This window comes from Cervus elaphus, chromosome 19, assembly GCF_910594005.1.
Source record: "Cervus elaphus chromosome 19, mCerEla1.1, whole genome shotgun sequence".
NCBI classification, from domain to species: Eukaryota; Metazoa; Chordata; class Mammalia; order Artiodactyla; family Cervidae; genus Cervus; species Cervus elaphus.
The window spans coordinates 47877381-48154504 of record NC_057833.1 but is presented as its reverse complement, the minus strand read 5'-3'; the positions used below and the strand labels follow the sequence as shown (position 1 = coordinate 48154504).

The 277124-nt window shown below is 45.6% G+C and overlaps 3 protein-coding genes, 1 non-coding gene and 1 pseudogene across 25 annotated transcripts; 2 read left to right on the top strand and 3 right to left on the bottom strand.

The window, feature by feature from the left end:
- The first annotated feature begins 21716 nt into the window (after positions 1-21716).
- LOC122676108 lies at positions 21717-22222 on the top strand (annotated as a pseudogene).
- A 55760-nt stretch (positions 22223-77982) lies between these two features.
- On the bottom strand, positions 77983-119355 carry TNK2 (tyrosine kinase non receptor 2). Of its 19 annotated transcripts, XM_043874256.1 has the most exons (17): positions 118001-119355; positions 105256-105393; positions 96764-96944; positions 95640-95710; positions 93451-93672; positions 92376-92528; positions 91650-91927; positions 90057-90183; positions 89512-89658; positions 89336-89430; positions 84283-84477; positions 82942-83033; positions 82268-82387; positions 80278-81623; positions 80081-80176; positions 79787-79914; positions 77983-78778 (listed from the first exon to the last, which is right to left on the bottom strand). In XM_043874256.1, the coding sequence occupies exons 3-17, from the start codon at positions 96924-96926 to the stop codon at positions 78772-78774; spliced, it is 3240 nt and encodes a 1079-aa protein (XP_043730191.1). In that variant the 5' UTR covers positions 96927-96944; positions 105256-105393; positions 118001-119355; the 3' UTR covers positions 77983-78771. The 19 variants fall into 19 exon arrangements, with proteins under 19 accessions (XP_043730191.1, XP_043730190.1, XP_043730193.1 ...); XM_043874255.1 differs by lacking the exon at positions 105256-105393; XM_043874258.1 differs by lacking the exons at positions 105256-105393; positions 118001-119355 and adding an exon at positions 103616-103745.
- LOC122676296 lies at positions 114193-114333 on the top strand. Its single transcript, XR_006335556.1, has one exon. It is a non-coding gene; the product is annotated as a U4 spliceosomal RNA (small nuclear RNA).
- Positions 119356-129222: 9867 nt separating the features above from the next.
- On the bottom strand, positions 129223-266274 carry TFRC (transferrin receptor). 4 transcript variants are annotated; one of them, XM_043873906.1, is made up of 20 exons: positions 157386-157471; positions 156814-156961; positions 150553-150611; positions 149792-150002; positions 149077-149287; positions 147407-147556; positions 146919-147027; positions 144585-144698; positions 142870-142968; positions 142355-142494; positions 140311-140468; positions 139497-139616; positions 137905-137990; positions 137619-137682; positions 136578-136645; positions 135825-135883; positions 135522-135603; positions 133765-133986; positions 132813-132953; positions 129223-132255 (listed from the first exon to the last, which is right to left on the bottom strand). In XM_043873906.1, exons 3-20 carry the CDS (start codon positions 150586-150588, stop codon positions 132013-132015), a joined length of 2313 nt encoding a protein of 770 aa, XP_043729841.1. In that variant the 5' UTR covers positions 150589-150611; positions 156814-156961; positions 157386-157471; the 3' UTR covers positions 129223-132012. The 4 variants fall into 4 exon arrangements, with proteins under 4 accessions (XP_043729841.1, XP_043729840.1, XP_043729839.1 ...); XM_043873905.1 differs by lacking the exons at positions 156814-156961; positions 157386-157471 and adding an exon at positions 266176-266274; XM_043873904.1 differs by lacking the exon at positions 156814-156961 and having other exon boundaries at positions 157386-157501.
- On the bottom strand, positions 242623-268946 carry ZDHHC19 (zinc finger DHHC-type palmitoyltransferase 19). Its single transcript, XM_043873908.1, has 9 exons — positions 268727-268946; positions 268302-268423; positions 267611-267750; positions 266630-266802; positions 266176-266281; positions 258439-258524; positions 257892-258096; positions 256569-257323; positions 242623-242864 (listed from the first exon to the last, which is right to left on the bottom strand). The coding sequence occupies exons 1-8, from the start codon at positions 268870-268872 to the stop codon at positions 257204-257206; spliced, it is 1098 nt and encodes a 365-aa protein (XP_043729843.1). The 5' UTR covers positions 268873-268946; the 3' UTR covers positions 242623-242864; positions 256569-257203.
- Positions 268947-277124: the final 8178 nt, after the last annotated feature.

Here is a 277124-nt window from a genome sequence, read left to right as displayed (position 1 = left end):
GAGGTTTTTGTTCCTGATATTTTTGATGTTACTGCAGGTGTATACCTCACACAGGGTGGGAATGAAGTGGTTGTTGTACCTGAAGGAGATGTCCTCTGGGAAGTGCCTTCTGTAGATTTGTGTGCATGTGTCGATGATGAGAGAGTTGATGTTCTCACAGCTGTGATGGTGGTTTGTGTTCCTCTGGTGGTTTTCATGCTTGGATTCTGGTGGTTCTGAGAAGATGCTGATGTCATTGGAGATGTATTGTTTACATTTGACGGGGAGAACATTCTGTCTGTTGAAGTTGGTGCTGTCAACATTTTTGATTTTGTTACAAGCATGTGACTCACACTGGATGCGACTGAAGAGATTGTTTTGCCTGAAAGGAATGTCTCATAGGTAGTTTTCAATTGTGTTGCATGTCCACTTGAAGAGGATGAAGGTAATGACTGCCTCACTGCTGTGATGGTGGTGGTTTGGGATTCTTCCTTGGTCTTTCTGAGCTGAGCCTGGTGGTTTTGAGAAGATGCTGATGTGTCTCGAGTCGTGGAACTGGAAGAAAATGCCCTTGATTGTTTTTTTCCTCCAGCTGCTATTGAGACTGCTGAGGTGACTGGATCAAACTTGCTAGTAACAGAGGGTGATATTTCTTTTGCTTGACCTACAGTGATGTTGGCTGAGGTTGTTCCTGTCATCAGTTCTGATGATGTGGGAGGTGTGTGGCTGATGCTGGAAGGGGACAGATCCTCAGTAACACTGCTTGTCAGACAGTGTCCGCTTGTCAAAGATGCCCACTGGGTTTGGGCAGTGCCTGTAAATATAAGATACAAGGACTCATGAGACAAGAGAGTTTCCTTCTGTGAATCTGGAGAGTTTATAACACAATTATTTTTCACATGTAGACTCTATATCACAGTGTTTCATAATGAATGGCTGCAGAATTAATTATTTTTTTTTTTTTTTTTTTTTTTTTTTATTTATTTATTTTATTTATTTATTTGGCTGTTCCCAGCCTTAGCTGCAGCATGTGGGATCAAGTTCCCTGACCAGGGATTGAACCCTGGCCCCCTGCATTGGGAGCACAGAGTCTTAGCCTCTAGACCACCAGGGAAGTCCCCAGAATTAATTATTAAACCATGTCTAAGATTTCTTTTCTTGGGCTCCAAAATCACAGATTTTATTTTCTTGGGCTCCAAAATCATTGGCGGCAGTGACTGCAGCCAAGAAATTAAAAGACTCTTGTTTCTTAGAAGGAAAGCTATGACAAACCTAGACAACATATTAAAAAGCAGAGACATCACTTTGCAGACAAAGGTCCATATAGTCAAAGCTATGGTTCTTCCAGTAGTCATGTATGGATGTGAGAATTGGTCCATAAAGAATGCTGAGTGACAACTGATGCTCTCGAATTGTGGTGCTGGAGAAGACTCTTAAGACTCCCTTGGACTGCAAGGAGATCAAATCAGTGAGTCCCAAAGGAAATCAATCCTGAATACTCATTAGAAGTACCATTGCTGAAGCTGCTGCTGCTGCTGCTAAGTCACTTCAGTCGTGTCCGACTGTGTGTGACGCCATAGACAGCAGCCCACCAGGCTCCGCTGTCCCTGGTATTCTCCAGGCAAGAACACTGGAGTGGGTTGCCATTTCCCTGAGGCTCCAATATTTTGGTCACCTGATGAAAAGAGGTGACTCATTAGAAAAGACTTGGATATGGGGAAGTTTGAGGGCAGGGGGAGAAGGGTGCAACAGAGGATGAGATGGTTGGATGGCATCACCGACTCAATGAATATGAGTCTGAGCAAACTTCAGGAGATAAAGAAGGACAGGGAGGCCTGGTGGACTGCAGTCCACAAGGTCATAAAGAGTGCGACACGATTTAGCAACTGAACAACAAACAACAAGATTTCTACCAATACTGTGCCACCTAGTCATAAATAATACTGCAATGAATGTCTTTGTGCTAACATTTTCTCCATTACCATAAATTTTGTGGGTTTGGTCATTGTAACTGGCTCAATACATGCCTACTTTCCCCATATAAGGCTTATATGGAAGCCAAGCTACATGAGCTTCCATCTTAGAACATTGTTTTAATTAAAATACACACACTGTTTATTCAATCACAAAATTTCAAATTTTTGCATATCTTATACAAATATTGTTCAAACATGATAAAGGAGATGACTAGCCTTCTGTATTTTTCATAGCCTCTTTTTCTTTTCCTTAACCTAGTGTTCATCTCTCAGTTCTCCTTCCCACCTGTCTCCTAATCCCATCTCTAAAAAGTTTTCACTCCCCGCCTCCAACCCCACCCCCAGCGACAATTTTGTGTTTTTTTTCTTTCTCTGTCGTTGTTGCTGTTTAGTTGCTAAGTCACGTCCAGCTTTTTGGGATCCCTTCGACTGTAGCCTGCCAGGCTCCTCCATCCATGGGATTTCCCAGGCAAGAATACTGGAGTGGGTTGTCATTTCCTTCTCCTGGGTATCTTCCCAACTTGGGAATCGAACCCATGTCTCCTGCACTGGCAGGAGGATTCTTTGCCATTGAGCCACCAGGGAAGCCCTTCTTTCTTGTATCTTGCCTCAAACACCTAAGAATTTCCCTGACCCATCAGTACTTTCTTCAAAAAGCAAGAAAAAGGAAATATTATGAACTTGTGTATTTGAATACCTAACATGACTAGATATATCTACTGCTGACAGTACACGTCAATTACTTGTACTGTCTCACATGACTTTGTTTATCAGTATAAAGCATTTGGGAAGCCACCAGGGAAGCACAAGAATACTGGAATGGGTAGCCTATCCCTTCTCCAGTGGATCATCCTGACCCAGGAATCAAATCAGGGTCTCCTGCATTGCAGGCGAATTCTTTACCAACTGAGCTACCAGGAAAGCCCAAACCATTTGGGAGTGCACTTAATAATACAAGATAATTTATGAGGACTCAAGTGTATAAGTGACTACCTCTTCTCTGGAATAATATTTTTTTCGGGGGGAGGACTCTCTTATATTCAGATATATATTTTTAATTTCATTTTACAGTCATCTTTTTGGGTGGTCCCTCTACCTACAATCCAGAACTTTCCCTACTTTTCTTTTTGACTGGGAGTAATATGAGTTCTGGTTGGTTGTAAAATCATGTGGGAGGTCCTGAAAACAGACCAACCTCAGCAAGCTGTTTTAACAAACCTTAGCAAGCTGTTTCTCAAGGCACCATTGCCTTACAATTGCCAGCAGGCCAGCAAGTAGGTGAGGTACAGAGCTCACTGGACCTGGGGCCTAAGCTACTTTTGGATACCTTCCTGTTACTTTCTTTTTCAATCAGAAAGGGGAAAAATCAAGGTAATAATAATGAATATGTAATAATGAATCCACCTTTGATTGCATTAGTCCAACACAGTCATAAAATATAGCTTTTTTTTTTTTTTTTTTAATCAGAGGAAGAAGCCCAGGAAGACAAAAGTGCCTATGGCCCATAAAAGTCATTGGATGGCCCTTTTTATAGATGCTCTCAACAAAAGTCTATACCCAGTGTTAAAGAGAGAGGTATAATAGTAGCAGTTTATTGATGACAATCTAATTTCATTTTCATTAGTTCAGGTACATTATCTGATTTTTTCCCCAAAACTACCTTTAACTTAAAAAAAACAGAGCTAACATCTTTTTGATTCAACCCTTAGGTCGACACTGAATTTTTTCCAATACCATTTGTTGTATACAACAATGAATCCAGTTTTAGTAAATTTGCAGTATTTAGTTCTTTACAGAAATACCTTTCCCATTTATCAGGAGATGTTCTCTTAAGTAATATGAACATTAAGGCTAAGACACTACTCTTTCTTTGAAAAGAGTTCTCTTCTCCAAGGGGAAAATAGCCAGTTTTTGTTTTTTTTAATTAATTAATATTTTTATTGAAGGATAATTTCTTTACAGAATTTTGTAGTTTTCTGTCAAACATCAACACGAATCAGCCATAGATATCTATACATATCCTCTCCCTTTTGGATAGCTGGTTTTTTAAAATACTTAAGCGAAGGGGGCGGATTTTTCATGATTAGTCAGATTCAAAACACTCCTCTAGGTGCTGAGTGCTCTGACATTTATTCAAAGCCTCAAAAGTAATTTTGTAAATGTGAATGTGTGTTTGTGCTCCGTCACTCAGTTGTGTTTGACTCTTGCAACACCGTGGTGGTAGCCCAAAAGGCTCCTCTGTCCATGGGATTCTCCAGACAAGAATACTAGAGTGGGTTGCCACTCCCTTCTCCAGGAGATCTTCCCCATTCAGGGATCAAACCCACGTCTCCAGGGTCTCCTGCATTGGGAGGTGGATTCTTTACCACTGATCCACCTGGGAATTTGTCAACTACCTGCACTAATTTTAAAAAAAAATCCTATAAAGAGAATGTGCTTTTGAAATGAAAAAGCATCATCAGTTTTTCCCAAAGAATTTGAAGAAAATCAAATTTTAATATTTTTTATTTGAAATGGCCAGTCTTCCTGCTGAAGTTACCAAGTACTCTTTCCCTTAAGAGTGCACTGAGAGACAAAAAGATGAAGGCAAGTTCCTTCACCATGGAGAGTAAATAGTATCCTTGCAGGAGGAAAGCACTCAGTCTCAAGGTTCGGTGTGCATTCCTAGGTTGCCAGGCATCACTGAGGCTAAATGAACCCAGGTTAGGTATGGTCAATAAAACTTGTACCAGGTCAGAGGTTTAGACATGCCTGGAGGGAGGCTTAGAAAAATGCTACACTAAAGACTAAGGGATGGAGAAGCAGGATTCCTGCAGAGTAAGGTGACCTGATCAGGGCTGCTTCAAACAGTTAAGAAAAAAAAAAAATCTCAAGAATATAACAACCTATAGCTGTCTGCCTTATGAGGAAGGAGGCAGGATTAGACTAGAGAAGTGACCCGACTATTTTAAACTCCATGGTGTAAAGAAGTGTTAACTCTTTCAACCTGAATTTTTTAAAGAAGCAAATTAAATTTCTACCTTTTTTAATTTTTATTTTTACATGTCTCCCAATTTAGCAGAAACCTCATGAGTAAGTACACATACTCTAGCCCTGTTATTAACATAACATGATGTTAATCTAATTGATCATGGCTAGTTTTTTTTTTCAGTTTATTTACCAGGCAGAATGTTTTATTTCAACCTGTTTTATTTTAAATATTTGGCTGCACTCACACTAGCTGCAGACAAAGCCTCAGCCAGCCAGGAGAGTGTACCATCCTCCTGAATTTTATCTTTAAGGTCCACAAGTCTTCAAAACCAAAAAGAAACCATGAAACCTTGAGTCTTTTTTTTCCTCTCTAAGGAACACATTTTTTTTTTTTTGCTTTTTATTAGCTCCCTTGCTGTTCTCAAAAAAAAAAAAAAAATAACCTCTGTGCTCACAACTAGTTGAGGGATGTAGTTCACAGTGAGACAAACTTCTAAAGAATATAGGTCTGAGTGCCATTCCTGGAGTTGACCACAACTTCAACACTTTCTCTTCTTAAGAAAGCAATTTGATGGATACAAGTTCCTACTGTATAATAAATGGAAGTATATTCAGTATCCTGTGATAACCATAATGGCAAAGGATATATATGTATAGCTGAGGCACTTTGCTATACAGCGGAAATTAATACGACATCGTTAAGTCCACTACGTGAAAGTGGAGTCGCTCCGTCGTGTCTGACTCTTTGTGACCCCGTGGGCTGTAGCCTACCAGGCTTCTCTGTCCATGGGATTCTCAAGGCAAGAATACTGGAGTGGGTTGCCATTTCCTTCTCCAGGGGATCTTCCCGACCCAGGGATCGAACCCGGGTCTCCCGCATTGTGGGCAGATGCTTTAACCTCTGAGCCACCAGGGAAGCCCACTATACTTCAATTTTAAGTGAGTGAGAGTGACTATGAATCAGCTGTAATTAATTAAAAAGTGACTCACCTGTAGCTCTAATTGTTGAAAGTGACTCACCTACTATTTATTAATAGTAACTAATTACAGGTGACATGCTTCTAAGCTGATATGGATAAATGCACGGATTGAGCTGCAGACCTGTGTTAGAAAGTCCTTGGGTTTCTACTTCACCCAAAATGACTCTGCTTCAATTTTATTTTTTTTTTCAGTTCCACAAGTATTTATTAAGCACTTATCTGAGCAATCTGCTTCAACTTTAAAAGGGGACTTCCTTTATTCAGAATAATGAGTAGACTTGTTTATAGGACTCCATATTCTATACTTGCTCTCTCCTTAGTAAATTTGTGAAACTCAGTTTCTCTAGTTTGGATTGGAAAACATATGCTCTGCAATTATCATCAGACATTATATTTCCCTAAGAACATAAATAAAAGCAATGCTCTGTCATCTGGCTTTGAGTCACCAGACAGACGCTATTCACATACCAAACTTACTAAACTTATTATAGATTCTCAGCAATTAAACCTTTTCAGAACCTGCATCACCTCTCTTAAAATCAATATCAGTAGCAAAAGCTTATAATTGCACAACCCAAACTCTTAAGTAAAGGTTTTTGTTTGTTCATTGATAAAAGTAATGCAGCTCCATTTCCAGCAAAATGGCAGAAGAGACAAGCCTTTACAAAACCTGCAAATACCAGATAATGTATAAGAAATGTTTTCTATAAATTGAGTATCTTCTGCATAACCTGGAACCCTCAGTGAAAAGATGGCCTAGAAAAACCAGAAAGAAAAAAAAGAAAAAGAAAGCTGAATGAACAATATAATTAAGAACAGAGTTTAATGATAGAAAAACAGTTGAAAACAGAATTAATAAGGTCAAAACTTGGTTTTTTGGAAGACAAAATAAGCACACTCCTAGCAGAAGCAAAGAAATAATAAAGATCAGAGCAAACATGAATGAGATAGAGAATAGAAAAACAATAGAGAGAATTAATTAAACTAAAAGTTGGTTCTTTGGAAAGATCCAATACTGATAAACTTTTACCTAGATGGACTAAAGGAGAAAAAAGAAAGAAGACTCAAATTACTAAAACTAGAAATAAGAATGGGGGCATTATTACCAGTTCTACAGAAATTTGAAGGATTTTAAGAGATTACTACAAACAATTATACACCAACAAACTGGATAACCTAGATAAAATGATCAATGTGTCTCCTAGAAACGCAAAATCTATCAAGACTAAATTATGGACAAATAGAAAATCTAAATAGACCTATAACTTGTAAGGAGATTGAACCAACAAAGAAAAGCACTGGACCTGATGGCTTCACTAGTGAATTCCACCAAACACTTGCAGAAGAACTAACACCAATCCTTCTCAAACTTTTCCAATAAATTGAAGAGGAAGGAGCACATTCTAACTTATTCTTTTAAGCCAGCATTACCTTGATACTAAACCCAGGCAAAGACACTATAGGAAAAGAAAATGATATCCCTTATGACAATATTCCTTATGAACATTGATGCAAAAATCCTCAACAATACAATAGCAAGCTGAATTCAGCAGTATATTAAAAGGATTATACACCATGACCAAATGAGATTTATTTCTGAAATGTAATATTGATTCAACATAAGAAATTTGATCAATGTGATATATCATATTACAAAATGAAGGGGGGAAATGACATGGTCACCTAAACTGATGCAGAAAAAGCATTTGATAAAATTTGACACTCTTTCATGATAAAAAGCCTCAACAAACTAGAAGTAGAGGGAAACTACATCAGTATAATGAAAGTCATATATGAAAATGCCATAGCAAATATCATACTCAACTGTGAAACACTGCAAATTTTCTCTCTAAGATCAAGAACAAGGCAAGGGTGCCATTTTCACCACTTCTATTCAACACAGTACTGGATATTAGTATTAGCCACTCAGTCGTGTCTGACTCTTTTCAACCCCATGAACTGTAGCCCTCCAGACTCCTCTGTTCATGGGATTGTTCAGGCAAGAATACTGGAGCAGGTTGCCATTCCTTTCTCCAGGGGATCTTCCTGACCCAGAGATCGAATCTGGGTCTCCTGTATTGCAGATGGATTCTTTACCATTTGAACCACCAAGAAAGCTGTATAATACAAAAAATTATAGCCCAAAAGTCAAGCAATACAAAATTTAATCAATATTGAGAAGAATCCAACAGTTAATAGAATAAAATTCTAGCCAGCATCTACTTTTGTGTAAGTAAAAGATTATCATATAGAAAATTTGTTCTATTAAAAGTATCTTCTAGAAAGGGAAGAAATTATAAAGAAACAGGCTATGTTAGAGATCTAGTTAAGTGCCCTTCTTTTGCAAATTAGAGACAGAGACTCAATCTTAATAAGTAACTTGTCCAAGGTAAGTACTGGGAGTTCTAGCCAAATCAATTACACAAGAAAAAAAAAAATAAATAAAAGTCATACAAATTGGAATGTGAAAGAAGTAAAATTATCCCTGTTTGCAGATAAAGATGTAGGACGATTGGAATCCTTGTTCTCTGTTGGTAGGAACATAAAATGGTATAGTCAGTATGGCAGGAACAGTATGGCAGTTCCTTAAAAAAAATAAAAATAGAATTACCATATGGTTCAGTAAGTAAGTTCTATACATCAGCAAAAAAAAAGAGTTTTTTGCTGGTAGTGTTTTTGTTAGTGACAAATATAAAGTACCTAAGAATAAATCTAACAAGTGATGTGGCTAATCTTTATGGACAAAGTTAAATGATATTGAAATATATTAAAGAAGACATACTCATTATATAAAAACTGTAAAATATAAATCTTTGAAAGACCAAACCCCATAATCTTACTACCCAGACTATCACATTGTTATGTGTCCTTCTATAATTTTTCTTATGCTTTAAAAAATACATAGTTACCTAGTATATACAACTTTGCATTCTTTTAAAAAATTTTATCTGATATAATAAGCATTTCTTCGTGCTTTTATTCTTTGTGCAGATACCCTGAAGAAAGACAGACCTTTTTTTATCTTGGATGGCAGTTCTTTGTCTTCCTCCGTTTGTAGGCCTGGAAGAGCTGACTCACGAGGATTGGGCCAGCTAAGGTCAACAGCAAGATCTTGGATGTTGTAGGTAAACACCACTGACTAGGCTCTGGAAACTTCCCTGTACTAACAAAGCCACTCCCTCAACCTAAATATTTGCATTATTACCATTCCCATCTCCCTACAAACAGCAGCAGCACTGGGGCAGGTCTCTTTCCTAGAGCACTTCCTCCATTGTGTCCGGCCATAACCACCTCTCTATGAAATAACGGGAGCTCAAGGATCATGTACCCTTTGCTTGTAACTTTTTCCTTAATAAACCTTACTTTATGTTCTTTCCATGTGTTGCTAGTGTGTTGAGAGTGGAGGAGGAGGGAAGAGAGAGAGTATGTGTCCTTTGTGGAACACTGGACATCATTTTTACATCAAATAATATTCCCATATTAACTTATTGTTGGACACTTAGCCTGTTTCCAGTGTATTGCTATTATAAACAAAGTTTTGATGACTATCTTTCTGAATGATATTTTGTTTTGTTTTCTTTATTCAGCTCATTTCCTCAACATAAATTTCTGTAAGTAGAATGACTGGTTAATGCTTATAAAAGTCTTCATGTCATTAATGAAAGCTGAAAGAGTTAGTCACTCAGTTGTGTCAGCCGCATGGACTGTAGCCTGCCAGGCTCCTCTGTCTGTGGAATTCTCCAGGCATGAATACTGGAGTGGGTAATCGTTTCCTTCTCCAGGGGATCTTCCAGACCCAGGAATTGAACCCGGGGTCTCCTGCATTGCAGGCAGATTCTTTACCGTCTGAGCCACCATGGAAGCCCCATGTCATTAATACATACTGCCAAATTTCTTTGCAGAAAAGTCATGCCAAAGTACAGTCCCATTGGCAGTGGATGAGCGAGAACAGCCCAATATCTTCTTCCTTTGAGAAAAATCTTGTCAAACAGGGCTGTGTCCTTTTGAATCTTTAGAGAACTTGCTAAGTTTGAGGTGAGTTGAGTAGAGTCTCCTGTTCCAGCATATCACCCACAAAATTTCAGTTTTCTGCTCTTATTTCCTGATTTGTGGGGATCTTCGCCAGCTGTGCCTAGGGCAGTAGAGAGCCAAGGAAATCACCCAATGGCAAAATTCATCTTGAAGAGAAAATTGACTCACCGATGGGCAGCAGTGCCCTGAAAGGTGTGTGTGTAGAAGTTGGAGGAAAGAGACAGAACCATTCGCCTCGCCGTCCTGTGCAGGGAGCCCAGGCCATTTGTGCGTGTCAGTCTCAGGATGGGCACAGCCCCCATGCTCGTGCGGATGCAGCCAGAGTCCCTCTCACAGAGGAGAAACGAGGACGTATGACCTGTTGCTCACTGAGAGCTGGGTCTACACTTCCCAGGTCAAGGATGAGGATGTCATCCTCTCAGACACTCTTGGTGACTAAAGGCTGAAATTTCTGAGAGATTTCTTTGTTGTGGGTGATTTCAGGCTTCTGCCCCTCTGTGGTCAGGATTTGATAGCTGAAGACTTTCCAAAGCTGTCCCTCAGAGACGATGGGTTGGTGTTAGATGAAGGATGTGAAAGCCACTGGAGTCCCTGCTCTAGGAACTGTGACAATGGAACTGGTGGCTGTGGTTTGTGTTCCTGCTGTGATCTTAGATGAAATAGAAACTGTGACCACTGTTGTGACTGCTAGGATTTTTCCTCCATTGTTCCTAGAATTCAAGATGAGGAAAGATGCTAATTCCAAATGCCCTTAGGATAACTGATTTCATGATAGAGCCAGTGCCTACAAAGATGGCTAGCATACAGGAATTACTTCACAGACATCTGCTGAATGGATGAACTCAAGGTATCCTCATCCCCTGGCTGGTTCCTTCAGCTGAGGTTGGGGAGAGGATGAAACTGCACCTATTTCTCCTGTGACTGTCACAGGGGTCCAGGAGCCAGGAGGAGAACAGCACAATGGCCGAAATCTGGGAAGTGTGAATACGGCTGTGGCAAAAGGCAGCCAGACTCCTGAGGCTTCCCTAGGTTAGGAAGCTGTGCCTGCCTCAGTGGGGGTCAGGGAGAGATGAACTCCAAGACCAAGATGGTGGAAGCTGGAGATGGGGGCATTAGGGAAAAGGAAAGTTGGAGTGGTGCTGGTAAGCTGATGGTCAAAGCTGGATTGTGACACTTTTTGACTTGGTTCCAGAGCTTCTGGGATTATCATCTGGGTAACCTTGGTATTGCCACACCAGATTCTGGGAGATATTAGATTAAACAACTTGTGGTGATATCCAAGGTGAGGAAATGGTGGTCGATAGACATTGTTTGGGATATGACTTCAGTGAGTATAGTTGGAAAGGAGAGACAAAGTTCTTGCTTTGAAGCCAGCTATAAAGATGAATTCTAAATAATTTTATTTGATGTTATTGACCTGATTTTTTTTCAGTCAGCTCTAAGAAGATGGCTCCATTTACTGATGAGGAAAAGGAAGAAAGGCATAAGAAATCTGTAACAACATCAGTGATTTTTCCATTGTCCTGGTTCCCTCAGAACACAGGTCAGCTGGTCTTTAACTTGAAGGAGTAGAGAATGAAGTGGGAAAATGATATGGCAGTAGCTATTATGATTCAATGTTTGGTTGTTTTAGTTGTGATTCCAGACAAACAGGGTACCTCTGATGCCTCCTAACGAGGTCCTTTCTGAGGCTGACTGTGACAAGTCAATGGAGACAAGGCCACAGAGTAATTAAGAGTGTGGGTTCCACAGATTCACAGACATAGAAAACAAACTTAAGGCCTCCAAAGGGGAAGAGGGGAGGGATAAATTAGGAATCCAGGATTAACAGATACACACTGGTGGTGGTTTAGTGGCTAAGTTGTGTCCGACTCTTGCGACCCCATGGACTGTAGCCCGTCAGGCTCTTCTGTCCATGAGATTTTTCAGGCAAAAAATTTTTCAGGCAAAAAAAATGGGTTGCCATTTCCTTCTCCAGGGGATCTTCTGGACCTGGGAATTGAACCTGGTTCTCCTGCATTGCAGGCAAATTCCTACATTGCAGGCAGATTCTTTACCAACTGAGCGAAGACTGAGAGAAGCCTAACAGATACACCCTCAGTTCAGTTCAGTTGCTCAGTCATGTCCAACTCTTTGCGACCTCATGGACTCCATCATGCCAGGCCTCCATCCATTACCAACTCCTGGAGTTTACTCAAACTGATGTCCATTGAGTCAGTGATGCCATCCAAACATCTCATCCTCTGTCGGCCCCTTCTCCTCCCACCTTCAATCTTTTCCAGTGTCAGGGTCTTTTCCAATGAGTAAGTTCTTCGCATCAGGTGGCCAAAGTATTGGAGTTTCAGCTTCAGCATCAGTCCTTCCAATGAATATTCAGGACTGATTTCCTTCAGGGTGGACTAGTTGGATCTCCTTGCAGTCCAAGGGATTCTCAAGAGTCTTCTCCAACACCATAGTTCAAAAGCATCAATTCTTCGGCGCTCAGTTTTCTTCACAGTCCAACTTTCACATCCATACATGACTACTGGAGAAACCATAGCTTTGACTAGATGGACAGATACACACAACTACATACAAAATAGATAAACAACTAGATCCTACTGAATAGCACAGGAAATTATGGCCAGTGATATTGCAATTAAACATAATGGAAAAGAGCATGAATATAAATATAAATATATATGTGTACATATATTCTTTATATAACTGAATCACTTTGCTGTATACCAGAAACTAACACAACCTTGTAGATCACCTATACTTCAATTTTTTTTTTAAAGTGTCAGTTTCAGAGCCAAACTGACCAACATTCACAATGTGACTTGGGCAAGTTACTTGACCTCTCTGAGTCTTGAGGGCCTTATCTATAAAAGTGGGATGAGGGTAGAAGCTAGTAATACCAAGGGGTACTGTATGTAAAATAGTTAGCCCAGTACCTAAACTCAACAAAAGGCATTCTGCACTGCCTGCTGTCTTGGTCTCTACAAAGTCCTGTGTGTGTGCTTCAGTCATGTCTGACTCTTTTAAATCCCGTGGACTGTAGCCCACCAGGCTCCTCTGTTCATGGTATTTTCCAGGCAAAAATGCTGGAATGGGTGGCCATGCCCTCCTCCAGGGGATCTTTCTGACCCAGGGATCGAACCCACATCTCTTGTGTCTCCTGCATTGGCAGGAGGGTTCTTTACCACTGGTGCCACCTGGGAAGCCCTAAGAGCCTGGCAAAGGCAGCAGTCCTTATGACCGTGTCCTTATTAGGGCAAAAGGTCAGCTTGCTGGTGATTTTACAACTACCCACTCCCTTCCCAGATCGTTGCTGCTACATCAGGCCATGCCATAGCACTTTCTGCTGGGACTCCTACAGCCAGTTCCTAACTGGTTTCCAATTCACCCTTGCCCACTTCCAGTTCATTTCCCTCCAGGAATCCAGAGCAGCCATTCCGAAGTTCAAACCTGGTCATATCACTGCTTCACCTATAACCCTGTACTGTCTGCCCATTTTGTGCTAAGTGCTAAGTCACCTCAGTCATGCCCAACTCTTTGCGACCCTATGGACTGTAGCCTGCCTGGCTCCACGTCCGTGGGATTCTCCAGGTAAGAATACTGGGGTGGGTTGCCATGCCCTCCCCCAGGGTATCTTCCCGACACAGAGATCGAACCCGAATTTCTTATGTCTCTTGCATTGGCAGGCAGGATCTTTACCACTAGCGCCACCTGGGAATCTTATGTCTGCCCACCTTAGTTCCTTAAAATCCACAATCCATTTCACCGTTTACAAAGTCTTACCTCATCTGGATCTGCCTACCTCTTTCAAGTACTCCTAAGGGCCAAGGTCTCTCCTTACTCTGCACGTCTTCCCCTGCCTGGCTCATGCTCCCTCTCCCTCCTCCACCTCCCCCACCCCCAATTTCCACCTCATTTTATTACTTAAACTTGGGTCTCAGCTCATACGCACAGCACTTCAACAGAGAGGCCTTCATGGACTTATTAATCTAAATGAAGTTTCCCTACTTTGCTCTCATCATAATACTTGTTCAACATAACACCACATTTGAGGGATTTTTCTGTAATTATTTTGTAACTCTCTGCACACTAGATCTTAGCTCCAGGAGGCTGGGCCTTGGCTGTTTCATTCTTCTCTGTGTTCACACAGCGCTGCCCTAGTACAATGTCAGTCACAACTCCTTAAATAGTTGTTTAACTAACAAATGTATGAATGAATGAATGAATGAATATCTCAGCATGAGGTGTGGGTGCTTCTGTTCATCCTCCATTGATGAGCAGAGCTGATTTACAGAGTTTGTGTGTCACCATGCTAATGCAGTGGCCCACCTTCTAGGCCCAGCTCCCCAATTTATGGGCTGCATGACCTCACACAAGCTTTGGAGGCAGAAACTCTGACTTCATTATTCTTGTGTCTGGAACATTTGGCACGAGTCAAAATTCAGCAAGTGAATGAGAAACTCCTCACTCTTTTCTGTTCTGAATTCCCCCAAACCCACTATCAAATTCAAGCTGCAATTTTAGTTGGGGGCTTCTATACAGATCAGAGATGTCTATGCAGACCTTAAAAGTGCACACGTGGAGAATCCGGCTTCCTGTTGCACAAGCTAGTGCCCGCCATAGGAGCATGGCCATGACTCTGGAGGCTGCGTGTGCAAACACAGACACCTAGTTTCCGGGCCCTCTTTGGAATCTCAAGGAAAATGTTGAGTATTTAAAGCTCTAAGAAATGCCAAAAATGGAGTTCATTTCAACTCGACTCTTTAGTGCTGTGCTGGGAATGAGGACACAACGGTGAGCAGGTGTCTGCTTTCCATAGTAGAATCAGCCTAGTAGAATGTGAAAGGTGGGAACTAGAAGGAGAGATGGCCTGGAAAGTCTTCAGTCCTGTCCTTGGGAGAGATGGCTTGGCGGGTTCCATCAGTGCCTCTCTGAAGCATTCAGAGGTGCCATAAAACCAGAGAACAGACACGGTAGCAAACCACTTGTTTAAGCACATAAAAGGCCAACCATTTCTTGGCCTCTCCTGGCAAGGGAGACATAAATTACTGGTATGTCAAACTCTGCAAGGACAGCCTCTGCATCTGGAACAGAGCCCAGTAACCAAGGGTGTGGAGGAGCTTGCTGTACAAGGAACTGTGCAGCCACCATGTCCGGGAGCGGGGCGCCTGCCCCATGGCGGAGCTGCATTCAGCGTCAGTTCATGCAAGAAGCCACATTCTCTCTTTTTTTTTTAGTGTACTGTGTCATTTGGTTTTTGTTTGTTCATTTGTTTTTTTAACTTTTTATTTTGTATTGGGGTATATAGCCAATGAGAACTGACTCATTGGAAAAGACCCTGATGCTGGGAAAGATTGAAGGCAGAAGGAAAAGGGGACGACAGAGGATGAGATGGTTGGATGGCATCACTGATTCAATGGACATGAGTTTGAGTAGGCTCCATGAGTTGGTGATGGACAGGGTAGCCTGGTGGGCTTCATTCCATGGGGTTGTAAAGAATCAGACACGACTGAGTGACTGGACTGATACAGCCAATTAACAGTGTTGTGATAGTTTCAGGAGAAACGCGAAGGGATCCAGCCATACCTATACATGTATTCATTTTCCCCCATATTCTGTTCCCATCCAAGCTGGCACATAACGTTGAGCAGAGTTGCATGTGCTATACGATAGTTCCTTGTTGGTTAACCATGTAAAATATAGAAGTGTTTTTAAGCAGTGTTCCCTAACTATCCCTTCCCCTCTGGCCATTGTAAATTCGTTTTCTGTGAGTCTCCTTCTGTTTTGTAAGTTCATTTGTATCATTTCTTTTTAGATTCTATATCTGAGGGATATCATATGTTATCTCTCATTCACTGTCTGACTTATTTCACTCAATATGACACTTTCTAAGTCCATCCATGTTACTGCAAATGGCCTTATTTCATTCTTTCAATGGCCAAGTAATATTCCATTGTATATAAGTATCACGTCTTCTTTATCCATTCCTCTGTTGATGGACATTTAGGTTGCTTCCATGTCTTGGTTATTGTAAACAGTGCTGCAATGAACATTGGGGTGCATGTATCTTTTTGGACCATATTTTTTTTCTGAATATATGCCCAGGAGTAGGATTGTAGGGTCGTATGTTAGCTCTATTTTTAGTTTTTTAAGGAGCTTCCACACTGTTCTCCATAGTGGCTGTACCAATTTACATTCTCACCAATAGGGTAGGAGGGTTCTCTTCTCTCCACACCCTCTCCAGAATTAATTGTTTGCGGATTTTTTGATGATAGCCAATCTGGCTGGTGTGAGGTAATATCTCATTGTAGTTTTGATTTGCATTTCTCTGATAATTAGCAATGTTGAGCATGTTTTCATGTGTCTATTGGCCATCGGTATGTCTTCTTTGGAGAAATATTTATTTAGGGCTTCTGGCCATTTTTCGAGTGGGTTGTTTCTTATTATTATGTTAAGTGTCATGAACTGTTTGTAAATTTTGGAGACTAATCCCTTATCAGTCACATCATTTGCAAATATTTTCTCCTAATCTGTGGGTTGTCTTTGTGCTTTGTTTATTGTTTCCTTTGCTGTGCCAAAGCTTTTGAGTTTAAATAGATCCCATTTGTTTATTTTTTGTTTTTATTTCTATTATTCGAGGAGGTGGATCGAAAAAGATGTTGCTGTGATTTATATCAGAGAATGTTCTGCCTATATTTTTTTTTTTTTCCTCTAGGAGTTTTATAATGCCCAGTCTCACATTTAGGTCTTTAATCTATTTTGAGCTTATTTTTGTGTATGGAGTTAAAGAATGATCTATTTTCATTTTTTTACATGTAAGAAGCCACATTCTGAATAAACCAAGTGGACACCTGCAAACCTACAGGAAAATGGGAGGTGTTTTTTTAAAGAGATCAAAGATGTTTTGGATGAATGGGAATGTCTCCAAGCCAACAGAAATGTCTTTTCCATTCTGCCTCTATCACCGTCCTGCCCTAGTCTCCCAGCTCTAAAATGCAGTGGTCCTTAAATAATGCCATTTGCAGCAACATGAATGGACCTAGAGATTATCATATTAATGAAATAAATCAGACAGAGACAAATATCACATGATATCACTTACATGTGGAATCTAAAAAATAATACAAACGAACCTGTATACAAGACAGAAATAGCCGCACAGACATAGAAAACAAACTTACAGTTACCAAGGGGGAAAGGAGGGGGAGCGATAAATTAGGGGTATGGGATTAATAAATATGCACCACTATATACAAAATAGATAAACAAGGACCTACTGTAAAGCACAGAGAACTATATTCAATATCTTATAATAACCTATAATGGAAAAGAATCTGAAGCTGTACACTTGAAACTAACACAATATTGTAAATCAACTATAGTTTAATACATTTTAAAATAAAAATACAGTGGCTCTTCTCTCTCTTCTGCTTTGTACTGTGTCTGTGTGTAGCCCGCCAGGATCCTGCGTCCATGGGATTCTACAGGGAAGAATACTGGAGTGGGTTGCCATGCCCTCCTTCAGGGGATCTTCCAGACCCAGGGATCGAACCTGTGTCTTATGTCTCCTGCACTGGCAGGTGGGTTCTTTACCACTAGCACCACCTGGGAAGCCCCTGCTTTGTACTAAATACTACCTTATTTTATCTTTACCACTACCCTGAGTAATAGCACATTTTCATTTCACTAATTTTGCCAATGAAGTCTGTGAGCTAAATGTTCTATTCTCCTATCCCCTGGGTTGGTAAGTGGCAAACTTGACATGGGGTCTTTTGGTTTGAACTTCCTGCTTTTTGCTCTACATTTTGCTGAGCCATTGACCTAAATTTGATGGATTTTCCCATCAGGACCTCTTGTTCAGGGACTTTCTCCTTTTGAACGTGCCCCAGCACAGGGCGGGTTTCCCAAGGTGGGGCAGACCCCAGTGGAGGGCCTCTCCTAGACAGATTAGTGGTTCCTGGAGAGAAGGGGGCCGGAGAGCCCTCCCCTGGGGCCCTCGGTGACTGCAGATCTCCCTTGTCGTGCACTTGCTACAGTCTTATCACCTCCCAGTGGCTGTGGAGGGCGGTGACCCTTCAGTTACTAGGCCACTGAGAGTATGGGAGACTGAGGCTTATTTTGACTTAGTTTTCTTGCCAGAGGGTGTGGAATTAGGATTGCCAGGCTTCTTTCTGAGCCATTCTTACCAGAAGCCACCAGTAGACACCAAGTCTCTGCTGGCTCCCTGTCCAGCCTGCCTCTGTCCACCTTTCTCTTCTCCTTTCCCCTTCAAGAACCAGGGCTCTTTCCTACGGAAGCCCTTACACTGTAACACTTTCAATGGAAACCCCAGTGTTTCTCCTTCCAACATGGGGTGGGGGCTTGGATGCCTGCTCCAGAGAGGACTCTGGCCTGGACGAGGGTGCTGGCACTGTATGGAAACATACCCTAGGCTCAGACATAAGCAGGTCACCTGTAGGCACCCCCTCAGGGAGCCAAGAGAATGGGACTGACCAGTTCCCACTTCTCCAGAAGCCCCCACCCCGGCAAATGTGGGGGGCTCACTGCCTGACCCATGGAGACTACTTTCCCCTCCAAGGTCCTCTGGATACTCTACCAAATGCCTGGGAGGCCAACTCCCAGCCCACTCCCCCTCTTTTCCTGGCCCTGTTCCATCCTGTGCCCTTTCCCAATGCACGGGACTCTGACCCAGGGCACCTGTGTGTAGCTTCAGGGCAACCTTCCTCCTTCAAGGTCCGCCCCTCACTCACTTCCCATCACTCCCCACCCGTCTTCTCTCGCCCACTCCCACCCCACTTCTTGCCCTTTCAGGCTCCTCTCCACACACATTTCCCGGCTCCTCTTGATCTTGATGACCCTAACGCAAGACCAAGTGCAGAGCTGCTACTAAACAACTTTGTGTGTTGATTTTAAATCACAGAATGCTAAAACTTAAGGACTTAGCAATCCAGAGGTCATGCCATCCACCACCCTGCTTTTTGCATGGGGAAGTGAGGCCTGGAAAGATATACAATGGGAACTGGTCACAGGACCAGATCACTCATTGGCAAAGCCAAGACCACACCCAAGGTCCCTAAATCCAATCCATCTTCTGCCCATTGCCCACGGCCATGACTTCTACAGACACCCCTCAGTCTACCCCCAGGAACACACCCTGAATGGCTGGTAGCTGCAGGCTCTGAAGGCTCCTACTGGCCTCTGTTTCCTCACTGTGATGAGTAGAGAGGATGAGGGGGTGGGTGTGAGGGTGGTAGAGACTGTGGGGGTTCCATTTGCTCTTAGCCAAGCCCTTAAATGTGGCAAGGAAGATGGAATCTTCCACATCCCTGGCATTATGCCTCTCATCATCTCTAAGACAGTGTGTTCCTCTGACCCACCTTATGAGGAATGAGTCCTCGGGTGAGGTGAAGTCTTTTTCAGGCCTCCTGAGGAGGCAAGGGAGCTGTGATTACATCTTTGCTGTGGGCTATTGACCCCTTCCCCTGTGGCTCAACTGATAAAGAATCTGCCTGCAATGTGGGAGACCTGGGTTGGATCCCTGAGTTGGGAAGATCCCCTGGAGAAGGGAAAGGCTACCCACTCCAGTATTCTGGCTTGGAGAATGCCATGGACTGTATAGTCCATGGGGTCCCAAATAGTCGGACATGACTGAGTGACTTTCACTTTCTTTCTCTTTCACTGACCCCTTGTCCTCCCATGGCCCTAGAGACTTTCAGAAGACTCAGACACCCAGAAATATAGATTAAAACTTGGCCCTCGGACCGGGGGTTCAGCTTGGAAAGTGGTGAGGAGGGAACAGAGGGTCCAGGGGGAGCTTCTCCAACGGGTCTTAGTTCTAGTTCTACGAACAGCTCTGGACAGAGGGGAGATGCAGGGTGTGAAGGAGGCCAAGGCCAACACCAGGGACTGCAAGCCCTGCCCTAGGGGGACTTAGCCCAGGAGGACGCTTGTAAACCCAAGATCTGGGACAGGAAGACCACTGCCCCGTCTCAGTCTCCCTCCAGTCTTGACTTGTTTCTCCAAGTCAAGCGCCTGCCTTGTTTCTCCAAGTGCTCCAACAGAGTTTCTTCCCTGGTCCCTTCCTTTGGTAAAGAATCTGCCTGCAGTGCAGGAGACCCAGGATCGATCCCTGGATTGGGAAGATACCCTGGAGAAGGAAATGGCAACCCACTCCAGTATCCTTGCCTGGAAAATCTCATGGATAGAGGAGCCTGGTGGGCTGCAGTCCATGGGGTCGCAAAGAGTCAGTCACGACTGAGCAACTAACACTTACTTACTTACTTACTTGTCTCCTCTGAGATCCTCCTCCTCCCTCTGTATGTACCTTGTTTTGATTCATCTGTTTCTCCCTTGTCTTTCCCTCTGACCCTACATCTTGCTATAAGTTTTTCTTCCAGCTCGGTCATGGAGCTTTCCTGTTTTTCTGTGTGATTCCCTCTCCTCAACTTTCTCTCTCTTTCCACAGTTCTGCTTACCTGGTTCTCCTGTGGGTTTTCCCCAAGCCAGGCTGTTCCTCCCAACGCCTCCCTGCTTTTCTCTGACTCTCTTTCCTCCTCCCTCTCTCTGCCTAGTATTCTCTTTCTCTCTCCCTCATCTTGTGCCATCTCTGCCCACTCACCTCTCTCTGCCTCTCTCTTTGCCCCCCACGAAAGACCACAGCTCCTTGGAGGCTCTGTGAAGTCAGCCACCCCCAGCCCCAAATGCTGTCCCAAGTACATCACTTACCTGGGACCACTGGCCCAAGGATGTAGGAACACAAACAGCTCAGGAACACGCAAGGGAGCCTCCTCCAGTGGGTACCCATCATGGCTCCGGAAAGAGTCCCTCACGCTCCCCCAGGAAGGTCCTTGGCAGAGAAGTGATGGTGTGAGGAGCAGAGGTGAATCTGTCCCCACTGGATACTGGCCTTAAATAGGTGTATTGCCCCGAGGGGCCAGAGTACCAGGGAAAGAGGACAAAAGGAGGTGTGGCCCCCACGCCAATCATCCTTGCCTCGTCTTTTCTTTCCTCAGTCTCCACCCCCTTCCCCCACCAGGAAAGAATAAAGACACCGATACACCCGTTTCTGCCTTCCTAGGTAGCCTGAGCCAGGTAGGGGGAGAGGTGAGAGGGGCATGTAGGGGAATAGAAACCAGGACACCCTGAAAATGAGGGGCCCACAAATGAGCCCACCCTCCTGCCTGGTGTTTTTCCTGGGCTGCCCGTGTCCTGCCAGCGCTTTGGACTGCCACAGCAGGAGCAGCTAATTCATTTCAGAAGACAGAGCAGGTCAGAACAGGGAAGAGAGGGGCCAAGAGGCAGTGAGTTTGGGGCTGTACGCCTAGGAAAAGAAATGAAATTTGAGAAGATCCTAAGAAACATAGAAAGTGGGAGGAAAAATGTGGGGTGAGAGGCAGGAATCAGAGATGGCCCATATGCAGCTTGTGGGGTGGAGCGTTGGGCTCAGAATATCTGCTCAGTCGGGCGATCCCTGGCAATCCTGTGGTTGAGACTTCATGTTCCAATGCAGAAGATGTGGGAGCTAAGGTCCCACATGCCTCGTGGCCAAAAAACCAAAGCATAAAACAGAGGAAATATTGCAGCAAATTCAATAAAGACTTTAAAGTGGTCCACATTAAAAAAAAAAAAAAATCTTAAAATAATATCTGCTTCATGCCAGGAAAAGGGTCCACCCTCACCTCATGGTGGATTTCCTCTTTCCACTAGAGGGTGTAACAGAGTTAGGGTCTTTAAAGCCTGAGGCAGAAGGGGAAAGAGTCTGTACGCCAAGCAAGTCGAAGATGAATGCCAGAGGACTTGGATCTCAGCTAAAGGACAGTATTCCAGTTACTGAGCTGTCAGCAAGTGGACCTTTTGAAAGTCATGATCTTCTTCGAAAAGGTTTCTCTTGTGTGAAAAATGAACTGCCCAGTCATCCTCTTGAATTATCAGAAAAAAATTACCAGCTCAACCAAGATAAGATGAACTTCTCCACACTGAGAAACATCCAGGGTCTTTCTGCACAACTAAAACTGCAGATGGAATTCAAGGCAGTCAGTGCAGCAGGTTCAGCATCTTCCATTTGTTCCAAGCTCAAACCTTTCACTGGATATTTTGAGGGGTAACGATGAGACTATTGGATTTGAGATATTCTTAATGACCCATCACAAAGTGAACTAATGGGAGAACCGCATTTGATGCTTGAATATAAACTTGGCTTACTGTAATGCCGTGTGCTGTTCATGGAAGTAGAGGGACTGCATCTTGTTTATAGTTGTCTTTTTCCTATAATTTGATGTGTACAACATTAAAAGTCCTAACACATGAGAATTGTTGCCTAAAATAAATAAATAAAGCCTGAGGCAGCCTGGGGAAGCAAGCTTGAGGAATCTGAGGTGGGTAGTGGGATTGACAGTAGAACCTAGGGAGAAGGAATTTTGACCCCACGAGGAAGTATGGGATGCTTCTGGAGACTTTGGCACTTGGGTCACCTATTTTGACTTCTTGGGACTCACAGGCATAACCAAGAAGGAACAGAAAGCCTCAGCTGGGTGTGCCAGGCAGAGTCTGAAGGTGAGAGAAGGTAGCTAGTTAGTTCTGCAAAGAACAGCAGTGGTGATCTTCCCCTGCTCTTTGCTACATCTAGAAACTTTGTTTCTGGTTCCTCCAGGCTTGATTCCCTGAGCATGGAATCTGTGGAGTGATTGGTCCCTGAGCAAGAAGCTCAGGCTTCCACTGCACAGCCCAGGATGAGGAATCGGCATGCCCACATTCCCAGGCAGAACTTGGAGTCATCCAGAGAGGAGTGGAGGGTTACACTGTGGTGCCATCTCAGAGGACCAGGAAGGCTCCACCACCCTGCTGGCTACTTGCTTTCTGAAGCTGAAATTCCAGTTACAGCTAAAGTCCAAAGCCTGGACCATCCAGGTATAATGCAAAGAGAAATAGCATTGTCCTCCCAACAGTCCCCGCACCTCCGTATGGACCAGTTGATCCCTTCTTTCCCAGGAGAAGGAAATTCACAAAGGTGAATTTTGAAAGGAATTTTAAGCAAAGAACAGTGGGACAGGATATGAGGAAGATATCACAAAAACAAATTTACACAGACACCAAGGTCAACTTGGCCTTCTTGATCATTTTGCTGTGTCAGTTCTTGCTCATGTGTTCTTTCTATTTATTCGTAACATGTTTTGTTTGGTGACATTTTTCTGGACTACAGTTTCCAATTGACAGAGGAGAAAAAAGCATTCAGGTTAGACCAAAGTAAGAGCTGGATATCTTATCAACCTAACACAGCAAACCTCCCACTTCCCAGTGCAGGGAGCACTGGAGGTACAGAGAGTTCTCCAGAAGACACTGTGGTGGTCAAGACTTCTACTGGGCTCAGGACACCTGAACCTGAATCCCAGCTCTGCCACCCAAGGCAAATCATGTCCTCTTTGAGGCTTATTTTTCTCATCTGTGAAATAGGGATATTATTTCAAAGGAAAAAGTAGAACTGAACAATATTTAAAGCATAAAAAAGTAGATTTTATTCAGAACTCTTGCAATATGAGAAAAGGGATTTCAGTGTAGACCTGGGCTTAACTCCAAATGATCATGGGCAAGTGGAAAGCTATAGCCAAGAAGCAGGGAGGTGGGTCAGTGGATAGAAAATTACCAAGAAAAAACAGGGGGTGAGTGGATTCTGGCTAAACCAACTTAACAGAATTTTTGGCGGAAGACAGACCAGGGTGATTAAGTATCACTTTGGGGGGATGGTGGAGGATAAGGAAGCTGATCAGACATTGAGAGTACCAGATATTGAAGATGGGCCTTTTTTTGCTAAACTGACTGGGCAGGGCTCTTGCTAAATCTAAATTTTATAGAAAAGTGTACAGATGGGTCTAGAAGGAGGTTTAGGAGGCTGAATAAAGTTCAGTCAAGCAAAAGTCTTTGTCAAATAACACCTATGCAAAAGGTTGTGGGGGCTTACCAGGTGGCACTAGTGGTAAAGAATCCACCTGCCAAACTGCCAGTGCTGGAGACATAAGAGACGTGAATTCAATCCTTGGGTCAGGAAGATCCTCTGAAGGATGGCATAGCAACTTAACTCCAGTATTCTTGTCTGGAGAATCCCATGGACAGAGGAGTCTGGTAGGCTATAGTCCATAGGGTTGCAAAGAGTCGGACATGACTGAAGCGACTTAGCACGCAAAAAGTTGTTAGAATAAAATAAGCCCAAACATGGAAATGTGCATTATAAATGTGAAGACACCCAGAGAGGGCACTTGCCCCCTCACTTCATCCTGATGTCATCCCTGAAGGTAGAAACAAGTGAGAGAAGCAGGGCATGAGGAGGAGACTGGAAAAGAATTTCCAGGCTCATCTACCTACTGAGGTCTTTCCAGCGTTCCCTTTGGGTTTTAGGATGTAGGCATGTATGAATCTAATTCATCTTCTCCCTGCCTGCCGCCAGTTCCTGTCTCATCTCCCTCTGAGCCCAGCTACCTGTCAGCTGGGCCTTCCAGGTGGCACCAGTGGTAAAGAACCAGCCTGCCAATGAGGAGACACACAAGAGACGTGGGTTCAGTCCCTGGGTTGGGAAGATCCCCTGAAGGCGGGCATAACAACCCACTCCAGTATTCTTGCCTGGAGAATCCCACTGGCAGAGGAACCTGGAGGGCTACAAGTCCCATGGGGTTGCAAAGAGTCAGACATGACTAAAGCGACTTAGCATGGCACGGCACCTATCAGCTCGCCCCTTTTCCAGAGTTGGGATACTTCTAGATCTCCATAACAAATGCCTTTCTTTATCTTCTTGTCCTTCCTTCTCCCCTCCCAAGGTATCTGATGGGGACAAAGAGGGGTGGGTGAAAATGGAGGAGGCGAGTAGATGCCCTGAGATCTGTCTGGTGGAGACCTCCTGGACCCAGAGACTGCTGGATGTTCCTGGGGGCAGGAATCTGAAACCAAGATTAGGTTGATAGCCTATGGATTTGGGGTGTAAGTGAGTTGGAGCAAGGTTAAGATTATGATGTTTTCACAAAGAAGGAAGACACAGATGTGGCTTGAACAGACTTAGCCTGGGTTATGTGCAGCCCTGTCAAGAACTTTAAAGGCGATTTTTCTCCTAAGCTACCCCAAATGGGAGACTCTTATCTGGGGGTGGGGTTAAAATTGCTTCCCTCCATATCATTGATTCCCCGATAGACTCTCATGCTATTAAAAATGTTGTGCTTAGTCGCTCAGTCATGTCTGAGTCTCTGCAGTCCCATGGACTGTAGCCCATCAGGCTCCTCTGTCCATAGAGTTTTCCAGGCAAGAGTACTGGAGGGGGTTTCCATTTCCCACTGCTAATAAAGTTACTCTTACTAATAAAGCTGCTGTGGGTCAGCCTTAAGGCACCCAGGCTGAGATGGGGTAGGAAGTGAGATATTTAGTAAACCTGATCTATTAAGTCTTAAGACTTGAACTAGAGGGCCAGGCCCTGTGTATGTCCCTATAACCCTGCAAGGTACATGTCATCATCCCCATCTCACATCTGAGAACACTGAGGTTCAGGGAGATGAATATGCACCCTTGTCATTACTGAGTCTCGATTCAGGGTGGATGGTCAAGTGGAACTGCAGAATGCCAACTGCCCTGAACCATACCTACCCAGGTCACACATGAAGTCCCAAAGCTGAAATTCAAGCCTAGGTCTATCTGGCTCCAAAGTTAAAAAAACATGAGCTGAGAGTTTATCCTCTGCCTGGTGGGCACCTGTATACTGAACTGTTATTCCTCAAAGGCACAGAGATGAGCCTTTAAGAATGGATTCACTGTTGGCTGCAAGGAGAGTGTTTAGTTGGTAACACCAGCTGTTAGCTCTTTCAGATGCACCTCAGCATTCATGCCAGGACCACATACTTCTCATGGCAACCCCCAGGTCAGTGACTGAGCAAGGCAGTGGTGCAAGGAATTGGCTAGTTCCAGTCCCACAAGACTCCTTTATTTTATTTTATGGTTATGAAGCTTAATAAAAATTCTTACACATACTTCCAATTTATCATTAAATATTGAGAACATAGTTCCCACTGAAAAAACTCTTTTTTAAAATTAATTTTTATTGGAGTTGCCTTACAATGTTGTGTTATCTTCTCAGTCAGTTCAGTCACTCAGTCGTGTCCGACTCTTTGAGACCCCATGAAGCGCAGCATGCCAGGCCTCCCTGTCCATCATCAACTCCTGGAGTTTACTCAAACTCATGTCCATCGAGTCGGTGATGCCATCCAACCATCTCATCCTCTGTTGTCCCCTTCTCCTCCTGTCGCCAATCCCTCCCAGCATCAAGGTCTTTTCCAATAAGTCAACTCTTCACATCAGGTGGCCAAAGTGTTGGAGTTTCAGCTTCAGTATCAGTCCTTCCAATGAACACCCAGGACTGATCTCCTTTAGGATGGACTGCTTGGATCTCCTTGCAGTCCAAGGGACTCTCAAGAGTCTTCTCCCACACCAAGTTCAAAAGCATCAATTTTTTGGCGCTCAGCTTTCTTCACAGTCCAACTCTCACATCCATACATGACCACTGGAAAAATCATAGCCTTGACTAGTCGGACCTTTGTTGGCAAAGTAATGTCTCTGCTTTTTAATATGCTATCTAGGTTGGTCATAACTTTCCTTCCAAGGAGTAAGCGTCTTTTAATTTCATGGCTGCAATCACCATCTGCAGTGATTTTGGAGCCCCCAAAAATAAAGTCAGCCACTGTTTCCATTGTTTCCCCATCTATTTGCCATGAAGTGATGGGACCAGATGCCATGATCTTAGCATCTACTGCACAGCAAAAATGAATCAGCCCTGCATGAACATAGATCCCCTCCCCTCTGGACTTGCTTCCCATTCAGGTCCCCACAGTGCGTTAAACAGAGTTCCCTGTACTACATAGTGGGCTTCCCTAGTAGCTCAGCTGGTAAAGAATCCGGCTGCAAAGCAGGAGACCTGGATTTGAACCCTGAATTGGGAAGACCCCTGGAGAAGGCATAGGCTACCCACTCCAGTATTCTGGCCTACATAGTATGTCCTCATTAGTCATCTATTTTATACCTAGTATCAGTAGTGTATATGTGCCAATCCGAATCTCCCAGTTCCTCACATTCCCTTTCCCCTTTGGTATCTATATATCTGTTCTCTTTGTCTGTGTCTCTATTTCTGTTTTGCAAATAGGATCATCTATACCATTTTTCTAGATTCCACACACATATGTGTTAATATATTATATTTGTTTTTCTCTTTCTGACTTACTTCAGTCTGTATGACAGTCTCGAGGTCCATCCACATCTCTACAAATGACCCAATTTCATTCCTTTTTATGGCTGAATAATATTCCATTGTATACATGTACTACATCTTTATGCATTCCTCTGCTGATGGACATTTAGGTTGCTTCCTTTAATAGGCAGTCTGTGCCCCAGAGCATCCCACATAACCCATAGGGACTGTGTGACTTTGTCAGCTGTGCTGACTCCCTCACCCAATTCTGCCTCCTCCCTTTTCCTTTCACAGGTGTTATTCCCCAGTAAACTTTTTCATTTCACTCCATCTCAGCATTTGCTTCCAGAAGGACCCAACCTGAGACACTCACTTGAAAGAGGCTGGCCAGTTTACAGGTATAGACACTGACCATCTCAGCTGGGTTTCACACCCAGACCTGCACAACTCAAAGTCCTCAGTCCTCGGCTCTGTGGTCAACAGTCCAGTGAGGGGGAGGTGGGCTTAGTGGGTCTGGCTCCAGCTCTGCAGAGGAGGGCAAAATCTGTTTGTAAGGAAAAGATTCTTACACTGCAAAAGATACAGACCAAGGGGACTGATGCCATTGTGGGGTGGGGTGGGGAGTTCTCTTCTGTGCCTGAACCCTCAAAGGGAGTATGTTACGTGTCGGTGTCAGCCCACCACAGAGGAGTGACCCAAAGTAATGAAAGGGGAGCTCTGCTCAGGAGGTCGTGGCTCCCAGGCCATGATGAAAGCAGGAGCCCTGGTGTTTGGGCCACACAAAGGCCCCTCTCATTCTCCCAGGCTTGGGTTTCAAGCCCACTTTTCTCAAAGTGTCCTGCGTTTTCACACTAATTAGCTCCTTTCCCATTTTCCCTCTGAGGCAGAGGGGTACCAATGCCTTCCCAAGTAATGTCTTCCAGACCTGGGATTCCCAAGAAGGAGGGGCCATGCTGAGTGCACAGGCAGGGGTGAAGGGGCAGGAGTGACGTGAGGCTCAAGAATCTAAATTTATCCATTCACTCACCTTTAAGGAGAAGAAAACTCAGCCTGGAAACTAGCAACAGTGCTCAAAAAGCCAGCACCCAAGGGTCCAGATTTGCTATCTGAGACCTATGTGTAGGCTCCCCCTTTCAATTTCTGAAAGAAAAAGAGAATCTCAGCATAATTTTAGAACTGGAAGAACCTTGGCAAACATGGAGTCCACACTCCTCCTACCATGGAAGGAATGCTGTCCCAGGGAGAAGGGGGTGTCCCAGGTCACGCAGTTGATCAGTGGTGGATGCGGGCCTTGTCCCCATGGCTCCATTGCTCCTTCTGCTCTGCGCTTTGCCCTCCATGGTTATTAGATTGTCTTGTGCAATTCTAGCACCCCGGTCAGAACCACTACCTCTCGCCTAAACCTCTGTCCACAGGCAACGCTAAGTGCTGTCATTATGGGGATTGAATGATGGAGGCCTGCCCTCTCACCTTTCCGGGGAGTCAGCTCTTCGCATCAGGTGGCCAAAGTATTGGGGCTTCAGCTTCAACATCGGTCCTTCCAGTGAGTATTCAGGATTGATCTCCTGTGAGATTGACTGGTTTCATTTCATACTTAAGCTCATTTCCTTAAGCTAGAATCAGGACTGGTATATTTGGCTACTCTGCTCTGACCTTCCTTTTCCTACAGCGGGAAGTCAATTAGTGTGAATTAGTTACGTCTACAGGGTGTGAGAGTATTCTTGGACACCTAGGGCCCATTAAATTTCTAATGCTGACGGTCTAATGGTAGAGGCAAAACCAACCATAAAATAAGATCATTACTCAGGTGAGCTAAAATCGTGGGTGGATTAACGATTCTGCAGGTGGATTGGGAAACAGGTCAAGTCCCTCAGGCTTCCCCAGTTGCTCAGTGATAAAGAATCCGCCTGCTATACAGGAGTTGCAGGAGAGGCAGGTTCAATCCCTGAATCAGGAAGATCCCCTAGAGGAGGGCATGGCAACCCACTCCAGTATTCTTGCCTGAAGAATTCCAGGGACAGAGGAGCCTGGTGGGCTACAGTCCATGGGGCCGCAAGGAATCAGACACAACTGAAGCGACTTAGCACTCACACACACCAAGTCCCTCAAGGATGCCTTCCTCAGGTGAGCTCCCAGCCCTGATCCAGGGCCAGCTGCCAGGCCACTCATGAATATCTGAGCATTGATACAGAGGTGATATTCTAGAGAAAGTAATCCAAAAGAAATTTGAAAGAGCAGGGGATGGGGTGGGGGAAATTAACCCGAGGGTCAGAGCAGAAGAAAATGGAAGTAGTCCTGCAGCAAAACCTAGCTGGGAAGTGTGGTCCTCTCCTCCTTGGCTCCCTGGGAAGGGGAGCTAACTGAAACTCAAGGGATAGGTCAAAGGGAGGGAAAGGGGACAGAGCCTGGGAACCCCAGCAAGCCCTGCTCCCCGGGGTACAGTGGAGACAACAAAACTCAGGGTCAGCCCGGCACTCCAACAGCCCTGCTACCCTGTGAACCTATGTGGTGGGCACCGCTCCTGCCACAGGCGATGCTGAGAACAAGATACAGCCCCGTCTCACAGGGTCACAATCCAGAGGGTTTAGACACGGGGAGGGTTTACTGACAGGCCTTCTGAGTTCGCGGCCCTGAGATCTGGGAGTCTGTTGGGCGATGGAGCAAGCTCCCTGAGGGCGATCCAAGAGGATCTCTTTCTTGCAGTAGTTTCCTAGGGCTGCCGTGACAAAGGACCATATACTTGGTGGATTGAAACAACAGAAATGTATTCTCTCCTGCCTCTGGAGTCCAGAAAGCCTGAATCAAGGTGTTGACCAGAGCACACACCCTCCAAAGTCTCCGGGGAAGAATTCTTCCTTGACAGCTGGTGGTTGAGGGTGTCCTTGGCATTTCTTGGTTTGCAGCTGCATCACCCCAATCTCTGCCTCCACAATTACACGGCCATCTCCGTCCGTGTGTCTCTTGTTTCCATTCTCATAAGAACAAAAGTCACTGGAGTGCTGTCCATGCTAATCCAGTATGACCACAGTGTAACTTAGCTGATTACATCTGCGAAGGCTGTTTCCCATCCAAGTACTAACAAGGCTTGACCCTGCTTAGCCTCTGAGATCAGATGAGATCCGGCGCTGTAAGGGTGGTATGGTCGTAGACGAAGACTATTTCCAAGTACAGTCACATTGTGAGGTGACCTGAGTTTGGGAGGGGACACTTATCCAGTCCAGTAACAACCTATTTGAAGAAAGTTTGTCCAGGGTAAGTGTGAAAGTGAAAGTGTTAGTTGCTCAGTCATGTCTGACTCTTTGCAATCCCATGGATTCAAAGAATCCAGATCCATAGCCTGCCAGGCTCCTCTGTCCACGGGATTTCCAGGCAAGAATACTGGAGTGGGTAGCCATTCCCTTCCCAAGGGATTTTCCTTGCCCAGGAATCGAACCTGGGTCTCCTGCATTGCAGGCAGATTCTTTACTGTCTGAGCCACCAGGGAAGCCCTTAGGGTAAGTGTGGGACATTTTAACAGATCATGGCCTCTGCAGGGAAGCCCGGTAGGTGAGCCCACTTCCCCTGGGCTGGCTCAGGAAATCCTCAAATGCCTGTTCTTGTTGCCACTGAGCCATGGCTGAGTGACCCAGGGAAATGGGCAGGGCAGGACTAATTGCCAGATCAAATTTCCCAGGGGAGGGGGCGGGCAGGCAGTAGCCGCAGGAGCTCCCAGTCTGGCCACTTCCTGCTATGCTCAGACCACCCTCTGCTGCCCAGGAAAGTGGTGAGAGCAGCAGAGCAGGGCCCCCTGGAACTGACCACACCCTCCTCCATACCTCAATTTCAGCCTTGTGCTCACTCTCAAAAGTGAGTGAAGGTGTCACACTTCCTGAACATGAAGAAGAAAATAAGGGTGGGCAAGAACAGAATAATATATATTAAAAAAAACAACCCCACCCTGTCCTTGGGCATTCCACAACTGGGCTGGTCAGCCAACTCCCTACCCCCCAGGGTAACCCCCACACACACCTCAACACAGACACACTGCTCACCAATGGTGGGGAAGAGCTAGACTCAGAACACTTTCTCTTTCATCTACACAAACCTAGACTCTCCCTTGATAGGGAACAATAACTTCCCACTTTGCCTGGCTCCCTTGAAATTACTTCTTTAGGTGTGATTAGAATGTTCTCATTCCCCAGCCCTCAGTTACCACACATACTCCCAGGAGCCCTGAAACCCTGGGACAAAGGAGGAAGAGAGAGGCAAGAGGATTGCAATTGATAAGTCTGCTCCCCTCGTGGCTGCAGGGCCTGCAAGAGACCCAAGGTCCAAGAGACAAGCCTGAGGGAAGAGTTACTCACCAGTTTGCTCTCCTTTCAGGAAGGAGGGTGTGAGCCCCTCAAGGCAGAGTGAGTGCTCTAGGGGAAAGGGCAAGGACTTTGGAGTTGCCAAGCTGTTTCCTAGCTGAACCTCAGTCTCCCCATCTGCACAATGGGAATAATAATAATCATTCCTATGAGCTCAGCACATAGAAGATTCTCAGCAAATGTTACTGTCTCCCACAGGGCAGGTGGATGTAGAAACAGAGTCAAAAAGTTGTTTCTAGCGAGAGTCTGGGGTTGTTCTGGGTGGAGAGGCCAGCTCATGGAAGTGAAAGGACTATAGTATGATTCTTTCTATATGAATCGCTCTGGTAGGGAGATGGGGCATGGAGGTGGGCAAGCCCAGCCACAGGGCTTATATGGTTACTATCCCCACCAGGGTCCTGGTAAACTGAGAGATGGTCAGCTGGGCCAGATCAAGTGAGTTGGTATTAATCATAAGCAGATAAGGTCATTTTATGCAGTGATTATGCTTAAGTCAGTAAGTTCTTTAAGGCTGAGATTTATGATTTAGAGGCTGAGAGAGGGGCCTGTTTGAGAGAATGAGGTTCTGAGAATCAGAAGCAGTCATATTGAATCCAGCTACTAAGAAGCATAATATGCAAGGGCAGGGAAGAGATGAGTCCTGGAAGAATATTTTTGAGGGTTACTTTCTTATTCTGACACTAGACTATCTCACATACATTGCAGGTCCTGGATGCAACTTGTGTGTCAGGACTTCAAATGTAGGCTCCAATGTCTTCTGATAAATAATACATATTGTTAATCATTAAATTATTATGATATGTGATGTAATGGTGTCTCTTATTTATACTTATTTTATTAGCCTAATGTAAGTGTGAGATTGGCTTTCTAAAAATGCTGTAAAAGGTTTCATGACTGTTATTGCCTGGAGAGCCCTTGACTGTCTGACTGCTTTTAACATGTCTGGGCAGCCAAACCCTAATCACTGGTCCCTTTGGACAGTTAGGCCACTGACCTTGGTTACTTTGCCCCTCTACCAAGATCAGGCACACAAGGATTTGTCTCTCAGAGGACCCACCCCACCCCTCACCCTGTGTCATCAAAGTAAAGATCACTATAGTTTGCCTAAAGGATTAAATACATGAAACTCATGGTTCACTGGACTCATCACCCTAACCCTCTGGCTGCTCCTTTTGGCACTCCTCATCTAAGGGCAATGAGAGGCCATCGCAGGGATTTAAGCAAGGATGACTTGATCAGATTTTTGACTCAAACAGGATGGAAACCAAGTTTCGAAGCAGCGAGACTGGATGAGAGAGGAGGCTTCATGGTAGAGCCCAGGCAAGAGATGATGGTGTGTGGAGAAAGACAGTGGCAGGGAGGCGGGAAGTGCTTCACTGGAGAAAGGTTCAGGGATAGAATCCACAAGGCTTGCTGGGACAGGGTCATTCTTGTCCTCCACTTTGAGCCACAGGAAGGAGGGTGGTGCCAGTAACCGAGAACTGGAACATCAGTGGAGTAGTAAGTTGGAGGCATGGAAGAAGGTTGTAAGAGGGGAGAACATGAGTTCCTTTTTTGTAGGGTGACCATATTATAATTGTTCAGACCAGTACACATTTGAAAATACAAGGAGGCACCATTGGAGCAACTGGATTGTTGTTCAGTTGCTCAGTCATTCCAATTCTTCGAAACTCCATGGACTACAGCATGCCAGTCTCCTCTATCCTCCACTGTCTCCCAGAATTTGGTCAAATTCAAGTCCATTGAGTTGGTGATGCTATCTAACCATCTTATTCTCTGCTGCCCCCTTCTCTTACCTTCAATCTTCCCAGCATCAGGATCTTTTCCAATGAGTCAGTTCTTTGCAGCATGTGACCAAAAAATTACTGGAGCTTCAATTTCAGGATCAGTCCTTCCAATGAGTATTCAGGGTTGATTTCCTTTAAGATTGACTGGTTTAATCTCCTTGCAGTCCAAGGGACTCTTAAGAGTCCTCTCCAGTAGTTGGGACAACAACATAAATTGAGCCTGCACCTGGCAAATCAGCCCTTCAGTCATTCTAGTTTGGGCCTGTATTGAGGTGGGAGGTACCTATACTCAAGTGAAGAGATCAAGCAGACAACAAACATATATGTCTGAGTTTAGGTGAGATTTTTATCAAAGCACTTTCTACCAGTAAAACAAGCGAGTTGTTTCTTTCCAATTGCTTTATTGTATTTAATTAAAACACATAACTGTTGTCACTATAGATGCCAAAATAAACAGGAAGCAAAGAAAAAAAAATAAAGGAACATGAAACCCAAATCCTTATTCTTTGTTTAGAGCTTCTCCTTCCTTCGCCACCAGCCCCGGGCAGGAATGAGAGGCAAAATTAAAATTCACTTGTGTTTTATCCATATTTGTGAGTGTGTGTTTCCGTATAAATGACCAATGCCTTAAAAACAAACTCAGGACCTAAAGGACAGCCTTTCATCAGACGAGTACAGCAGTGGGGAAAGTAAGGAGACAATGGAGAGGACGAAGCAGGAGTACTTCTTAAGGGCTTCCCTGATAGCTCAGTTGGTAAAGAATCCGCCTGCAATGTAGGAGACCCCAGTTCTGTTGCAGGAAGGGTGACCCCTTCCAGGGCCCGAAACTGGGCTCTTGTCTATCACTCGGAAATGAATTGTCTGAGGAGACACATGTGCTGACAAAGCAAGAGATTTTATTGGGAAACGGCACCGGGTGGAGAGCAGTAGGGTAAGGGAACCCAGGAGAACAGCTCTGCCAAATGGCTCGGGTTTTATGGTGATAGGATTAGTTTCCGGGTTGTCTTTAGCCAATCATTCCGACTCGGAGTCCTTCCTGGTGGTGCACACTTTGTTCAGCCAAGATGGATGCCAGAGAGGAGGATTCTGGGAGGTGGTTGGACATGTGGTGTCTCCTTTTGACCTTTCCTGAACTCTTCCGGTTAGTGGTGGCTTATTAGTTCCGTGTTCCTTACCAGGACCTCCTGTTGCAAAATAACTCATGCAAATGGTTACTATGGTGCCTGACCAGGGTGGGTGGTTTCAGTCAGTGTGCTTCCCCTAACAGTTCGATTCCTGGGTCGGCAAGATCCACTGGAGAAGGGATAGGATACCCACTCCAGTATTCTTGGGCTTCCCTTGTGGCTCAGCTGGTAAAGAATCTGCCTGCAATGCAGGAGGCCTGGGTTCAATTCCTGAGTTGGGAAGATCCCCTGGAGAAGGGAAAGGCTACCTACTCCAGCAGGCCTGGAGATTCCAGTGACTGTATAGTCCATGGGGTCACAAAGAGTCAGACATGACTGAGTGACTTTCACTTCACTCAGAGCAGGAGAGCTGAGCAAATGGCCAGGTTTGATGCATCAGGCATCCAGGCCAGAACTTGAAGTACTGAACCACGGGGAAGGGCCACTGTGGGGAGAGACTCCAGCACACAGGAAGATGGTCCTCTGACAGAGGCAGATCAGGAGTCCAGCCCCTCTGGATGCAGCCCAGGTGTGCAGGTGAAAAGAGTGGTAATAAGAATAAATGATGCAATGAAACCAGAGCTCCTACAAGGTGTTGGTAGTTTGGTGCTGCCAGCCTGCATGGCCCTATGAGAAACGTGAGAAGTACTCGAGCTGACTCACCCACATTTCCTAGAACGTAGGTGAAATCCTTTGGGTACCTGGCTGGAACCCGGAATAACTGCCCTGAATCGGGGGAGATTCAGAAAGAAGGGGGATTGCTGAGAAGCCCTGAGGAGCCTCCCAGCAGCCAGATTCGTGAGGAGCACCATCATCCATGTTGGGAGGTGGGGTGAGGAGGGGGGTTTGCGCAAAAGGTGCTTGTGTTTGGGGGTTTCCTTGTTTTCTCCCTGAGATGGAGGATTTTGAATTCGTGGAGGGGAGGCAGAGAGAGAAGGTGGGTGGGGACCAGGCTGTGAAAGTCATCATCTCTAGGAGGAGGCGCTTTCTGTGGGAACAGACTTGGCCCTGACTCCCTCCCAACTTCCCTCCGGTGCCCAAAGATTCTTTGAGGCCTCAGACCCTTCCTCACTGGCTTTGCTGACATCTCCAACCCCTAATCAGGAAGCTCTGACTGCACCTCCAGGTGGCCCACGCCTGCCTGCTGAGGAGGAGGCCCTCCTCAAGTTGCCCACAGGGATTCCTGCCCACTCCCTTCTCCCTTCAGCCACTTCTCCGGTTTCCCTCTTCCCCTGGCTGGTCCTCACAGTGCCTCAGGGTTCAGCTGAAGCTTATTCATCAAATCTTTGCTGAGGCTGTTTTCCAGGCAAACCTTAGCTTCCTTACTGTGTCCCAGCCTGGTCTCTCCTCCTGGTCCCTCCTGGACTGGTCTGCACAGTCTCATAGATTTAGGCAGAAGACAGGAGACTCCTGGGTCAGAGACAGAGGACTCTATGACTCAAGGTGCAGTAGGAAGCCTGAACTTCCTGTTCGCATTCCCTTCCCTTGCACTCGCAGTCCCACAGGTCAAAGCAGAGGCAGTGGGTGCTGAGGACTCTGATCTTAGGAAACCCCAGTCTCTTTAAGGGACCTCAAGAAAACCTGCTCAGCCTTGCCCCCAAGGCAGACCTTCTCATTATTATACTGGACGGCAAACAAAGTAGCTTTTTGTCCCAGAAGAGTCTCCCAGAGGGAGACATTACCTCTGCCTTCTAACACTGTTCACACTTTGTAAACATCCTTGAAAAGATAGTGTGGAACAGGGGTCCCCAGCCTCCAAGATCTAATTCCTGATGATCAGAGGTGGAGCTGATATAATAATAACAAAAATAAAGTGCACAATAAATGTAATGCTCTTGAAACCATGGCCGCCCCCATTCTGGTCTGAGGAAGAATTATCTTCCATGAAACCCATCCCTGGTGCCAAAAAGATTGGGGTCCGCCGGTGTAGGACAAAAGGCTGTCAACGCCTCTGCTCCTCCTGAGACCTGCAGAAACAGGAGAGACCGATGGATAATTGTCTACCAACATCCAACACCAGGGGAAGCCCAAGTCCGACTGGCCCAGCTTGTTGGCTCTTTCCCCTTCGCTGGGTTTACTGAGGTGACACATTCAAGTTCCCCCAGGTCTCCATGCCCAGCACAGTGCCTGACATCTACTGATTCTCAATAAGTGTTTGTCAAATGGATGAATAAATGACTGGGTCTTTATAGCATTTCTACTTCAGAATGTGAAAATAGCTTACACATTAAAGAAACCACGATAGGAATGACATTTATCGAGTACTTACCACTTGTTAGTGGAGGTGATGGAATTCCAGCTGAGCTATTTACAGTCTTAAAAGATGATGCAATTAAAGTGCTGCACTCAATATCTCAACAAATTTAGAAAACTCAGCAGTTGTCACAGGACTGAAAAAGGTCAGTTTTCATTTCAATTCCAAAGAAGGGCAGTGCCAAAGAATGTTCGAATTATTGCACAATTCTAGTAAGGTTATGCTCAAAATCCTTCAAGCTAGGCTTCAGCAGTACATGAACTGAGAAATTGCAATGTAGAAGCTTGGTTTCTAAGAGACAGAGGAACCAGAGAGCAAATTGCCAACATTCGTTGGATCATAAAGAAAGCAAGGGAATTCCAGAAAAACATCAACTCTGCTTCATTATGTGAAAGCCTTTGACCGTATAGATCACAACAAACTGTGGAAAATTCTTAAAGACTTGAAAATACCAGACCACCTTACCTGCCTCCTGAGAAATCTGTATGCAGGTCAAGAAGCAACTGTTAGAACTCGACATGGAACAATGGACTGGTTCCAAATGGGGAAAGGAGTACATCAAGGCTATATATTGTCATCTTGCTTATTTTACTTATATGCAGAATGCATTGTGAGAAATTCTGGGCTGGATGAATCACAAGCTAGAATTAAGATTGCCAGGAGAAATATCAACAACCTCAGATATGCAGATGATACTACTCTAATGGCATAAAGTGAAGAGGAACTAAAGAGCCTCTTGATAAGCATGAAAGAAAAGAGTGAAAGAGTTGACTTAAAACCCACATTCAAAAAACTAAGATCATGGCATCCAGTCCCATCATTTCATAGGGAATAGTAAGGGGAAAATTGGAAGTAGTGACAGATTTTCATTTCTTGGTTTCCAAAATCACTGCAGTCAATGACTGCAGCCATGAAATTAAAAGATGCTTGCTCCTTGGAAGGAAAGCTATGACAAACCTAGACAGTATATTAAAAAGCAGAGACATCACTTTGCCAACAAAGGTCCATATAGTCAAAGCTATGGTTTCTCCAGTAGCCATGTATGGATGTGAGATCTGGACCATAAGGAAGGCTAACTGCCAAAGAATTGATGCTTTCAAACAGTGGTCCTGGAGAAGACTCTTGAGAGTCCCTTGGATTGCAAGGAGATCAAACCAGTCAGTCCTAAAGGAAATCAACCCTGAATACTCTTTGGAAGGACTGATGCTGAAGCTGAAGCTCCAATACTTTGGCCACCTGATGCAAAGAGCTAACTCATTGGAAAAGACCATGACGCTGGGAAAGACTGAAGGCAAAAGGAGAAGAGGGTGGCAGAGGATGAGACGGTTAGATAACATCACTGACTCAATGGACATGAATTTGAGCAAACTCCAGGAGACAGTGGAAGACAGGGAAACCTGGTGTGCTGCAGTCCATTGGGTCGCAAAAGTCAGGCACAACTTAGCAACTGAACAACAGCCACATGCTAGCATAGTCAATTCTATTACACCCAGAGCTGGCTTCATGGATATCTCCCTGTGTAGGCAGACAGTACCTCAGGCTTAGGAGGGCACTAAGCTTGGTTGAGTGCTCTGCTGCCATCATGTTGAAAGTCTTAGTTTTTTACAAAGGGTCCTACACTTTCATTTTGCAATGAGCTCCACAAATTATGTAGTCGGTCCTGGCTATACTAAAAATCACAGTACTCTGAAAAATCATGGAATAAAATCACAGGGCTTATGGAGGAAATGGGGTTGGGGTATAACACTCAAAAAGTTTGTCAATGACACAAAAAAATACATCTAGTAAAAATGATAGCACAGTTTTGCATGTGGAATGGTTAAGAAATTCACTGTGCTCAGTCACTCAGTCATGTGTGACTCTTTGCGACCCCATGGACTATAGACAGCCAGGGTCTTCTGCCTGTGGAATTTTCTAGGCAAGAATCCCAGAGTGGGTTGCCATTTCCTTCTCCCTGACCTAGGGATCAAACCCGCATCCCTTGCATCTCCTGCATTAGCCGGCAGATTCTTTACCACTGTGCCATCTGGAAAGCCCAAGAAATTCATTAGTACTACAATAAGAACAGCCCTTTTCCTTGAGAAAGACGTGAAGTTGGCTTCTGGGTATAGGTGTTGGAAGGGATGTTGACTCCTGGACATGGCGCTGTGTGTTATAGTGAATGGTGGAGGGTATCAGTTATCTGATACAAGATGTGAAAGAATGTGGTAACCTGAGGTAGCTGGAGGTGTCTGTGGTGTGGCCATGTGTGTGTGTTTTATAATCCTAGGTGGCTTGGTTCATCTGGGTGTGACTTTCTGCTTTCTCCTAGTGTTTCCCAAAGATGAAATAATTCCTCTGCAAATGTGAAATTTGCAGTAGGTTCAGTTTGTTCCCTCATAAATCAATGCACTGGAACAAATGAGTATTTCTGAGACAAACATTATAGCTTGATCTGACTGTACTGTTCTAATGTTTAAGGTATTGACTCATAAAACCTTCACAGTTCTAACTGGGAGGTGGTTCCTAGGAAAGATTCCCATGAGTAAGTAGTGAGGACCTGGCCTACATGAGGGGCATGGTGGGCCTCCCAGAGGCTGCCCTCCTGTACACCACATGGTAAACTCTCAAGCATCCCAGAGAATCCATAAACAATGAAAACTTTTCCCTTCTGAGGCCCAGCCAGGGTTTCCCTGGTGGCTCATCAGAGAAGAATTTACCTGCAATGCAGGAGCCACAGGAGATACAGGTTCAGTCCCTGGGTCTGGAAGATCCCCTGGAGGAGGGCATGGCAACCCACTCCAGTATTCTTGCCTGGAGAATCCCATGGACAGAGGAACCTGGTGGGCTACTGTCTGTGGGGTCACAAAAAGTCTGAGTGACTAAACAGTAACAAGCTACCTAAGTGACTCTGGGTAGGGAGGTTAAGCAACTTGTCCAGGATTTTGCAGCTAACAGGGACCAGAGCCAGATTTAGAATGCAGGTCTGTCTCTCTCCACAGCTTTTCACTTTTGCTACTTAACCTCCTCCAATGGCTAAAGCACCTATAGTTTCTTCTCAGAGTGAAAGAAACAGTGTGGTGGAGAGGTCAAGGCTGGAATGGCAGGTGCGTACTGGCAGCTTGAGAGAGGCCAGATCCCAGACAGGAGTGGCCATGCCTGGCCCAAGAGGCAAGGCTCCGAAAGGCCTTTCCATCCTGGAATCTTCTCGATGAGCCCATGGGGGTAGCCCATGGAGGACACCAGGGGGAATGCAGGCCAATGCTCCTCAATCCCTTGGTTCCTCGGTCCCACGTGTGACAGAGTCGGGATACCAGGCTTTGTGCCCAGGAAGGGAATGGGGCCAGAATTGCCAGCATGGGTGAGTTTGAGATTATAGGGACAAGTAATCCAGGACATAGAGTATCCACAGTTGCTTTTTCTCCCATGACCCTTCTGTTTAACTCTATGGTCATAATCTGACTATGATCTGGAGAGTGGCAGAAAAAAAATGAGATAAAGCTCACCAACCGTGAGTTCTCACTTATTTTCTTCTGGAGTGTGCATGGTGGGAGGGAGGAGGCAGAGGGGGCAGCAAGGATGGAAGAATAACATGCAAAACCCAAATATCATCATTTTGGGTTTCAAATACATTTTGTAATATTTTAACAGAAGGCTAACCCTGTATGTAAAATGAAAAGCATAAGTCAACTTGCAAAGCAATTATAAATAACTAAAGAAAAATACTTGCACATTTTGAAAGATATCCTTAAAATATAAGCATAATATTTGTATATTTAAAATGTGTATGTGTGTGTGTCCGACTCTTTGCGTGTCTGACTCTTTGTGACCCTTTGGATTGTAGCCCTCCAGACTCCTCTGTCCATGGAATTTTCCAGGTGAGAATACTGGAGTGGGTTGCCATTTCCTTCTTTGGGGGATCCTCCTGACCCAGGGATCAAACCCGCGTCTCTGAGTCTCCTACATTGGCAGGTGGATTCTTTACCACTGCACCATCTGGGAAGCCCCAGACTGTAATCTCCTGATCTATATGTGGGTTGTAAAATATATGTTTAAAAAATATGTGTTTACTATTTATATATTAAATATTATTTATAATATATTTATTATATAGTAATGATACTTTAAAATAAAATAAAGATGGAACAAAGTGCATGAATAAACTAAGAAATACACAGAGGTTTTCAATCCCACTAGTATTTAAAGAAATGCAAAATCAAAATAAGATACCACTTTTTTTTAAAAAATCACATTCGTAAAGATTTGAAATAAATGACAATAGCCAGGATTGATGCGCTTATGGGGAAACACACATTCATAATTGCTCTTGGGATTATAAATTGATATATTTCTGGAAAGTAATTTGTTAATACATAATGAAAGTCTTAAGACTTTACTTCTCTTCTTCAAAATTCACTTCTAGGAATTAATCCAAATGAAATTGCTGGCCAAAGATACTAAGACATACGTACATAGCAAAAACTGGAAACTGCCTAATGGATGACCGTGAAAACTTTGTTAAGTTCCTATGACTCAGTAGTACAGTGAAATATAATGCAGTCGTTAAAAAATAATCTGGTGAAAGAATATACAGCAATCAGGGGAAAAGATGGTTTATGCCATTTTATTGCAAAAGTTTCTTAAAATAACTATCTACAGTGAAGAAAAAAAGCCTGAAATGAAATACATCCAAATACTAATGTTGGCATTCTCTGAGTAGTGGGTTCCTTTTACTATTTTTGCTTGTTGGTATAGTTAACAGTTAAGTTGACCCTCTTTTATAAGAAAAGAGTAAATGTTTTGTGAGTTTTTGTTTATTTAATTTATTGATTGATTGATTTTTTTTGGCTGAACTGTGTCTTCGTTGCTACAAGGCTTTCTCTAGTTGTGGCTAGAGGGGGCTACTCCTTGTTGTGGAGCACAGGCTCTGGGGTGCGTAGTCTTCAGTATTTTCAGCACATGGGCTCAATAGTTGTGGCACATGGACGGCTTAGTTGCTCTGGGGCATGTGGCATCTTCCCAGATTAGGGATTGAACTTGTGTCCCCTGCATTGGCAGGCTGACTCTTACCTACTGCGCCACCAGGGAAGTCCAATGTTTTGTGAGTTTTTAAAATGAAGATTTATCTTCTTAAATGAGTTTTTCTCAGATGATATTAACAGGAGTTAGAACTCCTTGAGAAGACAGCCACAGAGTCCCAGGCCTGACACGACCCTGGGGCCAAAAAGTGTGATGTTTTCCCCAGGCTTGTGCTGAGCACTGGGCAGTGGAGCCTCATGCCAGTGGAGTAGGTCGGGACTAGCATTTTAAAAAACTGTGGGTGCATGTGCTGAGGACTACAACAATAACTACACTTTTATATGGGTTGTTGTTTGGAAAGAAAAAGCTTTGAGATGCTACTCTCCTGCCCAGCTTCTGGTTGAGCCCTTCCAGTGACCGGGAACTCACTACCTCTGTGCTGGTGACTGACAGTACACATTTTAGACAGTTTTCCTTATGTTAATGAACTTTGGCTTCTCATCCTGCTCCATTACCCCACTAGCTCCCTCCTCCCAAGCAGTATTTCAGACGTTTGAAGGCAGCCATCAAGTCATCCTGAGTCCAGGCCTGCCTCCCCTTACTCAACTCCTTAACAAACCCCACTCCCAGTTTTGAGGCCCTTGCCTTCCCTCCCTCTTAAGTCATCCTTTCTCTACCACCCCGGTCCATTAAAATGTCACACACACACACATACACACTCTCCTTTCCCAGGACCAAATAGGACCTGGGAAGGACCACGCCCTTCTTCCAGGCGGGGCTCTAGTAGCATTGAGCAGCTCTTTTGTGCTGGTTATCTAATTTTTCTGGTCATTTTTACTTATGTTTTTAAGATATGATTTATTGAGTATCCACTGTGTTTGGCGTTTTGATGTATTATCTCTAATCATGGAAACTTCTTGAAGTAGGTGTTCTTGTCCTGTTTTACAGATGGGAAAATTAAAGACCAATGAGAGTTTTTTGTATAAAGAATGTCTAGGGACATACAGCAGGAGCACTTACTTTAGCGGGTGTGGAGGGTGCAAGCAGAAGCTAAAAGAGGAACAGGAGTTAGCCAGAGAGGAGGGGTGGGGCAAGACAGCTGTGAGCAGAGCAATGGCATGTGCTAAGGCCCTGGGGTATATAGAAATTTGGCGTAATCAAGAATCTGAAAGAAGGCCGGAGGGATTGAGGCCAAGGCAGGAAGATAAGTGGAATGAGGCTAGATAACTGGATAGGAATCAGATTCTTCAGGTTTTCAAACTTTACAGGCATAAGGATTTCCTGGGGGAGCTGTTTTCAAGGCCGGCTCTGGAGCCCACCATCCACCAAGTCTCAGCCAGAGCACCTGCACTTTTACCTATTTCCAAAAGTGATGCTGAGGCAGGTAGCCAGAGGCGGACATGTCCAGGAGTACAGATGTAGATCCTATCAGCCATCTGAAGGATGTGGGTCTTCTAAGAGGAGGGGAAGCTGTTGAGACCAAGACCAAGACCATGCAGCAGGCTGGATTGCACAGATTTGAGCCCAGTTCCATCTGATTTCCAAACCAGGGGACATTATCTCTTCCTATAAGGAAGTTGGTGTCCGGTGGGCTCACTGAGGGCTGAAGGAAGAACTCCCCAGATGAGGGAATGGGTCAGCCAGAATCTGTGGGATGGAGGTGGATGGGGCCAGGCAGCCACAGAGCCACTGGCCTGAGCAGAGCTACAGTGCAGATCTCCTTTCCCCATCATCGTATGGGGGCCTCACATGTTCCTGCCCCAAGTACTTTTGCATCTGAATTTCATTTTGACTTTACAAATACTGAACCACTGTGAAGAGGAAGAGTCAAGACTAATCTCCTTTCTCAATGAATACACTGAGGCTCACCAAGGTGAACATATTGTGAAAATTTCAATCTATCAATATAATGGAACCTGAAGCTATAACATGGAAAATCTCATGCAAGTGCCCTCAGAAAAATAAAACTTAAAGACAAAGAAACTGATTTTTCATGAATGCCTGATTAACAGAAGACTGGTAATATTGGATTTTTCTTAAATCATAGGGAATTGATCAGGAGTTGCCTCCTATCAACCTTGGGAAATTTTGCTTATGGTTTCCTGAGGCATGAAGAAGAAACGACCCAGGTCAGGTTGGTCTCACAAAATGAGCTGAATTGAGCTTTGAATGACTAGACTGGCTTTGTTTGCTCAAGGAATTTTCAAAGCTGGTATCTGTTTTTATTTTAGCTAACTCTAACTGATTATTTCCCTCTCTGCATTCCCTACCCATAAATACAGACTACTCCAATCCCTCAGCAGATTGTAGCTTGCTACAGTTTACATGTCCTGAGTTGCAACGCTTCTGCTATTCTGGAATAAACTCATCCTTTTGACAATTTTGAGCATCCTCATTTTACCTTTTTATTTACGTCAACATTCCTTGGTGTCAGAAGTAAGACCCAAAGGGTACAACCTGTGAAGGATGACCTCAAAATCTAGAAGGGTGTCTGAGCTGAGCCCTTTGTATTCATCATTTCCACGAGTTGCCAGTGACTTCAAGTTTGATGAGTCTCCCCTCCTTGTTGAGCTCTCCAACTTTATGACCTTATTTGGGATCTATTTAAATGCTTTGCCCTGTTTTGGTGAGTACTCTCTGGTTTCTTACTAGAAGCACACTAGAATTTTGGTATAATCCTTTGGAATTCTTGAGAGCAAAAATGAATGAATAAATAAATGAAAAAGTAAATAAATAATCAGTGGGAACAGGTCAAGCAAATAAACTACTAGAGCATTCCTGCCCCTTGTTATGAGACTGATTTTGAAGCAAGACTTCCATGAGGGGATAAGTTGGTCATGGACAGGTCACATTGACATTAGGTGGCCTGCCAATTGCAAGACAATTTCCATGCAACAAGGGACACCTGGTCATGGGTCAAACAACTGGGACAAAAGCTGTCTGCCAGGCATGAAAAAAGAGAGAGAGAGAAAATCCCATGAAAGTCACTCTGTGAAACGAAACACAACTCCCAGCTCTGAAACCACCCCATTCAGGATATTTAGAATTTTTTTTTGCTCTGAAGAAAACCTCTGAGATATGCGATCCCATTCACCTGAGTGCTCTGAAGGTGGCCCTCCTTCAAGAACCATTTTTTACTAAATGGACCAAACTTACTAAAGATAATTTAAAACTTCAATGGCTCTTATGGGGAACCTTAGATCTCTCCAGACTTGTTTTTCCATGGACTAAATTAGAAGACTGACTCTGTCAATAGAACTGTACAATATGAACGGAAAAGCTATTTTAATTGGTAATTAAAGGCTTCTAAAGTATTCAGAATTCTAAAATTGCTTCTTTACAAAATAGTATTTCTAAGTTAATGGAAGCAAATAACTGAACAGAGATTTTAAAACTTTTTCAGATTTATGTTTCTGAGATAATTGATGTACAATATCATGTAAGTTATAGGTATATAACATAGTGATTCACAATTTTTAAAGGTATACTACATTTATAGTTATTATAAAATATTGGCTACATTCCCTGTGTTGTACAATATATCTTTGTAGTTTATTTATTTTATACATAATAGTTTGTACCTCTTAATGCTCTATCCCTATCTTGGCCCTCCCTCCACTTGTCTCCCCCTGGTAACCACTAGTTTGTCATTCTCTTTATCTGTGAGTCTGTTTCTTTCTTTCTTTTTTTAAAATATTCACTAGTTTGTTGTATTTTTTGCATTCCATATATAAGAGTGATATTATACAGTATTTGTCTTTCTCTGTCTGACTTATTTCACTTAGCACAGATTTTTAAAAAGCATTTGAGGCCTCTTTCTCAGCAGCACCAGCCAGTGTTTCCCCTAATGCCATTGCTCTACCTCCTCTGCATCTGTCTTTGCCCTCTTCTAACCTCCTGCCTTTATCTGAGCTCCATTTCTTCTCTAGTGCTGAAACTAACCAGCTGAGCCTGTTGCAACTCTCCCTTTTAAAGTAGGCTTTCTTATGGGATTAACAGGTAAGCAACAAAGATTTACTGTATAACAGAAAGGACAATATTCAGTATCTTATAAAAACCGATAATGGAAAATAATCTGAAAAAATGATGTATACATATCTGAATCACTTTGCTGCACACGTGAAACTAACACAACATTGAAAATCAAACATAAGTGAAGTAAATGAAGGTCCATCAGTTGTGTCCGACTCTTTGTGACCCCATAGACTATACAGTCCATGGAATTCTCCAGGCCAGAATACTGGACTGGGTTGACCTTTCCCTTCTCCAGGGGATCTTCCCAACCCAGGGATTGAACCCAGGTCTCCCACATTGTAGGCAGATTCTTTACCAGCTGAGCCACACGGGAAGCCCTGTAAACCAATCATTCTTCAATTAAAATACTCAGAAGGTCTAATTTTATTTATTTTATTTATCCCCCTGAGGATTTCTCAAGTCCCACAGACCAAAGTTGAACTTAGGGCTATAGTAAAAGATTTTCCCAAGGTAACTGAGGATTCTCATAGATTTGCTGAAGAATTCAGTATTGCAATTCAAATTTATCAGCCTAGCTTCTCTGATCTTTGTCAGTTAGTCCACATGCTTGCTGGAGAAGGTCAAGTCCAGAATTGGATGAAAATTGCTAGTTGGGAAAGTCCTGAAAAAGCTCTAGAATTCCAATTAAATCAACCACCAACTCTTCTGTATGACCAAGCTTGTACCATAGCCAAAAGTACCTCTTGACATTCTGAGGGCTTCTCTCTAAACTGGTAAGTTGGAACAAAATTCAGGCATGCACCCAAAAGCCTGCTAAATATGTTCAGGATTACTACAGCAGACCCCAAATTGTTTTTAAACAAATTCTGGACTCCCTATAGACACTGAATCCACCAAGGTGGCCTTTAATTTAATGCTTACAGATCATTTAAACATCTTAGTCAAAAGAACCCAATAGAATGGGAAGCAATATTTACCTCTGACCTTGTCAATCTAAGCTGACTTTAACTTTGTTTATATGACTGTACTGGTTTTGTCTGCTCAGACAAATACAAATTGCTGCTCCAGTTTTCAAAGTTGGTCTCATTTGGTTTTTTTTTTTTTTGGTCTTATTTGTTTTTTATTTTAACAGACGCTAACCAAATTCTCCCTTCTTTATGTTCTTGCCCACGAATGTCCTGAATTGGAATTCATCTGCTTGAAAAAAATCTTGATTGAAAAAACTCATCTTTTTGAAAATTTTTATCCTACCTCCTTTTACCTTTTTATTTAGATTAACACCATTTACTCAGTGGCCTATGTTAAGTCAGTGGTAGGGCCTGAGGAGGGAGCATCAGGAATGGATTTGTCAATGAGCAGCCAGGGTCATCCTTGCACATACCAGAGGTTATGAGACAGTAGCAACCCCTGTTACCATGAATGCCTTAGAGGCAGGAGGCTGGACAAAATAAGCTCTGGATTTTGATCACAGGAGCTCTCTGTGTGGGTGCCACTTTGGTTCAGGGAGGTCATGGAGATACCGAAACCTGTTCAGTCTCCCCACTGTGTCACTTTGGGTGGCTGCTACCACTTTTCGCCTCAGGTTGCTGTCTGTGAAGCCAGGCTGGACTAGTGCGTTGCTATAGCCCCTTTCAGCTCGGACGCTGTGGGACTCTGAATCGGCTCCCTGACCCCAGAGCGTGCTGGCATCACGGATGGTTGGAACTCGGACAGCAGGGACGCCTGTGCCAAGAGGAACAAGGAAGTAAAGGAGTGTTTCCAATTCAGTTTCAATCTGGGCTGTTTTGAGAACTGGGTGGGGAATGAGGTGCATGGTGGGGATGTCACAAGCAGAGAGGGGGTGGCCGTGGGCACAGGCCCCTGGGCCAGGCAGAGGAAATGGAATTGGCAGCATGGTATCCTGGCAGCGGTGGGAGCAAAAGTGGGGGGTGCCCTGGAGAGGGGTCCTGCCATTCTCCACAGGCCCATGAGAAGCTCCCTCTCCTCTTATAATCAGGTTGGGTCAGAAGAATAGGACCAGGGCCATGGCCTTTGAAAGGGATGATGAAGCATGGGAGGCTTTGACAGCTCAGTTCTCAGTTTTCTGGCCATCACTCAGCACAACAGTCAGGCCCTCATATGCCCCTTCTCCCCGGTAAGAGCTCAGAGCAGGTGCCTCCCCGCAGGGATGGCCTCTGCACTCTGTCCAACCCACAGAACTCCGTGTGGCTGTGCAGACCCACAGCCATCCCTCAGCCTTCCTGGGCTAGGACACACGTCTCCTCCTGGCTTGTTCTCCTGGTTGAACCTGAAACTGTTCTGAAGCCCAGTTCACAGCAGCCTGGTTCCTCTGCCCTCCTGTTTCTTACACCTCTCCTCTTCCCATTGCCCTGCCGTGTTGAGCACCTACCAAATTTCCTGTCTGCGTCTGATCGTGCACCTGCCTGACTCATATCTCCTCTTCTTTGCCATCCTTCCCCTTTTTCTCACTTTTCTCCTTCATATATCTCAAGTCACTGGCTGGTCTTTTGCCCATTGCTAAGATGGGCCCACCCATGATGATTCCTAGGTCCTCAGCAAATTTAGCAGTTATGAAAGATCCACAGTTTCCAAAGTCCATAACTCTAGAGTTAGAAGGTACTCAATGGGAGGCGACAAGGAGCCTGCTGGTCACTTTGGCCCAGCCTATTCTCTCAGCCCAGTAGCCAAGGGTGAAGTCTTGTCAGTATCCTAGCCTCTGGGGAAATGATTCCTGCTAACCACATCCGTTGGAGGACACCTGATATGTAAACCAAAATATCAGTTAGTTAACTGAAAATATAAAACTCCCAATGTGGCTAAATGCTTGATACCTATCAATTTATTCTCCCTGTTCTGATCTGCTCATCTTTGCAAGGATTAGAACACTTGGGTCTTATGACGGGGTGTTTCTTTCATAACTTGTGGGTATCTGAAGGCTCAAATTAAGTACCTTGGTGAGCCTAGAATCAGAATTAGGGGAGAGGGGAGTGTAAGGTTGCATTTCCCAAAGTAGAACACTCTCACAAAAAAGGACTTGTACAGAAACTGCATTTGGAGAAAACTGAATACTTCACACCCTTCCTGGAAACTCACAGTGTGTGTTGGCCTATTCAAGGCTGTGAAAAGAACAACTTTACAATACATTTTCCAAATTTATTTAACCATGAAACTGTTTCCCCCATACTCCCTATTACTATTTGATGGCTAATGCTGGGCTACTGCTGGTGATGCTTTCTAGGAAGTAGAGAACTGTGTTCCTGTCCCCAGGGCCCTTCCCTTCCCATCAGGCTGCCCCACCCCAATCAGCTTCTTGAGGTGTATGTGTGGGTAGTTTCTTGTTCTCCTTATTGACCAGTTTCTGCTGGTCAGTTCCTTATTTATCTGTGTGATTTGCATTGTCAAGGCTCTGACAGCCTTTTATACCCTGATGATAGCTTGGGAAGCCTTTTTGTGTTTAAGGTGACTTCTATACCAGACACAAGGGGTAAAAGTGCTGTTTAGAAGAACCAGATTGAAAGGATTCAAGGAAAAAAAAAAATAACAACAACCATAAATGGCAGGTGCACTGAGCTAATAAGGGAGCAGATGTCCTTGAGGGATTTAGAAACACAGACATGGACCTGGGCTGAGTCTGAGGATGGGGACGCCAAAATCGCCCTGACTTACATAATGAATAGAATCTGGAGTGTCAGGAGTGATCTTAGAGAGAGGGGTGAAGAGAAGCCTTGGAAAAGGAGAGGAATCCAAATTTCACGAATAGAAATACAGAATGTCCAGTAAAATTTGAACTTCACATGAACAACAGATAATTTTTGCTATATCCCATGCAGTACTGGTGATATACTTCTACTGGGGATTATTTGTGATTCATGTGAAATTCAAATTGAACTGAGCATCGTGAATTTTATCTGACAATTCTGTGGAGCAAGAAGGGGAGACCTGGATGGCTGAGGGCCGGGGGGGCTGCAGGTATGCGGTGGGTGACAGGAAGCTGCCTACCCCTCAGTGACAGGCAGCTGTTTGCTGTGCAGTGAGCCAGTGACCTGGAGACCACAGTCAGTGTTCTGCTACCGGGGTCGGGGGGCGGTGGCGGTTCATGGAGAGTGGGGCACGAGACCAGGATCAAGGAGAGGAAGGCTTTGTCTCACATTTGGGTTGGCACAGGAACAGAGGAAAAAGCAGAACTGCTTGGGCAGAGTAGAGACCCAACAGCCACCAGGCAGGAAATTGGAGCAGGGGTCAGAGGGTGGGAGGGCTGGCCCAAGAGCATCTGCCCCGACCCCCCACCACTGAAGGGTTCTCAGTGTCTGGGTGGAGTGCTGAAATTGATACGGGAGGTGCATGTGACTTGATCCAACCTCATCTCTAGACTCCAAGGAGACAATGGCTCCAGTTGACATTCGGGGCACATTTATTTGTATATGTACACATGTATATGTATCTGTCAGTATGATCTTACCTATTACACATACTTGTTATTAGTCTAGCTCTCAGAGTTCCAGAGATACCTTATTGTTATCCTTCAAAGGTCCCTCAAAGACCAGTTATTTCTGCACCCTTGTGGTTGACATGAAGAAACTGAGGCCCAGAGAGTGAACTGGCTTGTCCAGAGTCACACAGCTGACCAAGAACTAGTAGCCCCTGCGGTAACCACAGCTCTCTCTGCTATTCTAGGTTCTCTCTCCACATTCATAAGAGTTAACGTCACAGTGCCTCGGTTTCCTCATCTATAAAATGGGGACAGTGATAGTATCTCATGGGATTGTTGTGAGGATTAACTAAAATGATACATGATTAGAAGTGTCCACCACTGTTACCTGCTTTTATTGTCAACAACACCTATGTTGCTTCAGTCCTGTGAAAAGCTAATGCCATGGCAGGATTAGACAGGCAAAAGACCAATTGGAGGAAAGACCTCTGAAGGAAGTGAAGTATAATAGTTATCTATTACTGCAGATCAGATTATTCTAAACTTCAGTGGCTTAAAACAATGAGCATGTAGTATTTCACACCATTTCTGAGGGTCAGGAACCTGGAGAGATTTAGCTGGGTGGTTCTGGCTCAGAGCCTCTTGGAAAGTTGAACTTGAACTATCAGCCCCGGCCATAGTCAGCTGAAGGCTTCCAGGTTTACTCAGGTGGCTATTGCCTGGAAGCCTCAACTCCTCACTGCTCAGACTAGAGCTGCTCAACGACATGGCAGCCGGCATCCCCCAGAGTGAGTGATTTGAGAGAGAGATAGACAGGGAGAGAGCAACCAGACAGAAACTTCAGAGCCTTTTATTGCCTTATCTCAGAAATGACCTACTTGTGCCATATTCTGTTGGTCACACAGCCCGACCCTGGGACAGAGTGGGAAGGGACTGTGTTTCCTACAGTCCTGGGAGGTAGATATCATCGGGTGCTATCTTGGTGACTGGCTACCACAAGCAGGGAACCAGAGAGGGTGAGAACAGCCTTCAGACCATAAGGCAGGGAAAGAGGGAAGGAAGGAGCGCTGAATAGGAAGAGTCCTAAGTCACAGAAGGTTCCCGTCAGGCCAACAGGGTGTCCTCCAGTCAGAGTCACCCACTGGAGAAGCCCTCTGGTTTGCTGAAATGTGCCTGTGTTATACCCTCAGCGTGCTCAGGCATTGGTTGGGAGCAGCCCAGGGTTGGGGTGTGGGAAGGAATGGCCTCTGGGCAAAGGTGGTGGTGGGCACAGAGGGGCAGTAGCTGGGTTGTGAGTCAGTTACGCTCTTGCAGCAGGAGAGCTGAGCAATGCATTTTCATGGCTATCACAAAACCAAAGTGTCCTCACCCTGCCCCACAGTCCACAACAGTAATCAAAGAAGCTGTTCTTCAAAAGATAATATGTGTGGTGGGCCCAGAGAGATGTGAGGCCAAGGGCCATGTAGACTACAGGCAAGTGATTTTCTTTTTAGCGCACAAATATTTCCTAAGTTTTGGCTCTGCTTTAGCCTGGAAAGACACAGTCTCTGTCCTCCTGGCATCCCCAGCAGAGCCAACATGACAGGAAAGCACATATCCGGGAGGGCTTCCTGTAGGAAGTGGTGCCTTAGCTGAAACTTTTAAGACTATCGAGATTAGCCAGGCAAAGAAAGGAGAAGGCTCCCTGGCAGAGAGAGAGCAAGGTAAGACCTGTGCAGCCCTGACAACCCAGACAGTCTGCAAACCCCTCACCAGGGACACACACTTGTCACGTCCTAGAGGAGCAGACAGTCTCAGGCCAGTTTGGATAGTGTTCCTGACCATCGCACAGCCAGGAGGACAATGTGACACAGATGCTCATAGCTAGTGAGGCAGAGCCAAGAGTGGGGTCTGAGGGGCGAGGTGAGGCTGGCTCTAGAGCAGAAGCTGGCAAGATGCACAACAGACTGGGAAGTTAAGTGAAGGCGGCTCAAGGCAGGTTGCAAGTGATGGGAAGTCTGGGAGGTCCATTGAGCTCTGGTGCCAGGGGCCAGGGATCCACGTGAGACCAGTCCACAAAGCACCCAGGTCCAAGGAGTCACTAAGTAAGAGAAATGGAGGGGACAAGAGAGGTGGCGGAGTGGGGGCTGAGGCTGGGGAGCAGCAGAGGCTGGCAGGAGCATTCACCTGTCTCCCACTGGGAGGGACCACACATGGCAGCAGATATGCATTAAAGAAGTGTTGACTCGTCCTGGGTGCCCAGAGTGACAACCAGCAATTAAAGAAAGCTTGAGAGTAGACAGGAGGGAAGGAGCAAAAGATGGCTTCGAGGCTGTACCAGAGGAGGAAGGCCAGGGAGATGGCAGAGTCTTTAAAACGGGGTGGAAGAGGCAGAAACGGGTGGAAAGGAGGGAGAAATGACCCAGCAAAGACAGAGTGAGAGCAGGGTGGCAATGGTATTGGAAATGGGCTGGTTGTCAAGGCGCTTCTGTGCCCAAGTTCTTGTACCTTGGAATCACATCACATCCAGGAGGGAGCGTCCCTTCCCTAACCTCCCTCTTAGATCTGGGAAGGGGGCACTGGAGGATGGGAGGCGTGGGAGCAGGTACAGGGCTTGGGGGATGTAGGCAGAGAATGGATGCCTCCTCGAGGGCCCCAAGACCACACGAGGAAGCTGCCCTCGGGTCCTCCCTGGTGGTCGAGTGGTTGAGACTCCTACATCTCACATGACCCAAATAAAGACCCAGCACAACCAAATTTATAGATAAATATTTTTAAAAGAGAGAGAGAGAAAGCCTCCCTTAGTTAGGGGTCTGCTGTATGCTCTCCAGGAGAACCTGCTTAACCCTCCCTCATGACAATCCTTGGGAAGGAGGTTACTCTCCTATGTCACCCAAGAGGAGACTGAGGCTCAGAGAGGTCTACATGGGCGCTTCCCAAAATGTAGTCCACAAGCTCTTCCTCCTCACCGTGAGGTAAAAACAGGAATTGAGAGGAGGTGTTTGGGAACTTCTATAGGCTTCCCTGGCGGCTCAGATGGTAAAGAATCCACCTGCAATGCTGGAGACTCGGATTCAATCCCTAGGTCGGGAAGATCCCCTGGAGAAGGGAATGGCTACCCATCCAGTGTTCTTGCCTGAAGAACTCCATGAACAGAGGAGGCTGGATGGCTACAGTCCATGGGGTCGCAAAGAGTCAGACACTACTCAGCGACTAACACTTTCACTTTTTTCACAGCATTTTGACAGAGAAGCTGTTTGTTTTTAGATTTTTTGCTGAGGTATAGTTGATTTACAATGCTGTGTTAGTTTCAAATATACAGCAAAGTGATTCAGTTATGCATATACATAAACATTTCTTTTCTTTTTTTTTTTTAACATTCTCTTCCATTATAGATTATTACAAGGTAGTGAGTATCTTGCAATTTGTTCCCTGGGCTATACAGTAGGTCCTTCTTGGTTGTCTATTTTATATAGTAAGTGGCCTCCCAGGTGGCACTAATGGTAAAGAACCCACCTGCCAATGAAGGAGACATAAGAGATGTGGGTTCGATCCCTGGGTCGGGAAGATCCCCTGGAGGAGAGCATGGCAACCCACTCTGGTATTCTTGCCTGGAGAATCCCCATGGAGAGAGGAGCCTGGCAGGCTACAGTCCATAGCGTCACAAAGAGTCAGAAACAACTGAAGTGACTTAGCATGCATGCATATTATACCCCTAGTACTTATTTATATTATAACTGGAAGTTTGTATCTTTTGGCTACCCTCACTCAATTCCCCTTATCTCCATCCCTACCCCCACCTCTGGTAAACATAAATCTGATCTTTTTTCTATGAGTTTGCTTCTGAAGTATAGTTGACCCATGACACTATGTCAGTTCCTGGTGCACACTGTGACTCAATATTACCTCAAAATAATCATCACTGTAAATCTAGTAGCCATCTGTCAGCATACAAAGATGCTACATCATTATTGATTATGTTCCCCATACTTTACATCTCATCCCCGTGACTCATTTATTTTGTAACTAGAAATGTGTGCCCCTTAATCTCCCACACCTATTTCTCTCACCCCCTCTCCTCTGGCAGCCACCCGTTTGTTCTCTGTGTCTATGACTCTGATTCTGTTTTGTTATGCTCATTTGTTTTGTTTTTAAGAGTCCACATATAAGTGAAATCATAAAGTATTTGTCTTTCTCTTTCTGACTTATTTCACTTAGTATATAATACCTTCTAGGTCCATCCTTTGGAGAAGGAAATGGCCACCCACTCCAGTATTCTTGCCTGGAGAATCCCAGGGACGAAGGAACCTAGTGGGCTGCCGTCTATGGGGTTGCACAGAGTCGGCCACGACTGAAGTGACTTAGCAGCAGCAGCAGGTTAAAATTCATCATTTTAACCATTTTAAAGTGTGCTATTTGGTGGTTTTAGTAGATTTACCGAGTTGTGCAACCATCACCACTAATTCCAAAACAGTTTATCAGTTCCCCAATCCTGTACTGCTTAAGAAGTCGCTCCCCATTCCTCTCTCCCACAGCCCATTTGTTGTCACAAATGACAAAATTTCATTCTTTTTCTATGGCAGAGTAACATTCCATCTTTTCCAGTCCTGTGGCCACTGCTGAGTTTTCCAAGTTTGCTGGCATATTGAGTGCAGCACTTTAACAGCATCATCTTCCAGGATTTGAAATAACTCAACTGGAATTCCATCACATCCACTAGCTTTGTTCGTAGTGATGCTTTCTAAGGCCCACCTGACTTCACATTCCAGGATGTCTGCCACAGGACTGGAAAAGGTCAGTTTTCATTCCAATCCCAAAGAAAGGCAATCCCAAAGAATGTTCAAACTATCACACAATTGCACTCATCTCCCACACTAGTAAAGTGATGCTCAAAATTCTCCAAGCCAGGCTTTAGCAATACGTGAACCGTGAACTTCCAGATGTTCAAACTGGTTTTAGAAAAGGCAGAGGAACAAGAGATCAAATTGCCAATATCCGCTGGATTATCAAAAAAGCAAGAGAGTTCCAGAAAAACATCTATTTCTGCTTTATTGACTATGCCAAAGCCTTTGACTGTGTGGATCACAATAAACTGTGGAAAATTCTGAAAGAGATGGGAATACCAGGCCACCTGACCTGCCTCTTGAGAAACCTATATGCAGGTCAGGAGGCAACAGTTAGAACTGGACATGGACCAACAGACTGGTTCCACATTGGAAAAGGAGTACGTCAAGGCTGTATATTGTCACCCTGCTTATTTAACTTATATGCAGAGTACATCATGAGAAACGCTGGGCTGGAAGAAACACAGGCTGGAATCAAGATTGCTGGGGGAAATATCAATAACCTCAGATATGCAGATGACACCACCCTTATGGCCGAAAGTGAAGAGGAACTAAAAAGCCTCTTGATGAAAGTGAAAGAGGAGAGTGAAAAAGTTGGCTTAAAGCTTAACATTCAGAAAACTAAGATCATGGCATCTGGTCCCATCACTTCATGGGAATTAGATGGGGAAACAGTGGAAGCAGTGTCAGACTTTATTTTTTTGGGCTCCAAAATCACTGCAGATGGTGATTGCAGCCATGAAATTAAAAGACACTTACTCCTTGGAAGGAAAGTTATGACCAACCTAGACAGCATATTAAAAAGCAGAGACATTACTTTGCCAACAAAAGTCCATCTAATCAAGGCTATGATTTTTCCAGTGGTCATGTATGGATGTGAGAGTTGGACTGTGAAGAAAGCTGAGCACCAAAAAATTGATGCTTTGGAACTGTGGTGTTGGAGAAGACTCTTGAGAGTCCCTTGGACTGCAAGGAGATCCAACCAGTCCATCCTAAAGGAGATCAGTCCTGGGTGTTCATTGGAAGGACTGATGCTGAAGCTGAAACTCCAATACTTTGCCCACCTGATGCGAAGAGTTGACTCATTGGAAAAGACCCTGATGCTGGGAGGGATTGGGGGCAGTAGGAGAAGGCGACCACAGAGGATGAGATGGCTGGATGGCATCACCAACTCGATGGACATGAGTTTATGTAAACTCTGGGAGTTGGTGATGGACAGGGAGGCCTGGCGTGCTGTGATTCATGGGGTCACAAAGAGTCGGACACGACTGAGTGACTGAACTGAACTGAACTTTCCATCTTGTGTGTGTATTTGTATTAACCACATCTTCTTTATCAATCTGTCTATTGAGGGGGCACTTCCTTATATTCTGCATTTCTACAAGATGCTCTAGTTTATCTTTTATATTTTTTCCCTGAGTCCTAGTATTAGTCATTGCTCCAAGAGCCCAAGCTCCTTTTCATTGGAAAACAGCATTAGAAACCAAGATCTTGATGCTAGATTTGACCATGGCTGCCACAGTATTTCTCAGCTGAAAGAACAAGGAAATACAGGTATATACTGCCCCACATACATACACATATACAAATATTTTGTATAGAATCATCTGTATCTATATGAAGCTAAACATGAACTCATGCTGATGTCTCCAATGCCAATCCATTTCCACAGATCAATCTAGCTTCTTACCTCCCATTCCTACCTCTCACCTGGTTGCTGTCATCACTGTTTACTTTATTGCTCAATGCCAGTATGCATCAGTGTTGTTAACCTGTACCTTCACGGGAAACAACTTGGTATACAATTTTTTTTTGTATATGCTGAACTCACTTGCAGAGTTCCTCATGCCAGCACCACTTCCTCCACCTCCTTTAGTGAGATTGTTTCATACATTTGTAATACAGTTAGATTGTTTTGTCACATTCTGCCTTCTGTCCCGGGATTCCTAACCTCCTAAATGATTACTTTTTCATTTGCACACATTAAGGTTCACTCTTTGTGCTACAAAGTGTGTTTACATGTGCAAGTGTCATGTATCCAAACCATATCATAGGAAACAGTCTCACTGCCCTAAAAAACCCCAGTGTTTCAACTACTCAACTCCTCCCCCTCCTACTCCTTCCTCCTAGCAATCACTGATCTTTTTACCACCAATCTAATTGTGCCTTTTGCAGAAAGTATTGTATAAAAATACTGATGATCGGGACTTCCCTGGTGGCCCAGTGGTTAAGAATTCATCTGCCAATGCAGGGGATATGTCATTTTGTGCGTGCACTTGGCCTCGTATGAAAATAAGAAACCTACATCAAAAGAAGACTAGTGATTAATGTGAAGGGTAACCTGACCTTTGTCTCCGTGAGCACAGACAGGACCATGAGCCGGGTCCCTAGAATAGGCCAGAAGAATAGCATCTTAAGGCTTAAATGGCTTCTCTGTGGCTCTGTGTGTGGATAATTCCACCTGAGACCTTTGTCCTGAGTTGAATGCTGCAACTCTCTCCTGGGCATTTCCCCCGGATATCTTTCAGACACTCCAAATTCACCTCTCCCAAACCAAGCATTGTATCCCAAACCTGCTCTTCTTCTTTTTCTTATTGAGATAAAATTCATCATTTTAACCATTTTAAAGTGTGCAATTTGGTGGTTTTAGTAGATTTACCGAGTTGTGCCACCATCACCACTAATTCCAAAACATTTTATCAGTTCCCCAATCCTATACTGCTTAAGAAGTCGCTCCCCATTCCTCTCTCCCACAGCCCCAAACACTCACTCATTTCTATGGATTTGCCTATTCTCTGGCCATCTCACATAAATGGAACCACTCAATATGTGGTCTTCTGTATCTGACTTCTTTCACTTAGCATAAATTTTCAAGGTTCATTCACACTGTAGCATGAATCAGTGCTTCATTTCTTTCTATTGTTGTTCAGTTGCTCAGTTGTGTCTGACTCTTTGCGAACCCACGGACTGCAGCACACCAGGCTTCCCTGTCCTTCAATATCTCCTGGAGTTTGCTCAAACTCATGTCTATTGAGTCAATGATACCATCCAACTGTCTCATTCTCTGTCACCCCCTTCTCCTGCCCTCAGTCTTTCCCAGCATCAGAGTCTCTTCCGATGAGTTGGCTCTTCACATCAGGTGGTTAAAGTATTGGAGCTTCAGCTTCAACATCAGTCCTTCCAATGAATATTCAGGGTTGATTTCCTTTAGGATTGACTGGTTTGAACTCCTTGGTGTTCAAGGGACTCTCAAGAGTCTTCTTCAGCACCACACGTCAAAAGCATCAATTCTTCATCATTCAGCCTTCTTTATGGTCCAACTCTCACATCCGTACATGTTGTTCAGTTGCTCAGTCATGTCCTACTCTTTGTGACCTCATGGACTGCAGCATGCCAGGTTTCCTCATTGTTCACCACCTGCCTGAGTTTGCTCAAACTTATGCCCATTGAGTTGGTGATGCCATCCAACCATCTCGTCCTCTGTTGTCCCCTTCTCCTCCTGCCTTCAATCTTGCCCAGAATCAGGGTCTTTTCTACTGAGTTGATTCTTTGCATAAGGTGGCCAAAGAATTGGAGCTTCAGCATCAGTTCATCCAATGAATATTGAGGGTTGATTTCTTTTAGGATTGACTGGTTTGATCTCCTCGCAGTCCAAGGGACTCTCAAGAGTCTTCTCCAACCCTACAGTTCAAAAGCATCAATTCTTCAGCACTCAGCTTTCTTTATAGTCCAACTCTCACATCTGTATATGACTACTGGAAAAACCATAGCCTTGACTAGACGGAACTTTATTGGCAAAGTAATGCCTCTGCTTTTTAATACACTGTTTAGGTTTGTCATAGCTTTTCTTCCAAGGAGCAAACGTCTTTTAATTTCATGGCTGCAGTCACTAACTGCAGTGATTTTGGAGCCTAAGAAAATACAGTCTGTCACTGCTTCCATTGTTTCCCCCTCTATTTGCCATGAAGTGATGAATCAGATGCCATGATCTTCATTTTTTGAATGTTGAGTTTTAAGCCAGCTCTTTCATTTTCCTCTTTCACTTTCATCAAGAGGCTTTTTAGTTCTTCTTCAATTTCTGCTATAAGGGTGGTATCATCTGCATATCTGAGGTTATTGATATTTCTTGATTCCATCTTGTGCTTCATCCAGCCTGGCATTTCGCATGATGTACTCTGCATGTAAGTTAAATAAGCAGGGTAACAATGTACAGCCTTGATATACTCCTTTCCCAATTTTAAACCAGTCTGTTGTTCCATGTCTGGTTCTAACTGTTGCTTCTTGATGGGCACACAGGTTTCTCAGGAGGCAGGTAAGGTGGTGAGATATCCCCATCTTGTTGAGAATTTTCCACAGTTTGTTGTGATCCATATAGTCAAAGGCTTTAGCGTAGTCAGTGAAGCAAAAGGAGACATTTTTCTGGAATTCTCTTGCTTTTTCTATGATCAAATAGAAATTGGCAATTTGATGTCTGGTTTCTCTGCCTTTTCTAAATCCAGATTGTACATCTGGAAGTTCTCAATTCACATACTGCTGAAGACTAGCTTGAAGAATTTTGAGTATTATCTTGCTAGCTTGTGAAATGAATGAGTGTAATTGTGCGGTAGTTTGAACATTCTTTGGCATTGCCCTTCTTTGGGACTGAAATGAAAACTGACCTTTTCCAGTCCTGTGGCCACTGCTGCGTTTTCCAAATTTGCTGGTCTATTGAGTGCAGCACTTTAATAGCATCTTCTTTTAGGATTTGAAATAGCTCAGCTGGAATTCCGTCACCTCAACTATCTTTGTTCATAGTAATGCTTCCTAAGCCCCACTTGACTTCACACTCCAGGATGTCTGACTCTAGATGAGTTACTACACCATTGTAGTTATCCAGGTCATTAAGACCTTTTTTGTATGGTTCTTCTGTATATTCTTGCCCCCTATTCTTAATCTTTTCTGCTTCTGTTAGGTCCTTGATGTTTCTGTCCTTTATTGTGCCCATCTTTGTATGAAATGTTCCCTTGGTATCTCCAATTTTCTTGAAGAGATCTCTAGTCTTTCCCATTCTATTGTTTCCTCTATTTCTTTGCTTTGATCACTGAAGAAGGCTTTCTTATCTCTCCTTGCTATTCTTTGGAACTCTGCATTCAGTTGTATATGATGCAATTATATATGATGAGACCATTAGAAAGAATGAGATAGTTCCATATGTATTGACTTGGGACAATTTCCACGATGTGGGAAAAAAGCAAGATGTGAAACAATGTGCTGGGCGATGCTGTCCAGGAGAAATATAACACAAGCCACACACATAATTTTAATTTCTAATAGCCACATTGAAAGCAAAAAGAAACAGGTGAAATTAATTTTAACAACATAATTTATTTAACCCAATATATATCTAAAGTAATACCATTTCAACATAATATGAAAAAGTATTAATCAGATAGTTAATGTTTTTTCTCATACCACCACTCAGTGAAATTCAGGTGTGGGTGCGTGCTTAGTCGCTAAATCGTATCCAACTCTTCGTGACCCCATGGACTATAGCCTATCATTCTCCTCTGTCCATGGGATTCTCCAGGCAAGAATACTGGAGCGGGTTGCCATGCCCTCCTCCAGGGGATCTTCCTGACCCAGGAACTTGCATCTGTTTCTCCTGCATTGGCAGGTGAGTTCTTTACCACTAGAGGCACCTGGAAAGCCCCAAATCCAGGTGTACTTAATACTTATTGTATTGATACATCTCAGTTGTGCCCAGCCAGGTTCCAAGTCCAGTGGCTGCCATATTGGACCGTGCAGTGTCCCCTCTGAAGAGTCTGTACGTGGCAAGCACACAGCAGGAAATGACTGCACAGCACATCCCAGAGAAGCAGCCTTCACGCCCTGTCATCTCTCCTCCTTCACTGCCGTAAGGGACACTAGTGACTGACTGGCTGGGTCGCCAGATTGGCTGGAGGTCCCTCCTGGCCGTGCCCACTCTAGATCCCTCCCATGCCGCTGCTTAGATTTCTCAAAAGAACAGCCATTCTACAAAGATTCTCCTGTCATTTTCACCCAGAGACCATGACTCTCCTGAGAAGAAAACTAGCTCTTCTCATTCCAACCCCATTCTCACCATCCTTTGCACAGCCCCTCTAGATGAACTTGTTCAAAAGTCAATCACGTGATTGATTGATCAGTCAGTCAACATTAAATCAAGTGCTTTCTACATGCCAGTTGCTTGCCAGGGGGACATGAGGCAAACCTGGCTCCTGCCCTCCTGGATCTCCCAGTCTAGCGGGAAATCTCTCCCCATCTCTCCTCACCCACTCCTTCCTGCTTCCCCCTGGGCCTCAGCGCTCTCTCCTGGCACCCACAGGCAGTGACAAGGGGCCGCCCAAATTGCAAACCACATGCCTTTGGCTTAGTTTCCATTTCGGAGGTCCACCTGGCCTTGCTCTCCCTGGGGGGGGGTGGGGGGGGTTCTGTGCATTAGTCCCTTGGCTCAGGGAGCGCAGGATGGCAGAGAGGCTGAAGTCACGAGGAGGACAGGAGGAAGTCTGGCACAGCGAGGACTCAGCTCCGGGCCTCACAGCCCCGGGCTGCTCTGGAATGGTCAAGGCCAGGCTGTCCTAGAGTGAACGCAGAGGCCCCAGCAGGCCTAGTTGAGGCCAGAGCTGCATGTGGGGTCCCATTGTGCACACAGCCAGAGGAGAGAAGGGCTGGCTGCCCTGGGGGGGTTCCATCCTGGCTGATGCTCCCCTCCCCTTCAAATCTGTCACAAATCAGCACACTTCCTGCTCAGCAAGATGGCTAAGTCCTCAGACCTGCTCCCTGGGGCCATGCAGGGGCCTCATCCCTTCTCACTTCCCCGTCCCCCTGGCTCCCCAGCTCCAATTTGCCCACCACCAGACACCCAGTCCTGCTGAGCAGCCCTGCATAGCGCACTACCCCAGCCTCCGGGGTGACCACAGTCACACCTGCCCAGTTGTTTCTCCTAAACCCACAAACAGCGGGCAAGACCACCATTCTCACTGCACCCCGAACTCAAAGTACACCAAAGTGGGAGGCCACCAACGCTAGCAAAGGAAAGGGTTGCTGGTTTGTGGATGTGCTTTTCTGGCTGGACAGGGGGGCTGTTTCCCTTCATTTCCTCCTCCTCCTCCTACGCACTCCTGTCATCTCCTTACCAACTCCGGGAAAAGGAAAATCTGACAGAGTCAAGACGCTGAGTTGATGGAAACTGAAACTGTTAGTCATGTCCAATTCCTTGCCACTCCATGGGCTGTAGCCCGCCAGACCCACTGTGAGATTCTCCAGGCAAGAATACTGGAGTGGATTGCCATGCCCTTCTCCAGAGGGATCTTCCCAACCCAGGGATTGAACCTGGATCTCCTGCGTTGCAGGCAGTTTCTTTACCGTCTGAGGCTTGATGGAAGAGCCTAGAAAACCCAATGGATTATGTGTGTGTGTGTGTGTTGTAGGAGGGGTCCTTGGGGTCAGAGCAGAAAGCCCCCAGTGCCCCCAACTCCCAAACAATGCCTGACTGTGGTAGGGATATTAACCCACGCCTGAGAGACACAGGCTGCAGTGTTCCCCGATGACTTTGTCGAACTTTCCAACAACTACTTGACAGGTGGTAGGTAGGACGGGGTGGGGGGTTGTCCAGGACGCCCCATTTCACACTCTCCCTCTCTCCTTCACTCAGGTTCAGACTTGCACGGCGGCCTGGAGACTCGCTCAGAGTCTCCAGCTCCTTCCTTATTTTCTCTCACATAATCACTCCCCCAAATAAAGACCTTGGGCGTTTGATCCCAACCCTTGGTGATGGCTTCTTGGGGGATCTGGGACTAACACAACAGGACTGTGTGTTTTCTCATACAGCCTCAGGTGCAGCTGAACCAACTCACTGAAGAAGTCGACCCCGATTCCACCAGCAGGGGGCATAGGCGCCCACAGAGCCCGCGCCCCTCCGCCCTCCTCTTCCGCCAGGCCCAGGGAGCTCCTGGTTGAGAACTTGCTCCCATGTTGGCCCCTCCATGACTTGTTAGCTCCCACATGTACCTGCTGAACAACTGTTCTTCAAAGTCTCACTCAAGGTCAAGTGAATTCCAAGTGAAGGGCATGGCAGCCCAGCCGGACACTGCAGCGCTCTCTGCTCTTCTGGGACGAAGGCATGGAGGGAGGAGGGACCCGCAGAGACACTCTGGCACCTCCTGGATCTGGTCCTGCTGGTGTCTCTGGGGGCCTATTTGTGGTGTGTGGGGCGGACAGCCACATGGGGTGCTACTTGAGGAAGAGGGTCTGGGTCATGGTTCTATCCGCACACCCAAGCTTTGAAGGCACAGAGCAGTTCAGGTGGGGTTTCCCTGGGGAACATGGGCTTTGGCGACAAGCAGACAAGGGTTCAACCTTGCCTGCTCCCCCAGTTACCAGTTGTGTAAACGTGGACAAACTGCTTAACGTCTCTGAGCTTGATTTTCTTAGCTTAGGAGAGGGAATAACAACACTGACTTCCTAAGCTTACTGGGAGGGGTGGATGAGTAACACGTATATGGCCAAGTCGGGGTTTTCTCTAAGGGACCAGGGGTTCTCAGTAGGGATCGTAATGACCCCTACAGGACAGTTTGGGAAGTGCTGAGGTGTTTTCAGTGGTCACTGTACCAGAGGCCCCTGATGTAGAAGGCAAGGGCCAGGGACCTACCCTACATGGCGAAGTAACACTCAGTGAGGAAATGTCCCTGTTCTGTATGTGGCGAAAGAGGGTTTTTGCATGATATTAAGACATGCTGAATATTTCAGGAATGCAACCACTGGATGAATTGAGGGAATACTATTTCTTTTGTTTGGCACTTTACCAAGAATTGTTCACTGATTTAGAAAACCTCCCCACTGACAGCACTGCCAATTGGGGTCTTTGAGCAGGCATGAGATATTAATACCTATGTGTCAGTGCCTGTTTGTAATCACATCATGTAATCACATCACGTGTCTCAATGATGTATTCTGACTCTGTGCATTTACATGCCCTGTGGACCATGCTCAGCTACAGATTGGAATTCCAGCGGGTCTGAGGCCAGCGTGTCTCACAAGCCCCCAAGAGAGGACAGTGCTGCAAGGTCCTGGCACAGTCATGCCTGAGCAGTGACATGCTTCATTATAAATCATAAATTCCACTTCCTCCTTTGTATGATGGTCAGGGCATTGTCTTAGGTTAAACTTCACAGGAAACACCCTGAGAGGCATATTTCCATGCAGGTGGTTACCTGAGACGTGTTCTTGGAAACCCCTGTGAGGGGTGGGAAAGGCGGGCTTGGGCAGAGGGACCTGAGCTGGGAAGGCGATCATAGCAGAGGGCTCAGTGGGTCCCTTGGGAAGCTCAAGGTCTGGATGGCCCCTCAGAGAGGTCTCAGATTGACGCAGGGAGCCGGGCTTTCACTCTGACCCTGAAGGATTTGAGCCACTGTCTGTGCATCCTTGCATTCATTCACCCATTCAAGTAGTCATTAAATTCTTACTGAGGCCCTGAATTCACTCTGGGTAGGGTTCTTTCCCTCTGAGACACCCCCTCTACCAGGTCTCCCGGCATCCAGACCTTCACTGACTCGTTCTTGGAAGAGATGTGTAGCGACTGTGACCAAGGAATCTGTGGGTCAAGGAGGGGAGGGGAGGGGTGGGTCTCGAGCAGGAGGCCCTATGGTCCTTCCACAGTAGCCTTGTCCTAGCCTCCAAGTAGGAGAGAGTGTCTCTCCCAACCCAGCACCTTCTTCTGCACCTGATTCTCCAGTTTATCCAGCCTGAAAAATGAGACACAGCCATTTGTGCCAAAGTGCTTTACATTCTTTTTCTCATCAACTTCTTACAACCACTTAACATTTATGTTTTATGACAACCATTTTATGGATGAAGAAACAGAGGTTCAGAAACGGAGGTGGCCAGTAGCGGACGGAACTCTGGGTTCCAGAGCTCATGCCCTTTGTCCAGCAGCATGCAGCCTGCCAGAAGCCCCCTAATGACTCTCCAGACTGGAGAAGAAGAGGTCAAGGGAAGACATAGGAATATCTTCTGGCCCACGTGGAGATTTAATCAGAGGATCTAGTACCTGTCCTGTTCTGAGAACAAAGCTGAGCAGACTCAGAGGCATGGCAGAGCATCCCCCAGTGTCAGGGTGACACTTCTGTAGTCTAGGGTCCGCACTGGCACAGCTCTGAGAGGGAAAAGGCATGTCACTAGCAATACACAGGGCGATGGGTATAAACGGGGATGTGCCAGAGATCCTGGGATGGTCACCCTGCTCAGTGCAGGCGGACGGTGGCAGAAGTACTCTCTCAGAGGACTGCCCAGAGTGGCCAGGATGCACAGGCTCTCCCCGTCAGGTGGGCTGTGGACGTCAGGCAAAGTTCTGAGGAGTCACGTGGTTTATTCAGGTGACTCTGACTCTCATCTTGGCTGCATTCTCAGGACCCAGGTTGGCAGCCAAGGGGGGTATTTATGTAACAGGAAGCTATGTGGGTACTGGGATCACCAGATCTGAACCTGGATTCCAGTGCCCTTGCTTTCATGTGGCTTTAGGAAAATTACCTAACCTTTCTGAGACTCAGTTCCCTTGTCTGTAAAATGGGACCAAGAAATTCCAGTTTATGGGGTAACTGTATTATATAAGCTAAGGTTGATGAAAGTGCTTAGTAGGTGCTTGATAAAGACAGTGTTTGCCTTTGAGGTGGGGTTAATATGTGGGTGGGACTGGGGTCATCAAGGTGACATTAATTAAGTGTCAGAGCCAAGTTTTCTTGGCCGGGGTAAATCCCTGATTGGCTGGTGGCTTTCTCCTGTGCCCACACCCTCAGGAGCACTAGCCTGGGAGGCAGATCCCCGTCCTAGGCTGAGGTCTACTGTTGGAAACTCTGGGAAATAAAGGGTGGCAGGTGGATGGGGAAGAAAACCAGAACCTGAAGTTCCATCAAACCAACACGGAATTTTCCTTTTGCTTCCCTTTGGCATCTGCAGGCTTGGAGCATGACAGCTGACCTAGAGCTGTGATCAGAAAGAGCTCCCAAGAAGCTCTCTACTACTGGGCGAAGGAGAAGAAAGGGGACTCCTATGGGTTACAGTGAGTGGAGGACATGTACATTTTCTGTGGTTTTTTCACTCTCTTCCACCGCAGTTTCCCAGCAAACCTATAGCAGCAGCGGCAACAATTGGACAGGTACCTAAAGCTCCGGGGGAGAGAACTCTTCTCTCTGACCAGAGGCTCTGGCCTCCAAAGTATGCGGGGAACCACACTGCTTCCTCCAATCCTGTATTCTCTGTTTGCGTGGTCAGAGGCAGTTGCCATCATGCAAAGTGTTGGGTAGGGCAGGGGAATTAAAGCCCTGGCTTTCTAGCCAGAGAACCTGGAAGGAAGGCCCCTGGGAACCAGAAAGTGCTGAGTTGGTGAGGAAGGGGAGGCTCCAGAAATCAACCCTACAAAATTGTAGAGGAACTCCTGGGCTCATGCCCAAACTACATATGCCCGGATCTTTCCCTAAACAGCACACCAAAGGAAATAAACAGTCTGCCACCCAGGTCCCAAACTGCCCCTGGGGTGAGGCTCACATGGTCAGATCTGTGAGCCTGTAATGCTACAAAGCATTACAAAGCACCAGCAAAGTCTTGAAAATTGAAGTGACGTTAGAACCGCAGCTCACAAGGCAAGTAGGAATTTGTAATTGTATATCAGTTGCCTGCTCAAACAAACAAAACCAACATCCTCCATAAGCATTAAACAAAACTAGAGTCTCACAACATAATATTCAATCAAAACAAAAAGTTCACTTGATGGCCACCACATGATGAATGGGCTACAGGCAGCCCAAGGGCTCCTTGGTTTTAAGAGACTAGGGGTGGGTGGAGCAGTAAGGCCAGCACCAAACCAAGTGCCTTTGGCCCCAGAACCCTCAGTTCTGCTGCCCTGAGGGCTACGTGTGTCTAAAGCTGCCCAGTTCTTCCCAGACCAGCCACCCTAGCTCCCCACTCAGAACCTGGCTCTGCGTGCCCTCCCCCCACTATCATATTTGCTTAACCAACTCCTCAGTGAGCCCCCTCCGGGTATAAGCTGCCTGTGGGAAGGGACTGGTGGTTTCTCTCTCCCTTTGCAGTGTTCTGCACGCGGCAGGAGGCACAGGAGGAGGACTCGCCTCCAACTAAGGCTGGAGAGATGGGGAAGCAAAAGTGGACAAATAATCAGATCTCACAGCTGGAAGCCCTGACGTGTGACTCCTTCACAGTAGCTCACTTCCATTTCAAGAGGGGGAAGCGGATGCTCTTGAGAGATTCAAAGACAGGGATGATGCTGCATGTGAGAAGCAGAGCTGGGATTCAAATCAGGGCTTCTGCTTATAATCTGGGGCCCCTTAGATGGAGAAGACAAGAGGGACAAGGGAGAGGAGCACAGACGGCAGCTGTGGGCGGAATTAAAGCATCTGTCTTCTCCTCCCAGGATTGGAACACAGTTTAACAGAGGCAGGGGATAAGGACCCTCTTCCAACCCCTCCTCTACAGTCTGTGAAACTCAGGACCAGGAAGGACTGGGACTTGCCTAAGGTCATACAACCAGTGGCAGAAACACTTGCTGTCCTGAACTTTCTATATTTCTGGAGAATTCAGTACTATAAGGCTTCTATAAATTTCATTAAAGAGTACAGGTCAAGAAAAGAAAGGTGCCTATATTTAGATATCCTTAATAAATAATTTGCTGAAATAATGTAAAAGATAATTATTACTTTTTAAAGGAATGCATCAGATGAAATGCAAAGCACTGGGAGGAGTTGGTTAAATAGTAATAGATGTAGCACAATTAGCTTTGACAGTAAGAATCATAGAAGAAAAGTGGGAACTACTTCTATACGAAACCAAGGGGAATGATTAAAAATATTTGGCACATGTACTCGTTGAAACATGTTTATAAATCTATGATGAAGTGAAGTGAATACAATAAAAGCCGAAAAAACAAAAACAACACCAAGATGTTTAGTACTGGTTGTAGTCAAGTGTCAGGCGACAAATGAGCTGAAGATTCTATTTTCCTAGGTTCCAGAAATTCTGTAATGAGAGCGTTCTTTTAGCAAAGGAAGAAAATGTTTTATTTAGTTGGGGGAGGAAGCCACTATTTAGCAGGAGGACAATAGCTGGAACAATAGCTTATCTGACTTTGAGCAACTTCCATGAATGGTAACCCATTTCTGCTTTGCTCATAATCTATCTCTAGCTCCTAGTACAGTGCCTGATACACAAGAGGAATGCAGGAAATATTAGTTGGTGAGGAAATGAGTGGGTGGATGGATAGATGGATGAAGGACTTACTTGGAAATATTTAACACTTGAAATTTAACACAATGAAAGCACATAGGAAATCCAGTTGACAAGCTCTCCTGGAGCACAGAAGGAAGAGCAAGATACAGGTCTGCTCTCTGGAACTTAAAACCTAATCACCAAGGGACTTCCCCGGTGGTTCCATGGCTAAGACTATACACTCCCATTGCAGGTAGCCTGGTCAGGGAACGATCCTGCAGGCCACAACTAAAGATCATCCAACAGCTAAGACCTGGCACAGCCAAATAAAAATATCAATAATAATAACATTTTTGAAAAATTTAAAACCTAATCACAGAAACAAAACCACCCCTTGAGGCCCCCTGTCCAGCGTTTCCTCTGGTCTCTCCCCTGCCTCCCCACGCCCCTGTCCAGCCACCATTTTCTACCACACGAGTGCTTCTGTGATTTCACATCTTTGTTTCTCCTAACTTCCCTCTCCTGTGCTTGGCAACTGCTCACCCTTCAAGGTCCACACATTTCTTCAAGTGTTCAATTGTGGTTCTAGAGCCCCTTGTCTCTGTCACATCAGAAGTCTGGGCTCCATCTCCCCTCATTCACTGTGAGCCCTTAAGAGCCTGGTAACCACTCCAGAGGGCGGCTCACACAGATGGGACCCCTGCGAATGAACCATAGGGGTGGGGCTGCGGCCATGGGTGTGCAGAAGAGGCAGCCTGGGCTGGAGGGGCCTGGAAGGACTTGGGGGAGGCAGCACGTCTGAAGGGTGGCTGCCCTCAGCCAGACTACAAGACGTCTGCACACAGGAGCAGGGCCAGCCTGGCGGGGACTAACAAGAGTTAGTCCCCGGCAAGAGTAACAGGCAAGGGGCTGGCTGCTCCTCCAGAAAGAGAGGATAAAGACCCCTGGGAAAAGGAACAGTCAGGACAGAAGGTGCTGGTGTGTGTGTGTTAGGGAGAGCCAGGCCTGCCTCACATGCTTGGAGACAGGAGAAAGGCAGAAAGCAGGATCCCTAAGGCCAGTGAAACTAAATGGTGGGAGAAGAGGTCAAGCAATAGGGCAGGCTAGACAGCAAAAAACCAACAAACCAGTTAAAAAATGGAAGACCAACAAGCACATGAAAAGATGCTCAGCATCACTGATACAAATCAAAACCACCTAGTCCTCATTAAGATGGCTACTATTTTAATAAATAAATAAATTTTGTTATGTGTATTTTACCTCAGTAAAAAAAAATTGGGGGAAATTCCTTGGCTGTCCAGTGGTTAGGACTCCGCTTTCACTGCCAAGGGCCGGGTTCAACCCCTGGTCAGGGAATTAAGATCCCACAGCTGTGTGGCATGGACCAAAAAAAAAACAAAAACTGGGAAAAATAGTATAACAGAAAGCTGTTTTCCAATAGAACAGAAGTCAAAAAAAAAAAAGAAAACCAGCCACAATCCTATAACTAAGAAATAATCAATTTTAATATTAATTGAATATCAATTGCACATTCTTTTAAGGATGGTTTGATATGCTGTGTTGTATCCTATTCTTTGGAGGAAATAAAATATGGCTCAACCAATCCCTTATTATTGAACATTTTGATGGTTTCCAATTAACTATTATCAACGATATTATGATTAAATTCCTTGTATATATTTTTTAAATGAATGGTTTATTCAGAGAAAGGAGGCATTAGAATGAGTGATGGATCATGGGGAGAGCAGGGCAGGGAGCACAGTCCATGCTGGGGGAGGACCAATGGCTGGGGAGCCAGCAGGGCCACCCGGCTCTTTGGAGTGAGAGCGGAGCTTGCCTCACTTCAAGCCTTTACACAACTGAGCATGTCCAAGGATCCCTTGGAAATGTTGCTAGAATGGAGATTCCAACTCAGTAGGTCAGGGTGGGCCCAGGCTCTGCATTTCTAGCAGGCTCCCAGGTGATGGACCTGGGACACCGCTGGACCTGCCTTGTACCACCCTTGAAGTAGCAAGGATCAGGATACCCTTAGGAAAACGGGTGAACACACAGGGTACAGCCTGTAGTAATGGAGATGTTTCCCTCAGCATTCGGTCCAGTGGTTTGTAAAAACTCCGCCTCAACTCCATTTCATGAAGACCCGCAAGAGAAGGGGATTCTGTGCCCCTGATGCCAGAGCCGTAACGGGGGAGCCATGCATCCCAGAGGTGGCCGCAGGAACAAAGTCAGAACCTCCGAGGGACAGCTGCAGAAAAGACAGCTGGACCTGTGGGAACGTCCCCGCCTGGAAAGTGCGTGGATTTCTGTTTAGCTTTTCATCATGGGACGGTTCATTCACTCTCTTAAGTAGACGAGCCCTCTTATTCCAACACTGAGTTATACAATTATCATGTCATGGCCCATTTCCTCCAACCATCTGGACCATTCTCAACAGATTACCTCATTCAGAAGTATTTTAAAACAAAGCTCCAAAATAGAAATCCTTTCCTTTAAAGCATATTGGCTTTATTTCTATAATTCAAAAAGATATATGCACCCCTCTGTTCATAGCAGCACTATTAACGACAGCTAAGGGATGGAAACAAACTAAATGTCCATCTACAGATGAATGGATAAAGATGTGATATATATATATATATATATACACACACACACACAGTGGAATAAGAAGGGATACACAAAAAGGAATGAAATGATGCCATTTGTAGAAACGTGGAGGCAAGTTGAGGTTATCATACTAAGTAAAGTAAGTCAGAAAAAGAAAGACAACCATATGATGGCACTTATACGTGGTATCTAAAACAGGACACAAATGAACCTATCTATGAAACAGAAACAGACTCACAGACACAGAGAACAGACCTGTGGTTGCCAAGGGGGAGAGGGTTGGGGGAGGAATCGAATGGGAGTTTGAGGTCAGCAGACGCAAACTACTGTGTATACAATGGATAAACAGCAAGGTTCTACTGTACAGTGCGGGAAACTGTGTTCAATATCCTGGGATAAACCATACTGAAAAGAATAGGGAAAAGAGTGTGTGTGGATATATATATAGCTGAATCACTTTGCTGTACTGCAGAAATTAAGACAACATTGTAAATCAACTATACTTCAATTTAAAAAGAAATGAAAAAACATAGATTTTGTTTTAATAAAGGGAACAAATCTTCCTGAAAAGCCATTTAGCAATATCTGTTAAAATAATTTGTTACAAAATAAAAATATTAGCAAAATAATGTGTTAATAGAGAACTTCTATTTTCCACTTCCACAGAATGAACAATATGCAGTGTTTAAATATCCTTTGAGAAGATACATTTAAAGATACAGAAAACCGGTGGTGTCAAATGTTAGGTAAAAAACATCAGGTACATGTAAGAATATAAGCCAGATAACCTTATTTTTATAAAACGACAATGCAGACATATATGTGCACAGGAAAAAATACATCAAAATTTCAAGTGGTTCTGGGTAATTTTAATTTCCTCATTGTGCTTTTCTGAATGTTTCAATTCAACAGTAAGTACATATGACAATCATAAAAACAGCATTAAAAAATATAGTGATGGAAGAGATCACAGGCAAAATATTCTCTGATATAAATCATACCAGTGTTTTCTTAGGTCACTCTTCCAAGACAATAGAAATAAAAACAAAAATAAACAAATGGGACCTAAACAAATGGGACCTAATCAAATCTTCAGGCTTTTGAGAAGGAAAAAGGAAATCATAAACAAAAGAAAAGGACAACCTACAGAATGGAAAAAAACATTTGCTATCTAACAAGGGCTTAATTTCCAAAATATACAAGCAACTCATGTAACTTAACAACAAAAAAAACCCAGTTGAAAAATGGGCAGTAGATCTAAATAGACATTTCTCCAAATAAAATATACAGATCACCAATAGGCACATGAAAAGATGTTCATAATCACTATTATTAGGGAAATGCAAATCAAAACTACAATGAGGTATCACCTCACATCCATCGGAATGGTCATCATTAAGAAGTCTACATATAACTAAATGCTAGAGAAGGTGTGAAGAAAAGGGAAACTTCTTACATTGTTGGTGGGAATTTAAGTTGGTATAGTCACTATGGAGAACAGAATGGAGGTTCCTTAGAAAACTAAAAATAGAATTACCACATGATCCAACAGTACCACTCCTGGGCATATATCTGAGCAAAACTATAATTCAAAAAGATACTTGTACCCTTGTGTTCATAGCAACACTATTCTCAATAGTCAAGACATGGAAACAAGCTAAATGTCCATTGACAGAAGACTGGATAAAGAAGATGTAGTACATATATACAGTGGAATACTACTCAGCCACAAAAATAGAAGGAAATAATACCATTTGCAGCAACATGGATGCAACTAGAGATTATCATACTAAGTGAAGTATGTCAGAAAGAGAAAGACAAATACCACATATCACTTATATGTGGAATCTAAAATATGACACAAATGAAACTCTGGGCTGGAGGAAGCACAAGCTGGAATCAAGATTGCTGGGAGAAATATCAATAACCTCAGATATGCAGATGACACCACCCTTATGGCAGGAAGGAAAGAAGAACTAAAGAGCCTCTTGATGAAAGTGAAAGAGGAGAGTGAAAAAGTTGGCTTAAAGCTCAACATTCAGAAAACTAAGATCATGACATCTGGTCCCATCATTTCATGGCAGATAGATGGGCAAACAGTGGAAACAGTGGCTGACTTTTTTTTCTGGGCTCCAAAATCACTGCAGATGGTGACTGCAGCCATGAAATTAAAAGACGCTTAATCCTTGGAAGGAAAGTTATTAGACAGCATATTAAAAAGCAGAGACATTACTTTGCCAACAAAGGTCCGCCTAGTCAAGGCTATGGTTTTTCCAGTGGTCACGTATGGAGGTGAGAGTTGGACTATAAAGCTGAGCACTGAAAAATTGATGCTTTTGAACTTTGGTGTTGGAGAAGACTCTTGAGAGTCCCTTGGACTGCAAGGACTCCAACCAGTCCATCCTAAAGGAGATCAGTCCTGGGTGTTCATTGGAAGGACTGATGTTGAAGCTGAAACTCCAATACTTTGGCCACCTGATGCGAAGAGTTGACTCATTGGAAAAGACCCTGATGCTGGGTAAGATTGAGGGCAGGAGGAGAAGGGGACGACAGAGGATGAGATGGTTGGATGGCATAATCAACTTGATAGACGTGGGTTTGGGTGTACTCCAGGAGTTGGTGATGGACAGGGAAGCCTGGCGTGCTGTGGTTCATGGGGTCGCAAAGAGTTGGACATGACTGAGCGACTGGACTGAACTGAACTGAACTGAACCTCTCTACAAAACAGAAACAGATTCATGGACATAGAGAAGAGACTTGTGGCTGCCAAGGGGCGTGGAGGATGGGGGAAGGATGGACTGGGAGTTTGGGATTAGCAGGTACACACTATGATATGTAGAATGAATAAACAACAAGGTCCTACTTAACACAGGGAACTCTATTCAACATCCTGGGATAAATCATAATGGAAAAATATTTTAAAATATAAATAAAAAAGAATGGATGTATATGTAAAACTGAGACAGTCCGCTATACAGCAGAAATTAATACAACATTGTAAACCAACTACACTTCAATAAAAAGTAAATACGGGGGCAGTGTGGGCTTCCCAAAGGGCACCTGTGTCCTCCCAGGGCGTTTTCCTCAGCCCACATCTTCCTCCCAGTTAGTCCAGAGTTGCTTTCCTAAGTTAGGGGTGGGCTCCTTCAAAGCCTGCCACTCAGTTCCTCTGCTTGGCATTAAATCCTAGCTGGCCCCTGTTTGGCTCCAGGTGATTGGCAAACCTGTTTCTTCCCCAGTAGCTTCCCTGGAATGTCCCTTTAAGCACCTATGGGCCTGGGCCTGGAGTTTTGGGACTTGATTTATTGGGCAATGACTTCACACAATCTTATCCCTTCATCTGACATTTGGCCCAAGAGACCGCAGTGTCACATGTTGCCAATAGGTGGTGCTGCCTAACACAAAAGCACTCTGGTCCAGGCGTTCTGAAGACAGATTGCAGAGATCATGATGTAAACCTTGCGAGGTTGTGCAGACACAGCATTGCTACTATGTAAAGGCACGAGGACAAATCTACCACTTACCACGACCACTACCATCACTGCACAAGAACAGCCACTTCAATACCAAAAATGTAGGAAGACAAAAATCTCAGGATAAAGACAATCGATGTAATGCATTTTGAGAAAAAGTTGCTTGGTTCTTATTCTTAACATTGCACCTCAGGCCAGTGAAAACTTGACCCTAGACCAGCACAGGCCCTGGACTGGCCTTCAGAACCTCTGTTCTAGCCAAGGATTTAAGGAATTGGTGGCCTCTTCATTTTCTAAGTTCAGATTTCTGCAAAAATTAATTTGCTTCAAGAACACCTTTATTTTCCCAGTGTGCAGTAAGACACATGCACTAGACCTTTGCTCCACTCATGGCCACGGTGAAGCGGCAAGTCACTTTAGAGCAAAGCCATCTCTCTCTTTTTAAAAAATTGTATTGAAATAAAGGACATTTACAATGCTGTCTTTAATTTCTGCTGTAGAGCAAAGTGACTCAATTATACATACATATATATATATAATTTTTAAGCATTTTGGATGTGGACTATTTTTAAAGTTTTTATTGAACTTGTTGCAATATTGTTTCTATTGTCTATGTTTTGGTTTTATTTCATTTTATTTTTTGGCTTTGAGGCATGTGGGATCTTTGTTCCCCAGACAGGGATCGAGTCCATACCCCCTGCATGGGAAGGTAACATCCTAACCACTGGACCAACAGAGAAGTCCCCACATACATATTCTTTTTCATATTCTTTTCCATTATGGTTTATCATAGGTTATTAGATACAGTTCCCTGTGCTATACAGTAGGACCTTGTCGGTTATCCCATCTCTCTTAAAGACACAGGTCTGACCACATTATTCCTCTGCTACCTCCCTTTGTCTGTTAAGTTAGAGGACTCAGCATTTCACACCAGTGTCTTCACGTTCCAGCCCTAGGATCCACTCACTAGGATCACACAATGAAAGTCACTTCCAACCCATCCCAGAAACTTAACAAAAGGAGGAGTGCTAGCCTTACCAACTTTTCTTCTCAGGACAAGCCAGTTTGCATCTCCATATAGTATGAGTGCAGTTTCCCACACCTACAATGCTGTCATGTCCCCTCACCTTCCTGGCATTTACCTATTCTTCCCCATCAAGTCAGCACAATGTCTCCTCCTCCAGGGAGCCACCTCCTCTCTCATTCCAAGGCATCTAGCATGTAATGAGCACACATCATCTTGCTGCAATGTCACAGTCCCCCTGGGCACAGACTGTGTCTCTTTAACTTGTATCCCCTCTTCAAGTCTCGACACAAAGAAGGTATCCAGTGAATCCTCACTGATATACTGATGCTCCGTATTGGCAAACAAACTTGGGTCAGCTCTTTCAGCATCTTTCCTTAAGATATTTTCAATAAACCCAAGAGATGCTGGCAGAAGCTGGCAGCCTGACCAGAAGCAAGAAAAACGGCAGGAAAACCTAGAATTCAGGGAATTGTGTCTCTGGCAAGAAAAATACATTGGTTCTCCTGACCCCCTGAGGAAACTCCAGATGCTTTGGTATCCCCCTTATAATTCTGAAATGTATTAGCTCTGCCATTATGTACCAAAAAATGACTTTTTTAGAAGTGAAGTTGCGCAGTTCCGTGCAACTCTGCAATCCCATGGACTGTAGTTTACCAGACTCCTCCGTCCATGGAATTTTCCAGGCAAGAGTACTAGAGTGGGTTGCCATTTTCTTCTCCAAAAAATGACATTTTTAATGGAGCTAAAAGTGCCCATGATCTGTAACTAGAAATGACTTGCTAGCAAAAAACAAACTGTTTCCAGGTAAGAGGGTAGGTGAAAGAAGACATTTGTACACTTAACAGTTGTTCAGTGTATAATGCAAGCTGTCAGTAGGCAGGAACACATGAAGAAACAAAATGTGTTATGATTATAGTTTACTGGGTACTTCTCATGGCCAGTCACCTAGCAAAATGTTTCACCTACGTGACCTCATTTAATCCTCACAACCGTTCTATAAAGTGGGAATTACTCTTCCCCAGTTTACAGACTCAGAAAAGTTCAATCATTTTTCCAAGATTCAACAGCTGAGAATGAAATCCAGGTCTAGCAGCAAGGCCCAAATACTTTTTCCTTTCCTATGACAACATGGTTTTTCCTGGTGTGCTGCAGTCCGTGGGGTCGCAGAGTCAGACACGACTGAGCAACTGAACTGACCTGATAATATATTTGATTAATTTCTTTAAACTGCAGCTAAATATAATTTAATTCCTGCCTTTGTGAATAGCATACTCAGAATACATTTGCATCTGAAGGCTAAAGATCTCCTAGGGGGCCTACCCCACAGCCAACCTGGAGCCCCAGACACTAAGAACAACTCAGGCACATCCTGAATTGCCTTTGTTTTTAATAAACCCAAGCCATCAGCTTACTTTATGACTTACCTCTTTTCCTTAAGTTCAGATGATAATATGATAAAGCTCAAAAGGCTAAATCTCTTCTTTCACTAAATTCCTTAAAACCAGTAAGAAACAGATTAATAATCTAATTTTTTAATGGGTCAAAGCTATTAATAAGTAGCTCATAGAAAAGAGATATGAAAGGCCCAACTTAGAGGAGTGCATTTTAAAATACACCATTTTCCATGTGTCAGACTGTCTCAAGTCAGAAAGCTCTGATACCACATGGAAAGCTCTCACACACTGGTGACTGGGACACTGGGAAGACCCTCCTCTGTGGGGAGAAAGCTGGCAGGATCCCTCAGGAGCTGTGCACACTCTGGCTCAGAAGCACAGCTTCTAGTAACTCATCCTTCAGATTGCCTTGCAAGTGACAAATAACCCACATTCGCCATTTATTGCTGCAATGGCTGTAACTGCAGAGGATTGGGACCAAGTAACTCGCCATCCAAAGGGGACTGGTTAAACAGAATGGTTCAGCCGTATCCATGCAACCCTAGACAAGACTGGGGAAGCTCTTTCAGTATGGCTAAGGAGCTCTTCACAACACTTTTAAGTGAAAAAAACAAGAAGCACACGGAAACTGAGGATAAAGACAGCCTCTGAAGAGGGGAGGTGGCAGCTGGGGTGGGAAATCTCACTGTATACTCCTTAGTATCTTTTGAATTTTGAACCAAGTGAATTACTAGCTATCCAGAAAAAGAAAATTAAAATATTTATACGTATTGAGGCCTTCCATGCTTAACAAACAATAAGGCTTCCCAGATAGTGCTGGTGGTAAAGAATCCACCTGCCAATGTAGGAGACCCAAGAGACACGAGTTTGATCCCTGGGTCAGGAAGATCCCCTGGAGAAAAGGGCATGACACCCACTCCAAAAAAATTTTTTTTCCAGTATTCTTGTCCAGAGAATCCCATGGATAGAGGAATTGGTGGGCTATAGTTCACAGGGTTGCAAAGAGTCGGACATGACTGAAGTGACTTAGCACGTGCTAAAAAAACTTCTGGCTTAGATCAAGCTAATTGAATTACTGTACTTTGTCCTATAGTATATCCTGCTTCACAGAACTCGAGATAAAACTTAAGGGACACTGAATTAGGTGGGTTCTGTCCTCAGCCAGCCCAGGAAAGGGAGACTCCTCAGGGTCAAAGAGGCCTGTACTTCCTCTTCTTCATCAACAGATGGCGCTATAGGGGCTGCTGCCGGGGACAGATGGCAGTGGCTTGGGGAAGCCTGGAGCCTCGGGCAGCTGACAAAGAAACAGGCAGACACAAATAAGTAACATAAAATAGAAACTAACTTTATTTCTCTGGAAGAAGCAGATATTCATAGCTGGGGCAGCAACTTTGGCGACAGAGGCTGGTGGGAAAACACGGAACAGCACAGGGGAAGAGCTGGGTCAGAGAGGAAGCACTGGGTGTCCCTCCAGGGCAGCTGCCCCCTTGGTCTCCTTCCAATCCTGGGCCCTTGGGCCCTGGTCCCTGCCAGAGAACGATCTGGCACCCTAGCTCTGCTACCTGAGCCACCTCAGGCTATTTTCAGGCACAAGATCCTAAGACCGGCCAAGTCCCATAATAGGTCCACGGTGAGGCCACATTCTGTTCGACAGGGCTCCCTGGAAAGGGCCTAGCCCTGTGAAGGGCCCCCATCCACTCCCTGGTCCACCTCTCTGTATGGCCAACACATCCTCCCTGCCCAAAGTCAAGTCCGGCTTTCCCGCCGGCAAGGCCTGGCCACACCCTTTAGCCACAGGCTCCACCAGGGACTTAAGCCCAGAGGCAGGTCAGCTGTAGGGCCTGCTGAGGCCGACCCCAGCCTGCCTTCAAGAGGCCCCCTCCTGCACCTTGGCTGGGGCACCAAGGGCTTCTGAAGCTGCAGGGACAGCACTGGGGGAGGGAGGGACAGGCAGGGCGGGAGTCCCAGCTTCCTGCTGCCACGGCCTCGCTCTGCCACTGGGAGCCGTGGGTGCAGCAGGTCTTCCAGGCCTGGCAGGGAGTCTCCACGCCCTCCTCAGATGGACAAGCTTAAGTGATTCCTTCAGGGCAGATCCTCTGGCTCTTCAGGCATCTCAACGCCTAAAGGATGGGAAACAATCAGAAAGCCCTCCATCAGCAGGGGTCAGTGCAACAGAGGATGGAAGGTCCAGGGTGAGCAGGTATGAGAAGGCCTCTTGGTGCTGGCCAAATGGGTTGAAAATGGGTGGTTCTGAGCAATAATTTTGGAATTTATCATCCTGGATGCCTTCTTTAATAAGCTAATTGTGTATCAATAACTGATGCAAATGAGTAAGGATAACCACAAGGTAACGGTTAACATTCAGTGAGTGTCCTGTGGGCCAGACACTTGCTGTGTGGTATGACAAAGGCATCCCTCATTAATTCTTCTAACCACTTCTATGAGGTTGGAACTAACACTGATACACATGTTACAGATGAGTACCCTGAGAGATCAGCAAAGGAGCATAAGCTGACACCATATGTGAGCAGGGCACTGGGCTCCAATCAGGCCGTCCTGCCAGGGCACTCTTGACACCCCACACCCCGCCAGCACCTCCCAGGGAAGAGGTTCACTTTCGACTCAATAAAACTTTCATTGGTATTTATACTCTACCATCAAGTTTGCTATTAATATACATCTATATATTTTGTCAGATTACATATAAATTTTTTACAGGAAAAATAATGGATTTTTTAAATTAGACATTCTTTTAAAAAGGCATTAAAGCTTTAGGTGTTATTTTAAACTGAAATAGGAAATGAGGAGGTGAGAAGTATTTGTCTAAATTATTGGATCCTAAACTGCTGCTCGCTAGAGCCTGATTAGGAAGCAAGCCCCCTGCAACCAGAGTGGCTCCAATTCCTCTTACTCATTAGTTTTCATCTGAACAAAGAAGCTGTGAAGTCAAGACAAATGTGCTTAGGAGAAACTGCTTTCCTCGAGAACTGCCTGTCTCGTGGGATTGGGACCCCTTCCCTCCTCCTGGCCTGGAGCCCTGTGTCTGGCCGTGCAATGCTGGCTACTCTCAGGGTGGCTGCTCCGGGAAGCCTGGGGACAGGAAGACGGCGGATGCAGGGTTTGCTCACTTGTGGTGGGCAGGGCCGCAGGAGCCCAGCAGGTGGCAGCCGGCCTGCTCCAGGTTCCAGTCGAACATCTCCAGCACGTTGTGGCACTCGCCTCGTGGCCGCAGACCCAGACCAAAGAGCTGCTCCACCTGGGGAGCAGAGGGTGGTGCCATGGGACACACTGGGGCCGAGGGGCGCTGGGCCAGGGCGGGGCGGAGGAAGGGGGGTGAGGGGAGGGAGGGAGAGAGTGGGAGCAGAGCCGCAGAACAGTCTTCAGGGTCCCTGAAAGCCAGAGCGGGCAGGAGGTGGTGGTACCTTCAGATACTGGGCAGCCCTCTGCACGCTCCAGCTGTGGCTCTGCAGGGCCGCCTGGCACTCCTCTGTGGTCACCCCATGCACCATGGCCTGCAGCTGGGCACACCACCCCCACCCGTCAGCACCACTCGGGCCCCTTCCTCTGGGTCCCTTGGGCCCCCACCCCTTGTCACCCTGCAGCCAGACCCACTACTCACCATCTGGACCTTGTCTGCAGGTCGCCCAGCCTCTGGCCCGTCCCCAGGGTAGCCCCTCTGTGGCAGCCGAGCAGTGGCCCTCTGGGCGGATGGCCGGGCCCCTGGGTTGCTGTTGTTGGTGGAGAAGTTGGCCTTGGGGTCTGGGGCAGCCTGGGGCATTGGTCGAACAGTGGCAGTGGGGGCGGCTGGGGCTGGGGTGCTGGGAGGGGGCAGCAGCAGGGGCACGGGCATGGGTTCTGGCTCTTTGGGGCTCTGGGCCTCATGCAGGAAGCGCTGGTAGCGCTCCAGATAGGGCGGGCGCTCAGGTAGCAGGTAGTAGTGGGTGCTGCTGACCTTCTTCCCATCTCGGACGATGGGCAAGATGCAGGGGCCAGCCCGCGGGCCAGGCGCCTGGATCACCTGGGGTGTGGCATACTTGGGGTCTGAGGCAAAGCTCTGGGTGGTGGGCATGGTCTTCCCAGGTGAGCTGGAGAGCCGGGGTGGCAGCGGGGAGCTGCCACGTGGCACCAGGGGGCTGGGAGTCCTGGAGCCTTGTGGAGATAGGGGCTCCCGGGGAGGCACCCGGGGAGGGGAGGCAGGTCCGGGCCACCGGCCCGTCTCCTCCTCGCCTGGGGGGGCCGGAGACAGCTCGCCATGTGAGCGCGTGGGCCTCGGGGGGATGGGCACCCGGGGGGGGACCTGGGGCTTGTCGTCACCCCCGGGGCTGGGCGAGGGGACCAGAGAGCCAGCCGGGACCTGCAGCTGCCGCATGCATTCCTGCTGCAGCGCCTGGAAGATCTCTGCGGTTTGGGCCGAGTTGGGTGGCTTGCCCCCACCCTGGGGTGGGAGGAACAGGTTGTCCTCCAGAGGGGGGAGGAGCCTCGCCGGCTCAGGCACAAAGGCGTAGTTGGTCTCGCCCTGGCTGGGCTCAGCAGAGACCCCGGCGCCCACTAGGGTGCTGTTGATGGAGCAGACCTCAAAGTCATCCTCATCCTGGGCCACATCGTCGTAGGCAGGAGGCGGGGGCAGCGGGCGCGCATCCCAGTCCACCACAGGCGTGGGATGCAGGGGCCGGGGCAGGGCCCGTGTAGGGCTCTGCGGCGGGGTCTTGTCCAGCAAGGAACAGGCATCCATGGCCAGCTGCGCCAGTGAGGGGGCACAGGGCCGTGGGGCCAGCACAACAGGCTCCTCGCCAAAGTCGATGAGTGTGACCTCGCCGCCACCGCGGCCAGCCTTGGTGCCTGGCACCCGGGCCGAGGGCTTCGCGAGCCACAGCCCACGGGGCAGTCCTGGCTTTCGCAGGCCCAGCCTCTTGAAGTCGCTGGACAGGGGGTCTTGGTCCTCACTCACGGGGTCGTAGGTTGGTTCTGTGATGGAAGGGAAAACCCCAACAGGGAAGCAGCGTCAGGCAGATGGATGGGGAAGACAGCCACGTATCTCTACAGCTCCCAATTCCCCCGAAGGGCAGCCCTCAGCCACCAGAATTCTCCGTGCACACAGACACTTTTCAAACAGGAGGGGAGAACCTGCTCTGGGGGTTGGCAGCCCTCTACAGGGGCCAGTGAGCCCCTACCTCCATCTCAGCTAGAGCAAGCAATACCCCACATCTGCCCGCTTCTGATACCCTCTCCATCGACACAAGACCCCAGATCCCTGTGGGCCCTGGTTAGCAATCCCTACCCCATTACAGCACACCATTAGTGCAGGCAGGGGCTATGGGCCATCTCCCACCGTCAAGGGCAACAGGAGTCATCTTTAGAGAGGACAGGGCTCCCGACAAACTGGCACGAAAGCCCAGACACAGCTTCTGTAGGTCCCGCAGGAAGTGAGGCAGGGCTGCACAACGGTGGGCAGAGGCGGGGGCGGGCACCAGGATCACACTCTTATTCCAGAAGCCTGGGCTTTTGGGGGGTGGGGGGAGAGGCAGGCATGCTGGGCCAGGTCAGTCGCAAAAGCTCACAGCACACACCCACCTCCCCTTCCACCCAGCCAGCCGGCCAGGGCTCTGTACCTTCCAGAAGGAGAGGAGTGAGAGGAGAGAGGGGGCGGGGGCGGGGGCCAAGGCACCGGGAGCAGCCCCACTTACTCTGAGTGAAGATGGCAGGCTGAGGAGGGCGAGGTGGAGGCTCCCCTGCAAGAAAGGCCATGCGGAGAGTAGAGGGGCAGAGCAGGAGAGGACGACAAGGAAGGGGAGACAGAGCCAGAGGGGAGGGCAGAGTGCGGGGGGAGAGAGAGACAGACAGTGAATAGGGGCGAGAGAACGCACACACCCAGCAGCAATGGGAAGCAATGGGGCGGCAGGATGGGAAAACTGTCTTCCGGACCCACAGGCCCAGGATCCGGGAGATGGATGAGGCTCCCAGCCAAGATGGAGCCTGGGGGGTGGTTTTGGCTCAGGAGAGGAGAGCAGGATTAGGGGGGAGTGAGGAGAGCCAGGATCTGAGCATGGCGGGGAGGAGGAGGGGAAGGAGGGAAGCAGAGAGGGCAGGCCAGCACTGGCCAGACTGACGATGCCCACCTCGGCGGATACCACTGCCTCTCACCGCCCGCCCCACGCCCCGCGGGAGCCAGGGACACAGCTGTCCCCTGCGGCCCTGACCCAACTGGCTCAGGGTAGCCCGAGGAGGCAGCACGTCTTCCTCGGTAGCTGATGAACTAGGGGACTAAGGGTTTGGGGGCTCTTACTTTTCACCCTGCCCAGATGCTGGGTGGGTCTGGATGTGCTCAGTTCCACGCTCAGCAGGTCGGGAGGGTCCATGGGGTTTCCCAGATACAGTCTGTGGGGAGAAAAGCAGGTCAGAGATGGGTGCAGGTAGGGTGGTGGCAGAGAGGCACCCTGGGGGAGTAGCTGGGCCTGTGCCCTGGGCTCAGGCAGAGGACAAAAGAGTCCTGTCCAAGCCCCTGGCGGACGTAGGTCTGGAGCACAAGACTTCCGACTCCCAGGCGCTCCCTTCCGTAGATCTAGCAGTAACCAGGGGAGGGTGCCGTGGAGAGGGGGCAGAGGCAGAGGGCAGAGGAAGAACTCCTGAGCGTAGGCTGAAAAGCCTAGGATTGTATGGGCTCCAAGTACTCCCTGAGAGGGTAGAGCTGGCCCTCTGCAACCCCCAAAGCACCCCCACCCCCGCTCAGCAGCCACCAGCTGGCACTCTCTTCTCTGCTGCCAGGCCACACTGCCACGGCCGCCTTCTGCAGGGGGTCTGCAACCCCAGCTCTCTCAGGCCCTCCCTGGCTCTTGCGAGGCGAGAGCCCTGGCACCCTCGCAGGGCTCAGTGTCCTGGTGTGCAGAGCAGGGGGTGAAGGGCAGGCTGAACTTCGCCCCTCGGGACAAGGCCGGTCAGAAGGTGGAGAAGAAAGCGCTGCTCCGAAGCCCAGTGGGGCTGGCACAGAGGCTTGGAGGCCCAGTGGGAGGAGATCCAGGTGGCTCCCTGGGGCGGGGCCCTCAGGAAGTGACTAATCCTCCTGTGTGTCTTCCCCAGATGTCCCTAGATGACTTCATCCTTTCACTTAAAGGAAGCTGAACCCCCTCCCAGGTAGAGAGTAAGCAGGGGGGGGTAGGCTGGGGCGAGGGGCAGAGGGCTCCGAGCTGCTGCCTAGATTCCCTCTGGAGCGTCCCTGCGGGGAGTTTTTCTGCACCTTGCCTCTCAGGCCTGAACCAGCAGCTCCCGTCTCCAGGACATGGGTGCTTCCAGCAGGAGAAGGGAAACTGCCACCAAGTACTGGGGATCAGATGCTTCCTTACTAACTGCTTCCAAAGGCTATTTCCAAGTCCATTTTCCTAAGGTCAGTTTGCCGGGGGAACTTAAGAGGTGCAGGCCCTGGAGGCCCTTCCACCAAAGGAAGACTTGGTCTAACCTTTGAAGCTCCAACCTCAGAAGCTCCAACCTCAGTCCTGCCTCCAAGGAAAGGCTGCAGGACAAGAGACCCTTGGCCCAGGGTTGTAATGACCTTGGAAGCCTGGAGAGCCTGCGTGCCCAGGGAAGGGCTGCCGGCCCTGAAGCCCCCCTGTGGGGCCACACCAGTACTCACTCATCGATCTTGTCAGGGAAGCCCCAGCAGTGGCGGGGGTCGCTGTCGCCATGCCCCGTGTGGATGAAGCTATTCTGCAGCGGCTGGCTGATGTCCTGGGCTGACAGGCCGGCCACAGAGGTCACCACATTGCGAGGGAAGGGCCCCACGCACAGCGTCCGCGTGTTCTGCCCACGCCACCAGTAATTCTCAGCCCTGCCCAACAGAGGTGACATGGTGAATGCCAGGGTGTGGTGGAAGGCCCTAAGGACAGGACCCTTTTCATACCAAGCTCTCTGCACCGTGGTATCCGACCGCCTCAGCGGAAAGGAGCACCAGGGTGAGGGCCCCAGGATCAGAGCAGCCCTCCTGCAGCCCCCCAGGATCTGCCGCTCACCCAGTACAGGGCCTGGTGTTAGCACAAAGCCTTACCCTAAGCGACTCAGATGGGTCAGACAGCTTTTGCTCCAGTTGACAAATAAGGAAACACATTCAAACAAGTGACACAACTTGCCTACAGTTACCAAACAGAGGGCAGCAGGATTCAAACCCAGTTGTCAGCCTGTGAAGCCAGCACTCTTCTCACCATACCACCTCACCTCCCTCCTCCCCTGGCAAGGCCTAAGCCCCTGTCCTCCTGTGGCCACCCAATTTCACTCTTCAACCTGGAGTTGAAGAGCTTAGAGCTTCCAGGAGCTCTAAGCTGCAGGGGCCCAAAGGAGCACCACAGCCTTAGTGTTGGGCTTGGGGCCAAGCCCTCCAACCACATCCTATCTCCTGCAGGCAGGGAGTCCTTCAAAAGTCTGGAAGCACCTGGAGCAACCCAAGGTTACGTATCTCCAGAGCCTTCCACTCGGAGAAGGCAATGGCACCCCACTCCAGTACTCTTGCCTGGAAAATCCCATGGACAGAGGAGCCTGGTAGGCTGCAGTCCATGGGGTTGCTAAGAGTTGGACACAACTGAGCGACTTCACTTTCACTTTTCACTTTCATGCATTCGAGAAGGAAATGGCAACCCACTCCAGTGTTCTTGCCTGGAGAATCCCAGGGACAGGGGAGCCTGGTGGGCTGCCGTCTATGGGGTCACACAGAATCGGACATGACTGAAGTGGCTTAGCAGCAGCACCAGCGCCTTCCACTACCTCCTGCCAGGACTGTGGGACCCCTGCTCTCGCCCCCACCCACCACCTTGCCTTAAACAAGGGGTCCAGAGGGACCCCAGCCTCCCAGTGTGTGTGGACTGTGGGACCACCAGCCCCTCACTCTGACCTCAGACTCTGTTGGCACAGCCTAGGTCTGGGCATGGGGTCGGAAGTGGGAGCCAGCCAGGTGGGCAGGAAAGAACAAAGTGCCCTCTTGGATGCTTCGAAAGCCAAAGAGTCAACAGCCCCGAGGCTCCTGCACCTGCTGCTGAGATCGCTCACACTGAGGACAGGCCCAGAGTCCAGGCTACGGCAGAGGTGGTGAGGGCCTCCTGCAGCTGTAGGGGGGGGTCCATGTGGCACCAAGCTGCGTCCCTGCACTGTAAGCACCCACCCATTCAATACCTTTCCACGCCGGGGGCGTAGAGCAAGGTTTCCTCCAATCTGCGGCCAGATCGGGGGGTGAGGGGAGGTGGAGACAGGAAGGAGGCAGTGAGGCCCATGAGCACAGCGATCCTGGGGGAGCTAGGAGGTGCAAGGGGAGAGCTGAGGGCCCAGCCTCCTTGCCAACAAGGCTGCCTGCCCAGCCACCACAGACACAGCAACCCTGTGATTACCGCCCTGCCTCTCGGGGGTGAGGGCAGGAAGGGAAGGAAGAGAGGACAACACCCGGGAAGGGACAAGGCCCATCCAAAAATAGCAGGGCCATTCCAAGGGGAGGAGCACCTCCCCTCTCCACCCCACCTCCAGGCAGGCTGAGGCCAAGGAGGCATAGTGGGGAGGGGCTATCACCCAGCCCCCGATGCTGCCCTCCCCCCAACACCCACAGGCCCCCTGGGTCTCATGGGCCCCTCTACGGAACAGTCTCGGACACCAAACCCAACAGCCGGATGCTGGATTCTGCTCTGCACACCTCTCCAGAGATGCTCACTGACTGAGCTGGAGAAACAGCGCAGAGTGGAACAGACTCACACCCAAGGCCGGGTTTACACGGGAATCACGACCACGAAGGTGGGCAGGTGGGCACTCCCTCCACTCCCTTCCTCTTGCTAATACAGCCCCTCACCTGGGAGCCTCCTCTGGACCCACCTCTGAGAGGGGAGAGCAGAACTGAGCCTACCTTCTCTTTGTTACCTGTATGGCCAAGGCAAGAGCGAGGCCTAGAAGGAAGGCATCCTTTGTCACTGCTGGGAGTCCTGACACCAAGTCTCAAAAAAGGCTTTGCTACGGGGTGGGGGCTTGGGGGAGTGCAGAGTATGTGTAGGAAACATACTTGGGAACCACATCCTAAGCACGGAAGCAGCATCCTCCCAGGGAGAGTCAAATATAACTCCAGAGGTGACCAAGGCTACGTCCCACTGCCCCCAGTCCCCTCCCCGGCCCTCCCAAGCTCAGTGGCCCAGGAGAACCAGGTCAGCCTTTCCCACCCAGACTGCTCTGGCCACACCTCCCTTCAGCCCAGAGTCTCCATGGCAACGGGAGGGCCAGTTCCTGAAGCAGACCAGCATCTCCAGCAGGATGGCCTCACAGCATCCAGGGACAGGCGAGATGTGAAGCAGCAGCCAGGAACCAGGGCCTGGTTTAGGGACCCCTGAAGGCTGCCCCAGTCCTACTGGGGACCAGTCCCTGGAAACCTCAGTCCCAGCCTAGGTAGCCTAGAAATGGCTGACAAATGTGGCTTAAACAGTGCTCAAAAGACCACCTGAGCACTTCTCTCCAGGTGTCCCCGGCAGTCCCTAGCCTTGAAGGACAACACAGCCTTCGCTTTCTCCTTCCTCGCCTACCAGAGGAAGCAGAGGCTCCAGGCACCAGCCAGGCCAAGGACCAGCACAATGGAGTTCAAAATCTCTGTTCCCCTTCTCTGGCTGGTGAAGACAGAACATCAGAGTTCTGTCAGCCATCCTAGCCTCCAAAGAAGACCCACTGGAGAAGAGCAGTCTTCACCCGTCCCTCTTGGTCTAGACAGAGCCTCATGAGCTGGGCTCACAGAACACCTGGTGTCTTCTCTCTGTCCACTGCCTCATACTTCGAGAAGCACTGAGTCTAAAGAATTGGTCAGAGTCAGGGGCAAGGGTGCTCCCAGACTGTGGCTAGGAGACAGTTTCGGCAAGAAGGAATCCAAGTCTCACAGAAGAGCACAGATGTGAGAGAGCTGAGAGCCAGGCTGCTGGGGGAGGAGGACGGAGAAACAGACTTAGACCCACGTGCACAAACCCAGACCCAAAGGGACACCCACAAACAGACAGCCCATCCACCCGGAGACATGGAGACAGAGCCAGCCAAACAAACACAGTCGGGTCCCGAGGAAACAAGGGAGCAGTTCAAGCCCTGGTACCACCGACACACAGGCCCACTCCCAAAGCCTCACCGGCTGTCGTGCCTCCTGCCCTCACCTCCCACCTCCTGAGCAGCTCCAGGGACCAACGGTGCTGTGGTCCAAGTCGGGCTGGTGGCCCCGGAGGAAGAGCCCAATGAGCCCACACTGGCAGGCAGCGGCGGTGGAGCCAGAGACTGGGACGGAAGGGCGGGGCGGGGCCCGCCCACGGGGGCCTCCCAGGAGGAGCGGCTCCCCTGAGCCTCCTGTTCCCCGCCTCGCTCCAAGGGTGACCCAGGGTGCCAGCTGCAGAGACACGAGCCCCAGAAACACACCAAGTCCCTGAGTCACCTCCTGGGGAACACTGGGCCCTGGCACATGGGCCCTCACTGACAGCAAGGGCCTGGGGGAAGTAAAGGCCCGGGGTCTACAGGGCAGAGGAGGGTGTGGGCCCAGGGTTCTGGCATCTGGAGGAGGGAATGGTTGCAGGCTCAGACTCCAGCCCAAGGTCCTGCCCTGTACCTCCAGGAGGGCCTTCACCCTCATCTTCCTATTTCCAGAACCTTCCCCAGACTGCCAACCCGGAATGCTGGCCTGGAGGGAAGATGCTGGGGGCCACAGGGGTGCAGGTCACGCTCCTCCACAACCAGTCCAGGCTCTGGGGCCTGTGTCGTCAGTCTGACTCAGACCCAGAAGCGCTCCCTTCTCAACAAACACCCATGAGCAACAGAGTTTCTCCAAAGGCCCCAAACCCCAAACCTGAAGTCCATGTAGAAAGGGCTCTGTGGGAAGCCCCTGCCCCCATCCCTGCCCAGCTCTGAGTCAGAGGAGCTGGGGGGTGGGGGTGGGTGGTACAGGGGATTTCCTCACCTGCTCCTCCACACTCAGCCCCCATCCCAAAGGCACCTCTAGCCTGCCCCACCCCAATTAGTTCCTCAGACACCCCGGGGATCAGATAACAGAGGGTGGGGTGAGCGGTGGGTGGGGCCTCCTCCAAGGCAGACCCGCTTGAACTGCGGGGGCTGCAAGTAGAAGACATGACTCAGGGGATGCCGCCTGCGGGCAGACATGTGCTGCCAGGTGTGAGGGGGAGGGAGGAAAGAGACCCTGCGAGGGCAGCTGGGGACAAAAGGCCCAGCAGAGGATGGAGGGGAGCCCTCAGAGGTAGCTATGGGCTCAGGGGAGGGCAGAGGCTGCCAGGAAGAGGCGGGGCTGCTCTGGGCTACTGCAGGGTAGAGTCCAGAGTCCTCATCCTGGCAGGAGGGGAAGAGGAGGGCGGGAGAGGGTAAAAGGAGCCCCCGAGTCCCCAGTTGGGCCCTAGGCCCTGATGCTCCTTCCTACCCACAGTGGCAGCATGGCCCTGACTCACAGAGCCGCAGTTGAAGCCTAGTGGGCAAAGGGTGAAGGAGGCTCCAGGTCGGGAAAGCCCTTGTATGCCTCGGCACCACCTGCATACTTCACTCCTCACACTCAGGAGGGGACCCAAGCCCGCCCTCCATCTCGCCGCAGGAGCCAGGGTGTGGCCACAAGAGCCTGAGGGGCAGAGGGGCTCTGGGGCCCCAGACCCCTCCTGGCTGAGTCCTTCAAGGCAGTGGGACGCAGACCCCACGTTCCCTACCTCCCCTCGATGACGGTGATGACGTCGTTCATCTGGATGTGCAGCTTGTCAGGTTCTTCGAAGTCCTGAAGGGCCCGCATGTCGGTGGGCTGAGCCTGGGGGAGACACAGGTCACTGCCCGCCCCTGGCTGACCTCTGCTTAGATACCCCCGCCCTTGTGGGCAGACCTGCCTCACCTCCAACAGAAAGTCCCGCAGAGCCACAAAGGTGGGTCTGTCCTCGGGCTTGTGAGCCCAGCACTGGACCATGACATTGTAGATGTCCTGGGGGCAGTCCTCGGGCCGCGGTAGACGCTCCCCCTCCTTGTCAATCTTATGCAGGATCTGGGGGTGGCGGGCAGTTTGAGGACAAGCAGAGCACCTGGCTCTTCACCCCCATCTTCCCTGTCCCCCAGCCATGGAACCACTGGAACCACAGTCTGCCATGCCTGCACCGCAAAGAAGACCTGTGCCTGATCCCCAGGCCTCAGACCCTGACCCCCAGGTCTGCGGCCTCCAAAGAGAGGGCCGTGGCAGAGGAGGACCGTGAGCAAGCCCAGGCTGGTCCGTTCCTCACCACTGGGGCCACGCTCCCTGCTCAGCTCTCTGAGGGGCTCGGGCAGACAGCGTACTGCACACAGCGATTCCAACAGGTGAGAGCCAGCTCCAACTGGGCCAGGCGGAAAGCCAGGATCAAATCAACCCCCGGCCACCCAGCGGGGAGCACCACCCAGCCCCCTCACCTGACTGCCATTGAGGCCGATCCAGGGCTCCTGGCCGTAGGTGAACATCTCCCACAGCGTGACCCCAAACATCCAGGTGTCGCTGGCATGGGAGAAGGTGCGCGTCTTCAGGCTCTCTGGGGCACACCTGGCAGAGGCAGGGGTCAAATAGAAGGTCTCTCAGAGAACCCTCGCCCCTGCAGCAGCCCCAGTGGACCCCAAATGCTCCTGCACAAGCATGCTATTGCCGAGAGCCCAGGTTCACAGTAGGCGCTGGGGGCACAGTGTGAAGTGGATAGGGCAGGCCTTCTAGATAACGGGGTGCACAGTCGTGGACCCAGCTGTCTCTGCTCAGGTCTTTTGTCCACACGCAGCCTGGAGCAGGAAGAGGGGGGCATTCCCACAGGAAAGCAGGGCAAGGAGGAGGGTCAGAGGCTCCAGGAGTGGCAAAAGGGGGGCAGGGATAAGATCCCAGGCTGTTTTCTAATTGTGGTGGGAGGATGACAATTTCCAGATTTGGGGCAGGATCCTAGGATTTAGGCCATTTCAGCAGGAAGGTGTGGGTGGGAAATCTGGACAGGGCCTGAAGAAGAACCAAAAAGGGTGGGAAGAGGCACAGTGGTGTCCCCAGACGTCCCCACACGCCCTCCGGGGCGAGGAAGAAACATGCCACTGCAGTGAAGCCAGCAATAGGTAAGCGCTCCAGGGTGGACTGCCGTACCGGAAGTGAGGAGGACGTGCCCTCGGGGGAGAATCAGAGATGTCTCATGGGACTGGAGAGCTGGCCCAGCCACTCAAAGCGGGGATGGGGGAGTTGGCAGGTGGGAGGGAGGGACCCAGGTAAAATCATGATCTCCAAGACCCACATTCCTCATCTATGAAATGGTAATAACAATAATCTGCTCGCTATGTTCATGGGGTTGTTTTAAGAGGGCTGCATAAAAAAGTGACCTTATAATTTTCCAGGGTGCCTGACTATGAAATGAGGTGCTATTAATTACTCGAGGGTATTAGGCAGGATCCAGGATGTGTGATCATCCTAGATATAAGGTCAATAATTAATTAGGGTGACCGTATATCCTGGATTAGAAGGGTTTTCTGGCAAGCAGAACTGGACCAACTCCTCTCACCCCAAAGCAAGGAGACCACGCTCCTCAGAGCGCCTATGATATCAGAGGCCCATGACGGTCTCAGCGCAGGATAAGCTCATGCAGGGGCCAAGGCAGGGCCAGGTACCAGCCCAGTGTGCAGATGAACATTTCTCATCAGTCTACAAGGCCCTGCCTGCCTACCCTCAGCTCTGCCTGGAACACACTGGCCAGTCTCTGCCTGGCTGACTTCTGATACTTTAGGAACTTATTACTGGGTCTTCCCCAAAGCCTCCCGCATCCCCACAGCACTTAGCCCTATGTGTTCCAGCACGCGCTACAGGGGCCCTTGAGCATTTCTGGATGGATAAGTGAATGGATGGGCACATGAGAAGGGAAGCCAGGCCCAGAAGACATAATGCCTAGTGGAGGTACAGAAGGCCCTGGAAGCTCCGAGGCCTGGGTGTGTAGGGAGTAGGGTGGGGCGGGGTCCAGGCCCTGGGAGCCAGCAGCACCTGCCCCTCACCAGGCAAAGGGCACCTTGCGATGTTCCTGCATGACGTAGTGGTCATCATTCTGGGGCAGTGCTCGCATCAGCCCGAAGTCCCCAATCTTGACCAGGTCTCGGGTGGCCAACAGCAGATTTCGGGCGGCCAGGTCCCGGTGAATGAAGCGCTTGGCCTCCAGGTAGCCCATGCCCTCAGCCACCTGGACAGCATAGCGGCTCAGGGTACCCAGCAGGAAGTGGCCCTGGTGCTTGCGTAGCCGGTCCAACAATGATCCCAGAGGTGCCAGCTCTGTCACCTGAGGCCACAGGGGAGGAGGGAGACAGGAATAAGCATGGCCGAGCCCTGCCCCTCCCCTCAAGGCCAGTCACTGCCATGCTCCTTCCTGACGTGTCCTCCAGGGACCTCGCCCTCCAGGGAACATGGGAAATTGAGGCCCAGAGAAGTCACCCAAAGAGGCTCAGGTTAGCAATGCCAAAAACTAAACTCTGGGGCCAGGCCCACCCATAGGTGCAACTCTCTGCCAGAGAACACAAGCAAAATCCAGAGAGGGAAGAGAGGTCTGGCTGCACCATCAGCAGGACAGGCCTGGGAACCCCTCTGCCACACAGGGGTCAGGGGGACCAAAGCAGGACCTTCGTCGGGTGGGAGGGAGTGACCACAGCACTAGCAGGTGAGGGGGGTCTGGAGGCCCAAGACCACAGGTCCCTCCCTGACCCCGGACCCCTTCTGCCCACGGTACGCACCATCTTCATGGGCGGTGTGAGCACCACCCCGTAGAGGCGAATGAGGTTTCGGTGGTCAAGCGAGTGCATGGCGTTGACCTCCCGGATGAAGTCGTCCATGGCCTCCGGCTGGCTCAGCACGTCGGGCTTCAGGCACTTCACAGCCACGCTCACCTGGCCAGGGCAGGGGATTGCAGGGAGTCAGGACAGACCCCAGTCCCAAGCCACTGGGCCAGCTTGCTCCTCCTCCTGCCTCAGGTCTGCTCATCTGGGTAGGTAAGCCTGTCCCAGGTGCCTGTGGCCTGGCAGGGGAGGGCAGCTGGCTGATGTCCAAAGGCCATGAGCTGGGCCTCCTCTTCCTGAGGGAATGCCCAGGTTAAGTGGCAACCATAAGGAAAGAGATGACTGGTGTGATGATAGAATATTAAAATATCATAGTAAAAAAATGTTTTTAGTGTGGAAAGTAAATGCTTTAAATATAATGCCACAAAACTAAGCTATGGTGACAGGAGTCAGACTAGTGGCTTTCTCTTGAAGGAAGAGGATACCCAGTGGGAGAGGCATGCAGGAGCCTCCTGGGGTGAGAGAGACGTCCCATACCATGATTTAGGCAGTGGTCACACAGGCCCATGCGTTATGTGAAAATTCACTGAGCTATACACTCAAAAACTGTGTGCTTTACTGCATACATACTATCTATTCTTCTGGGGAAATTTTTAAAGATACAATACTAAGACAAAAGGGCAAGAGTTAAAAAGCTCTGTTTGAAATTTGTATCTTGAAGAAATTCAACAAAATACCTGAGGGGGGAAACAGGTGGAAACACTAACGCGGCTTCCTCTGAGTGGTGGGAAAGAGACATTTTTTAATTTTTATTTTTAAAAGTGTTTCCAAACTTTTATGATAAGTAAAATAGTTTTATAACTGAAAAAGAAACCCATGTGTCGAGTTAACCCTGAGCATGGACTCCAGGGCGAGCCACTCTGGACCTGTGCCCAGCCCCCTTCACATCCGAGCGGAGGGGACTGATCCACCTTGGAGGGCACAGCAAGGCCTCTGCCCCTCCACCACACCCCCGAGGACCCAGGGAGCTCACCGTCTTCCCGGAGGGGGCGTCCCACTCGCCCCTGCGCACCACGCCAAAGGAACCATCTCCCAGCTTCTCGAAGAGATGCAGGTCCTTCTCCCCAATAAGGCAGGTGAGGCTCTGCAGGGACCCCTCCCCAGCAGAGCCCCCCGGGGTGGGCGAGGTCTTCCGGAAGGTGCTCTGAGAGTGATGAGGGGGGAACTCAGCCTCCAGCCGCTTTCCACTGAACACCTGTTAGAAGGCAGCCGGGCGCCAGATGGAACCCTGAGGTCCCAGGGCCAGTCACTCCATCCTGCCCCACTTGGTCCTCGGTGAGGCCTCCATACAGGCACTGGCTTTGCCAAACTTCCAGGAGGCAGCCTGGCGGGAGGCCCAAGCCCCCTCCTGACCACACCACCAAACGGGAGCCCACGGCCTCAGTGTGGCCTCAGGATATGTGCTAGAAATGGACTATAGGAGTGTAGCCCGTGGCTGCTGTGGCTCCACACCCAGCTCTGGGGTCCGGGACAGCCCAAAGCCACTCCAGGCACCCTCCCTTCCATCCCACCTGTCCCTTTCTGCACCCCTGCCCAGCACAGACTCCAGCCCCTCACCCAAGCAGATGGGCTTTAGCCTCAGGGGCCCTCACAAACACCTCCCGTCCATTTTTAGCCCTGGCCCCTTCTCTGGGTTGCCCATTTGGCGCTGTCTGTCTCCACCCTCCCCAGGGAGTCGGCTGCCCTTCATCCTGCCAGGAGAGAGGATAATTTGAGCCTGAGGTTGGACCGTGAGAGTGTATGTGTGTGTGTGTGTGTGTGTGTGTGTGTGTGTGTGTGTGTAATGGGGTGGGGGGGAGCAGTGAGAGGGGGTGAAGATGAAGCAAGGCCTTGCTGGGGAAGGGCCTGGGAAGACAGCTGGGCTTCTGGAGAGAGGCCCAGAGCTGAGAGCTCAGAAAGAAGGAAGGTTGGAGGGACTCTGTAGCCTGAGCTTGGGAGGGAAGGGGCCAAAGGTCAGGGAACAGGAGGGAAGCCCTGAGGGTCAGAGCAGCTCTGTCAGTTTGACATGGCCACCCTACCAGGGCATGCAAAGCCCTTGCGGTGGAACACTCTGCTCAGCTGGGCACCTGCCCCCAAGACTGGCAGAGTCTTGTCTGTACAGGGTGAAGGGGTCTCCAATCTGAGAGCCTCTTCTGGCCGCGGCTCCATCTTTCCTCCCAGCAACTGGAATCTCTTCCATTTGCAAGCCACATTCAGCTGACAAGGCCCTTCACAGCCTTTTTCTCAAGGGATCCTCCCCAAGGCCCTGAGGTGAGCTGGGTAGTGTGGCTGGCACTGTTTTACTGACCACATGTCTCAAATCTGGAGAGGTCAACTGACCGGCCCAGGGACCTCCAGTGAGTCGGAGGTAGATCCAAGACCCCTGAGTCCTGCACACCGCACAACTCTTCTCTCCTGCCTTCACCCGCCCCAACACACTCATCCTTCCTGAAAACCTGGGCAAGAGACCAGGACAGTGTCCCCAGAAAAGGCCACAGGATCCCAAGAGACAGCCCCTTTGCCAGATCACAGCTAGGAAATCTCTGCTGCCCAATCCCAGGTCCGGCTGTCCGGTACTGCCCACCCCCCACCCAGCCCTGAGGCCAGAAGTGGGGCGGGAAGGCCCGGCTGGTTCATTTCCTCTCGCATTGTCTTCCAGACAATGGGCAAAGTTCCACTGAGTCAGACCTGGGACTCACCACGCCACAGACCCAAATCAGAGTAAGAGGGGTGGGGGAGGACTTGGGGAAGGAAGCTGTCAGCGGGGCCGGTGGACCAGAGAAACGCTCCACAGACTAGGAAGGTGGGGGAGGAGGGAAGCAAAGCCATCCTGGGTCCAGACAGTCCCACCGCCCCATACTGGACACTGGCCCCAACACTCAGACAGCGCAAGGGCTCAAGTTACAGTGCACTTGTCAACAAGCGCCTGTTCCATGCCCGGCACCACCGCCCAGCGGGAGGGGACGTGGAGCCAAGGCTGCACACAGGCCACTCAGCGCCGTCTCCAGTGGAGACAGACACTTAGCCAGGCAGCTCTACAAGCACCCTGCCTGATAAGACTCCGGAGGAGGTCCGTACAAAGTGTGAGATGATACCACGGGAAATGGGGGAAGGCTCCCAGGTGACATCAGAGGTGCCCCAATGAACCCCCATCCACTCCCACCTCCTTCCCTGTCCACCCACCTTGCTCATCCAGGACTTGCGTTTGCACATGGCCTTCCTCCTCTTCACGGCCTCCCACAGCCGCCGCTGGCCTGTGGGGCAGGGGGGAAAGGGAACCCATGCTGTTAAGGCGCTCACAGCCCCACAGAGGCTGTTTCCTCAGTCCTCCTGGGGGGGGTGGCCACCACTAGACGCTGCGCAGTGCAGCGACACCAAGGGAACAAGCCATCCCCACCAACCAGGGGCCGGACGCCATTAACCAGATGGGCGCTGCCTCCCACTTCCAGGCAATTCTTCTCGAAGTCGATGGAGGTGTTTAACCACCAAAATTGAACAGTAGAACTCTTATGTCAACTCTCAAGAAAAAATAGGTAAGTCAAGGTAATGGACAGAATTTCCTCAATTTTGAGTCTTTCTCTCATAAAACTGTATTATGTTACTGGCATCAACTATCAGTTCTCTAGGCTTACAAGCAGCATAAGTCAGTATCTAAATTCGCACATTATCACTTATTTAGCTATTTTAGGCTGAATGCACTAAATGTTTCTAACATTCTATAAGAAACACCATGACTTCTAGAAGCTATAGTAAGTACTTTTAGGATAAACACATAGTGGGGTAAAAGCCTATAGAACACTTTTAGGATAAACACATAGTGGGGTAAAAGCCTATAGAACAGATCTTTGCAGGAGAGACGAGAGAAAGGGAGAGATCAGGAGAAAGACAGCAAACCATCTGAGGGTTTTTGTCCTTCCTTCTCCACAGACCTCCAGACCCTAGCCCTCCGGGTGTTCAGCACAGACTCAATTCTACATTTACAAACGAGGAGGAGATGGAAGAAATACAGCCTACATATGTCTGCACAAACAAAACACAGTGTGTAGTTAATCCTGAGTAGCTGGAAATTTAAGCCAGATTCTTCCAAGTGCAATTTACTTTCACAGCTGGACACTCATCGTGCACAGCATCTACTGATGCCCCCCTGCCCCACCTGGGGAGATGGGGGGCGCGGATCTTGGACAGGCAGTGGGAGCTCTCGGCTCTGCCACTCCACGGGACACAGAAGGGAGTGCTCTTCCACAAGGCTGGCAGTTCTGAGGACAGACAAGGTAACTGGTCCGTGGGACAACGATGCCCCCACCTACCGGGTCGGCCCATGCCAATCTTCTCCAGGTCCTCGTTCTTGACATACTCAAAGTGGGACAGGCGGGTGACGTTGAGGTCGTCGCGGAGCCGCAGGAAGTACTGCTGCAGCTGCACCTCGGACAGCAGCTCTAGCAGCCAGCCTGTGCCCTCCTCCGGCTGCATGCTGCTGCTCCCCAGCCTCTGTGGGGACAGAAGAGCTGCTCAGGGACCGCAGAGGGAAGGGAGGTAACATGCGGCCCTGCTACTGCCCTGGGCTCGCCCACATCCTACTGTGTGCTGCGGGAAGGACTCAGACCCCCGTCCTGCTCCCCAAAACGGCTGCACGTGAGAGCCTGCAGCCACGTCCTGCTTCCTATGGCAACAGGGGTAGAATCGGGGTACCTGAGACATGGCCCAGGCCCTGGAGTCACAGTCTTACTCCCTAAATCTGCCACTTGTGGTCGTGTGACCTGAGATCAAACTGTCCTCTGGTTCCCCACTGGTTCTTCGACTCTCCTGGTATCATAAGTTCTACAAGAATCCGATGAAAATATCAATTTTGTCTCCAGGAAAATACATACATTCTTATTCATAATGTTCTAATTTAAAAAGTTTGGGGGAGGGGTGCAGTGTCCCTTGAGACCCATCCATGAGCTCCACAGATCTGAGGGACCCCACAGGGACTAGATGAACTTAGCACGTTCTTCCCAATGCCTGACACAGTAGGAGCCTCTGGTCCAAAAACCACTCCCCAGGCACCACGCAGAACCACAGGAGGTCGGAGGGAAAGACGGGTGGAGGCCAGGGCGGGCTCGCAGCCGCAGCCCAGGGAGGCAGCGTGGCTCAGCTACAGTCAACAGTTGTCACAACAGACCGTGGCCCAGTGGTGTCAAAGCTTTCCTATTTTTAAAAGAAATACCAGAAATAGGAATCTATGTGTGAAATCTCACCATTAAAAAAAGTTTGAGGGACTCTGCCGGTGGTCCAGTGGTTAAGAATCCACCTTCCAAGGCAGGGGCCTCAGGGTCGAACCCTGATCAGGGAACTAAGATCCCACATGCCGCGGGGCAGCTAAGCCACAACTAGAAAGAGGCCTGAGCACTGCAATGAAAATCCCACGTGCAGCAACTAAGACTCGACACAGCCACATAAATATCTTAAAAAATTTTTTTTGAAAAGGTAATATAGGCACATGTAAAATACCAAAAGGCACACAGAAGTCATGTTAAAGTCTCATCCCCGCCTACTGCAGGGCCACCTCACCCCCTTCCCCAAAGTCAGCTGCATTAATGACTTTTACCCATTCTTTCAGACTTGTTTTCCCCCCACACACATACTCACCCATTACCCACACCATTCTGTTCCTTGTTTACACTTGACATTATATCTTTCTCCTGACTTTTGAACTATGTCAACTAATTCAAGTTTGAAATATACACACACAAGCACATGTGTACATTGTGCTGGCCAAACAAAACTACATGCAGGTCACGGTCAGGCAAGGGGGCCACCAGGGCGTCGGCTCTGACCTACACTCCCTGGGGCCCAGAGAATGAGGCCAGTGGAACCTTCAAAGCTGGGCAGCCTGACTCATCCGATGCCAAACCTATCCTGGTCTGAGTAAGACCCCCTCAGAGCTGAGGGCTTGGCCTGCCCCTGACCTGTGTTCAATCCCCGCTGAAGAAGACAGGCACCAGGGAAAAGGCCAGCGGCCCCGAGACCCCGTCCTCCCCACTGGGAGGCAGCCTTGTCCCCCCAACTCTCCTCCGGGTCGTGCTGGGAGAGCAGGCGCTCACAGCCCCGGCCCAGGGCGAGCCTCCTGCCCCCACAGTTCCCAGCGGAGCTGCCAGCCCAGTGCCAGGAGCTCAGACTTTCCCAGGCAGCCCCAGGCAGCACAAAGAGCCATGAACAGAAACGAGACGCCCTCAGTTCAAACCCTGGCTCTTCCACCAAGGCGGCAGTCAGAAGGGGGTTTCCAAACTTTAAGCCCTAACCATTCACCTGCATGGTTCTCAGGAGGGCTGGGTAGCCCCCTAGAGAACATGTCTAGCTGTCAATATGTTGGGGACCGCTAGTGGCAGTAAGTGGGTGGCTGTGATTCTCATAATGTCCCAAACCCCATACAACTTAATTTATGCAGGGGAAAAACTTATTTATAATCGTCTGAACAGAGAATCAAATTCCATTTTACACATGAACGAGAAAGTATTTTTGCAATTTTAATACAGACTGAATTTTCCTAGAATGGAACTGCTGTGTAAACTGAGGAGAAACTGGCCTTTTGCTTTGTTCAGAGCTGAGAAGTTGTTCACCATTCAGAAACAGGTCACTGAAGACAGCCCATCCTTACTATTTCAAATGTCTCCTCTGTCAGCACTTGCGTGACACCACCTTTGCCTCCATGCTGGTTCTACCTGAGGTCTTAGCATCTGACTGCTTCATAACTGTCCCACTGCACTCACTTATTAGAATATATGAGATGTTACAACTGATTTCCTTCCAGTTTTCTTTATATTACAGGAGGCATTATGTTGATTGACTACACACATAGGTGCATACGCACAGAATAAACAGATTGTATTTCTATTAATTTTATTTAAGAAAAATAAAAATAACTTAACACTTCAACTACAGTTAACCAGATGCTGGGCACAGTTCTAAGCACTTGGCTGATTAACTCACTTATCCTCAACAAAGCCATCCATTACAAACAAAGGGGTATGGACTTAAGAGAGCAGGGCACCACTGCTTTCCAGAAGAAAGCCCCAAAGGACCCCTGTGAAAATCACTAACCCAGGCAGTGTCTCTCTGTGGAGTGACCAGACGGGGCCAGCTCACGCCTCCATCATCACTACCCAGTCCCTGGAGCCACCCCCAACACGGCTCAGCCTAAGATGAGGCTGGCCACCAGAGCAGGTGTACTGAAGACCCCCACTGCATCCTCCCCAGTCCCCAAGTCCCAGTGCTCCAGGCCCCTCAACCCTACGCTCCCAGGGGTAGGAGGCAGCCACTCCTGAGAACAGCTCAAAGCCCTATCCTGTGTGATCGGGGCTGGGGGAGACCCAGGGGCCCCTCCCCTGAAGAAGTCTCTGAGAAAGCACAGTCTGGCCTGTTCCTTTTTCCTGAAACACCAGCTAACAAATCTCCCTGCTCCCCAGCCCTGGGAACAGGGCTGCTCTGCGTGGGGGGGGCATGTGTGGGAAGACGGGAGAGAACACTGGGATCCCGCAGAAAAGAAGAACGCAGCCAGGGTCTCAGCCCCGTCTCTACCACCCAGCCCAGGGTGACCCTGGACAAGTCCTCCCCCGCACCCCGCCACCAGCCCGTGTCTTTGCTTCCCCCAGCACAGCCCAGTCCACACACCTGCGTCTGACACGTGTAGCTCTCGTGGCTGGCACACACACTTCCCACACAACACTTTTCTGACACACTCGTCACCAGGAACGCAGCCGCCGGAGCAGAGAGGCCCTGAACCCCTGTCGAGCCCGCCCCGTCCCGCCCGCTGGCCCTCAGCGCAGGGCTGGCTCTGACGAGCTGATTCAGTCCCGACCGTCCCCTCCCGCCCCCAGCCCCCCACTCACTGTGTACAGCCTCCGCCGGAGTCTGGCTAGAAGAGGGAACGAGAGCTCGAGGCCCGGGAAACGACGAGCCGCTGGCATCTCCACGGAGCCGGACCCACCCTGACCAGGTCACCAGGGCTCTGGCCCGAGAAGTGGGGGCGGGTGGGGGGCAGTGGTCTCAGCTCCTGAATTGCAGGTATTGCCCAGAAGGGAGGTTGGCCAGAGGTCTGCCCCAGAGGCCCCCCAGAGCCCACACCAGGAGCGGTGAATGCAGTAGAAAAATAGGGTGGTCCCCTCTGCTCTACTCTACAGCTGTTCCCACAGCTGGCCAGCCTGGCAGGAGCGAGTGAGCTCTCCTCTGGGGTGGCTGCAGCCTGGGTCCTCTGTCCTGCCTCTCTGCCTTCTCTCCAGCGCAGTGGTCACAGCTCAGCCCTGCTCCTGGGCTCCCCCACCCGACCGCCCGCCCTCCCTCCGCCTCCCTCCCTCCCCAGCTGAGCAGCTCTGACAGTGGCTGAAAAAGGACCTTTCTGAATCGCTGCCAAGAAGGCGGCGGGAATGGGGGGACTCTTCCTCCCAGCCACCCGCGCTGCCCCCCCACCTCCACAAACACAAGGCCCCCTGTCTCTGGCTTCCACCCCAGCCCCCATAGTCGCAGACAACTCCTGGGATTTTAGGGTGGGGGCCATGTCAGTCAAGCAGCAATCTACAAAGAGGCCCCCGTGTGTGCTTGTGTGGGGGCTCTGAGGGCTAGTGAGGGGGCCTGGACACCAGAAAGTCAACCCTGGACCTTGCATGCAGACCCTTCGGAGACCCTCCCCCATCTCCTAGCCCCAGCCTTGGTTGGGCGTCTCCTGGCTCAGGCCCTAATGTGGCCCTGTTACCCTGGTGCCCGACGGAAATAGGACTCTGGCAGCCTGCCAGAGTGGGGCAGTCCAGCCAAGGGTGGGTGGGGGTGGGGGGGACGGTGAGGAACCTCCACCCCCTCCCCGGGGGTTCCCTTGTCTGCCACGCACATCACCCAGGATGCCTCCTCCCCAGACCAGCTGGCCAAGATCCAAAGCCCCCTCAAAACAAACAAATAAGCCCCTAAACCCTGCAATGGCCCCACCCCAAAACTATAGGATTCCAGGCTATAAGATGTCTCCTGAACGGCACCTACACACAGGGACAACAGCCACAGCTAGAGGGAACTGCGTCACTCCATCAACCCCCCTAGGCCCCCCGTGTTCCTAGAGCTGACAATTGATCCCTCTGGCCCTCCTCAAGGGCGCCAGCTGCTCTTACACCCCCCTCACTACAGCCCCCAGACACACCTGACAGCTGCAGGAAGTTCTCTCAGGCTCCCTCAGCCCCCACCCTCAGCCATGCCCAGGGAGCCCCTGTTTCTTGCACACTGCTCTCTTGTCCCTCTCCAGCTGGCCACCAGCTCTGGGAGCCCCAGCTGGCTGGTGGAGCAGGCAGCTGGGGTGAGAGTTTTGGGGAGTCAGCATCCCAGGCTCTTTCTAGGGCCTCTCTCTCAATGCTTGACCTTCCTGGCAAGGAGGTGCTTGAAGGGACAGACATTTCCTGACCTGATCCAAGGCAGGGGGGAATGGGACACCCCCAGCAATCAGCCCCTCTTTCCCATCCCCCTCTCATCCCCCACCACCCAACATTTATGATGCCAGCCAGGTGCAGCCTCTCCTGGGTCCCAATGAATCACCAGTCTTAGAATGGAATCACAGCTAACGGACAAGACAAGGTCAGGTCGCGGTCACACTGGAGCTAACTTCCCCCTAAGTGCTGGCACACAATGCCCAGAGCACAGAGAAGCCTATCACCCATCTCCCACCAAGCACCACCCTGAAGGAGACCCAGGCATCTGACTTAAAGGGGACAATTTAAGCAGGATCACTCCCTCTATCGAAAGTTGCGGGAACTGCTGGATTGGAAGGGCCGAATTGAAAATTACAACCGCCCAGAAAGATGTGTCCCAAACTCACTGGAACCCCAGACCTGATTCTCCCCTTGCACGTCAGGTAAAAACAAGCCTCAACAGCTTGCTCAGCAATCCAGCTATAGGAGGCTGTGAAGAAAAGCAAAGCGTGGTCAGGGGTCAGAGCTCAGACCAGCTCTGGACCCCTTTCTACCAGCCTTGGAAAACAGCACCCTTCTTCCCCAGCTTTGTCCTGGCAGTCACTGCCCTCTATTGGCCAAGAGAGAGAGTGCTTGATCTCCAAGGGTAAGGGAGTCAGACCCATAAACACCCTGATCATATTTTCCAAAGCAAACAGGGACATTTGGCTTAATATGCAGATTCATAAAGCCGCAAGAGGGAATGTCCAGGCACACGGACTCTGTGTCCGTGAAAGACTAAATCCATATCCTGGCAGTGCTCCCAATGCTCCCATGCAGCACTAAGGCAAGCCCAAAGGGCAGCTTAATCGGGTCCTAAGGACTCAGAGACACTGAAGCAGATGTCAGCAACAGGAATTCATCACCACTGACTTTCCCCATCCTACCCCCCACACAAACACACCACCCTTCTCCACCCAGCCTCCTAGCCCCCAGGATCTGTCCTGGGGCCCAGAAGCATAGATACCCCTCACTCCTGACAGGCTGTCCTCAGCTCACCAGCAGACGACGGGGTCCCGGCTATCTGGTTGCCCCTTTACCTGCGGTTCCTCCTCGGCCCCAGTCAGGCGCTGATATGCAGATCTCTCCCCCATGAAATCCAAACTCCCGGCTTTCGGGCCACAGAGGGGAGCAGAGCCCTCCCGCAGCCCCCCACCGCTCCAGCGCACCGGCAGCGTCACTGCCCTGCGTCCTGAGGGGCCGAGCCTCCGACATCCTTCAGAAGGAGGGCAGGGGCCGTTATAGCGCCCCAGCCAGCGGCAGGCCGGGTCCTCTGCCCCACAGGCGCCCCACATCTGCCACCTGCAGCCCGAGCAGAGCGGGTTGGTTAGCGTTCTCTCCCGCTGTGCCTGCGGCTGCCCTTCCCCCAACCCCAGCCTCCATTCCAAGGAGCCACCTCTCCGCAGAGCAGCGCCACCAGCTACCCTCCCGCCCCGACCCAGAGAGCCAGGTGTGGGTCCGCACCTTTACTGACCACAGACCACAGACCCACAGCTCCCCTCAGCCCCTGGCCGCCTCCAGGACCCCAGATCCACCGATCAGGTCCTGGGAATTCATGGGCCCCCATACTCCATGATTGGGGGGAGGTCCATCCGAGAGCCCCTACCCTGACTCAACCCGAGACCCTCCCTCTAGACCTTGGGGCCTGAAACCTCTCCTTCCAGCCCAGCTTCTACCTGGGTCCAAGAATGCGCCCACCTGGCAGGCTCCGCAGTGCACCGCCGCGGCTCCGCACTGCTGCTCCGCACTCCGAGCTAACCTGCCCAGCCCACTCCTCGCCGGCTATGGAAGCCACGCCCCCGGCGTCCGCACGGGGAAGGAGACCGCAGGCCACCGCAGCCCCGGCCTCGGCTCTCTGCCTTGACTTCTCCCTGCCGCCGTCCCTCCCCAATCCCTCCCCAAGACTGTGCTGGCCCAGCGCCAGGGACCTCAGAGCCTTCAGGGCTGGGGAGAGTACTGGGGCTGACCTCTCTGGCCTCAGAAGAGTGCAAGCACCCACACTCCCTGCTGGAGGAGCTGCTCCAACATGCGTCCAACCGGGCCGTCCCCCCACTGCCAGGATGACACTGCCAATGGAGGAAGGCCCACTGCAGAGGCTCTTCCTCTCCCTCCAGCCCGGAGGGCCCCAAGGTGCCACATGCACACCCTCTCATTACCATGGCATGTGAAGCATCCACTGACTCCTCGGCACCAGGTATTTAGGGCTGAGCTCAAGGCACCCTCGCCCCTTTGGGGTTTGGGGCAGAGGAGGAGGGAAACGCTGAGACATTAACACACACCACCTCGGGACTGAGGAAAGAGACCCCAAGTGGGCACCAAGTAAGTTCCCATAAGGCTCACTGTCTTCAAAAGTTCCTTCTCCACCTTGAAGCATGTTGGTACATGGGATGACCCTGCCAGGGTGTGTGTTGTAAGTCACTCAGTCTTGTCGGACTCTTTGCGACCCCATGGACTGCAGCCCACCAGGCTCCTCTGTCCATGAGATTCTCCAGGCAAGAATACTGGAGTGGGTTGCCATTCCCTTCTCCAGGGGATCTTTCTGACCCAGAGGTCGAACGGGGGTCTCCGGCACTGCAGGCAGATTCTTTCCCGCTGAGCCACCAGGGAAGCGACCCTACCAGGCGGGGTGCTTATTCTGGGCAGAAGCGCCTCTGCGCCTACTGCAGGTCTCCAGAGCTCCAGAAGGCAGAAACTGGTTTTGGGAACAGCGGCAGGAACCCAAACTCAGGAGACTGTGGAGAGAGAGAGGCTGAAAAAGATGCCCATACATCCCTTCTCCAGGTTGGATAAAAGGTCTGATCTAAACCATTCCCCCTTCCTGTTTTCTCCCTACCTCCTCCCTTCCTAAATCTCTTGCCTCCTAATGCCATCCTGTTACAAGACATCCACAAGATCCAAACTGCCTCTCGGGTTTGGGGAACCCAGCCCACAGGTACACCCTGTGATCAACAACTTGGCCCCTTATCTCCAAAGGGAGCCAATAATGGCCAGGAACCAGCCTGCCTCTGCTGTCCACTCCCCTCCCCCAGGCTCTCTGACAGCATCAGTGGAGTGACAAATCCACACTGAGGGGCAGCCGTGACATGTAATTTCCGGCCAGAGGATTTTTCCAAAACAATCTACCGTATTCTCGGGAATATATGCCAACCCCACCTCCAGGCCAGCCCTCTGCCACCTCTGCCCTCCATCTTCTCCAGGCCCTGAAGGGAAGATAACACATAGGAGAGGAGAAAGAGTGGGGGGTGGGGGCGGGGGGTGTGTTATGGCTCTTCTTCTGACCTGAGGATTATCTTGCCTCCACATGCTCGCCCCACCAAGCCTGGTCAACTTCAACTCACCCTCTTGTGTGCAGGGCCTAAGCTTCTGGACCAGGGTCAGGCTGGTCCCCGTGGGACTTCATCCCAGAGGAACTGCACCAGGAAACCTCACTCCTTCAGGTCATCCCAGGTCTGAAATCACACTGGTCTGGGAGGAGGCTGGCCACAGGCCAAGGGAGAGAAGAGGGTGATTCAGACACACACCATGGCTGTCCACACCCTCTCCATCTCCAGGACACAGCGACCTACTCCCTTCCAGGGGAGCTTGGCAGCTGAGGTCCTGGGACAGTCAAGGCTGAGGCATATTTGCCAGCACTTCTGGGCCCACAGGCCTTGAGTCTAACTAACCCTGAAGGTTCTTCACCCTTCTCCTTAACTGCTGGTATTTCCTAAGACTTTGAAACTTTCCCTTCCTTCTCTCTGTACCTGGGGTGGGGGGTGGGGATCACCTCCTCTCCTCCCAGGGCTCCAATGATTAGCCTCATGTACATTCCTGAGCTCCTGAAGCTCTAGACCTGTGTTTCCAGACATGCCCAGCTGTCTACGGCCATACCACACTGAACGCGCCCGATCTCGTCTGATCTCGGAAGCTAAGCAGGGTCGGGCCTGGTTAGTACTTGGATGGCAGACATGCCCAGCTGGCTCCAGCAGGGGGATGCATGGGTACCACAAAGTCTATGTGTCCACACTGAGCTCAGTCTGCCCCGCCTTAAACCGAGCTACCGTGTGCTCCTGTATCCAAACTGATAATGTCACAAGCCAACGCGGCCACCTAGGCTGGAAACCTCACCCTGGGCTCCCTGGCCATAACTCCCTACTCCCCCATGGGGCAGACCATAAAATCTGCTCTTTGCCTCCTCATTCTTCCTCCCATCAATCTTACTGGGACAAGAGTCAGAAAGAACCTGAACAGAAATCTTGGTTGTATCTCTCTCTAATCATTTGGGCAAATGACAGCCTCTAAGCCTCAATTTCCTTATCTGTAAAATGGAAATAAACAGTGCCTCCTTCATCAAGTGCAAACTCAGTGAGTTCACGAATAGCACTCTTAGCACAGCATCTGGTCCATAGTTCCCTACTGTTATACTGTCATCTGAACACAGATCTCAAGTTCCTTTCCTGCCTACATCCTTCTGTAACTCCTCACCGAGCCAACTACAAGGCCATTCACAATCCACCTCTTGTATATTTGTCCACCTCCACATCTTTTATCATTTCCTTCAAACGTCTCCATATTCCAACCAAATCAAATACCCTTTCCTGGAGCTTAATGTCTTTGCGCTATGCTTTGTGATTTACTGTCTACATCATTAACTCCTACACATCCCTCAAGACCCAGATAAAACATTACCTCCTTTGTAAATTCCTATTTCCTATTCCCAAATGGTCCCCCCCCCCACAATGCTTCCTATGTTATCTTGTTAAAGTATATTTGAAAACAAGAGTGGCATATCACATAATAGTACATGTGGAAAATAGTCAAAAGAAAGAAAAAAAATTTTTTTAATTATCATGCTCTGATCCTTTAAGGGTCACTGTTTCTGTACCACTCTGTATTAATATAAAATTCTATTGAGGGAGCCCTACATATGTACCTCTCTTGTGGTCTGTACATAGTAAAATAACCATCTGTTTATATCTGTCACCCTGAAGGAAGAATCTGGCAAGGCACCCGGTCAAGAGAGTTCGCTGAAAAGGACCTCAAGCCTTTGTGGTGGACCCTCGGAAGGAGGCCTGTCTCTATTCCAGTGAGCTGGTGCCACCTTCCATCCAGTGAATACCAGGAATAAGCCTGGGTGCCCTCGTTGACTCTGGCTTTGCTCTGCTCCCCTCTCACCCCCTAACCCCCGTCATTATTTCTAATCCAGAAAAGCAAGTACCTTTGTGGGAAGAGGGGCTACCAATCTCATTACAATTACCCTTGTCCCAGAACTACTAAGCTACTTTGCTCCCACAAAGCTATTTCAGCCCCAGGGACAGCACGGCAGTCCCTCAAGACAGAGGGGGAGTTTTGACTGAAGGCTGCCTTCTCATCAGACTGGATGGAGATGCTGAGGGAGGGAGAGCTGGGGTACAGGATGCCACAGGGTTGACTGATGGGAAGGAGGTCTGGTTTGTCAGGCATCCCAGCCTCAAAGAGAGAGAAAGGACAGGGACTAGGGAGTGAGAGGGTGGGAAGGCAGGCCGTGGAAGCCAGGACCGACACGCCAGGTACAGGGACCCTCCTATGCCTCATCGCCTTTGACTCCAACAGAGAAAGAAGTGTAACTTTCAGAAAGCAAAGGGAAGAAGCTGACTAAACACCACAACACAGACCCAGGCCGAGCCCAACACCTCCCCACATCTATCCATTTGGTCTTGAAAGTATTTCATAGCTGTTTCATGCTCCACCAGTTGAAGACTGGTGTGCCAACCCTGACACCCGGAGAGGGGACGTACTGAGAGTCCTGACACGTTCCTGAAGCATCCCTCCCCCGCATATAAACACCACCCGCGTGTGTCAGTGGGTAAATTCCAGCAGCTGTCTGGGTCTCTTGCACACGCGCACCACACACGCCTGAGTGCCAGGGCTGGGATGCAGGGCACTGCAGCAAACTGCCTCTCAGCACCCTCTGGCCCAAGCATCATCACGGCACCAAGGCCCAGAAGTACAGGCTCCCGGGAAGAGACGAAGGATGGAGTCCAGCTCCCAGCAGCCAGCCACTCCCAGAGCTCTTCCAGGGCTGGTCCGGCTCAGGCCTCACCCCACCCCCACCCCCTCAGCAAGAGCCTAGAGTTGAAGGGGCCTATTGTTGGGGCCTGGAGGTGGGGTGGGGAATGAAGCCAGAGCTGTGAACTGGAGAGCATTTACTCTGAGAGTGGGATTGCTCATCCCCCTGGGACCATGTCCACACCAGAACCCCAGGAACTAGGAATATCCAGTGCAGGGTGGACTGCTGAACTGGGAGAGGAGGAGTCCAGAGGTGGGAGGGAGAGAAATGTCAGGGACTACAAGGTATTTTAAGATACCCTAAATCCCACCCATTTTAGCCATAAAGAAACTGAGACCCGGAAAGGGAAGGGCCATGCCAGGTCTCAGGCACCTTAGAAGTTGTCATAGGGACTGGATCCCTAGGAGTCAGGGGAGATCAACAGTTCAGAGCAGTGGTGATTCCCTTCTAGCCATGAAGGGGCAGCCTTGCCAAGGTTGGGGGCCTGGCAGAGACAGCATCCAGGCAGAGACAGGCAGAGACAGGAAGAACCCGGAGTTCTCACCTCCAGCAGAAGCCCGTGGCTCCCAGAACCTAGAGATGCCGAAGGAGGCCCAGACCAGACTTCTCAACACCCGCCCCCTACAGTCACTCACCACACACCCACTATGTGCTCACCCTGTGCTAGGTTTGGGGGAGTATGAAGGAGAAGTCACAACCCGGGTCCTCAAAAAGACACTGTGTGCAAGTTCTTTACTAAAAGCTTTTATTTTTTATTGCCTGAATAACCTTCCCCCTTACTACCCTACATTATCCCAGTTTTACAGATGAGGAAACTGAGGCTCTGGGGACATGACCAGGGTCACGCAGGGAGTAACAGGTGCACCAGAATTCAGTCCATATACAACCGGACACCAAACAGCTTGGTTGGAGGACTGGGGCTCATGGAGGGCAGGACTGGAATCCTATTTGTTTATATTTAACTGAATGAGTTCACAGATCCTGCGAAGAAGTTTAAAGAGGGGACAGAGGTTTCAGGAAAAGACGGATGGCACACATGTGTGTAATTCCACTTCTTCCCGAAGCCCTACTGAGGTGGCAATTGTCAAAAGAGAAACCTTCTGAATGGCAAAAGTCCCTAAGGACAGGGAGAAGAGCAGAGGAGAAAAACCACAACAAAGCTTTAGAAGTCAGAAAGCAGATGAGCTAGTGGCTACAGGGAGCAGACCTGAGAAAATCCCCAATCTCAGGGTGAAAAGTGCCTGATTGCCCCCCACAGAATCCTCAGAAGACCTGGGCACTAGCGGCCCCAGAAACCTCTAGAAGAAGAACAGGAGACAGAGAGAAGTGCTAAAAATACACAGGATTAGTTAAAAGCTGTTTAAGAAGCAGTAAGACCCCTCTGGACTCCCTCCCCAGTACGAAGCCACTGGGTGGCTGCCCTGGTACCACCCAGCAAAATCGGGACTTTCCTTCAGAGGTAAACTGCAAGTCTCCGACTGGCACAGCAGGTTTGGCTGAGAACTGGGTGTCGTAGCCCCAAAAAGGAAAGCACACATAGATATGGCGATTCTAGTTACGCTTCTCCATTCCCTCCAGCAACATGCAGCCAGGCCTCCATCCCCAAGCAGAAGACAGGGGTATCCTTTCTGGGGACTCTGATCAGGCAAGAAAGATACAAAGAAACCAACACTGGGAGTCCCCCTCAAACTGTCCAGCCAGGTCACCATACAAAGAAGCTCTGTCAATAAGACCACCCAGTGCTTTGTAGTCAAGAGCAGAGGACAAAAAAATTTTCAGACACCCAAGCAAAGCTTCTAACACGGAAGTAAATAAAACACAGAAAAAAGGAACTGAGAAGAAACAGACTACACAAGAGAAGAAAATTTTTGACAGAAAATGCTCATTAATATCCTGAGAGAGACAAGATGTTTTATCTTGTCTTCTTAAATAAAACAAGAAGAGGGTATTATTTTTTTTAAAACAAGGGGAATAAAAAATTACAAACAGGACAGGAGACATAAAAAATTCAACAGACCCATCACCACTCCTCCCAGCAGTCTTGCCCTGCAGTAGGTGCTTATAAATTTGCTCAACAGATCTATTTGCAAATCTATTTGTTGAATAAATAGTTGAGGTACTATTTCCCAAACTTTAATGCCCATAGAGATCACCTGAGGAATCTTGTTAAAATGCAGATTCAGATTCCACAGATATTGGGTAGGGTCTAAGTTCTGCATTTCTAACAAGCTCCCAGTGATAATGTGCTCATCCTTAGTCTACACTCTGAGAAGCAAGGGTCTCTGCTAAACTCTGGAGCAGTGGTTCTCTGCACTAGCTGTGTATTAAAAAATCACCTGGTGGGTAGGAATGTGTCAATGTATGGGTCCCACCCACTGAGATTCTAAACTTGGTCTAAGTGAGATTTAGGCACCATATCTTTAAGTTTCTTCAGATGAATCCAGACAGGGGTTAAGAACTGCTGCTCTGGAGAAAGCCTATAATTGTGCTAATCATTGGTCCTGGCCAGAACATTCGTGTTTTCAAATATTCTCCCCAACTGACCCTGACCACTCTCAGAAGGCTCTTCTCATCATGGCCATGAACACCAGTTTATAGGACTACTTACAATACAGATGATAATTCTTTTTTTTTTTTTTGGGGGGCGCCGCGCGGGATCCCCTGCCAGCAGGGGCTGCTCCCCTGGGGGCCCGGAGCCGCGCGCGCCCCCTGATGATAATTCTTAACACTAAATCCTATTATTGTCAGTGGATGGAAAAATCATTCTACTAAATTTCTAAGAAATTCATTCTGAAAATTTCTTCCTTAGATTCACACACTTCTCTTAATTTTTCTAATTTTAAAAAATCTGAGTCTTAAAATGTTAGCAAATTAAGTCCTTTTTTTTAAAAAAAAAAAAAAAGGTGTTTTTTTTTGTTTGTTTTTTAGTGAAATATGGGTATTTCCCGAGCCAAAAACCCTAACCCATCCTTCCAATGTTTCTATTAAAACTTACAGTGAATTTAGTAGTTTTCTGTCTATCTCATCCAGGCCATGGGATAAAATAACATCAACAGACATTTTCTGCTATCAAAATTGCTAAAATCACAACAGAAGGGATGGAGGAAAAAGTACAGGGAATTGCCACAATGTAGAGCAAAAGTCCACACCAAATAATTAAAGAATATTGACGATGAAGAAAAGACGCTATAAACTTCTGGGCAAGGGGACAAAACAAGGACTGGGAATGACTTTAGACATCAATGTTAACTCCAGAACTTAACAGCAATGTTTTTAAGATTTCAGAGCAATTGCCAGCCTAAAAGTGAAAGTCGCTCAGTCATGTCCAACTCTTTGCGACCCCATGGACTGTATGCGACCCCATGGACTATACAGTCCATGGAATTCTTCAGGCCAGAATACTGGAGTAGGTAGCCTTTCCCTTCTCCAGGGGATCTTCCCAACCAGGGATCGAACCTAGGTCTTCCAAATTGCAGGCGGATTCTTTACCAGCTGAGCACAAGGGAAGCCCAAGAATACTGGAGTGGGTAGCCTATCCCTTCTTCAGCAGATCTTCCCAACCCTGGAATTGAACTGGGGTCTCCTACATTGCAGGCAGATTCTTTACCAACTGAGCTATCAGGGAAGCCCATTTCCAGCCTAGATTTCTATATTCAGTAATTAAGTGACTTGAGTATCAGACTGGCAAGGTCTCAGAATAATCTACCACTCTTTTACCCTCCTCTTGGGAAACTATTGAACGATGTGCTATACCAAACTAGAGAACAAACCAACAAAGGGGAAGATAGGAAGTGGGACACAACACAGAAAGGCAGTGATGGAAATGCCCAGGATACTGAAAGGGAGAGCCCAGCAGGACAGCTAAGCATCAGTGATAGAGAACAACTAATCCATGCCGTCAGAGCACAAGGTCTGAAAGAGACTTCTTCAGAAAGGTGAATTTGATAGAATTCTTAACAGAATTGACATCCTGAGAAATTTAGACAGCTAGTGGAGAGTCTAACTGAAAGGTACATAGAAAACTAAGCAAACAAGAAAAGTCAACTCCAGGAAAAACAAAAAAGTGTGCAGGAAAAGAAAAGTCACAGTTTACTACATCATACCATAAACAATGAACAGCAGATTGAAGAAAAAATGAGATACATCCACAGTGGATGGACTGGAAGATGGGAAGAGTAGAGGGTGGTAATAAGAGAATTAAAGTAAAGTCCCCATATTTGGCCAAGACAGAACAATATAGATCAAACTTACCCTCCTGACAGAAACAACAGAAAAATGGACAAAATATACAAAATGGTTTTGAAGGCACTGTATATCAAGATACAAAGACCAGTGATATCTAGGAGACAGCAAACAGCGGAAGTCAGCCCTATAGTTGAGTTTCCAGGCTACAGTACAGGGAACTAAAAGCCCACAGATTCAAGAAGCTCAATGACTTAAACACAAGACACAAGAAGAAAACTATATCATTGCACATCATAACCAAATTGCTCCAAGTCAGTGATAACATCTCAAAAAGTAGTTGGGAAAGGCAAGGGAGACATGCTACATACAGGGAACAAAGATGACAACAAATTTCTGCCTTCAAGAAATTACTTGCAGAAAACAATGGAAATGAGAGAACAGAGGCACTATATCATTAAAGACTAAATAAACTGTTTAAATATATAAAAGCTGAAAGAATTCAATATCAGCAGACCTGCACTACAATAAATGTTAAAAGAAATCCTTCAGACAGAAGAAAAATAATACCACATAGAAACGTGTGTGTGTAAAAGTTGCTCAGTCATGTCCAACTCTGTGCAACCCCATGGACTGTTGCCTACCAGGCTCCTCTATCCACAGGATTCCCCAGGCAAGAATACTAGATTGGGCTGCCACTTCCTTCTCCAATATAGAACCATAGATTTTTGCAAAGAAATGAATAGCACTGGAAATGGCAACTACATGGTTAAATAGTTAACATATTTTTCTTACTGTTCAAAATACTTTAAAAGATAAATTATCTGTTTAAACAAATATTTTACCACTGCTGCATGGGTGCTGTCACATGCATAAATAAAAGTTTTTATAATAATTGCATAAAAGAAAGAAAAAGTGAAAATGTACTATTTTATGGTTCTTACATCACTTGAAGGCAGACTATATATAATAAATTAAAGATGTATATCATGAATCCTGCAGACATTACAAGGAAAGAAAACTATCCTCATAAAAATAGATGCAAAAAATCTTAACAAATTCTTTAGAAAACAGAATTCAACAATAGAAAGAATAATCATCATGACCCAATGGAGCTTGTCTCAGGAATGCAAGGTTGATTTAGCATTTGAAAAAAATTAATGCATTACAATTCCACACATTAACTAAAAAAGAAAATCTTATGATCATTTTGATAAACACAGAAAAAGACATTTGACAAAATCCAACATCCATTTCTATGGATTTTCTATTAAAAATCCCAGTAAAATAAGAATAGAAGGGAGCTTCTTCAAACTGATAAAGATCATACATGAAAAACTTAAACTATTCATAATGGTGAAATACTGAACACTTTCCCCTGAAGATCAGGAACAATATATCTAATCTTCCACTTAATATTATACCAGAGGATTAGCCAGTGCAATCGGGCAAGAAAAAGAAATAACAGACATGAAGATCAGAAAAGAAGAAGTAAAACTGCCTGTGCTAGCAGATGACATGACAGTCTATGTATAAAATCCAGTGGAAGATACAAAAAAGCTACTAGAACAAGTCTGTTTAGCAAGGTGGGAAGATATGAGTATATAATATTCAGAAGTAAAAAATTGGAAATTGAAATTTAAAAAACAACACCATCTTACACCAACATTGTTGGCAATAGCAAAAGGTTGTAGTAATCATTGATTGATGAATAAATGAAATGCAATATAGTCATACAATGGATGACTATTCAGCCTTAAAAGAAAAAATTCTGACATGCTACAACATGGATTAACCTTGAATACATTATGATAAGTCAAAAAAGTCACTCACAAAAGGACAAATACTGTATGACATATTTAGAGTAGTCAAATTCACAGAGACAGAAAGTAGAATGTGATTGCCAGGGGCTGAGGTAGAAGGAGGAATACAGAGGTTGATTAATAGGTACAGAGTTTCAGTTTTGCAAGATAAAAAAAAGTTCTGGAGATGGATGACAGCAATAGTTGCACAACATAAATGTACCTAACCCTACTGAACTATACACTTAAAAATGGTTAACATAAGCTTTGCGCAGTGGCAGTATCGTAGCCAATGAGGTTTATCCGAGGCGCGATTATTGCTAATTGAAAACTTTTCCCAATACCCCGCCGTGACGACTTGAAATATAGTCGGCATTGGCAATTTTTGACAGTCTCTACGGAGACTGAATAAAAAAAAAAAAAAATGGTTAACATGGTAAATTTTCTGTTGTGTATATTTTACCACAATTAAGGTAGGTAAGTTTTTAAACAAAATGCTGAATTCCATTAAAAATGCCATTTATAACAACATCAAAAATATGCAATACTTAAGGATATATCTGACAAAAGATTTAAAAGGTTGTACACTGTAAACTAAAAAACATTGGTGAAATTCTTAAAAGTCTAAATAAATACAGAGGTACACGTTGTGCATGGGTCAGGTTCAATATTCTAAGCTAGCAATTCTAAATAAACAGAAATATACATTGTTCATTGGTCAGGTTCAATATTGCTAAGATAGCAATTCTCCCCAAATTGATCTATAGAGTCAATGCAATTCCAGCAGGCTATTTTGTAGAAATTAACAAACGGTTCTAAAATACAAATGTACAACAGACCTAAAATAACTGCAGCAATTCTGAAAAGGAAGAACGAAGTTCAAGATCTTTCCGTGATTTCAAGACTTACAATAAAATCTAGTGATCGAGAAAAGTTAGATCAATGGAACAAAACAAAGTGCACAATCAGATCTATACATACACAACTGATTTTCAATAAAGGTACAAAGACAACTCCATGGAGAAACAAGTCTATTCAAAAAATTCTGGTGAACAATTGGACCTCCACATGCAAAAAACTGAACACCCTGCACCATATACTAACCCAAGAATTAAACCCAAATAGACCATAGACCTAAATGTAAAATCCGTAACTATAAAAGTTATAGGGGAAAACCATCATGCTTTCGGTTAGGCAAAGAGTTCTTAAGACACCAAAAGCAAAATCCATAAGAGAACACGTTGGTAAATTGAGGTTCATTAAAATTTAAAACTTCAGCTCTCTGAACGACACAGTGAGGAGAATCAAAATGCAAACCAAAGCCTGGAAGAAAATATTTTCAAATCATATATCCCAAAAAGGTTTGAACCCAGAATACAAAAGAACTCCCAAAACTTAGAACAGAAAAGAAACCCACACAATTAAAAAATGGGTAAGCAATTTGAACAGACACATCACCAAAGATAAACAGATGGCAAATAAGCACGTGAAAAGATGCTCAACATTAGTCATCACATAAACACAAATTAAAACCAAAACGAGATACCATTACAGACCTATTAATGTGTCTAAATTTAAAGAGACTGACAAATGCTGACAAGGTAGCAAACTAGAACTTTCATACACAGTTGGTGGGGATGTAAAATGGTACAACCACTCTGGAAAGCAGTCTGGCACTTTGTTAAAAAATGAAATGTACATCTACCATATGCTCCAACTATTCCAGTCCTAAAGATTTATCCAAGAGAAATAAAAGTATATGTCCATACAAAGACTTATACGAATGCTCATAGTAGTTTTACTGTAATAACCAAAAACTGAAAACAACCCATCAGGAGGTTAATGGATAGAGAGACTGTGGTATGCCCATACAAAGGAATACTACTCAGCAATAAAAAGGAATAAGCAATTGATACACACAAGAACATGGATGAATCTCAAAATAATTATGCTGACTTAAAGAAAGCCAAGTCAGAGCAAACAAACAAAAATACTGTATGATTCCATTTTACATAAATTTTAGGTAATGTGAACTAATGTGTAGGAACAGAAAGCAGACCACTGTTACCTAGGGAAGGGGGATGGCAAAGAAGGGGTAGGATGAATGGATTACAAAGGGGTACAAAAAACTTTTTGAGCGGAGTTTGGAAATAATGGGTATGTTCATTATCTTGATTGTGGTGGTAGTTTTACAGGTATATACAAATGTTAAAACTTATTAAATTATGTTTTAAATATGTTCCAATAAATATGTTCCAATATGTTCCTCAATAAAGCTGTTAAAAAAAATGAAAAAGCACTTCGTCTTCCAGAATAAAACACAGGGCAGGGGAATAATCATGGACTTCAGGGACACAGGAAAAGGTCTGGGAGTGCCAATCCCTCCTACTTAATGTCCACTCCCATGGCTCCTAGGAAGGTGGACGCTAGGGTGGCAAAGGGTCTGAGCCCTCTGCGCTGAGGACACTGTTGGGAAAACAGCAGCCCCCCTTATAGAGGAGGAAACTGAAGCCCAGAGACATCATCTTGCCTCAGAGGGTTACACAGCTAGTAAATGGTTTAAACCCAGACTTGCCGAAGACCTCTTTCTCTTCATCTACCACAAATTCAAGAATCAACCTGAGAAAGGGTAAAGGTGTGAGCTTGTGTGTCTGTTTAGAACAATTCTCTCCACTGAAACCAGAGAGCCAGAACCAGTCTGGCCATCCCCAAAGAGCCAGACACCTTGGACACAGCAGCTGAACTTCCGGTGCCTGAGGGTCTGTGGTGGCAGGATGGCAGGCAGGCGTGGGATGAAGCTGACAGTCAAGTTTGGGTTTGCAAGGGGAGCAGGCTAACCGGCTCCTCCAGCGGAGTCCCAGCAGCTGCCTGCCGAGGACGCCACCACCACTCCCCACGCCCGACAGAAAAGGACTATCTCCACCCAGTCCGGTTGGGACAGGGGTTCTGGGGGCCATCTGACTCAGAGCCACTCCCTGGGCTGGGGCAGAGATGGGTCTTGGCGACAGTCCTGAGACAGGCAGCAATTCTGCACCCACCTCCGCCTGAGGGCTAAAGAAGCAAGAACCCACACAGTGCCAGGTAAGAGATGAGCATCCTTAAGAGGACGAGACCAGCAGATGAACCACCAAGTCCCTATGGGGCAGGAATGAACAGCCTGGCACCCAGACCATGAGGGAGTCAAGAGGAAGTCAAATTTAGCCCCCACCTCTGCAAGCCCTACCTCTAAGCCGGGCTGGAAGCTGACCCTGGCTGGTACAGAACTCATGATGCCACAGCTCAGCTGCTCACCTGTCCACCTCCTTGGGGCGGGGCTAAGATCTGGGCCACACAGGATGCCCCAAGTCCAAGGATGCAGATATCCCTCCTCTCCCTCATTTTCAGACTGGGGTCCTGAGAGCCCACACGGAGACAGGGCCTCACCAGTGGCTCTCCACCCTCCTGCCCACTATTTATCCTTGGCTCTGGGCCCTCACTATTAATCAAATGTGACAAGAAGGTGTGGCGGGAGCAGGTCAGGCTCGTGCCCAAGTCACTGGTTGCCACACTCATCTCAGCTCACATGGCTACAGTTACAAGATAAGGTCCTGTCCTTGCAATGCTGCCCCTTCCCTTTTTTGGAATGTGATTTGAGGACGTGAGACAGCCTGTGCTGACTGCACCGCCCCAGCTAGGGCATGAAGCACCCCTACCTCCACCGGTGTGGCTGAGGATGGGCGGGGGGGGGGGGGGGGGGGGGGGGGGGGGGGAGGCGGGCGCTGATTACTTCCTCTGCAACCTCACCCTAGGGCTACCCCTCTCTTTCTTCTGCCCAGGCCTGGCAGCCGCCCAGACAGTCTCACCGCCAGTCTAGACTCTAAGGAAATGTCCCATCACTCCAGTTGGCACAAACAGTGCTGGGGGGAGGGGCCCTGCCTTGCCGTTAAAAACTGCACTGTTTGGGTCCTCTCCAGGTTTAAACACGGGGAATGAAAAAAAGGCAGTTCGGAGACCACGCTCTCCTGCGATAACTGCAGCCCCCTCCTTCCAAACACATCAATTCCAATTGAGAACAGAACTGGGCTTCCTTACCTGCTGCCTTCCACTGGCTCACTGCAGACACTGCTTCTAGGATGTCCCAGCCGAGGTGGCAGAAAAGGACCCAGCAGGACACTGCTTGCTACCGGGCAGTGGTTTCCAACGCCCCCAGGTTCACGGTGCTCTTCTGCTCCCCTCTCCCCAAACCCCTACATTATGCGCTCACCTCGACCCCGGCCCGGCCCGGCCCGGCCCTGGTGCCGAGCAGCCAGCCCGTGGGTTACCACCTCCTCCTCCGCCTGCGCCTCCGGAGCCTGTGCCCCTCAGGGGGCCCCTCCCCCTCCTGGGACCCCTTCCCGTCCAGGTAGGTTTCCTGGACAGCCCGCACCACCTGTCCCTCCTGTACCCCAGGCAGCCAATTCGCTTCCTGCACCCCCAGACGTCCCTCCCCCTCAGGCCCCCGGGGCCCCACTGGCCGGGCCCTCCCCAGCAGTTCGAGTCTCTTGCGACGGGCCGGGACCGCTCCCAGGACCACCGCCTCCCGTCTGAGGTGCCCGCAGCTCTCCCAGTACGGCTCCCCGGAACTTTCGAGCTCGTCTCTGCGCTCCCAAGAGCCCTGCCCGAGCTCGGACAGCTGCTCGGGCTGCTGCAGCAGCCGGCGTGGGCTCCCCTCCCCCCGTTCCTGCACCCCGGTGCGGGCCTCCCCACGCTCCTGCACTGCGGGGCTACCTTCCCCTTTCTCCTGGTGCTGCTTGCGGGGCCCCAGCCCCTCCTCCTGCACCACCGGCCAGCCCGCGGAGCCAGTCCACGGCGGCGGGCGCCTCCAGTCCGCGCCGTCCGGCGGCCCCCACACCACCCCCAGACTGGGCTCGTGGCCCCGGCCACCCCGCTCCTGCACCCCCGGGCCCACCCCGCCCTCCTCCTGCACCGCCGGACCCACGCCCCCCTGCTCCTCCACGCCGAGCTTCAGCCCGCGAAGCTGCTGCGGGCCCCAGCTGAGAACCCCGACCCGCTGCGGCTGCTGCTCCGGCAGCCCTGGGCTGAGCCCGCCGCGCTCTTCCTGCACAACTCCCCGCCTGGGGCCCCCAGCCGGCACTGCCCAACGCACTCGCCTGCCCCCCAGAGGCCGCGCGGTCCCGCCCCTCCAGATGGTGCTGTCCTCTGCGCCCGCTCACACCGCCCCCCGCCCGGCTGCTTCCGCCCCGTCCCCCAGGGGAGGGGGCTGCGGGGTAGCGTCCCCTCCCGCTCCGTCCCCAGTCCCGGTCCCGGCTCCCCGCCCTCGCTCCTGGGCGTCGAGGTCCGCCCGCCGGGCGCCGCGCCCTGCGCCGGCCCCCGCAGGTGCTGCGGCCCAGCGCGCCGGCCCGAGAGCCAGGAGCGCCCGCCCTCCCGCCGGAGTTCCTGGAGCCCGCCTGCGCCTGCGCCGCCCCAGGGGGCGGGGCCCGGCGGGATTAACCCGCCCCTTTAAGGGGCCCGGTCCTATTTACTCCTCCCTCTCCCTCTTCCTTCAAACCGGCTACCACTCCCCCTTCATCCCACCAGAGGAGCTGCTTGCGCCTTCTGGTGGAGCCAAAGGGAGAAGACGTGAAGCAGAAGGTAGAGAGTTCTCACTGAGCCGGTGTAGTCAACAGGGCCCAGTGGAGGAGCATTGAAATAGGAGCCTCGAATTCTAAGCAGCAGTTCAGCTGCTCCCCCGACTTACCATGTAGTTTAAAAAAAAAAAAAAAATCACCACTTCCTCCTGGCCTCAGTTGCTTCGTTTCTGAAATTAAGAGGCTGAATTGGGAAGTTTCCAAGGTTCCAATCCAGTGAGTGTTTGACTGCAGAGAGGGAGTCTAATCCTAATCTCTCATCAGCAGCCCAGAGGCCAAACTGGACCGTCTCAACCCTTTCCCTGGGTCTAAGGGGGAGCTGGGCTCAGGCCTGTGACACTTCTTGCTAGAGGAGTACAAGCAGAAAGAGCTCCAGGCAAAGGGGGGCTTCCTCCCTCCCACTGCTCCCTCCTGGGCCTGCACCTCGAAAGGAGGAGAAAATTCAGAGCTCTTTTTTCCCAGTGACAGTGCAGCCTGCCTAACCCAGCCCCAGGCAGCCTTGGGGGGTGAGGCTTAGAACCCGAAGACGTAGGGCAGTTGGCCCTGTTACTGACTGTACTTCATCTATAAAATGTGTATAGTAATCAAACAACTCCAGACAGAACTGCCCCAAGGATCAGACAGCAGAGAACTCTGTAAAGGTGTCTTCTCTGCGCCCCTATTCGCCGGCATTGGGCCCAAGGGATCTGGTCTGAGGACAGTGGGGTAATGAGAAGGGCTGGGTTCTAGACGGCTATGGGGGGCTCGACTGGGTGGATTTGGGTCATGGCGTCTTGCCCTGTGAGGTGAGCAGGACAACTTCCTACTAAATCATTCGATACCAGTGTCTGTAAGGTTTGCCCTTTGCCATGGAGCCAGGGCCACAGAGCAGGAAGGTGAACGCACCCAACCTGGGCCGAGACAGGGTGTAGGGCACGCAGGACGTCACAGGTGATAGAAATGAGGCTGTACACAATTAAGCAACAGCTGGTAGTAGTGAAGCCAGGATTCAAATCCAATTTTCTGACTCCCAAGTCTGCTCTGAGCCAATAAGGCACAACAAAGCAACACCAAACCCAGGAACTTTGGGAAGCATCAAGTCTGACTAGGTTTGGAGGATCAGTAGATGCAAACAGCTGATTTGGAGCAAGTTTTTCTGCTGATAAATCAAGCTCAAAATTAAACAAGGCAAGGGGTCAAAGCACCTACATACTAGATGGTCCTGCTGATTCTCTTAGGGGAGCCCAACTCCCCATTATCCCATCTCCCCTCCAGTTGCTCTCAGGAGCCAGACCCTGGTGTCCCCTCTGGTGTCCATAGTGCAGGGTTACCTGGACCGTTAGGCTCACAGAAAAGAGATCTCCTGCTCCCCACCCCCATCCTGCCCAGTCCCAACTCCTGGACTGTCCCCACCACCACGTTGAGCAGTGGGGGCTGTGATGGGAATTGTCTCAGAGGATGGCTCCTTCTCTGCATTGTCTGATGACTCTGGTACTAGTGGCCAGGGAGTCTCCTCTGCCCCAAGTGGACTGACACCATAATGGAGTAAATGAGACAGGCTAGAAGCACAAGGTTCAGGAGACTCAGGAGGTGGCTGCAGAGATAACGCCAGCCCTCCTATGTGCCTGTGCCAGTCTCTTCCCAGAACTGGAACCTGAAGAGAGCTGCCCAGAGCAGAGTGACTGCAGGGAGAAGGGCTTGTCGGGTCTAGTTCTAAGCAGAGGCGGCCCAGGCTGCTTGAGGGAGGCTTGTGGCACTGCCCTTAAGAAGGCTTGAGACGGTTGCACGCAGGGTAAGCAGGAGGGCAAGGAAGACAGCCTGTCTCATACCTGTAAGCAGGTGCTCAGCCAAGAGTGGTGGATGCTGCCGAGTTATTGGGCTGAAGGTTTTTCTTTGGTTCTGTTTTGTTTTTAAAAATAGAGCAATGTTTTTGAAACTCCTGTTGCAACCTAATAGTAGCTGAACTGAATTTAGTGTTTTAATTGGCTTTTTTTTAATGAGAAGACAGTAATAGAAAATCTCAGAATGTAATTTTTTTCTAACTGTTCACTGAGTCATAACATGTATCCGGAGAAATGCAAAGATTTTGGTTTTACAAAGTGTGTATACCCAGGACTGAGATCAAGAAACACCACAATCAGGATTTGTAAGTACCCCCAAATATAAGTTTTAAAAGAAACTTTGTTATATTAATCTTCAAGCATGCCCTTCATATTCATGATTTACTTTTAACTTTCTGACAACCCTATCCTGCCACTACCCCAACATAAACTCCATAATAACAGGAAGTTTTGCCTGGGAACAGACTGGCACAGGCACCCAGAACAATGCCAAGTATACAGTAGGTGCCAGGAATACCTATTGAATGGATTAGAGTCCATCACAGATAGTGTAACCAACCAGATAGTGTAACCCGATGGGGCCTTCCCAGGATAGACACCCCCCTACCTGCCCCACCATATCTTCTGCCTGCCTCTTGTCTGTAGAAAAACTTTAGCCTCTTAGGCCTTCCCCAAGGAAGGCCTAAATTTAATCAGAGGTGAGAAAATGCAGAAAGCATAACAGCCAAGTCAAAACAAAGCCACGACGAAACAATAATACTTTAGCCGTTAAAGTCAAGAACCTTTAGTTCCTTCTCAAGGGCTATAGATAATATCCTGAGCCATTTCCTTTGAGCTGTTTGGCAGATACTGAAACCCCCGCTTGGTGGAATAAGTTAGCTGTGTGCTGCCCATAAGCATGTAGACCCCAGACCAATTGGAACCAGCAGGGTGGTGATGTTGACTCCCAATTACATCCCTCAATCTCCCCTTCCTCACTCTGTCTTTAAAAAGTTTTCCTGGAGCCATCAGGGAGTTGGTTCCTAGCTGTTGGAACCTAATTGGAACTCTAGCTGCCTGGACTCACTGCGTGGTGTACTGCAATGAATGCTGCACTTTTCTTGATCACAAGAAAGTTGATTAGCTGTGCACAAGTGAACGAATCCAAGTTTGGTTCAGTAAGAGTAATAGAAGTATTTTAATGATATTTTAATTTCATTATATACACATGTGTGTGCTGTACACCCTGCTATAAAATGTGTTTCTCTCTGTAGGTCAGAGGCAAAAACTTCTGAAGGCAAGTGCTCCAACTTGAGAAAGTTGGGGAGGCTGTGGTTCCAGCCAGGGCGATGAGCATGGATGAAGTGAAACAGTATGCTAACTTGACCAGTGCTTCTCAAACAGGTTATGATTCAGCAAGTTGGGAAGGGGATGCTGAGATTCTGTATTTCTTTCAGGCTCCTACTCTTGGGTAGTGACTTGAACCCAGAGATTCTCCATACGGCCGCACGTAAGAATCACGTGGGAAGGGCTTTTAAAAACTCTGCTGCCTAAGTTCCACCCAAGAACAATTAAATTTGAATCTCCAGGGTGGGGCTCAGCAGCCATTGGTTTTAAAAGTTCACCATGTGCAAATAGAAACAGTGGGTGCTGGTTCTCTGGAGTACCTCCAGTGCCTGAGATGAGGTGGGAGGGAAGTGAGGTGTGGGGTTAGGACAGATCTCTGAGCAAACGATGCAGTATGACAAAGGGCAGAGACTTCTTAGTCAGGAATGGACCATTTGCCCCTTAGTGGAGCTTTTAGAGAGGGATTTCTAAAAGGAATTCTTTGGCATGGGGCTATATGTTAACCCAGGTCACGTCTTCCCAGGACCGAGAACGGGCAATGCCTTCGTCTTATCGAGCAAGTCGGAACTCCTCAGAGCTGCTGGGGTGGCTGGGCTCACACGCCTCCAAACAGTTCAGACAGTTACTAGAGCAGTGGGAGGAGGTTCTGCCAGCTGCTCCCACGTGCCTGCACCTTCTGCCATGCTAGAGAAAGAGCCAGATGAGCCCAGAGCTTACAAGCCCTGGATCAACATAGACGATTCAGGATGAAGCGCCATAGTCCTGGTTTCTGACGCCCTCTGGTGGACACTTTGAGTTGAAGTCGGTAACCGACAAACGGACTAAGGTACACTTTTATTTATTATATAACTTTTAATACAATTTTTAAAGGTTACTTTTCACTTAAAATTAAATTACAAAACATTGGCTATATTCCCCATGTTGTACAATACATCCTTGAGCCTATCTTTACAGCCAATATTTGCTACCTCCCATTTCACCACCCCTATATTGCCCCCCATAACAACTACTTTGTTCTTCGTATCTGTGAGTCTGTTGGTTTTTTTTTTTGTTTTATTCACTAGTTTGTTGTTTTTATTTTAGATTCCACATATAAACAATATCATACAGTATTTATCTTTCTGTTTTTTTAATTAATTTAATTGGGGGATAATTACAATATTGTGATGGTTTTTGCCATATATCAACCAACATGTATCAACCACAGGTATACATGTGTTCCCCCATCCTGAACATCCCCTCCCACCGCCTTTCCCATCCTGTCCTTCTGGGTTGTCCCAGAGCACTGGCTTTGGGTGCCCTGCTTCATGCATTGAACTTGCACTGGTCATCTGTTTTACATATGGTAATATACATGTTTCAATGCTATTCTCTCAAATCCTCCCACCTTTGCCTTCTCCCACTGGGTCCAAAAGTCTGTTCTTTACATCTGTGTCCCCTTTGCTGCCCTGCATGTAGGATCATCATTACCATCTTTCCAAATTCCATATATTTATGCATTAACATATGGTATTGGTCTTCCTCTTTCTGACTTATTTCACTCTGTATAATTGGACCCAGTTTCATCCACCTCATTAGGACTGACTCAAATACATTCCTTTTTATAGCTAAGTAATATTCCATTGTGCATATGTACCATAACTTCCTTACCCATTCGTCTGCCGATGGATATCTAGGTTGCTTCCATGTCCTAGCTATTTCAAACAGTGCTGCAGTGAACATTGGGTACATGTGTCTCTTTCAATTCTGGTTTCCTTTGGGTGTATGCCCAGCAGTGGGATTGCTGGGTTGTATGGCAGTTCTATCCCATTTTAAGGAATCTCCACACTGTTCTCCACAGTGGCTGTACCAGTTTGCATTCCCACCAACAGTCTAAGAGGGTTTCCTTTTCTCCACACCCTCTCCAGCATTTATTGTTTGTAGACTTTTGATGATAGCCATTCTGACCAGTGTGAGATGATACTTCATTGTGGTTTTGATTTGCAGTTCTCTAATAATGAGTGATGTTGAGAATCTTTTCATGTTTATTAGCCATTCTTATGTCTTCTTTGAAGAAATGTCTGTTTAGTTCTTTTGCCCACTTTTTGATTGGGTTGTTTGTTATTTTACTTCACATAATGCCCTTTAAGTCCATCTACGTTGCACAAATGGCAAGATTTCATTCTTTTTGTGGCTGAGTAGTATTCCATTGTATGTATGTACCACATCTTCTTTATCCATTCATCTGTTGATGAACATTTAGATTGTTTCACTGTATTGGCAACTGTAAATTGTAAATTGCTATGAACATTGGAGTGCATGTTTCTTTCAAATAAGTGTTTTGGGTTTTTTTCAGATACATACCCAGGAGTGGAATTGCTAGGTCATATAGTTCTGTTTTTGTTTTTCGGAGAAACTTCCATACAGTTGTCCACACTGTTTACATCAATTTACATTCCCATCAGCAGAGTACAGGTTCCCTTTTCTCTACATCTTTGCCAACATTTCTTATTTGTGTTCTTTTTAATGATGGCCATTCTGACAGGTGTGAGGTGATGTTTCATTGTGGTTTTGATTTGCATTTCCCTGATGATTAACGACAGTGATTATCTTTCCATGTGCCTATTGGCCATCTGCCTTTCCTCTTTGGAATAATGTCTATTCAGTTCTGCTCACTTTTTAACCAGGTTGTTTGTTTTTTTGATGTTGAGTTATATGAGCTGTTAATAATGTTGGATATTAATCTTATTGGTCATATCATTTGTAAGTATTTTCTCTCATTCAGTAGATTGCCTTTTTGTTTTGTTGTTGGTTTTCTTTGATGGGCAAAAACTTCTAAGTTTAAGTAGGTCCCATTTATTTATTTTTGCTTTTATTTCCTTTACTTCAGGAGAGGGATCCAAAAAATATATTGTGATTTATGTCAAACAGTGTTGTTCTGCCTGTGTTTTCCTCTAGAAGTTTTATATTAATAATACCTGGTCTTACATCATTTAGGTCTTTAATCCATTTTGTATTTATTTTTGTATATGCTGTTGGTCGGCTTATTTATAGTAAAAAGACAAGTTTCTGGAATATTAGTTTAGTCCTCCAAGACACCTCAATATCAAAGCCCCAAAGGAGGTGATCAGATGGTTAAACCAATAGGAACACTAGTTGGGGAGATCTGGGGCACTTGCATAAGTGTTTGAAGAATGTCTCCAAGATAAGGACAGATTAAGTCTCATCGGAAGCACATCTGAGCTATTGGATGGGTAAGAAAGGATTGTAAAGGTACCCTAAAAGGATAGAATCAAATCTGAATTTGAGAGAGGAAGCATACATTCTCAGTGGAAGACAGATTTTATGTTAAAAGTTAGAAAGGCTCTTAAAGAACATCAGGCCTAACCCCTGCATTTAGAAGTGGGGAAACTGCAGTCTGAGAGGTATAACAGATTACCCAAGGACATCCAACAATTTACGGGTAGTGACTGGATTAGAATTTCCATGACCTAGATACAAATTCAGGGCTCCTGGTCTACTAATTCCTTTTCCCAAGTCTCTTGCCTCTCTAGCATGTGCCTATATTCTATGCCAAAGCCAAGCTGCTGAAACAGAAGAGATTGAAAATATTTAGTGAGTTCTGGGAATTTATATATAGAAATTAAATATGGGCCAGTTTCTATGTGCTCGGTTGGGGGTTATGGAATTAGTTGAGGGGACCAACTGGATATCAAGGAAGGCTAGGGCTGAGTTCTAGCATGGGAACAGGTTAGACCCTCATGCCTCCTTTCTTACCTTCCAACTCATACATGCATAAACATACCCTCACATACTTTTTTCCTAAGCACTAGTAGCCTGCATGAATAATAGTCAAACACACTTTGAGCTGACAAAGTTCCTGGTCCTTGGTGTGAGCACTTAGTTTGAAAAGCAGGGAAAGGAATGGGAAACAGGGCAACAAGTACAGAAAAGAGAAAGGGCTGCAGGAATGACGCTATATCAAAAATGTGTTATATATCTTTAGGTATTAAGGAAGCCTTTTATGTATTGAAGAAAATATTTTTTACCAGTTACTTTATAATTTGGTTATGCTTTTTTTCCATGTAACAATTCATATGAAATCATTTTACCAATCTTTTTCCACATGGCACCTCTAATTTTCATTTCACACTGTAGTTGATTTACTGTGTTGATGTTTTAGGTATATAACAAAGTGATTGTTATACATTAAATCCATTCTTTCTCAGATTCTTTTCCCTTATAGGTTATTATAGACTATTAAGTGGAGTTCCCTGTGCTCTACAATAGGTCCTTGTTGATTATCTATTTTATATAGTTGTGTTAATCCCAAACTAATTTATCCCTCCCCCATCTTTCCCCTGTGGATACTGTAAATTTGTTTTCTATGTCTATAAGTCTGTTTGCTTTGTAAATAAGCTCATTTGTATCCTTTTTTTGGTTCCATGTATAAGTGATATCATATATTTGTCTTTCTAACTGACTTCACTTAGTATGATAACCTCCAGGTTCACCCATGTTGCTGCAAATGGCACTTTTTAATGGGTGAGTAATATTCCATTGTATATATACCACCTCTTTATCCATTCATCTGTTGATGGACATGTAAGTTGCTTCCATGTCTTGGCTACTATAATTAGTGTGGCTATGAACACTGGGGTGCATTTTGAATTGCATTTTTTTTTCTGGATATATGCCCAGAAGTAGAATTGCTGGATCATATGGTAGCTGTTTTTAGTTTTTAAAAGAACCTTTGTAGTATTCTCCAGTGGCTGCACCAATTTACATTCCCACCAACAGTCTAGGAGGGTTCCCTTTTCTTCATACCCTCTCCAGCATTTATTATTTGTAGACTTTTTGATGATGACCATTCTGACTGATGTGAGGTGATACCCCATTGTAGTTTTGATTTGCATTTCTCTAATAATTAGAGATGTTGACTATCATTTCATGTGCCTTTTGGCCATCTGTATGTCTTATTCAGAGAAATGTCTATTTAGATCTTCTGTGCATTTTTTTTGATTGGGTTGTTTGTTTGATTTTGAGTTGTATGAGTTGTTTGTATATATTTGAAAATTAATCTAAAACAAAAAGACAACCTACAGAATGGGAAAAAATACTTGCAAATGATGTAACCTGTTAAGAGTGTCCTTAATGAAAACCAATGACCAATTGGACATCCACATGCAAAAAAATGAACAAACCATATATTCTTTACAAAAATCCTTTATATGGAAAACTATAAAACTCCTAGAAGATAATATAGGGGAAAATCTAGATGGGTTTGATGATACATGAAAGAAATAATTGATTAAGCTGGACATTAAAATTAAAAACTTTTGCTCCGCAAAGTTACTTTCAAGAGAATGAAAAGACAATCACAAACTGGGGAAAAATATCTAATAAAGGACTGTTATCTAAAATATACCAAAAAAAAAAAAAATCTTAAAACTCAATAAGAGAACAGACAACCTGCTTAAAATAGGAGTAAAAGATCTGAATAGACACTTCAAAGATAAACACTTGGTAAATGAAAACATGAAAAGATGCTCAACATCTTGTCATTGGGGAATTACAAATTAAAATGAAACACCACTACACACCTACTAGAATGGCCAAAATCCAAAACACTTGACACCACCAAATGCTGCCTAGGATGTGACATAACAGAATTCTCATTCTCTGCTGGTGGGAGTGCAAAATGGTACAGTAACTTGGGAAGACATTTTAGAAGTTTCTTACAAAAAGATACTCTTACCATATGATCCAGCAATTGCATTCCGTGGTATTTACCCAAATGAACTGAAAAATTAATGTCCACATAAACACCTGTACACGTCTTTATTCATAATTGCCAAAATTTGAAGCAACAAAGATGTTCTTTGGTAGGTGAATGGAGAAATAAACTGTTACACCACACAATGGAATATTATTCAGCACTAAAAATAAACAAGCTATCAAGCTATGAAAAGACATAGAGGAAACTTAAATGCATATTACTAACTGAAATAAGCCAATCTGAAAAAGCTACATTGAATGAACTGTATGATTCCCTAAGATGTAATGGAACAACCTGGATGAACTTTTCGGCCAACTGTATGATTCCCTAAGATGTAATGGAAAAACCTGAATGAACTTTTTGGCCAACCCAATACATGCCATTCTGAAATAGGCAAAACTATGGAGACACTAAAAATTATCAGTGGTTGCCAGGGGTTACCGGGAAGGGAAGCTGAAGAGGCAGAACAGGATATTCAGGGCAGCAGCATTATCCTGTATTTTACTATGATACATTCATCATTATACATCTGTCCAAACCCATAGAATGTAAACCACCAAGAGTGAATCCTAATGTAAACTATGGACTCTGGAGGATAATGATGTGTGAAGATAGATTCACTGATTGTAACAAATGTACTTGGTGGGGGTGGGACACTCCTAGGATATTGATAGTCGGAGAAACTGGGATGGGGGTGGTGTGCAGGCAGGGACTATATGGGAACTCTGTAATTTCCGCTCAGTTTTACTGGGAACCTAAGTGAAATCTATTAAAAATGACAACTCAGTGTTCAAGCATTTTATTTAAATCATTTGAGGAATCTCCACATTGTTGCACATACCAGATTGTATACAATTGTAAGGGCATATCACTTGTTCACAAAGATACAGCTGAGCAGTAAGTTGGCAAGTCTAATAAGCTATCTATAGTAAACTAAAATTTCAAGAACATTCCAGAAGAAACACAATAAAGGTCATGCAAGTTCTAGAATAGTGAATCATGACAAAGCTCACTCATTTTATCCTTTTACCTTCAAAATACATGTGACATCTAAAACCAGAAAAAAATCTGACCAGCTGGTTGGCATTAGTCAGATATCCATTTCTTTCAGGAATATTAAGCCCCTTACCACATAATGACTTGTTTGATTGTAAATAACTTAAACCTAACTACAGAAAAATTTTCTGAAGAAATTTACTGCTGTAAAATGTATACCCGTTATTCATAATATGCCTTGAAGTCACTGAACTTTCATTAAAATGACAAAGCGTGATACTCAAACCAGGAATCCCAACTCTGACCTTTTTACTTACACTAAGTATCAGTTCAAGATAAAACACTGGAAGACTGAAACAGACTGAATAGTCAAATCAGTGAGGCTGTATTACTAGATCTATTTTAATTTACATAAATGACACTAAGTTTAAGAATTTTAAGATTACCCTATGAACTTTTTTTTAGGTGACAGTAAGTATTGAACTGTCTTAGAACAAACAGCTGATTATCAGGTTTATAATAAAAATGACTGAGTAGAAAATAAAGTCCTAACAGATGTGGTCTCAAACTTACTTGTTCATGTCTACATTTAACTTATAACCACCAAATACTAATGGTTGGGGAGACGTGATCAAAGACCCTTTAGCAAACTTTACCTCCCCCTACCCTGCAGTCCCCCCTCCCCCTCAAACTCTTGTACAAGTTTCTACTGCTTTAAGCTAAAAGGTTAATTCTGGATTCAAACTTGTGTGAACTAAATTTATAGGAGATAACATGCAAATAAGGGGATAAAGTTAAATTCATTTGACAACAGCAAACATTATAAATGTATGCTACTATCCTGCCTAACAGAAGACCTGGAGAAACCACAGATATAACAAAATACAACATTAGGTTTAAAAACAAAGACCTCTGAAGGAAGGAAGTTTATTTTACAGTGGTTGAAGTTATCCACCAAATGCTTAATGACCACAAAATGTTTCTGCAACTAAAACTAAAAGAGAATTATAGGGAGTTGGGAATACATGTTAGATACTAACGATCTTCAAGCTTTGAAGATGTCATTGCATGAAGAAAATTATGGGAAACACTGTTCCCGATAATTACGTACACCCTTAGTGTAACATATGGAGATCACTGTCTCCGATATAGACACTGTGGTAGGCAAAAACTACCATGTTCTTTATACATTATGGAAGACACTGCTCCCGATAATGTGAGTTAGGTTTGTGACAAAGGTACTGGAAATTTTGCAAAATTCAAATTGAAGTTACATTTTGGATAAATTGAACTGTAAAGTTTTCCATTTATGAATACAATCACAGCTTTTAAGTGACATTAACTTATAACTTGGTCACAATTCACTGCATTTAGAAGAACTGCCATTTTTAATCTGGTTAGCTAAATAGAAGTTTAACTTGATTAGCAACCACTAATTAAATTTAATTCTCAAGACTGAGCTTTATAATTTTATTTGGCTTGCGGTTGTTTTCTAACACCCTTAAGTGTTGACCACAAGTGCAAAACTTCCAGTATCTGTTGGGTTTTATTAGCAGATGCTGCTTTTATTTAAAAAAAAAAAAACGACAGTATAACTGTCATAATTATGGAAGGCACTGCTTCCGATAATTATCTTCTATAAAAAAAAAAAAACCACCATTTATAGTGAACTCTGTCACTGATAAATAAACAATAAATATCTCAGTGCCAAAATGACAGGAAGCTTTTCCAAAAAATTAACACTTTGGCCAAAATTTGGCAGTGTATTCTCTAAAGTCTGACAAACTGAGTTTGAAATTAAACATCTAAAACCTGGTTCTCTTTCAAAATACCTTGGAATAAGTGAAAACAAAAAACTAACGAAGGTTTATGGGACAAGGGACAGAGGAAAAGAAAATATACTAGGTCTTTGGCTTTCTGGTCTCCTCTTTTCATAGATAATCTTGAGGTTGCCACATTAAGGCCTTACTCCTGTGATAAACAGTTGAACCTCATTTTATGCAGCTGAAGGCCCTCTATTTCAGACCTCATTGGCAAGAAAACATGTCCCATCTCTTCTGAAAGTGAACTGTTCCACTTTCAGAGGTGGAAACCAGCTAAATCCTTACAGAAGACAGAGACCCCACATGGAGAGTAAAGCCTTACAGCCTGGTGTCTGTCTAGCATCAAATGAAGATGGAGGATCACTCTAAGCCACCACCTATCACCTTCCTCCAGCTCAAAAGATAACCAGCTCACGTCCTTAGGATTTAGACCAATAGTTCAAATAACTGGTTCTGACTTTTTCAGAACTATGACAGGAAAGAGGCAGTTACCATTACAAAGCACTAAAAATTCTAGAGATAATCAGAGAAAATATTCTATTGTGAACATTTTTTAAAATTATTCAATTTAACTTGAAATGCAAGTACCTACCCTGTATTAAAAGCTGCTGCCTAAAGACCAACATCTAGTAGTACCAAGATTGGGTAGAATTTTAATATTAGTTTTTTAGCTCTACTGAAAATTTAGCATAACCAATACAAGTCTAGAAACCACACTACCCTGATGTTTTCGTATAAGTTATGCGTGTCACATTTAAAATTCGTTGTCAATGTCCCAAATGTCCCCAGAGAGGGCATTTGCAGCTCCCTGAATAGTCCAAGTTGCTAGAGCCAACTGGTTTTCCAACAGTGTTTGATTAAAAGCATCACTGTTTTTCTTACGCAGCTTCAAGTGCTCCAGTAAAGCTGACAGAGTGTGAGAGCCAGCACCCCAGAAGATGTGTCGGAAAGGAAACTCTCTTGGAGATACATAGGGTGAGAGGAAGTGATACTCCACCTACGAAAACAAAACATAGACCTTACACAATGCTACAACTTTTGTCGTGAGCAAATGATCTGATATAGTAAAACAACCATCATTCTCTCACTTCAATGTTTAAATTTCCCTGAATTTTAAGAATGTCGAGAACCAAGCTACTGATGTTAAAACTGTAAGGAAAGCTGTCAATTCCTTTGTAAACTCTAACTGCACTGGGTTGCTTTTTGTTTGTTTTTTGGTTGGAGCCTACATACGGAAGCTTTATAAGTTTCCACTATAATAAAGCAGCTAAGGGCTGAATTAAACAGAAATATAGAGAAAATGACAGATGAAAATCATTAACGATCCTTTCTTTAAAATGGTTTTAAGCCTAAAAAAACTAATATTAGGTCAAATGTCTTCTGTATTTTCAGTTTAGATATACTAGCTTTAGATCTTTTTAAAATGTGTGCTGAATTCTAAAGTGGGAAAGGATTCCAGGCTCCTAGAATTATAAAATCTACTTTTTAGAAACACAAGAGTTACCAATTAGAAATGAACAAACTTGAATTCCTCCTTTTCTAAGGATTACATACTTTCATGATACGGTCATTGATTTCCCTCATCACAGATCTGTCCGTTTTCTCAGCATTCTTATAATCCGTTGTTAGTCTAGATGTAGCACGGAAGAAGTCTCCACGAGCAGAATACAGCCACTGCATATTCAGACCCATATCCTGAGACAGAAAGACATGAAAGTCACTATTAGACATTATATTTCTAAGGGTGTTATTCTACATACCTTTCAAATTTAGGTGTATTAACTGAAATGATTCTGATAAAAGGGGGTGAGACTCACAAACAAGCTCAAGTCAGCTAGATACAAGCATCCTGTACAGGTTCCAGGCTCTATAAACTAAGTAACGTACTCATATTTAAGCTCAGCAAATAGTACTATTATCCATTCTTACGTCCCAGTTTCTGATCAGTTAGAATTAATTTCAAGTTTCAAGAAAGCCAATCCTTATAATTAAGATTCAGTTATCAGTGATTTACTTTAAGGGATCTGTTGAATTGACATCTGGTACTATAAAAGTCACTCATTAATATTAATTTGGTTTTATCAAAAGTTTGAATATTCGACACAAAGGATCAACACTAAATAAACCCACTGGCTATGTTCCTCTCTCCACCCATGTGATTTCTGAAAAGTATTTGTGGCCCAAACTCAAAAGTTCATAGTTGAGATCTTCATATGGTTTACACCCAGCCTCTTTATGGGGTGCTAGGAATACATGAATGAGAGAATTGTTTCAGATGAATGAAATAACACTGTTGTAGATTCTGAAACACCTGCTGTGGTCTGTCCTATGTACTGCAGTCTCTGAGCTTCCTCTCAAGTGAGTTACGGATTCTACGCAAAATTATACTTCAGTGCACTTTAAAACATACTTTGGCTACCTGTCCTGCTCCCCAGGAATAGCTAAACAGTATTCTTCAAACTGTTTGATACTTTACCAGTAGGAACCTGATTTAATTAGTGCTTACTCTTATGTCTGCTCTGAATAGGTTCATTTCCTTCACAAACCGAAGTATTTCGTCATTATACATCTCATAGTTCAGGTTCAGCTCAACATCATGGGTAAGTTTAATCACAAGCTGACCGGCCACTTCCGCTGCTGCCCGCGCCACTCTGTTCAACTGAGGGACTTCTCCGCCCAGTGTCTCATAGGTGTCCATGGGGGTGCCCAAATAAGGGTAATCTGTGTCCTGGAGAACAAAGGTGTGTTATAAGACTAGGGCTTCACATTCTCGTTTCCCCCATCAAGGTAACAGTAACTATAATTCCTTGGCTTCTAATATAGTCCTACTCCAACTTTATCTCCTATCCACTACTTTAAGAAGATACCGCTTTTGCTTGTTCCTCTGAACCTAACCTACTCCTGGAATGATTTTACTTTCTCCTAAGCTGTACTGAATCCCTGTTCTATCACATCACAGACCCTGAACGGATTCGTAGCCACAACAGGTTGTATCCTTGTTCTTGCTTCCCTGAGAAGTTTGGCATGAGGGAAGAGGAGAGCATGCCTGAAATGTACTTTCAATATAAAGTGTTACTTTTAGCCAAAAATGTGCCTTCTTTCTCATCATGCAGCATTCATTCACTCATGGTACCTTTCTGAAGAGACTGTTCAACACTCACAAGAACTCTCTACTTGTGTCACCGGACAACTTTAGTAACTATTTCTTCAACTCTACCACTATCCTTGGTGACAATCTCATTGGCAATCCTTTGGTTTGACCCCAGTCCTTAACTTTCAGACTGTACATGCTTATCTGTATGTGTTACATACATATCTGTATAAGTATGTGTGTGTTATTTGTGTAGGGATTACCTATACCTCTGAACAGCTTTAAAAAAAAAGACTTCTGAAGGTCAACAGAAATCATTCATAAATTTCCTCAACCCTGGGACCTGACACTCAGTTCTTCCTAGAGTACTAGACATCATGACCTAATATTTCAATACCATTCATACTGTTAATCTAGCAGAAGGTTAGGGGAATTCCAGCTATGATAATCTCTAAATCCACATCTTGCATCACTTCCTCACTTTTTCTGTCCTAATCCCAGGCTAAAACACCCAGTGGGAACAAGTCTAGTAAGGACCTGGCCTCTATTGGGTCAACAATTTGATGCCAAAGTCAACAGTTTCTACCCTGAACCCCTGTACGAACTCTGGGATCTCTTCATACCTTGGAAGAACCTGCTACAGAGCTGGTTTTTCAACTCCAACAGAGGCCTTCATCATTCTTAGTCTGCCTGGTTTTCAGTCTCTTCTAATTGGCTCTTGTACCAAGCCAATCTTGGTTTTCCAACAGCTTGGTCAGTTCAAAGTTCTATCCCTTAAAAAGCTGGCCTTTTTTTGTGTGTGTGTGCTTTTATCTATAATCCCTGCCTAAGAGACTAACTAACATCTCGGGACAAACATCTACAATCATATTTCAACCGGCATCAAGAACAGCATTATCCAGTAGAACTTTGAAGGAAATATTCTATACTTGCACTGTCCAATAGACAGCCTTGTTACTAAAAGTCATCATATATAACTGAAGGAGTTTTAGCAAATAAACTCAAATGCTAACTAAGCTGGGACTAAAATTCTATGTTAAGACTGACAAGGAAGACTGCAGTAACGGCACATATATAATTTCTCAATACATACTAAGCATTCTAAGAAACTTGGTCTCAAAACTGACCAAAGAAGATCTAAGATATAATGCTGTAGCATTCTTCAGACTTACCTCACAAAAACAGAAAGAGACTGCTGGGATGCCAGAATATGCAAGGAAAGGGAAAGCAGCATTATCCAAAGAAAGTTTCTTCCTGCAAGAAGAGCCAAAAATGTCTTTAGAAAGTTTTCTAAAGAACAGACTATGCTACATGCACCCCTATCCTACCCTCAAGTAAATTCTTAAAGTGAATCTCTCCAGGTACAGGTAAACTCAATGCTAGGTTATGTTTAAACCTCTAATGGATATAGTAGGTGCTATTTATTGAGTGACCCTGCTTTCCTGTTAGCTATTCATTCACCTTTCTCAACTTACACTTTGCTGATCCAGTTGCTGTCCCGATACAGAGACAACCCAGTAAGTGGATGTTTCACCTGTAAAATAAATTATGATTAAAATGAACCTTTCTGGATTTATTCATTCAGACTAGTCACTAACATTTTTCTCTATAAACATTTATTTAAAACATTAAGTTTTTTATTGTATCTTCTTGAAACAAATTTCTTTAAGACAGTTAAAACAATCCATAATTTCTGAAGTTATTCCTTCTAGGCTTGTGCTGTTAGTTCTTTTAGTTATGAGAAAAAAAGTTTTCCTTTTTAATATTTTAAAGGGGGCTTCACCCAGTTTTAACAGACCTTTCTAGCCTTTATGTTCTGCCTACTATCTAGTTTCTTCCTTTTAACACATTTTATACTACTGCCAGCCTAACCTGCAAACACATTACTACCCTGCCGGGAGACCCTGTAGTAACTCCCTAGTTTCCCATGGGAGCGAGGTCAAGTTCCTTGACCCTTATTTGTCTCCAGCTTTAATCACTCCAATATATTATATGCTTTTTCCCTGCTCATTCAAAACTATAGTCATTCACATGTCTGTTTTTATTCAATGGGTATTTCATCTGGCCTTCTTATTTAAGTCTCAGGTATGGTTCAAGTTCATTTAAACCTTCCTTAACATTCTGATTCTAGACAACCCTCATAGACATCTATACAGTTAAATATAAATGTTTGTCATCCTATTATTGTCTAACTTTCATTACCCTTTCATAATGAAGGATATACTCACATCTTTCATGATTTTCTCAATAAGTGAATACAACAGTGGGCTGGCAGAAACTTTGAAATTGGTAGTACCTGCAAAGAGATTACTTTAACATCGCTCCTTCTTTAGTCAAGCAATTTGCACACTGCTACTTCTATAGCTAAAACTACTAGGCAAACAGGAGGACAATAACCTAGATCAATGGCATATACAATAACTATCCCTCTTTATTAAGTAGACAAAAAAGTGGTTGAGGAGTCAAGCTCTTTAGTGACTGCTAAACACCAAATTTCACTCAACTGAAGCTCTCAGTCCTTGAGTTTGCATATTTAATGTTAATGATTTGTATTTTTGTAACTTTTTGGTTCACCCATGTTAGGGCAGTCATCTGTTAGCTATAGCAAGCTTGTTATATTCAATACATTTTGTTGCAAAGGTAAAATAGCAATAATGACTAATAAAATTTAGTTTAATTGTAATTCCTTCCTTTTTCTTCCCCAAATAGACATTTCATTACTGTCCACTACATCCACTGGCTACATCTGTATTTTTAGTAACACCAGACTCTTTCAGGAGTTTGATCATCTTATATTTCTATCCATGAAGCCACAATCTAGCAAGTTGTGAATAGTCTCCAGAAGTACCATTCTATTGGTATAGTTTATTTCCTCCTGGTCCAAAGTAGATAACTAGTGGTTCTCAAACTTTAGTGAGTCATAATCACCTAGAGCACTTGTTAGAACAGTTTGCTAGATGGTATGGTCCAGATTCTGGTTCAAAAGGTGTAGGGTAGGGCCTAAAATTTTGCATTTCTCACAGTGCCCAGGTGATCCTGATGCTGCTGATCTGGGACCACGTAAAGAACCACTGCTCTAGGAAAGGCAATCCACACCCGTATAACTTAATGCATTATTTAAGAGAAAGCTATGTCAATCTTTTGATCTAGCTATCTATGTCCAATGTAGACTGTAAAAAATAACAAGTGCCGCTTTAGGAAGCTTTCGTCTACTATTTTATAAGTAGTTTATAAATTTATCATGAAAAGATACTAAAGAAAAGACTTACCAACAACAGCTTTATCCAGATTAATATAAGTGAAAGCCTTTAAATGCAATGAGGAAAGGTATCCCTGGAAAAGGAAAAATACGAATGTACTAGTATGTATTAATCCAGTTATCACCGACAGAGCTATCATTAGGGATTTCTGTTTAAGTTTAGATTATATTGAAACTAAATATATGAAGGTAAAAAATGATATAAACAAATCTAAAAGAGCATGGTTTCTGGAAGACAGCTTAAGCAATTACAAGTGGGAGGCCCATTCTGTGTATGGATGAGATATAGGTAATACCTCTAGCCATTCGGTGGCACCAACAGCTCCAAAGTCTCCACCACTCCAGCTGGCAAAGACAATGCTTCTGCTGGGTTTAAACTGACCTAAAAGACAACAAAAAGTTAGTTCTATCTTGGGAAAGGTTACAGGTCAGTAACTGACTTAAGATGCAATCAGAAACTTCAGACTACAGATTCAAAACTATTTCTTTTCCTTTTGAGGCCCCAAGTGAAAAGAACCAAAAGGAGAAATAGAAATAAATTTTAAAGTAGTAGACCATTTGCAAATAAGACCTTAAGTACACAGCAGGGACCAGCTTACTAGACCTCATCCTACACCCCATTCTTTGAGTCCCATAACTTCCAGACCAAGAGCTATTTGAAATCACAACCGAAGTATCTTCTTTGAAAACAATTTGCCTAGAAGTCACTTAGAATACCAGATTACTTTAAAAACAAATGTTTGAGATAAAATTAAAACTCACAAATTTAAGTTTAGGAAAGAGTGAGTTTTCAGAGAAATTAATGATTAGCTCCTTTGGGGCTTTTATGGGCCACTACCCTCCACTCCACTCCTCCCCCTCCCCTGGGTACATCTTTTTCTGCATTAATTTACTTTTGTATATGAGTTAAGCACTGCAACTTGCCCTAGGACCCAAAGATTCAAGATTGTGATGGGGGTTTGCATGTATGGGTGGGTTGATATAAAAGAGTGGCAAGTACCATATGAAAAAGGCTTGAAAGTGAGCCTTTCTTACATAAACATATACAATATACTTACAAATCAAATAGTCTATATTTTATATATTATCATTCTATAATCAAACTATAGAACATAGTACAGAGGTATGACACTGCTTGCTTTCAAACAGATTACTCAGGGACCATGTTAGATTTGCTGTATCATTCTGCACATGTCAAAGAGAATTTAGGGCCCAATACAATGCTTTCCAGTGTCTCAAAGAAACTCATGAAGACACTGCACAGAAAACTGTTTCAAAGTCAAAAGCAGATACAACAAAAGACAACCTACTTTGTACTTAAGAATTCAGGGTCTAGGGATTCCCTGGTGGCTCAGTGGTAAAGAAGCCGCCTGCCAATGCAGGAGATTTGGGTTCAATCTCTGGTCTAGGAAGCTCTCACATGCTGTAGAGCAGCTAAGCTCATGTGCCACAACTATTGAGCCTGCAGTCTAAAGCCCAGGAGCCGCAACTACTGAGCCCATGTGCTGCGGCTACTGAAGCCCCAGGTCCGAGAGCCTGTGCTTTGCGACAAGAGAAGCCACGGCAACAAGAAGTCTACACACCGCAACAAAGGGTAGCCCCCGCTTGTCTCAAACAGAGAAAGCCTGCACAGCAATGAAGACCCAGCACAGCCAAAAATAAATAAAACAAACTTTAAGGAATTTTATGTAAGAAGGGCTTACCGATGGTACTTGCCAAATATACCGACCCACCCACACATACAAACCCCCATCACATTCTTAAATCTTTGGGTCCTAGGGCCCAGCACAAGTGAACCATAAGAACATAGGCAAAAATGAGCAAAGCATATTATAACATTTAGAAGCACAGTACATAGATGCTCAAGTTCTCAAAATTTGTACTCTACCTTTTAAGACCATCTCGGAAAGTATCTGGGCAAGTGTCAATAGCAGACTTGTTCCTACACTGGACTTTGCAGCTCCAGGACCCCAGGCATCCCTCTGGGCCCCTACTATAACATAGCGATCTTAAAAAAAAAAAAATTATTCAATCAGCTTTTAAACTGTTTTCTAATAGTGAAGTCTAGAATAAACACATTAGTAGAAGGATAAAAAATGTAGTATATGTAGTAAGGGTAATAAGACATCCTTACTTCAGATCTGACTTAGGACTCAAGGGATTAAACATTCATATGACAATAATAATCTTCTTTTTCTACATTACTAATTAAGGTTACTCACTGCCTACTTATTTGTGCTCGCTAATTGTCTAGTAAGCACTGAAGTCCAAGGGTTTTCCTTACCAAATGATACGACTATTTGATAGCAAACAGATATAGTGGCAAACTATAGCCTGCGTGCCCATTCATTGATATTGTCCATGGCTGTGTTCACGCTGCAATGGCAGAGTTGAAGAGTTGCAATGGAGACTGTTTGGCCTACAACATGTTTATTATTTGCCCCCTTAAGAAATTTGCTTACCTCTGGTCTATTTAATAACTTAAAAAGAGATTTCCTAGGCATAATGGTCAGTTCCACAAGTCAATTTTCTAGGCTGTTATTACCTCCTATTAAAGCTGACACTTGAACAGTTAGTTCACTTTAGGACAGATATGGTTTAGCATTTCAAGAAACCAAGCCCAGTCAGCTCTCCTGCCCTCCCTCCCTCTGGCCACATCTTTAGTGAGGAAAACCAAACAAAAAGTCCCCAAGGATCTTTACCTGGTTCTTCAAAGCCCTTAATAACTCCAAAGACATTTAAAATTCTTATCTCCTTCAGCACATTGTTCACGCTAAGTTTCACATTCTTATCCTGTGAGGATACCAGCTTACATGAAGAGTCTGTTCCCCAACTACGAGGACACTCTCCTTCCATATTTCTAGAAGCAGAAAGTAGAGATCAGAGTTCTGAGTTACTGTTAACTTCCTCTAGGTTTACAAAATCAGTGACTTTCGAGGTTAAGAGGACAAATAAAGAGAACACACAAAATTAGTCACTAGTGACCAAACACTTATGTTTTACTCCGATCTATAGGCAGTCATTTGAAAATTATGAGTTGCTTCCTAGTTTAATGAATTTTTAATTACCTATCCCACCTGATGTATGTGTTTCTGCCAGAGAATAGTTGTAATTTACATTTTAAATAGACTCCAAGATGGATTAAAAATGAAGTCCTTATCTATAAAGGTGCATTAATACATCCTCATGTTTCTTAACTCTCCACTAACAAGGCAAGTGAAAGTGAAAAGTGAAAGTGAAAGCCACTCAGTCGCGTCCAACTCTTTGAGACCCCATGGACTACACATATACAGTCCATGGAACTCTCCAGTACAGAATACTGGAGTGGGTAGCCTTTCCCTTTCCAGGGGATCTTCCCAACCCAGGGATCAAACCCAGGTCTCCCACATTGCAGGCGGACTCTACCAGCTGAGTCGCAAGGAAAGCCCAACAAGGCAAGTATACATTCTTATTTCAGTTATGAAAGAATACTCTCATGCTGCTATAGTTAGGTTAGATAGCTCCCCCCATCTGATTCCGCATGTGTTATCCAAATAGTGACTGCTCAAAAAGGGCTACTTACATAAATAAAGTCAAAACATTATTAACTCCCCAGTACATAAGAACAAGGGGATAAGCCCCCGTAAGATAAGGGGCTGGCTTCACAGATTAGGAAAGGCTTGCAGGTAGTAGGAAGAAGTAGCTGATTCCAAGTTTGGTTTTAGTAAAAAAGAATCACCTATTACAAAAACCTCTTAGACACATTATTAATGGTCATATATAGTAGTGGTTAAGTCGATAAGTTGTGTCTGACTCTTGCAACCCCACGGACTGTAGCCTGCCAGGCTCCTCTGTCCATGCGATTCTCCAGGCCAGAATACTGGAGTGGGTTGCCATTTCCTTCTCCAGGGGATCTTCCCCACCCAAGAATTGAACCCGGGTCTCCTGCATTGCAGGCAGATTCTTTACCGACTGAGCTATGAGTCCTTGCATGTAGATGGCTCTTCATTTGCTATCAGTAATCCTGCTAAGTAGAATACACTTCAGCTATCCAATTACGTCAAACATCACCAATGTGGTTAGAGTAACTTATTCTATGTCACATAGCAAATAAATGCTCATATGAATGTTTGAAACTAGACTAACATCCCCTACCAATGCCAGGGGATATATAGAGATCAAGATGAAAATTAATGACGTGTACTCTAAACAGCCTGGTTTCTATTTTTAAACAGGAATACTAGTACAATAGGGAGGATATCCAGAAGGACTAATTATAACTATAAAGCATTTGGGAAACTGTCATGAGAACTGAGGATATTCAATCTATAGACAAGGAAACAAATCCTTCTGTTGCTTTTAAAAAAGAAAATCCAGAACTAATGGATATTCCAGGGAATAAGATTTCAGCACAATACAAATTCTAACAGATCTTCTCCAATAACTGAATGTTGCCATATGTAACAAAATGCTTTAACCACAGGAAGTACTCAAGCAGAAGATATGCCAACAATATTACACAAGAAGTTCACTGGGTGGACTGAACGAGGACTGTTCAAGTTTAATGAATCGAATGTCTTATTAAGATCACTTTATAGAGGAAAAATTGCATTTTTATATACATCACATTAACAGCTAACCATCCCCCAAACACCCAACATGTGGGAAATTACAGCCAATTATTTTAAGATTTTATCAAAACAGATTATTATTTCCTCCTAATCATAAAACTTGACCCTGCAAGATGGTTTTCAAATAAGAACTTACTGAAATAGCTTTTCTGCACCAGCTCTGGAAATTGTTTGGACAGGTATGTTGGGCAATCCTGATGACTGAGATGGTGGAAACTGAGTGTGATTGAAAGAAGGGAATCCAGGTGTGTAAGGGTCACCTGTTCCCAGATGAGCCTAGTAGAACAAAAGAGTAATTATAATTAGCTCACACACTTATTCAAGAAATCCCTGTAAGATTCAAATTCTGTATGAGGCTATAACCTACATTTATAGTCTGAAAGTCTGAGTGGCTCTATAATATATGACTTTTGTTTTTATATGGCATATGTCAAATTCTTAATTCAAGGTACTATTGGTAAAATATTTTTAGCAATAAGTAATAATTAGGTTTCAAAGTCATGTAATTCATCTTCTGACTTACTGCTAAAATTCTTCAAGGGCAAAAAAAATATTTCAGGAAGGCACAGTTCTATTGCTATTAATGTAGATAGAACCCAGCAACAATTTGGAGAACCCAATAACTTATTTAGTCAAGAAATAAAAACTCACATGTCCAAAAACTGGAAGATTTGCATTAACAATGGGAAAGTTACTATGGTCCATGTATATCAAGACACCAATTGCATTTAAACTTTCAGCATTTGCAACCTAAAGAAAAACACATAAAGCTCAGAAAATGAAGATCTAATCAACAAAAATTAAAAATACATGCTGAACTTATACTGAAAGACAAAGGGCTATAGCAGACTACACCAATACTTCCAACATTTCAATAGCTAATATGTATAGGAAAAAATACTTGCCTTAAAATTTAACTTTTTTAAAGAAATTAACTGAAATTTTTAACAAGATAATTGTAGATTTATTTGCAGTTTTAAGAAATAACAGAGGTTCACTGTAAACTTTGCCCAATTTTCTTTTAGTTAAAGTCTGCAGAACTAACAGCCTGAATACTAACATTGATACAATACAATCTACATATATTATTCAGACTTCCCCAGCTTTACTTGCACTCATTCATGTGTTTATGTGTATTAAGTTCTAAACAACCAATCAAAATACCAAACAATTAGTTTTAACACCACAAAAATTCTTCCAGTTGCCATTTGTTTCCACCCTCAACTTTTGGCAACCACTAATCTTTCTTTCATTTCTAAAACGTTGTCATTTCAAAAATGTTATATACTCCAAAAGCTAAACATAGAGAACCATATGACCCAGCAATCTCACTCCTAGGTAGACACACAAGATAATCAGAAATATCTATTCACCTAAAACATATAAATGAATGTTTATTGGAGCATTATTCATAAAACCAGAAAGTAGACACAGACCAAATGTCTGTCAACTGAGAAGTAAACAAGCAAAATGTGGTACATCCTTATGTCAAATACTGTTCAGTCAGAAAAAGAAATGAGGTACTGATTAACGGTACAGCATGGATGAACCTTGAAAACATTATGCTAAGTGAAAAGAAGCCAGTCGAAAGAGGCAAAATATTGTATGATTCTGCTCATATAAACTGTCCAGAAGAGGCAAATCCACAGCAACAGAGTAGATTAGTGATTGCCAGGGACTAGAAGGAGGGAAGAATGGGGAGTAACTGAAAATGGTATAGAGTATCTCTAGGATATAATGAAAATATTCTGGAATTAGATCATGGTGGTAGCTGTACAACCTGGGTATATACTAAAAACTGAATAGTAAACTTTAAAGAGTGAATTTTATGGTATATGGATTATACATCAATTTAAAAAGTAAAAAACACTTCCACTCCAATGTGGCTGCACAATAAAGCTTAATTAACTCTTAAAGAGAATTCAAAATATAAATAATCAAAACCCACCCAAGACAACCACTGTCTTTCCATTCTAAGCCCTTGTATAGGTGACTTTTAATTTTCCTTTTTATAAAACACAGTTATACCTGAATCATATACATTTATATAGAGAGAGTGAGAGAGAATGTATGTGTGTATGTGTATATATACACATAAACCTTGGTTTTATATATATATATAACTTGATTACACAGACACAATTTACTTCTCTTTCACTTAAGCATTTCTCATAACTGCATTTTTACTGGAAAACAATTATTGCAAAGTACTCCAAGTAGATATGCCAGTTTCAGAAGTATCCTATAACTTTAGAAAACAGGAACTTATTTGATTTGTAGAGTATTTTAATAAATTATATTATCAGGTATGAGAGTTTAAGACTGAAGGTTTTGAGAATCTAAAAAAATTAACAACTCATACTCACCTTTTCAGCAAAAGTGATTTTTCCAGCTCTTACAATCACTAAAGATCCATTCACAGGCATATTTAAATCCTCAAAGTCTTGTTTAGTGCCAAAATTAGCATAGACCAGTTTACCCTAGGATAAAGACAATAGATTCAATGAGCATTATGGTCTTAGAACAATGACAGAGTCTGCCACCAAATATTTTACAGGTCAAACCCAAGAGAGGAAAAAAAAAAAAAAAAAGGCCAAGGCCTAGAAAAAGTATATGAGAGTTCTAAAGTCAAAAGTGGTCAGGGGACTTCCCTAGTGGTCCAGTGGCTAAGACTCTGCACTCCCAGGGTTTGATCCCTGATTGGGGAACTAGATCACACATGCCACAACTAAGACCCAGCACAACCAAATAAATTTCTTTTTAAAAAATGTTCAGGGTTAACAGGAGTGAAGTCAAGATTTCTGGTCTCCAATATTCATATCTTTCATTATCTTATGATACCTTTCATTTAACTAACATTGACTATTTATGTTCATTTACATTGCTTCAGATATTTTGGGGAAAGAGAAAGGATAATAAAATATGCTTAAGCAAAGAGATATCTATCAATAAAAACACTTTAGACTAGCCAAGGCAGAACCAATTACATAAAGTTCCTACACTTGAACTGCAGATAACTGAAGACATAGAATTAACTGAAAGTTGTGATAATAAATCCATCCAAAAGTTGTTTTAGAATAAAATAAACTTGCAGAAATCAATTTTTAGATGTCTATGTAAGCTGTCATCATAATGCTCCTAAACTCTATCAGAGTTCAGATGAACTGAACTGACATTATAAACTGACATTTATAACAACCAAATATCTAAACAGACAGCATTCAGGTGAACTAATCCTCTCCACATTCTTTAACAGAACAACCTACTGAGAGAATTAATTCTTAGGTAGGTTGATAAGGAGTCCAGGGCCCCTGAGGAGCAGAAAGGGGTCTCTTGTGGAGGAGAAAAGGACAAATTTTTTTTTTCTACATTCCTTAGTCTTAGTCACATAAAATGTTTTTCCCAGAGCTAATGATTACACAACAAAGCTCATCTTGTTCAAGGGTATGTTTTCCCTTAAGCTCTGTATCTTGGTTATCCTATTATATTAAGACTTATGTTATGTATGGGAATGGGTCTGGCAAGACCTTTCTATTGTTAGTTCTAACCTTGTTAATTTAAGATGTATGTTGTGGAAGTGGGTCTGGTAAACACATATAAGGCCTTGATACCACTAGTATCAGAAGTGAGTGGGGGCGCTCTGCCCCTTCTGATGTCTATATTAGTAGCTTTGTCTGTCCTTTTTCACTGTCATCAAACTTCTGCCACACAAAAGTTCTTGAGTGATCAAGCCTGGTCCCTGGTCCTGAAGCTAAATCTTCAGAGATCACGAATCTGACATTGTTCACCGTAAACTATCACTACCTACCTCCAAAACACTGGCTTGTGGGTGGCCAGTGAAAGTGACACAGCACAGGCAATCAGGAAAACAGAGAAGAACCATAAAACTTCATTTGGCTCAGAAGACAGTCTTCAGATAAGACTCTGGCATATAAATATGTGGTTTTTAACCTAAAAAACCTAGATAGATCTAGATAGCTGTTTTTCAACTTCTATAGTAGTTTGGCCAAATTTGCCTAAATTTTAAAAGATCAAGCATTAAAGCATCAAACTAACATTAGACTCCAGCCAAGATGGTTATTTATATCTGCCTCCACATAAGGGTGAATCTGATACATGGATTCATTCAGTAAATACTAGCATGTGTCAGGCACTGTCCGAGGCTCTGTGACACAGCAGAAAATGAAACTAACCCCTAGCCCTTTGTGTAGCTTACATTCTAGTGTGGAAACAAGTGAATGATGTCAGGTGCTGTACTTACAGGATAAGGAGACGAGACTGGAGGAAGGCCATTTTTGATAAGATAATCAAAGAAGACTTCCCTAGGGAGGTAATGCTGGAGAAGAGACTCCAGTGCAATGTGAGAGAAGAAGCCATGCTGATATTTAAGGGAGGAGTGGGACAGACAAAGGGAAAGGCCTTGAGGTGGCAGCATGTTTGAGTTAGAGTGTTTAAGGAACAGCAGGAGGTGGGTGGCCACCGCAGAGTGAGTGAAGAGCAGAGCAGCAGAATTACTTAGGGCTTTGCCGACCAAGCTAAGGACTCAGGATTTTAACTGTGGCATAGGAGGGATGAGAACAAAAATATCCCATGACCAGCTACATTTTACAAGTAAACTTATACTAAGAACAGGAAAGACAATAAGTTTTTGAACTATTCAACAGGGGAAAAAGTCTCATGCATGGCTTTGCCTTACTCACAGTAGCTGTCGCAGCCTTACTATACGCCACGTAACCCTCAGGATTCTCCACCGAGTACGCCTGACTGCCGTCACCACTCGCACTCACTATAGACACCGAGTTTTGAGAACTGCGGGAAAAAAAAAAAAAAGGTTAAGGGAAAATGAAGCTAAGGTATCTTTGAGAAAAAAATTAAATGGATTTAATACATTTAGCATTTGACATGCATTATTTATTTTGAAGGGCTTTGCTATAATTAGGGCTTCCCTGGTGGCTCAGATGGTAAAGAGTCCACCTGGAATGCAGGGACCCAGGTTCGATCCCTAGGTCGGGAAGATCCTACCAGGCAAGATGGTAGGAGTGGCTACCCATTCCAGTATTCTTGCCTGGAGAATTCCATGGACAGAGGAACCTGGCGGGCTATAGTCCATGGGGTTGCAAAGAGTCAGACAATAATTAGCACACCTGAGAATAGCTAATTCTATAAAATGAAGTATCTTTCAACATACCTGCCTTTAACCTGAATCTTAACAAAATGTTCATCATGCCAGACTTTGTTGAGTTTATAGTCATGTAATTTATTTTCAATGAAAAAAGCCAAACTGGTATCTTTTTGAGATCCAGCCTCACGTGGGACATAAGAATCTTCATTCAGCATCCTGGAGGGGAAAAAACTCACTGTTAAATGAACTAAAGTTTAACTTAAACACTGAACTCAAGTATCAAGAAAGCTGTCTTAAAAGCATAACTCAATAAAATAACTGTGACCCAAAATTCTGGATTAACCAGATAGAGACAAGCTTAGAAGGGGAAAAAAAAAAAGCATCTACATTTGAAGGAATTAAACCTCTTTATCTACTGTAAAGCCTCATCCCTATATATCTGCTTAGGGTAATTTTAGGGGAAATGAGTAGTTTCCATAAGATCTGCTGTAAGCGAAATGAAAGACAGTCTTGGTGAATTCAAGACATACAGCTTCAATTTCACTTCTTGAAGCATTCTGAATATCCCAGAAGCAAAACTCCTCTTTGTTTTGATTTCTCATGACTCTTTGTAAATATACACATCACATTAGTTATATCGTTTTTTGAGACTATAGCCTCACCCTCACTTTATCCATAATGCCTTTAGTGTACAGTACACGCAAAAATATTCACCAGAAGTAAAAATGCCAAGATTTCTCATTTAAGACCAAAAGCATTATTGTCCCATTGAAACTATTCGAGATTAATGAAAGGTAAAAGATGATTTGTTCTTTACAGAGTTAGGTATGTATCCAAAGATCTTAAAAATCTAAAGACAAGGACTCCCCTGGTGGTCCAGTGGTAAAGAATCCACCTGCCAATGCAGAGGACACGAGTTTGATCCCTGGTCTGGGAAGATTCCCCATGCTGTAGGTCAGCTAAGCCCCTGCGCCACAACCACTGAGCCTGCGTTCTGGAGACTGTGTTCCCCAACAAGAGCAGGCACTGTAACTAGAGAGCAGCCCTTGCTCACTGCAATTAAAGAAAGCCCGTGCATGCAGCAAGGAAGCCCAGTGCAGCCAAAAAAAGAAAAATCTAAAGACAGAAACCTTAAGGACACTTCTGAGGGTATGGGTTGAGTAAGAACCAGAAGAAATCAAGAAATACTTGAGACTTGGGCTGTCAGTCCTAAGCTAGAGGATGAAAAAAGCTACTGATCCCTTTAAGGATAGTAGCAGGATTCAGCATGACTTACAGGGGGATGAGATAGAAAATCAGAGAAGAACAAAGTCTGACAGCAAGCAACAGCCTACAAAGAACCAGATGACAAAAAGACCAAGAGCCTATGAATTTTCTTTAAAAAAAAAAAAAAAGGTGGGGCGGGGGGGGGGGAGAATCTGCCTGCAATGCGGGAGACCGGAGTTCGATCCCTGGGTTGGGAAGATCCCCTGGAGAAGGGAATGGCTACCCACTCCAGTATTCTTGCCTTGAGAATTCCACAGACAGAGAAGCCTGGTGGGCTACAATCTGTGGGGTCTCAAAGAGTCGGACACAACTGAGCAACTGACACTTTCACTTTCACTACCCTTTAACTGAAAATGTCTCGCCTATTCTAAACAGCTTTTCCTCTAGACTATCACCCTTGTTTTATTCCATTCACCTAATAGTGTTTGTTTAGGCACTGAAGTTGAACTTGTGAGGCAGCTCAGGCTTACTTGATGGCCTTGGCAAAGTCTACAGCGTTCAGTCTGTCTGACAATGCTGATTTGAGGTCTGCCCAAAATATGCGAGGTATTCCAGGGAGTTGCTCTTCTGATTCGAAAGTGTCTGTCTCCTCTGGGCATGAAGGCTGTGTTGCTGCCCGTTTCCCACAATCATCTTGTGGTTCCACACGTTTACAATAGCCCAAGTAGCCAATCATAAATCCTAAGGATAAAAAGTTTCAGAGTTGAACTCAAAGAATTTTATTTATACTCCGTTCCTGTAAGAATTGTTAATATTTTCAGTTATCCCTTGAAAATGCTGGCATTAATTAAACTGTAAGGCATCTGAAAGTAAATAATGAATCTCAGTTTTGTCTATTTTAAACCATTCAATCTATTATATAATAATTTCATTTTAAACAGTTAGCTTTTCAAAGCAAAGGTAACTTTTCTTCCCAGAAGCCTTCTGTGAATCCTCAGGTCCAGCACCTATGCTACAAATATCCTGTGAAAATTTCTAGTGTAACATTTGCACATTACACTAAAATAATTCTTGTGTTGCTCTTCTCCCACCAGGCTAACCTCAAAGGCAGGTGTAAAATCTTAGGCATCATTGTATTCCTAGTATCTTGTACAATGCACTACATAAATGTTTGCTGAGCTGGATGAACAAACTTCCTAGAGTTGACGACAAGGAATTTTTTAAGTTTTGAATGGCTGTTCTTACCAATCAAGAAAAAGATGATTACAGCAATGATCCCATAGCAGATATATCCATTTAACCTTTTCGGTTTTGTGATACTGGTTTGGTTACCCCTCATGTTACTGTCAACATTTTCTTCTTCATCTGCAGCTAATTTCATCTCCACATGACTGTTATCACCATCTACTTGCCGAGCCAGACTGAACCTGGTATATGACAATGGTTCTCCACCAAACTGAGATTTAAAAAAAAAAAAAGCAAGAAAGCATTATGAAGGAGAAGAAAGGGAACTGGGACATTTAAAGGAAGCTTGGTCAGGTGTTATTGGGCCATTATTATGACTTGCTGCACATTCTCAAGGAAAAAGAAGTTCCCTTTTCAAGCTAGCACTCTTCCGTGTGCCCAGTTCTGTCAACAGCAGAAGAGGGCTGGTTCATACACTGGCCTTCATCTCATTCAGCCTTTTCATTCAGAGTTTCTGTTATCATGTCTACTGATAGACATTTTGACCACTGCTTTCTTTAGTTTATCTGAACTACCAGACTATCTCTTCACTATGCCCTGAAACTTCTTACATGACTTCCCATAATTAACTCTACTCAAGACTGAATATAACCTTCCTTTGTGAGACCTATTACACCTCAAGACCACCACTTCAAACATAAATGAGTAACTGATGATAACTTTGGGTATTTTTTCTTGCTCACTGGGTGAAAACTATCCTCAGATAGTATGCTTCAGATTCTTGCAAACTGGTGACAGAGAAACACATCTTAAAATCTTACCAAGTTAGAGAATGCTGATCTTGCTTGATCCATCATTCTGAGCTGCCACACAGAAAAGCCTAGACACAAAGCAGAGAATTAGCATAAGGAGATATCTAACACAGATACCACTGTATTAGACTAGTAAGGACTTTCCATTAAGTATTATATATCAAGTTTACTTTTAAATATATTATCACCTTTCTAGAAAGGATCTTTAACCAAGATGGTTTTACATGACAACTAAATTTAGGGTGATCCTTGATTAGCTCCTGAATTGAAGGAGGGATGAGGTGGGTTGAGGATAACTTGAAGGATATTATTGGAAGAAGTAAGAAATTTGAATACAGACTATATCCTAGACAAAAGTTCAGTTCAGTCAGTCAGTTGTGTCCGACTCTTTGTGACCCCATGAATCGCAGCACACCAGGCCTCCCGGTCCATCACCAACTCCCAGAGTTTACTCAAACTCATGCCCATCGAGTCGGTGATGCCATCCAGCCATCTCATCCTCTGTCGTCCCCTTCTCCTCCTGCTCCCAATCCCTCCCAGCATCAGGGTCTTTTCCAATGAGTCAACTCTTCGCATCAGGTGGCCAAAGTATTAGAGTTTCAGAGTCAGCATCAGTCCTTCCAATGAACACCCAGGACTGATCTCCTTTAGGATGGACTGGTTGGATCTCCCTGCAGTCCAAGAGACTCTCAAGAGTCTTCTCCAACACCACAGTTCAAAAGCATCAATTGTATCAATATTAGATTTAGAATTGTGATATGCATATGTGATACTGCATTTTTTGGAGGAGTATGTCCTTGTTAGATTAATGCCAACGATTTTAAGGATCAAGTATCGTGATGTCTGTCACTTACTTTCAAATAGTTCACTTTAACTGAATTTACTAGACAAAGAAAAGGGACAAATACAAGACAATAGACTAGCACCTGAAAAAAAAAAAAAACTAACAAAAGTAAGGTTAAGCCAAAGACTGGTTATGATACACAAATCGGTAACAAATCATGCCAATAAAAAAGGAGAGAAAACCCGATCCTTCTGATTAAATGAACAATTTCTAACAAATGATTTGATAGATCTTTGACGCAAAAAGGATAAAAGAAAAACACAGAATATGCTATTTTACATAGCCAATTATTTGAGACCTTAAGTGACTTGTTCAAGGCTGAAAACTGATCATCTGAAAATGAGGTCCAACGGCTTTCTATAAAAATGGTTTTACAGAGAGCATGTTCTCATCTCCAGAAATTTAAGAAATTACTTTTAACTTTTTTCAAAGCAAACCATGCCTCTGTAACCAAGAGTCTTAACGGTTAAAGCACAGGTATTAACGGAAATCTAGATTTTTCTAATTAATTTGGTTAGAGTGCATCTAGACGCTTGAAAGTGATAGTATGTTGAAATGTATAAAAAGACATTTATTTCACACTATTTTAAAGCTTTTCCTCTAAAAGTATACTCATAGCACATTTAACATCCACACAGCAAAAAGCAAGATGTGATATATATGCAGATATACAAACTGGCATTAGAAAAGTCTCCTATCAAACTATTAACAAAAAAAAGTTTTTAATCCTCAAGTTTTAAAGACCAGAGCCACAATCTCACCCCATCTGGTCCAAAAAGTTTATCACCATCACTGCACTCAACTGTATAAACCCAATCACTAGAGCCAGAACTGGAAGGCCCCACCCTGAACCAATTTTAATCACCCTTTTCTAGGAAAAAACCGCTTACCAGCTTAATATTCATCTGACTCAGCCACTCCTTGCTGAGTTTCTGGTTTAAATGACTAAAGTGACTAAAATGACTAAATTTTAAGACTAAAGTGACAACACATTCAAATAAATGATCTAAATAAAAGGTGTAAATAAACAATGAGATTGAGTGCAAGTCTAAAGAAACAGATATTAATAGTACATGTCATGATTTTGCATAGTATGTATAATTTGTAATAATGTAAATATAAGTATATTTTTTACTGAGCAAACAGATAAACTATTTCTATTTCAATCCCCAGACACAAAATTAAGACTGTAACATAAAAGAAATCAAGTCAGGAGGGAAAAAAAGTGTGACCTAGGTAATTCTCATTTTTCTTTAAATTAACTTATTTTTATTGAAGGACAATTGCTTTACAGAATTTTGCTGTTTTCTGTCAAACCTCAACATGAATCAGCCATTGGTATACATGTATCCCCTCCCTTTTAAAACTCCCTCCCCACCCCACCCCTCTAGGTTGACACAGAGCCCCTGTTTGAGTTTCCTGAGCCATACAGCAAATTCAGGTTGGCTATCTATTTTACAGATGGTAATGTAAGTTTCCATGTTACTCTTACAATACATCTCACCCTCTCCTCCCCTCTCCACATGTCCTAAGTCTATTCTCTATGTCTGTTTCTCCATTGTTGCCCTGTAAATAAATTCTTCAGTACCATTTTTCTAGATTCCGTATATATGTGTTAGACTACGGTATTTATCTTTCTCTTTCTGACTCACTTCACTGTGTATAATAGGTTCTAGGTTCATCTACCTCATTAGAACTGACTCAAATACATTCCTCTTTATGGCTGAGTAATAGTCCATTGTGCATACATACCACAACTTATTTATCCATTCATCTGTTGATGGACCTCTAGGTTGCTTCCATGTTCTAGCTACTGTAAATAGTGCTGCAATGAACAATGGGATACATGTGTCTTTCAATTTTGGTTTCCTCAGGGTATATGCCTAGGAGTGGAGTTTCTGGGTCACATGGTGGTTTTATCCCTAGTTTTTTAAGGATATCCATACTGTCTTCCATAGTGGCTGTATCAATTTACATTCCCACCAACAGTGCAAGAGTGTTCCCTTTTCTCCACACCCTCGGTAATTCTCATTTTAACTCCATCATTTAACCCCACATCTGTAAAGAACATAATTCTATCCACATTTTCATTCTATCTAAAATGATATCCACCAAGGCTATTCCTAAAGTTTTACCCGTAACAAAATTGAGTCATTCTTTCAAAATAATTTCACCCATTAGTAAAGCTTTCTATTTAAAAGCCCCACATGTTTTGAACATGAAATGGAAGGAAGGAACGTTTTAAACTGCGCCATGGGATGGAAGACAGAAGGCAGGCAAAGTTAATAGCCAGACTACAGTCCCAAGCTTCTTTCAAATTCAAATCATCTTATTCCTACTTTCTTGATATGTGGCATTAATTTTCTATTTAATTTTTTATATGGTAATTATCTTGAGGTCTTATGCTACTTTGGGATGTCTTAAAATCATAGGTCTGTACAAAATATATATAGCTAATAGGATTAGGTACCAATACACTTTCACCTACATAGAAAACATATTCAAAGCCACTACTCCACTTTACCTGAGAGAAAAATAAGACACATGTTTTTTAATACTGACAACCCCGAGACTTCCCTGGTAGCTCAGGCGGTAAAGCTTTCCACCTACAATACTGACAACCCCATTTCAATTTAGGAAACAAGCCACAGTTTCAAGTCCTTGGAGCTCACATAAATGAAGTTTCTCTGTCTGCTTCCGAGGCTCTGTTCTAGAGACCTTCACCACCTAATAACCTAACTGCCCTTTACCTTCTCCAGAATGAGACAAAATCCAGCCCCTGCCTGTACCCACTAACATTCTTCGTTTTAAAGTCCTACCCATTTCTTCCCAGATCAGCTCAAGGGCCATCTCTATGAAGCCTTCTCTGACTGATTTCTCTCCCACAAACTTGATGTGGAATTATGTGGTAATCAACAAAGTGATGATAACTTTATTTCTTAACAGTATTAGGGCATGCTAAATGTACATGAGGGTCACGTTGCATATAATTTGGAAATTATATGAAAAGGAATATAATGAAAACCTTGGATGTGGGATTTTCCCATCCTTGCTACTATTTTGGTTTATCCTGAAATCACTGGGCAAAGCTTGGGTAGGTAAGAAATTTTAAAAAGTAGAAAAACCTTAACCTTTACCTGGCAGAGCTCCAAGATGTCAAGTAATTGGTTAGATACCCATTTTGTAAACAGTTTCCCAAGACATTTATGTATTTGCAGGTGAAAATGAAAAGATTACAGGAACTTACAAAACTGCATGGCCCTTAGAACACACAACTTGTGTATACCCAGAATGACTTATAAAGAGACAGCTGGTCGAGAAGCTTTAAGAATCTAACTTTATGAGCCTAAAATGAAAAAGCAGTGGAGGGGATCACAGAAAATAAAGCAAAATGTTGTCCTTATTTAGCTTTCTGAGAAAAAGATTGCTCAAGCTGAAGGTCAGGGCCACTTGAAGTCCCTGCAGTCTATCTGTGGAGTGGTCATCTGAGAGAGCAGACAGAAGGGGCACACACACAAGAGTTCCAAAAGGCCTCAGAGAATCATTTTTAAGAGCTTTCAATTGTTGTCTGATTCAAGGTGAGCTGGGAACTTTCTTCATTACAGATAGCTACGTAATCAAAGGCAAGTAAATACCACTCCTTAGGGCAGAGTTAGCTGAGTTGTTCGCTATCCAACAGTCTTCAGCACAGGCTAGGTTCACCACCACCATTACTTAACAAGAACATTCCATCAAAGACAAGTTAAAGGGTACTAGGCTACATATCGGAGAAGGCAATGGCACCCCACTCCAGTACTCTCGCCTGGAAAATCCCATGGACGGAGGAGCCTGGTAGGCTGCAGTCCATGTGGTTGCGAAGAGTCAGACATGACTGAGCGACTTCACTTACACTTTTCACTTTTATGCATTGGAGAAGGAAATGGCAACCCACTCCAGTGTTCTTGCCTGGAGAATCCCAGGGATGGGGTCGCACAGAGTCGGACACAACTGAAGTGACTTAGCAGCAGCAGTAGCAGGCTACATATAGACTTTTGGAAAACATTTCATATCAATGACAAAATTTTTAATTCTGGATTTTGTGTAACATATTGAGTCTATTACAGTCCAAAATTGAGAAAAACCACAACAAAAACAGTCAATCCTAAAGGAAGTCAACCCTGAACATTCATTGGAAAGACTGACGCTGAAGCTCCAATACTTTGGCCACCCAATGCGAAGAGCCAACTTGGAAAACACTCTGATGTTGGGAAAGGCTGAGGGCAGGTAGAGAAGGGGATGACAGAAGAAGAAATGGTTGGATGGCATCACTGACTCAATGGACATGAGACTGAGAAAACTCCAGGAGACAGTGAAGGAAGGACAGGGAAGCCTGTGGTCCTGCAGTACACGGAGTGGCAAAGAGTCAGACATGACTTAGCAACTGTCTGAACAACAATAATCCAAAACTGAGGGAAAAAACCAAAGTAAAACAAACAAAAAACCTGGCAGGACCAGCAAGTATTTTAGGGAGCCTAACCTTAATTTTCAAAGTAGAAAAATCAGGGAGGGACTTCCCTGGCAGTCCAGTGGTTAAGATTCTGGGCTTCCACCGCAAGGGGCACAGGTTTCAGCCCTGGCCTGGGGAACTAAGATCCCATAAAAAAAAAAAAAGAAAAGAAAAGCACTTCTGGAAATCACCTTAAATGTCTTTGTCAATAAGGTCAAATTCCCCAGCTCAGAGACCAAGGAATCAGCATCTAGTATTCCAAACTCCTATCTAAGCCTAAAATAAAGGTTATCAGGTATCCAAATACTTCTGTAACAGGATAACTATCTCCTCATTCAACCTTTTTACCAGAAAAAGCACCAGCAGTCAATTTCCTTGGCATACCCAGTCACCACAATCTGGCCTATGGCAAAATGTTAACCTGTGTCAAATCACAACTTGCCCACCCGCCCAATTACTAGCCTAGAAAGCTGTCCACCGCAAACAGTGATACAATGGGCTTCTAAGGCGTTTTATATCATCAAGCACAGCCCTTTGATACCATGTCGCTTATTTCCTGAAGGCAAAAGCCCATTCCAATCCAAATAGCTTTTATTTGGCCCCTAGACCATAGCTTTCACAAAGTAGAAGTCTTATTCCTATGGTCTCCCATCTGTTAGTGAGAAGAGCCTAGCAATCCGAATACTCGTAAATATGAACACCTGAGGGATTCAGTTGGCTTCTTAGAAAAAGCAGAACCCACACACAAGGACAACAGGCAACGCCGAAAGATCAGGCTGTGCTAGAGTTCAAATACATGGCTTACAGAAACCCTTGTCTACATGCCCAGGACGCAGTCGTAATGCAGTCGGGGACAGCTTTGTCCCTTTCAACAATGAGACCACGGCCCCGGCGGGCCCCGAGGAATCGAAGGGCTACGAGCTCAAGGTCATCCACGCACCCCGACAGCCGTTCCCTGGGAACACATCCTGCAGGGGCCACGTGCTCCGCGCAGAGTGGCTCAGCGCTGCGGCAGCGTGGCTGACGCCTCGCTCCCGGGCCTGCAGCCTAGGGCTGTCCCGACAGGGCCGGCATCTTCTCAGGGCGAGCTGGTGAGGACAAGGGATCCGGGTGACCCGGGAAGCCGGGAGCAAAATGGCAGGGCGTAGAACGACAGTGGAACCCCCCTCATCTCGCCCTCAGGACCCTAACTGAACCTATTCGCAGGGTCGGGGGCCGAGGGGAGGAGGGCACCGGTAAGGGAAGGTCGGGGAGCCCGTCCCGCAGCGCCGCTGCACCCCGCTTGCACCTGCAGCCCGGCTCCGCTCCCCGCCACAGCCCCTTCCCGCCGCCACGCGGGCTACTTCCCGCCCGCCAACCCGGAGGCGCTGCAGCCTCCCGGCGCCCCGCGCGGCTCCCCAGGCGGCTGGACCGCACCGAGGAGGGTCGCACCCGAGCCCGCTCCGAGCAGCCCCTCAGGCTGAGGGGAGGGTTGGAGAGTCGGCGGGATTCTAGCAGCCGCGTGTCACTCACAGAGGCGCCTCCCCCGTCCGCGGCTTCCCGGCCCGCCACCAGTCTTTACCGACGCCCTCTGTTGGGATAACCACCCCCAACTGGCAGTTTATAGTCTGGCTCCGCTTTCTCTCTTGCGTCACTTCCTATATCACGTACACCTTCAGAGGAGCTCTGGAAAAAGCCTGGGGCTAGAAGTTGGGCAGGCCTTCCCTGGAACGCTGGACCGCGCTACGCGAGGTCGGAGGGAAAAGGCGCCAGACTGCAGGTGCAGGAGGGGTTAGGCGAGCGGTGCGCTGACTTCCTCCTTGCGTCCTCACTGGCGCGCAGCCGCAGCCCTGCCTCCCGGAGCCCTCCGTCTAACCTTGACCGATCTTCTGGCTGTGCAGTGCAAGGTCAAATGGTGTTAGCGTTTACTCCTAAATGCTGGATACTTAAACTGAAATATTTATTTTAAAGTGTCTGTCGTTGCTGAAATATTAAGTAGGCACTAAAGCCATGTTGTGAATATATGTTTTGCAGCATCAGAAATGGGATAAGAAAAACAGAATTAAAAGCAAAATGTAACTGTATAGCACAGGGAACTATACTCAATATCTTGTAATAATATTTAATGGAAAAGAATCGAAGAATATAGATATGTATATATGTATAACCAAATCACTTCCCTGTACATCTGAAACTAACAATATTGTAAATCAACTATAATTTTTTTAAAAAGGAAAATGCAGATTTGTATTTCGGATATATAAAAGCTGCCCATGAATCACTAAGACTGGCATGGAACTTTGCAGAATATTTTAATGCATGAGGGAATGGAAGAGAAAATAGAAACAAGCGACTTATTAGGGTGATAGAATTGTAGAACTTTGATGTTCCTTGCCATTGTTGTTATTATAGGATTGTGCAATGCGTAATAAATAAATAAAATGGACTGTTATCACTTTCTAAACTCTTAGCAAACATTCTCACCGTTTCCCTCCCTTTGGTCGGTAATAGACAGTGATCGAGATTAGACACGTTTACGAATAGCCCTAAGCAAGAATAGTCTTGGGCCATAAAAAGGGTTACAGATAAAGCTCTCCGGGTCGGAGCCTAGAGGGAGACAACAACAGTCCTCTGAAATGCAAATCTGTTTCCCGTCCTTGAGATTCTGCTCTTCCCCTTACTACTGCAGGGATGTCTGTCCACCGCCCTCTCTATACGACTGTTCCCTAAAGTGTCTCACTAAGAAGTATTTTAAAATCTCATATTTAGGAATATCGCCGCACCTTAGTGGATCTACACAGAAAAAAAGTTAAAGCAGGGAATGGAACAGATTCGCTTTGATGGGGCCAACTTGAAATTCTGACAGCAGGTCGACTTTAAAAGAAAGAAAAGAAACAAGCAATGCTGATATCCGGGTGAAAATCTTATAAGCACGTGGAGAAAATGGACTTAGGAGACTGCAGGTCAGGATGTAATCTATGAAAATCCAAATTAAAACATTTACATTCACTAGAATGAAACCATAAAGAAGACACTAAAGAGCATGTCAATTATGTATTTATTTTCATGCTTTTATTAGTAACAAGGGATAGAATGCAATTACATTCCCTTCACTATCCCCTTCTCCCTAGAAGCTCTGCGGGATCTCCCTCCTCTGTAATTTCAAGTAGATCAAAATAAATTTGTCATGCTTTGTTGTGGAACCCATCAGTTCAGTTCAATGAGAGGCAATTCTGCTTTGTCTGATATTCCATACATTTGTTCAAAGATTTTACTTTTTTTTTTTTTAGATTTTACTTTTTTAAATCAGAGTTTCGTTGTTGTTGTTGCCATTATTGAATAGCATTAGCTCCCACTTCTGGAGACCAACAACTTGGATGCTTTCAATGAAATAAATTTGGTAACTTTATTTAAACTATTCATCATAACTGAAATGGATATTATTCAATTTCCAACCTTCCACGGACTTAACATAAGACTTACCTAAAATGCATGCAGTTTTTCCAAAAGGCACACAAAAATTGTTTTAAAATCATGTATACTAGAAGTTTGCATAAAGGAAATTGGAGACTGGAGGGGGGTGTACAATGTGCTTAAATAATAAACAAGCAAGTAAATAAATAAAAGCCCTGAAGATCTGGGGAAAGAGCACAAAAACTGAAGTTAAGCAACTGGAGTTCTCCACTTTCTTGAGCCTGGGTTGTATCAGCTCTTAAATGAGAATAAAAAATACTTGCTTCACAGATTTTTCTGTGTGTTTAAATGAGATAAGGCAGGTGTAGTCTCCTAAAACCACAGTCTACTCTGGCACAGAGAAGATTCTTGGTTGAGTCTGTCTGGGTGGAATACAGTGGGATCAGGCAGGAAAGTAACATGGAAGATGTCTTCAGGCCAGACTTAGATTGATGAGACCAGCTTCCTGTGGTGTGTATTAAAAATCCCACTCTATGTAAATACCTCAGGGAAACCAGTGGTGGAAGATAGTTACAGGCATCATTAGCTGCAAAATTCTCCCTCCCTCCCTTTTCTTCACCTTGAGATGAAAGCAGGAATCTTCCTATTTTCAGTGAGAGAGGAATAACAGGGAAAAGTAAAGCAGAGAAGTCACTGATGAGGTGAAAAGGGCCCCAGCCTCAAAGATAGCAACTAGTCCAGAGCTGTCCCAACTGTGCTGCAGAATGATGGGCTTAATGGCGCTCTATGCCTCAGTTTTCCCATTGGCCACATAGAGATAACATGCTTTTATTTCCTTCACCAGGAAAATAACTATTTTTTCCCCCTAAAAAGTAGGAAAGCTCCTTAAACTACACAGTTATACAAATACAAGGTGCTGCTAGTTCAGAGCCCAAGCCAAATAAGTAAATGTGGCCTGGAAACTGAAAAGTTCTAAGCAACTAGCAATGAGGTTATTTGTCCAGAAAAGGAAAGTTGTCTTTGATAGCTTACGGTCAACAGTGTCAGATTCTTGATCTCTGATGAAGCAGATTTAGCTCTGGGACCAGGGACCAGGCTTGATCACTCAAGAGCTTTTGTGTAGCAGTTTTATAAAAGTATGAAAAGGGACTGAGAAAGCTTCTGACAGACATCAGAAGGGAGACGGAGAGTGCCCCCTTTGCTAGTCTTAGCAAGGGAATTAAATACTTTTTAATTAGTTACTACAATAAATCAAAAGAATATCTAAAGGTTGTAAAAATTTTGCCAGACCCACTCCCACAATTTATAAAGACCCACTCCTACAATCTATAAAGACCCACTCTCACAATCTATAAAGACTCACTCCCACAATCTATCAAGAAAGCTGAGTGTCAAAGAATTGATGCTTTTGAACTGTGGTATTGGGGAAGACTCTTGAGAGTCCCTTGGCAGCAAGGAGATCCAACCTGTCCATCCTAAAGGAAATCAGTCCTGAATATTCATTGGAAGGACTGATGCTGAAGCTGAAACTCCAATACTTTGGCCACCTGATGCAAAGAACTGACTCATTGGAAAAGACCCTGATGCTGGGAAAGATTGAAGGCGGGAGGAGAAATGGTCAACAGAGGATGAGATGGTTGGATAGCATCACCGAATCAATGGACATGAGTTTGAGTAAACTCTGGGAGTTGGTGATGGACAGGGAGGCCTGGCATGCTGCAGTCCATGGGGTCACAAAGAGTCTGACAAGACTGAGCAACTGAACTGAACTCCCACAATTTACATCTTAAGATGACAGGATTATAGTTAACAATAGAAAGATCTTACCAGACCCACTGCCATAATATACATTCTAAGATATCAGGATTAGTCAGAAGGTTTGCAGGAAGGAGAAACCCTCCTCAAGCAGGATACACTGTTGTTATATAATCCTTACTAAGGAACGTAGGGAAAACAGTTTCTCCTTTCCTTCTCCTTGAGAATTCCAGATCCCATCTCCTTTTCCAGAGTCCCAGACCCCTTTCTCCTCCTCGGGGACCCCAGACTTCTTATCAACCTGCCTAGGAATTGACTCTCTCACCTTCAGTGGCACTTGACTCCCCTGATTCCAGTAAAAGTGACTCCGTTATTGATAATGGCTGAGAGGAAAAGGTAATCAATAACCATTTATGGCATTTATACAATAATGCTCATTGAGTAGTATTGTGGGCTTCCCTGGTGGCTCAGTTGGTAAAGAATCTGCCTGCAATGTGGGAGACCTGGGTTCGATCCCTGGGTTGGGAAGATCCCCTGGAGGAGGGCATGGCAACCCATTCCAGTATTCTTGCCTGGAGAATCCCCACGGACAGAGGAGCCTGGAGGGCTACAGCCCACGGGCTCACAGAGTGGGACACGACTGAGTGACTAAGCACAGCACAGGACAGCACTGTGTGTCCAGCAAAGACACGTGAAGAGACGGGAAAGGAATGTGTACCCCTGAAAATGCAAACAACATGGCTGGGGAAATAGAATTTATACTCAAAGAACAAATAATAAGGATCCAAATATGAAATACAAGCAAAAATAAAAGTGAATCAAGGTCTGCGACAGCCAACTGCCCAGATCTGAAAAGGAAGGTAAGATTTTAGTGTGTTTATTAAGGCAGACTGTACTTCTCTACTCTAAATCTTGTTCCAAATTATACGCCTATTTGTGCTCAGTCATGTCCAGCTCTTTATGACCCCATGGACTCCTCTGTCCATGGAATTTTCCAGGCAAGAGTACTGGAGTGGGTTGCCATATTCTCCTCCAGGGGATCTTCCCAACCCAGGGATCGAACCTGAGTCTCCTATGGCTCCTGCACTGACAGGTGGATTCTTTGCCACTAAGCCATCTGGGAAGCCCATGTGTGCTTATTTATTAATACATTCTAGTTAGCTACCTGTTTTTTAATAATCTATTTTGTAATGTAAAAGTACAATCGAATATAAACACTCTCATCTCTAACTCAGGCATAAGTACAAGAGGGAACTTTTGCTACTTACCCCACAACATCAGAATCAAAACATACACCCCTTCCAGGGGATAGAGATCAAGAACCTAGGGGGAAGACCAAGGAGGATGGGAGAGAGGGACAGCACTGTAAATCCAAACCTCTAAGATGATGCAGGTTGGGGGTGGGAGGGTTTTAGTTTTTAGACAAAGGCATTTAGTGCTTTTTCCCTTAACTTGTAAGACATTAACTTGTTTATGTTATGTATATTTTATCACAATTTATAAAATACATTAATCTGTCAACTCAGAAACTGAGGATTCAAAATCATTTGCTTTTTCTGGGGTCCTCTCTGTGGCCCAAATGCTAAATGAGTTCTCTTATGTCAGCATTTCTCAGACACTTTTGACTGCGCTCCACGGCTCCACAGTAAAATGTTCACTTGACATTATCCAGTATCAGTTGAGCTCAGTTCAGAAGCTCAGTCGTGTCCGATTCTTTGCGACCCCATGGACTACATCCAGTATATATGGGTATGTGTGTATATTCACATGAAACAAGTAAAAGTTTCATTAAATAACACCCTTGCTGTGTGCAAAGCAGTCTGGAATTGTCTATTTAATTTTTTTAAATGCCGATTTCAACCTATTAAATTAATTTCTCAGTGGGCTATGACCTGTTTGAAAACCACAGTCCTAATCCATCTCCTTTCTCGAAGCATAAATCTTTCTAGTGAACAGGACAAACAGCTTCCTCAAAGTTAAACATCAACTTGAAAGGATTCTCCCTGTTACTTTGCCCACTGTTTCAACTTTCTATCATCCTGCACTTGAGCAAATATTGATTGAGGTATTTTGAGTGGGAAGGCACTGTTAGAGAACACAGATCAAGTCTTTTCAAATGCTTTCAAACACACTTTGGTCAATGATGGCAGAACTCTGCTGGACACACAGTCTAGGTCCTCCCAGTAACTACTATAGATGCCACTCCAACCTACATTGGCTCTGACCACAGCTCCTATTTGACAACCTGTATCCACTTTCTTGGAGAAGGCAATGGCAACCCCACTCCAGTACTCTTGCCTGGAAAATCCCATGGACGGAGGAGCCTGGTAGGTTGCAGTCTGTGGGGTCGCTAAGAGTCGGACACGGCTGAGCGACTTCACTTTCACTTTTCACTTTCATGCATTGGAGAAGGAAATGGCAACCCACTCCAGTGTTCTTGCCCGGAGAATCCCAGGGATGGGGGAGCCTGGTGGGCTGCTGTCTATGGGGTCGCACAGAGTCGGACACGACTGAAGCGACTTAGCAGCAGCAGCATCCACTTTCTTTACTTTGGAATCCTAAGCTCAGGGAAATCACCTTAGACTAGAATCATAAAATAAAAATGTGGAGTTCTGCACACTGGAACAGGATTGTTCCAGAGAATGAAGGAGGACTGTCAACTAATATATTTGAGGGTTGATATTTGAGGTTGCTACTATTTTCCACTTTATTTTGCATTTCTCCCCCTTTAAAACGTACTTGAAAACCTTCAGTTTCTGTCCTAATACTCCTGACTAAATTATTCTGTGCTAAGAGGAGGCTCACACGGGAGAACATGGAACAGGAGCAATTCAGGTTAAAACTGTGGAATTTGCCCCTACTTTATAGCAAGTGGTAAAAGTTACTCAGAGCAGGAAAGCAGAATACATAATTAATTTTAAAATTAATTAAAAGAATATTTATGCCAATGAATACAGTGCTCAAAGTTGGAGTTGTGAGCAGCATATAAGGTCCTATTGAGCCCTTCTAGTTTCATAACAGAATTTCAAATCTGGAAGGAACTTTAACTGATGTACTATATACAGCCTATAACAGATGTCCACTAAGCATATGGAGATTTCATATAACAAAATTTCTCTACTTCACCCCATCAAGTGGTTGTGTAGCTTCTAATCAGCCATTCCAATGAGAGCAAATTTATCACTTCCAAAATCTTGATAGGTTTGGGAGAGCCTTGGGAAGTTCAGACTGTTGGAAAGTTTTTACCTAGTTAATTCCCTAGTGGTCCAGTGGTTAGGACTCAGCTTTCACTGCCAACTGGGTTTAATCCCTGGTCAGGGAAGACCCTGCAAGCCATGCAGTGTGGCCAAAAAAAAAAAAAGTTTTCACTCATGTTGAACTGAATTCTCTTTCCCTTCTACTTTTGATAGATTGGTTATTGTTTGAAGACTGCTCTTATGTCCACAGCCATCATCTTTCCTTCGGGTGGAATATCCTGATCCCTTCTAAGGGCCACCACAGGACATGATTCTACGTTTCCCCACTCCCTAGTCAGTCTGGGAAGCATGGTTTGACCAATCCAGATGGTTTCTGCCTTTACAGACGCCAGCTGCCAGCCACCTCAGTCCCTACCTTAACAGCCACTGCACATTGTAACCTCATGCTGAGTTCTCAGCAAGAGTTCAAAGGGGACAGACTGGCCTTTGGAGCAGAGAAACCTGGGTTCAAAATCTAGTCTTGCATGTACTAGCTAATTGTGCTACTATTCCATGTTTCTCTCTTTTCTGTGGATAATGTAATATTCACATACTGTTGCAGTCTGATACACTATACATAGACTCTCTTCCCCAGTTTATTGCTAATCTAGTTAGCAAATGATGCAGAAGAATCTAGTCTATTTGGCTGGGAACATCCTTGATATTAGAGCTGAATGACAGATAACAGCTAAGATTTATTAAGTATCTACTGTGTGCTAAAAGACTTCCCTGGTGGCTCAGACGGTAAAGCGTCTTCCTACGAGGTGGGAGACCCGGGTTCAATCCCTGAGTGGGGAAGATCCTCTGGAGAAGGAAATGGTAACCCACTCCAGTACTCTTGCCTGGAAAATCCCATGGACGGAGGAGCCTGGTAGGCTACAGTCCATGGGGTCACAAAGAGTCAGACATGACTGAGCGACTTCACTTCACTTCCCTTCAAAGCCAAGCCAAGAGTACATGTGAAGAGAAGGTAAATCTAGAAAAACCTAAACCTAGTGTGCTAAAAACGATTCTAGTCCTGAGATCCAGCAGGGCCCTGTGTGACTCCTGGGCACAAAGCTTTTCTGTGTCCCCTGTTTCTTTGATTATAGGAAATAGCCTTCATTCAGCCTCCAAAGGGTCTTCCCTCGTAGCTCAGTCGGTAAAGAATCTGCCTGCGATGCAGGAGACCTGGGTTTGATTCCTGGGTCGAGAAGATCCCTGGAGAAGGAAATGGCAACCCACTCCAATATTCCTGCATGTAGAATCCCATGAACAAAGAAGCCTGGCAGGCTACAGTCCATGGGATCGCAAGAGTCGGACCTGATGTAGTGACTAAACCACCACCACCACAGCCTCCATGACCTTCCCCGAGTTCCAGTGGACAGATTTAAGCAGTTGTTAATTAGGGAAGGGGCTTCCCTTGTAGCTCTGTTAGTAAAGAATCTGCCTGCAGTGCAGGAAACTAGGGTTCGATTCCCAGGTCAGGAAGATCCCCTGGAGAAGGAAATGGCAACCCACTCCAGTATTCTCGCCTGGAAAATCCTATGAACAGAGGAGCCTGGGAAGGGAGGGAATGTGAGACAAAGGAGAAACGGTCAGGAGAAATAATAGCCTAGCTTTGGGGCAGAGTCCTGGTTCCTATCAGTGGCTTGTTGTTCAGTTGCTCAGTCACATCCGACTCTTTGCAACCCCATGGACTGTAGCATGCCAGGTTTCCCTATCCTTCACTATCTCCACACAGGAAAAATAGCTTTGAACTGTTTTGTATATACTGAAGTCCCCTCAAGGTGGGAGAAATGAATGATTCCCACAAGCATGTAGACTCCAGACCAGGCAGAACCTGAAGGTTGATGATGCTGACTCCTACTTATCTCACCACCAACCCATCAGAGAAATCTAAGTACAGGTTTAATAGAAGTGCAATGCAAAAAAAAAAAAAAAAAGAAGTGCAATGCATTCATATTATCTCTACAAGACAAGCTGATTTATTAAATTCTCAGTATGTATACTTATCTATGATAAGGAGGTTCCTATTTTTTTTTTTTTTTTACCATACCATGCACATGTGGAATCTTAGATCCCCGTGCGTGCATGTGTATGTAGTCAGTTATGTCCGACTCTTAGTGACCCCCATGGACTGTAGCTAGCCAGGCTCCTCTATCCAAGGGATTTTTCCAGGCAAGAATACTGAAGTGGGTTGCCATTCCCTGCTCCTGGGGATCTTCCCGACCCAGGGATCGAATCCAGGTCTCCCACATTGCAGGCGGATTCTTTACCATCTGAGGCACCAGGGAAGCCCAAGAATACTGGAGTGGGTTACCATTCCCTTTTCCAAAGGATCTTCCCGACCCAGGGATCAAACCCACGTCTCCTGTGTCTCTTCCATTGGCCGGATTCTTTACCAGTGAGCCACCTGGGAATCCCCCTTAGTTTCCCAGCCAGGGATCAAACCCATGTCCCCTACACTGAAAATGCAGTCTTAACTACTGGACCACCAGGGAAGTCCCATGGAGAGCAACTGAATTAAAATAAATATATTAACTTTGTTTCAAAATATCAATAAATCAGTTTCATCTTCCTCCTTCTGACATCTGTTGTTTACAACTCCGTAATTTGTATCTTGGTTCCCCTTCCTCTATGGTGTAAATCTGGCATCTTTAAACAGCAACAGCACAATTCTGACAAACTCTGTGCAATATGGCCAAATTTATCAAAAGTTGAGGTCTTCAAAAAAGGGGATTAAAAAAGAGGCTGTGAAGTTCTGGGTAGGTGCTGATATAAATGGGAAACATGAACAAATGTCTAAAGAAAACAGTTGCAAACAGATGATTAAATCCAAATCCTAAATCAGTGAATCCAGTGTTTAGAAAAATATCGTATCATCAGAAACTTTTTGGTTTCTTCAGCTTAATACATGCAAGTAGACAAATGTTCCCCTGGTTTGGAAAATGACCCTGCCAAAAGTTTTATTTCTCGTACATGGAAATGTGGTCAAGGAGGAGACTGTTTGAGGGTTGGCTTGGCTCCCCTGCTTCATCTCACACAGTCTCCTGAATGGTAGAGAAGCTGTGTCCTAGAGCTAAGGTTCCCAGGTGTCAGTCTGAGAACCCTGTTCGCTTACACTGCATCAATTTTAGCCTCCTAACAATTCTGTCAAGTAGGTACCATATTCATTTTATAGACAAATATTTGAGAGTGCAAAGAACACAGAATAATTAATTTCAAGGGACACAGTTTTTAAACAGCACAGTTTAGCTTCAGATCTTTGAGATCTTTGATCTTACAACCACCCTTCACTGCATCTCAGGTACCGAAACACTGAAATACTAACCAGCAGGCAGATGGTTGAAGCCCTGGGCCCAGAACAGAATGCTTACTTCCAAGTTCCAGCCTGGACCTTGTAACCACAGCCATCTTAGGAGGGAGGGTTTGAGTCCAGTTTATAATGGAATTCGATGCCACAGGCACAAAATTAAAAGATCAGAAAATATAAAGACAAGGTCATTACATGCAATATGTCTGGGATAACAATCTCTCAAAATGTGACCTAGAAGTAACCTGTGACAAAGTGAGATTTTTTTTTTAATTAATTTATTTATTTATTTTACTTTGTAACATTGTATTGGTTTTGCCATACATTGACTTGAATCTGCCATGGGTGTACATGTGTTCCCCATCCTGAACCCCCCTCCCACCTCCCTCCCCATCCCATCCCTCTGGGTCATCTCAGTGCACCAGCCCCGAGCATCCTGCATCATGCATCGAACCTGGACTAGCGATTCGTTTCACATATGCAAAGTGAGATTTGAAATTTGTTTAACTGATGACATGAAAGCTCACAGCCCCCAACCAGGTAATCAGAAAGCAGCTAATCATGATAAACCATCTCTAAACATTGTTAAGATGACTGCTTCTGAGACCGGAGTCAAAGAGAGAAGCATTTGAAGAGACCCACTCCTATAATAAAATCCACACCAGGACTCAAAAGTAGGCAATAGGAGCAGAGAGCTGCAGAGAGAAAGAGAATCCGGGATAGAAGGCAGCCGTGCTGAGCCCAGTGCCCTCCCCATTTCAGCCTTGAGGGACACAATGGACAGGAAAGATTCCCTGTGGGTGTTGAGATGAATCAAGCTAAAGTGGACTTTGAGATCCACATGGAGCCTAGATACCAAGGTGAGCTCCCTGTGCGATCCAGCAGGTTCCCACCAGCCATCCATTTTGCACGTGGTAATGTATACATGTCAGTGCTGCTCCCTCAGTTCGTCTCCCCATTTCCTTCCCTCACGGTGTCCACAAGTCCCTGCTCTACATCTGCATCTCTATTCCTGTCCTGCAAATAGGTTTATCAGTACCATTTTTCTAGATTTCATATAAATGCGTTAACATATGATATTTGTTTTTCTCTTTCTGACTTACTTCACTCTATATAACAGGCTCTAGGTTCCTCCACCTCACTTGAACTGACTCAAATTTGTTCCTTTTTTACAGCCCAGGGCTTCTTAAACTGTAAAGAGCATGAGTGTTCTGGGGCCTGTTAAAATGCAGATTCTAACCCTAAGCAGGGGCCCATGACTCTGCATTTCTTTTGTTTTTTTAATTTTTATTTATTTCCTTATTTTTGGCCATGCTGGGTCTTCGTGGCTGCGCAGGCTTTTCTCTAGTTGTGTGGGGCAGGGGCTACTCTCTAGTTGCGAGTAGAGAGCAGCTCCTGTCGCGGTGCGGACTTCTCTTGCTGCGGAACACAGGCTCCAGGGCACTGGGGCTTCAGTAGTTGCGGCTCCAGGGCTCTAGAGTACGGGCTCAACACTTGTGGTGCCCAGGCTTAACTGCTCTGACGCATGTGGGATCTTTCCCCACCCAAGGATCAAACCCATGTCTCCTGCATTGGCAGGCAGACTCTTTACCACTGAGCCACCAGAGAAGCCCCATGACTCTGCATTTCTAACAAGCTCACTGGTGATGCCAGGCAGCTGGTCTTCCGAGCACACTTGAGTAGGCTTTAGAGGGAGGAGAGTTCCTATTAGCAGTACTCCCACAGAGAGGACATGCTGTGCCAGCTGGCATGGGAGTGGTTTCTGCAGGGCAGCTGCTTTTCTGTGGCTATAGTGGCCTCTTATCCTACCGAGCCTTTCAGTGGACAAGGGCAATTACCAGGGCCGTCGCAGCTTAAATGAACAACCCTGGAGACCACCCCACTTCTTTGCTGGCAATCCACAACTTCCAAACCACCCGCTCATCCCAAGTTCTGAGAGGATTTCACCACCTGGGCAGCCCCTGGACCGTGATGTGAATGGCAGTTCTCTTGCTCCACACAAATGAATCAGGCTTTATGAATCAGCGTTGTGTCCCCAGGTAGCAGATTACCTGATGACCCTGGGTGTACTGAAAAAAGTGTCTCTGAAACTAAACAGGAACAACCCAGAACTGCTGTGAACGTCACCCAGGACTCTGGTCAGGGAGGACCGCTGTCAGCAGACTCTGCTCTGCAACTTCTGAGAGCGAGCTAGGGCTGCAACAAACACTATTGTTGTTGTTTACTCATTCAGTCGTGTCCAACTCTTTTCTGACCCCACGGACTGTAGCCCACCAGGCTCCTCTGCCATGGGATTCTCTACGCAAGAATACTGGAGTGGGTTGCCATTTCCTTCTCCAGGGGATCTTCCCAACCCAGGGATTGAACCCATGTCTCCTGCATTGGCAGGTGGATTCTTTACCACTGAGCCACCAGGGAAGCCTAGAACAAGTGTAGAAATTTTCAAAAACAAACACCATGACCAATTTTCTCTACCCCCACCCCACCCCAAACAAATAAACCCACAGAAATTCTTACTGAGGACCTAAAGGGTTACAGAAAAACCCGAATGAACCTTTTGGCCAACACAATACTAAATCACTATTCTGCCTCCCCACTCACACATTCATAATATATGAAACAGATCACAGAGTGTGCATCTGGAAGGCTAGTTTTGGAGCCAAGTTAAAGGTCGGTGTGCCTGGGGCACCAGCCTTAACCTGTTTCCTCTTCTTCTCTCTGAGTTGGAGAGGGAGTGGCTTTTGGGCAAGGACACTCATGCCTGGAGCTGGGGAGGGCTGGTGCTGACACAGCAGTGCGTGGCATGGTCGACTCTTGCCTGGGAAAGTGCTCTCAAGGTTATCCTACCCCTCCCCCGCCCTCTCCCATCCCATGGGGATTGCCCAGACCTGAAGCATCCCTGGCTACCCAGGACCTCCCCGAGAAGCTGAGCTTCAGGTGACCCTCTGGTCCCCTCCCCTGAGGCCCTGCCCTTCTTCACAGCGCCTGCAGACACCACTCCAGCCTAGTTGGGTAGCTCTATGTGCTTAGCCCTTGTGCAAGCCCTTGCCCTGACGTATTTCTTTCAGTCACTGGGCTGGGTCATGAATGGCGCTAAACCAGCCTCCAGCCTGAGTGGCAGGGGGCACCTGCCCTGTACTTGTCTGCATGGCACCAGCTCCCTCTGCCAGAGACACTGCATTATCTCATCCTGTTTCTAAGCCTGAGTTTGCTCTGGGGCCATCGTTCAAGTTCCCTCTCCTTATCTGAGGGACACCTCTGATGTTGCACGTGTTCAGAGAATAGAGGAAGTCTGTTCCCATTCTTGTCACCTCATTCACAGTGTAGTGGATGGATTTGTCCAAGGGTCTACTGTGTGTCAGGCACTGTGCTGAACCTGGTGATAAGGAGCTGCCCAGAACGCTTCCCTTGGGTTCTCTCTGATGACTTACTTCCAGAAGCCCACCATTCTACTTCTATAGTATCAGAAGCCTTTGAAACATTGAGAGAAGCTTCCTTGTTTCATACTGAGATACCACTTGAAACAGACAAGTGACCAGCACACAGGGCTCATAGAAGCGCTTCACTGTTCTCTACTTTACATGAATTTTTGTAAAAAAAATTTTGTAAAAAAACAAGCTAGGCAACAGATGTGCAAATGCCATGAGTTATCAGAAAGAAGGTAAGTGATGAGCTGAAGGTCAGGAACCCACAGGCTCCCATCTGCGCCTCTTCAGTGGGATTCCTTCCGCTCACTATACAAATACCAATTTGTGTTCTCTCTAAGTGCCAGATCTTTATTCCCAGGTTCTTGCTGGACACCCCCACCTGGATGACCTGCTCGAATTCAATCTGTCCTGAAGAGAAGCTGACACTTTCCCCCCAAGTCTGGTGCTCCTCACTCCTGTCTGTCCTGCTCTCTGACACTGTGCTTTGCAGATTCTGAGGACAGTCCTGACAGTCTGGGGGACTCTCCCCACAGCCACCTGCTCGACAGATGTTTACTGAACGGAGCTCCTCAGGCATCAGTTTGCTCCTGGGCTCATATGGAACCGCTCATTTATTGGATAACTTCCTCCAACTGACCGCCCTGAGTCAGAGGTCATCACACAGGTGAGTGATGGCTTCTCTGCAGAGTACTGGGCTTAGCTCCAGGAGGCAGAGACACGCCAAAGTGAACTGCATTTGCCAAACTACATCAGTGGGTATGTGAGCGCACAGAAAATAATCGAAAGGGAGACACATCACACTAACAGATAATAATAAGGGAAACTGAGTGTAGAGGATACACGGGAACTCTGTACTATCGTCACAATTTTCTGTAAACCTAAAGGTGTTCTAAGAATTAAAGTCTATTTAAAGGGAAAACAGATGGACTTCTCTGGTGGCCCAGTGGCTAGGACTCCGTGCTCCCAGTGCAAAAGTCCTGGGTTTGATCCCTGGTCAAGGAGCTATATCCCACATGGCACAGCGAAGATCAAGGATCCTGCGTGCTGTAGCTGAGACCCAGCACAGGCAAATAAATAAATAAATATTTTAAAAATTTAAAAATAAAGGGAAAAAAGAGTAGGAAAAAAGTGAAAAGGGAAGATGTTAAAAGTTCAGGAATTGCAATATAAATGCAAAAGCTGAAACTCAAGGCAAGATGTGGCTCAGTTCAATTCAGTTCAGTCGCTCAGTCATGTCCGATTCTTTGTGACCCCAAGGACTGCAGCATGCCAGGCCTCCCTGTCCATCACCAACTCCCAGAGTTTACTCAAACTCATGTCCATTGAGTTGAAGATGTGGCTGGGGAGTCACTAAACAAGAGCGTCTGGGAGTTCAGGGGAAGGAAGACTGTGACCAAGTCTCTTGCGGAGGCTTCTGGAAGAAACAGACCTGGGGAGTCTTGGGCAGGCTGTGAGCACTTTGATACCCAACGCTGGGGCATAGAAGGTGTTTAAAACTTTGCTGATAGACACAAAGAAGGCAGCTTTGAACCAGACAAGCTGAAGTGGAAATCTCAACTTAAGCTAAGTATCTTACAGATACTCATCTCTAAGTACCTTAAACTCTCTAAATCACTATGATCTCTAATCTTCAAAATGAGAATAATAATGCTCACCTCAAAGGTTTAAGTGAGAAAATGCATGTAAAGGGCTTAGCATAGCGTGGGCCCCTCAGAAAGTCTCAAAACATGTTAACTGTTGCATAGGCTGTGTCCAAGTCAATACTGTATGGTATCAGTTACATGTGGAATCTATAAAACATGACAAACTAGGGGGTACTCTTTTGCCCCCTTCTGATGCCTATGTCAGAAGCTTTCTCTATCTCCTTTATACTTTAATAAAACTTTATTACAGAAAAGCTCTGAGCGATCCAGCCTCGTCTCTGGCCCCAGATTGAATTCATCTCCTCCGGAGGCCAAGAATCCCACGTCTCATCGTTGAGCAACAAGCTTTCATCTTGGGGGCTCGTCCGGGATCCTTCAGGACAAGATGGATGGGCCTGACAATCTATGTGAGCCTACTTCTGCTGACTCCAGAAATCCTGAGTCTGCCGTTTGATCCTCAAGACAATGCCTTCCTGTCCTGGGCTCACTCCTATGCTGCATTCCACAATCTGTCTAACTGCTGGGTCTGCGGAGCACTCCCCTCTTCATCAGTGGAAGGCTTTCCGTGGTGGACATCTCCACTTCAAGGAAAAGACTTTCTCCAAGTCTGCGAATACCTTCAACAACTATCACATGTGATACCTCTTCTTAAACTGATGACATCTAACAACCTTAAGATGACTGATGTTAACTATGGACATAATGTGACTTTTCATTTTGATTTTAACTTGGTTTAATGACTATTTTGCCTTACATCTGTAACTGTATAATGGGGTTTTCTAACCGTCTAAAAGCTTTTAATTTACAAATAGTTGTCTGAGAGTGCCACAGCCTCCTCCAACTATTACTTGGAGCCCCTGGATCAGACATCCTCACTATGAGGATTAGGAGAATATGTTGCCTCACCAATTTAGGGACAACGCCCCTTGTCAGCTCGGAAGCAGTTATGGAATGAGAATGACGCCCTTTTCCCTAGGCAACATAACTCTCCTAAAAGGAAAGGGGGGAATGAGAGAGTCATTTCCTAGGCAGGTTGATAAGAAGTCTAGGGGTCCCCAAGGAGAGAGAGGTCTGGGATATTCAAGGAGGAAGAAAGGACAAACTTTTTTACTTTTTTTCCTCTACATTCCTTAGGATTATATAACAATAATGTATCCTGCCTAAGGACAGTCTTTGGATTAAACCTTCTGGCCAACTCTGTTATCTTAAAATGTAAATTATGGGAGTGGGTCTGGTGAGGTCTTTGCAGCCTCCAGACATTCTTTGGATTCATTGGAGAGTATATAACTCCATTGCTAACACTAGCAAAGGGGGTACTCTTTTGCCCCCTTCTGATGCCTATGTCAGAAGCTTTCTCTATCTCCTTTATACTTTAATAAAACCTTATTACACACACACAAAAAAAACATGACAAACTAGCAAATATAATAATAAAAGAAGCAGATTCACAAATACAGAGAACAAACTAGTGGTTACCAGTGGGGAGTAGGGGTAATATAGTGGTAGAGGAGTAAGAAGTACAAACTATTAGGTATCAAATAAGCCCACAAGGATATTTATACAATACAGGTAATATAGTCAATATTTTATAAAAAGTGTAAGTGGAGTGTAACCTTTAAAAAATATGAATCACTACATTGTACACATATCAGTTCAGCTGTCGCTCAGTCGTGTCCAACTCTTTGCAACCCCATGGACTGCAGCACGCCAAGCTTCCCTGTCCATCACCAACTCCCGGAGCTTACTCAAACTCATGTCCATCGAGTCAGTGATGCCATCCAACTATCTCATCCTCTGTCGTTCCCTTCTCCTCCTGCCTTTAATCTTTCCCAGCATCAGGGTCTTTTCCAATGAGTCAGTTCTTTGCATCAGATAGCCAAAGTATTGGAGTTTCAGCTTCAGCATCAGTCCTTCCAATGAATATTCAGGACTGATTTCCTTTAGGATGGACTGGTTGGATCTGCTTGCAGTCCAAGGGATTCTCAAGAGTCTTCCCCAACACCACAGTTCAAAAGCATCAATTCTTCGGCGCTCAGCTTTCTTTATAGTCCAGCTCTCACATCCATACATGACTACTGGAAAAACCGTAGCTTTGACTAGATGGACCTTTGTCAGCAAAGTAATGTCTCTGCTTTTTAATATGCTGTCTAGGTTGGTCATAGCTTTTCTTTCAAGGAGAAAGCATCTTTTAATTTCATGGCTGTAGTCACCATCTGCAATGATTTTGGAGCCCAAAAAAATAAAGTCTGTCACTGTTTCCATTGTCTCCCCATCTATTTGCCATGTACACCTATAATTTATATAATATTGTATAGCAGCTATACTTCACTTTTTTAAAAAAAATATGTGAAAATTTGCCATATTGGAATCCACATTTAAACATACTTCAGTTTTGGAAAAACAAAAGTCAAAAACCAACCAAACAAACATACAAAAACTTCAGGTCAGAATGACTCCTAAACTAAGTTCACTACCTCCCAGTTTCTTCTCCGTAAGCCTCTCGCTCTCAGCTCCCATTCAGATCAGACTGCCTTTGCCCCCCATCCTGACCTGATAGGCTGATTTCTTGCATCTTTCTTTCTCTCTGCCTCCTCCATTCAGGACCATGGAGTTCTCTGCCATAGGGATTGCCCACTTCTGCCATGGGCCCCTTTCCTCTTCTACAATGGGTTCTTATTCTTTTTTGACTCTCCCCATCACTGATGTGGCTTCCTCACTTGATTTCCCCACACTTGTCCTAATACCTGTCGGTTCTTCTGCGTCTTGTTGTACCCAGCACTCCCAATGCCATATTTATTTGTCCCATCATAGCTCTATCTCAAGGTCCATCTTTCAACAGAATTCAAATTTAATAAGAAAAAGACCATCTTGGAGACTTCCATGGTGGCCCAGTGACTAAAATCCTCCTTCCAATGCAGGGGACATGGGTTCAATCCCTGGCTGGGGAACTAAGATTCCACATGCCATGGACAACTAAGCCCGCGCACAAGAACTACTGAGAGTCTGGGCCTCTCAACTAGAGAGAAGTCTGAGGGCTGCAATGAAAGATCCCACGTGCTGCAGCAGAGGGCTCACATGCCACAACTAAGACCCAATGCAGCCAAAAATAAACAAACAAATAAATATCTTTTAAAAAGGACCATCTTATCCTATAACACTTCAACCCAAATATATACATTTCTTACCATAAAAGACAAAAATCAAAAGGGAGAGGTAAAGCATTTTCTGAGAAATATAACATCTGTAGTACCCAATGGCATGGTAGCATCTGGTTTACTGGGAGAGGTGCAAAACATATTAATATATGACCTGAGGTTGACATTATCAGTTTAGTGAAGAAAGAATCCTTTTTCTCTGTAACTATTAGCAGAATGAGATGTCCTTGGACATCCAGTGTTTATAAGATTAGCCATTGACCAGGAGACCGATAAAATTAATCAAAGGGTCCATATCTCCCTCCTAGGCACTCCCTTACTTTCCTGCAGTTTCCCACGGCCTTGGATCCATCCAAGCAGTAACAGCAAGATTAGCAGAGGGCCATAAATTTAGATCCTGGGTCATTTTAACTGAAAAGTCCTCCATCATAGTGTATAAGAACCCTTATTCATTGCTAGTGAGTATGCAAAATGGTAGAGCCACTCTGGAAGAGAGGTTGGCAGTTTATCATAAAGTTAAACACAGTTTTACAGAACAATCCAACAATTGCACTCCTATGCATTCACTCAGTGAATTTGAAAACTTAGGTCCACACAAAAGTCCTCACATGCATATTTAGAGCAGTTTATTCATAATATGCCCCCCAAAATTGGAAGTAACCAAGATAGTCTTCAATAGGTGAATGGATAAATAAACTTTGGTACAGTCATACAATGAAATACTATTCAGCAATAAAAAAGAATGAGCTGCTAATTCATGCAAGAACATGGAAAATATTGCTAAGTGAAATGCACACTGTTAAGTGAAAGAAGTTGATCTTAAAACATGACACTGCATTTGTCAAAATCCATAGAACTTTACAGTAAAAAGACTCAACCTTAATGTATACAATTTTAAAAAATTAATTAGTAGGACAGGGAAATCTCAGAGTGGAATACAGACTGTGATTTTTTAAAGTATTATTAAAATGTACTATATAACCTCACTTAAGAGAGTGGAGGGTAAGTACTGACTTAAGTGACTTTGGAAATGAGTAGAGGCTATAAGACTAAAGATGAAAGAGAATGTACATAAGCACTGTGCTCTAATTGATGAAGTTGATGCCCATAGGTGTATGGGTTAACAATTCTGAGACCACTAAACACGTATACTGTGATTGAACAAATAAATAAATGGATGGTAGATAGTGGGAGGTAGACTTCTCATTCTTGGAGTGTGAAATTACAGATAAGCAAGAGGGAAGTCTAGAATGAATCAAGCAATACTAGATAGTCGCAGACATCAGTATATATACCTGCACACACACATATGTGTGTGTGTGTGTTTAGCCTAATGTCTATAGATATGATAGTATAATAGTAATAATCATGATGTATGTATATACACAGATTAGTATACATATATAAAAAAAGAAAGTCAACAAAGCCAAAGTTGGTCCTTTGAAAAGATTAAGAAAACTGACAGACCTTTAGTTAAACTGACTGAATTTAAAAAGAGAAAAAATTCACTCAAAATATGAAAATCAGGAATGAAAGAGAGGAAATCATTACCAAACCTACAGAAACTTTAAAAGACTATAAAGTAAAACTATGAAGAACTGTATGCCAATAATTTAGATAACATAAGACGAAACTGACAAATTCCTAGAAAAACACAAACTACTAAAATGGACTCAAGAAGAAACATAAAATCTAGATAAATCTAGTGAAGAGACTGAATTAGTATTTAAAATTTCCCACAATTTAAAGCCCAGGCCCAGACTGCTTCACAGGTGAATTTTAACAAATGTTTAATGAGGGATGAATAAAAATCTTCAACAACTCTTCAAAGAAACTAAAGTGGAGGGAAAACTTTCCAAATCATCCTGAGTATCTCCCTGATACCAAAGAATTTACCAAAAAAAAAACCAAACAAAGAGCAATATCTCTTCTGAATACAGATGGAAAAATTCTCAACAAGATATACACTATTTATGATCAAGCAGGATTTATCCCAGAAATGCAAGGTTGGTTTAACATCTGAAAGTCAATTAACATAATATACCACACCAAAAGGATAAAGGATCAAAACCACATGATCATCTCCACAGATAGCAGAATAAGCATTTGACAAACTCCAACATTTTTCACATAAAAACACTCAACAAATGGAAAGGAATTACCTCAACCTGATAACGAGCACTTGCAAAATACCCATAGCTAATAACATACTTAATGGTGAAAGACTGAATGCATTGCCCTAAGATGAAGAAAAAAACAATGTCTACTCTCACCACTTCCATTCAACATTGTGCTGGAGGTTCTAGCCAAAGCAATAAAGAAAAAAAAAATCCAGATAGAAAGGAAGAAGCAAAACTATATTTTGTAAATAATATGATTTTGCTTATAGAAAGTCTTAATAAATCTACTAAGAAACTGTTAGTTTACCCACATATATTTCCTAGCTCTGCCACAGAGAAGGCACAGAAGCAGCAACATTCAGGTAAAATGAGCACATCTGGTACCCAGATCTTGGTTTCTTACATCATTCTTCAATAAAAATATACCAGGTTCCTTGGAAAAATGGCTGGGGCAGGGAATATACAAGATGAATCTGGAGCATCCTCTGGTTCCAAAAGTAAGGATGTGCTCAAGGAACAAAATGATGGAGATGTGTCTCATAGCACAACAGCCAACTGAAGGAGTGCCCCATGGCCAAAGTTAGAACAATTTGAGTAACAAAATACATGCTGCTGCTGCTGCTAAGTCACTTCAGTCATGTCCGACTCTGCGCGACCCCATAGATGGCAGGCCACCAGGCTCCCCCATCCCTGGGATTCTCCAGGCAAGAACACTGGAGTGGGTTGCCATTTCCTTCTCCAATGCAGGAAAGTGAAAAGTGAAAGTGAAGCCGCTCAGTCGTGTCCGACTCTTAGCGACCCCGTGGACCGCAGCCCAACAGGCTCCTCCATCCATGGGATTTTCCAGGCAAGAGTACTGGAGTGGGTTGCCATTACCTTTGCTGAACAAAATACATAGCCTAATAATAAATTATTATCCAAAGTATAAAATAAATATTGATGAGATCCTACTAAGATACTAAAATGATTGACTAAGTGGGAAAGATAGACAAATCTTCTGTACAGAAGAATTCCTATACAAATAATATATAGAGATATGGTTCCATTAAGAAGATAGAGCCAAACCCCTTACTCTTCAAATGTGGACTGTGAATAGACTTCTTTCCAAAGAGTACAGTATAAAAAGGGGAGATAAAAGAAAACTTTACAAGCAGTAGTACCTCAATGAGGTAATCAAAGTCAACATCATCAGAGATGAGTAATGTTGACAGGACCATTGATACAAGGTGATGAAAATAGCATTTCCGTGGTTTTTCTCCCACAAACGGTAACTCCAATGTAATCAGAAAGATGTATTAGACAAACACTAATTGAAGGACATCCTACAAAATATTTGACCAGCACACCTTAAAATTGTGAAGTTCACCAAAAAAGAGAGGTCTAAGAAACTTTTACTTTCTGGAGGCGACTAAGGAAACACAACTACAGGTAATAAGGTATCCTGGATGCAATCTTATTATGGAAAAAAAAAAGTTTATTTAAAATACATATATATGAGTGAATGAGGTCAAAAGCTACAAACTTACTCTTATAAAGTCATAAATTAGCAATGGGGATGGTGACTATATAATACTGTATTGCATATTTGAAAGTTGCTTAAAAATTAGACATACATTATACAACACACATAACCTCAACAGGGTGGAGTAGAAGGACGTGAGCTCATCTCCTACAAGAACACCAAAATTGCAACTAGCTGCTGAACAACCATCAACCAGAGAATGTTGGAACCCAACAAAGAAAGAAAAGATACCCCAAGACAAGGACAAAGGAGAAACCGCAACAAGGGGGTAGGAGGGGCGTGATTGCATTTAAAATCAAACCTCATACCCACCAGAGACACTTGGAGGGCACAAACAAAACCTGTGCACACCAGGACTGGGGGAAAGGAGCAGTGACCCCCACAAGAGACTGAGCCAGACCTGCCTTTGAGTGTTTGAGTGTCTCCTGCGGAGGTATGAGTCAGCAGTGGTCTGCAACGGGGACAGAGGCTCTGGCAACAGCAGTCCTGGGAGGTGCAGCATGTGGCATAAGTCCTCTTTTTCTTAAATTAATTTATTTATTTTAATTGGAGGATAATTTCTTTACTGTGGTGGTTTTTGCCATACATTGACATGAATCACCCATGGGTGTACACATGTCTCCCCATGCTGAACCCCCACTTCCACCTCCCTCCTTACCCTACCCCTCTGGTTGTCCCAGAGCACTGGCTTTGAGTGCCCATTCAAGGCACAAGTCCTCTTGAAGAAAGTCGTCATTAGCCCCACTATAGAGTCACCAGGCAGGCGACTCACAAACTGGAGAACAATTATACCAAAGAAATTCTCACACTGCTGCAAAAGTTCTAGGCCCCAAAACAGACTTCCCAACCTGGGGATCTGGCAAAGGAACTGAGTATCCCCAGGGAATCTGACTTTTAAGGTCAGTGGGATTTGATTTCAGAACTTCCACAGGACTGGAGAAACAGACTCATGAAGGGCACAAACAAAACCTTGTGTGCACCAGAACCCAGGAGAAAGGAGCAGTGATCCCACAAGAGACTAAGTCACACTTCCTGTGTGTGTTTGGCAGTCTCTGGTGGAGGTATGGGCTGACAGTGGCCTGCTGCGGGATCAGAGGCACTGACTACAGCAGTCCTGGGAGGACTTCCTTTAGAAGGAGGTCACAATTACCACAACTATCCCAGCCGCAGTTTGACCTCAGGCCAAACTACAAGGAGGGAACACAGCCCCACCCATCAGCAGAAATTTGGATTAAAGACTTACTGAGCAGGGCCTTGCTTCCTTTTGTACTCCAAGGCCAAATTTGCCTGTTACTCCAGGTATATCTTGACTTCCTACTTTTGCAGGTGGTCAAGAAACAACAGTTAGAACTGGACATGGAACAACAGACTGGTTCCAAATAGGGAAAGGAGTACGTCAAGGCTATATATTGTCACCCCGATTATTTAACTTATATGCAGAGTACATCATGAGAAACGCTGGGCTGGATGAAGCACAAGCTGGAATCAAGATTGCTGGGAGAAATATCAATAATCTCAGATATTCATATGACACCACATTATGGCAGAAAGCAAGGAAGAACTAAAGAGCCTCTTGATGAAAGTAAAAGAGGAGAGTGAAAAAGTTGGCTTAAAACTCAACCTTTAGAAAACTAAGATCATGACATCCAGTCCTATCACTTCATGGCAAATAGATGGGGAAACAATGGAAAGAGTGACACACTTTATTTGGGGGGGCTTCAGAATCACTGCAGATGGTGACTACAGCCATGAAATTAAGATGCTTGCTTCTTAGAAGAAAAGCTATTGAAGGAGGAAACAGACAGAGCTGGACTCCATCTTAGGCCAGGCTGCAAACATTAGGCTACATGCATGGTCACCCTCCCAATGGACTCTTTGTGCCTGGTGTCTATAGAAGTGGCATACCAATGGGAAACCAGACCCCCAGATAAAAGAGCCTCAGGACTTGTATTTGGATTCTCCGTTGCCTAAAAGAATATGCTAATTATCTCTGTAACAGAACAAAGTTGTAAATTCCATTATGCTTATCGGGATATGACCACAGTCCTATTGTTAAATGTCCACTGTTTATCTAGTCTTGTGACACATGAATCATGGGTTAACTTTGATCGTATCTCTCTTTTACCTTGTCCAGACTAGTTTCAAGGAATTTGGGGAGGTGGGTTTGAGAAAGTACACTTAGGGTATATAAGGTTTTCACAAAAACTGGTCAGGGTCCTTGGCTAAGAGGAGACTCTGCTGTGGGCCCGCCGCTGTAATAAACTGCACTCCACTATCTGCATTGTCCTTCTGAGCGAGTTTGTTTCCCAGAACACATGGCTACAACACTATGACCAACCTAGACAGCTTATTAAAAAGCAGAGACATTACTGTGCCAACAAAGGTCCATCTAGTCAAAGCTATGGTTGTTCCAGTAGTCATGTATGGATGTGAGAGCTGGACTATAAAGAAAGCTGAGCGCCGAAGAATTGATGCTTTTGAACTGTGGTGTTGGGGAAGACTCTTGAGAATCCCTTGGACTGCAAAGAAATCCAACCAGTCCATCCTAAAGGAAATTAGTCTTGAATATTCATTGGAAGGACTGATGCTGAAGCTGAAACTCCAATACTTTGGCTATCTGATGCAAAGAACTGATTAATTGGAAAAGACCCTGATGCTGGGAAGGATTGAAGGTAGGGGAAGAAGGGAATGACAGAGGATGAGATGGGTGGATAGCATCACCGACTCAATGGACATGAGTTTGAGTAAGCTCCGGGAGTTGGTGATGGACAGGGAAGCCTGGTGTGCTGCAGTCCATGGGGTCACAAAGAGTTAGACATGACTAAGTGACTGAACTGAACTGAGCAGGGCCTTGCCAGAAGACCCAGTTTCCTGACAGTCAGTCCCTCCCACCAGGAAGCTTGCACAAGCCTCTTATCCCCATCCATCCAAAGGCAGACAGAATGAAAACCATAATCACAGAAAACTAACCAAACTGATCACATGGACCACAATGGATCACATGGACCACACATTTCATTGCCTAATTCAATGAAACTATGAGCCATACCATGTAGGGCCATGCAAGAATGATGGGTCATGGTGGAGAGTTCTGACAAAACATGGTCCATGGGGAAATGGAATGGCAGACGACTTCAGCATTCTTGCCTTGAGAACCTAATGAACAGTATGTAAAGACAAAAAGATGTGACACTGAAAAATGAACCACCCAGGTCAGTAGGTGTCCAATATTTTACTGGAGAAGAGTGGAGAAATAGCTCCAGAAGGAATGAAGAGGCTGAGCCAAAACAGAAACAATGCCCAGCTATGGATGTGTCTGTTGGTGAAAGTAAAGAACAATATTGCACAGGAACCTGGAATGCTAGGTCCATGAATCAAGGTAAATTGGAAGTGGTCAAACAGGAGATGGCAAGAGTGAACATCGACATTTTAGGAATCAGTGAACCAAAATGGACCAGAATGGGTAAGTTTAATTCAGACGACCATTATATCTATCTACTACTGTGGGCAAGAATCCCATAGAAGAAATGGAGTAGCCCTCATAGTCAACAAAAGAGTCCGGAATGCAATACTTGGTTGCAATCTCAAAAACGACAGAATGGTCTCAGTTCACTTCCAAGGCAAACCATTCAGTATCACAATAATTCAAGTCTATGCCCCAAACCACTAGTGCCAAAGAAGCTGAAGTTGAATGGTTCTATGAAGACCTACAAGACCTTCTAGAACTAACACCAAAAAAAAAAAAAAAAAAGATATCCTTTTCATCATAGGGGACTAGAATGCAAAAAGTAGGAAGTCAAGAGATATCTGGAGTAACAGGCAAATTTGGCCTTGGAGTACAAATGAAGCAAGACAAAGGCTAACAGAGTTTTGCCAAGAGAATGCACTGGTCATAGCAAATGCCCTCTTCCAACAACACAAGAGACGACTCTACACATGGACATCACCAGATGGTCTATACTGAAATTAGTGAAGTCGCTCAGTCATGTCCAACTCTTTGTGACCCCATGGACTGTAGCCCACCAGGCTCCTCCGTCCATGGGATTCTCCAGGCAAGAATACTGGAGTGGGTTGCCATTTCCTTCTCCAGGGGATCTTCCCAAACCAGGGATTGAACCCAGGTCTCCCGCATTGCAGGCAGATGCTTTACCTCTGAGCCACCAGGGAAGCTCCATACTGAAATTAGGTTGACTATATTCTTTGTAGCTGAAGATGGAGAAGCTCTATACAGTCAGCCAAAACAAGACCAGAGCTAACCGTGGCTCAGATCATGAACTCCTTATTGCAAAAGCATTGTTTTCGTTTTGGCTTCATTTCTTCATTCTTTCTGGAGCTATTTCTCCACTGTTCTCCAGTAGCATATTGGGCACCTACCAACCTGGGGAGTTCATCTTTCAGTGCCCTATCCTTTTGCCTTTTCATACTGTTCATGGGGTTCTCAAGGCAAGAATACTGAAGTGGTTTGCCATTCCCTTCTCCAGTCCTCATATCTAGAGAAGCACTAAATCTCTCCATGGTGACATCAGATCCTCATGACTAACAAAAACCTTTTGTAAAATGAGTGCTTAATGGTATTGAACTCCCCCTTCATCAAAACCTTATATATTGACCTTCCCCCACTGCCACTTTGGAGCAGTCTCTCAGAGTTATCTGAGATGCTGCCTCCTGGGCTACAGTCCTCATTTTGCCCCACAACTCACAGTCTCTCACTAACTCACAACTCTCAAGCTGTGCATCTTTTTTAGTCGACACTATCATTTGTTGAGCACTAATACAGGCTGTACTGGGCTAATTATTTTACACAAGTAATTTTATTAATTCTCAGAACAACCCTGTCAGGTAGGTATTATTATCTTGTAGATAAGGACACAGGCTCAAAGAGGTTAAGTATTTTGCCTAAGATCACACAGTTGATGCCCAAGGTGGGACTAACTCCAAGTCTGTTGTTTCATCCATTGGGTCCTACTGAGAATGACAGGAGAAGAGATGAAACCAGGCAGGCTGGGTCTCTGTCTAAAAAATACACATGCTGAAGTCTTGCACAGTTGTTGGAATAGGGCCCCAGAATGGATTCTGACTTCCTAGGGCTAAAGCAGAGAAAGAAACACCTTAGTAACAAGATTCACGGCAGCATTTCTGTTTTGATCAGAAGGAGAAGCTCGGCCTTTTTGGTACTAAAACCCTAGAAAAATTCCTAGAACCTCGTAAGAAAGGACCTGGGTGTGATGTGGTATTGGCCACCTTCCTTAATGGCCCCTACGATAAGCTCAGTAGTGAGTTTCCTGTGACTTTTCATGACAAAGTCCCTTAATGAAAGCAGTTAGCATGATGCTAAAGAAGAATTTAGTGAAGGCTTGACATGTCAACAGCGTGGTCCCAGAGCTCTGTGTTCTCTCTCTCATTATTGTTAAATTAGAGTTCATGGTACTGATGACAGTTCCTGAGAGGGACCGCTCTCTCAGAAGTGACTCTGTGTCTCTGACTCAGACCTGTTGCCACTGGGAAGCTATTGGTGCATGTGCACTTGGGGCACAGGGCGATTCACTGAGAAATCTGGGTTCACTTGTCCTACCTGAGCCCAGGTTGTGCAAGACTGTAGCTCTTTCTGCCTCCTCACTTGGGACCTCTCTGATCTCACAGACTATACCACTAGCTACCAACCCTCTGCACTGAAGCTCCAGGGAGCACCACTGACAAACATGGATGTCATGCAATTTAGTGACCCTGTTAAGGACGGCCTTATTACCCCTCACTGTCTCCAGGGAAGAAGTGGGCTTTCTGTTGAGGAAGGAAGGAAAGACTTCACCTCATCCCCATGGCTCCACAGTAGTTGGGCTCTGGAGAGAACCAAGAAGCCCCAAGGGGACCACAATCTGGGTGTCCGCCAAGCGAAGATGCCTACCTACTCTTCTGCCAGCACTCTGAACCCTGGATGTTAACCAACACCAGCCAGCTCTCAGGCTGCAGGTTTCATGGCAGCATAGGCCAACATGGGCTCTGGGGTCAGTTGACCTAGATTCAAATTCTGACTGTACTCCTTACTAGTTGGGCAATTTCCTAACCACTTTAAGTTTTTCCAACTGGAAAATGGATATGATGATCACATCTTTACCCACCTCATTGGGTTGTCATGAGAAAACTTTTATTATTCACTTTTTGGTATTTTTTCCTCTATTCCTTTTCTATGACTATGTGTATAGGTGTTGTATGTTGTTATTGTTGAGTCACTCAGTCATGTCCAACTGAACTAGATATGAGGAGATGCAAGGATTGAGATCATAAAATCTGTTCCTAAAAACTCCCAACTATCTAAAGACCTGTTCCATCAGATTCCCCGAAGCACAGAGTGCCTCACTCCACCCTGAACTCCCCCAGGGTTTGTTGAAGGTCAACAGGTATAGCAGCAGGGGTTCAATCTCCATAGAGGCAGATGGCAAATACCTTTGTTGTTCAGTCATTGGCAATGCTCTTGGTAAGTACCAATTTGTAGTTGAAAATATCTAATGTAATAAATTTAAAATTTATTCTCCATTGCCACCTCAAATCTTTTTTAAAAAATCTATTTTATTTTGGCTGCGCTGGATCTTTGCTGCTTTGTGAAGGCTTTCTCTAATTGCAGTGATCGGGGGACTAGTCCTTGTTGCGGTGTGTGGGCTTCTCATTGTGGTGGCTTCTCTTGTTGCAGAGCACAGGCTCTAGGTGGGTGAACTTCAGTAGCTGCAGCACTCAGGCTTGGTAGCTGTGGCTCAAGGGCTTAGTGGCTCCGCAGCACGTGGAATCTTCCCAGACCAGGGATCAAAGCCATTTCCCCTGCATTGGCAGGCAGATTTCCTATCCACTGCACCACCAGGGAAGTTCTCAAATTTTCTTTTGGAATGATAGAAGAGTAACAATGGGCTTCCCTGGTGGCTCAGATGGTAAAGAATCTGCCTGCAGTACAGGAGACCAGGGGTCACTAGACAAACACAGAAGAAACCATAATGTAATCAGAAGGGTGGTTGGTAGAATGGAATTAGGACAAGGGAAGTAACTCTCTGGAGAGTAGCCAAGGCTGAAGAGACCTGTCTCCTCCCGATGGAAAAGGTTATCTTAGCTTCAGACCTTCCTGTTGTAGGATCAGCTGAGGCCTTGGTCACACCCGCAACCCATGCCAATCTCTCCCAATCCATCTGCATCCCCTCTTCTGTGGATGCTAATCCTGAGGGCATCTTTAGTAAACTTCCTGTGGTTTAAGCTCCCTCTTGGTCTGTTTCCCTGACACCCTACCTGTGACAGCTGTAAGGTTTGAGTATTAAACCATCCCGTCTCTGACAGTCTACTGTGTTTATCTCCACGATGGACATGGACCCTCCTAGCTCCCCTGACAAGGCACTGACCCCTTAAGGATGCCTCTAGACTTGGTAATCTATAGAAGGTGATCAAAACTGGAGACTGGGAGAAAATGCTGGAATCCTAATGTTTCCCACATACATGAAAAAAAAATTTTTTTAATAATCCCACAAACCACTAAAGAGAAACAATTTATATTTTCAGAAGTACTTGACATTGAAGTTGCTTCACTTTGAAAGGTTCTTTAGAAACAACTGAGTTTTTTGCCCCTGCCGCCCCCACCACCCCAGCTCAAATTAAGCAAAACGGGAAAATCCATTGTTTGCTCCAGAAAGAAACCGTGCAGCAAGAATCTTAAAGACTCATCAAGAGTTTAAATTTTAATAAAATAATGAGCTCCTTGATGGAGCTCTGACTTCCTAGGTTTGAGCAGAGAGGAAGCATACACAGAGGTGTCAAATTCCAGTTTGCAAGATGAAGCTTAACCCCTTAACACTATATTAACTAATGTCTGTTCTCCTGGGTATCTTGCAGGTCACTGATTCAACTACAGATACTAAAAATAATGTAGCTGCACACACACTACTATATTTAAAATAGATAACCAACACAGGCCTACTGTACAGCAAGCACAGAGAACTCTGCTCAATGCTCTCTAATAACCTAAATGGGGAACGAATTTGAAAAAGAATAGATACTTGTACATGTATAACTGAATCACTTTGCTGTACACATAAAACTAACACAACACTGTTAGTCAGTGATACTCTAACATAAAATAAAAAATTTTTAAAAATGCATCTGTAGTTGTTTGGTCGAGAGGTGTGTGTGTGTGTGTGCTAAGTCGCTCTGGTCATGTCTGACTCTTTGCATGGCTATGGGCCATAGCCCGCCAGGCTCCTCTGTCCATGGGATTCTCCAGGCAAGAATACTGGAGTGGGTTGCCATGCCCTCCTCCAGGGGATCTTCCCAACCCAGGAATCAAACCCGCCTCTCTTATGTCTGTTGCATTGGCAGGCGGGTTCTTTACCACTAGTGCCACCTGGGAAGTCCTGAGAGGGGTGAGGTAGTAGTAAATCTTATGGAATTCAGGGGCAACTATTCTAAATTTCTAAAGAGATTCCTCAGAGGTTTATATATTCCTCATGGGTATATAAATGTATACCCATGAAGTGTGAACATGTTTGTTTTGTGTGTGAACATGTTTTTACGTGTGTATTTTACTACCTTTTTTTTCTTTTGGCCATCATCCTAATGTTAATTATTTACCCGGGAAAAAATTTCTCCAGTATATTATTTGGGTGCAACTGCAGTGTGGGTGCTGGCAAGTGGATGAGCTGCTGAGAGAAAATGGCTCAGAGTCCTTTGGTCCACACAGCTAGGTTTAGCTTTATTTCTTTTTAGAGGAATCTGGTCTTGAGTCAGCTGACCAAGCTCCTCATGATAACCTATTATCAGATGAGACACATTCTGGATTTCCAACTGACACAATGCTTAACAGACACTGAGTTTCACAGGTAAAATTTTAATTATCAAGAACACACTGTAGACTTCCCTGGTGGTACAGTAGATGTGAATCTGCCCGCCAGTGCAGGGGACACACATTCGATCCCTGGTCCGAGAGGATGCCACATGCTGCAGAGCAACTAAGCCCACGTGCCTCGACTACTGAGCCCGCGCTCTAGAGCCCGAGAGCTGCAGCCAAGGAAGACTGAAGCTCGAGGGCCCATGCTCTGCGACAAGAGAAGCCCAGGCAACACAACGAGGAGCAGCCCCTGTTCCTGCAACTAGAGAAAGCCTGCCTGGCAACCAAGACCCAGTGCAACCAAAGATAAATATCTAAAACATAAAAAAGATCACACTGGCTTTATTTTGATATAACTTGATTAACTTTATTGTGATATAACTTGATTTTATTATTTCCTTGGTTCATACCAGAATCACATATTTGTTTACTTGTTAAAGTATGCTCTAGAACTTGCTTACTACTTAACTAGGGTATCATATTAGTCATTTCTTCTCTGCACTATATATATTAAACATCAAAGTAATCTTTCTTTTTCAGGTATTTATTGATCTGTAGTGCCTTTGTCGGAGAAGGCAATGGCAACCCGATCCAGTACTCTTGTCTGGAAAATCCCAGGCTTACTGAGGAGCCTGGTAGGCTGCAGTCCATGGGGTCGCTGAGTCGGACACGACTGAGCAACTTCACTTTCACTTTTCACTTTCATGCACTGGAGAAGGAAATGGCAACCCACTCCAGTGTTCTTGCCTGGAGAATCCCAGGGATGGGGGAGCCTGGTGGTCTGCTGTCTATGGGGTCGCACAGAGTCGGACACAACTGAAGCGACTTAGCAGCAGCAGCAGCAGCAGTGCCTTTGTTCCTTTTTTTTTGGCCTCGTTGCATGACATGCAGGATTCCTTTGACCAGGGATCGAACCCACAAAGCCTGCAGTAGAAGCATGGAGTCTTAACCACTGCACTGCCAGGGAAGTTCCTACCTCAGTTCCGTTTTGTTGGTTGTTTTTAAAAATATTTTAAATGTGTGCTCATAATGACATTTATTCACCCACTTCAGTCCCTTGAGGGCTTCTCTGGTGGCTCAGAGGTTAAAGCATCTGCCCACAATGCGGGAGACCCGGGTTCTATCCCTGGGTCAGGAAGATCCCCTGGAGAAGGAAATGGCAACCCACTCCAGTATTCTTGCTTTGAGAATCCCATGGACAGAGGAGCCTGGTAGGCTACAGGTCCCTTGAGCATCAGAGCCTGGAAAACAAGATCCTTAGTGGCCTTCTCAGCCCTCCCCATAATGTACAGATGCACAAACTGAAGTCCAGTGAGCTCCTTTAAAGAGGAGTAGTTTCTGGTAAACGATATCAGATGTATTGTATTTGTTGGTAAGATTAACGGTGTGATTCCATTTGTGTTATAAAAGAGGAGATTTTTTTGCTTACATATATTTTAAAATAATTTCTGAAAGGACACATAAGATATTATTGATTATGATTAACCCTATAGAGTGCCCCAGGGAAAAAAATTGTTTTTTATTTTATAGCCTTCTGTAGTATTTAAGATGTTTTATTCCCCTTTGTTCATATATTATATACATAATATATCATATATATTTGTGTGTGTGTATGTGCCATTTTTGCTGCATTAGTAATCTGGCTGTGAAGGCCTTCCAGAAGCCTCTGTTTAAACATACAAATTAGTGACTGAAAAATAAAAGGAATAAGATGTGTGTGTGTGTATTTTGTTTTGGCTATGCCATGAAGCTTATGGGATCTTAGTTCTCTGACCAGGGATCAAACCCGGGCCCTGGCAATGAGGGCACCAAGTCTTAACCACTGGACTGCCAGGGAATTCCCAGGAGTTTTTTTATATTGAATGAGAACGAACTCCCCTAAAACCTCTGTTCTAAAAAGGCAAACATGACAGACCATCCGCTTTGAGTGGTTTTTCTATGGTAGCAGGTTCGTGGAGAGCCAACTGTTTTGACCTGATGAACCAAATGTGGCCCCATTGGTTTTAACCATGATTATAGCCATATAGGTACCATACCTGTTTATAAATATCTATCCTACTTGTGAAAAAGTAGAGGGTGATTATAAGATCTTAGGAAAAATTTCGGGACACCAGCACATCTCTGTGGAGGAAGACAAGTAAGAAAATAGAATGTGAACAAAACCACAGGCTCCCCATGACACGGCAGAGTTCCCCAGATACATCCCAAAGAACATGAGTTTGGGAATCCCTAACAGCCCATGGAACCTCTATAAACCTCTATATGTGAAAACAATGAATCAGGAAGGTAGAAAATATGTGATGTTCTCCTTACCAGTAAATTCCTGATTAATGATTCAAAATTTTAGCAATCTATAGTTTCCCTTTTTGTTTCTATACAAACCTACTTCTAGAGAGGCCCACAGTAGATACTAGATAAAATCCTATAGAATCAAAATGTATAGCTCCTATGTGAGTTTGGAAAGCACACACATTGTCTATAATTAATATAAAGAACAAGACCTCTACCTACCATCCCGAACTCAAAAAAACTCTGGTCAATTTAAACACATAAATGTGAAAGAACAAACTCAAAATACAATATAGAAAATCATAACAATATTTTTTTGGATCCATCTCCTAAAGCAAAGGAAATACAAGCAAAAATAAACAACTGGAATCTAAATAAGAAGCACAGCAAAGGAGATCATTGATAAAACTAAAAGACAACCTACTGAATGGGAGAAAAGATTTGCAAGTGATATGACTGATGAGGGATTAATATCCGACAACCCGATTTAAAAATGGGCAGAAGAAATGAACAGATATTTTTCCAAAGAGGACATGCAGATGTCCAACAGACACCTGAAGATACTCAACATCAATAATCATGCAGGAACTGCAAATCAAAACCAGAATGAGAAATCACCTCACACCTGTCAGAATGTCCATCATCAAAAAGAACACAAATAACAAATACTGGCAAGGATGTGGAGAAAAAGGAACCTGTACTCATTATTGGTGAGAATGTAAACTGGTGCGGCCATTGTAAAAAACAAAATGTAGCTTTCTCAAAAAAATCCTGAAAATAGAATACCACATGACCCAGGAATTCCACTCCTGGGTATATATTCAAAAAAAACATAAACACTTTCGAAAGGATGCATGTACACTGATATTCATAGCAGCATCATTGACAGTTGTCAAGACATGGGAGCAATTTAAGTGCGTATCAACAGATAAATGGATAAAGAAGACACACACACAATGGAATGCTACTCAGTCATTAAAAAGAATGAAATTTTGCATTTGCAGCAATATGGATGGACTTGGAGGACATTATGCTAAATTAAATAAGTCAGAGAAAGACCAATACTATATGATATCATTCATATGTGGAATCTAAAAACTACAACAAACTAGTGAATAAAACAAGAAACAAGCAGACTCACAGATACAGAGAACAAACCAGTGGTTACCAGTAGGGGAAGGGAAGGGAGAAGCATCAACATAGGGGTGGGGGATTAAGAGTTACAAACTAAGGTATAAAATAAGCTACAAGGACATATTGTACAACATGGGGAACATAGCCCATATTTTATAATAAATAGAGGCAGAGAATAACCTTTAAACTGTGACTCACTATATATCTGTAACTTATATAATACTGTACATCAACTATACTTCAAAAAAAAAATACAGAAAACATCTTTATAGGTGGTTTGGAATAGGAAATGGCTTTAAAAATAAGCTATAAAAGTATAAATGGGCTTTCCAGGTGGCAAAGTGTTAAAGAATCTCCCTGTCAATGCAGAAGAGGCACGAGACACAGGTTCCATTCCTGGGTCGGGAAGATCCCCTAGAGTAGGAAATGGAAACCCATTTCAGTATTCTTGCCTGGAAAATTCCATGACAGAGGAGCCTGGCGAGCTACAGTCCATGGGGTCACAAACAGACATGACTGAGCACACACACATACATGAAAGTATAAACCATAAAAGAAAATACTGATAAATTCTAGTCCATTAAAATTAAGAATTTGGTTTTATTAAAAGATTATATCTATATTTGAGAGAAATTTGTAATATTAAAACTTATAAATAAAAAGTTTAAAAAAATTTTAAAGGTTATATAAAGCAAGAAACTACAAACATTTCTAACATACATAACCAATAAATTATCTGTATATAAAATATATTACAATTTGTTAAACCACTTCGATATGCCATCTATACTATTTTGAGAATATATTTTGTAGTAAAGAAAAAGAATTACAAACTGCTGATCTGGAGCTGGACTGAACCTGGCTCTGTAACTGTTAATAATTGACTGAATCTCTCTAACCTCAGTTTTGTTCTAAGTGACTGTGATAATAGTTACTTCCCCGTAGGGCTCTCAGAGCCAAGTATGTGTAAAGCAAACACCTGATAAATGGCAAGATTGCAACAAACGGTTAATGAAATAAATAATAATGTCAGAGCAAGGTCCGAATAAAATTCAACTCCTTAAATCCTCCTAATCTAAAATAGGACTATTTCCAGAACACGTGGTTGGAGTTAAATGGCCTTGGCTGTGGAAGGAAGGGGAAGCAGATATTGATGGATAGAACCTGTCCACTGGGCTGCCTCTTACGAAGCCAATGGCGTTAAATTCCTTTCTTCCCATTCACTGGCTCTGAGGCAAGAGCAATTTACAACAAATGTCACCTTCCACAAGGAGTCACTACAGAGAGCCAGCAGCCAGCGTGCCTGGGGGTCAGGGTGGAGGAGCAGGGTGTGGGCTGGATTCTTGGGCAGGACACCTGGGAGGAGAAACCATCCTGATCAAGACCTAAGCTAGGAAAGAATTTCCATCCCAAGGCTCTCTGTTCACCAAAAATACACCTTAGGGGCAGATAATCACCTTACATTTTTAAATAGAAGAAACCAACTTCTAAAACTCAATATAGCCCAGATTCTGCAGCACTGAAGGGCCTCCTTATTTTAAAAGCCATTTCCTGGGATTCCCTGGTGGCTCAGTGGTAAAGAATCCGCCTGCCAATGCAAGAGATACAGGTTCAATCCCTGGGTTGGGAGGAAATGCCAACCCACTCCAATATTCTTTTCTGGGAAATCCCATGGACAGAGGAGCCTGGTGGGCTACAAGAGTCAGACATGACTTAGCGACTAAACAACAATGCACCACTGAAATTAAGAATTCTTACTCTGAACAGATTCAGAGTAATTCCTCCAAATTCTTGGTGCATTTTTAAATTTTCTATCTTGTTCATCATCACACTTAGAAATGTCAAGTAAGAAAATAAAAAAGAATGGTGTGACTAAGGCTGGTTTCAATCCTAATGGCAGATACCATCAGGGCCAGGTCAGTTGAGAAGGCCCGGGACTCCGGGGGGCATGTCTACAAGGAAAGACCAGAATTCAAAGTGCCCCTTCCCTGCTGGGACCTAGGAGCCAGGAGGCCCAGCTCTGGAGCCTTGAATAGAAAGCTCAGAGTTCAGTGGCTGGGGGTGAATGGAGAGTGGTGCCCTGTGAAGGCTGAAATAAGTGAACTCCATGGGATGAAGAGAGACAGCCCCATTCACACCATAAATAAGCCCATTCTTACCTAATCCTGTGGCCAAACTTTTTATTCCAAAAGTATAGTCACCAGGTCCCTTTCATTTGAGGGCTTTGGAGGAGCTGTTTGTTTGGGTAATGAGAACTTAGATCAAGAAAATTTGGTTCCTCTCCAAAACACTGAGGGGAATATGGGCTTTCTGTAAATGGCTCAAGCAACTCTGGCCCGAAGGGCACAGGCCATGCAGTCCTCATGCCCCATGGCCGCTAGTGGGGACAACAGCATTCTCCACATCATCCCATTCTCACAGTTAAGGGCCAAGAGAATTGGGGAGGATCAGCAGAACCTTGGATGGGGGCCCCTCTGGATCTGCTGGGCTATAGCTTGGCCTGGGCTTCAGCTGGGGCAAGGGAGGCCCAGAGCTGAAGCTCAAGCAAATGCTTTCCCTCTCTTACTCTTGCAACCCTGGCTCTAAAATTGCTATGTTGGCCCCCCAGACAGACCAAGGGTCAGACGCGCCAGTACCAGGGAGGTCTCCCAGGGTGACAGCGTGACGTTAAGGAGAGAAAGTTCCAGTTTCTCAGAACCCACACGGCAAAAGACAGTAAACAACGGCAGGGCTTCTGAAAGGAATTTCATCACAGGAAGCTGACCCACAGAGACATGAGTCGATAGCTTCTTTCCTATGAGTCTCTGCTCTCATTTTGCCACTTTTCCAGTTTTTATCTAAAACACAAAGCATTTCCTTCAATGCCATGAGAAGAAATTCGCTATATTAGGAAAATATATTGCAATGCCATTCCCAACATTAACACATCTGTTTTTTTTTTTATCTATATTTACCTTTCAGTCAGGTCATTAAAATAAGACCTTAAGAATTATCCTCATACTCTGCTCCAGAGACCTATCCCTGGTTCTCAACCAATTGGCTTCTTGCTGCATCACGCGGCACGTGGGATCTTAGTTCCCAGACTGGGGGTGGACCCTATGCCCCCTGCATTGGAAGTGCAGAGTCTTAACCACCGGACCTCCAGGAAAGTCCCTTCACCAACTGGCTTTAACACAAGCACCAAGTGGTGCCTCAAAAACAGAACCACAACTGACTGATTCAAACTCTGACGTTTCACGCAAGTACAGGCAAAATCTGGAACTTCCATTAGAATACCTGTAGAATTACTCCTCATAGTGTTCCCAGCGAGGTTTCCCCTGGTGTCTCAGCAGTAAAGAATCCGCCTGCAATGCAGGAGAGTCGGGTTCAATCCCTGGGTCAGGAAGATCCCCTAGAGAAAGAAATAGTAACCCACTTCAGTATTCTTGCCTGGTAAATCCAAGAGACAGAGGAGCCTGGCGGGCTACAGTCCATGGGGTCGCAAAAGAGTCGGACACGATTTAGCAACTAAACAATTGTTCCCAGTGGATTCTTTTCTTGATGGTTAAGTTTGGAAGATTCCCACAGGCGCTATTCAGAGATAAGTAATCTGTAGTTCCAGCCTTCCTCACTTTGAGACAAGTTTGCTGTCCTGTAGAAAGTGAAAGTGAAGTCGCTCAGTCGTGTCCGACTCTTTGTGACCCCAAAGGCTCCTGACGGACTGCAGCCTCCCAGGCTCCTCTGTCCATGGGATTTTTCAGGCAAGAATACTGGAGTGGGTTGCCATTTCCTTCTCCAGGAGATCTTCCCAACTCAGGGACTAAACCCGGGTCTCCCGCATTGCGGGCAGACGCTTTACCCTCTAAGCCACCAGGGAAGCCCTTGTCCAGTAGAAGTATAATGCAATTCACATGTGTAATTTAAGATCTTCTAGTAGCTACATTTAAAATAAAAGAAGAAACGGGTGAAATAAATTTTAATAAAGAATGTTATTTCACCCAATATATCCAAAATATTATAATTTCAACAGGTAATCAACATACCGATATGCTACTTTACTTTTAAAATGAAATCTCAAAATCTTATATGTATTTTATACTTGCAGCCCATCTCAAATCAGAGTAGCCAGCCACATTTTAAGTGTTTAGAGCTACATGTGGCTAACAGTGATAGCTTAAGGTGAACATTGAACAATGTCAGATTCGTGATCTCCAAAGAAGATTTAGCTTTGGGACCAGGGGCCAGGCTTGATCACTCAAGAGCTTTTATGTAGCAGAGTTTTATTAAAGTATAAAAAGGGACAGAGAAAGCTGCTGACATAGACATCAGAAGGGGGACAGAGGGTGCCCCCCCTTGCTAATCTTAGCAAGGGAGCTATATACTTTTTCTATCGGTTATTAGAGTAAATCAAAAGAATGTTTCAAGGTTGTACAGGTCTTACCAGATACATTCCTACAATATACATTTTAAGGTAACAGTATTAGAACTAACAATAGAAAGATCTTACCAGACACACTTCCATAATAAACCTTTTAAGATGACAAGATTAGTCAGAACCTTCTTGTTAAGGAGAACATGTCCTCGAGCAAGATACATTGTTATATTGACTAAGACAAAACAGTGTAGAAAAAAAGTTTTTCCTTTTCTCCTCCTTGAGAACCCCAAGTCCCTTTCTCCTCCTCCAGGACCCTGGACTTCTTATCAACCTACCTAGGAATTTACTTTCTCAATAGTTAAACTTACTAGGCAGCGCAGTTTAAAGCATAAGGTCTGAACGTGGCAGTTTGATCTTCCAAGTCCTTCTTAACTGGACCCACATTTATTGATTCAGGCGTATCCATCCTTACTTCTGAACAGAGAGACGGGATCTTAGAGAACTTCTCTCATTTTACACCTAATCCCATGTGAGTCCAGACATGGAAAGTGACTTTCTTAAGGTGATTCAAATATTTCATGGCAACACCAAAGCTTTTCTGACTTCTAAAGCAATGGAACCATTTGTGTTAGTTAAGGAAAATACAGCTTATAACAGAGACCTAAATGTAAGGGCTGGATACTATAAAACTCTTAGAGGAAACGAGGCAAAACACTCTCTGACATAAATCATAGCAATATGTTTTTGGATCCATCTCCTAGAGTGATGAAAATAAAAACAAAAATAAATGGGACCTAATAAAAGTTTTTGCATAGCAAAGGAAACCATAAGCAGAAAGGAAAGAAAACCCACAGGATGGGAGAAAACATTTGCAAATGAAGCAACCAACAAGAGATTGATCTCTAAAATATACAAATAACTCGTGTAGCTCAACAGCAAAAAAACAAACAACCCAATCAAAAAATGGCCAGAAGATCTAAACAGACCTTTCCCCAAGGAAGACACACAGATGGCCAAAAGCAAATGATCACTAATTACTAGAGAAATAAAAATCAAAACTATAATGAGGTATCACCTCATACCAGTCAGAATGGACATCATCCAAAAATCTACAAACAATAAATGCTGGAGAGGGTGTGAAGAAAAGGGAACCCTCCTACACTGTTGGTGGGAATGTAAGTTGGTACAGTCATTATCAAGAACATCATGGCCTTAAAAAACTAAACACAGAACTACCATATGACTTAGCAATCCTTATCCTGGGCATATATCCAGAGAAAATCATAATTCAAAAAGATGCATGCACCCCAAAGTTTACTATAGCACTTTTTACAGTAGCAAGACATGGAAGCAACCTAAATGTCCAACAGAGAAGTGGATAAAGAAGATGTGGTATATATATAATGGAATATTACCCGGCCACAAAAACAAGTAAAATAATGCCATTTGGAGCAACATGGATGGATCTAGAGATTGTCATACTGAGTGAAATAAGTCAGACAAAGAAAGGCAAATATATGATATTGCTTCTATTTGAATCTAAAAAAAATGGTACAGATGAACTTATTTACAAAACACTTATTTACAAAAACAAACTTATGGTTACTAGAGGAGAAATGGGTAGGGGAGGGATAAATTAGGAGACCAGGACTGACACACACACAGTACTGTATATAAAATGGATAACTAGTAAGGACCTACTGTACAACAGAGGGAGCGCTACACAGTACTCTGTAATGATCTATATAGGAAAATAATCTAAAAAAGAGTGATTCACTTTACTGCACACCTGAAACAAATACAACATTGTAAATTAACCATAATCCAACCAAAAATTTTTTTTAACGGAAAAAAATACAACCTGTAAAAAATGTTGTGAAAGTTGCTCAGTCATGTCCAACTCTTTGTAACCCCATGGACTGTAGCCCACCAGGCTCCTTTGTCCATTGGATTCTCCAGGCAAGAATACTGGAGTGGGTTGCCATTTCCTTCTCCAGGGATCTTCACAACCTAGGTGTCGAACCCTAGGATTCTTTACCACTGAGCTGCCAGGGAAGCTAATAATAATAGCTATTATTAAATATGGAAGTAGTTTATAGCTGACAAAAGCCAGTCCTCTAGAGGTCACTTGGATTTGCCTTGCCCTTGAGAAGGTTCTGATGAGATCAGTGTAACAGTGCAGAAACAAATGTCAAGTGGCAACGATGAAGACGGTAATGCTGTTTCAAGAATCTTGGGGAACAGAAGACAGGAAGCAGCACATCTGACCCCATCACTTTTTTTCCCCTTTTCCATTTTTGGTAACAGAGTCAATAACACATACACTGGATCCAAACAATGGAATCAAAGCATCCCAGACAAGAGAGCTCAACAGGATCGGGAAGTGAGAACCACCCCATCACTCCACGGAAGTCCCTGCCCACTCTTCTCTAGAAGCCATGAACTCTGAGGAGTCCTGGGCCTCCCACCACCCCCACACTGTCACCCCTGCCCATATGGCTCAGAGCAAGACTCTCAGACTTGGTTTAATTTTCTTTTATTTATGCATTTACATATTCATTATCTCCCCCACTAACTTGGATATTTGAACAGTTCATAGACATAGTTTCACAGTTTCCGGGCCTAGAGCAGATCTTGGTGGCACATATTGCAACCTTAGCATGGAGGCCATGAAGAAAAGAACCAAAGAAAGAATATTACTGGAGAGAATTAATGGATGACGGTTCCTTCTCTGCTCTGCAGGTTTTCAGTTGACCCCAAGTTCTCCCAATCAGTCATCCCCACAGCCAACCCCATGACTGTCTCAGTAGCAGGGTGCACTGACATTTGTGTGACCATTGGGAAAGCTGCCTCAAGCTCTACATGCCGCAGGGATTTGTATACAATCCTCCTTGGGCAAAGCTAGAGGCTCCACGGAAGATGCATAGCCAGCTCCCTGCTCCACCTAACTCAAGGCAGGGTCAAGGTCTTCCACACCCCCACCTATTAGACCCAAACCAGAGAAAGGGAAAGGGAAGTGACATGAAGTCTTGCAGAAAGGAACAGTCAGGATGAACAGTCAGGAGGGCCAGTGGGAGCCAGGCTACAAAGGGGCCGAGGCCCCTCCACTTGGAGGTGTCTTTAGTTCTCATTTCACTGATTGATCCAGTGCTGACCTGACTCTCCTGGGGATCTTGTTAGAATGATGATTCTGCCTCAGTAGGTTTGGGGTAGGGCCTCAGATTCAGCCTTCCTAACCATCTCCCAGATGAAGGTTACCACTGGGCCAAGGACCACACTTACTAGCAGGAGCCTATCCCCTCTACCTGCAGGCGAGTGGTCTGTGACTAAGGAGGTTCAGCCAGGCTGGCTGCAGCTGGGTTCTTTCTCTTAACCCAGATTTTGGAACTCATAATGATAGTTGATATCAACAAGGTACAACCACCATTCTTCACCCTTAACACTAACTCAACAAGACTTCACAACAGTAGTGCTGTTGTGACTAGTGGTGTTGACTAGTAGTGCTGGTGACTAGTTACACATGAGGAAACCAAAACAAGAGAGGTTAGGTGACTTCCCTACAGCTGGTAAATAATGAAACGGGTTTGAACCCACGTGCTCTGGGTAGTTCTGCACGTTGGGACTATGTCACGTGCAGTCTCAAAGACCCAGCCTACTGTGTACTGTCCCAGCTGGATGGTGACAGACACATCTGCTGTCTGCTAACAAGATACCTTTCAAACTGTCCTGAACTCTCCAAAGTTTGTTTCAAAATACCTGCAAGCCTTCCCCTCAGCAGCTTTGGGCCATAACATAGTTTTTTTGTTTGTTTGTTTGTTTTTAATCTTCAAACAAGTTCAAAGCTTGCTTGTAACTTTTTGAATAAAAGTTTAGTTTCTTAGGAATTTTGAAAAGGTATTAAAAATAATTAGTGTGGGCTGAAGGAACTGTATCTTTAACTTCCTCACTCTGGGGGACAGGGGCCCTATTAATATGCTTCAAACATTGTTGATCTGTCTTCTGTTTATTGTGTCATCCTGTTGGGCCCAGGGTTTTCTCCTTTGTTCTCTTTTGATCCATGGCTGTGGGCAGTTAGGAGAGGAGCTGAGGGGTTCAGGGGCTGAGTGCCAGTCCCAGGACCAGGCCTGCTCTGCCTCTAGGTAGCTGTGTGGCCTGCTCAGCTGCCAACCCTGCTCAGGGCTCAGGTTCCTCATTTGTGCTGTGAAGGTTCTAAGATGCTCTGAAGTGCTAGCACATGGCAGATTCTCTTTGAAGGTTCCTGATCTTTGTCAGACTTTTGCCAGGAGCTGCTGATTTTCTCTGTGATTGACTGTCTGTCCCCAACCTCAGGGTGATTGGTTCCTGCAAAACAGAGTCCCTAGAGAAGGTCTGAGACAAAGGAGAGAATTTCTTTGGCAAAAAGAGTCTTGGCAGTGATTCTGGCTACCTCTCAGTGGTCTCGACTCTTCCCGACACTCACCCTTCCTCATGGAGCCCAGTCACCCAGATATTTTGTAACCTGCTTGACTTGCTCTAGCTCCTACTTCTAGCCTCTTGCTTAAACCCCCTCACTGGCTCCCTACTCCCCACTCAACCAACAACAAACTACTTATTCTGGCTCCAGGCCCCTCATGTTCTGCTTAGGTTCCTCCAGAGGCCTTCGCCAACCTGCATCCTCCTTCTTCCCTCCACGCCTTTCATGTGCTATCCCACTGCCTGGTTCACCAGTCTTTCCCCTACTTGCCTGGCAAACTCCTATTTGTCCTTCAAGACTTTCCTCAGGGGTCTTTTCTGAGAAGCTTTTTATGATCCATCTGGATAAAACAAGGCAGCCATTCTTTGTGCTTCTACTGAAGTGGTCCCCAACCTTTTTGGCACCAGGGACCGGTTTTGTGGAAGACAAATTTTTCCACAGACAAGGGGGTGGGGGGGATGGTTTCGAGATGATTCAAGCCCATTACATTTATTGTGCACTTTATTTCTATTATTATTACATCAGCTTCACCCCAGATCCTCAGGCATTAGATGACTCCTCAGGCAATCCCTATGCTACTGTATCCCTTGCTGATCACAATGAGCTTTCACTTTATCAGTTTGAATACATTCAGCTGCAAGTAACGGAACACCTGACTAATAGCAACATAAACAAAAGAAACATTTCATTATCTCTCAGATGACTGACAGTAGACTCTTCAAGGTTGATTCAGCTGCTCACCTCTGTCATCAAGGACCCTTTCCCTTCCGTCATCCTCAGCCTGTTGGGTGTATTTTGCCTCATGGCCACAAGATAGTGGCTGTAGCTCCAAGTATCACTTCATCACACCTCAGCATCCAAGAAGGAAGAAAGAGAGTAGGAAAAAAATGGACTTTTTACTCCTACACTCCCTTTTGTCCTACTGATACCCATGCTTTCCTATCCCTGGTCCCCACACTCTATTAGATGCTCCAATTTTAACTACTCAAATTAACCAAACATCTTAAAATGTTCACACTCAAGACCTGACTCTCAAGTACCTGAGGTCAAATAATTCTTTTGTTCTTAAAAATAAATCAGTCTCAGTCTGAAAATCTTGAAAGGTTTGACTGAACATTTATTCACTTTTGAATGTATTCTGTAGTACATGTGGCTTTTATTCTGAGCTATCTCAAATATGTTTCAGAAGTGGATGTGGTATAAATAATAAATAAATGAGTGAATATCTGGAAGTGTGGCTGTTTTTATTTAATCTTGGGAAAATGTGGTTACCACTGTGATAAGGCCCTCTGACTAATAGTAAACAGGATGGCCTGACCTCTGTCTTGAATATAAAAGCTGCAAGCTAATATAAGGTAAGAAGGCCAGCAGTGGGTGGAGGTGGGGGCATTTGAGATTTGACCTGGCTTTTTGGTACAGCCTGTTGGATGCACAGTGTGTGAACCCTGAGGGATAAGGTCTGAGGCCTCATCACTGACTTCATAGCAACGGCCTGTGTAATGGAAGGATCCCTGTCTCTGGGTCTCAGATTCCTAAGCATAGGATAAGGAGTTGGGGCTAGATGGCCTCAAAGGGCTTCTCTAACTTGGCTGCTATATATGTATTGCAGGGAGGGGGTTATGAGGTGCCTCCCGGGGGTAGAATTGTCCATTGGGGGGTAGTGGGAACAGGCAGTGAGGTCCCTGACCACTTTGTCTCTCAACCACTGTAGCTTTAACTTCCCACAAGAGCCAGGAAGAGGGTTCACTGTCTCCTACCTGCCTTGGAAGGATAGGGTTCCCACTCTTTTTTTTTTTTTAATTATTTATTTGGCTTCATTAGGTCTTAGTGGCAGCATGTAGGATCTAGTTCACTGACCAGGCATTAAACCCAGGCCCCCAGCATTGGGAGCTCAGTCTTAGCCACTGGACCATCAGGGAAGTCCCAGGGTTCCCACTCCTGAGGCTAATCTCTGCCTGGCAACAGAATCTATGACACTCCTCTCTATACTCAGCTTGGGGACTGCCCCCTCCAGGCTCCAAGCAGCTCAGGGGTCACCCCTACCCCTACCGCCACCTCCATCTTCAACCGGGACAGGGCAGGCAGAAAGAGAAGGAAAGGGAGCAAAAGGGGGGTTCCAGGAGTGCTGGACATCTCTCAGCTGCTTGAGGGGTGAGAAGGGACTCCTGCCTTCAGAGAGAGCAGGACTGGAGCCCTGGGAGGCAGGGAGGGACTCAACATTTCCCCGAATCACTGTCTGTGCCTCTGCCTCGGGCACAGCTGAGCTGAAGCAGGACAAGAAGGGAAGGACTGAGAGAAGTAGCCATCATAACGGTTCCATCTCCTCACCTAATGTGGCTTGCCTCACTTCAACTTGCGTGTGCCTCTCAGCAGCACAGCTTTTCAATACAGATGGCAGGGCAGCTGGAAGTGGCTCCTCATGGCCTTTGGCCCAGGGCACTTCCCTTCCCTGCAGCTTTAAATGCAGCCACAGAGGAACCACACCTCGGACTGACCTCCTGGAATCAGAGCCCTTCACCACTAGTCTTGGGCATCCCTGGTGGCTCAGATGGTAAAGAATCTGTCTGCAATGTGGGAGACCTGGGTTTGATCCCTGGGTTGGGAAGATCCCCTGGAGAAGGAAATGGCAACACACTTCGGTATTCTTGCCTGGAGAATCCCATGGACAGAGGAGCCTGGTGGGCTACAGTCCATGGGGTCACGAAGAGTCAGACACGACCGAACGACTAACATCATCTCATCACCTCATCTCACCACTGGTCTTGAACTTACTTACAATTCTGATCTATAGCAAGTAGCAGGCTGAGTTTTCCTCTCTTTGCCTCTCTGGGCTGAGATGAGCTTGTGACTTCTATAGGGTGGAGTACTCAATTATAGAATAACTTTTAGCCTTCTGCTGTAGAGCCTTTTCCAGTTTACACAGCACCTATCTACTTACTTCATTTAGTCGCTACAGCAAGTCGACAAGATGGATACCCTTAAGCACTGTCTCCATTTTACAGCTCAGAAAATAAAGGCTCAAAGAGCATACCCATTTTCTGTTCTTGCTATGACAAATAAACACAAATTTAGCAGCTTAAAAACACACAAATGCATCATCTCACCATTCTGTAGGTCAGAAGTCTGGGCACAGACAGGTACAGCGTGGCTCAGCTAGTTCTCTGCTTTGTTTCACTGTATCAAAATCAAGGTGTCGGCAGGGCTGTGTTCCTTTCTGGAGATTTTGAAGATGAACCTGTGTCCAAGTTCACGCAGGTTGTTGACAGAACTGAATTTCAGGTAGTGTAGGATGAGGTACCAGCTGGCTATCATCTGAGAGCCATTCTCAGCTTCTAGAGACTGCCTGCACTCCTTGGATTGCAGTTCCCTTCTTCCATCTTCAAAGCCAGCAATGGTGGTTGAGTCCTTTCAATGCTTTGAATCTCTGAGACCTCCCCTGGTACCTCATCTCTGTCGTCTCCAGCCAGAGAAAGCTCTCTGCTGTTGAGGACCCATGGGATTAGACTGAGCTTGTGGGGACAATTCAGGACAATCTCCCCACCCCAGGTCTTTAAACTTAATCCTGTCTACCAATTCACCTTTGCCATGGCCATGTTATATGTAACACCTTCACAGCTCTGCACTCCATGGGGCAGGTAGCCTCAGGGACCACTATTCTGCCTACCACAGAGAGGAGTCAAAACCTATCACTCCACGGGGAAGTGGCAGAGGCAGAACCTGAATGCACATCCACCAGTATATGCACAACATACACTTTTTTCACATCTCAGTTGGGCTTCCCTGGTGGCTCAAATGGTAAAGAATCTGCCTGCAATGCAGAAGACCCAGGTCTGATCCCTGAGTCAGGAAGATCCCCTGGAGAAGAGAATGGCTACCCACTCCAGTATTCTTGCCGGGAGAATCCCAGGGACAGAGAAGCCTGGCAGGCTATAGTACATGGGGTCGCACAGAGTCAGACACAAATGAGTGACTAACACTTTCATTTTCATGTCTCAGCTGACATGAAAAGGGCATCATTCAATTCATCCCACTTCTTTCTGGCAAACCAGAGGTTGGAGTAGAGGTTCATCTTTGCATAACGGAACCTTGGGAGAAATGTGGGAAACTGAGGAAGGTGGGCCCTGGCCTCAGGCCAGCTCAGTGGGATGAGGGGTGGGTTCTTGGGCCTGTGTAGACTAAGCTGGTGGGGCCCCTGGAAGCACTGGGTTATCTCAAGAAGACTGGATGGGGAGGACAGACATGGGGACTCTTCAGGGTCCCACAAGCTGACTGAGTCACACAAATGGCAAACATCCAAGTCAGGAGGTGGAAACAGCCTTCTCCCAAGTCAGAGACTCAGCAATGGTTAAGTTCTGGAAGCCAGTCAGAACCTTGAGCTTTCTCTGTGTGAGTTACCAGCAGCAAAAGCAAGCAAAATCAAGTGGTCTTGTTGGGCCTGTGAGGGAGACCTTGGGAAATCTGTGTAGAGCCAGAACCGGACAATGGAAAGGACGTGATGCCTGTCCTGTGAAACAAAGGACATGGAAGTGTTATTGGTGTTCCTTTGTGTAGGGTGCTGTCTTTATTTTGTTAATAAACAAAAACACACTGTAATAGGGCCTTTCATAGTCTTAATTCCAACTGGTTGTCCTTCCCCTCCCAGTGTCCTTCCCCATGAGAATTTAGTTCACAGCCAAGGAAGTCTCCTTCCTTGCAGGGTTTCGGGACAGCATACACGGAGCAGAAGAGGCACCTGCATCTCTACAGGGCAGGTGCTCCAGTCAGCAGTCCACCAGCTCCAGCCAAGCCCTGCCCAGGGAGCTGAGCCCAATGGTGAGGCTTCGAGGCCCTTTCCCAGGAACCTGGGGAGATTGCATGCTTGATCGTTAGTGAAGAGATTAGGACCCCAAAGGGGAACACGGGGTGATGCCAATTATGCCTATGTCTATGGACTGAAGTGGAAAAAGAAATCTACTAAAAAACAAAACAAGTGGTTATGTTTCAGGACATAGGTTTATCAGTGATATCTTTTTTCTTATAATTCACATGTATTCCAAGTAAGAGCATTTTGATATCTTTTAAGGATTCTACAATGAGAATAAAACAATGAAAATATTATATTTATAATAATAATGGCAGAAAACTCAATTTGGTGGGTGGAAGAATTCCCTGAGTGGGATTGACAGAAAAGGGGTCCCCAGTGAGGAGGCTCTGCCACCTCTTCATTGGTGTGAGGGTCAGATACCCAGTGCCTAGAAGGACTGGCACTTACTTGGGGCCCTGAGATGGAGCCGGTGACCTCTACCCCACGCTAGACCCGGATCCTGTGGTCCTGAAATCAATTTTGCATCCTAGCCACATGGTCCCTGCACCTGGCAGCCTAAGCCTTGTATGTAGTGAACTAACACTAAGCTGATTAGAGTTAGTTGATTAGGTTTCAATACCTTCTATGTTCAGGGAGGATTTTCTTTCCTCTGAAGCTGGATGAGGACTGAAGTTCCTCCCCTGGGGATACTGCACCCTAGGATTACATGTGCTTTTCCCTTCATTCAACTCATACCTGTCAGGTCATATTTCCTGATCCCTACCTCCAGAGTATAGCCGAGAGGGGATTTAGCTTTGTTTTCTTTTCATTTTTATTATCCGAGTATTTATATTTGGAAGGGCAGTTATGACCAACCTAGACAGCATATTAAAAAGCAGAGACATTACTTTGTCAACAAAGGTCCATCTAGTCAAGGCTATGGTTTTTCCAGTGGTCATGTATGGATGTGAGAGTTGGACTATAAAGAAAGCTGAGGGCCAAAGAATTGATGCTTTTGAACTGTGATGTTGAAGAAGACTCTTCAGAGTCCCTTGGACTGCAAGGAGATCCAACCTGTCCATCCTAAAGGAGATCGATCAGTCCTGGGTGTTCACTGGAAGCACTGATGTTGAAGCTGAAACTCCAATACTTTGGCCACCTGATGTGAAGAGTTGACTAATTTGAAAAGACCCAGATGCTGGGAAAGATTGAGGGCAGGAGGAGAAGGGGACGACAGAGGATGAGATGGTTGGATGGCATCACCGACTCAATGGACATTGGTTTGGGAGGACTTTGGGAGTTGGTGATGGACAGGAAGGCCTGGTGCGCTGTGGCTCATGGGGTCGCAAAGAGTCAGACACGACTGAGACTGAACTGAACTGAACTGATTTATATTTATTGCAGAAATTCTAAGAAAAAAATAACCAAAAATGCACAAAAATCACTTGCAGGCCCAACAACCAGAAATAACCACCCTATGTTTGTCTCATGAAAAGAAGTGAAAGTGTTAGTCGCTTGTGTTAACTCTTTGCAGCCCCATGGAACCCACCAGGCTCTCTGTCCATAGAATTCTCCAGGCAAGAATACTGGAGTGGGTAGCCATTCCCTTCTCCAGGGGATTGATCTGTCCCACGGATCGAACCCAGATCTTCCACAGGCAGATTCTTTAACATCTGAGCCACCAGTTAAAATAAAATATCAAACATACCATTTGGGAACATGGTTCTTCAAGACATATACATCTTGAATACTTTTGCGGCACTGTATATATGCAGGTCTACACATATGTTTTAATGAGTATGTACTGTTCCATCACATGACTCAATCATTATTTAACCATTCCCCTACAGTGGGACAATGCTTTTCCAACTTTTTGCCATTATAAACAATGTGGTGATGAGTATCCTTGTACTCATCTTTGCCTTCATCTTGTCATTTGATTAAGCCAAATTATAGGAAATACACTGCTAGTTTGAAGGAAATGAAATCTTTTAAATCATCTCTTTAAAACAGATGAAATCTAAAGCCCTGAGTCTTTTTTTTCCCCTGCAAAGTGCAAAAACTGGAGATGTTAAGTATTGACTCGGATGAGCTCTGGGGCACCTCTGGCTCAGACCCTCTGATTGTCATTGCATAGCCCCAATCACCTCTCTTCTGGCCTGAAAGGTCTTGAGTGTGTTGGTGTCCTCTTGCCAAAGTACAGTTCCTTCCTTTTTCAAACTGTCCCACAACGCAATTTCTCTACCACCTTGTCCTCCTCTTTGGAAATCGTTCCCCCAGCTCCCAGCTCTGCTCGACTCTACAAATGTCAGCCGCAGTGCTGGCCACACTTGCATTCATTCAGATAGTTCAGTAAACAGTGAACATGCATGAAGGATTTACTCTGGGCTAAGCCCTGGTAAATACAGAAGTGGACAAGGGAGGTACCTGACCTCATGGAAGTTATAAACAGAGAATTTCAGACAGTGGTTAATTATATGAAGAAACACCAGAATGATGGGAGAATGAATGGCCACAGAGAGATGCTTTTAATCACATGGCCTGGTATATCCTCTCTGAGCAGGTGGTATTTGAATGGAGAAAGTATTTCATTATACTTCTCTGTTGATGTATCCTGTTTTCTCTATTAGATAGGGACCAAGTTTTATTACGCTGTTCCAGAACTAGCACAGTATCTGGTTCAGGGAGAGCGCTTGGTAGCCGTGCATGGAAAGAATGAATGAACGTGCAGGCAAGTTAGTGGAGGTGATGGTCCCACCACTCTGGAATCCATATGCACTTTTCAGACACATGTGGTGCTCTGAACCCAGATCCAGGTAGGTGGGGCCCTCCCTGAGGTGGGTCTCATTACCTACAAGTGAAAGATCAGAGAGGCTGAGGAACTCACGCTTCTGCATAAGAAGCCGCCCAAAGAACTGAGCACAGCAGAGCAGCACAGAGCTAACAGCAGCAGCTAGAATGTGGCTCTGTTCCACACCCCGTGACCCCGCGCAAGTCACCAAACACTCTATAGGTCTGTGCTTAAATCTAGAAAATGGAGACAGCAGCACCTACCTCACAGAGCAGTTGTTGAGCAGTAAACTGAGATCAAGAGTATCAAGAGGTTGGCCGGCAGGTGGGCTCAGCACTTGGGAGTAGCAGCCTGGCTGGCGCTACAGTGCCCTGGGCGCCAACGTGGGCTGGAGGCTGAGATGGAGTTTACCCGACTGGCTCCCTTTAGGATTCTCCCAGGGTGTGAGCAGCAAGGGCAAGACTTCCAGAGAGGAACAGATATCATGGGAGCATATTTTCCACATCATCCCACATTTTTACCCACATCTTGACCTCTCTTTAAAAAAAATTATTTGGAGAAGAAAATGGCAACCCACTCCAGTATTCTTGCCTGGAGAATCCCATGGACAGAGGAACCTGGCAGGCTACAGTCCATGAGGTCACAAGAGTCAGATACAACTTAGCAACTAAACGACCACCACCACCTGCTCACTGAAACTTGAGAAAAAGCCTGCATATCAACAAAGACCAAGCACAGCCAAAAATAAAATTAAAATTATATTTTAAAAAAATTATTGTAAAAACAATACAAACACTTTAAAGGAAAAATAAATCACCTAGGATCTCAGCATTCTAACCCAGTGATGTTATTTTTTTCTGTCTCTTCTTTCCTGTTTGTCCAAATACATACATATTTGGTATCACTGCACTTACTGTAATCTATTTTATATTTTGCATGTCACTTAAAACTTCATCATAATTGTTCTTTCATAATTCTATACTCTTCACACAGAATGTTTAATGGCAGGCTGATCGTCCATCAGGTTGATGAACCATCATTAATTTGTTTATTTTCTTATTGCTGAATATTTAGTTTGCTTCATTTGCAGTTAAAGATAAATATCTGTTCATTTATAGCCTTTTTGTCTTGTTTTAAATTTTTTTGGAGTATAGTTGACTTACAATGTGTTAGTTTTAGGTATAGAGCAAAGTGACTCAGTTATACATACATCCCCTCTTTTTTAGATTCTTTTCCCATATAGGCCATTACAGAGCATTGAGTAGAGTGCCCTGTGCTATAGAGTAGGTTCTTATTAGTTATCTGTTTTATTCCATATATATAGTAGTGTCTATATGTCAATCCCAATCTCCCAATTTATCCCTCTCTTGTTTATAGCCTTCTAATCCCTTATGGTTATGGTGTTTCCCCAGTGTAACAATATTCACTTTTCTAGCAGCCTGTGAGCCAGTCCTCATCACTCTGCAGAGAGCTTGGTGTTGGTGTTAATATGACTGAATATGGTTAACTAAATCTGGTACAGCATGGTTTTATTTACCATTAAGTTCCTCTTGGAAGAAATTTAGTTCATATTCTTTGCTTATTATCAGTCTTGACTAGCTATTATCAGTCTTGACTTAGCTATTTAGGAACCTAATTTTTGTCTTATTTGTTGCAAAATTTTTCTCATTTGTCATCTATTCCTTTTTTTTAAAAATTATATTTTAAAACAATTGTAAAAGCAATACATGTTCATGGTTGAAAATTTGAAAAATAAAGTATTAAAATATATGTCACCACTTAGAATTAACCTTTGTTATACTCTTTCAAAACCAAGTGTAAAAAGATATTATTGAATCTACTGGGAAGTGAGAACATGGACTGGTTATTGGATGACATTCGGGGATTATTGCTAATTTTGTTGGCTGTGTAAAAGCAGGATAAATGTGTAATTTTTAGAATGAGCTTATCAGTTAAGATGCTTGTATGTGTGCTGTGCTAAGTCGCTTCAGTTGTATCCAATTCTTTGTGACCCTGTGGACTTAGCCTGCCAGGTTCCTCTGTCCATGGGATTCTCCAGGCAAGAAACTGAAGTGGGTTGCCATGCCTCCTCCAGGGGATCTTCCCGACCCAGGGATTGAACATGCGGCTCCTGCGGCTCCTACAGTGCAGGCAGATTCTTTACCGCTGAGCCAGTGGGGAAGCCCTAAGATGCTTACTGGAGCATTAAGAAAACTAATGTGAAATCCCAGAGTTGCTTTTAAAAACACCCTGGCAAAAAAAAAAAAAGGACAAAAAAGTAAACAAAAAATTGGCGAAGATTAGATAAAACCAAATTAGCAAAATTAAATATTTGCTGAAATTGAGTAATGGATGTATCAGTTCAGTTCAGTCGCTTCGTCGTGTCCAACTCTTTGCAACCCCATGGACTGCAGCACGCCAAGCTTCCCTGTCTATCACCAACTTCCGGAGTTTACTCAAACTCCTGTCCATTGAGTTGGTGATGCCACCCACCCATCTCATCCTCTGTCATCCCCTTCTCCCGCCTTCAATCTTTCCTAGCATCAGGGCCTTTTCCAATTAGTCAGTTCTTCACATCAGGTGGCCAAAGTATTGGAGTTTCAGCTTCAGCATCAGTCCTTCCAATGAATATTCAGGACTGATTTCCTTTAGGATGGACTGGTTGGATCTCCTTGCAGTACAAGGGACTCTCAAGAGTCTTCTCCAACACCACAGTTCAAAAGCATCAATTTTTCAGTGCTCAGCTTTCTTTATAGTCCAACTCTCACATCCATACATGACTACTGGAAAAACCATAGCTTTGACTAGATGGACCTTTGCTGGCAAAGTAATGTCTCTGCTTTTTAATAAGCTGTCTAGGTTGGTAGGTATTCATTTTATCATTCTAATTTTGCATACATTTGAAATGCTCTGCGAGGAAAAGTTTCAAATACTATCTTCTCAGGATGTCTTCCAGGGTGTCTTAACTAAAACTCAAACTCATCTCCTTGATTCTCATTTTGTTATTTCTCATCCCTGATTTTTGTTTTTTTCTCCTTTGCATTATTACCTACCATACTAACCTTGCTCTTATTTCATCTGGTTAATTTGGCTTATTATCCCTCTCCAACTGGAATGCAACTCTCCCAGAATTTTCATCTGTTTTGTTCACTACTCCTACCATCAACAATGCCTGGCTACTCAGATAACCATCGACTGAAAACAAAGTCATTGTTAACATTTAAAAATTATAGATTTTCATTTTAACTTTAACAGGAAAAATAAAAAGAAACTGTAGTGGAATGAAGGCATTGCTGAACATCAGATTATGGTTCCTAGAAGATCCTTCTGAAGTTTTTTTTTTTTAATGTATATGAAATCATCAAGGTTGGAGGCATTCGATTTTTATCTTTTTTTTTCTTTTTACTGTTCATTTCTTAATGAGCAGAAGTTTAAATTCTCAGGCAACAAAATCTAGTAACATCTTCATGAACATCAGAATAAATATTGCCAATATTTAAAGAAACAAATCTTATTTTTTACTTATAAGCACACAAGAATAAAAAAGTAGAAAATGTACCCCTACTTTTAGAATGATCCTTTAGACAAAACGAAGAGGGGAAGGCAGATCTGTGAGCAAAATATCCTATAAAATATCCAGAGGAGAGAAAGCCACCCATCATGAAGAAATTACTAGAGCTACTGTATTTCCTTTATGGATGTTTCCCTTGTGGCTCAGGCAGTAAAGAATATGCCTGCAATGCAGGAGACCTGGGTTCAATCCCTGGGTCACGAAGATCCACTGGAGAAGGGAATAGCAACCCACTCCAGTATTCCTGCCTGGAAAATCTCATGGACAGAGGAACCTGGTGGGCTACAGTCCATGGGGCCACAAAGAGTTGAACACAACAGAGCGACTAACACTCATTTCATTACTTTTTTAAAAGAATCCATCACAGGCATTTAATTGCTGGCCAGTCTGGCAACAGATGGACATGGGTAAACCTAGTCACGAGGCAGGAGAAAACGCCCTCTTGGTTCTCTGTCACCTGTTTCTTCTACATTCTTCCTTCACCATCCTCACTCTGGCCCATCTAAGTCTTCCCAACATGGGTTCTGGCTTTGTCCTCCCTCCTCCCAGTCTACCCTACCTTCAACTCCTTGCCTCACCAGCTCACTGGTTTCCAGGCCTGAGGGCTGGGCTCACATAAGAAGCTGAAAAACAAAGACTCTACCCCTGCCTCCTTGGGCGCCATCTTGGCAGACCCTGACCTGTAGGTCTGGGTGGAGGTGGGGAGTTCATCTTTTCTGCAGCTCTGCATGTGATTCTAATGAGCAGGTTCAGGGCCCACTCCATCAGTGTCTTTCCTTTCATATTCCAGAACTCACCACAATGCCTGGCAATTCAAAGGTGCTAAATAAATTTGCGGCAAATGAACTAAAGGGAAGGAAATGTAAGCCCTTGTTTATGGGTACAGAACTCAGTGTCACCTCTTGATTTTCACAACCATTTTGAGAAGCAGTGAATAAGTTGTATATTATCGTCCCCACTTCACAGAGGCCCAGAGAGGAGAAGGGAGTTCCCCAGTGTCACAGCTGACGGGACCAGAGGCTGCCTCCCTCTACCAGGACAATTTCCAGGGACTTAGGAAGGGCACAGAGTTTAAGGAGGGGGGAAAGGAGTTCCCATCCTCATTACATAGTGGGTTTAGGGGAGTAGAGGAGTGAGAAAAAGAAAAAGGAAGAAGAGAAGGGACCAGAAAAGAAGCAGAGAGAGACTGGAGGTGCTGAAAAGCATGAAAAGGGAACAAGACATCAGAAAAACACAAAGCAAAACACAGACAGAGACTGGAAGGGATTATTGAGGAGGTGGGACCAGAGTAGCTTCTCACAGGAAGAGGCAGAGAGAGACACTGTAGGCTCTAAAGAAAACTCAGGAGCTTCCTTGGCAGCCCAGTGGTTAAGACTCTGCACTTCCACTGCAGGGGGCACAGGTTCCATCTCAGTCAGGCACTAGGATCCCACATGCCACGTGGCATGGCCAAAAAAAAGAGAACAGCTCAGAAGGTGTCAAGTCACAAAATCTATCTCTGGGGAGCAGGCATGTACCACTGGTCCCCAAGTTTGATGCTTCTCTTGATGTCAGAGCACTGGGCCCAAAGTCCCCATGGAAAATACATACATCCTTCTGCTGACTGGGCCCTCTGCCTGCCAGCCTCCTCCTCCAGGGCTGTGTGTTTAGGCAGCTGCATTGCATTTTTAGAACAATTTTTAACTTGCAGGCTCTACCTGCCGAACCAGAATGTCTGGCCAAGAGCAGTTACATAAGATCCTTAGGCCCTCTGGGTGCCAAAGGCAACAGCAGCTCTGGGCCAAGGCAGGTGTGGGCTGGGTCTAATCAGAGAGTGGAGGAGGGAAAAGAGGGGTCCCCTGCCTACCAGGAGGCCTGGTAGGAAGGCCTCCCTCTGGAGAGGGGAAGGTGAGTGGGGCAGACCCAGTCTGAGTCTCCTCTCCAGGAGCCCTTAGAGGGCAGTTATATTCTCTTCTAGGGCTTCCCTGGTGGCTCAGATGGTAAAGAATTTGCCTGCAATCCGGGAGACTCAAGTTCAGTCCCTGGGTCAGGAAGATCCCCTGGAGAGGGGAATGGCTATCCACTCCAGTATTCTTGTCTGGAGAATCCCATGGACAGAGGAGCCTGGTGGGCTACAGTCTCACGGGGTCGCAGAGTCAGAAACGACTGAGCAACCACACTACTGCTACTGTGGCTCCCTGAAGAATTTCGGCTATCTCCATCAAAGAACCTCATCACTGAAGATCTGTAAAATATGAATGTGTTACCATAAAGGTATGAATTTTTCTTTTGTACCTATTTAAAAATTATCTTTAATAAATAAAGTAGTTTAGTCTGGAGCAGGGGATGGACTATATATGAGCAGGGGATGGACTATATGACTTCCGGAAGACTGCCAGGCTGATGGTTCATGGTGTACTGGGCAGATTCTAGAAAGAACATCTTGGTCTTAGCATGCAAGTGCTCCAACACCAAACCTCAGAAAATGTTTACAGAAGGAAGAGAAACTGAGTTCCTTGCAGCCTCTCCGGGCTCCCCAGGGCAGGCCTGAGCAGAAGGAAGGAGGGAAGGAGATAGCCTTGAGGGTGGCTGGAATGCACGTTACAGAAACAACCCGGAGCCCATGAAGTCCACAGAGGTGGGTGAGAGATGGAGCCCAGCAAGTCAGTGCGGGCAGAAATGATGGGGAACAGCTTGGTCCAACCCCCTCATTTTATAGACAGAAGACTGAAACATGACTCACTTGCCCACAGTCATGTAGAGAAAGCGGAGGCGATAAGGCTGTTAGTTCCAAGCCTCAAGGTCTTCCATGAACTTCAGAAGGGCAAAGGTAGCCCTAGTTCTGAAGACTGCTGGGCAGGCTGGAGTTCCAAGCCATGGATGGGCAGCCTTCCAAGAGGTGTGGAGAAAGAGGCATCAGGAGGACTTAAGGGACCTCCTAGAGCCAAACCAGGGACCCCAAGTGGCACTGATATCTCCATCCTGACCTTTCTTTCCAGCCCCCCAAGGTTACCACCCCACCCTGCCAACCTTCTTACAATGCAGAAGCAAAGACCCTGACTGCTCACTGTCTGCCTACCAGTCAAACTGGGCAACACCTCCCTCCATTCACACCTGCTTCCTTCTCTTTCCACCCCCTCCATTCATCTGGCTCACAGACAGGCTGAATCCCTTTTCACTGACACTGTAGAAGTCCCATTGGTCACGTTTACCTCACCCCAGATCATCGTCCCCACATTCACCTGGACACCTGCCACAGCCTCCTCACTGGTGCCCTGCCTCCCACCTCTGTTCCTCCAGCCGTCCCACTCAGCCAGCACCTAGAGAGTGTCCTAAAACACAAACCTGCTCCTCTCACACCCTGGAAAGCTAGTCATGGTTTCCCCTGACCTCTAAGATAAAGCACGGACTCCTTGGGAAAGACTTGCATCTCAGCTCTCTGCTCCAAGCTTTGCTGTGTTGCTCCCAGAACCCATCAAGCCTTTTCACACCTCTAGTTTTTGCAAATGTTTTTTTCTTTGCCTGCGATGCTCTTCTGCCCCCTGGTCCATCGAAGATGTCTCCTATTTATGTCACATTTCAACCAACAGCTTCTTTCTCTGGGAAGCCCTCCTTGATCTCCTCCAGCACTCACCTCTCTAGGCACTTGTCACATGTGCTCTAACCACCCATTTGCCTGGGTGGAAGGTGGCTGCTCACAGGATGGCTCTCAAGGACCTCTGCCTCTTGGTATTTCTCCTTATGCAACACTCTCCCCTTGAGTGTGGACTGGGCTCACAGGCTCCCTTCTAATGACAAGAATGTGGCAAAAGTCAGTTTCAGAAGAGTAACTTCTGAAATTGGATATGAAAAAAATGTCTGATTTGAGCCACAGATTATCTTTCTCTTTGTCTCTCTCTCTCTGTCAAAGCCCTCACACTGGAGGAAGTGCACTGCCATTCTGGAGTGGTCCTATTTTTGTTGTTCAGTTGCTCAGTTGTGTCCAACTCTTTGCAACCCCATGGACTGCAGCACGCCAGGCTTCCCTGTCCTTCACCATCTCCCAGAGTTGGCTCAAACTTATGTCCACTGAGTCAGTGATGCCATCCAACCATCTCATCCTCTGTCGCCCCCTTCTCCTCCTGCCCTCAGTCTTTGCCAGCATGGAGTGGTCGTATGGACAGGCATATGTGACAAGGAATAGATGTCTCTGGAAAACTGTCAGTAATGACTTGAGGTGGGGCTACTGCCACATGAATGGGCTGGAAGCAGATTCCCCCCTTAGTCAGGCCTCTGAGATGACAGCCACGCTAGTTGTCATTTGATTGTTTTCATTTTTAATCTGGTTGCACCACGTGGCATTCAGGATCCTAGGTTCTCAACCAGAAATTGAACCCAAGCCCACTGCAGTGAAAGTGCGGAGTCTTAACTACTGGACTGCCAGGGAATCCCCACTTGGTTGGTTCTGGAATGGAGACTCTGAGTTAGAGACACCTGGCTTAGCTGGGCCCAGATTCCTGAGCCACTGAAACCATGAGATAACAAATATTTATGGTTTTAAGCCTCTAACTTTGGGGGCAATTTGTTGCACAGTAATAGATAACCAATGCACCTGTGTTTTCCATTGGCCTTGGAGCTCCTTGGGAACTCACTTATCTTCAGATCTGCTGGGGCAGCTCACTGGAGACAATGAGATGATCCTACAAGTTTTGAGGAAGCAAAACCAAACCAAACCAATGGGTTTCATACAAAGGATCCAGAATCAGAATGGCATCACCTTCTCGATAGTTAACTCTGGAAAGCCAGAACACAAGAGAACAAGATTTCAAAATTCTGGGGAGGGGACTTCCCTGGTGGTCCAGTGGCTGACTCTATGCTCCCAATGCAGGGGCTTCCCAGGTGGTGCTAGTGGTAAAGAATCCGCCTGCCAGTGTAGGAGACATGAGAGATGTGGGTTTGATCCCTGGGCCCGGAAGATTCCCTGACGGCACAGCAACTCAGTCCAGTATTCTTGCCTGGAGAATCGCATGGACAGAGAAGCCTGGTGGGCTGTAGTCCACAGGGTCACAAAGAGTTGAACATGACTGAAGCAACTTAGTACACACACATGCTCCCAATGCTGGGCCCCAAGTTTGATTCCTGGTCAGGGAACTGGATCCCACATGCTGCATCTAAGAGTTGAAAGTGAAAGGGAAGTCGCTCAGTCGTGTCTGACTCTTTGTGACCCCATGGACTGTAGCCTACCAGTCTCCTCTGTCCATGGGATTTTCCAGGCAAGAATACTGGAGTGGGCTGCCATTTCCTTCTCCAGGGGATCTTTCCGACCCAGGGATTGAACCCAGGTCTCCTGCATTGCAGGCAAATGCTTTTACCATCTGAGTCACTAGGGAAGCCGCATCTGAGAGTTGGAATGCCGCAACTAAAGATCCTCCTGCTGCAGCCAAGATCCAGCACAACCAAATAAATAAAGACATTTAAATAAAAAAAAAAAAAAGACTTTTCATTGAAAGTAAAAGCATGGACTAGATACACCATATAAATAGTAACTAATAGAGAGCTGGAGTAATTATAGTAAGATTAGAAGACAAATTAGACTTTAAAAAAATTCTGAGAGAAAATGATATTTAAGCTACACCAATTAAATGTGTGTGAAACATTTTCCAAGAAGATCCCAAATCCTTAACTCCCATGAACCCCATTTCTCAGGAAACTACTTGAGGATGTGCTTTGCCAAAACAAGAGAGTAAACTAAGGCTGTGGTCAAAGAGGGCAACTGGTCCAGACTGAAGCTCTTTAGAAAGGCGACCAAGGAAGATGCCATTGATTGACCACCTAGCGTTCTGAACATATTGACTAGAGATTTACACATATGGGTGTTTGAGGTTGAATCAGTAACAAGTATACAGACAACTAAGCAAATGAAAAATGTAAGACAACTGTTAACTCTAGCAAAAACAAAATGGTGTGCAAGAAAAAGTAATCATAGTATACTAATGAGCTGTGAAGAGAGTTTACAAAGTCAAAATACAAACAGTGAATACTGATCAAAACATGACAACAGACCTAAATGGAAAGGAAGGAAGGAGAAATGGGAAGTGTACTGTGTGGTGGGGGTAGAGAGAACAAAAATAAGCTAAATCTCATCTTTCATTGTGAAAAGTCAATAAAGAATTAGCTGAAAAGTTGTAAGTGATTGCCTCTGAAGAGTTGGAAATTGGGTCTGAGCTGCAAGAGACAATAGCTTTTCAAAAGTCTTAGAGAGCTATTTAAAACTGCTAAACTCTGTGCAAGTATTAATGTAACTCTATTAAAAGTTAAACTTTAAATAAAAATCTACCACAATTTCTAAACGTGGAAGAGCCTCAATAAATGTCAACCATTACAATTCCTTCTGTACGATATCAGACAGCTTGCTATTCTTGCAGTTCACTTGTGATATGTCAGGACACTTGATTGCAAATGACCAAACCTCAACTCAAACTGACGAAAGCATAAAGCGGATTGTACTGTGTCATGTCACAAACAAGCTTCAGGCCTCATAAACGTGGATCCAGGTGTTCACACCGTACCAGCAGAAATCTTTCTGTCTCCATTTCTTGGCTTTGTTTTCTGTATTGACTTCATTATCAGGCAGGCTCCTTTCCTGCCTTGGCAAGCTGGCCTCCAGTACCTCCAGGTTTCTATCCTACCAGCTTCATTATCCTAATGAAAGGAGAGGCTCTATCCCCAGTAGTTGCACCAATATGCCTGGGATAGATACTCAGTGATGTGGCGTGGGTCACATGACCATTCCTAAGCAGGCTGAGATTGAGTGGCCATCCCTAAGTGGCCAAGGGATTGAGCACTCTGTTTGGCTAAGCCTGAGTCATATGCCCACTGGTGAACTATGGACAAATAGGGGTGGAATGGTCTCACAAAGGAAATCTGGGTGCTGTTATTGGAAAAAGAGAGGACAAATGCTGCAAAACCAACACTTGTGCCCTGTGCCTGAAAACTGGGATGGCTTCTTTTCATTGCATAAGCCACTGCTTAGGAACCTTCTCTTAGAACACTACCCAACTGGCCCATTTCCTCTGTTTCACAAGAGCAATTAGCATTTAAAGACAAGTCCCACGTCCCTACATCTTCTCTTCTCCAGAGAAAACAAGCCTAGATCCCCTGGTTATCCTTGCATGACAGTCTCTGGTCCCCTCAGTTTCCTGGCTCTCTTTCTCTGGGTGCTGAGAAGTATCAAAATGCTGAAACATGGTACTGAGAGCTGAATGAAGTTCTAGGTGTGGTCTAACCAGTCCAGAGACCCACACAGTGCTTACCTCATTGTTCCTTGGCACCTTAAAGATGCGTTAATTTTTTTAATGACCACTATGCTGCACATTGTTGGCTCATACTCAGTTGTAGCCAACACCTTTTATTACATGAGCTGCCGTTAAGCCAGAAGTTCCTCAGTTTACATTCACACAGTTAGTTCTTTGAACCTAAATTAAGGACTTTTTCCTTGTTAAATTTCAACTTATAAAATTTGGTCCAGGAACTTCCCTGGTGGCCCAGTGGCTAAGACACCAGGTTCCCAATGGAGGGGGCCTGGTTCAACCCCTGATCAGGGAATTAGATCCTATATGCCACAACTAAGACCCTGTGCAGCCAAATAAATAAATATTTTTTAAGAATTGGTCCATTACTGCAGTTCACTGAGGTGTTTATGAATTTATATCCTCACTTCAGTACTAACCACCTTTCCAGGTTTTGCATAATCCACCTATTTGATGGGCAGATATTTTCTTTATTTTCATCCAACAGGACAATAAAAGAAAATAGAGTAAAGGAAAAAGCCCTTTGTCCTATTACCCAAGTCCACATGGCATGTTGTGATTGCCCAACCTGCTATGGAGCAAGGTTGTTTGAATTTCCCAAGGCTGCCAGAACACATGATCACAGGCTGAATGGCTCGGACACCAGGAATCCATTCTCTTGCAGTTCTAGAGGCTAGAATGCCAAGGTATCAATAGAGCCATATCCCCTCCAAAGACTCCACAGAAAAAACCCTTCCTTGCCTCTTCCTAACTTCTGTTGGCTGCTGGCAATCCTTGACAGTCCTTGACTGTGGCTGAATCATTCCACATCTGCCTCCATCTCCACATGGCCTTCTTTCCTCTACATGTGTCTTCTCTGTATCTCTATGTCCAAATTTCCCTCTTCTCAAAAGGACACCCAGTCATTGGATTTAACGCTCACCCCAGTCCACCATGAGTTCATCTAACTAGATGACATCTTCAAAGACCCTAGCTCCAAACAAGGTCATGTTCACAGGTACCAGGGTAAGGATTTCAACATATCTTTTTAGGAGACACAATTCAACCCACTATCCACGCAGTGTCAGTTTTCACCTCCCATATTTCTTGCATGTCCTCTCATGTTTGAATATCTTCTCTATCAGAAGTCCTTGCTGCAATCCAGGTGGCCAGGGGATTCTATGTACCCGCCCCCATCAACCAGTCAACCTGATCCATTAACCCAGTCTAGAGCGGTGGCTGCCACCAGAATGTGTATGTGGCTGCCTTCTCTCTTTCCACTGTTTAGAGATTTTGATAGCATATCTCTGGAGGAAAGGCCAGAATCTCCTGTGGGTAGGGAGAGGGTAGGTACAGAAGGGAGGCCACAAAGTTGCCTGGTTAAGAGCCTGGACTTTGGCGTGAAACAGACCTATGATTCTGGGCGGGCTTACTCCACCTTTTTTATATCTCATTTTATTCACTTATAAATTTTCTTTATGATAATTAAATGACATCACAGCATAGCAGTGGCTGTTGCCACTTTTGCTGCCGTTGCTTCTGCTATTAGCTGCTCAGGATCTGGGGGAATCTAGATCTGAATCCAAATCTTTGACATCCCCCTGAGGCGAGATTCTCAACATCGCCAAACGTGTTTCAGGGTCCACATCTGCAAAATGAGCTCTGACTACACCCAGCACAGAGCCTGGAACATAGAAAAGTCATCAGAAATGTTTGCTTCTTTCCCTTTGCTTCTTCTGGGAGTAAAGGAGAAGAGACGGAAAGGGAAAAAAGTAACGTGAGTCTCACAGGACATGCTCTTAGGAAAATCAAGTGACTCATTCCTGATCACTCTCTTTTCCCTGTCCTTGGGGACAGAACTTGGGATGTATTTTGAGCCTGTCTTTACAGAGACTCTAAACTGTTTTTTTTTTTTTAAAGCTAATTATAACTAGCACATATATATCTTTTTGTCCACTGGTCCACTGAGTTCTTTAGACAACCTTCTTGAGTCACTTTTTTTATTCTGCCCACTTCACCTTTGCAGCAACTGAGGCAGGTGGTTCAATAACAGCCCCACAGGTACAGAATAACAAGGGGTGGAGAAGGTGTCAACCCACCTTGACCCACCTTGGGTGTCAACCCAACCCACCTTGTAGGGTCTGGAAGACCTACACTTTGTCTTTTTGTTGTTTTTGTTCAGTTGCTCAGTCATGTCACTCTTTGCAACCCCATGGACTACAGCACACCAGGCCTCCCTGTCCCTAACCATCTCCCAGAGCTTGCCCAAGTTCATGTCCATTGAGTCGGTGATGCCATCCAACCATCTCGTCTTCTGTCGCCCTCTTCTCCTTCTGTCTTCAGTCTTTCCAAACAACACTTTGTCTTTACACAAAGAAATTGAGATTTTTTAAAAACTAGGTTTAATTACATACATAAATGAGTTTTCTTTTAAAAAGTAGAAGCTTACTGATAAATATAAAGTGTCTTTGTCCATCCCTTTCAACGTCTGTTCTCCTATTCACCTCCCCAGGGGAACTACTGTTTATGGGTTTAATAAATATGCTCCAGAACTTTAAAAAACATAGACATTTCCATTCCTTTACATACAAACCTATACAAAGTATGGGCTTCCCTGATGGCTCAGTTTGAGCAAGCTCCAGAAGTTGGTGATGGACAGAGAAGCCTGGCATGCTGCAGTCCATGGGGTCACAAAGAGTTGGACACAACTGAGTGACTGAACTGACTGATGGTTCAGTGGTAAAGAATCTGCCTCAATGCAGGACAGAGGAGACCCAAGTTTGGGTCGTGAAGATCCCCTGAAGAAGGAAACGGCAACCTGCTCCAGTATTCTTGCCTGGAGATTCTCATGGGCAGAGGAGGCTGGCAGGCTACAGTCCATCAGGTTGCAAAGAGTTGAGCACAACTGAGTACACATATGTACAAAATATACTGTGTGTGTGGCCGTGTTTTCACATAGATAGCATACCACCTGTGGTTTGGCAACTTGCATTTTTTGCTCCACAGCACACATGAATCTGGTTTGTCCCTTTGGTCAGCTCTACTCCACCTCCGAATGTTGACCCTGCCTCTACTGACAACCCCAAGCTCCTACCCCAGGTTCCCACTGTTTCTGAGGTCTGGGAGCTCTGTGGGGCAGGTCCTAAGCAGCTGTGAGGAAGCCTCCTGGGTTCAGACTTCCTCGGCCTGGAGGGACAGAATCACGGGGAGTCTCCTTTGAAAGCAGAGCCACTGGCAGACCCGAAGTATCTGGGTTCAAGATCAAGGACTTTCCCCAGGCCTCCTGCCCCAGGAGCAGGAAGCTCTTCTTAGAAGCTTCCTGCAGCCCTCAGTTCCTCTCTGCTGGGCCAGGTCTCCTCACCTTTACTCAGTGCTAACAGTGAAAAGATAAAAACAGAAGTAAAATAAACACAATAAAAAGGCTGAAAGGTAGTGAATAAAATGGCAGCAGCAAACAATAAAAACAAAACAACTGACTACGGGGCAAAACAAAAACAGTGATAAATCCTTTTTGACTAGACTTTGATCTAAATTAGGACTCACCAAGAACAAAGCCTGAGGATGGGGGCGGGGGTGGGGGAGCATTTCCCTAAGGGAGCAGTCTCTCTTCCCTGCAGGGATTCCTTCTTCCTGGTGGAACTGAAGTGAGTCCCCTTGAGCCAGTCCCCATCTCAGTTGCCTCCCACACTTGAACTTGAACTTCTTCCAGAGCAGTGGCTACACATTCGAATCACTCAGGAAGATTTAAAACAACTTCCCAGTGGTTGGGGGTAAATCAGCTATGAATTCACACTACGCTGATTTCTAGTGTTTGGCAATTTCCATGGTGTAAATGCGCCCACCAAGTGCTAATGGTTTACTAACTGGCTTGCAAATTAACTCACTCAGAGTTCAACAATGGCACTGCCTTTAGAACTCTCTAACTTTTCTCACTTTCTAAGAACTTCCAGTATACACCATGATCACTGAAAAACCAGCCAGTCAAAATTCAGTAAGTTATTTATAGTCAAATAATGTATAAAGCAACTTTGAAAAAACTCTTTCCAAAAGTTGACAGCAAAAAATATTTAATGTGGGCTGGGGGCTTGTTTTGGGGGCTTTCCAGGTGGTGCTAGTAATAAAGAACCTGACTGCCAACGCAGGAGACTGAGAAACACGGGTTTGATCCCCGAGTCGGGAAGATCCCCTGGAAGAGGGTATGGCAACCCCATGGACAGAAGAGCCTGGTGGGTTACAGTCCATGGGGTCCCAAAGAGTTGGACATGACTGAGCAACTTAGCATGCATGCATGCATGGGAGCTTGTTTTACTGTTTGATATGACCTATGTGAAGCTTTCACAAGGAAGTAAGTCCAGGGCATACCAAGGGAATAGAAGAGGAGGGAGTCCCCACTGTGTGGAGGTGGACAAGAGAGGCCCCCGCTGACTACTGAAGTCCTTCTCTGCCAGCCCTGTGGTTCATGGAGAGCTTCCACTCAGAAGGAAGCTGAGATTCCAAGAGGAAAAGCAATAAGGTCACATAGTCAATTCGATTCTGATACTAGAACCAGGCCTCTTTCCAAAATATACTGGAGCCCCCTTGGTGAAGTCTGAGATCCTGCTTAGACCTGTGACCTTTAACGGTGGGGTGTTCTTCCCTTCTCTTTCCTGACCTTCAACCATGCCCTGCAGACCACAGGCTGAGCCCGCCTAAGCCAGTAGTACCCAAAAGAAGAGCCTGGAAGCCTACAGCCTCCTGACCCCCAGGAGAAAGCCTTGATTGCCCACCCGCAACCACCTTAGCAAGGCTCCCCAGGAGGGGAGAGATTCCTGCAGGAAGCTTTCAGACCTTCTGCTGAGTGTCAGTGTTAGGGGAAGCACATTGACTGAAACCATCTACCCTGGTCAGGCACCATAGTAACCATTTGCATGAGTTATTTTAAGACAGGTGTTCTTGGTAAGAAACAGGAAACTAACAAGCAACCACCAAAGGGAAGAGTTCAGAAGAGGTTAAAAGAAGACACCACATGTCCGACCACCTCTCAGAATCCCTGTCGCTGGCATCCGTCTTGGGTGAGCAATGCCAGGAAGGACCCTTAGTCAGAACTATTGCCCAAAGACAACCCAGAAACTAACTACATCACCATAAAATCCAAGACTGTGAGCCACGTGGCAAACAGTCCTCCTGGGTTCCCTGACCTTCCTGTTCTCCGCCCAGGAGCCCCTTCCCAATAAAGTCTCTTGCCTTGTCAGCACTTGTGTCTCCTCAGACAATTCATTTCTGAGTGTTGGACTAGAGCCCCCTTTCGGGCCCTGGAAGGGATCCCCCTTCTTGCAACATCAGGAGGCACCACAATGTGGATAAGGAGCCAGACCTTGCGGTCCCCAGGGCAGGCCCCTGGGTTACAAAACTCATGAGATCAGCCAGGCAGGGTGACAGTTCCCATTGAAAAAGCATTCCTACAAGACAAGGACAATTCCCTCATCCAATGTGGTGAGCCACCCCCCAGGGGCTCCTTATAGCTCATACTGTCAGTGGCAAAGCTACAGTCCGCTCTTTCCCACAAGGGAGAGGGCTGAGGACTGGAACAAGTCAGGACCTTCTCAGCTGGAAGCGCAGCAAACCTAGACAGAAGAAAATAGTTGATTCCCTCGAGCACCAACCACTCTGGCCAGCTCTGGGCCTGCTCGAGTCGGGGTGGGACCTGGGTAGATAGTCCCCAGAAAGCCCTCAGGGTGGCCCTGGAGTCCTGCCCTCCAAGGTCAGCACTCCACTGAGAATCCTGGAGCTGCTCTGCTCTCAGACCCTCCTCGATATGTCCCCTGGGCTATGCCAGCAGGGCACAGCTGTGGGCAGAGGAGAAAGGACAGGGCTCTCTGTGTGCCAATGAGGGTGTCTGGTCTCCGTGGCAGCCTCTCCTGTATCTAAAATTATATGCGGATTAAGAGCACTCCATCTGGCAAGAGCAGATGGAATTGGGTGGAAGCATAATCAGGGCACTGCATTTCAGATCTGTGGCTTTCCATTTATCAAGAAGACAAAAAGTCCAGGAGAGAGGTGTATGTGGAGTGCGTGTGTGTATATGTGTGTGTGTTTTGTGTACCACATGATGTAGGGAGTAGACACTCACTTAGTATGTGTGACAGGAAGATGATTTAGGGGAGAAGGGATTAGCCAAAGGAAATGGAAAAGTGAGGTCAGAATAGATGAGGGAGATGGGCAAACTGGGTGGTCAGAGAAAGACCAGGATGCCGTCAAAGCTCGAAGAGCACAAAAAGGTCTGACAGAAGTCTGAATAAAGAGAGGAGAGAAACCCTGCAGGATTGGGGGTTCCTCGAGGACCTTAGGCCATCTCTCCCATGGTACACAGGAGTAAAAGCAGAAGGAAGTGCCATACTGTCAGTCAAGTATAAATATGGCTATAAGCAACAGAAACCCACCTTGCAGGCACTTGAACAAATAATGGTTTCTTTGTCTCACAAAATAAAATATCTGAAAGTGGGTGGGGGCTGGTACTTAAGGGTATCAGGGCTGGCATCTTTGTGATTCTCTTGGACTTTTTCTATGGAAATATAGTTACTGCCACTTCCAATATCAGAAATCTTTTCAACCTAGGAAGAAAGACTAGAAAGAACCTTTTCAATCTAGAAAGAACTGTGCCAGACAGCCTGTCCCACTTCAATCCCATTGGCCAGAGCTGGTCACGTGGTCTCTCAGCTGCAAGGCAGGCTGGGAAAGGAGAGCACAAGGTTGCCATGACCATGGCCTAGGCTTCTCAGCCATTCTGTTGCACCAAACAAAATCAGGGCTCTGTTAGTAAGGAAGAAAGGGGAAATGGATATTGGGAAGGCAACCAAGTCCAGAGGTGATATCCTCAGTAGTGAACATTTTCAGTGAAGACTAAATTAACATACCAAAGTGGAGCTGAAACAGTCTCCAGAAAAACTATGAGGCCTCAATATGAAAAGGCAATAATCAAAGACACCAAAGTCTGCTTCCTTGAAACAATCATCTCAGTCATTACTGTCTCAATTGATCTTCAGGGCAACCCCATGAGATAAATGTTATTCTATCTCGGCTCCTATAGGCAGGAAAGGTGTGTTTCACACCCTGCACATCACGTTTTGCAGGAATACATCTTTAAGATGTTACAGGCATTACTCCAGATATTACTCTACTATTTGGTCCTAAAGTGACTGCTCCTTATAGGAAGCCACCCCCTCCTCCTTCACTCAGTTACTGTCTCTTGCCCTTCCCCAGGTTCAAAACACCAGTAAGGAGGCCTCTAAAGTCAGGCAGACCTACATTCATATCCCCATTCTTCTTCTGGTCAATGTGTGGCCTTGGGCAAGCTGCTCAGCTCTCTGGGCCTAGTAGACCTTGAGAGGTTGTAGGAATTAAATAGGAGATGATGCACTAGAGCACCCAGCACAGTGCCCAGAAACAGCAGGTATTTGATAGTATCAGTGCTTTTCCAGAGATGCAACAATGTGGAAATGCAGCCATGGCCCAGCTGTGGTTTTGCAAAAACCAAGATCACATTATTTCCCATATACTTTCCTTACAAAATCTAACTTTTCATAATCAGGGATCATCTGTTTTGTTCTTTCCACTAAAAAGCTGACTTGGCTTGAAGTCTTCAGAAGTTGCTTCAGCTGGCATTTATTGAGTATCAAGTGCCAGATGCTTGGAGGCCTGGCCCTCACCCCAGGAGGGTACAGTCTAGTTGCAGAATGGAACATGCAGGCAAATAAGTCTAAAATGGGGCAGGGCATAGTGACAATTATGTGTTGTGCTAATTCAAAATGCTGGGACTTCAGAGGTGGCACAGGCTGTGTGGGTGTGGCGTGGTCTTGTCCTTCCTGCCCTTGAGAGCAGTCCTCCAGAGCTGCCAAGGAAGAGGTGCCACCAGGACCAACTTAATTTATTAAAAATTAACTTCGGTGACAGCAGAGCTTTAAACTGAGGGTGGAGCCCTTCTGAACATAGAGTCCTGTGTGACGGCAGAGGTCTCATGCTTGTGAAGCTGGCCCTGGGTGCTGCCACCCCATGACCCCCTCAGCAGCCCCTCAGGTCCTACAAGAAGAGCAGCTGCTGCCTCTGGGTGAGTCAGGACAGGACAGACCCATGGGAGATGGGTCAGCAGGCTTTCCCAAGCCAGTGACCATGTGTCATACTCCCTACTTCTGCCTGAGGAAGGTCATTTCTGTCTGATGAGAGTCACCAGGGGGCTATGGTTTCCACAGACCGCAACGGATGAGAATTTCCCCAGCATTAGACAGAGCTGGCCCACAGTGGGGCCTGTGACAATGGCCAGTCCCTCACTGTGCCTTTTGCTGCACCTCAGACCACCAGCAGAAGGTCCAGGGGCCAGGAGAAGGGACGGGAGCCACTGACTCTAACAATCCCAAATAAAAGAAGTTCCAGGGAGCCTCCGGGTCTCAGAGACAGAAACCAAAATAGGACACATAATAAACTGTACTGTGGGGACTTCCCTGGTAGTCCAGTGGCTGAGACATCAAGCTCCCAAGGCAGGCGGCTGGGGTTTGATCCCTGGTTGGGGAACTAGATTCCGCCTGCCACAACTAAGAGTTTGCATGCTGCAACTAAAAGATTCTACGTGCCATAATGAAAACTGGGTGCAGCTCTCCAAAAAGGTTTAAAAAATGTATTGTACACATAAATATTTACGATAGTCATCAGTATGAGAGTGAGATATCAAGTGATATCCTTGGGCTGGTTGGGCCCTCCAGAGGTCAGCAAGGCCATCCTCCTGCCTCCAGCAATTTCAAGGCAAAAGTTCTGTGATATGGAGCATCCGGGCACCCACCATCTCGGAGGCCATCTTGCAGGCCTGTCTGGAGATACTAGGGCTGACATGGCTGCTTCCCGTCTACTGCTCAGCTGCCCACTAATGACTTATTCTGACCCTCCCCAGAGCCCAAGAGCACGTCCCCATCAATGACCAGGTCTGCCCAGGGACCTCCATTTCTCTGTACTGCCTTTGGGAGCGGCTCTGACTGGGGGCAATCTGGCCCCACCCTGCTTCAGCCCCAGAGACCAGGAAGACCTAAGGACAGGCCGGCAGTGATGCCAGAAGCAAGGAAGCCGTGAGTGCGCCCCGGCTCAGCCTGCTGCACTTGCCAGGCCAGGCCTGGATGCGCCTCTGTACAGCCGCAGCCGCAGGGTGGGTTACAAACCCCCTCTGCAGCTCAGGCACAAGGCCCGCCTCAACCGCCCTGCTTTGAAATGAGATTAGGGCAAGTGGCCAGATCCCTCCAGCTAGGTCCTGAGTGATGAGTCATAGCCAGAACAAGCTCCCGGCTGGCTCACAAGCTCCAGGAAGGCTGGGACTTTGTAATAAACCTCTGTGTACATATACTCTTTGCACTCAGCCCAGGAGTCATTACCTAGCACTCAGAGGGTATGGGCAAAATTCCAGCTTAGACTGTCCTCTTTTTAAAATGACTTTTTGGGGGTGACTACTATCAAAACAAAACAGAAAGTAACAACACTGGTCAGGAACCCTTGTGCACAGTAAAAAAAAAAAAAAAATGAATTATCATATGACTCAGTAACTCCACTTCTGAATATATACCCAAAAGAACTGAGTAGGGTCTTGAAGAGAATTTGTACATCCATGTATAGCACCAATATTCACAATAGCCAAAAGGTGGAAGCAACCCAAGTATACATTGACAGACAAATGTATAAAAAAAAGTGGTATAAACATACAACAGAATATTATTTAACCTTAAAAAGGAAGGAAATTCTGACACATGTTACTAGGTGGATGAATCTTAATGACATCATGTTAAGCGAAATAAGCCAATCACAAAAAAAAACAAAGACACGAGGTTCCTGGGGTGGTCAAATACATGGAGACAGACAGTAGAAAAGTACTGCAGGTGTGGGTATAGAGAGCTGTTATTCAATGGATAGGGTTTCAGCTTCGTAGAATGAAAAGAGTCCTGGAGTTTGGTTACACAACAATGTGAATGTACTTAACACTACTAACTGTACACTTAAAAATGGTAAATTTTGTATTATGTGTCTTTTACCACGGTTAAAAGTATTTACCTCTATTAAAAAGAAAAATCCTAATATTTTGTGGTTTTTCTGCATACGAAAGAACCATTTATTAAAAATCTTGAACTTACAAAGAAGTCTAAAGAAGAAAAGCTGTAATATATCTCAGATATTACATATAAAAACTCATAAAGAAATAAAAATTACCCATAGCCCTACTGTTCAGAGACAATTGCTGCTGACAGTATGATATACGTCCTTCTGTATTTTGAAAATATACATGTGTGTGCACCTATCTATCCATCTGCAATTTATGTCATTCAATAGATACAATTATACATATTATTTTTTCACTTAATGTATTAGAAGTATCTCCAAAATCTCCCCTAACATGATTTTAATTCATTCATTTATTTATGGCTGTGCTGGGTCTTCATTGCTGTGTGTGGGTTCTCTCTTGTTGCAGAGAGCAGAGGCTACTCTTATTGCAGCTCATGGGCTCTAGAGAGCATAACTTCAGTGGCTGTGGTGCAGAGGGTTAGTTACTCGGAGGCATGAGGAATCTTCCCGAAGCAGGGATCGAACATGATTTTTAATAGCTTCCTGGCACGTGATCATATGGACACAAAATGTCTTCAACTAGTCACCAATTTCGGAACACTTGAGTTGTTTATAAAGTTTTTCAATATTTTTAAACAGTACTGTGATACACACTTATGTATATACTGTAATCTACACATCTGACCGTTTCTTTAGAATCATTCCGTGGAAGTGAAGACACTGAGTCAGAGCATCTCGAGGCTGCTGGCACACGCTAACCAGGGCCTCCTGACGCCTGTTTCTGGTCACAGGGCACAGCTGGCCGCGCTCTGTGCTCCGTCCCTGCTGGTGCTCAGAAGATCCCAGACCTTCCCTCCTTTGACTTCTGCTGGGTTTGACTCCTGCAGGTGCTGGGGAGCTGCATGCGCTGGCACTTCAGCAAAATAAAAAAGAGCCCCTGTGTTTCTATGAACTAACTTTGTAGGTTCAAATGACATCGTACCAAACATCTAGAATCTCTGTGGCTAGAAGGGACTTGGAGATGGCCCCATCCAATTCCATTCTTTCCCGGGAGAAAACGAGGCACACAAAGGGGAACAGCATTCCCTTTTCTTGATGGATGGACTGAGCTAACGCTGAGCTTGCCCCATCATGCCAGGGACAGCTGGGGTCACAGCAGAGCACAAATGCTCCAGCTCCCTGGACCAAGCACCAGCTTCCAGAACAGCTGCGGGGTCATTTGGGGCTCTCTTCTGACAGCTTCAGTGCTAATGGCCTCATGACTACATCCCGGCTCTCAGGAAGAACCAGGAAAACCCTCCAGGATGGTATCTCAGACCCTGCTCCTATTGTAAACTCAGCAAAGTTGGTCTTAGGTTCACAGCCCAGGCAGCCCCTCCAGAGGCAGACATGCGGGTGGGTGGTCTGCCCTTGACCAGAGAGAAGAGCCAGGCACATGCCTGGAGCTGGTTTCGTGTCACAATAAGAGACAAGTGAGAGAGAAGATCAGTCAAGTCAAGAGGCAGCGCTGGTCCCTCCAGCTCCAAGGTCCTGGAATTCCCATAGGAGCAGGGGGACCACCTTGAGGGCCAGTATCCAAGCACCTTCATAATGACCGCAAGAAAGAGGCAGCAGCTGTAGGGGAGGAAGAGGCACTGTGTTGGGGGCCAGAGACCTGGGAGCCACTCCCCGCTGACCCAGGCCAGCTGTGTGAGCCTCCGTGAGACACTTCATCTCTCTGAACTTAGCTCTTTGCATATAAAACAAGAAAATTTCCCTCATCCCCCCACCCCTAGCAATCACCCCGTTTCATTCCTCCCCTCAATAGCAAAACTCCTCCGAAGTGTTGTGGATACTTGCCTCCAAGTCTTTTTTTCTGATTCTTTTTTAAAAAGTTTGTACTTTTTATGAATTGCTTCTTACATAAAAGTAACACATATATTATAAAAGATATGAAAACAAACCTATGCATCTGCCAGTCAGTTTAAGCAACAGGAAATCCCAAGGAATCTGAAATGCCAAGGCATCACAAAGAGTCGGACACAACTAATCAACTGAACAACGACAACAAAAGGCATCTGAAGTCCCTAATCACATCCTTCTCTCCTCTGCCCAGGAATACCCACTATTCCAGATTTGTCATCTATCACTCCCTCCCTTTTCACTAAACTTGTTTTTTTTTTAAATTGAAGTATAATTTACCTAAACACTATGTTAGCTCCAGGTATACAACACAGTGATTTGATATTTCTATATATCACAAAACAAGCATCACAATTGAACCTAGTTACCATCTGTAACCATACAAAGTTATTACAATATTATTGACTATATTCCCCATGCTGTACATTTCACCCCTGTGACTCTTATTTTGTAACTGGAACTTTGTACTACTTCCCTCTTCCCCCACTCTCCTCCCCTCTGGCAATCACCTATTTGTTCTCTGTATCAATGAGTCTGTTTCTATTTTGTAGTGTTTGTTCCTTGTTTTGGTTTTTAAATTCCACATGTAACTGAAATCATGTATTTGTCTTTATCTAACTTGTTTCATTTAGTGTAATACTTTCAAGGTCCGCAACAGGGGCTTAATTTCCAAAATATACAAATAATTCATACAGCTCCACAACAAAAAAACCAAACAACCCAGTAGAAAAATGAGCAGGAAACTTAAATAGACATTTCTGCAAAGAAGACATACAGATGGACAAGAGGCATGTGAAAATATGCTCAACATCACTAATTATTAGAGAAACGCAAATCAAAACTACAATGAGATATCACTGCACACCAGTCAGAATGGCCATTATCAGAAAGTATACAAACAGCAAATGCTGGAGAGGGTGTGGCACAAAGGGGACCCTCCTACACTATTGATGGGAACATAAGTTGGTGCAGCCCCTATGAAAAGCAGTATGGAAACTCCACAAAAAACGGAAAATAGAATTACCATATGATCCAGCAGTCCCACTCCTAACAAAACTATAATTCAAAAAAAAAAAATGCACCCTATGTTCATAGCAGCACTATTCACAATAGCCAAGACACAGAAACAAAATAAATGTCCATTGGCAGATGAATGGATAAAGAAGATGAGGTACATATACACAATGGAATACTACTCAGCCAGAAGAGGTACATATACACAATGGAATACTACTCAGCCAGAAAAGAAAGAATGAAATAAAGCCACTTGCAGCAACATAGGTGGAATTAAAGATTATCATGCTATGTGAAGTAAGTCAGAAAGAAAAGGACAGGGACTTCTCTGGTGGTCCAGTGGCTAAGACTCTGCACTCCCAATGCAGGGGGCCTGGGTTTGATCCCTAGTCGGGGAACTATATCCCACATGCTGCAACTACAGCCAAGTAAACAAATAATAAAAATGAGTATAAAAAAAAAAAAGAAAGAAAAGGACAAATACTGTATGATATGACTTATATGTGGAATCTAAAATATGACACAAATGAATCTACCTGTGAAACAGAAACAGACTCACAAACTCAGAGAACAGGCTTGTGGTTGTCACGGGGAAGGGGAGAGGGGGGCGGTCTGGGAGTTTGGGGTTAGCAGATGCAAACTATTAACATTACATATAGAATGGATGAACAACAAGGTCCTACTGTATAGCACAGAGAACTATATTCAATATCCTGAGATAGATAATAAAGGAAAAGAATATAAAAAGGGATATATATATATGTATATGTATAGCTGAATCACTTTGCTGTACAGAAGAAATTAAAAGAACACTGTAAGTCAACTATACTTCAATAACAAATAAATTTTAAAAATTAAAAATTAAATAAAAATAATCACTAGTATTATACAGTTAAAAAATACTTTCAAGGTCCATCATATTCACAAATGACAATATTTCATTTTTTTCAATGGCTGAGTAGTATTCTATTGTATATATATCATATCTTCTTTATTCATTCATCTACTAATGGACACTTAGGTTGCTTCCATATCTTGGCTACTGAAAATAGCACTGGAATGAACATAAGGGTACATATATCTTTTCAAACTAGTGTTTTTGTTTTCTTTGGAAAAACACCCAGAAGTGAAATTGCTGAATCAAATGGTATTTTTAATCTTTGAGGAACCTCCAAACTGTTTCCCATGGAGACTGCACAAATTTACGCTCCAAGCAACAGTGTACAAGGGTTCCCTTTTCACCACATCCTTGACAACACTTATTATGTTTTTGCTTTTGGTTTTTTTTTCACTTATTATATTTTTGTTGACAACAGCCACTCTGACAGGTATGAGGTGATATCTCATTGTGGTTTTAATTTGCATTTTCTTGGTGATTGGTGATGCTGAGCATCTTTTCATGTGTCTGTTGGTCATCTGTGTGTCTTCTTGGGAAAATATCTATTCAGGTCTTACAGGTTAGAGAACTTTTCAGCTATTGTCTATTTAAGTAAGTTCTCTGCCCCTTTCTTTCTCTCTTCTCCTTCTGGGACTCCTATAATGTGAATGTTAGTATCCCTGATGTTGCCCCAGAGGTCCCTTAATCATCATTTTGAAAATTCTTTTTTCTGTTGAGTTTGGGTAGTTACCACTACTTTGTCTTCCAGTTGATTGACATGTTCCTCTGTATCATCTAATTTTGATTCCTACTAGTGTATTTTTTTTTAATTTCAGTTATGTATTATTCAGCTCTGTTTGGCTCTTCTCTATATTTTCTAATACTTCATTAAACTTCTCACTGTGTTTATCCATTCTTCTCCTGAGTATCTACATGATCAGAGAATTACTTTGAATTCTTTTTAAGGTAGATTATCTCCACTTTGCTTAGCTCTTCTTATGGGATTTTATCTTGATTGTTCATTTGGAACATATTCCTCTGTTGCCTCATTCTCACCAATTCTGTTTTTATTTCTATGTATTATGGAGGTTGGTTATGTTTCTCTTGGAGAAGTGGCCTTAGGTAGGAGACACCCTATGGGGCCAAGCAGTACATTCCCCTCTGGTCACCAGAGCTATATGCTCTTGGGGGGGGTGCCCTCTGTGAGCTGTGTGGCAGGGCTGACCACTGTGGGTGCACTGGTAGGCAGGGCTGGCCCCTTGCCCATGGGGCAGCCAGGCCCTGCCCCGTGCAGAGGCTGCCAGCTGTGGGAAGGCAGAGCTGCATCCCAGCATGGCTGGCCATGCAGCCTGAGGTGTCCCAGGGCTGATGCCAGCCCATTGGTTGGCAGGGCCAGGTCTCTAAGGGTCTGGCTATAGGACCTGGGGGCCTGGGGCTGGTGCTGGCTCATTGGTTGGCGGGTAAGCCCCTGGTGTCAACAGGCTAAGGAGAGAACGCCACCAGCTCCAGTGTCCTTGAGGTAGAGCAAGCTCCCCAAAATGGCTGCTGCCCACATCTATGTCCCATAAGGGGTCCCAGTCACCTCCTGCCTATCCAAGAGGCTCTCCAAGGTCAGCAAGTAGGTCTGACCCAGTCTCCTAACAAATTACTGCCTCTGCACAGTGTCTTTGGAGTGTGTGAAATTTTGCATGAGCCCTTTAAGAGTAGAGTCTCTGTTTCCTTCAACTCTCCTGAATGCAAGCCCGGCTGGCTTTCAAAGGCAGACGTTCTGGGGGTTCATCTTCCAGGTGCAAGACCCCTAGGCTGGGGAACCTAATATTGGGCTCAGACCCCTCACTCTTTGGGGAGACCCTCTGTAATTATAATTATCCACTATTTGTAGATTACCCACCCAGTTGTGTGGGTCTTCACTATATCACATCTCCCCCTCTCTTATACATCTCATAGGTTCCTTTTTTCTGCCTTTAGTTGTGGAAAATCTCTTCTGCCAGTTTCCAGGTTGTTCTCATGGACAGTTTCTCTGTAAGGAGCTGTAGTCTGGGGGTGCCTGTAGGAGAAGGTAAGTTCTGCATCTTCCTACTCTGTCATCTTGACCACTCCCCTCTCATTAAACTTTCAAGTATTTATGTATCCCTAAGCTTTATGTCGGAGAAGGCGATGGCAACCCACTCCAGTACTCTTGCCTGGAAAATCCCATGGATGGAGGAGCCTTTGTAGGCTGCAGTCCATGGGGTGGCTGAGAGTCAGACACGACTGAGAGACTTCACTTTCACTTTTATGCATTGGAGAAGGAAATGGCAGCCCACTCCAGTGTTCTTGCCTGGAGAATCCCAGGGACGGGGGAGCCTGGTGGGCTGCCGTCTATGGGGTCGCACAGAGTCGGACTGAAGCGACTTAGCAGCAGCAAGCTTTATGTAAATGGTATCTCATTGAATGTATTCTGCCACTTTTAAAATCTGTTATGGATTGAATTGTGTCCCCCTCAGAGAAGACGGTCTCATGAGCCTTAACCTTTAGCATTACAGAATGTGACCTCTTTTGGATGTAAGATCTTCACAGAGGTAATAAGGTCATTAGAGTGGGACTCAGACATAAAAAAGAATGAATTAAGGCCATTTGCAGCAACATGGACGGACCTAGAGATGGTCATACTGGGTGGAGTAAGTCAGGCAGAGAAAAGACAAATATCATATAAAGTCACTTATATGTGGAATCTATCTTTAATAGATTTTAATCTATTTTTAACAGACACAAACGAACTTTACAAAATAGAAACAGATAAAAATGTTGAAAACAAACGTATTGTTACCAAAGAGGAAACATAGTGGAGAGGGATAAGTCATGCGAGGAGCTTGAGATGAACATACACACACTACTATGTGTAAGATGGATAACCAACAAGGACCTACTGCATAGCACAGGGAACTCTACTCAATATTCTGTGATAACAACCAGTATGAGAAAAAAATCTAAAAAAGAATGAATAGGGATTTCCCTGGTGGTCCAGTGGTTAAGAATTCACCTCCCGATGCAGGGGACATGGGTTCAAACTCTGGTCGGGGAACTAAGATTTCACACACCTTGGGACAACTCAGCCTGCATGCTGCAACTAGAGAAAAGCCCTTGCACTGCAGCAAAGAGCCCACAAGCCATAATAAAATAAAAAAAAAGAAAATCCCACAATAAAATACATAAAATAAAAATTAAAAAGAATGAATACATACATATATATATATAATTGAATCACCCTGCTGTACATCTGAAACTAATACAACATTATAAATCAACTATATTCCAATAAAATTTAAAAAAAAAAATTAATTGTAATCTCTTTTCAGTGCAATGTCTACTCGAACCCTGGCTCTTATCAATACCCTCTGAACTAAAAGCAACTGTATCTTTGCTGGGAAAGAAGCAAAATATAGTGGGGCTTTTTTTTTTTTACTGTGCTGCAGTATATGCAGGATCTCTAGTTGCAGCATGTGGACTCTTACTCGTGGCACGTGGAATCTAATTCCCTAACCAAGAATGGAACACAGGCCCCCTGCACTGGGAGCACAGAGTCTTAGCCACTGGACCACCAGGTGAGTCCCAAATGCAGTGGTTTTGAGAGCAGAGCCTGGTGCTTGGAGTCAGACAGACATGAAACCAAATTTCAGTTCTGCCACTTACGTGATCTTCATTTAAACCTCTCTATCCCTGAGTTTCCTCCATTGTCAAATAGTGATAATATCTACCTCAACCCCTGGTTGAGGCACTGTGATCCTGCAAACTGCAAGGCATGACAAATCAAAAAGTCTTACTAGAGTGGGAGAGTGGGCTCTTAATATAATGACTGGTGTAATTATAAAAAGGGGGAAATTTGGACACAGAGCCACACACACATGGAGACTGCAGGAAGACTGGAGTTCTGTTGCCATCAGTCAGGTCAGTCAAAGAACAACCAGATGCTCAGAGAGAGGCCTGGAACAGATCCATCCCCCAGCAGCTTCACAGGGAGCATGGCCCTACCAACACCTTGATCTTGAACTTCTAGCCTCCAAACTGTGAAAGAATATATTTGTTGTTTAAGCCACCCTGTCTGTGGTACCTTTTTGTGACAGTCCCAGGAAATGAATATGTCATTCAACAATATATTCTTGAAATTTACTTGTTAATGAATGAAGCTGAGGTTTATTCATTTCTCTGCCATGTTCTGTTACATGACATAACACCATATACCCATTTTACTTTGAAAAGCTAAAATACTGGCAACCCACTCCAGTATTCTTGCCTGGAGAATCCCATGGACAGCTGGCAGGCTACAGTCCATAGGGTCGCACAGAGTCAGACACAACTGACTGAAGTGACTCAGCACACATATACACGGTTCACTTACAAGTTTATTTGATCTGGCAAATGCTGCTGCCCTGAAGCTCCTGCATGTTGGACCCTTCAGGGAAGTGCTGTTTGGGTCTAGAGGGCAGATGCAAGTCTTGATTGGGTAGCAACAATCAGAGCAACAATATACTCAGCAAGATAACCCTAACTGCTATCCCCTGTGTCAATATGGCAGATGTAAAATGATACTTCCTGGTGTCTTCAATTTGCATTTTCCTGATTCCTAACAAAGTTGGGCATCTTTCTGTGTTTACTGACAATGTCTCTTGCAAAACACCTGGTAGTACTTTGTCTTTTTCTTATTTATTTCTAGGAGCTTTGGATGTACTCTGGACTCTAACCCTATACTGTATTGGCTGTATGTTCCCAGTATCTTCTGTTTTGCACTTTTTCACTTTATTTATAGCATCTTTTAAGGAAGAGAAATTTTCCTTTTTTTTTTCCCTCTTAAGTGGACTTAATTTTTTAGGGCAGTTTTAGGCTCACAGCTAAATTACAGAACAGAAAATACAGAGAATTTCCCATGCACTGCCGGACCCCACACAGGCACAGCTATCTACTGCCAACATCTCCTGCCAGAACGGTACATTTGTTACAACTGATGTACCTATGCTGACACATCAGCTTTTCATGTTAATGTAGCGGAATTTATTGGTCTTCTTCTTAACAGTTAGTGCTTTCAAGAAATTCTTTGTACCCCCAAGGTCACAGAGACAGACTCTGATACACCCTTCTTAAAGGTGCATATTCTGCCTGTCATGTCGTGAATGGACCTGGAATTGATTTTTGAAGCTGCCGTGTAGCAGGAATCTAAAGTGGGCGGCAGCACCTGCCCAGCTGTTCTCACGGGGTTACTGTGAAGATCAGAGGAGAAAGCACGTGTGAAAGGGCACGGACAACCGTCCAACAAGGGGTACAGATCTGGGTGCCTTGGACACTTAATTTGATATAGGATGAGAAAGCTATTTAAGAGAAGGTTGTTTCAGCTCTTGATTTGCTAATAAATTTGGTTGCATGTTAGGCTGCCGATAGACCAGGCAGAAACAAAACCTCCTCTCCTCTTCTGAGGCTAGAGGCCATGTGTGGGCTTTCCAAGAAAGTAAGTTCCAGTAAAACCGCTGAGGTTGGTCTCCCGCTGTTCCCCCACCCACACTGCACACTCCCTCAGTCACCTGACATTAACAAATGTGATTGTCAAGGCAGACCTGAGTCATAGAGAGATTAAATTATACCAGAAATCTGCTCAACAAAGTGCATGAGTAAAGAGATTCAGAAAGATGTCTGTCTAAAGCAGCAAAAAAAAAAAAGTGTGGGTGCTTTCCAGAGAGCTTGCGGTACCCCCTCAAAGATGACTCCATCTGAGTTTCTGCTCCACTTTGAATGGCAAAAATTGCTAAGAAAGCACCTGTGACATCTGAGACCAGGAACCCCAGCAACTTTCCTGGACAGGAGATAAGTGAGCTCCAGGAGGAGGTGGGCCAACTTCAGGGAACTGGGAGATTCAGATCCAAGGAGGCAGGTCTGCAGGGCTGGTTAGAGGCGGAGGGCTAAGAGCCCAGGGAGGTGGGGAATAGACCCAGTGGGAGGCCACGCTGCTGGAGGAAGCTGACAAAATCAAAAGCACACTTTGACCTCAGAAGGTGGCATTGTTCGTGCTCCTTGAAGCACACCACGACTGAGAGCCAGGGTTTAGGCAAACCTGGGCCAGGTGCCTGCTACCCAGGCCTGTGACACTGGCCTTGTAACAGGGAAGAAAACATCTGACTCCATAGTGGATCCTTTAATCTTTGTATTCCACTGCTTTTGCTACAAGTTAAGAGAATGTTGCCTACAGCCTGAAAGATACAGAAAAGCCCACTCTCAAGGCTCTGATCTTTAAAAATATAACACTTTTCCATTCTTATAGAGATCAAAAGATGGAGAACAGAGGATAACTTCCGGTCTTGTTGCAGGTTTATAGGAACACTGTGACCAAACCTGCCTGGACAGCGGCAAGAACAAAGGATTCCTTCATCAAGTTTGCAACAACCAGTCACACCCCCTCTGCTTTTTAGTAAAAACAGGAGGCCTGAATTCTAATTCGTGGAGGATGGTTCTTTGAGACACTAGTCCACCATCTCCTGTCTGCTGGCTTTTCGAATAAAGTTGCTATTGCTTGCCCCAGCAACTCATCTATTAATTGGCTTGTGCCCTGAGCAGTACAGCTTTGACAAAGTAACAGCCTCACAGGGAGGGGACTGGAGGAAGGAGAGAGATAAAAAGTCCTGGGGGAATTGTTTGGGGGTGACAGGTACATTCAGCATCTTGATTGTGGTGGCATTCCACAGATGTACACGTGTCAAAACTCACCAGACTGTACAATTTAAATATGTCCAGTCTGTGTGCGCTCAGTCCCTCAGTCTTGTCCAGCTCTTTGAGACCTTTTGGACTGTAGCCCGCCACATTCCTCTGTCCATCAGCTTTCCCAGGCAAGAATACTGGAGTGGGTTGCCATTTCCTTCTCCAGAGGATATTCCCAACCCAGGGATCAAACCTGTGTCTCAGGTGTCTCCTGCATTTCAGGCAGATTCTTTACCTGCTGCACCATAGGGGAAGCTATGTCCAGTTTAGTCATTTTTATCTCCATAAAGCTGTTAAAAATTACCAAAGAGCATGTTGGCGATTTTTGTTACATTGGTATGTTGACAGAAGAAAGACTGGAGTGATGTTTCCCCCATATGTTAACAGGGTTGCAGGATGAGAGATAATTTCAATTTTCTTTATGTTTTTCTATATGTTAAAAAAAATATCCAAACTAGATATGTCTTACTTTTGTAGTCAAGGGAAAAAAGTGTTCACTTAAAAATAAGGACAATCTTTGGGACTTCCCTAGTGGTCCAGTAGCTAAGACTCTGAGCTGCTGATGAAGGGGGCCCAGGTTCGATCCCTGGTCAGGGAACCAGATCCCACATGCTGCAACTAAGAGTTCTTATGCCACAACTGAAAGATCCCGCATGCTGCAACTAAGACCCAGCACAGCCAAGTAAATAAATAAATATTAAAACACAACAACAACAACCAGCAATCTCTAAGTCACTGCGATCTTGTGAAGACAGGCAGCAGTGGAGCCAGGGTGTCAGATACTCCAAGCATTGAGGCTGCAGTACCTGAGGGAACTAGCTTCGGACAGAACAAGCCAAGCTTGGGTCACATCTCAGCTCTGCCACTTGTTGGCTGAGTGGCCTTGAGCTAGGTACCTCACCATCTGGCGCTTCAGTTTCCCCAATTACAACATGATTGTAGAAGCTTCTGAAGGTGGTTGAGAGGTTCAGTGAGGTCATAGCTGTATTCCTACAGGACGTGGAGACTAGGCAACAAGTAGCTGCTGTTCCCTCCCTGTCCTAACTCAAGGTATTAAACAGAACTGACTTAAGAAAAGGTTTGTTTAAATAAAGAGAATTGAGTAATCTCTGAAACAGAAATTCAGTTCTGGAATTCAAAGTTTTTTGAGGTTTCTTTTACCCAGTACCAGAAATATTTCTCTCTCCACCAACGGTAACCACCACTGAACCCACCTCCCATCACCGCCAACCATCCTGATTCCTCTGCACCAGCCCCTCCCTGCCTCTCTCTCTCCCCTGATGCTCTGCGGTGAAATCACCGGAGCCTGCTTCTCCAGCAGCTGCTTTTGGTGAGTAGAGACCATACTTTACTTTTCTCTTCTCTCGTGTGTCTTTTCTGCAGACCTGGGTGTAGCCACCGGTGCCCCCACCCCGTCCCCCATGCCCAGCCCAATTTTTGACTTGGCCTTCCCTTCGGTGGTCTGGATGTGTCCTTAACTGCCTTAGTCTGGTTCCCTGGGCAGCTGACTCTGCTTCCCTGAACCTCCATTCCCTCACCTGTCTACTGGCACTGATTATTCCTCCCTCACCTGGCTTGCGAGGGAACGTGTTTTGTGACTTGTGCATGAAGCCTCACACAACACACGTGAGACCAAATTTTTTTCAGTCCCAGGGAAGAGGAAACCCCCTCTGACACCTCACCCTCCTCCCAAGGCTGGGCTCCAGCCCCTGAGGACGTCACGTACTTCACTGTGACCACCTTTCTATGGTCAGTCCTCTTCAAGTGGCTGACTAAAAGGGTTGCCTGCCATTTCAGTTAACAACCGGTGCTGCCCACCATGAAGCCATCAGTCACGGCAGCCTCTCCACCAGTATGCTCCGAGGAAAATTTATCATGGAAACAAAAGAATACAGGCCCGAGATAGATAAGATACATATCAAAGGAGTAATTTCGATGAGCCTAGATTCCTGCATCTTCCTACACCCAGAAACGCACTAAAATCATTAACTCAAGGTGTCTGCTTTTTATGATTAGCAGCAATTATTTAATGTTTGACTACATTTTTTTTTTCTCAGCAAAAAGTGAAAAGAAAGTGAAGTCGCTCAGTCGTGTTTGACCCCATGGACTGTAGCCTACCAGGGACAGTGTCGGTGTGTCTATGTATCACTCATGGTGTGTGTGTGTGTGTGTGTGTGTGTGTGTGTGTGTGTGTGTGTTGGAGGAGGGGGATGGCTGTGACAGGGACTGTTTCTGTGTGTCTGGGTGGGTGGGGATGCATTTGCAAAGTTTACACCTTTCCTCTGACTTAAACCCTACCACCAGGTTGTGTGTTACAGGCCTGTTGGAGGGCAATTCCAGCCTGATCAGTGGTTAAGAGAACCTCAGGAGGTGAGTTACTGCTCCTCCTCCATGCGCTGGGTCCCTCTGGGGCCCAGCCTGGCATGCCTCTGCCTGCCTTTTGTCTCTGCCAGGTTCTCCTTCTCACCATCTCCACCCCCCACCCCCAATCAGTCTCACTATCTGCCCCGCCATAGGCAAGAGGTCAGCCAGTCTGAAGCAACCAACCGTCTCTGGTCTGAGGACAGGCCCCTTCCTGGCACAGTTCACCATCGGAGAGGACAGGTGAGCTCTGAATCGCCCTCCCAGGGCCCCACTGGCCCCTGCTTCAGTGGTCTGGTGGGAAGCCCTCTCTCCAGGCCACACCTCCCCACTGAGGATGGGCCATGGTCATTGTTTAGCTCCTCCACTCCCTCACTGAGTGACCTTGGGCAACTCACCTAACCTCTCTGTGACTGTTTCCGCCCTCTGAAAAACAAGACAATAACACCTACTCACAGGATTGCCGGGAGCACTGAATGGGAAAACAGTGTTTCCCAAACTTCAGTCATTCAACTTCCAGTCACAACTTTTACCACATCTGCCCATCACCTGCTCTATTCTTTACTTGGTGCTTGTCACTAAATCAACTCTAAATCGTCTCACTTTGTAAAAATTATACTTTGCTAAAGAACACAGAGCCCATGCAATATATTAATAAATGCAGCCTCTCTTGTTCCTTCGATCCATTTTAAAAACTCCTATCTCCAATCCTTCAATTATTGGTCAGCTTTTGAGCTAGCTATACTCTTCTCTAATATTCACTGCCAGAAATGCTCCACTACCCTTTAAAGTTTTTATTTATTTATTATTTTTGACGGGGCTGGGTTTTGGTTGCTCTGCCTCCTGCCGGTCGGTGGCTTTCTGACAGGGGCTGTTCTCCGGTGCGGTGTGCGGGCTTCTCATTGTGGTGGCTTCTGCTGCAGAGCCCAGGCTCTAGGCGTGTGGTCTTCAGTAGCTGGGGCTCATGGGCTTAGTTGCCCCTCGGCATGTAGGATCTTCCTGAACCAAGGATCCAACCCGTGTCCCCTGCATTGCAAGGCGAATTCTTAACCACCAAACCACCAAGTCCTGTATTGTTCCAATTTTTAATACTACTGAAGTGAGCACAATGTTTATTAATATACAAAGACCCCTGGGGAAGGCACATGTAATGTAGGCTGTTCCAGCATACTTTTAAGAGACCCCAAGGTAACAGATGGCAGCGTCGAGTCCATACCCAAGGCAGGGTGCAGCAACTGTGGGCCATGGGGAAACTTCTCCCTGGGGGAGTTGCCAGCCACCTGGAGAACCAGGACCAGGGCCCTCCCGGCCCCAGGCAGGCAGTCAGAGGGGCGGGGGGACCAGGAGCCATCCCGGGAGCCCCACCTTGAGGCCACTGTCAGAGAGCATGCCTCCCACCAGCCGGTGCCTGCGGACCAACTGCCAGGATGTCAGAGACCAGGCAAGGGGACGCGGGCAGAGCTGGCCTTGTTTAAGCTCAGGTCTCCTGAGCTGTGTGGGCAGGCAGGGCCTGACTCCATGAGCTCACAGTGACCTGTCCCAGCGAGGAGTCAAGAGTGCGGGGACTTCAAAAACAAGTCAATTAAGTGGTGCACAGGGCCTGCATATAACAACCCTGTGATTGTGCCCTGCGCCATCAGTTTAGAAAGCATTTCACATGCTTTTCTTGGTACGTCACCCTATGAGGCAGTCAGGACAGCTCCAGGACTGTTACTCCACAGATGCGGAAACTAGGGTTCAGAGAGGCTGAGATGTGTGTGAACTCTCAAGACAGTAAAAAGGGGGAAGGCAATGTGGGATATTTACTGGCACCTCTTATGAGCAGGCACGTTCCCATATCTGACCTCATTGAACCTCCGGGACCGTGCTGGAGGTATGAGCTATAAGCCAAATAAACGAAGTTAAGAATCCTACCCAATAGAAAGATGGTAACGACAACTCTATATGAGAGACAGCAAAAGAGACACAGATACAGAGAACAGACTTTTGAACTCTGTGGGAGAAGGTGAGGGTGGGATGATTTGAGAGAATAGCATTGAAACACGTATATTACCATACGTGAAATAGATGACCAGTCCAAGTATGATGCATGAAACTCAAAGCCAGTGTACTGGGACAACCCAGAGGGATGGGATGGGGAGGGAGGTGGGAGGGGGTTTAGGGACAGAGGGACACATGTACACCCGTGGTTGATTCATATCAGTGTATGGCAAAAACCACCACAATATTGTAAAGTAATTAGCCTCCAATTAAAATAAATAAATAATTTTTTTAAAAAAAGAATCCTACCCAAGATGTGGCAGGTTTGAATTTGTTAATTACAGGCAGCCCCCAACTTTAAGTGTGGTCAAGAGATAGTCTCCCAGTGAAATAGGGCTTTTATGGTATTTAGGTACTCAAGCTAGTCCAAGGAGGGCCAGTTAACCCACAATACTCCAGAATTCTTGAACATGCATAGTGAACACTAGAAAAACATTACTGTAACACCACTAATTGAAACAGAAAAACAATAGCATTTGATTTAAAAAAAATAATTATTCTTTATCTTGAATGTTTGCCTGAAAATCTGAGGCCAGATAGAAGAATGGACATAATTTCCCCTGCCCTATTTTAGAATTTAAAGAAAAAGAAGAAAAAAACAGGACTCAATGGACATGAATCTGAGCAAACTCTGGGAGACTGTGAAGGACAGGGAGGCCTGGCCTGCCGCAGTCCATGGGGTCACAAAGAGTTGGACACGACTGAGCGACTGAACAACATGTGGGAGTGGGGCAGGGGGCAACAGCCGCCCGAGGGGAGCAGGCCGGAGAAAAAAGGACAGAGTCAGCTGACCCAGTAGGGATGTTACGAAAGGAAGAAGCAGGCGCCTGGGAGCTAGCTCCACGGGAAGGGGCCGGCAGGATGGCCAGAGACCCTGAATTTTCTCCTGCTCAAGAGGCTGCTTCCCACGAGAACCAGACATCCGGCCTCCACAGAAATATGACAGAGGATCTGCCAACTGCTGGGGAGCTGGGGATTCAGAGGCCTGAGAACAAAGCGCAAGAGCAGTTCTGTTTTCTAGGGAAGAGGAATGTGTTTCCAATGGGTAGGACCCGAAGTGGATTTAAATCCCTGCCGTCACACACAAAAGTCTGGAAGTAGGGGCAGGTGAGGGGTCGCAGCAGCTGGAAAACCCCTTCCGTCCTGGGAAGTAGAGCCCAAGGCTCTGACTGCTTTCAGCTCTGAGGCTGAGATGATAGGTTCCAATCTTGGAGCCACACTTACCAGCTATGCAACCCAGCAAGTGGGTCACTTGTCTGAGCCTCAACCCCTCCTGAACAGGCAATAAACTTCCCACCCAGGGCCACCTCAGAGAATAAGACCTACAGAACAACTCACACAGAGAGTCAGGCACACAGCGGCAGGGGCGCATACAACATGTAATCAACACAGGTCACCTCGCATCCTGGCTGGCTCCCTCACTTCCTTCCAAGCCCACTTTGAGCCAGGTCATGAGGCTGCAACTCAAGGGTTGTTGTTCAGTTGCTCAGTCGTGTGCGAACTCTTTGCGACCCCATGGACTACAGCATGCTGAGCTTCCCCGTCCTTCACTATCTCCTAGAGTCTGCTCAAACTCATGTCCATTGAGTCAATGATGCCATCCAACCACCTGATCCTCTGGTTGCCCCCTTCTCCTTCTGCCTTCAATCTTTCCCAGCAACTGAAGGGTGGAAGAGGTCTTTCATGATTCAAAGAGGATATAAAGAGATAAGAGGCATGATTCTAATTTGAAATCAGAGTCTGACAGCTGATCAGGCTGTGGAGGCCACCATCTCCCATTCATGGAGCCCTGCAGCAAAGGGGCTTGCAGTAGGCATGCACCCGCTCCCGGGTCAAAGCAGAGCAGCCAAGCCAATGAAAGTGTCTATAGACCCCTAGTTCCCAGTATTCTTAGGTAATGTCAGAGCTGGAAAGAGCCACATATCTGGTTCCACATCCTCACTGAACAGATGAGGAAACAGGCCCAGAGAGGGGAAGGGCTTTTCCCAGTCACACAGCCCAGCAGAGGAAGTGCTGGGCTTAGGAATCAGATGTGCCAAAACCCAGACTGGCAGCCAGAATCCCCTTTGTTAGGAAATACTTGCTCATTTACCACAAGTATCTGATGAATTTGCTTCCAGTCTTTCAAAAATACATCAGCGCTCAATTGCTAAGTCATGTCTGACTCTTTACAACACCATGGACTATAGCCGGCCAGGTTCCTCTGTCCATGGGATTTCCCAGGCAAGAATACAGGAGTGGGTTGCCATTTTCTTCTTCAGGGATCTTCCCAACGCAGGGACTGAACTTGTATCTCCAGCACTGGCAGGCAGGTTCTTTACCACTGAGCCATCAGGAAAGCTCCTTTTAAAAATATGGTCCATGGGAGAAGGGAATGGCAAACCACTTCAGTATTCTTGCCTTGAGAACCCCATGAACAGTATGAAAAGGCAAAGTGACAGGATACTGAAAACGGAACTCCCCAGGTCAGTAGGTGCCCAATATGCTACTGGAGATCAGTGGAGAAATAACTCCAGAAAGAATGAAGGGATGGAGCCAACGCAAAAACAATACCCAGTTGTGGATGGGACTGGTGATAGAAGCAAGGTCCAATGCTGTGAAGAGCAATATTACATAGGAACCTGGAATGTTAGGTCCATGAATCAAGGCACATTGGAAGTGGTCAAACAGGAGATGGCAAGAGTGAATGTCAACATTCTAGGAATCAGCGAACTAAAATGGACTGGAATGGGTGAATTTAACTCAGAAGACCATTATATATACTACTATGGGCAGGAATCCCTTAGAAGAAATGGAGTAACCATCATAGTCAACCAAAGAGTCCAAAATGCAGTACTTGGATGTAATCACAAAAATGACAGAATGATCTCTGTTCGTTTCCAAGGCAAACCATTCAATATCACGGTAATCCAAGCCCATGCCCCAACTAGTAATGCTGAAGAAGCTGAAGCTGAATGGTTCTATGAAGACCTACAAGACCTTTTAGAACTAACACCCAAAAAGATGTCCATTTCATTATAGGGGACTGGAATGCAAAAGTAGGAAGTCAAGAAACACCTGGAATAACAGGAAAATTTGGCCTTGGAGTACGGAAAAGCAGGGCAAAGGCTAATAGAGTTTTGCCAAGAGAACGCACTGGTCATAGCAAACACCCTCTTCCAACAACACAAGAGAAGACTCTACACATGGACATCATCAGATGGTCAACACTGAAATCAGATTGATTATATTCTTTGCAGCCAAAGATGGAGAAGCTCTATACAGTCAGCAAAAACAAGACCGGGAGCTGACTGTGGCTCAGATCATGAACTCTTTATTGCCAAATTCAGACTTAATTTGAGGAAAGTGGGGAAAACCACTAGACCATTCAGGTATGCCCTAAATCAAATCCCTTATGACTATACAGTGGAAGTGAGAAATAGATTTAAGGGACTAAATCTGATAGACAGAGTGCCTGATGAACTATGGATGGAGGTTCGTGACACTGTATAGGAGACAGGGATCAAGACCATACCCATGGAAAAGAAATGCAAAAAGGCAAAATGGTTGTCTGAGGAGGCCTTACGAATAGCTGTGAAAAGAAGAGAAGCGAAAAGCAAAGGAGAAAAGGAAAGATATTCCCATTTGAATGCAGAGTTCGAAAGAATAGCAAGGAGAGATAAGAAAGCCTTCCTCAGCAATCAATGCAAAGAAATAGAGGAAAACAACAGATTCAGAAAGACTAGAGATCTCTTCAAGAAAATTAGAGATACCAAGGAAATATTTCATGCAAAGATGGGTTCGATAAAGGACAGAAATGGTATGGACCTAACAGAAGCAGAAGATACTAAGAAGAGGTGGCAAGAATACACAGAAGAACAGTACAAAAAAGATCTTCATGATCCAGATGATCACGATGGTGTGATCACTCACCTAGAGCCAGGCATCCTGGAATGTGAAGTCAAGTGGGCCTTAGGAAGCATCACTGTGAACAAAGCTAATGGAGGTGACGGAATTCCAGTTGAGCTATTTCAAATCCTGAAAGATGATGCTGTGAAAGTGCTGCACTCAATATGCCAGCAAATTTGGAAAACTCAGCAGTGGCCACAGGACTGGAAAAGGTCAGTTTTCATTCCAATCCCAAAGAAAGGCAATCCCAAAGAATGCTCAAACTACCGCTCAATTGCACTCATCTCACACACTAGTAAAGTAACGCTCAAAATTCTCCAAGCCAGGCTTCAGCAATACATGAACCGTGAGCTTCCAGATGTTCAAGCTGGTTTTAGAAAAGGCAGAGGGTGTCAGGGAATGTTTCACAGTAGGATTCCTGTGTGCTGCTTCCTGTGTCTCTTGAGCCCTCCGTTCCTGATCAGTTCCTGTCAGGACTGTCAGTTCCAAGCCACTCCCAGGACTGAAATCCTAGAGATGGGATGCTTGCGTAGGATTTCCTTCATTAGCTTTTCCATTTGGTGAAAGGGATTTTTTCCACCCTCTTTTGATATGGATTGCCTTTTGGCCTTGTGGCCTCTATTTCTTCTTGTTTCCTTGGTAACTTGTAAAGTCTGGTCTTTTGATCTTCGTCTGAAGAAGCTACCTTGTAATATGGTATATATACTCAGACAGAATTCAATAAAGTACCCTTGTTCCACCAGAAAAAAAAAAAAAAAAGAAAAGGCAGAGGAACCAGAGATCAAATTGCCAACGTCTATTGGATCATCAAAAAAGCAAGAGAGTTCCAGAAAAACATCTATTTCTGCTTTATTGACTATGTCAAAGTCTTTGACTGTGTGGATCACAATAAACTGTGGAAAAGTCTGAAAGAGATGGGAATACCAGACCACCTGACCCACCTCTTGAGAAACCTATATGCAGGTCAGGAAGCAACAGTTAGAACTGGACATGGAACAACAGACTGGCTCCAAATAGGAAAAGGAGTACGTCAAGGTATATTGTCACCCTGCTTATTTAACTTATATGCAGAGTACATCATGAGAAATGCTGGGCTGGAAGAAGTACAAGCTGGAATCAAGACTGCTGGGAGAAATATCAATAACCTCAGATATGCAGATGACACCACCCTTATGGCAGAAAGTGAAGAGGAACTAAAAAGCCTCTTGATGAAAGTGAAAGAGCAGAGTGAAAAAGTTGGCTTAAAGCTCAACATTCAGAAAACTAAGATCATGGCATCTGGTCCCATCACTTCACGGCAAATAGATGGGGAGACAGTGGAAGCAGTGTCAGACTTTATTTTTCTGGGCTCCAAAATCACTGCAGATGTTGACTGCAGCCATGAAATTAAAAGACGCTTACTCCTTGGAAGGAAAGTTATGACCAACCTAGATAGCATATTAAAAAGCAGAGACATTATTTTGCCAACAAAGGTCTATCTAGTCAAGGCTATGGTTTTTCCAGTGGTCAGGTATGGATGTGAGAGTTGGATTGTGAAGAGAGTTGAGTGCCAAAAAATTGATGCTTTTGAACTGTGGTGTTGGAGAAGACTCTTGAGAGACCCTTGGACTGCAAGGAGATCCAAGCAGTCCATCCTAAAGGAGATCAGTCCTCGATGTTCATTGGAAGGACTGATGCTGAAGCTGAAACTCCAATATTCTGGCCACCTCATGCGAAGAGTTGACTCATTGGAAAAGACCCTGATGCTGGGAGGGATTGGGGGCAGTAGGAGAAGGGGACGACAGAGGATGAGATGGCTGGATGGCATCACCGACTCGATGGACATGAGTTTGACTAAGCTCCGGGAATTGGTGATGGACAGGGAGGCCTGGCGTGCTGCGATTCATGGGGTCGCAAAGAGTCTGACACGACTGAGCGACTGAAGTGAACTGAAACATAATTTAAGATTATATTTAAATATAGCATGATATACAATAGTATAATTTTAAATTAAATTATACATGAACGCTTTTTTTAAAGAAACTTAATTTCATTGCCTCCTGGGTATGCTGTGATTATTCAGTGTTTACTGAATGAATGGATGGATTTTTATCTCCACTATCCCAGTCCACGTCTCAGCCTTTTTATCAGCTTCTTCCTGAATGACAGGAATAGGCCCTAAATTGGTGCCCTCCTCTGGATACCCCTTCACCCAGAGCCTTTCCTCCCCATACCCACCCAGTCCTACCATGGCCTCCACAGAAGGGCGCCCAGGGCCAAGGAGGGCAAATGAGGCTGCTCAGAGAAGTCCCCTAATCCTGCTCCTCTCGCCGTCAAGGCTGACCTTGGGACACCCTTTGGACAAGTCGTGGGACAGATCTGGGACCTCCAGACACCCTCTCCCCTGGATCCACCCCTCAACGCCCCCAGCTGCTCCTTCACACTAATGGTGCTCCTCTCACTCAACAGCTGGGTCTGCCTTTGCTTTTTCTCTCCCTTCCCCCTGGTACTGGGACTCGGAAAGACCTTGAGCCCCTGGCGGGACTTCAAGGGAATAATTCAATCATAGACAATTAGGGCGAGGGACTTCCCTGGTGGCCCAGTGGCTACGAATCTGTGCTCCCAGTGCAGGGGAGCAGATCAATCCCAGGTTTGATCTCTGATCAGGGAACTAGTTCCCACGTGCGGCAACTAAGAGTTCCCACATGCCTCGACTAAAGATCTCACATGCTGCAACTAAGACCCGGTACAGCCACATTAATTTTTTAAAAAGAAAAGAAAATTAAGCCTAGTTTGATGGGGGGACCCTTTCATAATGTATACAGATAACAAATCATCATGCCGTATACTTTAAAAGTCTTACAATTTTACTTGTCAATTATGCCCCAATAAGGCATTAAAAGAATATTAAGGCCAGAGCCTGGGAAACTGGCAGGACCTGAGGAGACAGGGGCTCAGCAAGGCCCAGTACTGCTGAAGGCCAGGGAATGAGTGAGTTGTCCACAATGGGGCATACCCCAGGCATAGGGCCTGGGAGATACCCTGACAGGAGGTAAGAGAGAGTCATGGGCAGAGTATCCCTGACTTGGGAGGAGAGTCCGGAGTGTGTCTGACCCCCCAGATCAAGGGTAAAGAGAGCTCAAGAATGAGTGTGTGGCCCACAGAGGAAAGGCAGCTGAAGACAGACGGGCGGCGCCTTTCCTCCCTGAGATGGGCGTCTCCTGGGGAGCACGCCGGGGGGCCTGGCTGTGACCAGAGGCCCTCTGGCTGGAGCTGGTGCTGAGGAGCCTCCTGGTGAGACTGGACGGTGAGCCTGGAAGGGCGTGGACCCTCCACCAAACCCCAGGGCCCAATGCCCGAGACCCCACTGAGCAGGAACAGGGTGGGACGGAAACCAAACAAACTGCTCCTTTAAAGCCACCTGAAATTCATGTTTCAGGAATGTTTGATTTGGGGCTTCTCTTTCCTGCAGCAGGATATTTAAACAAAACAAACCTTTAAAAGCTTCAACTCCAAAGCTCAGAGCACTCTGTGTGCCTCCTGGTCTCCGCTTCAGGAACAAACCTCCTTTACTCTTTGGTCTGGACTGTATCCAAGGCAGATGGAGCCCCTGGATCAAGGCAGAGGCAGCCCACGTCCCTGCCGAGGGTTCACAACCAGACCTCTCAGCCTTCCAGAGGCTTCCTCGCCAGGGGCTCAGAGAGGCTGGCAGTTGGGGGTGCCAGCTAGGAGCAGAAAGGGCCGCATCCCTGCCCCAAACCCAAGTCCGGCTAGTTCTTCCCTAGGGAAGAAACTTGGTGGGGAAGAGAGCAAGCTGAGAAGTCACCCAGGGAACGTGACCCAGGCTGGGTCTGTCTGGGATTGAAAGGGAGGTGGCCCATCCTCAGTCCTGGCCATTTCCAAATGATCCAAACACAGAGCCTGCAGAACTAGCAGAGGAAGCAGAGACAGAGGGCCGGGGGGAGGTGGGGGTTTCTCCTGCCAGGCTCCCCAAGTCCAGGCCTAGCCCTCACAAGGCTCCCTTTACAGTAGTCCCACACCCACGGGGCTGTGGCAGGTGTGAAGAAGTGAAAGTTCCAAGCGCTGGAGGCAGCCAGGCTTCTGCAGATGCAGTGGTTGACAACGAGAGGCCAGTGGCTTCCCTGGGGCCATATCACCAGGAAGCACAGGGCCTGCCTTCCAACCCCGCTCTCCTGCCGTCCCATCCTGGCATCCCACTGCCTGGCCAGGCAAAGAGCAGACAGGAGAGTGTTCTTTCCACGTTGTGTCTGCAGGGGCTGTAGAACAGATACCTAGGGACAACTGGGTAGAAGACTTTCCAGCCCAGATAGCCAAGGGTCCTGCCCAGGGATCGGTACTCCTGTTTGGTGACCTAATGCTCCCCCATTCCCCCAACTGGGGGACAGAGGAGGTTCAGGCAAAGGACCCTAATGGGTCATTGAATAAGCCCTGCCTAGGGCCCAGTCTGCCTCGGGGCTTGTACCCAAACCCAGGACACTCATACCTGGCCACGAAGTCATAGACTCCCAGGAGGGCAGGGCAGGAATAGCCCCAGGGATCCTCCAGAAAGCTCTATCCGTGTAGATAAGGAGAGGGAGGCCTGAGGACTGTCCAGGGTCATGCCCACAGAAGTAACTACAGCATCTTTGCACAAATCATTTTGAGGGTTAAATGAGATAATACAAGCCAAGCACTAAGCCTACAGTTAGCATCAAACTAAGATCATGGCATCTGGTCCCATCACTTCATGGCAAATAGATGGGGAGACAGTGGAAGCAGTGTCAGACTTTATTGTTTTGGGCTCCAAAATCACTGCAGATGGTGACTGCAGCCATGAAATTAAAAGACGCTTACTCCTTGGAAGGAAAGTTATGACCAACCTGGATAGCATATTAAAAAGCAGAGACATTACTTTGCCAACAAAGTTCTGTCTAGTCAAGGCTATGGTTTTTCCAGTGGTCATGTATGGATGTGAGAGTTGGACTGTGAAGAAAGCTGAGCGCCAAAAAATTGATGCTTTTGAACTGTGGTGTTGGGGAAGACTCTTGAGAGTCCCTTGGACTGCAAGGAGATCCAAGCAGTCCATCCTAAAGGAGATCAGTCCTGGGTGTTCATTGGAAGGACTGATGCTGAAGCTGAAACTCCAATACTCTGGCCACCTTATGCGAAGAGCTGACTCACTGGAAAAGACCCTGATGCTGGGAGGGATTGGGGGCAGTAGGAGAAGGGGACGACAGAGGATGAGACGGCTGGATGGCATCACCGACTCGATGGACATGAGTTTGAGTAAACTCCGGGAGTTGGTGATGGACAGGGAGGCCTGGCGTGCTGCGAATCATGGAGTCGCAAAGAATCGGACACAACTGAGCGACTGAACTGAACTGAGCATCAAACTGATAGTTATCACTGTCGTCACTTTTGTGATTTTGCCTGTGGGAGCCAAGTTATTATACCAGACCTCCAGAAGATAAGTGCCCTTCCTGTTTACAGTCCAGGCCTCTGACCCACGGGGAGTGGTGGGAAGCAGGAGACGGGGACCCAGTCTCGCCTGGCCTCTACTTAGCTCTATGATCCCAGTATAAGCCCTGCTGAGCCTCTCTCTGAGTGCCAGTGTCTTGGTTTTCTCTTCACTGAGAAGTCAGCTAGATATTCAGTGTGGGGATATCCCTCCTAGTGTGGGAATCTCCAATTTCAGCAGCAAAACAGTCCCAGAAGCAGCAGAAGCAGCTGGGGGAGCATGTGCCTGGCTCAGAAGAGGAACCGGTCAGAGACAAAGGTGCCCTGTGCAGGCCCTGTCTCTGGCCTGGCCCAGAGTTCTAGAGGTTTCCATACCCAGGCCCAAGGGCTTCCAAGAACCACATATGAAAATTATTACTTGAAAGCCGTCAGACAGTTTACTTTCTGTTCCCAGAAGCAGTCGTCCAAGAAAGGTGGTGAGGGGTGGAGAGAGACAGGCAGAGTCATCGTAGGGAGAGCGTGGAAGACAGTGAAAGGAGGAAGAGGGCAGAGAGAGAGGACACAGAGTGGAAAGGTGAGAAGAGGTGAGGCAAAGACAGACATGGACAGACAGACCGGGAGGCTACAGGAAGAGGGCAGAGCCAGCGGGAGCAGCGGGAGGTGGCTCTGAGCGAGGCCGGGGGAATAGGGTTCAGACGACTACAGCCTTGACTTTCTTCAACCCAAGATACCGCCTGGCCTCGAAATAGATGCAACAAGGTGTTTTCTTAACAGGAAACCCCTCAGCCTGTAGGAGAGCACAGCCGTTGGCGGGTAGGGGTGGGGTGATCTTGCTGCTCCCTTGAACATGCTCAGCCCACACCTCCATTCCCCTGTGGTCCGGGGATACAAACATGCCTTGACTTTCTGTAACACAAGACCACAAACCTCCTCTCCAGACACACTTCTCTTTTGCTGCCTGGCCACCAGGAAACCCACACCCAACGGCAGCCCCAGTATTGGTATCCCCCAGGCCCCAGCAGGTCATAAAGTCCTGCTTCGGGCATTACGGGGATCCTATCGTGGGGACGATCGCTACACTGATTAAGCACCTGCCACGTGCCAGCGTCAGGGTCACGCTCTCCACGTGCACTGCATAATGAATCCTCATAAAGGCACAAGAGAGGCAATGATTCATCCCATTATATGGTGGGCCGTCCAGCTTCAGCGCCCATACCTTAGCCACTACTCTGAACTGAAATAAAATATAACTGCCTAGGAAGCACAGTGTCATGACAATAAATAAGGAGCTTCGGCCCTGCCACTTAGCAGCTGTGTGACCTCGGGGAAATGATTTGTTTGCTCAGTCAGTTCTGGTTTCTTCAACTCCACGGTGAGAATAACAACTCCAGAGGGTTGTTGTGAGGATTAAGGGAGATCATGTGAACCAGCGCGCCCAGGTCCTGGCCCAGTGAGGCTCAGTAAAGGCTTGTTTCCCAGGACAGGTCTGGCAAACCGTCAGCCCAGCCACTTCCCTCCCCTGTGCTCCATGTGCAAGAATTGGAGGAGGATGTGGGCATGGCTGGAGCATCACCTGGGTGCCCAGGAGGCCCAGCCAGCAAGGGGCAAGCTCTCTGGGAGGTATGAGGACTCTGGCTCCCCAATTCCAGGCTTCAGCCACCTTCTCTGCCCTGTTTCTCCCTGCCCTGCCCCACCCTCAGCCACTGGCAGGGCCCCCTTGGGTGGGGCGGGCAGGGCAGGGCGAAGGCAAGGCAGCAGGGTGTCATTATCGCTCCCGGCAGAGCTGGTGTCAGAGTTAAGCCTGCCTTCTTATCCGGTCCCCAGGCCCTGTGCTGACATGTCCTGCTGGCTCTGCAGGGCTGCCCAAGTCCCTCCGAGCAGGAACAGGAGGGGTAGCCCAGGAAACGGAGAACACGTTTGGACACTGAGTCATCCCATCCCTTCTCTCTCTAGTGAAAATGTGTGAAATTGAGGGTGCAGGGGCAGCTGGATGAGGTAACCCCTAAGGGGCTTCCAGCTCTGACGAGTTAGGACTCTGACCACTGTGAGCTCGCCATGATGGTCCTCCCTGCTTACAGACGAGGGCCCTGAGACCAAGCAGAGGAAAGAGGCTCGCTCCCACAGCACACTAGTTGTAGCAGAGCTGAGTGACACTCAGGTCTCCCGACTGCTGGCCCAGGGCTCTTCCCGCCCCACGCGCACCGACCTTCTAGAAGGTCATGGAGGGAAGGGATAAAGATGAAAAGGGGGTGTCTGCTTCCAGGCTCCCCCTCCTTCCTTTTGTTCCAGGAGTGGCCTGGGGACCCCACAGAGGGGCTCCAGACATGTGGGCACCAGACAGCCCTGCAGGGGTGGGGGTCACCCCTTGGTTCCTGTCCAAGGGACGGTAGGGACTGCAGGGCTTCCAGGTTGTGTGTGGAGAGCTGGCCCCGTTTTCGGACCTGATAACACCCCTCCCCATATCGGTCGGCCAAAGACTGCGAGGGGTGTGTCTGGGAGTCACAGGCAGGCTCAACAGAAATGTGGAGAAGGCAGGAAGGCAAGGTGGGCACAGTTCAATGGAAGCCCCCAGCCTGGTAGGAAAGAATTTTGAGGGTGCCCAAGACTTGGGGGAGAGAGTGTAGGGGAGTCAGAGGAAGGGGTGAGCCAGCTCCATGAACACCCCTCCATCCAGGCCTTGGCCCAGGTTCCTGAATCCTCTTCCTCTCTGGTGGAGGCTTGGACCACCCTGAGGACTCCCATTTGGGAGGAGGACTGAGAGCCTCTCCTCACTGCTGGGCAGCCTGGGTGGAGCTGTGTGCTCAGAACACACACAAACAGGCCCCTCACACAGATCTGTGCATCACATACACACCTGGGGTCCGGGGCTCGAAGAGTCTCCCGTCCCCATCCCCACACATGCGACCATGCACTGTGGGCTTCCCAGACAGGGACGGCTGCTTCAGCGTTACTTGTAAACATGGCCCCTGAGGATTTTTGATGTGGCCGCTGAGGGCTTTTACAACAAGGTTAAAACTGGGCTGCCTTTTTGTAAGGTGGTCAGTACCTTGCATGCCTCCCCAGAACCCAAGGTTAATTCTGAGAGCTGAGAAAACAAGGGTGCTTAGGACAGGGGAGACCCTGGGGCCAAGGCAGATGGAGTGAGATAGAACCGGAGTCTCTGCGTTGAACGAGGCTGGCCAGGAGCCCAAGAGCTAGAGCCAGAGGGGTGGGTGGGGCTGGGGCTGGGGCGGAGGAAGAGGGAAGGGCCGCCTCCAAGGGGACCCAGATTAGAGAGAACCGGAGCCAAGTCCTGTATCGTAGGTCACCCACCTCCCCAGGCTGGGCCCCCAGCACACAAACAGGCATGCACACACAAGCGCATACCTTCACGCGTCCCTGGAGTGCTCATCCAACCATTCCCTTGCGCCTTCACCACACCCCCTTCACCGGGATACACGGGTGGTAGGAAGCAGTGTGGTCAGTGCCCATCCTGAGGGTAACAGAGAACCCTCTGACCCCTTTACCTCCCGGGATGAGGCAGGGGGAGGGCCCACTCCTAGCCGGAGGGCCAACCCCAGCCCTCACGGTCGGCTCCAGCGTGCCGGCTGAATCAGGTCCAGCTTGGCGAATTCCCAGGCGACGGGCGCCCCCTGCAGTCAGACTGGGGTGCAGCAGGGCAGAGGCTGGGACTTGGGCGGACACTCCTGCATCACTGCGTTTTCTCTTCCATCATCTTCAGCCTTTTCTGTGGCTGCTATGGTTGCCCCATTTGAAGGATGACAGCAATGTTGAGTGTCTTGCCCAAGGTCGCAGAGCCAGTCAGTGCTGGACCCTCTGGGGGGCTTTGTCCCAGCCCTTCAGAGCCCGCCCCCTTCACACTCCCTCGAACCTAGGACAGACAGTGCAGCAGGCAGCTGTAAAAGGTAGGCAAAGGGTGTTTAATGCGCTTGCGGTCTCAATACTCCCTCCAGGGGAGTGGGCAAGGGCAGGCGGCAGGGCACAGGGTCTTCACGAGAGGCTCAAGAGGTGAGGTTCGGGTGCAGGGACTCCTGGCATCTCCCGGGGCGAAAGGGCAAGAAGTAGACCGAGCCTCGTCTGGGGGGCTCCCGCAGCCGGGGCAGCACTGGGCTGGCGTGGAGCTGAACACAGAGCAGGGGGATGGGGTCTGTCCTCGAGGCCCGCCCCACAGCCCACCCACTGCGGAGCAAGGCACTGCCCAGGCCACCGCCCGCCAACAGGCAGGGCAAAAGGAGGGGGCGGCAGGGTCCCTGGGGGGCTGTGGGTTACCCACCGCCACTTCATCCCTAATGCTCCACTTCCACATGATTCATAGACCCGGTTTCACAGTAAAAGATGCCTTTAAATAATGGAATCCCACATCACCATCCGCCCCCGCAATGGTAAACCACTGGACTAGTCTCAATTCTCATGAAGAGCTGAGGAAACTGAGGCCCAGAAAGGATAAGTGACTGGCCCAAGGCCACCCAGCAAGTGAGCAGTGTGGCCTTTTCCTTTGTGAGTCCAGGGACCCCTGGGCTGTTCTGGAGGTCTGTGATTCTCCTGCCAACACTCTTCAGGCCTAAAATCCCCCTCCCTCCAGCTGACTGCTCCAGCTTCAGGGCCAGCTCAACACCGGGGGGCTTCTCCCCACACCCACAATCTGCAGACACCCTCTCCCAACACACACACGCACACATACACACTCACCTCCTGGAGGACTGCAGCCTCACCACTCCCTGGGGGACCCTTCCCTGGCTTGTCGAGACCCAGAGGTTGGGGCTGGGGGCCAGACCCAGGCCCAGGGAAGGTGGGGGTACTGAGCACCGAGGGGCACGTCGGGAAGCGCGGGGTCTGTAAGGGCACCCAGTCAGACCCCACCACTCTCTGCAGCCAGACAGCTTCGGCCATATACCTGGGGAGCACAAGCCAGATGCAGGTGGTCATGGCCTCCTGGCCTGGTCCCTCTCACTCTGGGGGGCACACAGCCTGGGCCTGGCCCTGCAAGGAGCCGGCGCCTGTCTCTTCCAGGCTGCAGTGCCCCTTCTAACCCCTCTTCTTGGGGCCAGAACCCACAGAGGCAAGGAAGGGGAGGCTTCAGGGGCTCCCACTAGGCCCTAGAGAAAACTCCGAAAGAAGAGGACCAGTGAGCATCAGGCGCCAGGAGCTATGCTAAGGGGCCAGGGGAAACCATCCAGCTTCACCCCACCCCCCCAGCCCCAGGGGCCACCACCAGGCCTCTGCTTTGCCAACTCACTTGGGTCCCAGCGGTGCACAAATTGTTAAATACCAGTTGCTGGCACAGCCGTGGTCAAAGGGGTTGTATCCCTGCAGGTATCGGCACTGGAGGGCATGAGGACAGGAAGAAGAGCTCAGATCCAGAGGACGGGGCAGGCCAACCACACCAGCCCTCTGGATGCTGGTCAGCGAAGCCCAGCCTAGGGCTGGGGCTGTGGCCAGACGCCAAGGACAAAGGAGCCAGAGGGTCAAGTAAAGCGTCCCACAACCCACTGGTGAGTAGCTCTGGCACCACACCCACATTTCCTGCCTGCTCAGGGGTCCTCCCCCATCACCTGTAGCCACTTGCGCAATCTCCTCCCCTTCTGTCTCCCCTGGCCACACACTTCCTTCTAATATCTCCTTCCAGATACACTTTTGGATCTTCCTTTTGCTGCTAAACTGCTCCAAAGACAGTTCCATCCTTGCTCCTTCAACTTCTCTACTTTCCCATCTCTTTTTTTTTTTTTTTCTAAAATTGTGCCTTCACTGAATTTCACTATCTGGAAGGGTGGTTTATTAATCTCGGTTGCTCCGTTTTACAGATGGGGATACTGAGGCACCAGATGGCTAAGTAACACAGCCAAGATCTCCTTGCTGGTATGCTGTGGAACTGTGATTTGAATTTATGTAGTCTGGCTCCAGAGCCCTTGTGATCTAAGCAAGTGGCCCAGCAGAAGGTGGAGGTAGGAACGGAATGAAGTTGAGGTGTGTAAAGAATGCCTGAAATGGGTTCTGGTATTGGGAAAGAGGGCTTCCCAGGTGTCACTAGTGGTAAAGAACCTGCCTGCCAATGCAGGAGATGTAAGAGATTCAGGTTCTATCCCTGGGTCAGGAAGATCCCGTGGAGGAGAAAATGGCAACCCACTCCAGTATTCTTGCCTGGAGAATCCCATGAACAGAGGAGCCTGGCAGGCTACAGTCCATAGTGTCACACATGACTGAAGTGACTTAGCACAGATGCACAATGGGAAAGAGCCCTGTCTGGTGAATCAGGGTGCAGACCACATTTAGGTTTCTTAAGGTTGGAGATCATGGATTGAGACAGCCCCATCTGAGCAGTGGAGGGAGGGCAGGCCTATGGCCTGACTTGGGTTGTAAGAACCACAGGATGTGAGAAGGGAGAATGCTGCCCAGGAGAGGCTGAAATGAGGGACTGAGGCTAGAGAGAGAAGACATGCAGACCACAGGGGGCTGATGAGTAAGGGCTGTGCAGAGGAGTCACACATGCTGAGAACCAAAAATGGGTGGGGTGGAGGGATTAAGTCTTGACTGGAAGGATGGGAAATGGTGGGTATAGAGGTCTCCTCTGTCCTTTCAGCTGCCTCAGTGTCTCCAGCCACTCCCTCAGTGATGCAGCCAACTGCATCAGACTTCCTAAAACAGGCTTTAATAAAAAATTATTGCCATGTGGAAGGAATCCCATGATAAGGGATGTTTACTTGACCACTACAAGTAAACACAATACTGAAAGTCCAAGGTAATGCAGGAAAAGAAAAAGAAATAAAGCCATACATTGTGGAAAGGAAGAAATGAATCATGACATGATTTTCTATGTAAAATCAACAAAAAAGCTATTAGAACTAATAAATGAGTCTAGAAAAATTGTAAGACTCAAGACTAACACACAAAAATCCATTGTATTTTCTTATAGTAATAAATAAATGGAGGGATTTCCCTGTGGTCCAGTGGCTAAGACTCTGTATTCCCAATGCAGGGGGCCCAGGTTCAATTCCTTGTCAGGGAACTAGATCCCACATGCCCAAACTAAGAGTTTGCATGTCGATACTAAAGATCCCATATGCTGCAACTAAGACCCGGTGCAGCTTAATTAATTATTTTAAAATACAAATGAAAATGAAAAATTTTTAATTATAACACAAAAAATGAAATGTTTAGAAAAAGGTCTAACACAATGTAGTCAATATCTATATGCTGAAAATTGACACTAATGAAATAAATCAAAGAAGCCCTAAATAAATGGAGAGATATACCATGTTCATGGATTCAAAAACTCAGTATTATTAAAATGTCAATTTTCAAAACTGATCTATAGGTTCAAACAAAATCCAAATGAAAATCTCAGCAATGCTCTTATAGAAATTGACAAGTTGATTCTAAAATTTATATAAATTTAGGTAAGATAAGTAAGGTAACTAGAATAACCAACAAAACTTTGTAAGAGAACAAAGTTGGAGAACTCATATTGCATGATTTCAAGACAATATAAAGTTGCTAAGCAAGACAGGGTGGTATTGATTAAAAAAAAATCAAGAGTCCAGAAATACATCTTCACCTGTATAGTCCATTGTTTTTGACAGATATTCAAAGGCAACTCAATGAAAGGATAAACTTTTCCAAAAATGGTGCTGAAATAACCCATAAGCAAAAAAAAATAAATCTTGACCAATACCTTGTGTCATATACACAAATTAACCCCAAATGAATCATAGTCCTAAATATAAAACCTAAAACTATAAAATATCAAGAAAAAATATGAGAAAATCTTTGTGACTTTGGGTTAGGCAAAGATTTCTTAGTTACATATCAAAAGCACAATCCATAAAAGAAAAAAATGGCAATGTTCATCAAAACTTAAAACTTCTGATCTTTGGAAGATACTGTTGAGAAAATGAGATGACAGATGTGGAGAAAATATTTTCAAAACACGTATCTGAATCTTGATATAGAAATCTTTAAGTGAAAAGTGAAGTGAGAGTCACTCAGTCATGTCCGATTCTTTGTGACCCCATAGACTATTCAGTCCATGGAATTTTCCAGGCCAGAATACTGGAGTAGGTAACCATTCCCTTCTCCAGGCAATATTCCCAACCCAGGGATCAAACCCAGGTTTCCCACATTGCAGGTGGATTCTTTATCACCTGAGCCATAGAAATCTTAACACTCAAAATTTAAGAAGGCAAACCAACTTTTAATGGTCAAAAGACTGGAAGACTTTTAATCAAAGATATAATGATGGCAGGACTTCCTTGGTGTTCCAGTGGCTAAGACTCCGCATTCCCAATGCAGCGGGCCCTACCAACATTTCACAGACTCATCCCTGGTCAGGGAACTGGATCCCACATGTCACAACCAAGAGTTCAAATGCCGTGCAACTAAAAGATCCCACAAGCCAAAAGGAAGATCAAACGTTGTAAAGTAGTTAGCCTCCAACTAATAAAAATAAATGGAAAAAAAAAAGGAAGATCAAACGTCTCATGAGCTGCAACTAAGACCCAGCAGAGTTACATAAATAAATACTTTTTTTAAAAAAATAAACTGATGACAAATAAGAACATGAAAAGATGTTCAAGATCATTAGTCATTAGGAAAATGCAAATTAAAACCACAATGAGATATCACTACACATTTCTTAGATCGGCTTAATTTTTTTAAAAATGACAATTCCAAATGTTAATGATGCAGAGCAATTGGAATTCCTATACACTGCTTATGGAAAGTGAAGTGGTACAGCCATTTTGGAAGACAGTTTGGCAGTTTCTTATAAAGTTAAACAGTTACTATATGACACAGCAACATCACTCTTAAGTACATATCCCTCCTCCCAAAAAATGAAAACCTGTATCCACATGCCTGTACACCAACATTTATAATGGCCTCATTTCAGTTCAGTTCAGTCGCTCAGTCATGTTCGACTCTCTGGGACCCTATGGACTGCAGCACGCCAGGCTTCCCTGTCCATCACTAACTCCCAGAGTTTACTCAAACTCATGTCCATTGAGTCAGTGATATTCCTCCTGGCAATCTTGATTCCAGCTTGTGCTTCACCCAGCCTGGCACTTCCCATGATGTACTCTGCATATAAGTTAAATAAGGAGGGTGACAATATACCGCCTTGACATACTCCTTTCCTGATTTGGAACCAGTCTGTTGTTCCATGTCCAGTTCTAACTGTTGCTTCTTGACCTGCATACAGATTTCTCAGGAGGCAGGTCACATGGTGTGGTATTCCCATCTCTTTAAGAATTTTCCATAGTTTGTTGTGATCCACACAATCAAAGGCTTTGGCATAATCAATAAAGCAGAAATAGATGTTTTTCTGAAACTCTTGTGCTTTTTCAATGATCCAATAGATGTTGGCAATTTGATCTCTGGTTCCTCTGCCTTTTCTAAATCCAGCTTGAGCATCTGGAAGTTCATGGTTCATGTACCGTTCAAGACTGGTTTGGAGAATTTTGAGCATTACTTTGCTAGCATGTGAGATGAGTGCAATTGTGTGGTAGTTTGAACATTCTTTGGCATTGCCTTTCTTTGGGATTGGAATGAAAACTGACCTTGTCCAGTCCTATGGCCACTGCTGAGTTTTCCAAACTTGCTGGCATATTGAGTGCAGCACTTTCACAGCATCATCTTTTAAGATTTGAAATAGCTCAACTGGAATTCTATCACCTCCACTAGCTTTGTTTGTAGTGATGCTTCCTAAGGCCCACTTGACTTTGCACTCCAGGATGTCTGGCTGTAGGTGAGTGATCACACCATTGTGGTTATCTGGGTCATGAAGATCTTTTTTGTATAGTTCTTCTATGTATTCTTGCCACCTCTTAATATCTTCTGCTTCTGTTACATCCATACCATTTCTGTTCTTTATTGTGCCCATCTTTGCATGAAATGTTCCCTTGGTATCTCTAATTTTCTTGAAGAGATCTCTAATTTTCTTGAAGGGATCTCTAGTCTTTCCCCTTCTATTGTTTTCCTCTATTTCTTTGAGGAAGGCTTTCTTATCTCTCCTTGCTATTCTTTGGAACTCTGCATTCAAATGGGTTTATCTTTCCTTTTCTCCTTGGCCTTTCACTTCTCGTCTTTTCTCAGCTATTTGTAAGGCCTTCTCAGACAACCATTTTGCCTTTTTGCATTTCTTTTTCTTGGGGACGGTCTTGAAACCTGCCTCCTGTACAATGTCACAAACCTCTGTCTTCAGGCACTCTATCAAATCTAATCCCTTGAATCTATTTCTCACTTCCACTGTATAATTGTAAGGGATTTGATTTAGGTCATACCTGAGTGGTCTAGTGGTTTTCCCTACTTTCTTCAATTTCAGTCTGAATTTGGCAATAAGGAATTCATGATCTGAGTCACAGTCAGCTCCCGGTCTTGTTTTTGCTGACTGTATAGAGCTATATATTGTCACCCTGCTTATTTAACTTATATGCAGAGTACATCATGAGAAATGCTGGACTAGATAAAGCACAAGCTGGAATTAAGATGGCTGGAAGAAATATCAATAACCTCAGATATGCAGATGACACCACCCTCATGGCAGAAAAGTGAAGAACTAAAGAGCCTCTTGCTGAAAGTGAAAGAGGAGAGTGAAAAAGTTGGCTTAAAGCTCAACATTCAGAAAACTAAAATCATGGCATCCGGTCCCATCAGTTCATGGCAAATAGGTGGGGAAACAGTGGAAACAGTGGCTGATTTTATTTTGGGGGGCTCCAAAATCACAGCAGATGGTGACTGCAACCATGAAATTAAAAGATGCTTGCTCCTTGGAAGAAAAGTTATGTCCATCCCAGACAGCATATTAAAAAGCAGAGACATTACTTTGCCAACAAAAGTCCATCTAGTCAAAGCTATGGTTTTTCCAGTAGTCATCTATGGATGTGAGAGTTGGACTATAAAGAAAGCTGACTGCCGAAGAACTGATGCTTTGAACTGTGGTGTTGGAGAAGACTCTGGAGAGTCCCTTGGACTGCAAGGAGATCCAACCAGTCCATCCTAAAGGAAATCAGTCCTGAATATTCATTGGAAGGACTGATGCTGAAGCTGAAACTCCAATACTTTGGCCACCTGATGCAAAGAGCTGACTCATTTGAAAAGACCCTGATGCTGGGAAAGATTGAAGGCAGGAGGAGAAGGGGACGACAGATGATGAGATGGGTGGATGGCATCATCAACTCAATGAACATGAGTTTGAGTAATCTCCGGAAGTTAGTGATGGACAGGGAAACCTGGTGCGCTGCAGTCCATTGGGTCACAAAGAGTCGGATACGACTGAGTGACTGAATTGAACTGAATGAAGATAATGGTGACCTCCCTTAAAAGGTCCCATGCATGCACTGCAGCACTGAGTGCCCCCGACCCTGCAGCAGACCCACGCCTCTGCCAGGCACTCCTGGGCACTCATGGGCAAGTCTGGGTCAGTCTCTCGTAGGGTCACTGCTCCTTTCTCCTGGGTCCTGGTGTGCACAAGGTTTTGTTTGTGTCCTCCAAGAGTTTGTTTCCCCAGTCCTGTGTAAGTTCTGGTGGCTCTGTGGTGAGGTTAATAGCAACCTCCTCCAAGAGGGCTTATGCCATACCGAGGTCTACTGCACCCAGAGCCCGAGCCCCTGCCCCTGCGGCAGGCCACTGCTGACCTGCACCTCCGCAGGAGACACTCAAACACAGTTCTGGCTCAGTCTTTGTGAGGTCTCTGGGTCCTGGTGCACACAAGGTTTGTTTGAGCCCTCCAAGGGTCTCTGGAAGGTATGGGGTTTGATTCTAAACGTATTTTGCCCCTCCTACTGTCTTGCTGGGGCTTCTCCTTTGCCCTTGGACATGGGGTATCTTTTTTTTGGTGGGATCCAAAATTCTCCTGTCCTGCCTCATTTGTAATCGCCAAAACCCAAAACAATGCAAATATCCTTCAATTGGTGAAAATGAGTAAACAAACTGTGACACACCTGTATAATGAAATACTACACAGATAAAAAGGAGGAAACTCCTGATATGGGAAACAACCTGGATGAATCTCAAATGGATTACACTGAGTGAATGAAAGCAGACTCAAAAGGCTATGATTACATTTATATGAAATTCTGATAAAGGAAAAACTATTGGGCTAGAAAACAATTCTGTAATTGCCAGAGGCTGCAAGTAGGGAAAGAAATGGACTACAAAAGTCCATGAGGGAATTTGGGGAGTGAGGGGAGGGTGGATGGAGCTATTCTAAATCTTGGTTACGGCAGTGGTTACAGAACTGTATTTTTGTCAAAACTCATACAACTGTGTACTAAAAAGGGTGAATTTTACTGTGTGTAAAGAAAAAAATCCTATCAAGGCTTCCAAGTTTCCATTGCACCAAGATTAAATTATCCACCTGACTTTTTTGCCTTTTAAATCTGGACAATCCCTGGCAGATCACTTGATTGTGCATGTCACACCTGCTGCAATTAGAAGTGTTCCCTCATCCTCCTACCAACATTCCACAGACTTTCAGGCTTCCGTGCTTTTTTGCAATCTTTGCCCCTCACTGCAATGCCTCGCCTTCTGCCGTCCAAAACCGCTAAGTGACATGTCCTACTCAACACCGCGGTCCTCACTGAACTCTCAGGGCTCTGAGTTTGCGCTACACAACGTCGGCAGGCCCCTCTCTCAGCGCGTTCGCTGCTGTCCGGTGAGTTACTCTGATTTCCGGTCCCTTGTTAACACACGCGCAGGATGCAGCCTTACTCGCCTCCACGCCCAAGGCTCAAAATAATGCGCACGCGGCCTAGCGCTCACTAGTGCACCTTCGACGCAAGAAGAGTGACTACCGAGCTCCGGAAGGAGGTGAGATCTGAGCTGAATCTGCGTCTGGAAGGGCTCAAGAGGCACCTTCGAGAGAGCTCAGGCCATCAAAGACCAAGGCGAAGGAGAAAGCGGAAAGTGCGGAAGCCCGGGATGGGTAAGCTGACCACCCACCGCCCGATACCATCATGGCGCCCCGCTCGTCCCCACGTACCTTGCCCTCGTAGGAGCGCTCCGCCGCGCTCACCGACATGGCCTGGATCAGCAGCAACAGGAAGAGGGGCACCAGGAAGCCGGCGGCGGGTACAGCAACCAAGATGCTGCAGAGCAGCTAAGGAGCAGCGCCTCCGGACGGACCTCCTTGGCCCCGCCCCTCACCTAACCCCGCCCACCCGCTCCCTGCTCCCCCGGCCGCCTAGGGCCCGGGCCACCTCTAGCACTCTCCATCCTTGACCCTGCTAGCTCACCCCTTCGCAGTTCCTCCCATCCCCACCCATCTCTCTGACCTTACCTACCCTCACCTCGTCCCAGACCGGTCCTCTCAGGCGGCTTCACCGTCTAACCCTGCTCACCATTAGCTCTGCCCGCCCCGTGACCCCGCCCCTCTGTTGACAGCTCCTCTCCACCCTCACTGTTTGGGCCGTGGGTCCCCACAGCCCAGCGGATACGCGATGGCCTTGTCCATGGAGAAGGACAGGTGGGTCGTGCGCACCAGAAAGATCAGGCAGCTGACCAGCATGGCACCCGAGTAGAGGCATAAGGACAGGACAAGCAGCATGAAGAAGCGGAAGTTGCGGTGACCGATGCAGTTATTGACCCACTTGCAGTGGTGGTCAAAGTCCTAGGCAAGAGGGAGAGGGCTCAGGCCTTGACCCAATCTCTGATCCAGGCTCCATCGCCCCCAAATCTTATGCGTCCCCTCTAAACCACCTGCCCTTGACCTCACAAAGTGGCTTCCATTCCTAGGGAGAATCTGAGCCTCAAAGTCCTTAACCTGCTGGCATTCCCCCAGTTAGAGCACCGCAGGACTCGCAGAGCTGTAGGTCACGTCAAGAGACTTTGGAGACAGGACCTGCCTGGTCTTCTCTGGGATAAATCCTGGTGTAACTTCGGACAGGACATAGGATATCTCTAGGCATCTGTTTTCTCATCCATTGGATGAGCCTAAGAATAACACCCTTGCCCAGCCAGTCTCCCAGGATTGTAAGGACCAGTTAAGACAGCACATTGCTGAACTGTTGCAGACAGTGCACTTGGAACCCAGGAGACCAGGAGACCCTCTGGCCTAGACATTCAGAAGAGGCAGGATGTTCCCCTAGCTGGTCCTGCAGCCTGCTGAGGGCATTTGGGCATCCCGTGTCATTGAGCCCTAGGAAGAACAGCGGTGTCTGACCAGGCCCAGCATAGATGTGGATGCCCCTGTACAGTGTCTGCACCAGTGCAGAAAGGGGCCAGCCTCCCGGAAAAGGTGCAGGCACAGAGGCAGTGACCTGCCTGAGTGATCAAGAGTGGCTGGCAATTACTGCCACCTTTGGTCTTTAGCAGTCCCAGAAGTAGTTTCATGCCCACCACTGGCTCCCGTGTGAGTAGGCCTCCTGGTCCCAGACAGGTGCTGGGAGAGTAGGTGGGCAGGAGAGAGGGGCACTTACCTCCACACAGATGTTGCACCAGGGACAGTGGTAGGTCCGGGGTGGGCGGTGGAAGCAGCACTTTTGGCACCACTGCAGGCGGAAGGCCCTGTGGTTCACCCATATCACATGTACCATCAGGGGGCCCTGTTCATTGGATCCTGGCATGGGAAAAGGATTGAGCAGCAGCCGGAGGCCCTTCCATCAGTCTGCTGCAGCAGAAGGGTGGGGGCGGGCAGCCCCCCGGCATCCCTGGGCTCAGGAAGCATGGGGACCAGGTGGCAGGGGAATCCTTAGTCCCCACTGAACAAGCTGGCCAAGTTTAGAGAGGCTGGCAGTCACAGGGAAAGTGGGTTTCCAGCCTGAGGAGTTCTTTGTGAACTCAGGCCTTCAGTACTGTGACCAACGCTTTACGGAATTTGTGTGGTAGGGAGGAGGAAGAGAAAACTGAGTGGTTGTGAAGAGCTGGCTTCTCTCCCAAGAAACTTCTGCCCTGGCCCTCCCCTCCAAGGAAACTGGAAAACCTCCAAGATTCTGTTTTTTTTTTTTTCACACCTCCATGGCTTGAGAAATGAAGTGGCAGGTGCAGGGCCTGAGCAAATGAGGACGTGGGGTGCAGGAGCCCTGAGGCCCCAGTGGTGGGGGGGTAGGTGGGAGGAGCACTTTAGGGATCACCCCTGCAGGCAGGAGCCCCCGGGGACCAATGTCTCACCTTGATGCAAGATGCCTGGGTCTGAGAAGTTGAGTGAAATGAGACTGAAGAAGGTGAGGATAAAGAGGAGGCCTGTGATGACGGGAAAGGCCCATTCCCCGTTCTGGGCCAGCCACCTGCAACTGAGACAGGAGCAGGACTCAGCCCTGAAGCTCCAATTCACCTAGTCAGCACCCACAGACCATAAACTCTGCTCTAAATATCCAGGCTTGTGACAGATCCATAGAGACTCCACCAGTCACCCTGTATTACCAACCACCTGCAGCTCCCAAATGCAGCAAGCCCTCTCTACCTCTGTACCCTTTGCCTAGAACATCCTGCCTTCCTGACCCCTCTTCTGCACTCCCCCTTCCTCTGTACTATCATTATCTGCTTTCCTTTCTGTTGCTCTGTAAGAAACCTGATAGCTTGTGTGGGAGACTTACGGAAATGCGAAGAAGAGGCCACTGAAAATGACCAGCAGCACCACATTGAAAGCGGCAAATAAGCTTGGGAGGACCCAGGGAAGTGGGGCCTGAAGTGGGGGGTGGGGCTCCTTCATGAGCGGCATGGCATCCTTCAGGAGCGGCATGGCTGGGCCTCCTGGGCCCCCAGGCGAGATGAGAGTCACCAGGCTCCCTTCCCGCTGCTGGCTCCGGGAGCCCCATGGCCACAGCAGCCTTGGAAGCCACAGCCCAGTGTGGAAGAAAAGCGGTCCCAGTGTGACATCACAGAGGCCGAGGAGAATGGGGCCAGCGGCTCTCCAGCACAACTGTCTGCCGCCAGTGACCGTCACTCCTGACAACAAACCACACCCCTGCTTGTGCTGGGGACTGAGGGGTCCTGTCCCTGCGAGGTTGGCTTCAGGACCACGTGAGATTAGAGAAACATGGGGAGAGAAGATGGGTGATGCTGCTCACCGTTTCAGGATCAGTGCTCATCAGAGGAAACAGTGTTCATCGTTCTATCTCCATCTGTTCCTTTTTTGTTATTACAAAATCGCACTTTGGGAGAGGAGGCAGCTAAACCTTCCCTTGTTTCCAGGGTTGGCTTCATGACACAAATCTGGTCAATGAGACATAGTAGATGTTGCAGGGTTTCTGGAAAGGCTTTTGCTTTCCTGATTAAAGGGGGAAAAGACACAGTTGGTACAGTTTTGCCCCTTTCTTCCTGTTTTGAACCTAGATGTGCTGGCTGGGTCCACCTCAACCCATTAGGCAATAAGTCAGCATGGGGCACAGACAGAGTGACAGTATTGACACTGAGTCACTGCCCCCCGCCTTGAACTGTCTCCCTCTGAGCAGCTTATTATGTGAGAAAATGGGTTCTGTTAACGTACAATTGATACTTGTCATTTGTTTTAGCCACTGAGCGTCGGAACCTCCCTGTGTTTGGAGGATTCCCTGAGCTATAAGTCTTGATGAAGGCAAAGGCTGTTTCTCCAGCCCAGCTGGGCCCGAAAATGCCAGGCACCCACATTCGAAACGTCTCTTGCAGCTAGCACACGGGCCTGCGGCTTGGGTGCCTCAGATTAGCCTCAGAACTGAGGCTACCACCAACCAACTGAGGAGGCCGCTGAGATGAAGTAACTGTCTTTTTAAAACTTAGACCATGGCCTCTGCTTAGAACCTTCCAATTGTTCCCAGCCCCCTCAGAGTAAAGTCCAAAGTTCTTGCCATGGCTCTCAAGGCCCTTCCTGATCTTTCCCCACTGACTCTGACCTCGTTTCCCAACACTCAGCCCCTTACTCACTCCACACCAGCCAGGCACACAGCACTCCTTGCTGTTCCTCAAACACACCTGGTATATTCCAGTCCTGGGTTCTTCACACTAGCTCTTCTCTTGCCCTGGAATTCTCTGCCACATGTTTTCTCAGGACTTGCCCCCACACCTCACTGTGTTCTTTGCTCCATTGGTGCCCTCTGTGGTTATCCAGACGCCTGCATCTCCAGCTGTTTCTATAGAAACGTTGGACTTGGGGCCAACGAATGTGAATGTTTAAAACATATTTTGCATAATTTACAAATGCTTTCTAGAGAATTTGTACACATTTATACTGCTATTATGAGCATACCGATATAATACCTACACTATTCAGTTCAGTTCAGTTCAATCACTCTGTCGTGTCCGGCTCTTTGCGACCCCATGAATCGCAGCACACCAGGCCTCCCTGTCCATCACCAACTCCCGGAGTTTACCCAAACACATGTCCATAGAGTCAGTGATGCCATCCAGCCGTCTCATCCTCTGTCGTCCCCTTCTCCTCCTGTCCCCAATCCCTCCCAGCATCAGGGTCTTTTCCAATGAGTCAACTCTTCACATCAGGTGGCCAAAGTATTGGAGTTTCAGCTTCAGCATCAGTCTTTCCAGTGAATACCCAGGACTGATCTCCTTTAGGATGGACTGGTTGGATCTCCTTGCAGTCCAAGGGACTCGCAAGAGTCTTCTCCAACACCACAGCTCAAAAGCATCAGTTTTTCGGCGCTCAGCTTTCTTTATAGTCCAACTCTCACATCCATACATGACCACTGGAAAAACCATAGCCTTGACTAGACGGACCTTTGTTGGCAAAGTAATGTCTCTGTTTTTAATATGCTATCTAGGTTGGTCATAACTTTCCTTCCAAGGAGTAAGCGTCTTTTAATTTCATGGCTGCAATCACTATCTGCAGTACAGTTAAGATATTAAAGTAAAATTGTTTCTCCAGTTTTATAGATGACAAATGATAACTTGATCTTTTATATCTCCTTAAATTACTTATGAAATTAAATATTTTATACATCCGTAGGTCATTTTATTGTAGTTTTGTGAATAGCTTTTGTACATCTTTTTCTTGTTCACATTTCAAATGTGGAAGTATTCTCCTCTGTTTTTTATTGTGGTAAATATACATAACATAAAGTTTATGTTATGTATAAACCATCAGTACTATCCCCTCCAGAACTTTTTCATCATCCCAAGAGGAAACTCTCTACCATTAAACAATAACTCCTCACTCCACCTCCCCCCAGTTCATGGTAACTACTGTTTTACTTTCTGTCTCTATGAATTTGACTGTTTCTCACAAAAGTGGAATCATACATCTGTCCTTTTGAATCTTCCTTATTCCACTTAGCGTAAGGTCCTTAAGATTCATCCTTGAGCTTTAGCAGCCCTGGAAGTTGGTATGTTGTAACATGTATTGGAATTTTTTTGCTTTTTAAAACTGAACAATATTTTATTGTATGCATATGCCACATTTTGTTTATTCATTCATCTGTTGATAGACGTTTAGACTGTTTCCACCTTCTGGTGGAATTGTGAATAATGTTGCTATGAACATGGGTGCACAAATGTTTATTCAAGTTCCTGCTTTTCAGTCTTTTGTGTATATATCCGGAAGTGGAATTTCCAGGTCATATGGTAATTCTATGTTTAGTGTTTTGAGGAACTGCCGTAGTATTTTCTATTATAGCTGCATTATTTTACATTCCTGCTAATAATGGACAAGGACTCCAATTTCTTCACATCCATGCTAACACTTTTTGTTTTCTTCTATTTTTGTTTGTCTTTTATAATATCTATCCTAATGGGTATAAAATGATATCTCACTGTGATTTTGATGGAAGTGTTGGGTTTTTCTTACAGATTTGCAGGAGCTCTTTTATCTTAAAAATTCTAGCTGTATTTATTACAAATATGTTCCCAATTTATTGGGATGCATGCAATGTTTAGTGTAAAGTTCTTATTGTTTTTATGTAATCAAATCTATGGATCATTTCCTTAGCACCCACTTACGTTATTTTCCCTTCTTCTATCTGATATTTATATTTCTTGTTTTCTTTTTCATTTAACTCTTAAGCCCATCTGAAATTAATGTCAGGGTAAGATACTAGGTGAAGGTCTAATCGTGTTTTTTCCCCACATCATTATAATCAATTGTTCCAGCATCATTTATGGAATAAATGTTCCTTTCCCTCTTATGACAGATACTAAGTTCTTCATACATACTAAGATGTGCAGGTAACTGTGACGTGCCTCCCAGAACCCTCTCAGGAATGAAGAGCTTACTCCCCCAGCAGCTAGAAAACTGCCTCAGCTTCGGAGATTGCCTCCCCTAAAGAAAATTACCTCACCCACAGTCCCATCTCTTTTCAGGGACAGCTTGCATCCAAGGAATGGTCCAACATGAGGATATAAAGGTCCAGATGCTTTTCCAATGGAAGACAATTCTGAGGAGCCATCCTAGCCCCCATGTGACCTTGGGGTCACATCTCCCTCTGCTCAGCCTTGCTTCCTTTCCTTCCTTCTTTCCCTCTCCTTTCACAGGTGTTGGTCCCCAAACCATTCCCTAATAAACACTCTATGTCTAATCTCTAGAGTTTGTTTGTGGACTTTTTGTTTCATTGATTTACTGAATTCAGTACCATGTATTTTGATATTTATAGTTTTAGGATCCGGGAGCCTTTTTGCATTCTTAGTTGTCATCATCTGACTCTCTAAACTTATAATGTTGTGTAGTAAATTAAAACATCAGAACACAGAAATATTCACTAATGAATGAGAAATGAGGCCCCACTCAAACATCACCTTTCATTTAATACTAGCATCTTCCTTTTCCATCTCAACTGTAACGCAAAACAATGCCAAGTTAAGTACAATGATAACTTATTGCAAAGTGACATTTAAAATCTTGCAAAAGAAGTAGCATTTTATGATGCTGATTGAAGTTATATTAGAATACAATTTTTAAATTTTTTTAAAAAATTCATTTTATTGCAGTAACATATGTTTTAACATTATATAGGTTTCATGGGTAGGACATTGTATTTCCACTTCTGTATACACTACAACAGGCTTCCCAGGTGGCTCAGTGGTAAAGAATCCACCTGCCAATACAGGAGACATGGGTTCAATTCCTGGGTCGAGAAGATCCCCTGGAGAAAGAAATGGCAACCCACTCCAGTATTTTTGCCTGGGAAATCCTATGGTTAGAGGAGCCTGGCAGGCTATATAGTCCAATGGGGTTGTAAAAGAATCGGACACCACTTAGCAACTAAACAACAACACTTAAAACTAGCACAATATTTTAAATAACTATACTTCAATAAAAAATACTAATTTTAAAAAGAAAAAGCAGTTGGCAAAATCCTTCCATGATTCCTTGACAGATTAGGAATAGAAGGGAACTTCGTCAATCTGAGGAAGGACATTTTTTAAAAACCCACAGCTAATATCATAATCCCACTCCAGTATTCTTGCTTGGAGAATCCCCATGGACAGAGGAACCTGGTGGGTTATATTCCATGGGGTCACAAAGAGTTGGACACAACTGAGCAATTAAGCACAGCATCTTAATAGTGAAAGACTGAAAACTTTCTCTGTCAGATTAGGAAGAAGACAAACACACCTGCTTTTGCCACTTCTGTTTAACACTGTACTGAATGTTCTATAGAGCTATTAGGCAAGAAAAAGAAAAGCATCTACGTTGGAAAGAAAGAAGTAAAACCATCTCCATTTGCAGATGACACAATATTGTGTATGGAAATCCCTGAAGAACACATACACACACACACACACATTCAATTAGAGCTAATAAATGAGCAAAGTAGCAGCAATTTTCATAATAGCCAAATATAGAAACAAACCAAATGTCCATTAGCTGATAAATAAATGACATTACCTGATTTTTAAAATATGGTATATATCCATACAATGGAATATTGCTGCTGCTGCTAAGTCGCTTCAGTCGTGTCCGACTCGGTGCGACCCCATAGACGTCAGCCCACCAGGCTCCCCCATCCCCAGGATTCTCCAGGCAAGAATACTGGCGTGGCTTGCCATTTCCTTCTCCAATGCATGAAAGTGAAAAGTGAAAGTAAAGTTGCCTTCTCCCACAGAGTCCAAAAGTCTGCTCTGTATATCTGTGTCCCTTTTTCTGTTTTGCATATAGGGTTATCATTACCATCTTTCTAAATTCCATATATATGTGTTAGTAAACTGTAATGGTCTTTATCTTTCTGTTTGGACTCTGTGGGAGAAGGCGAGGGTGGGATGTTCCGAGAGAACAGCATCGAAACATGTATATCATCTAGGGTGAAACAGATCACCAGCCCAGGTTGGATGCATGAGACAAGTGCTCGGGCCTGATGCACTGGGAAGACCCAGAGGGATCGCGTAGAGAGGGAGGTGGGAGGGGGGATCGGGATGGGGAATACATGTAAATCCATGGCTGATTCATGTCAATGTATGACAAAAACCACTACAATATTGTAAAGTAATTAGCCTCCAACTAATAAAAATAAATGAGAAGAAAAAAAAAGAAAGTAAAGTCGCTCAGTCATGTCCAACTCTTAGTGACCCCATGGACTGCAGCCTACCAGGCTCCTCCATCCATGGGATTTACCCGGCAAGAGTACTGGAGTGGGTTGCCATTGCCTTCTCTGACAATGGAATATTATTTAGCCATTAAAAGGAATGAGCACTGATACATGCTACAATATGGATAAATCTTGAAAACATTATGTTAGATGAAAGGATTCAAATACAAAAAGCCACATATTTTATTATTTTATTTAGATGAAATGTCCCGAACTGGCAAATTCATAGAGAGAAAGTAGACTAATGGTTGCCAAGGGGTGAGAGGAAAGAATAATTGAGAAGCATGAAGTTTCTTTGGGGGATAAAAATATTCTGCAATTAAATTAATGATGATGGATGCACAACATTATGAATATACTACAATGCACTGAATTACTTTAAAATGACTGAGGTAGTGAATATTATGTGAATTTTATCTCAGTAAGAAGTATTTTAAAAGAGAAAGACTGGCCTTTGAATATCAAATGATTTAAGAGCCCTAGGGAAAAACTGATGAAATTTATGATCAGTTTGTATTTTTCAAAAATGACCCTTACACTGAGAAGCCAGAACTGAAGTAATAGATGTCTTATGTTACCATATGATTTTGTGGAGGAAATTAAACAAAAATAAATAAATAAAGACTTCATTCTTATTGATTCTAAAAATCAAGGTTCCACAGTCTTAAATTAGCAAGAGAAGAATCTGATTGGCTGGCCCACCTCATCTTCTAGCCACACGTTAGCTATGGACAGACTGGCCTTAACTAATCCATGGGTCCCACTGTATAAAGATAGCCACTGAGGGGCTCTGGGTGAGGCAGAAGCATCACTTGCGAGCTAAAGCCTTCCCTCTCCCCGATCACCTGCCCCTCTTCCTTGCGTCACCATCCATCCTGAGGATTAGCCAGTCTCCCCTGGGCCTGCCAGCCCCTGCCCAGCGGCCGTCCCTCCTGCTCTTCAGACCTCCTCTCCTGCCTCCCCCACCTCTGCCCCACAGTTCTGTCCCAGAGAAGTTTCAGGGAACATCCTCAGCATCCTGTGTTCTGCTCTGGTGTTTTTTGTTGTTCAGTTGCTTTAGTCATGTTTGACTCTTTGCCACCCTATGGATTACAGCATGTCAGGCTCCTCCTCTGTCCATGGGATTTTCTAGGCAAGAATATTGGAGTGGGTAGCCACTTCCTTCTCCAGGGGGTCTCCTCGACCCAGGGATCAAACTTGCGTCTTCTGCATTGGCTGGTGGATTCTTTATTACCGAGCCACTGGGGAAGCCCTGTGTTCTGCTCTAAGGAAGTCTAAAGTTCAGGGCTTTGGGTGATTAAGCTCAAGGCTTCTCACCAGGGTAGGGATGAATGACCCAGGGAGCGGGAAGCATTCCTGTGGAAATGGTTTGAGGAAGCTGAGTCAGCCTGGGTCTTTGATAGGGCGGGACCCAGGCAACTGACCCTCTGGAGGTCAGTGCCCTTGTCTTACGGGTTGTGCCCTTATGTCCACTTCAGGAGGTCATTGGCCCCTGAGACTCCTAGATCACTGCATTGTCCTGTCCAGAGAACTGTACTTTAGGAAAAGGGTAACGAAAAGGGAGGACTCTTCTTGATCCTCAGGAGATATTTTGAGGCGCTACTTTGGGACAGGAGTAGGGAGTCTTCTTGGTACATCAGTAACTGCTTCCTCTGACCACATCTACCCACCAACCCAGAGCAGGGGGAACTTTTCTGCCTTCCCAAAATGGACTCTCTTGACCCTCTACTGGGCTTTTGTTGCTATTGTTGTTCTACTATCAAGAACTTCATCTAGGCCTCAACAGAGCCCCTAACCCAGGTCCCTTCTGCGTCTCTCCATATCACCATGTATCCAACTTAGTGTGGTGTCATCACCCCTCTGATCCTCAGTTTCCTTATCTGTAACATGAGAACAAAGATAACGTTTACCTTTAATGAACTGAGAAAGCAGCATTGACATATATACACTATCATGTGTAAAATAGCTAGCTACTGGGAAGCTTCTATGTAACACAGGGAGCCCAGCCCGGTGCTCTGAGGACCTAGAGGGGTGGGATGGGAGGGGGGAGGGAGGCTCAAGAGGGAGCGGATATAAATGTATATGTATACATATGTATATATAACAGTGGCTGATTGTCTTTGTTGTACAGCAGAAACCAACACAACACTGCAAAGCAATTATCCTCCAATTAAAAAACAGATTTTAAAAAAGCATTTACCTTGTAAGAGTACTTGTGAAGTTTAAATGAGAGAAAGAATATGCAGCAATTCCTGTACCACCTGTTGCATAAACACTCCACAGGTGTTAGCTACTGTTGCGGTGATTTCATTATTTTGTCTGTCACGCAACTGATTTTAAGGAGCACTTAGGTGTGTGTGAGGCCCTGTGCTGGGAACTTAGGGTACTATGTTTGGCCTTAAATAGGTTTAAGGAGAAAGCAAGAAGAGACATCACCAATCAATAAAATAGTTCGTAAGCATAACATTTGGCAGTTTTTCAAAAT

Bases quoted from the DNA above. Each gene is read 5' to 3' on its own strand.
- TNK2 (XM_043874251.1), bottom strand. From the start codon at position 100,402: ATGCCAGCGGCTCGTCGTTTCCCGGGCCTCGAGCTCTCGTTCCCTCTT. The intron at 89,431-89,511 runs GTGAGGCAGGTC...TGTCTCCCCCAG, and splicing joins TGCGGGACTTTCTGTTGGAG to GCTCAGCCCACCGACATGCG. The intron at 82,388-82,941 runs GTAAGAGCCCCC...CCTTTCTTGCAG, and splicing joins GCATCTGGGCAGGGTGAAAA to GGGAGCCTCCACCTCGCCCT.
- ZDHHC19 (XM_043873908.1), bottom strand. From the start codon at position 268,872: ATGCCGCTCCTGAAGGATGCCATGCCGCTCATGAAGGAGCCCCACCCC. The intron at 268,424-268,726 runs GTAAGTCTCCCA...CTCCTGTCTCAG, and splicing joins GGCCTCTTCTTCGCATTTCC to TTGCAGGTGGCTGGCCCAGA. The intron at 258,097-258,438 runs GTGAGTTGGCAA...TGTGCTCCCCAG, and splicing joins TGTGCACCGCTGGGACCCAA to GTATATGGCCGAAGCTGTCT.
- TFRC (XM_043873905.1), bottom strand. From the start codon at position 150,588: ATGATGGATCAAGCAAGATCAGCATTCTCTAACTTG. The intron at 139,617-140,310 runs GTAAAGATCCTT...TTTTTTTTTAAG, and splicing joins TAAGGGCTTTGAAGAACCAG to ATCGCTATGTTATAGTAGGG. The intron at 136,646-137,618 runs GTAAGTCTTTTC...ATCTCTTTGCAG, and splicing joins TCTGGATAAAGCTGTTGTTG to GTACTACCAATTTCAAAGTT.